General features: G+C 35.1%; 8 protein-coding genes across 12 annotated transcripts; 6 read left to right on the forward strand and 2 right to left on the reverse strand.

The window, feature by feature from the left end:
• Window positions 1-502: 502 nt before the first annotated feature.
• On the forward strand, window positions 503-1697 carry LOC126969830 (uncharacterized). Its single transcript, XM_050815400.1, has 2 exons — window positions 503-654; window positions 735-1697. The coding sequence occupies exon 2, from the start codon at window positions 818-820 to the stop codon at window positions 1511-1513; it is 696 nt and encodes a 231-aa protein (XP_050671357.1). The 5' UTR covers window positions 503-654; window positions 735-817; the 3' UTR covers window positions 1514-1697.
• Window positions 1698-8303: 6606 nt separating this feature from the next.
• On the forward strand, window positions 8304-9508 carry LOC126969875 (uncharacterized). Its single transcript, XM_050815463.1, has 2 exons — window positions 8304-8691; window positions 8780-9508. The coding sequence occupies exons 1-2, from the start codon at window positions 8583-8585 to the stop codon at window positions 9058-9060; spliced, it is 390 nt and encodes a 129-aa protein (XP_050671420.1). The 5' UTR covers window positions 8304-8582; the 3' UTR covers window positions 9061-9508.
• Window positions 9509-12561: 3053 nt separating this feature from the next.
• Window positions 12562-59460, reverse strand: LOC126969179 (uncharacterized). 2 transcript variants are annotated; one of them, XM_050814499.1, is made up of 29 exons: window positions 59326-59460; window positions 58690-58838; window positions 56888-57139; window positions 56706-56807; window positions 51080-51211; window positions 48477-48662; window positions 47209-47394; window positions 46556-46741; window positions 45621-45803; window positions 43460-44142; window positions 43286-43383; window positions 42948-43096; window positions 42158-42280; window positions 41974-42079; window positions 40196-40307; window positions 39666-39770; window positions 36572-36635; window positions 35066-35191; window positions 34054-34141; window positions 21465-21568; window positions 20944-21145; window positions 19637-19874; window positions 18526-18995; window positions 17169-17287; window positions 16228-16328; window positions 15743-15839; window positions 14802-14924; window positions 13739-13910; window positions 12562-13346 (listed from the first exon to the last, which is right to left on the reverse strand). In XM_050814499.1, exons 2-29 carry the CDS (start codon window positions 58822-58824, stop codon window positions 12859-12861), a joined length of 5130 nt encoding a protein of 1709 aa, XP_050670456.1. In that variant the 5' UTR covers window positions 58825-58838; window positions 59326-59460; the 3' UTR covers window positions 12562-12858. The 2 variants fall into 2 exon arrangements, with proteins under 2 accessions (XP_050670456.1, XP_050670460.1); XM_050814503.1 differs by lacking the exon at window positions 56706-56807 and having other exon boundaries at window positions 42158-42292.
• Window positions 59461-62284: 2824 nt separating this feature from the next.
• Window positions 62285-88854, forward strand: LOC126969517 (coiled-coil domain-containing protein 6). Of its 3 annotated transcripts, none has more exons than XM_050814992.1 (12): window positions 62285-62323; window positions 62446-62540; window positions 62621-62750; window positions 65061-65151; window positions 65841-65990; window positions 67261-67404; window positions 68957-69096; window positions 74811-74888; window positions 75291-75405; window positions 76655-76747; window positions 78699-78824; window positions 81746-88854. In XM_050814992.1, exons 2-12 carry the CDS (start codon window positions 62516-62518, stop codon window positions 81938-81940), a joined length of 1287 nt encoding a protein of 428 aa, XP_050670949.1. In that variant the 5' UTR covers window positions 62285-62323; window positions 62446-62515; the 3' UTR covers window positions 81941-88854. The 3 variants fall into 3 exon arrangements, with proteins under 3 accessions (XP_050670949.1, XP_050670959.1, XP_050670941.1); XM_050815002.1 differs by having other exon boundaries at window positions 62316-62385; window positions 62479-62540; XM_050814984.1 differs by lacking the exon at window positions 62285-62323 and having other exon boundaries at window positions 62331-62540.
• Window positions 88855-114718: 25864 nt separating this feature from the next.
• Window positions 114719-154705, forward strand: LOC126969497 (T-related protein). Its single transcript, XM_050814968.1, has 8 exons — window positions 114719-114926; window positions 137361-137523; window positions 146065-146185; window positions 146821-146964; window positions 148404-148680; window positions 150842-150958; window positions 152108-152435; window positions 153700-154705. Exons 2-8 carry the CDS (start codon window positions 137363-137365, stop codon window positions 153947-153949), a joined length of 1398 nt encoding a protein of 465 aa, XP_050670925.1. The 5' UTR covers window positions 114719-114926; window positions 137361-137362; the 3' UTR covers window positions 153950-154705.
• Window positions 154706-163351: 8646 nt separating this feature from the next.
• LOC126969471 (allantoinase-like) lies at window positions 163352-190831 on the forward strand. The gene is made up of 11 exons (XM_050814921.1): window positions 163352-163465; window positions 163541-163737; window positions 168081-168232; window positions 170225-170339; window positions 175302-175448; window positions 178360-178420; window positions 180895-180988; window positions 184243-184456; window positions 187004-187133; window positions 188585-188787; window positions 189979-190831. The coding sequence occupies exons 1-11, from the start codon at window positions 163429-163431 to the stop codon at window positions 190117-190119; spliced, it is 1491 nt and encodes a 496-aa protein (XP_050670878.1). The 5' UTR covers window positions 163352-163428; the 3' UTR covers window positions 190120-190831.
• Window positions 190832-192921: 2090 nt separating this feature from the next.
• On the forward strand, window positions 192922-229652 carry LOC126969296 (2-oxoglutarate dehydrogenase complex component E1-like). The gene is made up of 20 exons (XM_050814676.1): window positions 192922-193134; window positions 193547-193678; window positions 197148-197238; window positions 198289-198404; window positions 200785-200926; window positions 209611-209689; window positions 210244-210420; window positions 211450-211598; window positions 212467-212552; window positions 212771-212950; window positions 213049-213229; window positions 213968-214186; window positions 214261-214454; window positions 215103-215231; window positions 215309-215430; window positions 215815-215927; window positions 221331-221615; window positions 224949-225141; window positions 228104-228400; window positions 229488-229652. The coding sequence occupies exons 1-20, from the start codon at window positions 193066-193068 to the stop codon at window positions 229585-229587; spliced, it is 3054 nt and encodes a 1017-aa protein (XP_050670633.1). The 5' UTR covers window positions 192922-193065; the 3' UTR covers window positions 229588-229652.
• Window positions 229653-229715: 63 nt separating this feature from the next.
• Window positions 229716-242222, reverse strand: LOC126969838 (sugar transporter SWEET1). 2 transcript variants are annotated; one of them, XM_050815419.1, is made up of 5 exons: window positions 242071-242222; window positions 236222-236395; window positions 235819-236098; window positions 235334-235453; window positions 229716-230049 (listed from the first exon to the last, which is right to left on the reverse strand). In XM_050815419.1, exons 2-5 carry the CDS (start codon window positions 236389-236391, stop codon window positions 229927-229929), a joined length of 693 nt encoding a protein of 230 aa, XP_050671376.1. In that variant the 5' UTR covers window positions 236392-236395; window positions 242071-242222; the 3' UTR covers window positions 229716-229926. The 2 variants fall into 2 exon arrangements, with proteins under 2 accessions (XP_050671376.1, XP_050671367.1); XM_050815410.1 differs by having other exon boundaries at window positions 242013-242155.
• Window positions 242223-246282: the final 4060 nt, after the last annotated feature.

The following is a 246282-nucleotide window of genomic DNA, read 5'->3' on the forward strand; positions in this document are numbered from 1 at the left end:
CACTGTAATGGTTAGTGTAGGTATGTGTAATTTTTTTCGTTGAGTTGATATTTTGTTCAGTTCAGCCTTTATGACGTTATTGCACAGCAAAGTTCTACTTTTAATATAACTTTCTGCGCAACAATGTCATAAATAAATAGGTACCGTAACTTAAAAAATTAAAATATCGCATTCATCTAACATTTTTATTCCTGTAACAACCTTAATCTTAAAATATGAAATTTAAGCAATATTTAGGTCATAAATTTATAATAGAATAATTTATACATTTCATTTTAATAAAATGACAACTTTTAAATCGTTCTCCTGAAAAAACGTCATTTGTTAGTTATGACGTTATTGCACCCGGTGTGCGATGTGTTAATTTTTTTTTTGTGTTTTCATACTTACGTAAAAGCATGCGTAAATCCATCGCGGTGCCTGCTAAGCCTTAGAGGTAAGCTGTAAGATCATCAAGTAGAAGCCACAGAGTACCTACCTTTCTATGAAGGAAGAAAGTAGAGGCTTACTTTAACGTACTGAGTACCTACTGACAGTACACAGAACACTTTTACTCCAACGAGGACTAGTGGTTAAATTCTCTATAATCTAAAAGTTAAATCGCATACGCCATCAAGCCAAACAAATGAAAAAATAATATTTCATAGACTTTAGGTACTTATTTGATAATAGCATAATATTGCGTTCTAACTTGTAGTTTGTAATATTACAGTTCCTAATTCCTTTGCTTCTAGTTATTACTTATTGGTAAAAGTTACAGCTTCAAGGTTGCAGACAGTATTTTTTAAGTTTTTGCCTTTAATTTCCGCACTGCCAAATGAATACTAATGATATAATAATGGATGAAGAAGAATTGAACAACGAAACAATAGTGTTAAATTCTTGGACAAAAGAGGAAAAATTTTATTTGTACCAAGCACTTATCCAATATGGTTCAGAAGATATAGAACAGATAAGTAATTTAATGCCAACAAAAAGTGATAAAGAAATAGAAGCCGCATTAAGTTATTACAGAAAGAAAGCTTCATTAATTCCTGTCATTCAACCAAAAAAAGCACCTAAGAAAAAAGTAGAATCGAATTCATCAATTCCATTAGCAAATTGGGCTAAATTACTTTTAGAGTCTAAAACTTATGAAGAACTAAACACTGATATAGCATTTGCATTAAGATTGATTGCTGACTTTGAAGAGAAACCTTTTTCACGAGAAATAAACATTAGGACTATTTATTACACATTGGCAAATGCATTGGAAGGTAAATCAGTTAAAATGGACAAGATAACAAAATCAGTTATTGAGCAATGTATGCTTGATTCATCTGTTGCGAGTAATACATTTGTGAAGCCCTTCCAATTAAGAACCATTTTAGAAAATATTCGTATTGATGAAAATGTTTCAAACAGCCTTAGAAAAATTTCAGAATGCCATGATGAGGCAAATATTCAATATTTAATAAGCCAAAAGGCGTATAATCCATTTAATTTCTCCCAAAACATTTTGAAAAATTCGTAGTGTTATTGAAAGCCAACTCTATGAAAATAAATCACATGTATTGTTCCAGTAAATATATCTCGGATTTGAAATGGACTGTGACATGTTGTGAGGGGCTAAATGCGTCTTTCAATTATTAGTGGTTGAGTGAAATAACATATACTACTAAAATGTGTAATTAATAAAGATCATATAAGTTCAACTATTCACAATATCTTATTTATGTAATATCTTCTAATAGTGATAGATTACATGAGGCAAATTCAGGGTGTCAAATCAAGGGTGTGAATATAATAAGATATAAATAAGTAGGCCATTAATAATAATATCTGCATACCATGATTTCCCTAGATCTGAAATAGGAAATTTATATTCAGTTACTTGGTAACCAAACAATCAGTCAGTGGACTGCCACAATAAGGTACTTACCTGCTATCAATTTTTTATCACACAAAAACTATGTATAGGAACTTAATTATATTAAACATAATTCCACATACTTGGTATGTTGATAACTTGACAATACCACAGTTATATGAACAGATCACACCATTTAAATAAGATGGTTGTATGTTGCTTTACTAGGTATTTTTTATATCAATATTGGTTATGTGAGTTACACTTACATATCCTCAAAATAAAAATTGTAAATTACATAATAAATCCTTTAATGAGTAACAGAATTTTCAATAACCCAATGGGGATAAAGTTAACAAAATTGAATCAGTCATTTCATAAACCCCCAAGTCACTCAAATTTTATTCATTCATTTAGGTTCCTGTAGCCGTAGCAGAGGGCATTGACAGTGCATCTCCATTGCGATTGGTCCTGAGCATCTCTCTTGATTTTACTCCAGATCTTCCCGATGTCTTTTGCTTTGTCAATAACAGTCCATCACCAGGTCCTATGGGTTTATTTTTAGTCATTTAAAATAATTAAAACGGAGTTTCCTTCTAAGATAGTCAGTTCAGTGGTCTCCTGTTATTTAACACGCTAAACGCCATGGGGGTCACCAGTGACCTCACCCTTCCTCTATCATAGCGCCATGGGGGTCACCGGTGACCTCAACGTATAGTCATATTCAAACTACTTTTTCTCGCCGGCCATACTGACTGTTACTTTATTCGTACTCCGTGACCGGCACGGCGCTGTTGAACTATACTGCGCATTGGGACAAACATACCTTGTAAGGAATTGAAAAAATGAAAGATAGCAAAAAAAGTAACCAAAATAAAAATTCAGGATATATAATTCAAATTAGTCTTTATTATTTAAACGAAAATTAGCAGTCTTTATTTGTTAATGAAATACAAACATAAAACATCAGTTTTACTGAAAAATAAAATAAAGTTCTCATTAGTAAGCATAATTACAAACAACCATTAGAAATATAAATAATTAGCCATAATATTTGACAAAACATGCTGTAAAAGATGAGATAAGAAACCTTTTATAGCATCAACATATTAGCGATGGACATAATTGAAATTTTAGACAAAAGTGAGGCTCCCCCTTACATTGCACACAGTACGTACTCACTTTCTTAGCTTTATTCTTAGCTACTTTACGACCAAATTCCTGTACTTAATCTTTATAACATTGCACGCAAAAACGACGCGTGTCTCTTACTTTTCCTTCCTTTAATTTTAGAACATGCTTGAGTCTCTTAGGTCTTTCATTGATAATTATTTCTTGGGAATCTGCTGGCCGAGTCAAATAATTTATGAGAGCCCTCCTAAAGTCGACAATTGAAGATTTGCTCTGCTTATTTTCATTGTACATGACCCAAGCATTTACAACTGCCGTATTTAGAAGTAGTTCTATTGCCAATTTTCTATACCATTTTACGGTTTTCCGCAATGGCGAAGAATAGGCACCCATCTGGTCACTCATGTCTACAGACCCTTTCGATTTATTATAATCCAAAATAACTTTTGGTTTACGAATCTGTTTGCCTTTTTTCACCACCACAGCAATTTTGTCGGAATGCTTTGTCGACAGCATAAGCACGTCCCTCTTTATCTTTCCATTTAAGCACTGTTACTCCATCTTCATTCTCCATAGCCATTGTTTCACCTTTTTGCAGTTTCGAATCAACAACACCCTTAGGCAATCCTCTTCTGTTTTTTCGCAATGTGCCAATTAAATGGGTTTGCTTCTCCAATAACCGATAAGCCAGTTGCAAGCTAGTGTACCAATTATCAGTTGCTAGCGTGTGTCCTTTGTCAAATATATTTTCACATAGTGCCATCACCACATTTGTTGGCGTAGTATTTATTGCGTCAATGTTTTTCCCACTATACAAATTAAGTTTGCAAGTATATCCGGGAACAGTACATAACTTAAATAGCTTCATGCCATACTTGTGTCGCTTACTTTTATTGTATTGCCTGAATATTATTCGACCTCTGAAAGGTACTTGGCTTTATCCACAAAAACATCTTCTTTAGGCGAATAATATTTCTGGAAAGTAGCATTGAGAGCATCGATTAAAGGTCTTATTTTGGCAATACGATCGTTTCTGTCGACAGATAAATTGTCGCTAAAGTGTAGGTATTGCAGTAGTAACTCGAAGCGGTTCCTACTCATAACGGTGGCTGGAAAAGTTTGTCCAAGTATCTTGTCTTTGCTCCAATAATAAGCTAATTTCGGCAGCTTTACTACGCCCATAAACAAGACCAGCCCAAGAAACTGTTTTATTTCTGTCTTGTTTGTTGGCTTCCATGAATGAGACCTTGATCCAGGCTTTGTTTGCCTGGCTGTGATGTTTTGACTTGCGAACAAATTTGTCTGCTCAGCAATCATTTCAAGAATTTCTTCAGGCACCAATAGATCATAATACTGGTCAGGGCCAGCTTCTTTCAGCAAATTAGAATATGGAGGTTTCATACCCTCGAACTCGGTGAAAGGAATCACTGATGGCTGTCGTCTTTTTGGCCTCGACCATTTTGAGGTAATACGGTCATTTTGCGATATATTGGCGGCAACTAAATTTTCAGCCGACTCACTGTCACTATCACTATCACTTGCGATAACCAAACGTCTTTTCTTTTTCGGTAATTGCATGGGTTCACTATCCGATTCTACGAGAGCGTCATTGTTTATAGAAGCGATCGAAAAAGAAATTTCTAACGCGTTGATTTGCTTCCATTCATCCTGCGTAAATTCGAAGTCCTCCATAGCTTAATCCATATCTAAAGGCTACCACATTAACTATTCAATAAGAAAATGATGACAGCTAAGATAGTAGGAACGTAATTGATCTAGTAACACACGTTCTATCACCGTAAGCGCGAGCGCACTACTGGTGTAGCGGGTGGCCGGCGCGGCGCCGGGTACCGGAAAATATATTTTCTGTATTTGTGCGCCATGGGGTGCACCGGTGACCTCAGCTATGTATTTGACTGTAACTATGTAACCCATGTACAGAATTGAATAAAACTTATTTTCTATACGTATCGTAACATAATAAACAAATTACGACCAAAAGTATTTTTACGATTTTTATTTTTTTCTATCGGCGTTTAACGTGTTAATGACTGGGCAACAGCTGGCATTCATAGGAGCAGACATTAAGAATTTTCTTAGATAAGATGTATGTGAATTTTATAAAGAGGGATCATTATATATATATATATATATATCATGTTCTAGCGTGTAATAAAAATACCTACTCAAAAAATTTAAAGAGGTTTGTTCTATTGCAAAAAGCCTATGAATATTAGACAAGTAATTAAAAAAACCAATCATCAAGCATCAAGGCCTTAAGTCACAATCACTAACGCGGTGTCCTACGTGGGCGAATCAACGCGATTGCGAAACGATCCGATGCGAATTTAATGCGGTGCGGAGCGATGCGGCTACTCTGTCCTACGTGCGCGCGAACCGTCCCCTCCGCCGCCGTTCAGTTCAGTTAGCATTAATCATTTGCCATGGACGGACGGAAGCTAATGTTGTTGGAAAATTCATATCTTAAATATGAGACATTGAAGAAGTGTATAAAGCAGAGAAGTGGAACTAATAATGTGTACTTAGAAAGGCATACTCATGGGGAATTTCATAATTTGTACCAGGATTTACGTACTCAACCCCTGTTGTTCAAGGAATATTGTCGAATGTTACCTACAACTTTTGACTATATTGTACAAGCCATTAAACCTGTTCTGCAATTTACTACAACAAATTTTCAGGAACCTATTTCTGTAGAAGAAAGACTTATGGTGACTTTGAGGTAAGAAAACTATGAAATAAATGTTAGAGATTATATATAATATTAATTAAGTTTAATTAGTAAGTATGTACATAGTTGCAATACTTTCACAAAGATGTGTAATAGCCATGTTGTTGAGCACTGGATTGTGGTGAGTATTATCTGGTTGATCTTCGCGAAGAATTTTCATTTTTTCTCTCTCAATATCGAGAAATGCTTCGAGACTTATATCTTTTCTTTTGCGTGTTTGCCTTGTGATAGCTGGCAACGAGGATGAAGGCGAAGGACCAGGCAACGAGGGCGAAGGTGGACGATCTTGTCGAAGGCTGTTATCTATGGACATGTTCTGTGGTATTTCTTCTAAAATAGACGCAGATTCAGGGAGCTGGGTGTTGTCATTGTCAGATGCGTTCATGTTGAATATCTCTTCTGGACTAGCCGCGTCTGAATACACTGACAGATCTACTGATTTGCTTTCGGAGTCTTGTGATATAATATTCCCTTCTGTTTGTCGGGGTTTCAGAACTACTACCTGTTGCTCTACTACTAGTTGTTCTACTTCCGACATTACTACTTAATTTTTGCTTGAAAAAAATATGTCCGACGCGTCCACTTCGCGCGAAAATATCAAGCCAACTGATCGCGTTCGCTTCATTTCGCGCCGCTCCGCACCGCACCCCACGTGCGTTTGGTCACGTAGGCCACTTCAATAGGTTTCGAATGTTTGTTGTTTTCGCGTCGCGCCGCTTCGCGTTCGCGTTGTTTCGCCCACGTAGGACACCGCGTTAAGTTTTCAGGAGAGCTACTTAAATAAGAGAAACACATACTAAAAATGTAAACATGAGCCTATAGGAAAAATATGATCTCGGATAGTTGTTAAGCAAAAACCTAGACTTAGTTTGTTTCTGTAGCTAATAGCTATGAGCTTTGATCAATTTCAAGGCCTGTAAAGCATGCCATGGCTTGTTTTAAGGCTTTACCTTTAGCAAGTATTCCAATTAGTAAGTATGATCATGTATCTTAAGTCACTTAAGTTTATCATAGATAAAAAATATTATTAACCGGCAAAATAGTAAGAAAATATAGGAACTTACTTAGTAAAATAATTACATAAATTCAATTAAAATAAAAACAAAATATCAATATTTTAATATTATTTATTAGAAATACAATTTGTTTTTAAACTGTAATTATAAAGAAATTAAATAAAACGGATAAAAATAGGAATTGCATTTCAGAGCACCATAGTGGTTTCTAAAATACTATTCTGGTTCCGGCAGATCACGCGCTGTACCTTCGTGAGACAGGTTGGTATAAAAATCATGAAAAATTGCATGACTTGCCAAAATGCTATGCAATGGGTCCATAGCTTTTTGCAAGTCATGATATTTTGGAGTTGTTATGGGCTTACAATCTAATCTAATGGCCTGCCTACTCTTCTTTGATTTCTTATCAAATACACTTTTCCAAAATCTTCTTGCTCAAAATGTAATTTTGTAACACAAAGTGCCACAGTCTTCCTCTTTTAATCGCATCCATACTATTTCTCTGTAAGGTACTGATTGACCTAAGTCTCCTTTTTTGCGAAGTATAAAGGGACCTGAAGTACCTTCTTGTAGAATAAGCAAATTTTTGAAATCTTCTCTGGACATATTTATTACTTCCATCGGTGCCTTAATCTGAAGAACAAGACCGTATAAATTGTTGCCAATCCCATGGTGTCATTATAGAAAATTAAGGTTGTCTTTTTTCTTTCTTTCTTGGAATGTACACCACCAACTTCCATATGGGTGTAATAATTTTTAAGTTTGGTATATTTTTTAATTGCCACAAGTAACACATTAATATAGTTATGTATATTTTAATTTTGGCCGGCGCAATTGTCGGACCAAATTGTGACCTCTATGGTTGTTGAATTTGCCACCTTTTCTTCTAACCATTTGATCAAACCTGATGATAGTTCATTGCCTCCACGACCTGATACCGATTCGTCCCACATAATACAGGTAGTTTTGCCTTTCGGACTATCTAATATTGTATAGTTAAAAGTCCACAACTTCCGCAGGTAAAAGCTAATGCCATTTGTCAATAACGGAGTCGGTAAACTTTTCTTACCAGCTTCAGTATTTATACATGTCAACTTATCAAAGGCTTTTATATCATATCTAATCTTTGCGTCTTTCAAGTGGTTGTCATATCGGGCTTTAAGATCCTCTCTCTTAGATCCTTCAGAGCCACGCCAATTTGAATCATAAACCGATCGCAATCATTACATGTATCATGGTGGTTTAAATCCTAAATTAAAATTGGTATTAAAAATGATCCAATATGTTCAAATCTTTGCTATCATCTTCTCATCAACATTATCCTTTATACTTACATTCTTCTACATATAACTTATGCTTTAATTTTATATTTTTTATTCTCGTCTATAATGATTTTCATATTTTGGGAATAGTTAAATGCTTTTTAATCCTGTCTACAACTTCAATCTTCGTTTTATTAGGTGGAACTTTTTTACCTCTTTTGTTCCTCTACACTTCCATTGTTAGATTTTTATATTATTTCTAACTACTGTTCTTGATATTCCTAGCACTTTAACAGCCGATCACGTACTGTGTACGGGCAGTGTCGATCAACTCGGTACGCCGATCACGTACTCCGTACGGCTTTGACTTTCCTATCGTCTGTTTAAATACCACGTGCCCGGTGCGTGAATGGCGTGTAACCCCGGTGTAGAATGACTCTTTATCTACGCACACATGTATGATTCACCGACGGGAGGTGCGGGGTGGAGACAGGACAAGCGATCTTTCACGGCGCGTCGCCAGTGCGCCCACGCCACTAACGTGAGAGTACGTCCTTGCATTTTGGCGCGAAATGGCTTCCGCTCGGCGCAGTTACCGGCTCGATTCTAAAGAAATTCTTGATGCTTTGGTAAATGATGTTGACTCAGACATTGAGGAAGACCCGGAAATTCAAATTGAAGGTAAATTATTGTATTTTATTATTGTATTTTTATTCAAATATACCCTTTTTGCGACGTATAGATTTTTATTAGTGTTTTCTCTCTCCAGAGGTAATTCAAGACTTACAAGAGGTGGTATCGGTCCAAGATGAAGTAAATGATGATGCTGACATGTCAGAAAACGTATCTGAACCAGACCAGGGACGGAGCCGGGGTCGCTCGAGACCTACACTTCGTGGCAGAACGAGATCGCGCGGCGGACGCGTTCGGTCAGGAGCGCGCTCGACCACCCGCTGTCGCGGCGGCAGACATGCAACAACTTCTATCAGGGAAAAAGTTTTTCAATTTAGTAGCGCGTTCTCTGGTAAACGCTTACATTTTATACAATAAATCCAGAGAACAACGACGCCGCCTGCGATTCTCGCAGTTTCTGATGGACTGTGGTGAACAGCTGGTGGAAACTGCATCAGATGCTGAAGCAGGACCCTCCCGTGGTCCACATGCTGTCGGGACTAGCACGAGGCTCGTCGGCAGGCACTTCATGGAGAGGATTCCAAGCTCGGAAAAGAAAGATAAAGTCGCACGAGTTTGCAAAGTGTGTGCCGACATTTTAAAAAAAGAAACCGGAAAAAGGGGGCGCAAAGAGACCATTTATTACTGCCCAGACTGCAATGTTCCCCTGTGCTACTATCCCTGCTTCAAAATATTCCACACAAAAAAAAATTACGTTACATAATTAGCTCAAGTATGTAAGATTGTTTATGTTGGAGTTTTTTTTTTTTCGATTTTAGACCTCTTTTCTTAATTTTTTTTCATAAATATTATTTTTTATTACAAATGTTTTTTATTTCATCCCTAAAAATATAAAGAACAATAGTACATATAAAAAAAGAATAATAGACATATCACAGATAGTTTTTATTTTATGAGTCATAGAATATCGGCAAAAAACGCCGGCGTACCAGGGAAAGCCGCCTTTATAACGGTCGGCTGTTAAAGTGCTAGACAGCTAGAGTACCAAAATATCAAAAACACGATCACTTGCTCGCCACTAACAGAGCGCGACTCTCGAGTCCCGAACCCCGCGCGTATTATAGTGCAAAAGAATCGTAAGTCCCACATAATGCCTTTTAACTCCGAACTGTCGTCCCCCTACAACTAAATGCTGAAGGATATTAAAAGGCTTAATGTTTAATAATATTTTCTCATTTTGAATTGCCTGGCGTTAGGACTTAATGTCTTTTACCATTACATAAATCGGTTTTTTCAAATCAGAATCTGTAAAAATATGAAAATCGTCAAAAATGGACTTAAGGTCTTTTACCTCTCACGTACACAAATTAAATAAGGATGACTTTGAATGTTATTAACCGGGAATCTGGAAGAGTGAAACACCGCAACATTGAATATAATCTATCAGCAATTCAATCTGAGCAGAAAGTTGCTTCTGCTTTTGAGAATGTTTTTCTGACATTCTAGTTACATTCTATCCAATGATATTTAAAAATATTCTTATATTTAACTATTCTTCCTCTTTATTGTATATATCATTGATTCTATCACAAACACTCTTGTCTCCTCCACCAGCATTGCTGAATCACTTCTGGAAAATGTAAGAGAGTGTAAAAAAAATTCAATTTCATTTTGTAACCCCTGGAGAAATAATTAAACTTCTAGATCTCTAGCCATGAAAAAAACATGGCGTGTTACCTGACCTTCATAAATATAGTAAAATTACACCAATATCAAAGAACATATTATAATGTCATACAATAAAGTGTAATTCAGATCGCACACCTAGCAGTTGCCTCTCTTTCTATCGCTTGTGACTCTTACCTCTTCTGACGACATTAGGGTTGACTTCTTCACCTAAAACTGGTACCTACTGTGTATAAGGTCATCTTATAAAAATAGCTCAATTTTTTCCATAATATAAAGAAAGTATGTACTTAGATGTAATTTGAAATCAATATTCTTTCGTTGTCAAAACTACATTACTTGCAGCTTAGTAATGTATGCGTTGGAACACCACAACAGTCATACCTATTTAGTAAAGAGGAAATAAATAGGTAGCTATCATAATAATCACTATAAATAACATTTTTTCAGCCTCTTAATAATTTAGATCGCGATGTCTATTGATTGGATGAATCTCAAATCTCCTTCTCTTTCCTTTAAAAAAAAAAACAGTATTTAAAATTAGATATCTTCTTGAAAATCTGAATCGGATGAAAACTGCAAAAGTTTGACCCTTTCTCGAGCTGCGGCTGGATTGATTCAAAATTGTTCTAACGCATCAAAACACGACTTGTAAACGCTAGCCATCAATCACGTCATTACAGGTACGTTTTTTTTAAATAAAGGGACGAGAAGAGCAGAACGCTGAGCTGATGGTAATTAATGCCCTACCCATTACAATGCAGTGCCGCTCAGGATTCTTGAAAAACCCAAAAAATTGCGCTCGTCACCTTGAGACATAAGATGTTAAGTCTCATTAGTCCAGTAATTTCACTAGCGCCTTCAGACCGAAACAGTAATATTTACACATTACTGCTTCACGGCAGAAATAGGCGCCGTTGTGGTACTCATAATCTAGCCGGCTTCCCGTGCAAAAGAGCCTCCCACTGGTGAAGGCACGTATCACGTCAATAGAAAATAAATCTGCATTCAGCTGACAGTGTTCCTTTCTATTATTTTTTTAAACTATGATTTCCCCATTTTTACATACTTATTTCGTCCTGGTTTACTTTAAAACCTTATGCAATCTGTGAGATGTATGAGAGACACAATCACAGCTCTGTCATTGACAGTGGTCACAAGCTGACATGAGCAGGTCATATAAACAAGGCATGGTATTAGGTTTAATTACAATTTTACAAATTGCAATAAAATAATTCACTAAACATATTGATGAAACCTACGGTGAAATTTTAGAAATTCTAATGGACTATCAAACAAAACAAGTTTAATATGTCTATCATAGCATTAAAATAACACAAATAATTTAATAAATCATAAATTTTGTTTTTAATTAACGTTTTCAAATGAATTGAAATTCCAGAAGTGAGGGTAATCACTTTAAAATCATAACAAAATTGCAAGAGTGACATCTCAAGTCAATTTCCTAATATGCAAATATTTGAGCAGGTTCTCAACTGTAAAGTAGATCCTGTAGATGATGCCACAACCTGAGAGTTGAACAAAGCATACGAAATTTATAAATAATATGTCACTTGCACAGTTGGCTCAATTGACACACTTCACACTGAACATTCTCTGGGTTCGAGTCCACTATCGTTCATAAATTTTGTTTTCGAATTTATTTGTGTAACAAATCCCAGAAGTGAGGGTTATCACTTTAAAAACATAACAAATTTGATTTTAATAAAAATGAAAAGTATTTGTCAAAAAATAAATCTATCAAATTTTTTTTTATATTTTTGAAACAGTCATTTATTAATAGTCCCATTTTAACTTTTATTGACAATTTTCGGACCTTTCAAATAGGGGCCTGATGAAGTAATTAATGGGATAAATCTAAGTTTTAGTTACACAATGAACCTCCTTTCTTTTGGAAGTCATATTACTATGTATTTTGTTTGAATTAATTTGTTGCAACTTTACTAACCCATGCTAAATAAAAGTGAATATTTTGGTAAAAAGAAAATAGTTTTATAAGTTTGTATAATTCATACGAAAAAACAAAACAATGATAAAGTACTTAGTTTTAAATTCAAATTATTATACACAAGAAATCTACTGAAGGACATGGAAGTCTGTATAATATATTTGTATTTAAAAATGTGATGAGTGCATAAGAGACATTAAAAAAATAGAAGTATTTGTACTCTTGTATAGGTAGTTCAAGTATCCTATAAAAAAACTCACGAAAATTTCTTACTTTCATGTATGTATTTAGTTAGCTTTTACTGTAAATACTTAATAAATAAATGTAACCAAACAGAGTAAAAACATGCGTATATTTTTACTACAAGTTCGTTTCTGTGAAGCTAATATAATACATAATATTATGTTGTTTTAACATACATTTTTACATTATTGTTTATTTTAAAAATCAGATACAGATTAATTTAAAGTATAATAGAATTAACTAATATTTACATAACTCATAAGTCAACTAACTATACACAAGTTAAATTAACAATAATTTATTAAAGTAACAGTTTATTAACAGTCGTTTTTCTTAAACTTCTTACTACCCTCAGTCACAATGTCATCCAGTTTGTTTATTCTCCTTGTTTTAAGGAAGGATGTGTCACTGTCACTTACATTTTGTCTAACACAGTTCACACTCGATACACTATGATTATATACACCATGTTTTTTATCACTTAAAGCTTTACTCTTATTCACTAAAATATTGTTATGAATCAGATCACTAGAGTGCACTTTGATGGGTATTAAAATCTGATTTTCACTGTCACCTTTTTTAATAAATTCTTGTTTTATTTGCATCACAGATCTATTCTCTAAATCACTGGTGAGTCTTATAGTCTTTCTCAAATGTATAGTCTCTGATGAGTCGGCAATGTTTCGTTTTACCAAAAAGTTCAATGTAGGACCCTCCGATATACGCTCAGCCTTTAGCTCTTTGCTAGAGCCACTTTTCTCACTGTCACCACTCTCCTCTTGTTGGTCAGATTCAACTAGTTTTCCTATAACAAACAAAATATTTAGTTAATTGGAAATGCTTAGTAGAAATTTTTCATCAGATATTCATTTAATGTTTTAAGCTTAGATCAGTTATGCCTAGATAGACTGTGACAGCTGTGAAAATGTCGTAAAAAAAATGAGGTTGACAGTTAACCTCTATTTTGAGCAATTCACATACACTAAACTAATAAACCTCGCCTGTTTTCATTGGTTGTCTATAGCAGCAAGCGGCTCTATCTTGATGTATAAATTACCTAAGTTTAAGTTAAGTTTTAAGTATTCATATTATAACACAAAATACAATTTAAAAGGGCTGAATAGGAGTGTAATTGTACACGGATGGTCACAGATAACCTGTGAACAATACAGTCTATAAAGCACAGCAGTAACTTACCATTTAGAGTAGGAAATGCAATATCTGGTAATGCTAAATGCGAGTCGGGGTTATATTTGTGCATTAATAACTTTAACAAGTTCGAAATCTCCTCACGCTTTCTCGTCACAACAATTTCGTCGAACCAATTGGATAGCTGTTTTATAGGTAATGTATAATCCGTTATTGGACTCTGAAATGAATAGCACAAGTTTTTTAATTAAAATACATCATCAGGCCCAAATGGAACTCAAAGTCTATTCATGATTTGCAATGCTTAATAGAATAAATCAAATCAAGATCACTTTATTTATGTAGGTCAAACAAAATGTTAAAAAAAAATATTTTTCAATACTGAATTTACCAACAAAAATAAATTTTTACAATGTAATATTATATTAGCAATGCAAATAATTGAGCCCACTATCTGGTGAGAAGACAGGGAGTATTAAGTGGCTGTTGGTTAGCTAATAACCACAACATATTGTAAGCAATCACTATTACTACTACTACTACTGCGGATTTATGTAAGATCTATGTTGCTATTTGGTATCTGAAAGTGTTTGCGTTGTTGGTCTACAGCATAGGTTCTCAATGTGGGCGATAACGCCCCCTTATGGGCGTTTGAGACTTTCGGGGGGGCATTAGAAGACCCAGAGAAAATTAGGTGGCATTGAAGGCGCAGATGGGGCGTGGGTAGATTAAAAAATATAGTCTTAATAGGCAAAAAAAATACACGTAAATACTGTAGAAAAAACATTCTCAAAGTGGGCGGTGAGCAAAATAAGGTTGAGAAACTATGGTCTACAGGGATATATTATATGGTTTATGTTTAGGGTTGATAGCAACATTTTAAAAATTATTACCTAGGATGTAGCAATAATTTCTAGGGCATGTAATTCTCAATAAGCAAAGTACAAATACAGTTAAAGTTACTAATATCATAGTAACCTAAAGCACCATCAAAGCATAGGAGGTGCAAAGCCAATGTACCTAATGTGCTATAAAACTTCGATTTTCTTATATATTTTTTTTAATTTGCTTGGTTACATAAGCTTATAGTGTAAACATTCTATACAAATACCTTAAAAAATTGCTCAACATATTGTAATAGATACAGCCCACAGTCCGTAAAATTATTCTGTTGTGGGATTTTAGGACAGCTCCCTTTGATATTATCTTTATTAAATATCTTATTTTTGGACACCTGCAACAAAATAAAAAATTTATAAAACTAAGTTATTGTTTGCAATCAATAATGCACCGTCACAATAATTATCTATCTAAAAACTTGGGAATGCCTGTGCACTTAGCACTATACAATAAAATATTTTCTACAATATAAATAGTTACACTTTATGTAGACATATTTTTTTATACAAATTTTTACAAAAAACAAAATCGTCTAGACTAGAATTTCTAGGGTATTCTTATAATGACTCTTAATGATACATCTTTACAGTGGCTTTTAGAATTCCTATACAGCTTTATCATCAACGTTTCTCATTCTTTTCAAATAATCTTTCAACTTTCGAAGTAAAAAGAAATCACTAGGAGCTAGGTCATGTAAATATGGAAGATTCTCAAGTATTTCGAAGCCATCTGAAATTGCAGTATTATCTTGATGGAACAAAACAATTTTTGCTAGTTCTCGCGTATTTCGTTACGCGATTTTTTATCTGTTCTCCATATAGATTCAATATCAATTCTCAATTGATTATTGCAGACTTTCAAATTTTCACCGGTTTTAGTTTGTAACTCACTTTTAGATTTGTAATAATGTATCGATAAGCGAAATTAGCATGTAGTGTTTACCTTTAAATGATTTTGCATACCCTGCACATGTAATTTAAATTATTAATTGTTTAAGAAATATTTTTATGTAAAATCGCTGGTTCCAATAAATAAATAAATAGAGACATAGAGAGATATATTTCATTCATAATTTTACTAAAAAATATAGACAAGCTGCTTTTAAATGTGCTACACAACATACAATCAATCTTCTAACTAAAATTGGCTTACTTTTGCTTGGTATTCACATGTGAGGTAGTCCCGCAGTGTTGCAACAACTCTTGACCTAGAAGCGCCAGCCAGCGAGTCGAAGATTAATATACATGGCCTGCAAGAATTTCAAACAGTAATTAGCAAAAGATAATATTGCATCATGTTACTGTAAACAATTTGTTATTTTTTAAGTATATCGCTTCACCCTCACTTCTGGGACTAATTTAGTTTCTAAACAAAATTTATGAATGATAAACGTCACTCGAACACCTGGCTCAGTGGAAGAGCGCTCGGACGGAAATCGAAAGTTCGAGTCCCGCAAAAAAATTTTGTTTACAAATTTAATTTAATTATGTTATTGGTAAATTTTTTCAGCAAAACTTAATTTAAGTTTCGTTTTTGCAAAGTATGGCCTCAATAAAAATAAATTAAATTGATTTTACTTGCAAAATCATTATTTGGAATACAGATTTATTTATTTACACTATTGTAAATGTACTTACTGCTTTATGGGTTCGATTTTTCTGACTACTGGTTCCAACTTAATCTCAGGTTTCTCAGGCTCATCTTCCTCAGAATCACACTGCATGTCCAAATCACTTTCCTGTAGAATTATATAATTTATACAATTTAATCTTACCATACTTTCTTTAAGCACAAAAGCATTAATGGCTTTTTTATGATAATATAGGGACGAGACGAGCAGGACGTTCAGCTGATGGTAATTAATACGCCCTGCTCATTGCAATGCAGTGCCACACGGGATTGATGAAAAACACAAAAATTCAAGGCAAAGGCACTACAATTGCTCTCGACTGCCTCACTCATTTGCCCAGTAATTTTAATAGCTACGGCGCCCTTCACATCGTAATACAATAATGCTTACGCATTACTGCTTCACGTCAGAAGGCGCCGTTGAGGTATCCATAATCTAGCCGGCATCCTGTGCAAAGAAACCTCCCAATGGTTAGTGTACTTTTTAACAATCAGAAATGCTAGAAATAAAAACTTGCATTTAAACTTTGCATACATAGAATAATATTTTATTTTTACTTTTCTTCATCAATGTGACTAATTGTCACTAACTAAAAAAATTATCAGAATAAACACTAAGATTAACTTTAAAAGAAGATTTCAAAAACACTCGTCAAGATTTTTGTATTTATGGTTGATAAGTTCCATTGCTTCTCATTGAATTTGAATACGAACTAAATATTCATAACCAGAGTCAGTAATTTTGTAAATACAGGCTACATTTGTTACCAGTGGGAGGCTCCTTTGCACAGAAAGCCGGCTAGATTATGGGTACCACAACGACGCCACAATTTTAAAAATTTATTTTTAAGTCTCATACCATAGTATGCAATAAAGTGTCTATCTATCTATTCTTATAAAGAAAACAAAAAGAAGCAATTTGTCAGAATATTTAAAGATTACTACTTACATCCCCCTCAGCTTCATCTCTTTCACTTAGATTATCTGAATCACAATTTAATGTAAGTTGTTCCTGTTTACTAAGAGGTGTTATGGTTGTGTTTCCAATTTGCATGGATGACCTACGTTCTGTAAATATATTCAACTATTAGTAATCTTCTTTTTATAATACAAAACAGTGTTTAAAAAAATTCAAGGGCATAAATTCACTGAACTCTAACGTGATCTATCTATGACACTCATGAGAAGTCATAATCAATGTGAAGTACCACACAAAATCTCATACACATCAGTCCAGCCGTTTTGGAGGCGTTTGGTAACAAACACTGTGACACGAGAATTATATAATATACTAGCTGACCCGACAGATGTTGTATATAATAAATAAAATAATGTTTTTATATGAATTTGTCAATAATATATCATAACATCAAAAATTACTTCGTAAAATATGCAACCTGCTGTCGTAATGAAATTGTTTCACAGCAGAACTGTCAAACCGTGCGTCAATAAATTCTCTCATAGAAATTATGTATGGACACATCAAAGGAAAAACAAATTTGTTGTTTTTATTTAATATAGCAGCATTTTCTTATTTATTCACCTTTTAAACCTTCTCTGGACTTCCATAAATAATTCAAGACCTAAATTAGCCAAATCGGTCCAGCCGTTCTCGAGTTTTAGCGAGACTAACGAACAGCAATTCATTTTTATAAATATAGATTAGATAATAATTCTGATGGCGACCTTTGTTTAACATGCCCTATGCTAGATAGCTAATGAGGTAATGGTGACTGTGTCATGATGGCATAACTGTCAGTCTTCCCAGAAAATCAGTCCTAGTAGCTTCAGGAGCCTGGGATTTAAATAGCCCTGGAAAAACTGATGCAAAAAGGGACCACTTCAAAAAAAATCCCAAGAGAACTAATGTTATGAAAAAAATCTCACTAGCTTGAAATTATAATTGAACACTTTCTTTGAATGTATAAAATACTAGCTGACCCAGCAAACGTTGTATTGCCGATATTAAAATCGCGATACACAAGTAACTGTTGATCGTAGATGGGTGAAAATTTGAAGTTGTATGTGTTTTTTAATGCTGACTCATAATCAAACAAATTTAAAAAAAAAATGTCAAAAACAATTAAAAAAACATATTTCCTGTGGACCACCCTTAACATTTAGGGGCATGAAAAATAGATGATGTCCGATTCTCAGACCTACCCAATATGCACTCAAAATTTCATGACAATCGGTCAAACCGTTTCGGAGGAGTCCGGTCCCGCACACCGTGACACGAGAATTTTATATATTAGATATATTTAAATAATTATAAATTAATTTAACAAATTATGAAACATACAAACCTTTTTTCTTAATAACTTGAGGAACAACAACCCGATTATCTAAAATACTTCTACATCCATCCAAAGTTGGAAAACAAATAATAGCCACAAACCAGTGGCAATTTTCATTAATAGGAACTACTATGAAGTCTTTGTCAAATATGTTCACATTTTTCGTCCAAGTTTTTACTCTGGCGTGTCGTTTTTGTGCTGGTGTCAGGCTGCTGTCCCATTCATGTGGATTTGAACTCCTATTTATTTTACTTGGTTTGGTTGTTAATCTTTTATAAAAAAAAGTGCTAAAAATATGAGTCTTCTCTCTCTGTGCATGCGTTAAAACATCATGGACTAGATGTTTTAAATAAAAATCAATAATAACATCATTTAAGAACTGGTCCTGCGCTAGGCACATGTAGTCCTCAGTATTTATTGGAATACCGCCTTTTCCAGGGGGGTATATGAGTATTTGTCTTATTTCTGCTGGATTTGAACTGAAAAGAAAATAGCAATATTAAGCTGTAATTATATTAAATTTTCAAGAAATAAGCCTATGTTAGCAGAATACTTTGATGGATTTGAGAAAATGGTATTCACAAAAAGAAACAGATTTATTTGGGGTACAATATCAAATGATAATGAACACAATATGCACAAAATGCTTTCAAATGAACTAGAAAAATTGGCATTAAAAGCTGAGCTTGAGCTATTTTGATTATCTGATGATCTTTGAGTCAATTGCAGATAAAATGATATGAAACAAACTAGCCTATAAAATATTAACTCATGGATAATGGTTTGGGTTGTCACTAGAATTAAAATGTACTAACATTTTAAAATAAATTAAAATCAAAATTAAACCTCAATTTAAAATATAAACTTAATTCAAAATTAAAATCAACAATAAACATTGACTTAAACTAAAATCAAATTTCAATTGAAATTAAAATGAACAGTTAAAATAACATTAAAATTAAAACTAAAAGAGGTTATAAATAATAAATTAGTAGATTTGTACAAGTCACAATCAAATTTAAGTGCATATTACATAAAAGGTAAAAAAAGCAATAAATCAGCCATTCAAATCAGTTTTACAAGAACTTCAATCTTACACTTACACCTAATTAGGACTTACTTTTTAGATCCCGATGAAGCGGTTATACTTGCGGATCTTGTTGTCATCTTGCTAACATTGTTAATTTCTTTGGGACATGTCCTCACTAATATTTCATTAGCCTCTTTTGGATTTAACTCATCCAAGACTTTACCAAATAAGGTTTTAAGGGCAACTTTCGCCTCATCTGTTAATACCTCAGGTAATAATGTTATCCTTTTATATGGATCCACTTTGGACATAGGATCATAATATGGACCTGAAAGTAGAATAAAAACAAATTTCATTAACAAGCTGTTAAAAATTTTATGTCTTTTAGGGCCGATTTTTCAATCCTCAGATAAATCACCAGATAACTATCGAGAGAATTAAATTAACTTACTGTTTATCTAACGATTAAAAGTTTTGATATTTTTATTCACTTTTTATCCAAAGAATAGTTGTCTGTGGTATTGTCGAAGCAACTTCATACGTGAAAACGAGATGGACATATATATTATTTAACGCATAAGACAGAGAAAGATCAAAGGATGCTTGTTTGACATTAGACATTTATCACAACAATTAATAACAACAAACCTCTAATTCAGTCGTTTATTTATTCAGTTTATTTCAATTTAAAATTGATTTCGTTGTTGTTGAGGAAATGGATTTCTTCTTCAATCGCGAAGTCGTCAATTGTCTCAAAAATATCCATTATATTATAATTTCTACTATATTAGATAGTTATAACATAAATTACGTGTGTAGTCGTCAAAAGATGATAGTTATTAGATCTTTTGACATGAGCATAGATAATACACTTATAACTAGAGAATGACTTATCTACAAATATAGCCTAAAAAACTTAAAAACACGTCCTAATTATCCCACCGATAGCTCTTAACCGGCTCCCAAAGGGGCCGATAAATATAATCACCCGATATAGTCTAATTCGTTCGATAACTTCTATCTGCCTGTTGAAAAATTCGAAATTGCGCTATCCGTCGAATTTCTCTTATCTAGTTGTTTAACTGAGGATTAAAAAATCGGCCCTAAATCTGCAATTCAAAAGAAATTATAAGATAATACTACTAATATATCATTCAAGTAATTCATTGCTATACTAATAATTTCGTGCTAGGTATCTTTAATGAATAAATTTCAAAGGAGCATCAAACCAACAACTTTAGTTTATGTGCTAATTTTATATATGTGATAATTACTGATTACAGTAAACTACTCCAAGCAGATATTTTGTGAGGATTAGTTGGGTCAAGCATATCCTGAAAAAATCAACAACTGAATTAAAAAATATATATTATTGTACATACTACAAGATAACTTACCTGCATCTTCGACCATGTCCAAAGTTTTTCTTATATAAGCCCCACATTTGCTCATGGTGTATAAAAAAATAACAGGCAGTCCTTTGCCAAAGTGTCCCAACACTCTCACTATTTCTTTTAATTGAATTTGAAGAGCAACTTCCTGTGATTCATTTTTTAATGACGGTGCCACTATTTTAATTCCTCTCGATGACAAATAAATCTAAAATTTATCATCAAATCTAGACACAATTCATAAGTTTTTTTTTTAATGCAATCACAGACCCTCGTCTGTAAGAATATATTATGTGTTGAAAGAGAGACAGATAGATGTTTTAAGAGAATGGGTTAAATTAATTATACTCTACATGAGATGGGCCTATTGATGTGAGCAGTTTAACAATGCAATTCTGTCTGTGTCTAGAGCATGTTTGACTTTACACAATTATTTAGACTGTTAGGTATTAATAAATCTCATCAGTTAAGATAAACCATGGAGCATTATTGACTATGATTGCAAATATGAAAAAGTATATGCGAACCTTTTCCTTTGGAGTGTATCTATATGATCCTATTCTTATAGTTCTGCAATTTAGAGATGTGACCATGCCTGCTATGCCGTGGTTGATTTCTTCTCTGCTCTCATCTACAAAAAAAATTGCATTATATATAATAGGCAAATGTGAATGAGTAATGGATAAACAAACATGTAATAATATACAGGGAGTCTCACGGCTATGCCACATGGATGGGAAGTAGCTTAAATATTGTACATTATACTGAAAGAAGGCTTTTTTAATTTAAAAAAAAAACTTATACTGCAGTTATAGATTATGAATTTTAACATTTGATGTAAAATTTTATTCAGGAACTGATTTTAGTTATTAATCTTTTATTTAGTCCAAGCTGATGCTTCGAACATAACCTGAGCCAACTATCTTAATAAATAAAGATGGGCTTATTATTACAGTAACTATTATAATATTACTATATATTATTAGTATAGTATTAAATAAAAAATGACTTGGATTCAGATGAACAGATCCTAAGCTACTTGCAAGGGATTGCTGATGATAGCTTGGATAAATGCTATTCAGAATATGGTGTTATTTTTGAAAATTATTATAGTGTTTTCTTGAAGTTGGAGGTATTTCAAATTGAAAAAAAATAGTGATGACGAGAATGTCCCAGTAGCACAATTACACATTACGTATTTAGAGGTAAGAATGTGTGTTTGTCATACAAAATTTAGTGACTATTCACCAACTTGGAAGGGACAAGTCTTAAAACATTGAAATAGAAAGAGGTGCATTCAAATTCAAATATTTTTATTCAAAATAGGATTTAAAATCATTTATTGAACGTCAAAAACTACCACCCATTCAAAAGAGACTGCCTCAAACCTGAGAAGAATGGGCGCAAGAAACTCTGCGGGCTTTTTTTTTAATATAAAATATGGATTACAATGTAATATCGTACAATAAACATTTATAATTAAAGAGCCTGAGGGTGTTCGCTTTATTCCCAGTCCGTGGTGTCATTAAGAAAATTGTTTATGCTATGATAACCTTTCCCACACAAACGTTTTATAACAATTCTTTTAAATTTCGTAACACATTTGTTTTGTACATTTTCTGGGACCATATTGTAGAAACATATACATCGCCCAGCAAAAGACTTACTAACACGACCCAAACGAGTAGTAGGCATAACAAGTTTATGTTTGTCCCTCGTGTTAACATTATGAATGTCACAGTTTCTAGAAAATTCCTCAATGTGCTTATGAACATACAGAACATTATCAAAAATGTATTGAGAAGCAACAGTCAAAATGTTTATTTCTTTAAATTTTTCTCTTAATGATTCTTTAGGACCTAGGTTATAAATCGCGCGAATAGCCCTCTTCTGCAGCACAAAGATAGTATTAATATCGGCCGCACTGCCCCATAACAATATAACATAGGACACAATACTATGAAAATAACTAAAGTATACTAATCTCGCCGTATCTATGTCAGTTAACCGTCTAATTTTCTTAACCACATATGCTGCAGAACTAAGCCTATTCGCCAATCCTTCAATATCACTTCATTCAGTAAACCAATAATTGATTCTATTGTGTTATATACCAATCAAGAAATTAAACACCACAGTTACACTTCAACAAAAGGTGGAGTCGAAACATTTGACAAAAATTTGATGCATACATCATTACAAGATCAATCATCAATACAAGAAATGTTGGCTTCTTTGATACTTCTCAGGCATACTGGACGATTATGGTATCAATTCTATGGTTTTTTATGTTGACACTAAACATCTGAACACTCCTGTTAACAAGCTCTGGAGCAGTCATTTAAAGAACCACACACAATAATTGGTGGAACTGCACATTTGTGTTACATTAAATTTCTAATTTACCTGAGAATTAGGAGTCAAGCAGAACCAGGGCCCTTCTGAATTTGAGCCCCGTGTAAAGTAAAAGAAACAAGTAATGTGTACACAAGTTTTAGTACTGTGTGTATATGTTGTATAAGCACTGAGCTCATAATACAGAAAAAGGGTTGGCAACGGGCATATCACAGTCTGTCTAATGACACAGGTTGAACTAAATATTGTAATGTAACACTAGTGTATTTCATGTACAAATTAATATGTAAATAAGGTATACCCATGCCCTTTTTCCTAAAATGATAGAGGCCAGGAAAGCTGGCAAATTTGACATCATAATACATGACAAACTTATCATTTAAGAAAATGCAGATTGTAAACAGGAAAAAAGGAAAAGGCTACCATCATCACAGCCAAAGACGCCACCAGATAACTTTGGTTCAAACCAAGACCGAATTTCATCCTCCCAGCCCACCAAACCCCCAAAGTCAAACAGATTCCAGGGAGTACCACATACAAGCACAATAGCCAACAGCTCTCCAAAAAACTAATATTACAAAACCACAAGCAACTGAAAAACGAACATAACAAACAAACAACAAGAACAACAACATACCTTTCTCCCAATACGGCTGGTCACCATGGGAGGAATAGACCAATACCCTCTAGCAAATCAAAAACAAATCTAATTATAAATATATCAACATTAAACACAAGAACATTATGAACTCCAGAATCCTTATTGGAACTGGAGACAGCCTTAAAAATTATAAATTGGGATATCGTCAGTATCAGTGAAATGAGGAGGCCCCAAGAAGCAATTGAAGAGAGACCCGAGTACATAATGTATACTAAAGGAGAAGCAGGCGGCCAAAGGGGTGTAGGTTTTCTTAATAAAAACACCTCAAAAACCAAATTCTTGACCTAATTGGCATTTCTGACAGGATATTCTCAACATGAAAATACCCTGTTATAACAAAACTTCGACATTCATAGAAACATATGCTCCAACGGAACAAGCCGATCAGCAAACAATTGAAAAATTTTATAGGGACTTGTCTGTAGTGGTTACTAAATATAGAAAAAACAATGTAATTCTAATGGGAGCCTTAAATGCACAAGTTGGTGTTGAACAAAACAACATGGAACATATAATAGGAAACTTTGGGTTTGGTAAATGAAGTGCAAATGGCCAAAAACTAGTAGACTTCTTGATGGAACACAACCTACACCTTCTTAATAGCCTATTCAAAAAAAGAAAAGCAATAAGCAACCAACCAAAAGCATTTATAGACACTTGTACAAAATCTTAACTTCAACACTGATCATCGACTAGTTAGCAAACTCAGAATAAATCCACCAAAGGCATCCAGGAAATATATTAAGAAAATACCAAACAGGACAATTTATCCAAATTGCAAGGACTTAGTCCAATCACTACCAGAAAACATCTATGACCTGATAAATGATAACACTAGAAAGAAAGTTACCAGAAACTAGAAGAATATCTAACAGCTAACAAAAACGCCCAATCAGTGAGAAAACTCTTCACCTTATAGAAGAAAGAAAAAACCTAATAGCAGGACCCTTTAAAAAGAATAACCTTAAACTTATTGCAGAAACCAGTAAAAAAATAAACGAAAACATAAGGAGGGATCACAAAATTAGAAGACTACAGACTTTAGAGAAACATATTATTAAATCAGGAGGTGTGCGCAAAGCATTTAAGAATTAAAAGAAATGAACAAAGAATGGATCCCGAAAGTCCAATGAGGAACAAAGACGGTTACAAAAAGGGAGGATATAGTTAAAATAGCCACACAATTTTATGAAAAGCTATACACGGACTTCCCCTTAATCCAAACACTGAACCAAAGTGAACATACTCAGCCTCAAGATCCATATATAGAATTTGAGCCAGAAATATTGCAATTCGAAGTATTTAAGGCTATCCAGAGTCAACAGATACAAAAAGCAGCAGGACCTGATAACATCTACAATGAACATCTAAAAGGGATGGCCACTGAACTAGCTCCTGTACTCACAAAACTATTTAATAGAATAATGACTAGCCAATGGATACCAACACAATGGGAAACATCACACATCATCCTATTACATAAGAAAGGTTCAAAGGAAGGCATAGGTAACTACAGGCCCATAAGTCTGATGTCTAATCTGTATAAAATATTCTCTAAGGTCATATTGGATCAAATAAGTAAAAGACTTGATGAAAACCAGCCAATCGAACAAGCTGGCTTCAGGAAACACTTTTCAACATTAGATCACATCCACAGAGTGAAACAGGTAGTGGAGAAATACAATGAGTAGAACAAAAATCTATAGATTCAAAGACTATAACAAGGCATTCGACAGCATAAGCCACAAAGCCATGTGGGTAAGTTTGTCAAGTCAAGGTATTCCAGAGTTATATATTAATGTCATTAAAACCATATACAAAAATAGTAAAGCAAGAGTTCAACTGGAAAAAATTGGCCCAGAGTTTAAAGTAAAAAGGGATGTAAGACAATGAGACCCAATGTCCCCCAAGTTATTTTCTGCAGTCCTTGTAAACATTTTCCGCAAACTAGATTGGGATCACATGGGCCTCAACATAGATGGTAAGAAATTAAACCACCTCAGATTTGCAGATGATATCATATTATTTGAAGAAGATCCAAAAAAACTACAAGGTATGATCGAGTCACTATGCAAGGAAAGCAAAAAGGTTGGTTTAACAATGAACACCACAAAAACAAAATTAATGATAAATTCAATAAAAAAAATGAAATTAACATAAATACAACCTTCCTAGAATATGTAGGAGAGTACACATACCTTGGCCAACTAATATTTCCTGTAGACCTCACAAACAAAGAAATAAATAAATAAATAAATACAAGAATGGATGGAAAAAATATTGGTCTATGAAGGAAGTCATGAAGTCCACCAATCTCAGCATTACCATAAAAAGAAAGGTATTCACACATGTGGCCTACCCTGCATTACATATGGATGTGAGACATGGGCACTCAACAATGAGCACCGAGACAGGCTTAAGTACTGCCAAAGATCTATGGAACGAAGTATGATGGGAACACAGACTAGACAAAATTAGAAATGAAGACCTGAGACAAAAAACAAAAGTAACCGACATACTTAGTAAAATAGATAGATAATAGATAAAATAGATGGGAGGATGAACTCAAACTCACAGTGGGCCCGAACTGGAGAAGAGTGACCCATGATAGACTCCAATTGAAAGAGCTAGAGGAGGCCTTAGCTAAGCGGCATACTGAGTTAAGAGACATACTCTAACTCAGAATAAAAAGGGCTTAATAGATAATAGAATAGAAGGTATACCATACCTTTATTTATTCTAATATTTTAAGGCTAAATATGATAAAGAAAAATATGAAAATTGCAAAAAAATAGCTATCAATTTAGTTATGTTTGGCTCAACATATGTACATTTTATGTGAAGCATTTTTCTCTAAATTAATTTTATGAAAAACAAATTTTGTTCAAGATTAACAGACACCCACAGAAGACACACTTTGAATTTGCTGTAATTGTCGTGAACCAAATTGTAGAAAACTGGCTCAAGACTGTCAGTTCAATTTGTAATATTCATTTTAGGCCATGTGTTTTAGATTTCGGAATTTTATTTGAAACTATACATTAAATAGGTAGCACTAAATTATTATCAGTTGTTTTTTCTGGACCCCATTAAAATTTTTCTACAGTGGACCCGACCTAAAATAATTGCCGACCCTTCATAGTTAGTTAGTCAAAATATTACACAATTCAAGAAAATTGTGATTTGAATTCATTTCATTCAAGCAGAAAGAATAAACTGTACATGATATTTTATAAGTGAGCTACAGTTAAGGGTTCTTTCACAGGTCTTGGTAATCAATTTTAAAATAAAATACCAGACAATATACTAGGACTCACTGGGCACAAATTCAAGAAATATATTAATGCTTCTCAAACAAAGAATAGAGTATAGTAGGTTATATAGAGTATAATGATGCATAGTTTTAGTCTGGTTCTGGGCAGGCCACCTAAAATTTTATGATATTATTTAGAGTAGGCTAAGTTGATTTATAAGATGGGCTGGGAGTTTATGAACTGATGCATGTATTATGTTATGATATTGTCACTTCCTTTGGTAATTAAATATATTTCTATCAAGTACCACACAACATCAGATTTTAAAAGTGGTTCAATACATCAATCACATCCCTTTCCGAAGTAAACATATTTAAACACTATTAAAATAAATTAGGGTATATAAAGCTACAAAACTGTTTATATGTCAACTGTTTGTGTGTTCTCATACTTGTACACTTTTTTAACAACGAGGTAGTTTGACCACTAAAGAGAGGTTAGGTACTTACACCTATGAATATAAACATATTATTAGTACTGATTATATTTTGAACTAAATTATGAACTTTGGGAGGATATGGTTTAAATAATTATTAACACTACAAACTAATATCGTAAATTTTTAGCATTTCAAAGATGTGAACGGCATCAAAAATATTTTGCGACGCAAATGTTGTTTCCATAATATTATAAAAATTAAATATGCGTTATACTCTTTATGGAACTTACCTGTATCACGAGTTTTAGACATTTTGTATTACTTAAAAACCGATTTCCTCAAAATAAAAACGAATAAACACATAATGTTGATTTCAATTCACGCCAAAACTGCCGAGATTTCGTATTGACAATAGGCCTACGCAAGTAGGTAGTAGGCACCCAAAAAATGTCACAGAATCTCGTTTTTTTATCCCCTACATGAGAAAGGCAAAGGCAGAGTTATACAGCCACGTTCAAAGACACAGAATATGAACCGAAATGAAGTAGAGTTTCTGTTGTATATTGACAAACGGGAAACTGAACGTAGCATGCTTGATCTGTCAAACTTAGGTTGATGACTTTGACAGCTGACGCAGAGGCGCGAGATTTCGTATTTTTTTTGGGTTAACTGTCTCCATATATACATAAAGTAGAAAGAAAGAAAAATGTTTATTTTAAAATGTATTAGTAGTACAACAACACAAATACAAAATATATAAAATAAAAATTATGATAGAGATAAACAAAAGACTGAAACATTTCAACTATATATATTAACGATTCAAAAATGGTCCCAACTCAGCATGTTTGCTGGTTTGAAAACCAACGCTGGTCTTTCGTTGGGACATTTCACCAAATGTAAGACGTAATAATAAATATTTAAAGCAAAACTTTTTATTGGTAGCAAAATAAAAAATCTTATAAACTTACATATTAATTTATAATTTAATTTCGTGTATCGATATGATTATACCAATGGTCAATGTGTTATAATCTTAAGTTTGTACTTGTATACTCAGTGGTCCCATGTTATTATTACGAGGGCGGCACTGAAAATTTCGGGAATCAAGGAAGTGACACAACATTACTATTTAAAAATGTATTTATTGCTTTTCGAAGTATTCTCCGCTAAATTTGACACATTTTTCCATACGATGGAACCAATCATTGAAGCAACCATTCCTTTCGGAAGTTGGGGTCTCCAAAATGGCTGTTTTGTAGACGTCCACAGCTTCTTCAGGTGATGAAAATCTCTGACCACGTTATTTATTCTTTATTTTAGGGAAAGTATAGAAATCATTAGGGCTTAGGTCGGGGCTGTACGGCGGATGGTCTAATAATTCCATGTTTTCTTGCTCTAAAAACTCTTTTGTTCTGTGCGCGGTGTGAGAACTCGCATTGTCGTGATGGAGGATGATGCGACGGTTGCAGTTCTCTTTACGGAGTTCAGAAATGATATATCCAGGATTCGTCAACTGATACGATGTTGTATACAGCATTTGAGGATTCTGCGTGGAATCTTTCAAGAGTTCTGACGCACCACGTAATGCGAGCCGGTTTTTGCTCTTCACAGAGCAAATGCGGTATCCATCGGGAAAACAATTTTTTTACACCTAATTGTTCATGCAAGATTATTTGTATTTGACTCATGCCAATGTATAAAGTTGCCTGAATTTTGTGGTATGTCACATGTCATCTTCCTCAATCAGCTTACGCACAGCATCAACGTTTTCTTTTGTGACTGCAGTTTTTGGAGGACCTTGACGGGGATCATCACTGAGCTTGACACGTCAACGTTGAAATTCAGCAAACCAGCGATAAATTGTGGTTTTGGATGGGGCTTCATCACCAAATGCAGAAATTATCCGGTCAACACACTGTTTTTGTGTTAAACCACTTCGAAAGTCATAATAAATCATCGGTCTAGAATTTTCTCAAGTCAATTCCATTTTCTCAACGACTAAACAAGTTCGAAACACCTTGTGACAAGACCGAGAATCTTTTTTTAAATAAATAAATGGTATTCGATTTTTAAAACCAAGGAGTGAAAACTCCTTCCTTGGTAAAAAGATTTTAAAATGACAGGAACAGTGGAAATATTCCATTCCCGATACTTTTAGTGCAGCCCTCGTATTCCAAAAATGCAATGTTTTTCTTATAACTGCCGACATCCAGTTTTAATTGACAACTGTGTAGGTAAATTAATTAAGTAATTTTTGATATAATAAGATTTGAGGGTTGGTGTTTTGAATTGAAACAAACTTCACCTCACAAAGAGAAAAACATATTTGGTGAGTACCTTGTTCACAGAGCATTGGGTCCCCGACAATTCGAGCTGCTCTGCGTTGCACACGGTCAAATGGATCTGATACAGACCAGAGACGACAGCAAAACTCCATATGTGGCAGGAGCTGTGCTTTGTAGAGCACTAGAATGTGGGCTTGAAGTACTGCGAGCTATATTTATGACGCCCAGTTCTTCAAAGCCTTATAGCTTTGCCCTGCAGATGACCGCGGAATTGGAATCGCTCGAGATTTCGAGACCCAGTATTCCGATACTGGGTCGAGGTTTTAGGCGAGGCTTTTAGGGAGGTGTTTTCAAAGAGCGGTGATACGACAAATGGGTCTTTTAAGTGTTAAACGCGCAATCTTAGTCTGCTGGGGGTTAAATTGGACAACGCTCCATTTACACCATTCCGCCATCTTCTCAAGAACGGACTCGATAGAATTTTTGGATCGGATGGACAAGGGTTCCATGAGTGTGATACTACTTGATGACTAAATAAAAGTGTATTAACACTTTTGGCTTCACAAAGTTTACACGGATCACCAGATGTTAAATGTTTTATTCCTGAACCATCTATTTCGGTACTAGATATCCTGGCACCCGACTCAAAAGAAACACTTTTGGCTATACAAAGTAAACACCCATCACCAGATGCTAGTTGTGTTATTCCGGAACCATCTTTTTTCGATAATCAATTACGGGCTAATGATAGTGATGTAAAGCTCTTGTGTAAAATGTTCTTGACTGGTTCTGCCCCTGTGGATTGACATTTGGTATGTCCTTCCACAGGGGATGTAAGTAGAGCATTGCTTGAGTATATTGTTCTCGTAGTAATTTTCATGCTTTCTGTTAATGCCGAAATTACTGTAATTTTATAGTGTGCGAATAATATCTGCTCTTAAAAAAAGATAGTGGTATTTGTCCCATGGCCGTGGGTTGCAACTTTCGAGGGCTTGTTCCTAAAATTGTTGTAGTCATATTTCTCCTATCCTAAAATAAAATTTGAAAAACAAATTTATATGAACGATGCGGGATTCGAACCCACGACCTCCGGCGTTCCGTGCCGTAGCTCTAACCAACTGAGCTAACCGTTCGAGGACCGCCTCGTTATAAAATTCTGTTTGCTCTGTTCAACTCTCAGGTTGTGGGTTCATCTACAGGATCTACTTTACAGTTGATAACCTGCTCAACCCCAATATTTGCATATTAGGAAATTGACTTGAGATGTCGCTCTTGTAAATCTAAACAATATGTTATGTTTTTTTTAAAGTGATAACCCTCACTTCTAGGATTAATACACAAATAAAATTTGGTTTTTGCTTATTGTTTGTTCATATAAAATTACAAAGGTCGAGAAAATAATTGATCAATTCTTAAAATCAACCAAAATATGGTAAAAATAAATTTAACAGAAAACAAATATTTTTAAAATTTTATTCTGTTTTTTCCATAAAGTTTAGAAATGGCCCCAAAAAAGGGCTACAAGTAATCAATACTTAATATCGCCCCCTCTAGCACTTCAAATCTCCTTGGCATAGTCCTAATCAAGTTATCAATAAAATCTTCAGGGATTGCGTTCATTGTTACTTAAACGCGTTTACAAGTTTTCTCAAACTAGCCGGGGGCTAGTGGTCGGTTTACTTTTCTTAATTTGTCTCTCAAACTTGTCCCAGACAAATTCTATTGGATTTAAGTAGGTACTAGGTAGACCGTGCTAGTCACCTCATAATATTGATAAACACATCTCGAAGGTATTCAACATATGGCCAGTATGAGGGCATGCATTATCATTCATAAAAACAAAACCATCTCCTATTAAAAAGGCTAATGGTACTATAATCTCTTCTTAAATGTCAGAGACGTATCATGCCGCCGTTAATGCCCCATTCCTAATGACGCAGTGTTCCGTACGTCCCCCTACACAAATACCTCTCCATATCATAATAAACCACAACCCAATTATGCCTCTTTTCGTTGGATTATCCCAGTTGATTTCAGTCTTCTTCTCACAGTTTAAGTGGAGCTTCGTTTTTACGTCAGGATAAGTCAAGGTCCTGTTTCTAACCATGCTGTTAATGATAAAACGGTCATCTCTGGTCACAGTTTTCCGTGTACGTCTCTGTCCTGTTAGTCTCGAAAACCGTCCGGTCTGCCGATACTTCTTAGCAACTCGGTGTATCACCAATTTGAGTAGTTTGAGAAACATGATTGTAGGTGAGCCTAGTTTCAATTATTAAAGTAACAACCGTAGCACTTGAGTGGAGTTTAGATCTGCCATTCTCAGTTTATTTGCCGTAATGTTTAAAGCGAAACAAAAAAAATAAACTTAAATTATCGCAGTGCAGTTTAATAACTATTAGTTATTTTTAGTGCAAATAAATATGTTGGTTATATTATATTTTAAAATCTAATTAATGTTGTATTAAATATAGTTAGTTAGGTTAGGTTATTGTTTGTTAGGATTAAAAATCCTCATTTAGATCTACAAGCTAATATTATCACATGGTCATATTATATATGTGTAGGTATTATAAATATTAATGTTTTATAAATACAAGATTATACTCAAACCTAAATACTCTATCTACATCTATACTTAATACTCTGGCAAAGGTTATACAATTGTGCGACTAGAACGAAATTATATCTGGATAGAGATGAAAGATCTAACCAAAGAGGATGTAAATATGTAATAAGAGGCGGGACTGCCTAAGTAAAAATTGAAATTAAGTTTAGTATGAAACGTGCAGTGATTTGACATAAGTTTTAAATAGTACTAATTGCAGTATGGCGATTGGTGACGAAGTATTGTCGGGCTAATTTTGAAAGCGAACAGTTGCTTAAAACGTATGGGATTCCGGCTATCTCCGTTTTTTACAAGGCATCTGTCAATCTAAAATGACTTCAAGTTTCATACAGTTGAGTGAATCGCTTTTTTCTTAGAGAGTTTCGCTAGGCCGGATCTAACATTCTAGACTTATGTGTCAAAGTAGAACATTGATTAGGCTATTGGCTAGAAATTTCTCAATTATTGTTCCCAGGCATTTAAAGCGGGTCGGATCGCGGCCGGGCCGTAGAGTTACAAGTACGATATCAAGCGAATAACTTCTTAGAGATAAAGGTGAGAATATTGTGACAAGTGAATAATGATTAAGTGAGTGTAAAGTGTAATGAAAGAGTAATTAGTGTCAGTGTGTTCGTATGTGCCATATCTGTCAATTTTCTTTTGTGTGTATTTAAATCCCTCTTGTATTTTCATAATATATATCCATAGAGTTGAACGACTTTTCTAGCCTAGCTCGTAACAATACATTTTTCATTATATATCAGATTTCATTATACACTCGCATTAATCGAAAATAAAACTACTACACTATGCATTAGGTACGTATTCACTAAAACATATCCTGTATGTTCGCTGCTCAGATACCAGGCCTAGTAATGCATTCCTATAATAATAACCCATGCGTGTAACACATACACAATAACCATAGAAGTCTAACAAAGTTGAAGTTTTTATTCGTAAATACTATTATACGTCATATAAATATACTTAACATAATAATTCAATTAATTTATAAATTCATTATATCAGTAGAACGAGCGCCACCTTTAGTTTATGTTTAAAAGTGTTAAAATTTGACACCGTTGTGATATAGTCCGGGAGTTTATTATAAACCCGAGGGCTCATAGCGTGTATTGTGAGGGAAGCTTTTTACAGGCTATGTGGGACTGCATTTAGGCGATTCGCGTGTTGCAGCTGGTACTGGCTGGTGTCGCCTCTTTTTTTTATACCGGTGTAAATGAGCTCGGGCGTATAAATACAAAGGAAGAAAGCTTTCATATAGAAACACAGAATATATATAAATCCACAGTAGCCATTGTTAACGATTTGTTGTTGCATATATTACCTGACCAATGAGCATTCAGTACTGAGCGTCCGCTCACCTCACTTGGTTGACTTCCTTGTTTGCATTGTGAATATTATGAGTCTACTGGGTTATAAGGCGGACGTACAAATAATGTTCTGGTTGATGTCTCGACTGATATAACATAATATGCCAAAGTTAATATACTTACCATCTAACTGATCAAATCCAATACCGCTGTCTGGAGTGCCGCCTTCTATTTCACTCAGTGATGGCTCTTTCATGCTCGCCGATTGTTCCTATTGTCATGAAAAAATAAATTAACCTTTAGATAATAATAATAATAACAGCCTAAGGACTCCTCTGTCACAAACAGAGGAGGAAGAGACCCCCTCTGTTTGTAACGGAAAAAGATGGCCGTCCACGTACAATTCGTACAAAAAAGGTGGTCCAAGCAGAAAGGGAAAGAATTCGAAGAAACTCTGTCCGAAAGCAAAAATATCTCGGGAGATGAAGATAAGTAGCACCTAGAACCATGTCGCGTATTTTAAAGATGTGGACTTGCAGCCTATTATAATAGACGTACTGGTCATTTCTTAACTGATAATTTAAGAAAGAATAGGGTTGTAAAATCGAAACTTATTACTGAAGCGGTACACAAAGAGAGGTCACAGAAAAAAAATTGCCTTAGGTTGAGATTTTTTTTACAATTGAGCAACATTTTAACAAACAACGTGAACAAGCTGAATGTCTTGATCATCTCGTCCCTTATTTTCATAAAATAAACGGTCTTTAATTCAACAATAATAAGAGGCCAGCCATAAATTACATTACAAGTTAATAGGGGGATACGGTCGACGAATAGTGACATCTCAATTTTCAAAATATAATCTTTTATATCTAAGTATTACAAGTTACAACACTAAATTTAAACTGCCTACCTACACACTACAACCAATAAAAACCTACCAACTAAACTTGCGAACATAATTTTTTTTTAATGTTTTGTAAATTTTCCTACCTTCGTTTGATTTAACGTTGATTTAATTGCTTGTAGAATTTATTTTTTTACAATAAATAATTTTGAAACACCGCTGTTCAAATTTCACAAATTTCTAAATGTAGAATTGCGAAATATGTGACATCACACTATGTATGGAGGTAAATTAATGGATGGCCCATAATAACAAGCGTATTGATCTGATGATGACTTCTATAGTTACCTGATAACTTAACATGGAGCTATTTGAGTCCTCTTCGTCAGAACTTAGTGTTAGAATAACTGGCTCCGGGTCTGGTTGTTTTCCTCGAGGCTTTCTTACTCTTGCTGGCTTCTTGTCATGTGCACCCTAAATCCACATAAAAATATATTATGTAATGCAAAATTTAACTCATACATTTGTACTCTTTAACAATTAACTTCTATTGTTATTAAATAAAGTTATCTCATTTTGACAGTGAAAGATAGCAAAGTCAGAATCAGAATATCTTTATTCAATAAAATATCGAGGATCACATTGAATCGTCACAAAATAAATTATTCTAATATACAAAAATACAAAGTTGTATCCATAATTATACTATTGCACTATATTATACAAAAACTAGTCATAACTCTACACCGGTTTACAAGAACCTAAGATATTGTCGAGCTGTCATTGCGAGATGGAGCGACATCTGGCCAAGCTATCTTGGCATTTATAAAATCATCTATTCTTTAATAGGCTTCCTTAATTAATTGTTTTTTAATATAAGATTTGAAATGACGAATTGATAGCTCTGTCACTTTTGATGGGAGTTTGTTATAGAAACGCACAGAGTTTCCCATGAAAGTCAAGTAAGTCTATTAATAACATTGCTCCAACCATTAATGACCACAGAGTACAGAGAGAAAACCAGTATTGAAAGTCGGACAGTTCCGTACACACTTGGTAGATATTTTTTCACTTTTTCTTCGTTTTTTATGAGATGTTTCATTTCTATAGCGCATGGGCTCATGCAGCAGCCCATGCGCTATAGAAATGCTAGTAGTTATATGTGTGGTATGTTGTGGTTTTGATAAGATTATTTATACTATTATTTGATTACAAATACAATATAAAAGACCATTGCTTTAATTAGCTAGCTACTATTAACTAGCTAGATCTAAACTTGGAACTGAAAGTTAAAATAGGTCTATTACATATGAGAGCGAGTGAGACAGATATACTAAAAACTGTATTACAGTCGTCCACCGCGTCGCTGGGAGGACCAGGTTGAGCTGGTTGGCCCCAGTTCAAGTAAGAAAGAAAGACATGAGGCGTCTGTTTACCTTGCGAAAAATTTATTAGGACTTAGGCCTGCAAGCAAAATTACCTAAGGCTGCTTAAATTGCGAAGACATGTTTTTTGGAACATTACATATTTAAATAACATAAAATATTTATATGGTAGTAAAACTTTGACACAAACAGTTCAGTTCGAAAAACTGTCTGCCTATCAAAGGTTTTAACTAGGTATTAAGTGTAAGGTAAAACTTATTGAGTGGGTGATCAGTAGAAGTTTAGTTATAGAATAGCTAAATTAACTTTAAAACTAGTGTTATATATTAATACAGATTCGTATTAATGTAGGCATTGCCTAATTGCATATAGATAGAATGCACGCCCGAGGCAAAAAGATTGCAAAAAAGATCACTCAAGAGACTCAGTTAGGATTCATAATGAGACATTAAAAAGCTACAGTACTCACCGTTTTACTATTTAATGATTTTATTGTGTTCTTCAACAAATTCAATTTGATTCCTTCGCATGATCTGTCAACAAATATTATTATAATTAATTCATCTTAATACTTATGTGGCGATATGTATATTATCAAACTTATAATAATAGTATATGAAAATATATAGCCTATCTATCTTATTATATTTATGAACATAAAATATATATCAAGAACATTATTATATATTAAACATGTACATATTTACTATAATAATATATAAGTACAGATTATAAATAACACTATATACTATACATACATTATCCACCACATATAATAATTACTTTGCCACATTTGTCGTACCGATTAATTTTAAGGTGACTTGATGCATCGTGTCGTCTGCTGTGAAGGCCTGCGGTAGCATCGAGAACAATGGGACAAAGGAATGCAGTACAACGACTAGCGACGCGCCGGCAGCCGGCACCCGAAGACAGTGCGCCCCGAACCTTCGACGCACGCGCACGTTACCTTTGCTTTCGCTAACGCTTCTCGTTTACTCACGTTACCCCTAGTTTAACTACTTCTCATTTCTTGTTTAGTGTACCTTCTGTTCTATATAGTGTTAACTACATACCTGTATCATATTGTGGTGTTAAGTGTAAATTATATATACATAAACTTATCTGAAGCTAATTCGGGCTAATTATTTATATCATCTACTTATATAGGGGTATATGTATAGGGTTTTGAAATACATATACCCCATTCATATAAGTGTCTCGTCAAAGTACAGTCGACTTTCGACAATTTGAAGCTCAAGAGGACAGAGATCAATTTCAAATTTCCAAGAGTTCAAAATAACAAGTGTTTAATTGACCACTACTGGGAGGGTGGGACTCAAGTAAAAGAATTTCATGAAAATTAGTTTTTTTTAATGAAAATAAGGTACGAGACGAGCAGGACGTTCAGCTGATGGTAATTGATACGCCCTACAATGCAGTGCCATTCAGGATTCTTGAAAAAACCAAAAACTCTGAGCGACACTACAATTGCGCTCGTCACCTTGACACTTATGTCTAAGACTTAACATCTAATGTTAAGTCTCATTTGCCCAGTAAATTCATTAGCTACGGCGCCCTTCAGACCGGAACACAGCAATGTTTACACATTACTGCTTCACGGCAGAAATAGACGCTGTTGTGGTACCCATAATCTAGCCGGCTTCCTGTGCAAAAGAGCCTCTAATTGGTAATTTATTTATTTCGTGATTTATTATTTCTATATTATTATTATTATTATGTATAATTAACAAATAAATACAGTAATTCAATTTTTCACAAAATTTCTAATTAGGAGAGGGAAGCAAATTATCGAGAGATCAAATAAACGAGTGTCAAACTATCGAGAGTCGACTGTACGACAGTACTTATCCTCACAGGCCTATAATACAGATCATCAACTGTTATTGGCTGTTTGCTAAACCTTAACACGTAATAATCACGTGATTGTTGGCCGCAAATGCTACCAGAACCTTGTTTCCAGGACTAAATGCCATACCTACTTTAAATAAAGCTAATACATATCATAAAAAGACTTGTATTTTCGTATCTCTTATATAAAGCATTGTCCAAACATGAATGCGAACCGAACCGAAATGAAAGAATGGAGAACCGAACCAAACTGAAAGCATGGAGAATGCGAACCGAAGCGGAGACGTCAAACTAAGTACACAGCAAACCGAAGCGAAGCGCGACGCCACTCGTGTCAAAGTTTTGTAAATAAACACATCCGTCGCACTTCGCTCTTGCTTCGCGTCTTGCATTTGTAACGTACTTTTATGAAACTTAATATAATTAAATATAAACACATATAATAGAACTAAGTATAATTAATAATAGCCATAAAATTTACTACGGATCTCTAAATCCATCACCTTCCTCCACCCGCGACGTGTTAGACTCGGCAGTCGGCAGTGGGGACAGAATTTCTAGTCTCGAAAGAGAGCGCCAGTTCCTTGGCTGCGCGAACCAACTACATTGTTCTCGTGCCATTATAATACTTGAATAACTACAACTTTCATATATTTTTTACACGTTATTACATTAACATACTATTTAAAAAACTATTAAATAAATAAAGTCACTGTTCCCATCTAGGGTAAGTTGTGCAAATAGTTATACATTATAGTTTATTGTATTTTAATTAATATTCTGCTTGCTTTTTGAAGCTAAGAGTCTCATGGCGCGTTAGAAAATTTCCGTTAGCTGTTATTATTGCTGTTGCAATAAATACTTCTCAGATTAATATTAGTATAATTTAGTTTGTTAGCTTTAGTAATATGATTTAAATATTAGTGTATGTTTTTTCAATAATATTAAAATGTGTTTTGATTAATGCTTGGTTCTCTAAATAGATTCTTTTGATATATTGCTTTTTCTAGCTATGTAACCATTGCTGATTTTAATTTATATATGCCACCACGATTTTCTTCCCTTGTGCTAGCTGGGCGTAGATTGCCTCTGGATTGCCTTAAGCTCCGCGTAGGTTTTCCAACAGTACAAAAGTTATAGCTGTGTGATAATTGTGGCAATCATTAAAGGAACACTGTTGGACTTCTATACCTGTCCTACTTCGTATGCCACAGTTCTGAACCTGGATCCGGACAACACAGTGAAGTCACACGTGTCAGGAGATTGGGAACCGAAGGGGCGTACGGTATTCCTGGGACCGAGACTCTGCGAGCAAATTATGACCTCGGCTTCACCCTCGAACTCTTAAAATCTTTATTAAATATAATTTAAATATAGTTTTAAAAATTGCCACGTTGTTGTTATTTCTATCAACCGCGCAAATAGCTACGTGACACATTCGCTCTCTGTTTGACGTCGTGCATACAAAGCCAGGCAATACAACTATCTCGCTCACGCCTTTGGTTTGTCGTGGCGTCACAAGCCTTTCGGTTCGCCAAGTATTCGGTTTGCTTTCGCTTTTCTATCTGACTAGATTCAAACGATACTATACATAACAAATTGAAAACGCTTCGCCACGCTTTCGCTTCGCTGTCAAACGACAATAGCTTAAAAAAGAATCTCTCAATTTAACTAATTATTAAAGAGCGACTTACGTAGGCTTATCTGAGTTCGTCTTATCTATGTCTTTCTTTTTTAGTTCTACTTTTTTAATTGCTATCGGTACACCTTTCGGCTCCTCTGTAAATACCCTCCGACATCTGTAACATACAAAACTTCTTAGTAAAATATAAAAATAAACAAGATTTTAATAGCTCTTAGCAAAAAATATATAATTAAACAAAATATACTAAAACAATATACTATCCCTAAAACTATCTCTTACTTGAGATAAAAAATCGTAACTATACTTGACTTTTCTGTCCCAATAAACTTATTGACTGTAACTCACCTTATCCGTACACGCTGTCTGTCAATGGGACGACGTATAGCTTACCAGCGATACAAGTTTGTATCGAAATTGCAATTCACGCGTCCCAATATAAGGCGATAACAATGACTTATCGGGTATATTGGGACAGATTTTTGACAGCTAATTACTGACAGTAGAAGGTAGTAATTTACCTCTATCTGTAGATAGTATATTGGAAACGGCCGTAAAAGATTCAATTTCAAGATACCATACCTTTGACATCTGCTAAAATCTGAGCCAGTGTATCCGCAGAACTTGCAGACGGCAAGCATTCCTTCTACGAAGCGAGGCGGTGGCGACCGCGGGGATTCCGGACTATTGGTAACTAAAAAGAAGAAAACTATTACATAAACAAATCAAATTATAGATAAACTTTTCATCAAAAATTTAAACGATTGATCGTTGACGGTTGATCATTGAAGAACGCGCATTTACTTTGCACGTGAGAACTTAAATTGCAGCAATGAACTCTTTTTCTGACAAGAGTAAGATCATGGTGTATAGCAACGACAGAAGAAAGAAGGTGTATCGAAGAGAGGTGGAGCGTTTTGCACAGTGCATCATGGACGTCATGGTCATTTCGGGAGGCATAATCGCTGATGGAAAAATTTAACTTGCTTTTCTATCTGGACCTCGCTAACCTTCATTAAATGTTTATCTGGAACCTCGTTTGGAACCCTAGGGACATATTTTCGTTACTTTTAAAATTACCGCGCGAATAGCCAATTGGTCACAAAAAAGGTATTACATAATATAATATAGAAGTAGATAATATTAGATTGTCAAAATCGTAAATGTCCTAATTGGGACGGACTTTGGCAGTGCATAGCATTTGTTTTCCAGCTAGTGACATATTAAACTAGCTAACTTCTTTTAATCACGCTATCCTTTTTACAGCATTTGAATGTGTCTGCGCGGAATTAAACAAATCGATATTTTAATAATATTGATAATAGAACCGACACCCTGATGAAGAACCTCTGAATGGTCCGAAACTAGTTGGTACCGACACCGACAAAAATGTGAGTAAAGTCGTATTTATAGATAATTTGATAATAAACCTATTTATTATCCATTGAAGGCACAATACAAGGCATATTTGTTGTTATTTCAAAAGGTATTGTCACTTAGAAAATACCTTTGAGAAGTATTTGCAAACAATGTATATTTATAGCCAGGGAGCGTACATTTCATGGCCGTTTCGTCATAATGACGTATTAATATAAACACACAGGACACACAGGATGTTTCAAAAAACGTAGTGACAGACAGTCTATCAACGTTTGATACTAACATAATACTTTCTGAAATATAAAAAATAAGTATTTAATGGGACGGTAACAAAATGCGTTAGTTATAAATTATAACTAATTAATTTATTTCTAAATAACACGCATAATTAAATGAAGATATAGTCATGAAAACCAACAATTCGTTTTTTTCCATCCTTTATGTAGCTTGGCGTCATACGCCTGTCATCGGCATGATATGTACGCTCCCTGGTTATAGCAAATGGTTTAGTCCCATCCCTATAAGTTGTCAATGTATATGAATAGGGTTCAAATTCAAAAACACTTCTATTCTATTCTATTCTTCCTACTATGGCTCCTGTGGAAGGTATACCACAAGTTTGCCAATGTCACGTTAAGGTAGACCACCAAGCTTAGAGTATTCTTTTACTAATTTTAATGGTATTGATTGGTACACTTAATTCATGTACGTCACGGAAATGACACTTATGAATGTCAAAAAAAAATATAAATAAAATAAAAATTTTGTATCATATTGAATTTACCGCTACTTCGTAAAGGGTTGAGCTAATGAGAAGAAGTAGCAAGAAACTCATTGTCACTCTTTTAAGTCAAGATTTACATTTTAATTGTTCAATTTCTACATTGCATTACCGACTGTCCAGTTTTTATTTTACCTTTGGGTTCAATACGGCTTCTCATATAAATTAAATAAAATATTATATTATAAATTTAACATACTGCTATCCGGGCATGGTGTCTTCTCTGGTGAAGGAACTTCACTACTTCGAGATGGTTGTGACATTACACTAGGGGAATTTCTAGTATTCATATCACCCACTAAGATCTGAAAAACATGTTATATTATGTCAAAAAACCATAACTGTTAGCTGTGATTTTAATTATATAAATTTTTGATACATACCGGATGATTTTCTAACATTTCTTCTATCCTAGTTGTAGAACCTATTGATACAAAATAATCTATTTCACTATTTGTGTTTTGCATACACTGTATATGAGTATCTTCTGTGAACGGGACCTCCACCTGAAACAAAATCTGTGATAAAAAAATTATTATAATTTTATCTTTAACTTATTGTAAGTAGGTAGAAATATGTGTAATTGTGACAATTGTACCAATTATAATGAAGATGTACGTGATAACACACATATAAAAAAACTGTTTTGTTGTACACGCTCATCTCTGTAACTCGATGATGTTTCATGAAACTTTCACGAATGCTTTCAGCGTAACGTAATTCCAGAAAAACATTACAAACCACAATCATGTCGAAATTGAGTTAAGAACAAAAAAAACTGGTCACGTGATTCATATTAACGGACTGACAAAAAATGGCAGCCCTACCGTCACTCTTTAAATGACATCATGACTTAGTAGCCAACCCACATGTATGGAATACACTAATATTTATAAAACTTTAAACACAAACTTTTTAAAATGCGATGTTTGTGGCTTGGAACGTTTTTCAGGAACTACGTCCAAATAGGCATCCAACAAAAGCACCCTTATTCGCGTGAACGAAGTCGCGGGCACAGCTAGTTAATAGTAATTTTCATGCACTGAAACATAAGCAAGGAACAAAAACTGTTAGAAGGGTCAAACACAAAAAGAACATAAGATTTAATAAAATAAAAATATCATCCAAACAAAACTCATAACTAAGTAAAATTGAAAAAAATTGGCCCCTTACCTGTTCCAGCACTTCCTGCAGTGTACAACTTTCTTTAGGTAGTGTAAAAGTTATAAGTCTTTGTTCACCATTTTGCAGAAATATTAACATTTTCGCAGATTGTGGCTCCGAAGATTGTTCCGAAGGTCCACTTACAGCCTCATTATTGTCTAAAAATAATATTAATAGAAAATTATCAAAAAGTGGATTATGTGCAGCCCTAAGAATTTTTATGGAAAAAATAATTATATTCTCTAAAAACATTTTTAATTGATATGAATTTTATAAAGTAAATTAATGACAGAGAGGCTGAAAAGAGCAAAACAAAATTGGTTATGTTATATCTATATTTAATTTACCTGGTAGACCTGTCTGTTGATTGGTTTGCATAGGAGGTACCCTTTGGACGGGCCTCTGTTGTTCTTTACTTTTTACTAACGTTTGTCGTCCAGTATCTCTAAAAATGTAAAATAAAAATCCTGTATTATCACTTTCATGTCAAAAAATGTTGATAAAATGAAAATAATCACAACCTTGGCTGTTGTTGTAACTGCTGTTGCTGTTGTTGTTCTTGTTGCTGATGCTGTTGAAGTAAATGCTGAGTCAAAGCGCGGGACGATTGTAATCTCCTATATTCCGCAACAGTAATCCTCTGTCCGTTTGACAATGTAATAACTTGTCTTTTCTCCTCAGGATTTTCAGGCTGCATCAACAACTGACTTATCTGACTAACTGCATGGGGCTGATGTTGAGGCTGTATGTGTTGGTTTTCAAAGGTTACATGTTGCTGTTGAAAATTTTGTTGTGGATTAAAATTTACTTGAATACCACTATTTGTTGGACGAGGTGCCACTGTTCCTTGCCGGACAGGGGAAAGCGATTGATACTGCTGCTTGTTGACATTGTCAGTTACTATATTCTTTTGAACTATTGCTGCTGTTATACTCTCTTCTAGATCATCCATTTCGTTAGCATTGTTAGGTTGCACTACAACTTTTTTCACTTGCTGGATCTGTTGCAGTTGTTGGGAAGACATGTTTTGTTGAACATTTATTGTGTTCGGTTGAGGTAGAGTTATGTTATTTTGGCTAGTTTGTGCAACATTTTGGTGGGAGAGATTTGCCTGGGACATGTTTTGTGTCACGATGGTACCCTGTGGTGTGATTATTCGTGCGGTAGGACCATGACCTTGACTTTGGTGATTTAATAGGAGTTGCTGTGAACAAAACATATATATATATACTAGCTGACCTGACAGACGTTGTTCTATAGATAATAAAAAAAATACTGTTTTATAGATATTTGCCAATAATATTTCAAAACATCAAGAATTATTTCGTAAAAAATGTTCCCCCTAGAAAACAAATATTACAAATAAAAATAATTATGGGTCCCATTTCGAGAAAAAATCTAACCTATCTCTCAAGTTGGACTAAACTGCACTCCATGAACTAATTCCCATTAAAATCCGTTCATAAGTTTAGGAGTCCATCGCGGACAAACAACGTGACATGTAATTTATATATATTAAGATAGAGATACAAAACAGTTGTGAAACATACATAAGATGAAGCTCGCCTCTCAGAGGGGTACGCAGAGACTATGGACAAACATTTGCCACAGTCCTTACATCTGTAGCTTCTTCTACTCACATCAACCTTTTCATACAGTCTCTTATTCGTCGTACTATGACCTCGGCCATAATCAGTGCATCCCTTGATTTTCGATAGAATGTACACTTAAGTTCACCATTTATTTATTAAATTTTTACAAACTTCTCTCATACTGTTCACATTTAGTGATTAAGAAACAAAGGAGTTTGCGGATCACCTAGTAAGTGCTAACAGATCAACATAGTCCAAGTCTGTTTACATTACTTTTGAGTAATGTAATACTTTGGTATACGTTACTTAATACTCAAAAAACACTCTTATAGAAGCTGTTTTTATAAACGACAATGTGGCTTAGTGTTTAGAAATATGACACACATGGACCTTTACTTTATTGTATATCATGATAGTCATCCATCCTATAATCTTCCAATAATGGTAAAATTCACTAAGTAATGCCGTAATGTTAATAAATATAAGAACGCTTACGATTCGTTGATTTGATTGACTTAGTTGGTTTCGTTGGCCCATCGGAATTTATTAAATTTAAAGTATAACAATATCTGCCACTCGAAAAATATGGACATAATGCAAATTAAAAACAATCACTAAGTAAATCTGTAAACTGTTCAAAATAATCTAGGAATTGATCCCAAATCAGTTATTAGGAGTCGTAACTTTAAAAAAAACAAGGTACACAAAGAAGATTCGTGTTCAAAAGTCTGAACGGCTTCACAGACTATGGCAAATCCCGCGCTTACTCGCAACAAGGTGACGCTGTGTGTATGATGGGTTTTAAACATTTATTTACTTTACCGCCGGGAAGAACTATCGATTCAGTCTATTTAGAATTCTTCAGGGAGTGTCAGTTTAACATTAAGTGAGGTTGACATAATTGTTAGTTTAACTGTCAAAATTACATGTCACGTTTTTTATCATAGCAATGATGCATGCAAGATGGCATAAGTCATCGAATAAAATGGTATATAGATAAATAATTTAATGTTAATAAACTTAAAAAAAACTGTCTTGAGTTTTCATATGAAATACGAATAAACTTTTTAACGATTCTAGTATATTTTACCTGTTGAACAGAAAGTTTCAATTGGTTTAACTGTTGAACTTGTTGCTGCGTAACTTGCTGACTGAGTATGTGTTGTGGCAGTTGTTGTGTTTGTTGCTGCTGCTGTTGGAGTTGTGGTTGCTGTTGCTGCTGCGGTTGCTGTTGTTGTAGTTGTTGTTGTTGTTGTTGTTGTAGAGCTAGTTGCTATTAAAAATTTATAATTTCATTAGACTGGCCGCACTTAGTATTGTTATATTATAGTTTATATAGTTTCAGAAATGTAAACAGATGAATATTGATAATACAACTAATAAAATGCTCAAACTTGAATACTTATTTTCTTGAAAACAAGCAATAATCAGTAGTATAATAACATACTTTTTGTTATGTTTTTAAAGTAATAACCCACACTTCTAGGATTAAAACACAAATATAATGTTGATAAAATTTTGTTTTCAAATTTAGATTTGCAGCATCTCAAGTAAATTTCCTAATATGCAAATATAGGGGTTGAGCAGGTTATCAACTGTTAAGTGGATCCTGTAGATAAAGCCACAACCTGAGAGTTGAACAAAGCATACAAGATTTTATGACGATACGTCAGCCGAACGGTTAGCTCAGTTGGAAGAGCATTGGCACAGAACGCCAGAGAACGTAGGTTCGAGTCCCGCATCGTTCATAAAATTTTGTTTTATAATTTATTTGAATATTGATAATACCTATGTTATACGATATACTAATAAAATGCTCAAACTGAATACTTTTTTCTTGAAATCAAGCAATATCCAAGGTGACGAGCGCAATTGTAGTGCCGCTCAGAATTTTTGGGTTTTTCAAGAATCCTGAGCGGCAATGCATTGTTATGTGTAGGACGTATCAATTACCATCAGCTGAACGTCCTGCTCGACTCGTCCTTTATTTCCATTAAAAAAATGATGAGTAGTATAATAACATACTTGATTTAAGGGCGTCCGCGGTCTAGGCGGCCTATGTTGTTGTTGCACGGCATGCGTGTTCAGCACCCGGGGCGATGGAGTACGCGGCGATGCGGCTCGGGGGACGCGGTTACGTACCGCTGCCGCTACTATCGCCGGGCTCATCGATGCGCCTACTACACCACTGCTGCTTGCACTAACTTGACCCTGAAACAATACAAGTATTATCTTAGATATACTATATATTTAACATTCATTAGACAGAACACTTCGACATAACATTAGATAAGCATCGTTAATTTGCTCCTGAGAATTGAAGAGTTCCGTTACTTTGTAATGGATCCCGTAATCAGAACCAACGAATTCGTGATTAATTTTAAAATCCAAGATGGCCGCTGCGCAAAATTATGATCCCAACAATAGGGCATAATATATAGAGCAGTCATTAGCAAATTTTTCATGCAATATTGTAAAGTCATTCAAAATTCTCTCTCTAATTTCTGGTCAACTAAAGAAGGAATTGTCACTTTTATGGCCATTTGATGGCACTTAACATTAGGTATCTAGACATGCTTTTTCTTTATTTTACACCAATCTAATGAATCCATGGAGTCTAAATACGTAAATAAGAGCACCCAAACTCATGAATATATATTATATAAACTGTAACTAACTTGTTGTAACTGATTATGGGTGAGAAGACGAGGCACTTGAAGAGGTTGGGTTGTATTCAATGCAGCTCGCATAGGAGGTCGTCTCGGTCGGACTGTTCTTACGGGTGTCCTTACGAGAGTCACTCCAGCAGGCGCGGTGAGTGCTTGATTCAATAACCGTGGAGGAACCGAGCGTGTTGGAGTTCCCTGTAAAAAATAATTAATACATTCAATAAAAGCAATGAAAACGGCGTAGCTGTTAGTTTGAATACAGCAAAGGACTTTAAATGAGCATGGCACAAAGAGCTAACAAAACCTACACACACTTCACAAAGATTCCCGTATCACACACCGCTTGCAACGCGGAGCTGTTTGAATTGTCGAGAATCCAGTGCGTGCGTGTGAACGGCTAGGTCACTTGGCGTTGCGAGGAGACGTCACTTTTTTTTTTATGGAATAGGAGGACAAACGATTGTACGGGTCACCTGGTGTTAAGTGCAACACCAGAGGAATCACAAGAGCGTTGCCGGCCTTTAAGTAAGGTGTACACGCTTTTTTTGAAGTTCCCCATGTCGTATAGTCCCGGAAACACCGCACAATGAAGCTCATTCCACAGCTTTGTAGTACGAGGGAGAAAGCTCCTTGAAAACCGCACTGTGAAGGACCGCCACACATCCAGATGGTGGGGATGATATCCTAAGTTGTGGCGTGTCGTGCGAAGATGGAATTCGGCGGCAGGAATCAGGTTAAACAGCTCTTCGGAAATCTCCCCGTGATAAATGCGGTAGAAGACACACAATGAAGCGAGAGATCCAGCCGTTCACAGAGCACTGAGTCCCCGACAATTCGAGCTGCTCTACGTTGCACGCAGTCAAATGGATCGAACTGATACTGGGGTGCGCCAGACCAGAGATGACATGACAGCAACTGCCGCCGAATGAATGAAAGACCAGCGGTCTTTTAGAAAAGTGTATGTGCCAATGGTGATCACCAAACATCAACATACGCTCGTTTATCCTCCTCTTCCATAAAAACAGACACAGGCAGTTATCAACTTTTGTTGGCTAACCCTTAATGCCTCCAAAACAATTCTTTCTGCATTAGAATTATTATGTCGTAAGTTGGATTTTTCGACTTAAGCCATATCTCATTGTGCTACAAATGGAATTTCTATTCATCAAAGTTATTTATTTTAATTTCATCTATAGGGCTTTATTGGTCGTTTACATTTGTTACTGATTTCTTCAACACAAATTTAGTGATTCATTTTATTTAAGAAATTGGCTTACACTTTGATTGATGTATGCTGCTTGCATCACAACTTGTTGATGTTGTATTTGTTGTGACTGAATATGTTGTTGTTGAAGTTGGTGCTGTAGTTGTTGTTGTTGCAGCTGGAATTGCTGTATTGTGTGTTGATGTTGCTGCAATTGTTGTAGAATTTGTGGCGAGGCACGAGATAGTTGTTGTGTTTGCTGAAACAATAAGTTAAAATTAACATACATTTTATAGGGGTAAAAATTCCCGTTTTTTGTAAAAAAAAAATATGTTGATTTAATCGAAACTATCCCCAATTATTATCCCCTCACTCAAATTATCTATCCCCTAACCAGGCATAGCTTGTACTTCGTATGACAGTCAATATACACACATGGACAAATTTAAGGGAACACAAAAAAATTTGACACAACAGAATATTATAGATATTTGCGACAATAGTTTATTGGTTTTTCCTTTTATTTGTTTCAAATTAAAAGGGTCGAGAAAATCAACTAAATTACGGTAAAAACCAAAAAATATGGACAAACATTTTTTATGCAACATTTTTCATTAAGTTAAGGAAAACACTTAACGTGGGTTATCATCAATACTTAGTATTGCCTCTCTTGCTCTTCGAACTGTTTCTAATCTTCCTTGGCATACTTCTTATGAAATTATCAGTAATACTGAGGGATTGCGTTCCATTCTTCTTGTAAGGCTTCGCCGTTTAAATTTTCATGATTTCGAGCAAAAAACGATACGCGATGGCATGTGGCAAGAAGGGGCCCCTCCAGCTATTGCAAGCTGAATGGGCACTTAGAATGGATGTCAGTGAATCAAACCTGTGCAGATTTTGCTATGAAGCCACTGAAGACCCCAAACACATCCTACTGGAATGCGAGGTCAACGTACTCCAAGTAGAAGATGTGCCCCACCTCCCCTCTGAGGATCCTGCTATTTTCCACATCTCATTTTTTAGATATAGGGCAGGCGCGCTTTGGCAAATATTTATTTGTTTATTAGTTTTTTTAATAAATTTTGTCAGGTATATTCTAGGTTCTATTATTTTATATATTGATAGGAAAATTAAATTGTTCATTCAGGTTAACTACCTTTAACAAACATATATCCAAGACTCAGTACAAAACTTTAAAGGTTACCACTACCACTTACACACCGGCATCATCTAAGTTGAACCAAAGGTTGGTCGTATCATGAATGCCTACATTTAATGAATGGGCTAGCAATCCAGTGGAGTGGCTGATTGAACCATGGCTGAAACTCATATATCCATACTAATATTATAAAGAGGAAATATTTGATTGTTTGTTTGCACTGAATAGGCTCCGAAGCTACTGAACCAATTAGAAAAAATCTTTCACTGTTTTTTCACACACTGGGAGGCTACAAAAAAAAACTCCAGTAATGTAACCAAAAGTGTAAAAAAATATTTAAAACTAGTAGTTGCCCGTTGCATTCACAACTAAAGGTTTTATCTCAATAAAATGTGTAATATGAGAATAATCATGACAGTTGTCATACTGAAACATGCAGGGCAAGCCTGTCAGCCATTAATTTGTCATAGCGACATCCCATTCTGAACGGACGCACGCCAAGAAAGGGAAGATATTAGTAGGATAATCTTTACATCGCGTGCGCCGCGAAAACTATTGATGATATAATAAAAATAATGTTCTACCACTTTGCAGAACACATCATTTTTTACAACAATTGTCATAAGTGTTCTCTTTTATTTTAAAATAGTACATTACGATATAAGTGCGCAGAGTAGGTCGTTGCAGGATGACCTACGTACGCACGAGTATCGTATACTATTTTTCCTATTAATTTGCGCAAAGTTCAACCACTATAATTATTTTCAAACATTCCCGCACGCTCACCACATTTCCGCACGCTCAGCTACATTCCCGCACGTTCGTGTCAACGTGTGGGAAACTGGTACTTTGCGAACGCAAATGCATGCGCAAAATCGAACTTTGTGCACGATGTTAGGAAAATTCAATTAAAATGCCACTACAACGTGCTCAGTCCTGGGTGTAGGCTAAGTCGCGAGGTGAAACGCAAATGCAACAAAACCCTTTTGAAATTATTGATTTGAAACCACTTTCAACCATTTTCCACACACGCTGCAACCACAATCATTTCGGTTTTCGTTGAGAAATACGTTTGCATAATGAGTTCTTCAAGTGACGAAGAAATTGTGGTTATGTATTTGTATCTTCGACAAAGAAGAAGGCACAAAAGAAGAACTATGTGGATACATCCCTACATTGAGAAGAATATCAACTGTCGTATGTTTGTGGCTGCCAAAGAATTACAAGAAACTGATAGAATGCTTTATCAGTCTCAGTCTTGCGAGAGTAGCTTCATAGTGTGATATTATACAAGCAAGGATATTATTGCACTTCTAACACAAGTTTAATGTTGGTTTGTTCGTCGTCGGCCATTTTGTAAAAAAGACGCCAAGAGTTTCCTGCACGCCGGTTTCACAACGCGTTTCAAACTGGTAGAAACTTAAATGCAACTCAAAAGTAACTAGTAGTTGCAGTTTCGTTGCATTTGCGTTTCACCGTGTGTTCTGGGCCTTAGTATTATAGAAAACTTGACTTACATTTTGATTGGCGTGTTGCTGAGGCGATTGCGACGGCGGCGTTGGTGGGGGTGGCGGGGGTGGGGGCTGCGGCGGTGGTTGTTGTCCCGGGTGAAGCACAGGTTGTGATAACACTTGTACAGAATTCACCATCTGGTCAACCAACAAAATAGGGCTCATTATATTATTTACTAGCTGACCCGACAGACGTTGTTCTGTGTATAATAAATAAAATAATGTTTTTATATGAATTTGTCAATAATACATCATAACATCAAAAATTACTTCGTAAAATATGCACCCTGCTGTCGTAATGAAATTGTTTCACAGCACAACTGTCAAACCGTGCGTCAATAATTCTCTCATAGAAATTATGTATGGACACATCAAAGGAAAAACAAATTTGTTGTTTTTATTTAATTTAGCAGCATTTTCTTATTTATTCACCTTTTAAACCTTCTCTGGACTTCCACAAATAATTCAAGACCAAAATTAGCCAAATCGGTCCAGCCGTTCTCGAGTTTTAGCGAGACTAACGAACAGCAATTCAAGTTTATATATATAGATAAAATATCCGGACGACTGAGCCTTGCTCGGATTTTTAAGAATGTACAAAACTTGAACAAAAAGAAACTAATAGGACATCTGGATTCGAACCGGGGTCTTCTGCTTTCCGGATCATTAATGTCCCATCTGAGCTATTATATTATTGTATATAGTTGCGAAATTTACCTTTGTATTCTAATGTTATTGTAGCTGTTTCTCATTAAAACACGGTTATAACTACATTTTTTTAATTGAAACCTAGCTAGATCGATTTAACGCCCCCGAAATGCCCTGTATACTAAATTTAATGAAAATCGTTTTAGACTTTTCCGAGATTCAGATTATATATATAAGAATTTCTCGTTTAACGATAGATAGATAGATAGCTGTCTAAAAACCCTTTGATATGTAACAAAATAATGTATGGTTGTATTGTGTGTCTTATATAGGTCTAAAAAAAAGTACGCGATGGTATATGTCTACCTCTTAAGGATAACATGATATATCCCATTTAAAACTGTAAAAAATTGACAATTTTAAAGCTGTAATGTAATAGTTATTTATGCAACTGTTGTGTAGTAAGGGGTATTAAAACACGAATGTGGGTTTACGAGGCGAAGCCGAGTGTGATAATAGTATCACTTGAGTGTTTTAATACCTAATTATCAACAGTTGCATACAAGACTTTATCTACACCCATAATATGAATCATGTATAAAAATTCTAAACCACTTAGCTTACCGCTAACATTAAAAAAACCAGTCCTGGTAACCGTTACATCCTCCAAACGAGTGTTGTAATGTTGTACTGAATTTCATTACAACACTCGTCTGGATGATGTAATGGTTATTAGGACATTGGGTGTTTTAATGTTGGCAATAGGCTAAAAGCATGGGTGTAGATAAAACCTGTTTACACAAGTACGATATTAATCCTTAACATTTTATTGCTACATAATATTATAAAATCAATCAGAAGATCGTTTTTGTTTTATTTTTAACTCATTACATTTGATTGCACATTTCCGTTGGCTTTAGACTGCATTATACCCGAATACATACTTGACAGAACAGCGTCTGTCGGGTCAGCTAGTTATATATAAATAAGCAGTGTGGCGCTGTAATAGCGACATTTACAAGGGTAGAGCTATCTAATCTTACTTGTAAAATAATACATAATTCTAAAATTAAAAAAAAAAAAAATTCAAATTGTCCCCTTACGTGGTCGACGTAGGTGTGAGTGCCTACGCTAGCGCAGGGCTACTAGAAATCTTACAGGTTGTTCCGAAATTATTTTATGGAAAATTTACTTATTTAGGAGATTTTATTTTTTATTTTTATATGATTACGTGTACTTGATATTATAAAAACGTGACATAGATGCATCTTAAGTAGTATTTGAGTATTACATCTGATATGTACATATAGGAAATCACAAATTTATTAATAGATCCGAATGGATCTAAACTCTATCAAGATCCGACAGACGTTGTTCTGTACATAATAAATAAAATACTCTTTTTTTGAATTTGTCAATAATATCTCATAACATCAAGAATTATTTCGTAAAATATGCTCCCCTTTGTTATAATATAATTGTTTCACAGCAGAACTGTCAAACCGTGCATCAATAAATTCTCTCATAGAAAATATGTCCACACAAAACAAATATTGAAAATAAAAACAATTATAGGTCCGAAATAAAAACTATGCAACCACTCAAGTTGGACTAAACTGTACTCCATGAAGTAATCCCCATTAAAATCCGTTCATACATTTAGGAGTTGACTGGGAACAATAATATATTAAGATAAGATAATCAACACATGAAATCCATAATCATATTGCTCAGCTAATAATAATTATCATGAAGCAGCCATAAATTAATTTATTTAATAACAAATAATGCAAATAAACAATATTTTTATAAACACTGCAAATAAAAGGAACAAGTATAGCTATAATACTACAAAATAAGCAAAGATATAGAATTTCAGAAGATTTTCTTTATGCATTTCTTGAGTCTTTTCAGAATTGTTGTTGTATGTCATTGTTTCATTCCCATGTTTTTGATGTTAGCATTTGCTAATCCACATTTTAGTAGACTTCTCGACATTCCTCTTCAAGATTTCTAGTTGTATTGAAGCTCATTTTTTATATAAGAGGGGGCAAACGTGCAAGTGCACTTGATGGGAAGTGGTGAGGAAATCCATGGATATCCGTCAAAACCTGGTTCAAGAGATGCCGGCTTTTAAGGTGACCTGTGGTATACTCTATGCTTGGAGGTCCCTAAGTCGTATTGGTGCGGGAAAGCTGCAGCTGGTAATTGATTCCACAAAGTGGCTGTGCGAGGCAAGAGATTTTTGCAAAACGCTTTGTTAGAATGGCAGACGACAATATGACGCGGGTGGTTCTTAAAATTTTGACGTAATGACCGGTGGTGGAATTCGACGGCTGGTATCAACACGCACAACTCTTCTGAGCACTCCCCGTGATATATGTGGTAGATAATGCAAAGGGAACCAACATCTTTACGCTACACCAAAGAATCAAGCCGATCGGAGACGACTTAATCGTCGATGATTCGAGCCGCTCTTTTTTGTATACGGGCAAATGGCAGCTGGTATAAAGTTACAGGCGGTGGCTTGAACTGAAGTACTGTCTCGCCTCACCGTGTACACCAAGATTTTAGAGGCCAATTTGGCCTTCTCTTCCAAGTCACCACGAAACTAAATCGCTCGATATATCGACACAAGGTAAGTATGTCATTCAAATCAAAATCACTTTATTCATGTAGGTTAAGGAAATGACACTTATGAATGGCCAAGTTTTTTTTTTACATCGATCATAGGTACCCACCACTGGCCTAAATAATAATAGTTTTAAATTAAAATACAAAAACTATTTAGTAAACTATCAAAAAGATTTACAAATAGGTGGCAAATAGTCCCCACTAAGGTAAACTGAATAAATATATAATATATATATTTTCTGAACTGGCTTTATTTTATTTTGTAATCGCAGCGTTTGTATTTTTTGTTGTGTATCATATTTTGTTTACAAGTTGTGCATATTTTGTATCTTTTATATTGTTAATTTTTTTCTTTCTTTATTCATTCATGTTGGTTTTTCTACGTATAAGTTTTCAGTTATAAGTATGTGTTATGCTGTAAGTATTTAAAAATTTTCAAACGTTTCTAAACCACAGCGCGAGTTTGTCTCGTAATGGGCTGCACTGAAAACCAGCGCTGTAGCATTCGCTGAGCGGTGTCCATTTTCGCATCATTCTTGATTGTATTGTTAATCATACAATTATGTTCACAAATATTATTCTACTTTAAGCCATATTGTTATGCTATTTACTTTAAGGTGTATAATAAAACTTAGTAGATTAATTTGTGTGATGATGATGTGAAATAAAATATGTCTATGTCTAATCGAACTGACCCGCACAGTTTGTAACCCCTGCCCACTACGGGATAGCTTTAGAGTTGAGCTATTTAAAACAACTATTTTTATATATACTATTTGCAAAAGAATAGAGGATGCTCCTGCGCAATACTCAACAATGTACACGTGTATTATAAGCGTGCTGAACGATCCAACACTGAGAAAATTAATAATATCTCTTAAAGTTCTTATTTAAAGGCAGTTTGTAGTCAATGGCCACCAGACTTCATAAATTAAGGATGACTTTGCTTATTTAGAATAGAACGTTTCGTGAATAGCCGAGTACTGACTGAGCGAGCAGCCTCGTACGTATGCCGCGCAATAAGTCGAACAAGCGAGGCAAATCACAACCGTCTTGAGGGCAACAAACCGAGGCACTTTGGAGCATGAACAAAAACCGACAACGTAAGGCTCGGGCCGTGGCACGCTCGGGCGAGGCATCACGAGCGGTTGCCTCGGGCAAGGAACATCCTCACTAACCGAGGAATAGCCACGCGCGGCTTCCTCGCGAGGCTGCTCGCACAGTCAGTATGCGGCTAATACTAAGCGAAAATTCATATGAAATGCGATTTCATACGTCGCAGCTGCTACTTATGTTCTCATTCATTGCTAAAAATCGCAGATCTTGTCCGGAACCCAAACTTCGGATTTCATCATAGAATTAAACCGTCAACACTACTGATTAGAAAGTGAGTGAATAGGCATGAAATGGGCATATGGGCGAGATAGAAAGAGGAATATATGTTGTTGATTATCATATCAACAACATAACAATTAACTTACTTACTTCTCAACAATAATAAAGTGTCGAACTAACTTCCTGACCTTTTAAAAGAAACTTTAAGTCCAGGCCAATAAAGCTTTGATTTACTTATTAATTTGTTTTTATAGCAGGTCACAATTGATTACAAAGCTCATGCTTAATCAATTAAATTAATTGTGAAAATAATGATAGTTGACAGTAAATTTCACATGTCACGCTAAATTCACTACATATGATACATAATGTAGTGCTGTACTGTTTTAAATAGTAGTAAATAATTGTACCAATTTATTTAAGTTTTATGTACATTTTCGTACTTTATTGTAACAGCAAATAATATTATAAAGTGTGACACTGGACCACCGAAATAGAAAATCATTGCTTAAGAAAAGGAAAGATGAAAACATAACAAATTGGAAATCGGTTGTTTTCCTGGAGAAATGGCTTAATGTGTATGCTGTTCAACATTCCAAATTCCTTTCCATTCCATACAGTATAAACATGCAACTGTCAATTGCAAGTAACCTACAGTGTGCTGACTAAGTTGTAAACATAAATTTGAAAGACTATAAAAAAAAAGGGCTTTGGGAATTTCACATTGAATGCATGTCACAGATCGCAAAAGTAATGAAAATAGAAAATTGCAACCAAAGAAATAAGATACCACTGCCTTTTTACAATAGATATTAAGGAAAAAAAATATGATATTTACAATAATAATTATTTAAAGCATCATTCCACAATAAAAAAAATAAAAAAATTACACTATATGAGAAAATAAATTGAAACACATCAAACTTGTATGAGTGTTTTACATCTAGACATATGTATAAGTTAATATTAAACACCAGCTATAAACTATGTACTAGATTCTGACTATCACACATACATTCTGTGGAGATGACTGTTGCATCATAGATGCATCAATGCTCTGTGGAGATTGTTGCAACATAGTCTGAGCGTCCACAGGTAATTCAGATGTGTAGAAAACCTATAAATAAATTGTGCTTACATACAATGTAATAGTTTAATGGGACATACTTCACTGTTGTAAAAGCAACAAAAACTTACCTGATGTCTGTGTAATGTTTGCTGTTGGTGATTTTGCTGTGGCTGCTGTTGTTGTTGCTGAAAGCCAGGTCTAATTGTTGGAGGCGGAGGTGGAGGTTGTGGCGGTGGTGGTAGTGAAGATGATGGCTGATCATTACGTATAATATACTGGTGTTGATATTGTAAGCCATCTCCAACAACTATTTGAGGCTGCGCTGGCACACCTTCACTAACTATTATATCATTAGGTTGATCCGACTGTTGTACGACCACCTTTTAAAAAGAAAAAAGCTATTTACTTGTACATTCTATATGATAGGAATGAAGTTACATGATAAATAATGTAGTAACATGTAATTTACTTACAAAAAGAAACTCTATTTTTGTTTATTTTTTAATAACTAAGTAGAAAAAAATCACATCTGTCATAAATATACCGGTGGGAGGCTCCTTTGCACAGGATGCCGGCTAGATTGGGAGTACCACTATGACACCTATTTCTGCCATAAAGCAGTAATGTGTAAGTGTTACTGAGTTTCGGTCTGAAGGGTCTTATGTTTCAAGGTGATTTTTGGGATATTCAAGAATACTGAGCAGCACTGCATTGTAATCGGCAAGGTGTATCAATTACCATTAGGTGAATATCCTGCTCGTCTTATCCCTTGATAATTACAATCCATATCATCCTAAGGTGGGTTCACAAAGAAACTTTTTTTACATACAACAGAATTGTGGAATTGGACATTCAGCTGATGGTGATACACCCTGCCATAGTGTAATCATACAGTTGAGGATTCTTAAGAACCCAAAAATTCTAAGTAGCACTACATTTGTGCTTGTCAATTGTCACCTTGTGGCATAAGATGTTAAGTCTCATTTGATCAGTAATTTCACTAGCTATGTCTATGCCCTTCAGACCAAAACACAATAATGCTTGAATGTTAATGCTTTAGGGCAAAAAAAAGTACCATTGTGGTACCCATAACCTAGCCAGCATTCTGTGCAAAAGATCTTCCCACAGGAAAAATATCCAGGTTTATATGACATGTATACAATATTTAAATAATTGTGTTCATGCATGTACATGTCCTGCTGACACACTTGTGTTCCCATAATGTTGCAAGATAGTATGGTTTTAATCATTTAACAGATGATACTCATTTGTCCTCCAATCCCATGAAAAAGGGAATCCCTAGTGATACATTACCAATCAAGTTGAATTCAACTTAATGCAATGGGAAGACTCAGAAACTGTAGCTGTCAGTCATCAATAAAAACATTAATATTTCACTTGCTGATCCACCCTAGCTTATCAACTTAGTGTACAACATTATGAATAGGTATTTTGAGTCATTTGACAATTTCTTTAAATAACTGTCATCAAAATTATGCAATACTTTTGCATATGAAAAGTTGTAGTATGTTGAACTGAAAAAAACTGAGACAGTAGTTTAAGAATTGATGGTATAAGCTCCTAAATAATGTTTATAGCAATATAATAACAAATACAAACTAATCACTAAGTATGATAAACAAGCTTTATTCATTAGTTATGTAGTCTGCTACTGATTGATTTTAATGACATCTTAGTTCCGTTGTTAGTTATGCTGATAATCAAGATTAAACCCCCCTAAGGTGAAAAATATGTTCTAGTGTATGTATTGTACCAAATATTTTGTTGTTAATAACTAATAGAAAAGGCTTTAGAGCTTGTGTAAAATGTATTACAATTATTGATTATATAGTACTTGCAACACTTTTTTTTTTAAATACATAATATTTATGTATGACATTATGTAAAATATAATAAGAAAATAACTCACTTGCTGTGAGGCATATTGCGGATCTTCTTGATTAACTACAATTCTTCCATCTAAGCATATATTTGGACAAAATCTTTGTAAGTCCTCTAAAGTTAATGAATGCCCTTGCCCAACAATTTGATAATATTGAGCCATGGCAATTCTTCAACCTGGAATTCATAAAAAAATATTCAAAGCATTCGTTTCAAAACATACAGTTTAGCAACTGTACACAATTAGCATCGGAAGGTGTATGTATAATACACGAAACTATATTATCATACTTTGATGTGACATTAGCTGTATACAAAAACGATGATAAAAGTAAATTCACCAAAGCATTTAATTAAATACTGAATGACTGCAAGAGTGTAATATGCCAGCAATCAACTGTGACAGATATCCTACAGACAGAATTTAATGTGTAAAACAACATAGTCTTCGGGGATTGCGAACTTTTGACTATGGCGTCGATAAGATTTTTCTTCACTTGATATGACCATAACACTCACTATTTCAACAAAACAAATGAATTATTTACAGCAATAACCACTGTATTGTTAGAAATAAATGGCTTCGATCCTTTTGGTCCAACCTAAATACACATAGACGTAACATTAACACCGATCCCAACACATTATGGTTTTAATATCTTACCAAATTTTACATAGGACATTTTAAATGCCACACATCTATAATAAATCTACGTTACGACATTAAAATGTAAAATTTCTATCTCAAACGCCAACTTTTAAAAGCAATTTACATTATGGCGTGTGTGTCACTTAAATTGTATTGTAGTTTTAGGAAGGTGTAGACCATAGAGTAACTTATTATTGGTGTAGACAGTGCAAAGAATAGGTATATTTACTCTATACAGAAAGTGTGAGTAGGTACGGACTGTACTCTGTAGTCAGCTGTAGACTATACTCAATCTCAAGTCTCAGAGTAGTGTACCCAATCCAACAATACCATAGATATAAAAAAGGGCGTTTTCGTATATAATATGGATGCAGATGGACTTATTAAACCATAACATATATTTATTATAAGCAAAAATCCAAAGTATTAATTGTTAACGGAGAAATTATTATATTTTTGGTACAAGAGAGAGGTTTACAATTCCACTTTGTTTAACATTTTAAAACAAAATTAATTAATAATACAATGATTCTTATTAAACGAGATTTATAATTTATAACGAATGTTCCAACATAACATTTATCATTAAACTTATTTTTATAAGTCTAACATTAAACTAAAAAAACTTTTAGGCACAAAATATTTCCACTTTGTTACTTTTAGGTAAATCTGCATTGTTATTTCTCGAAGCTGCCAATAAAACTTAAATAACTAGATTTAATCTGTTTTACTTGAAACTACGAAAATGGTTGCTAACTCGTACAAATAATCAAAATATTTTATATTATGTTTTATGTAATACAAAAAACATAATACGGTTACAAATTGGAAAGGTGCAGTAACGCGGCTAAAATTATAAAGTCTTGTTTACAAAATATTAGAATTCAAAAAATTAACCTACTTGAATTTAAAAAATCACTACAACATTTTTTATGTTGGTGCTATATATCATAATATTATATACAAATTTATTTCTCATTTTGTTTTTGTGTTCCCCACTGCTTCTTTATTTATTTTTTTGTCTTTTCTTTAATTATTTCCATATTCTTTTTTCGTATTTCTTCTTTTATTTCTGGACCATTTTTTAATTTTTCCTATAGCGTTTTTGTTGTTCAGCATTAGTAAGAGGCATAATGACGGCATATATAAACAAAAATAGGTAGATACGTTTAAATTAAGAGTTTAAATTAATGCATATTATGAAAAAAAAACCGGACTTGCCCAGCACGGTTTACATACAAACTTGTAGGCTTAGAATAATAACGCTTAGAATGTGAGTAGGCTTGTGCGGAATGGGAATCCTACTATGGCTCCTGTGGAACGTATACCACAAGTTTGCCAATGTCACGTTAAGGCAGACCACCAAGCTTAGAGAATTTTTGTATTCTAATTTGATTGGTAGTGATTGGTGGTAAAGATTGAAACAAGTTTTATTTTCTTATTTTATACCTGAAACAAATATACATGCTGTTAGACTAAAAAGGACATACACAAATATAATTACATAAATTATTACAAGTAATTAATGATATTTACAACTTAATCTTATTCTTTTTAATAAATTTACACAAAATATTCACAATTCAAATGAAGTTGGGTGGGTACCTACTTCAGCAGGTATAAAATTGTATAAAGAAGATGGCATTAAGGGATAATTGAAGAACAAATGATTCACATTTCATTCATCTAGACCACATTCACAAAGGGAGTTGTCTCTAATCCTATGTTTGGCTAAAAATACTGGAGTACAAGCGTGGTTAAGGGTTTCAATGTGGTATTTTATGACCACATACGTTTCCCGCCGCGTCAGTGTCATTCTGTCAACTTCCAGGACAATCAGTGCGCGAAATTTAACTGAAAAATGACTCACTGTGAAGTGAAAGGGTGTCACAAAGCGTCTTATAATAAAAATTATGATAAGAAAATCACATTTCACACCTAAATAACTTTTAATTTAAGCTTATACATTCTTCAAAACAGCAAAATATTTTGTAAATAAAACAGACGCCATTAAAAAAATATGTTGTCAGCTATGAAAGTACTATACACCCGAGTTTCTCCGCTGGGATAGTTTTTTGTGTTTATTGGTAGATCCGATACGATATCCATATTGTTGAAATCATAAATCAAAAACCAAAATGCAAATTATATTTATAGCAAATGTAAGACTTTTATGGTTTTCTCATGGTTGCCATTTTCAGGTCTGGACCAAATTCCTATGGGACCACACCGAAAGCACCAGATATATAAATTCAAATATAAAAAGAATTATCAAAATCGGTTCACCCAGTCGAAAGTTCTGAGGTAATAAACATAAAAAAACATAACGACGAATTGAGAACCTCCTCCTTTTTTGAAGTCGGTTAAAAAGATCGACTCTATTGTTTTCATTTCTAACTGTGTCCTTTCACCAGTCCCATTCTGACAAGCGGGTCATGTCTAGGGACTAGTCAATAATACTGTACTTACCATATTTAATGAATAAATATTCGTTTTATTTTCTTCCGCTTTTTGCATATCAATCATAAATAAATAAATAACATTACCGATGATAAGTCATGCCATCTTTTTTTGAAATGGTTAATGTATTATTTAAGCACTTTTTATAACGCACATAGGCTTGTTGCTTGACACACAGTTGAAACACGACTAAGGAGAAAAGTGTGCTTACATTGTTACATTACACTTTTTTCGTTCCGTTATCAGACTCCGAATGATATGTCCATATGTATAGAGCGTCATTGGCCTAAGCCCTAAATTAAAAGGGATCAACAGCTCTTTCTTTGTAAGGTTGGTAGGTAGAATTTATGGAGATGAGAGTTTAAAATACTGTGTGTGAAAACAACATCGCAGTCCTCGATAAACTAAATAATATTATATTCCTTGCTCAGATAGCGCTCTAAAATGTCAATTACGAGTAGTGCTATCGTTAGAAAATAATATTTAATCTGTGCATCTTAGTGTTTTCTTCGGACATACCTACTCTTTGCTTTTTTGTAATGGAAGAAAATCTGTAAGTTTTCTGCTACAATTTTGTCAAGTTGAGTTGTTTGAAAATTGAAATTTTTTTTGTCGGTAAATAATCGGGCTTCATATTATTTCTAAAAAAACAGTAATAATTATATTAATTTTTAGGCATTAGTAATTGGTATTCGGCTTCGCTTACAGCCTGCTGTGTGGGATATTATTTTGGAAAAAAATACAAATGGATGATACTGTAATTTCACCAGGTAATTCTAGTAGATACCTACATAAGTCAAGTAATTTATTACGTGTAAAGATTTTAGTTTCTAAAGTAAATTTTTTGTAGGAACCAAAATGGGCGATTCTGCTTCAGAGAGTGATTCAAGCTCCTTAGATGGAGGAGCTATGTTGCCTCCCAGTACAGTTTCACGAGATCAGTTGCAAAAAAGGATTGACTCATTGCAACAGCAAAATAGGTCAGTGTGTAACACATTGATAACAATCTATATAAGAAAGTTGTTATAACTGAAAGTTTCATAAACTAAGCTTGATTTTATGGTTGAAGGTTTTAAGATTCCTTAACTGGCCATAGCAAGCCGAAATGTTCTGAAATATTTCGAAATATCCAAGTGTCACCTTCCATCTGCCTAGATGTTTATTTTTTAAATAATTATATCACCACTCAGACTTATAAATAATTCAATAACATTAACTGATAATATATATTACAAAGAAGCAGATATGTTATTCACATATCTGAAAAGGGACTCCTTTATTTCTTTAGTCTGCCATCTGTTTGTACAGATTGCTAACACTATTATTTTTTATAATTAACAGATAAATGCATATAACAGATGATAATGATAAATGCATTTATCTGTCGGTATAGTATTATGCTGTGCAACAAGCAATATCATATCTTTCTATTAAATAAAAGATGTTTATCACTGTTTATGTTTGTCACAATCATATAATTTATATTATGTATAAATTATTTTTAATAATATAAGTCTATCCAACTATTAAATTATAAAACAATTAAACTTTTTTACAATATTTTTGTATTAATTTTTGGTAAAAATTATTTTTACTTTGACACATAAAACTATGTGTTATTGTATGGTCACAATATAAACTGAATCATAATTTCAAATTCAAATTTAAATATTTTTATTCAAAATAGGATGTGACATCACTTATTGAAAGTCAAAAACTACCACCTATTCCAAAATGAATGCCTCGGACTTGAGAAGACTGGGCACAACAAACTCAGCGGGCTTTTTTTTCATCAAATAAATATGTTTACTAAGTAATATTGTACAATTGAACTTATTATTTAAAAGCCGTTATTTAAAAACTTATTATTAAGAAAGTCATTTATGTTATAGTAACCTTTACCACACAAACATTTTTTAACAATTCTTTTGAATAATGTCATACTTTTGTTTTGAACATTTTCTGGGATCTTGTTGTAAAAGCATATACATCGCCCCACAAAACACTTACTAACTCGACTTAGCCGAGTGGTAGGCATCATAAGTTTATGTCTGTTCCTGGTGTTAACATTATGGTTATGACAGTTTCTGGCAAATTCACTTATGTGCCTATGAACATACATTACATTATCAAGAATATATTGAGAAGCAACAGTCAAGATGTTAATTTCTTTAAATTTTGCTCTCAATGATTCTTTAGGATCTAGGTTATAAATAGCGCGAATAGCCCTCTTCAATATGAAATGACATATTAAAGTAAGTAATTAGATATGACCATGGACTCATCATACATATAGGAACCATAAATGATGGAAAGATTTATCCATGTCAGGAATATTATATTAGGTAGAAACAAATGTGTCTTCCCAATATGGTGATAATGTTGATAAGTAAAGTTGGAATTGATTTTAAACTTTCCTCACATTATAAAATTGCACAGTGCTATTTTTTAATTTTTCATTTGTAACAAGCAATACTTTTTATCACATTGAAAAGCATATCAAGAAGATAGCCTGTTTAATTCATTCTTCTTACTTTTGTTAAACCAAATTTATGGAATATGTTTCATGGTATGGTTCAAAACTACAAAAAATTAATATGTATAGATTATTTATTGACAATTAATTATTGTTCTTTTGTTGGTTTTTAGTGGTTTCTTATTAACCCCCTTATTTATAATAGTCTGCTAACTTAAAGCTTTGCTAATTCTCACTCTGTCTTCTTCTATTGACCTAAGTCAGAATGAGAAAAAACATTCCTTAGCCGCTGTTTTAAGTTAGCAGACCATTATGAATATGGGGGTAAATATCTACCTATTTATTGATCATTACTATTTATTAATTAAATAGTTTAAATAGATACTAGTTAGACCTCTTCAGATGACATAACCAGAGTGTGTTTGATATAACTACTTATATCATTAATAATCAATTTAAATGCCGTCCACTTTCACCTGGAGACGGCGAAGCCCTCTTTTTAACCGAGACACAGATATCCTCCCTGGCCGATTCATCTTACCTTTCATAACTACCTGCAGCGGTCTTCTCGAACAGATACAACTTGGGACCTTCAGAAAAAAACATATGCCCACCTTAAAGGCCGGCAACACATTTCTTGACACACCTGTTGTTGCGGGATGCCCATGGGCGGTTACCTCACCTCTCCCAATCCCGTGAGCCTCTTGCCCGTTTGCCCCCTCTCATATATATAAAAAAAAAACAATATCATTAACATTAGTTTGTATATGTAAGCAAAATGTGTTCTATACTAATATAACGATGTCATTTTTAGAGTGCTCAAGGTAGAACTAGATACATACAAGCTCAGAGTAAAAGCACTGCGAGAAGAAAATCGAGCATTGAGACAGGCTTCAGTGTCAATTGTTAGTATAATTTCTATTTATCAATATTTCTCTTATATATGTAAATGTACGTAAGTTCCATTTTAAACTTAAACACTCATTAAATTATTTCCATTTGATATAGAACAACTTATTTTCCCTAATAAAGTATTTATCTTTAATCAGTTTGTTTCTTTAATTATAAATATAAGAGATTTATGTTATTTTAGCATAATTTGTCTTGTGTTTAAAAGCTTCATGTCCATTATCCAAATAGTATATATATATAATATTGTATACATTATATGGAAAGTTTGGAAGATTGCATATCTATCCAAACTTTCCATATGATTTTTAGAAGGGATGATAAAATCTTATATTTGAATAAAATGTAAAAACACCACAAATCATACATTTTATGACATAATTCTTGTATATTTACTTATATAATTGAACTCTTTGCAACTAAAAATTATTTAACTATGAGCATGTTTCTTTATTCAAACTGACTTTATAATTTACATGGCTATTTAAATTTTGCTATTCTTTTTACCAGTTACAAAAACCTACACAAATAAAATACTACATTTTCCGTGTTCAATTACTACATTAGTAAATTTCTATAGAATATTTAAAATTAATACATATTATTAAACTATGATAGTATACCAATATACATAATATAATCTTTCCTTAGTTTACAGAGTATCTTAATTTTTTTTATTTGGTAGCAAGCAAAAGCAGAGCAAGAAGAAGAGTATATTTCTAACACATTGTTGAAGAAAATACAGGCTTTGAAGAAAGAGAAAGAAACACTAGCTCACCACTATGAAAGGGAAGAAGAATGCTTAACCAATGATCTGTCTAGAAAACTGAATCAAGTATGTACAATTTTGTATGCTTTCAATTTATTTAACTACTAGTGGACCCGACAGACATTGTCCTGTACACATGTTTTAAATTTGAAAAATCGGTCCAGCCGTTAGGAGCAGTTCACTAACATACACATGAGCAGGAGAATTATATTATATGGGCGGAATTGAGAATCTAAACCAATCTCAAATTCACTGAAACAAACAAAAAAGTCATAAAAATCAGTCCAGCCGTTTAGGAGGTAGTTTAATTGTGAATCTAAACCATTTTCGAATCCACCTGAAGACACACACCAATCTCAAATTCACTGGAACACACAAAAATATCATCAAAATCGGTCCAGCCGTTTAGGAGGTAGTTCAATTGTGAATCTAAACCATTCTCGAATCCACCTGAATACACACAGAAAGTTTCATTAGAATCGGTCCAGCCGTCTAGGAGGAGTTCAGTGACATACACACGCACACAAGAATTATATATATGAAGATTTCAACTTGCTTTATTTGAGAACTCATTTTCTCGTTATGATTATTGCTTTTAAATAGAATATATATTTAGTTTTGACTTAAGGCAATATTAATTATTTGATATTTTATCTTAATATATATAAATTACGTGACACATTGTTTGTCCGCGATGGACTCCTAAACTAATGAACGGATTTTAATGGGGATTACTTCATCGAGTGCAGTTTGGTAAAACTTGAGAGATAGGATAGTTTTTATTTCGATTTGGGACCCAAAAATTTTTTTTATTTTCAATATTTTTTTTGTATGGACATATTTACTATGAGAGAATTTAGTGACACACGGTTTGACAGTTCCGCTGTGAAACAATTTTATTATAACCACAGGGAGCATTTTTTACAATACAATTCTTGCTGTTTTGAAATATTATTGGCAAATTCCTATAAAACAGTATTTTTTTTATTATCTACACTACACCGTCTTGTGGGGTCAGCTAGTAATATATAAATAAAATTTCTCTTTTATACAAAGTGTGTAAGATAACTTATTTAAGTAGTTGAAATGTCATGAATTATTAAGTATAACTATAAGTAAAGTAAAATTTGGTTGCTTTAGTTTTTGGTAATACTAGCTGACCCAGGAAACATTGTATTGCAACATAAATGTATATATTGTTTTGGAGGAGTTTGATAACAAACACATGAGAATTTTATTTATTTAGATAATACATTCTTTCCCAACAAAATACAGTAATATTTCTCTATTCTGATACGCAACTGAAACGATATAATAATTTGTTTGTTATTTTTAGTTACGTCAAGAAAAGTGTAGGTTGGAACAAACATTAGAGCAAGAACAAGAATGCCTTGTAAACAAACTAATGAGGAAAATTGAAAAACTTGAAGCAGAAACACTTGCCAAGCAAACCAATTTAGAAAGACTTCGGAGAGAAAAGGTACATATTTTGAGTTTAATAATAATTTATTGAATTAGGCATTATTCGGCATGATACTGAATGATGATGAAGAATTTTGGCGAGTCAACATCTCCTGAGGATGCCTCGTGTAGAGGCAAAACATGTGTCAAATTGATTGATGATAAATCTTAGCTGAATTTACACTCGAGAAGGCTCACAACAGTTAGATGCAATACTAATATTACATTATGAGTTACTATTTCAAATAGGATTTAATTAAGAGGTCTACAACTTAATTTTTTGTAATCTGTTTGAATATGTATCTATCAGCAGTAATATTCAATAAACGATTGTTGATAAGCTTCACAGCTGGACAGTTACAAGGACTTTATGTGGATAATAAATAGTATTGTTCATTAAAATATACATTAAAAGAAATGTTTTCAGTTTAGTATTTTCTTTTGATTAACACGAGTGTTACACCTTTCCAGATCTCGTTTTCTTGGAACGTCGGGTTAACTAAAATAAAAAAGTAACTTTAATGCAAACATCTAATGTAAAACCGTTACAACTACACGCATTGATCCTTTAAAAGTGTTTTATTTAAATGTTTTCAGTTTATTATGGAACACATTTTTAGCTTCTATAGGTACTAATAATACATATAATGTTACTATGAACATTTGTATATTTTAGTTATGTTTAGGAAGAAAATATAAACAATAATAAATAAAACCAATTGTTTTCATCTCAAAAATATAACAGTTTTTTCAACTTTGTGTTGTGTGTGTAAAATACTATAAAACACAATATGAATAATTTATGCATGGTCTTATAGCTTGTTTCGATAGCTTCAGGTACATCACTGGAATTGTCCTAAATATTATTTTGCGCGCGTAGAATTCGCACAACTAAATTGCTCGGCAATCAACAGTTGAAGCTAAGACCGATCAGATTGCGAAGGGTTAATATAGCAATTAAAAAAAGTTGCTTTCCACTGGCTTTATGTATATCCAATGACTCCTAAACCACGCAATGGACATTAATGTGGTTGCTTACCACCATTTAGAATATTTTTTACATATAGAATACCATCTAAGTTTGTATGTATTTGTTGTTTATTTATTTTACAACTGAGTAAGTAACTGAAAATAAATTTACATGGCATTAGCCATTGGTAATTGGTAAAGGGCTCCTGTTTCCGCAATTAGACAGCTTAGTTGGGTCTGTTTTGCGTGCAGTGATGGCCAGTCATTCCAACCAGCCCAGCTCCTTCCAGAAGTTCAGAACACTCCTGGGGTGTTCACAGACTTCCTGGAGCGACCTTGTATTTACTAAGGTTTTTGCCCGTTGGTTAGCCATTTACATGGCTAATGTAAGCATTAAATATTATCTCTTAATCATTATGTACTAGATAATTGATTCTTCTAATATACCTAAAAAATTATCCACACTACCATATTATTTGTTCCCTTAAAACTTTAAATAAAAATTGTGTTGCTTGTGAGACTAATTTACACTCTTGTGTTATTGCATATCCAAATAAATAATGTTAACAACTTTAATATAAATAATGTTTGAATGTTTCAAGGTTGAACTGGAGAACACATTGGAGCAGGAACAAGAAGCATTAGTGAATAGGCTGTGGAAAAGAATGGATAAGCTTGAAGCTGAGAAACGCTCTTTGCAAATTAGACTTGATCAGCCCGTGTCGGATCCTGCCAGTCCTAGGTATTTTTTTTTTTATGGAATAGGAGGACAAACTAGCGTACGGGTCACCTGTTGTTAAGTGATCACCGCCGCCCACAATCTCTTGCAACACCAGAGGAATCACAGGAGCGTTGCCGGCCTTTAAGGAAGGTGTACGCGCTTTTTTTGAAGGTACCCATGTCGTATCGTTCCGGAAACACCGCACAAGAAAGTTCATTCCACAGCTTAGTAGTACGTGGAAGAAAGCTCATTGTAAACCGCACTGTGGAGGACCGCCACACATCCAGATGGTGGGGATGATATCCTAACTTGTGGCGTGTCGTGCGAAGGTGGAATTCGGCGGCAGGAATCAGGTTAACAGCTCTTCGGAACACTCCCCGTGATAAATGCGGTAGAAGACACACAATAAAGCAACATCTCTACACAACGCCAAGTGATCCAGCCGTTCACAGAGCACTGGGTCCCATGGGTATTATGCCATTTTATTCCACAGTATTTTTATACTAGGTTTTCAGTTAATAGATAACCTGAGTATAAGTGATTATGACACCTAGACTTTTGCAACACCAGGACTAGTATAGGATCCCGCTATACAACGACCTTCACCGAGATGCTTATTTAATGAGACGTATTTTTTTATGTTATTAAATATGCCAATAAATATATCCTATATGGGTTGCCTAACAAATTTCAGTCCAGAGTATTTTTAATTAATAATTTAAAAAAAAATTTTTTTAAACATTGCACCAGTGTGATTATTAAACAAATTTGATACTAATCGAAAGTTTGAAGCCCATAGAATATGCAAACGTTAGGTTGCCTATTTTTTTCCGGTCACAACCACGGGTTGCCAGGTGTAAACAGGTAAATCTATACTAGCATTTTGCAACGGTCTGATTATTGAATCAAACTTAGATAAAATGAAAGATTATTTCATAAGGAACACGGTGGTATAGGGTTGCCTGCGAAAAATCAGTCCCGAATTACGGTTGTCGAATTTTAAATAATAAAATATCGCTGCGAGTGAATGTGTGTGAGAGAGACGTCCCAGACCAACCATCCCATGCGGTAGAAAAGGACGCAGCGTAGTAGCTGTTTAAAGTCCGCCCATTTAAAGAAGGAGAGTGCGCATGCTATTTGTGCTTGGAAATGTAAAGGATAGCGATAGACGCGTATATGCTGTGCATTATTTTGGAGTAGTTAATTATTAATATACAGAAATAGTTATTTAATTTTTTATTATTTAATCAATTAATTATTTATCTATGTTTATTGTTTATGTGACACTAAAGTATATACACATCTTTAGTAAAAAAGACGGTTAGAGTAAAACATATATATTACTTATCTGGCAAATTTTATCTTTATTATTGGGAGCCGAAATAAAAAACAACAATTAAAAGAATACTTCTGTTTATTGAAAAAAATTTAAAATACAATTTTTTTTAAAATTATTTAGGATCCGGGTCATCGGACATATAACTGTGATCTCCAACTTCTGAATCTTCTTCGTCATCACTCTCCGTTTCAGTTTTTTCGACACTGTCTTCTATTTTTAAAGGTGTATGATCCCCAATGAATCCTACTGGTTTTAAATATTCATCTAAGAACCAACCGCAGTTCTCAGGCTGAAGTTTCACGCATATTGGATCCGTTGCATTAAGCCACATGGAATTTACGAAAATAGTTCGTAAAATTTTCTGAGTTAATGATATCCAGCATGGTGGTATGGAGTTGGAGTCGAAGCCTTTTATTTTTTTTAAAAAGTGCTCGCTGTCTTCTTTTGCAGAGTAATTCTTCAAAAAAATGCGATGTCTCGCATCATTCACACTGGTACAGTTCCTGATACCATACATACTAGACGTAAATTCTTGATCAGTCTTCATTTATTCACCAATGAAAATATCAGCAGCATCTGTTAATGACGCAAAAACTGTTTGAAATTTTTTTATTTTTCATTCTGAAAAGGTTTTACTTTCCATTTGTTGTAAAATGCTGCCGTGTAATCGCAACCTGTAAATGCATGGAATGCTGGAAGACTTTGGCATAATGTAATTCCTAACTCCAACGCTAAATCGGTGCAATTAATACAATCAACAGTTTGATTATTACTCTTTTTTGTAGCTGAACTGGCAAGCCAAATTTCTGATCCGATAAGTTTGTGCATATTTCCTAACAAAATAATCAAAACGTCAGTATCAGAGGCTTTAATTAAAACTCTTGAGCCTGGTTCCGCTTTAGAAGCATGAAAAATAGTCCTTGTATCTGCCTCTTCGTGATGACATTCATAATTAGTTTCTTCAGTTTTTTTTACGGAATTTTCTTGAACTTGATAAGAGTAACAGTGATGGTCGACGGTTAAAAATTTTTTTTTTGTTTTGGATTATCGTTACCAAATTGTCGTTTTGCCAATAATCAGCCAGAAACTGCACCAGAGCCTCTTTAAAGCGATAATTTTTAAGGCTTTGCAAAAAATTTTTTGGTCTAGTTTACTGAGGTCCTGAAATTTTGTACGGAATATCGAATTCTTTTCTGCTTTCACGTTCGGAATCTTTGATTGACGGTGATAAGTAGCGATAAAAAATTAAATGTATTTCTGTCGCGTTTGTTGAACATATTTTTATGAGTATGGACTCGGCAATTTTATCAAAAGTTTGAGCTATAGCAGCTCCGATTATATGCAAGTAATAAAAACCATCTATTATTTCAACGTTGATATGAGTTGGCTCAACAATTTTAGTTTTGGATTTCAAAACCTTTGCTAACGTTGATTTTGAAGTTTTTAACATCTCTCCAGTACATGCAAAAAGAGCAGGGGGCAATGGTGCTAGTGGAAAAGTTAGGCAAAATTCGAGATTAATTTTTTTGTTTAGACTTATTGCCAAAAGTCGCCCAAATACATCTCGTTCCATTTTCAACAATACTTTCTTGTTCTTGTATTTGGTACTCAAGACTTTAGTCATACATTGAGAAGCAAAATTGCAGATTTTGTTTCGTTTTATTGGTTTATCGAATCTTCCGGGAGTTGAAGAGCATTCCGAGATAAAATTTAATTTTTGTTGAGAGCCTGCTGTTTTTACGTTCAGCAGAAAATCAGTAACTTCTTTCGATGCAGCTTTACCGGTTGAAATGTTGAATAATGTATCTTTGTCAATAGTGTCATCAAATGGATTCATCGTACATTTTATTGCTTCAATGATACTCTGAAGATTTTTCTTGTCTTTCTTAATTTTACTTCGTTGCAATGAGTGCGAAGTATCATCCTTTTTCGTTAATCCGATTTTTTGTTTGATAGATGTTAATATCTTCGTCCTCATGCTATGACTGAGTGCCCATCTTTGACGTGCAGATATTGAATCTGCAGCAAGGTTATCAACCATTGATGGTTTGCTCTAGCGTCAAGTCAACCGGTGATCGAGCGAAATTCGCTGCAGTTCGTCTAATTCCAAAGGCACCTCGACGAAATTCAGCCACCAAAGATGAATTATTAGTATACAAATTGATTAAATTGCTCAAATATAACAAGGACCATCTGGCATAATTGGGCTGGTTTAACGCAAAAAAGACAAATAATTGTCCTTGATGTCGTTGCTGTTGATGTCGATGCTGTTGATGTCGTTGATGTCGATGCTGTTGATGTTGACTGCTCCTAAAAGAATTTAAATCATTCTTTGAGTAAAAATGGAAGAAAACAAATATAAATGAAAATACAAGTTCAATTAATAGATTTTCATGTCACTTTTTTAAAAAAGCTTAAAAAAATAATAATTTTTTATTACCTTGTCAAAGCCCCCAGAAGTTTGAGGCAGGTCTTCAACATTACTCGTTTCATCCTCAGCAACTGTAGCACAGGAATCGACACTAGGATTCAACTGTTGTGGTTCTTCTTCAGTAGTAGATACATCGGTATGCTCCTAAAAAAAAAACAATTTTTGCGATTAAATGAAAATGTTTGATTATAAATTTTAAAAATTTTTTGATAAGAATAGTTGATTTAAAACATCCTCATTTAATTATTCCAAAAAAAAAAGGAAATCAGAACATTTTCTTGTTCAATTTTCAACTACCGTTTTTTAAGTAAATTACAAAAAAAATATGTGTCGAAAATTAACAAAACCATAAGTGAGTTTTACTAGCAATTACTTCAACATGACAAAAATATAGAATTAGCTTAGATAATTTTAAAGATTCAATTATTATGTACTTACTGTATATTCCGCGATAAATTTAAGAAATTCTTCGTTATATTTTTTATTCAAAACAGTCACTTTTTTGTAGCACGTGGTATGATAACCTACAAATTGGAGTGACGCACTGGGTAGCTCAACAAAATTGTATTTAATTTTTTTTTTTACGAAAAGCTAACTATAATGCACAGTTTTCAAAAGTTTCATCATCAAAATCAATTATTCCGTCATCCGAATCACACAAAAAACACTTTTTGGCCATTTTTTCCAACAATAAATAGCAGCACGTTTTTTCACTTGTATCTATGGCGACAATCTACTCCAAAATAATGCACAGCATATACGCGTCTATCGCTATCCTTTTCATTTCCAAGCACAAATAGCATGCGCACTCTCCTTCTTTAAATGGGCGGACTTTAAACAGCTACTACGCTGCGTCCTTTTCTACCGCATGGGATGGTTGGTCTGGGACCTCTCTCTCACACACATTCACTCGCAGCGATATTTTATTATTTAAAATTCGACAACCGTAATTCGGGACTGATTTTTCGCAGGCAACCCTATACCACCGTGTTCCTTATGAAATAATCTTTCATTTTATCTAAGTTTGATTCAATAATCAGACCGTTGCAAAATGCTAGTATAGATTTACCTGTTTACACCTGGCAACCCGTGGTTGTGACCGGAAAAAAATAGGCAACCTAACGTTTGCATATTCTATGGGCTTCAAACTTTCGATTGGTATCAAATTTATTTAATAATCACACCGGTGCAATGTTTAAAAAAATTTTTTTTTAAATTATTAATTAAAAATACTCTGGACTGAAATTTGTTAGGCAACCCATATAGGATATATTTATTGGCATATTTAATAACATAAAAAATACGTCTCATTAAATAAGCATCTCGGTGAAGGTCGTTGTATAGCGGGATCTTAGACTAGACTCAAATGAGTGTAGTTGTCCCATTGGGTGAATGTACCCGCTTTTTTCAATGTATAAACTAGAATACTGAAGGCAACATGCTGTTTTCTTGGAAATCTATACTGTGGAGGAATGCCTTCATCCATATATTATATGGTGAGGGAGTATTTTAGTTTGTACTAAGTGATGTTAGAATTCAGCGGTAGGAATCACGACAAACAGATCTGCCAAACATGTGATAAATCCAGTAGGAGACACACACAATAAATCACCTAGTCTACCCAACAACAACCACGAGACTTCAAAGAGTACTGGAGTGCTACCAAATTGCATTGCATGCATTGTACAGTTCGAGTTAATACTGGGGTGCGCCCAAACCAGACAAAATTTTATCATTAGGTCAATTCCTCATAAGATAAAGATTTATCATTGTTATATTGGTTATTCCTTCACTAGAATTCAAATGCTTAAATATTTTTACACAAGCTTTTAAATATTTTGGTTCTCCATCATTCATTTTCTTTGTATATAAGTATACATTATTTTCCATTTTGTAATGTTTAGTTTAAATTTTGATAATATAATTAAGCACTTACACATAAAGATGATGGTTATCACTTTACAGGGATATAAGCAATGGTGACACTGCATCTAATTTAAGTAATCATATTCAAACTCTGCGATCTGAAGTTGTTAAATTAAGGTAAGCCTAAAGATTTTTATTTTATGACTTAAGAATGATACATATGGGCAGAAAGTATTTTTTTTTATAATAAATTTCCGTTTTGGTTAAACCAGACACTTATCACATCGCAAAAATGTAAAATTTGAGAAATGTGTACTTACTCTTTGCTACTTATTTGAATTGTTAAATATATACTATAATATATAAGCTGTATATATAATATATAAGTGTAATGAAATAAAATCAGAGTTGCAGAATACAACCACAAAAAATAAGTGAAACATGCAGATATCTGCAATATATAGGAGATAAGTACATGAAAATATTGTATCAGATTATTTTGAAAACAAAATAAAAGTACATAAGATAAAATTGATATTTAAAAAGCATCAAGACATAAAAATCCACTTCTTTCTTTAGGAACCAATTGGCTGTGTCTCAGAACGAGAATAAAGAAAAAATGCAGCGTTTTGTATTAGAAGAGAAACATATTAGAGAGGAAAACATCCGTCTACATCGGAAGCTACAACAGGAGGTTTGTATTTTTGAATATTTTATAGATCTATCATAACACTCAATCAATACAACTCGAATGTTTTGCCGCTAAATGCGTGCCTCGACATCTAGTTGCTAAAAATATGCAAGTGTTCTCACAAAAATAAGCTATGCTAACAGTACAAGTGATTGATTGAGGGTTCGTTGGCGGAAGCTAACGTACGATAACGAAAAAAAAAACGAGTGGCACTCGGGGACTGCCGCGGTAAAGCTATTGCATAGCATTTTTTATCAACTTATGCAATTATAATCATTTATTTATTTTATTTATGCAGTATTTTTTTTTGATAATATTAATTTAAAAAAAAAGCAAACGGGAAGTGAGTAAAATTTAACTTGCAAGATTTGATTACAAACAGACAACGGGACAGGTGTAACTAAATAAAAATGCTTGTCATAATAATAAAAATTAAAAAACGTGATAAAAAAAATAAAGAAATTAAAAAAAACAAGACGTACCCCACCTCGTAGGCTCGAACCTGAGACCTTCTGCACAAAAAGCATACGTGATAACCGCTGTTCCACGGCAACTGCAATAACCGTGGCGAAATATCTATATAGATCTAGTAAGTAAGTGTTAGGTTATTTTCGTTACGGAATTTCTGGATTCGGTCTCCACGCTCAAGGCCCGCGATAGAAGCTATGCAATAGCTTAATTTAAAAAAAATAAACGTTCAGTACTTTTTAAATATTTGTACTTATTGCTTGGCGCCTATTTTGTGATATCTCATCATGGTTTTTATTTAAACAATTTGTTATTTTAAAGTAATTGAAAGTGAGAACCTTCACTTCTGGGATTAATTATACAAATTATATTTGTAACCAAAAAGTCGGAAAGAGCGCACGGACGGAACCTGAATTGTCGCGGATTCGAGTCACGCATCGTTCATAAATTTTGGTTACAAATTTTGTTTGTATGATTTTTATTGTCTGTCGAAGTTTGAGCTGTCTTAACTATTTTCTTTATAAAATAATACATTTGGAAGAGTGTGCCGTTTTTTTTTTCACAGAGCCTTGCGCCATTTTTTTTTCTCAGAGTCTTGCGCGGTGTTTTCTTTCTCAGAGTGGTCTTGATTTGCGGTGTGTTGGTAGTGCCTTTGTTGACATCGGCAGGTCTCGAACTTAACACCGGCAAAATTTGTTTGATTAATTATTTGTATGAATAAGTTGCCGGTGCAATTTAGCAGTTAGATATGAAAATATGTAGTAATGTTTTATAACTTAAATAGGTGGAGCGTCGTGAAGCGCTGTGTAGACATCTCTCTGAAAGTGAGTCGTCTTTGGAGATGGAAGAAGAGAGACAGTTCAATGAAGCCCTCAATGTAAGTACATTATCCAACACAATAATCTATGGTTAATATTAGAGGACTGTAACAAGCACGGGAGACACTCCCAACATTGATGTCAATATGGCAAATCGCCTTATTAAGCTGAGGCCCTAAATGGTCATATAATAAACATCTAATTCATATAGGCATAACTGACAGCCCCCTGTGCTGGGCATGCATGGTGGCAGTGGAATGGGCTGGGCATATCAATTTCCATCAGCTGAACGTCCTGCTCGTCTCGTCGTTTAATGTCATAAAAATGTACTTCTCCATTTGGACAATGTAGCAACTTACCGGGCTCAACATCTTGGCACCGCAAACACACTCCCGGAAGTTTTTACGACAGAGAAGAGGTCGCTAAGGTTTCTGAAAGAGTTGGGGTGGCAGATATAACAAATATATTCCCACTCACGCAAAATAGGCGCACAATCGAGTTGCGGAATAAGCCCGATTATTCCATACCATACCAGACTAAGTACATTATCCCGAAAATTATTTTTTTGTCGTGTGTTTTCTGAAGTAGATGGTGAAGAATGTGTGACGATCAGCTACAGTGCGTTTTTCAAGGAAATTTTCTATCACGTACTACCAAATTATGGCATGACTTTTCTTGTGTGGTCTTGCGTCTACAGAACAATACGACATGGATACCTTAAAAAAAAGCGCGTACAACTATTTAAACGGCCTGTAACGCTCCTGTGGTCCCTCTTGTGTTGCAAAACATTGTGGACGGCGGTCATTACTTACAATCCAGTGAATATCTCTCTTTCCAAATGTGATTTTTTAATTGTGTAAAGGTAACATATCTTTGGGAAGTCCAATTATTCAACCATTTGAAATACGTCAGCTCACTGCAAAAGATATTATAAGATTCATGAAAAGAATCAATCTTAGCACTGAGTATTGCTCAGCTTGATTGATAAACAATGGCTATCATAATAGATCACATTGGTCGCAGTGAAACAGGGCTGCACTGAAGTGTAGGTACTATAGCCGCTTTACAAACCATAACCATACACCCGAACGAGTGTTCAAACGAACTGAGCAAACCCACAAAAAAAAGTAAGTGTATAAAAGGTGCTTTTTGAAGAAGGAATGTATAAAATTGTATTATATTATAATAGAATAATAGATTATATATTATAATAGAAGTGAAACCTTTATAAAATCCTAGATAGGAAGTATCACAGTCGATCAATGACGTTCTATACATATAGACAAATCAAGTCGTATGAAAACAAAGCCTTAATAATATGGAACATGCCACAAACTATCTATAATATATATAAATATCTATGCATTGCCGCATTTAGTCCAGTTGTTTAAAATATTCTTGGTTAATAAGCAGCAATGTAAAACACTTGTGAACGTCATTGCAGTCGATATATTTTTTTGCACGGTGCAGTCCTGAGGTGGAGCTGGCACTGTTTATAGCATAATGTTAATGCTTCTACACGTGTCAGATTTGGGGCAACTGCACTAAAAGTGCACGACGCAGCATCAGAGTGCAGTATAATAATGCATACCGCCCTCTGATGAGACTGCCCAAGTGCGTCAGGCATGTTTGCCGACGCCAGAGTCCCCGATTATTTCGCAAGATCACGAGTTGCGGCTTTTTGGTCTCGCATTCGCGAATCCGAAAACGAAATTATCAGTGTGTGCTGTGAGCACCCGGAGAATCCTATACTCCGATACTGGCTTTCGTTGCATTGTGGCAATAACCGGAAATAGTTTTATCAGTACATTACACTTTGTACGAACCCCCATTTGGGGCATATTTTAGTTTTAAGTTATTTTAGTACTGTCATGTATAGTAATTTTATTGTCACATATTATTCTATTTTATTCAATTTGTTGTAAATGGTTTTAAATGCCTGAAATAAATGACATATTAGTATTATTATTATATTATATTGTGATGGTTGACCCTGTTATTACTCTGCAGGCTAGATCGCGGAGTGTTTCGTCTCCGGGTGGGTCGCGGCCGCTGTCACCGTACGCGACTGCGAGCGCCTCCCCACTACTTGCGGGCATGTCCGCTAGACCACCAGGACTGCATTTCAATGCACAGGTTATTATTACCTCCTTATTTCTGCTATTCATATTTTTTTTTATTCGAGATTGAGGAGCCCTTGTCCCTCCGCTGCTATTTTGTCATTATTTTTGCCCCCTTGTCACAGCTGGTCACATTTGTGAGACTCCCCCTAGATACATGTTACACATTTAGCAATTCAACATTTAGAGGTGTATGATATTAAAACAGCAGTGTTCCGAAATTATTTTTATATCCATTTAAATTATTTTTCAATAAAATCAACATTAAATCACACGTGAAAATATGTATGAAAATAGGCATGAAAATATAAAAAATATATAAAAAAAAAATATATTATGTATTGCAAGTTTAGTAGATAAGTTTTGATTTAGTATTGTAATATTTAAATGTGATGGTACAAAATTTGGGGCCCCTCCCCGCCCATTGTCACACTTCGTCGACCCACCGTCGTCCAACTTAACGTGTGATGTAGTTTATGGAAGGCTCCTTATATATCTTTGTCAATATTTACATCATATAAACAAATTAACTCGTGTTTAACATGATATTTGTCGGTGAAAAATCAAATTTAAGTTGCAACACTAAAATGCGTATATATTCCAGTCTTGTCAGGCCATGCATTACATATGCTGCTCCCGTGTGGTGCAGCACTTGCAATACTAATTACGATAAAATTCAATCAATACAAATAAAGCCATTAAAATTTCATATAATACCGTGTTTCGAACTAACCTGAAAAAATTACAATTAATATCAAAGACTTCATATTTAGGATATCTAAGAAATTCTATCTTTTTAAAAATCCGACTCACAAGAATCCCTTAATTTCCTCAAATGGTAGAACCCGCTTAAATAACTTACGATACGCTGGCAGGTATAATCGATATCGCCTCCCACATCACTATTTCCTCGAGTATGGATAACGTCACATAATACCGGTTTCAACTAGCTTGGTGTCGCAGGCTCGCAGCCTGTAGGTATTGTAATCCGTTACCTTAACGCATTGATGCAATGCTATAATTTTGATAATGACTGTATTACTACGTTATTGTTTTCTCCATGATTAGTATTGAACAATTTAATTGTGATTAATGTGCTAGTATTATGTCACAATAATACTTATATTGCAAAATAATATTGTTATACCTTCTTAAAAATAATTTAAGTAGGTACATAATCTAAAACTTGTGTGACCATAAAATCAGCGAGATGTTTTTGTATTTTAATACCTACCTATTTCATTATCTTGTTTATTAAGTTTATATTGTTTTATATCTAAATATTTTAAAAAGACGTAATTAGTCTATGTAAAATAATTGTCTTTAAGTGATTATGTACAGCATCCATTGTATTAGATTTTAAGCTTATGGTAAATAAAGACCTTTATAAACTAAAAACTGTCGGTGAACCAGTACTTTGTTTTACCAGTATATCTATGTTTCATAGTGCTCCAAATTAGTAGCTACGTTTGACTTTGCAATGAACACACAAAGGACGACACCTTAAACTAACAACGAAACTTTGAGACGGTCTTCTTTCCGTGATATTTATTTCAATGTCTGCATGATCTTGGATATATTCAAAGAAAGCATATACATATATATATACACACCCACCATTTAGTGCAGCGATGAGTCACCTTCATTAAAGGATACTGTTGTACATCTATTCCTTAAAAAAAGACAAGCCCAATATTTTGGGAACAGAGCTGTTGAAATTGGTGATTTTAGCCAGAGGGATACCTAATGGTATCCATTAATATGCACATAGACTGTTTATGTCATAAACGTAACAGACAAACACTCTCCTCATTACGGCGAGACCAAATTTAAAATGTTCATGTGTGTTAGTTTTACAGATGTGTTAGTGATGTGTGTAGTATTTTGCTTTTAGACAATCACTATGACAAATATTGATGCAACAACACAATCTAATACAGAACACTACACCATTATATTTTAAATTAATATCCGTTAAAACACAGAAAAAATAACGATAAAAACACTAAAACTAAACGCGGATCAATTTGACGGGAGACTAATGGACACTAAATTGTTTCAAAACAGTTTCATGGTTCATCTATTCCGTCTCTTTCTCACACTTAGGTTTTAATGTAAGGATAGGTATCTCACTTTTACACAGGGTTCACCAATTACAGTATTACGGTAGTATGTCTTTTCTGCCCTTATACTGTAACTTTCTGCCCCACCGGCCATCTGTCCGTCGAACTATGTGTCTTGCGCACTGCCTTGTAGTAAAAGTACTTCGCCCCAGCCAAAACTATATTTTGCGCCCGAGCGATACAATCTCCTTTTCATCACCCACTATGAGGAAATAAAAGGCGTCTCATATTTTATTGTAATATTATTATTTCATAAAACATAGAGTTACAAGTAAATTGAAATTAAATAGTATCTAATAATAATACAATTAAAAACTTATATTTATATTTGAGACATTTTGGGAATTTATTGTTACAGTTTTATTGGGAATAGAGATTGTTGTAGATTTTATATTTTGCGTATTTGAGATAATCTGGCTCATTATGAGGAAAATGTGACGGTGTATCTCGTTGTTTGGACTTAACTCTCTAGATAAGTATGAGCAATTAGTTCGCTCTATAGATCTCAGCCTTAGAGATGGAATGATTTTTTTTATGACAATAAGGGACGAGACGAGCAGGAGGTTCAATTGATGGTTATTGATCCGCCCTGCCAATTACTATGCAATACCGCTCAGGATTCTTGTAAAAACCCATAAATTCTGAGCGGCACTACCATTGGTTATGTCTCATCAGTAATTTCACTAGCTACGGCGCCCTTCAGATCGAAATACAATAATGCTCACATATTACTTGCCTCACGGCAGATATACGGCGTTTGTGGTAGCCATAATCTAGCCGGCACTCCCACTTATATACCGAAACTATGTTACAGCAAGCTCGTCGCGCCGGAGAGCGGTTTGTGAAGCCGGCCGTTCCCGGCATCCTGCCACCTGTGGCGCGGCCCCTGGAGCCGCAGGTGTTCCCAGCTGCTGCCACCCCGCCACCTGCCACCCCCGTACCGCAGCCCGCCATCTCGCCTCCGCTCACGCAACCAGCCAGCCCCATGGACACATCCTCCAGGGACTGAGAAAACTATAACGCTACACTAGTTTACTAGAGTTTATTCAGGGTCAAATACTACTACGCCTGTAACTTTTTTTTTAAGCGAGCCTGTATTTAAATTCAATTTTGGTGTCACTCTTTATTGTATGATACACTCTATCTGTCTTATTAAAAAACGCAATGAAAAGTTACTCCATGTTTAAAATTACTTCTCCCTGTCATGTAATTCTGTAGTGACAAAGGTAAGATAACGACAAAAGTTTAATACTTGGATTAACTTTACTTGGCTTTTATTAATAATACATAATATTTAAACAACTGCAAGCATTAACTTAATATTAGATAGAATTAATAATTGCAGTCTCTAAAATCTTATATATTTTATTAACCGATATATATAATCTGGTGCTTTAAATTCGTGGCTAGAATACATTTGACCCACAATAAAAGCGCTGCTTACTAATTGTATCTATAAAAAAATGGCTGCACAGATTGTATATTACTTGTTATAAAAGACATCCTACCGGTTGAATGTAGCCAACTTAACACAGCTTAACTTATATACATCCATAGTTGTATCTAGAGGGGACGGGAGATGATGTCATATGAGTGAGCACTTTGCGTTCGAGTGCACAAATATCGTGCACAGCGTTCACCGCGTGTAGATTTCGCACGGTCTTTGTGTTAGCTTTGTTTCTAGTTTTTATATTATATTTTTGAGCAGCGCTAGCCTTGGCATTTAACATAGGTAGAGTGAGTGTCGGCGTGATTTATCGATATTTTAACACTATAAATTGTATATGGAGGTAATTGATCTAACGAGATAATGGTTACCCTAATGTTTAGAAGCATCGTCAGCTCAAAAGGTGAGCATTCACGATGGCGCTATCGCGACAAATGACGTAATATACAGGACCAAAATAGCTTCCGGACACGAGATATTAATCGAATTCATAGATAACTTATGACTATAAAACACAAAACAAACATGTAAAAAGTATTTTAGATACAACATGTAGTTTCCGAAATATAAGGTTTTTTTGCTAGGCTATTAAATATTAAATATTTTTGGAGCACTGTGCTGACTGCTATGACGTCATTACAGTCACTCCCTATCATGAGAGTGGGCTTTTCAAGCCGTGTGAAATACTTTAATGTTGCCGAAACGCATTTTAATGTTATTTCAAAACTACTCGACTTTATTGACACAATACGTAGTGTATTTCTGGCTTTAAGCTTTACCTTTCAAGTGATCTGACGGACTAAGTGATATTCTCCATTCATTTACTATATTGACTTTATTGAGTGTACTGTGAGTGAGTACAGATTACGCGCGAGTTGAATGCAGAGTTCAAGAATACGATAGTGCTGTGACCATAATCATGAGTGTGTCGATAAATTTAAGTAATGCTACCATTTGACACTAAAAATTAATAAAATAAAATTTTATCATAATTTTACCCTAATAATACAATCTCAAATTTTTGTTTTTCCTTTTTCCGAAGTTTTTTTTTGGAAGGAAACCCAATATAAAAAATAACACGGGTATCTATCTATATCGTAACTTTAGTGTTAACGCGATAATACTGGCGCGATAGCACTGTTCTGTAGCGCGCGGGGTGAGGCGTAAGGGAAGATGGGGGAGATGTTTCCGCTCTTTAGGCCCCGACTGGATTCAACTCGCGCGCGAACTGTAATTAAAAGTTCTTCTAAACCCATGTACAGACAATTGGAGTGGGCTAGAATGCTGTTTGGCGTACATTTGTCTTGGCTTGTCGTTTGAATCCGTGTTGAATAGCGCTATGGTGAATGCTTACCTTATCTGTGTATAATATCTGTTGTGCCTGTAACTAGGATGTAATCGTTAAGTGTGACCGGGTGATTATTCCGGAACTATTACAGATATCAAAAAAAATTTAACTCTCATCAAAAGAACGTTACTTAATCAGTAAAATGACATCTTTAACCTTTTAAAATTCGAACAAGAAAGAAAAAGTATCCAAAATTTTGATATTAAACACTCACATACATTTAGTATTAGATTACACAACACGGATGTCACTTTGTTGGGTATAAACAGGTTCCTTTAGTATCAGTACTAAGCTAAAATTACCTTATAAAGTATGGGAGTGTTTTGTATCAACATTTTGGATACTTCTCGGTTTGATTTTTAAAAAGTTATTGATCAAAGAGAATGTAAATACTACGTATTTGGAGACGGGACTGCCTAAGTAAAAATTCTATTTTAGTTTAGAATGAAACTTGCTGTGGTTTGACATAAGTTTGAAGTAGTAGTAAAATTTACAGTATGGCGATTGTATTGGCGACGAAGTGTAATCCGGCTAAGTTTGAAAGCGAACAGTTGCACAAAACGTAGTGAATTTCGGCTATCTTCGTTTTTAACAAAATTATAGCCGTCATCTGTCATCAAGTGAATCGCTTCTTAATGAGTTTCGCCAGGCTGTCATTGATGTTATTTCACTGATTACGTAAAGCTCTTTCGATATCAGTTCAGAATTTTTTGATATCTGTAATAGTTACGGAATAATTGTATGGTCACATCTAATGATAACATCCTGTATAATATGTAGTTAATATAATATTCGGCTTACGCGGGCCGGCACTAATCAGCATTTGTTTAGGTATTGCTATAATTAGTTGTTAAGCTTTGTTATTTATTACGACTATACTATTTGCAATAATGAGGGTTGTCTTTTGATTTAAGGTTAGGATAAAGCTATTGAAATTATGTTTTTTGATCTATAGATTATTTAATGATTTGTGGATCCGTTTAATACCAAAATTTGTTTTATTTCTAACGGAATTGAATTCTTTGTTGGCAATGCCTTCGTCTAACACGAGGAACGTGCAAAATCGGTATAAATCTTACGTTTTGGTTATGGCGTTATTTATATTTCATGGTAATCTCTTTTTCTTTTTGATAATTTATAGATTATATGTTAAAACATTAATGGTAGATGTTAAGTTCTGAGTGCAAAGTGTGAGAATTCCCACCTATTCGCGTGACAGTTAACTACAATTTGTAGGACGTCGAAAGAGCGCCATCTAGTGACAGTAGAGGAAAACATCATAGCATAGGTAAAAAATCTCACACTTGGCACTCTTTATTTACGCATTACACTCACATCGAATTTCCGAAAGGTCCGGTCGGATAGTTATAATTGCTTTTTATTGTTGCTACGGTTCGGATTATCCGAACTTTAATGATTATGCGATTCGATGCGCGGTCAATACTTTTAATGAACTATTAACTTAATCACCATTATATTATATCCAATGTATGTGTACATTTACCCCCTTATTCATAATGGTCCGCTAACTTAAAACAGCCGCTAAGGAGTGTTTTTTCTCATTCACACTTAGGTCAATAGAAGAAGACAGAGTGTGAATTAGCAATGCTTTAAGTTAGCAGACTATTATGAATAAGGAGGTAAAGATATAACTATTATTTAGATTTACTTGCTATGTCCACACTTGTGTTTTATTAACATTAACAATTGCGAAATATTGTTATACACATGACAAATACTCGGTGCCCGAGGCGAATAAATGTGACATTAGTAGACCTTAATGAGTCAATTTTTTTTTTCACTTTTCTGTGTATGTGTGTCTCTCTATTGCATATACAGCGTGGCGCTACACTGGCGCCATTAAATAAACATTCGGCTAGAACTGCTTAACCTTAGTTATAAAAAATATTACAAAATAAAATACATAATTCACCTAAATAAATAATTTTTATAAAATAAAATTGCGCGCTAGTGTAGGCACTGACACCTGCTACGCCCCGTCTTATGCGACCACGTAAGGGTGATTAAAAAATTGTTTGTTGATTATTTTTTATGATTAAGGTTAGATAGCGTGTGTAACGCCACGCTATATAGTCCAGTCATCGAGTGTTTTTTTTTTGTTTTTGGAGATATTGGCGAAAAACCAAAGGCTTATAAATTTTTGCAATATTTTGATCGGTACAGAATTTTTATTTAAAAAATAATCGAGACGCCATTCCTAAATTTTATGACATCTTATCCATATTTTCCTAGCTTCTTGAAATAGTTGAACAAAAAAGCACGTTTTGAGTAAAATAATATGGGCCGGTATTCAGTCTGACTTTAATTCAACAGAGTCTGTGGACTAATGAGAAGTCGGCTGTATGCATTTACAATTTTCAGTTTTTATTTTATTGTCGTACCCACTCTCCTTAAAAAGCTTCTTCCTCGCGTGCCTATTCGACTAGGTTGGCAGCAGTGTTGTTATGGATATATAATTTCGGATCCGGATATGGATATGGATATTGTTAAAATATAATATCGGTTTCGGTTACGGTTATGGATATTAAATTATTTCGGATTATCCGATAGTTTCGGTTACGGATATTAATTTTTTAAGGAACTGTAAAATGAAATACAAATAAGATTATATTCGGATTTAATTGTACCTTGTAGGTTTCGCAATCTGTCATACAAGTAATTCTTTCTTACAGCTACTACCACCTAATTAATACCTATATAATATATAGGTAACTAATTAAATGCAAAGTCAAAATTAACGTTCGTAATTTGTTATATATGAATAAACATCATTGATAACTGTTTTTTACACTCCTGTAAAGGTGTCAGCTGTTGGGTATTGGTCAGTTTTTGTGGGTTATCTTTTTTTGGCGGAGTGCACAGTTAATTCGTATGAGTGTAGTATATAGTTAGACTCCGCCCTATCCGAAACTATCCAAAACTTATTTCGGATTCGGTTACGGTTACGGATATTTTTTTATTTCGGATATCCGATAGTTTCGGTTACGGATATAGATATCCATAACAACACTGGTTGGCAGTCAGCTTCATAAATTAAACTTTTAGATCTTCGTGAGGTGAAATTGTTCTGCTGCACTTGCGATTACTGTCCACTCTCGGATACTGCGCAGCCAAGAATTTTTTCTGTGACCGACGCGTCTGTTTCCGAGAACATCTTCCATCATGATGAGTTGTAGGAGTTCGTACCTCTCGTGCCTAAGCACTTGTCCCAAATATGCGACTTTCCTCATCTAAATGGTTTGCACGAGTTCGCGTTTTTGATTGAAGCGGCGCAGAACTTCCACATTCGTGATCTTATGAGTACAATTAACGGCCAACATACGTTTATATACCCACATTTCGCAAGCTTCTATACGTTTCCTGAGATCTGATTTAATAGTCCACGCCTCACATCTGTATAGAAGTATGGGCCATGGAACAGCGCAGTAATTGAGTGCGCAAGGATCCTAAGACCGCGGTTGCAAAGTACTTTTTTCATTTAACCAAAGGTGATTCGAGCCACTTCAATTCTGGTCTTGATTTTCTGGTCGCGACAGTTTTCTTTACAAAGCTACATTTGTTCAAAATCAATTGTTATAAGTACCCAACGTATAAAGTGGTAAAATCATGTTTATATTATATAACTTAACGCGTCCGTCTCACGCACATTTGATGCATCGCGGGCAGCGAGTATTTGATATTTACGTACTGTACGGTGGTCAAGGAATCTTCTTACCTCGTCGTCTCGATGGTTTTTACCTGACATCAGACCGCTCAAAAAGTAATGTTCTTTAAACACTACAAAGAAGGTTCTACCCTGTTGGCAACTCTGTACTTCTTATCACGATCGACAAAAATGAAATTGCATCAAACTGGGCCAGGTTATTCTTCTGTCGATTTAGAAAGTCGTCGACAAAGTTTTTATCATCCAAAAAATATTTAGTATTTTGTAAATTCATATCCAAATATCTTTATTCAAAATAGGATATGAAATAATTTATCATACGTCATAAACTACTAACTATTCAAAAATTTATTTATTTAACAATACTACATCTATCATTACAGGTTTGACTTACGGCCGTTCCCAATATTCAGTCTATCTCTTACATGAGAAAAAAATCGTAACTATCGTTGACTTTTCTATCCCAATAAACTTATCGACGGTAACTCACCTTATCTGTATACGCTGTCTGTCCATGGGACGACGTATAGCTTACCAGCGATAGAAGTTTGTATGGAAATTGCAATTCACGCGTCACAATATTAGGAGACAAGAATGACTTATCGGGTATATTGGGACAGCTTCAGATTATTGACAGCTAATAACTGACAGTAGAAGGTAGTAATTTATCTCTCTCTGTAGATAGTATATTGGGAACGGCCGTTAACCTATTGCGATAGAGTATGGAATATATAAAATAACGTGACACGAGTATTTTATATATTTGACCAGCTGGCCGAGCAAACGTATTGCCATACAAATAAATAAAAAAAAATCGGACTATAAAAAATAGATGTTGGCCGATTTTTAGACCTACCCAATATGCACACAAAATTTCACACAAATTGGTAACAAACATATATATGATATAAAACATATTTGGTAAAAGAAAACTTATGTCACTATATAATATTATTGTAATTGAACACAAACGGTACCATAAGAAGCTAAAAATTTTTAGCCCAAGGCACTTATATACAGTGTGGACATAACATGCGCATAAGAATTAATTTAACTTCAAGTAATAAAAAATATCTATATGCAGTCAAATGCTAAGCATCCTGTAATTATGAAGAATTATGAATATTATTTTCTTATTAAATTTATAAATAATCGGTAATACATATATCTAGTAACTAATATCCATGAATGTGATCTGTTTTCTCTTGAAAATGTATAGATGATAGCTTTTGCCTTAATTTGTTTGATGTACTTTCGATAATATGATATGTATCGCAAGGCCACTTCCAGACGTTATGATAATGTTATTAGTTGTATTGTGTTGGTATTCGATGTGATTGCGTTGGAAATGGTGAGGTATAAGACTCAATCAAATTGCGATTTTCAACTAAACAATTTATTTTAATTCATGTTACTAAAGAAATATATTATTATATGCATTAATGGTTGTTTGTTTTTGGTATCCTGATTTTTAATCCGTACTACATGGTCACAATATCTCTGAACCTAGCTGGGGCGTGAAGCTCCCTCCCGTTCCCCTTTCACCCCCTGGCGCTCGTCCTGTTGCGTCAGTACGGTTTGCAGTTTCATTTCATAATGTTATGTATTATTTACGTTTCATATTGTTATCATTGCTTCGTTTTTGAAGTTTTCATCGTTACGTTTAATAGTTTCATCAATTTGTTGATGATAGTTCTGTTGTTTTGTGTTCGCTACAATAGTAATGCTAGAAAAATAAATACTTTTTTCACTTAATCCATATTCTTTCATTGATTTCTCATCATTATAATAATAATAATCAGCATAATATCATAAAACCTTAACATTCGTTGTTTATTTATTAATAATAATATCCTAGCTTGTTTTGCACACCGTACACAAGCGACGATGTGACGTCATGCATCAGACTATCAGTATGTGGCTGTCTCCCAGAGGAGCAGGCAGTGTTTATGGACTCACATTTATCTACGGCCATAATGTACTTCCCTTACTTGAACATCTTTCGTTCAAGCCGTTGTTTTAAAGACAAAAACTTCTTTAGGCACTTAAGGTTCGAAGTATGGGTATTTCTACTATTATAATATTATATTCTTTGGAATGAGGAAAAAGTTTCCTTACCGTCACGCCGATAGTATTAATATCTTTACTAATACTTTTTTAATTATTAATACATATAAAAATTTCGTGTTACGTTGTATGGCAGTGATGAACTAATTACTTAACTACTAAACCAATTTTAATAAAAAAAATTGTGCAAAAGGATAGTTTTATTTCCATTCGTGACCCTTTATATCTTATAATTTCATATGTTATTTTCGCATTAATAATTCTGTGTATTACTTATATTGTCATTACAAGACCAGGGAAAAAATAAATTATATGAAATGTTGTATAGGTAGATATTTTTTTAATGGAAGAAAGGGGAACTGGTCTGTTAAGAGATCATCGCCGCCCACACTGTCTTACGACACCAGAGGAATCATGAGAGCATCGCTGGAGTTTAAGAAAAGTTTAACGCGCTTTTTTTAAACTACCCATGTAGTATTGTCCTGGAAACACCGCACAAGGGAGCTCATTTCAAATCTTGGTTGAGCGTAGAAGTAAGTTCCGTGATAACCGCACTGTGGAGGAACGCCAGACATCTAGATGGTGGGCATGTTTTTCAAATTCAAATTCAAATATTTTTATTCAAAATAGGATTTATAATCACTTATTGAACGTCAAAACCTACCACCCATTCAAAAGAGACTGCCTCGCACCTGAGAAGAATGGCGCAAGAAACTCAGCGGGCTTTTTTTTTATATAAAATATGGATTACAATGTAATATCGTACAATAAACATTTATAATTAAAGAGCCTGAGGGTGTTCGCTTTAATCCCAGTCCGTGGTGTCATTAAGAAAATCGTTTATGCTATAATAACCTTTCCCACACAAACGTTTTTTAACAATTCTTTTAAATTTCGTAACACATTTGTTTTGTACATTTTCTGGGACCATATTGTAGAAGCATATACATCGCCCAACAAAAGACTTACTAACTCGACCCAAACGAGTAGTAGGCATAACAAGTTTACATTTGTTCCTCGTGTTAACATTATCAATGTCACATTTTCTAGAAAATTCCTCAATGTGCTTATGAACATACAAAATATTATCGAAAATGTATTGAGAAGCAACAATCAAAATGTTTATTTCTTTAAAGAATCATTAAGAGAAAACTCTTAATGATTCTTTAGGACCTAGGTTATAAATCGCGCGAATAGCCCTCTTCTGCATGATATCCTATTTGTGGCGCGTCGTGTGAAGGTTGAATTCAGAGACAGGAAGCAGGTCAAACAGCTTTTCGGAACACTCCCCGTGATAAATGCGGTAGAAAACACACAATGAAGCGACGTCTCTACGCATCGCCAAATAATCTATTATACCTTGTACATGGTCTAATGTTTAACTTATACTGGGGTGTGCCAGACCAGAGATGACAGCAATACTCCAGGACCTGTGGAGTATAGACCCGATACTAGCCGTGGCTGTAAGGGAAGTGTTGTTGAACTGCGGTGATACGATAAATGGAGTTTTTAGTGGTAAATGCGTAAACTTGAGTCTTCTGGGGGTTAAATTAGACATGGTTCATTTTATCCCATTCCGTGACGTTCTCAAGATAGGACTCGATAGAAGACAAGTTTCTTCCCGCACTGGTCGACTATTTCCTGAGAGAGACATCTGCATGGCGGCATCTCCAGTACTGTCGTCTGCATAGCAATGTATGTTGGAAGCGTCCAACTTATCATTGATATGCCAAAAAAGACTGTAGGAGATATCACACGGCCTTGGGGAACTCCAGCGCTCACGTGCTTCGGGTTCGAGCAATAACCGTCGATAACGATCTACGTATGCTGCGCCCAGTGAGGAAGCTGGAGGTCTACTTGCATAAACTCTCGGGAAGCTCAAATGATGGAATTTTTGACAGACGTGCTTTCTGCCATACACGATCAAAGGTTTGAAAAAAGCATTTTGCCAAAGCAAGTTGAAAGCATTCAATCATTGATCTCCGTCACTCATCTATGTGTTAGGTATACCAGAAGATCGCCCGTTACAAATATGGGTTTACCCAGTATGCCAACTTGCTGTTAATGCCAATTAACTGCACATAGCAGGTATCTATATTTTAATTACCAGTCTGCGAATTTCTTATCAGTACTCCCCAAGTCCCCTATACCAATTATTACGAATGTAGTTTCATGACGTTTACCAAGTGTTGTTGCAATATAATCTGTTTGCACTCCCCAAGGTAAATAAACTTATTTCTTTATTCTATTATTATCAAAGTAGTGCAGTTATAATATATACATATAAAATACATTGAGACCGAACACGTCTAGGATAAGAGACTTAAGTGACAAATAATTAGTTCGTTGGTATCATTGTCTTTGAATCGCTTTCAGTTACATTGGTCACAGTCGCCTAACTATCTAACTACCGTGTCGCCCGTGAAATTTCTTATTTTTTATCAATGAGACGTTTCAGAATTCGGTGGCAATCAAATAGATTGTTTGTCTTTGTACAGTCCATTTACACAAACTGTAGATATATAGGTATTATAGAATGTCATCTACGCGTTTGACTTGTAACTGCAGAGTAAGAATTGGTTGTTTGTTACACCAAAGACGTCTAAAGTAGGGGAGACCGGGAATAAAAATAACACTTTGTACTTTTACCTTGATTTCTGGCTGGGAATTGTTATTGTCATTAATTAAATAATTACTACCATATAAATTCAGTTGATTACTAGTAACGCGATTAAAAAAAATTAGAGTTAAAAAAAAATCAGTTGTTACTTTCGACCATGTAGGTAGACCAAAAGCACACAATACGTTGTGGGTCGAAAGTAACAAGACAAAGGGGTTGGTATTGAATAAAATATTATAAATTATGAATTCAATTAGTTATGTATTTGAAGACTTGTATTATTAAAAAAAAATTTAACAAAAAAAAGCAAATGACTTCAAAAAATCTATTACTTATATCCAAACAATAGATATAAAATGCACTAAAAATGATAAAAATTATTGCGTATTTTTAATACAATCTAATTAATATAATTCTATTTTTTTTATGGAAAAGGAAGACAAACGAACGTACGGGTCACCTGGTGTTGAGTGATCACCGCCGCCCACATTCTTTTGCAACACCAGAGGAATCACAGGAGCGGCGTTTTTTTTTAAAGTACCCATGTCGTATCGTCTCGGAAACACCGCACAAGGAAGTTAATTCCACAGCTTTGTAGTACGTGGAAGAAAGCTCCTTGAGAACCGCACTGTGAAGCACCGCAATACATCCATATGGTGGGGAAGTTATCCGTACTTGTGGCGTGTCGTGCGAAGATAGAATTCGGCGGCAGGAATCAGGTGTAACAGCTCTTCGGAGCACTCCCCGTGATAAATGCAGCAGAAGACACACAATGAAGCAACATCTTTACAAAACGCTAAGTGATCCAGCCGTTCACAGAGCACTCAGTCCTCGACAATTCGAGCTGCTTTGCGTTGGACGCAGTCAAAAGGATCGAGCTGATACTGAGGTGCGCCAGATCAGAGATAACAGCAATACTCCATATGTGGCCAGACCTGCGCTTTGTAGAGCGCTAGAATGTGGGCCGGCTTGAAGTATAGCCGTGCTCTATTTATGACGTCCAGTTTCTTCGAAGCCAATTTGGCTTTCCCTTCCAGATTTCAAGACCCAGTATTCGGAAACTAGGCGAATTCTAGTTACGATTATTGTTATTGTTGGAATCGGTGTCCTCCCTCCACGGCCCCGCTATCGCTTCTCGCCTAGTCACTTCGCGACACAAGCACATCTCACCACAAACCTGCCTTGGCTGACACGAAACCTGAAGAAGACTAACTAATTTGTCTGAATAGACCTACAAAATATTGCAATGCAGCAATCAACGTAATCACATTGCAATTTGTTTACAGACAGTTTGATATTCAGCCACAGAGCGCACCAATACTGTAAGTGGTTAAGGAGTTCCATTGATCATCATATTTGACTACGACCATTACTTGGCCATAATGACGTTACGGTAGGTGACTCAAATATCCGGATAGCATATTAGAGATTCAGCTGAGTATCGTTAATTTGCTCCTAAGAATCGAAGAGTTTCTTTACTTTGTCATGGATCCCATAGTCAATCGACAAAACCTCACTAAACTCATCAAACTACCCTTGAAGTATATCCTTTCCAATAAAAAGAAAAATTTAAATCGGTTGGCGTGATATTGAGTTATTTTATCAATCATTTGTCGCGCACATTCTTAATGCAAATTTTAGACTTTTATGGTTTTCTCATGGATGCCACTGTCAAATCTGGACCAAATGGGTCCACACCGGAAAAACCAGCTTTGAGACAAAAATAATCATCGAAATCTGTTCACCCAGTCGAAAGTTCTGAGGTAACAAACATAAAAATACCATCGAATTGAGAACCTCCTCCATTTTTTAAGTCAGTCAATAAACTTCTGCATTTTAAATGCTCAAATATTATATATCTTAAGAGAGTAAGAGTTAAGTAATGAGATCAATTATTAATATAAATCATTCTTTTATAATCAGACTATTCAGTATGATTTTCCTACTCAGACTCATAATTTTTATCATTCTATAATTAACCACATTCTATAATCAATACATCGTATCTATTCTTCAATTGGTCGACAATTGCTAAATGTTTCTGAACAGACGAGACAGTGCTTATGTCTGTTCGTCATCGTTACATTTATTTTCATTTGTCTTTTTTCCTTTTCCCATTCCTTTTGTTGATATCAATTTCCTCTTACCTTTTCCAGTATCGGTTTGTAGTACCGTTTTCTTGGCTTTATTTCTTTGGAGATATTCTTGTTCAATTGACTTTGTTCGGGCGTGTCCGTCAGTATTGCAGCCTTATGTTTTTGACGAAATTTAATTGCTTCAGTCGTCAAACCAGCTTATGGTAAAGGTCTAAAATTTGTTTTTCTTCGCTATCGCTATTTTTATTCGCTGACTCGTATGCCAGTTACGTAATTCAGATGGAGATAACCCAACATATACTCCACAGCACTCGATTAAATAATCCTGTAGAAAAACTCAGTCCAAGCAACGGTTGCCCAAAACTGCGCTTGTAGGTATTTCTAGTTTTTGATTTTTGTTATTAATCAGTATAAAGTTACATGGGAAATTTATTTTTTCCATGGCTCAAATTTTTACACCATCTACAGCTGCTTTTCGATACACTTCCGCGGCAGTAGTTCCAAGTTATTATGTTAAAGACATACATATAATGTGTTAGGTACTTGTATACCCTTCCTGTTTTTTTTAAAAACGTGTAATTATATCCTTAAAACGGAACGTGCTAGGAAAAAAAGTAATTAAACAGGGTACAATCAATCTAGTCAAGATTCTTTACGACTATGTAAACGTTAATTAAGAAAACGTTGAAAAATCTACTTTTGATTTGTGAAAATATGTCCTGTCACCAGGGGCGTGCATTGGTTTTTCAGCAAGGTAGGCACTCGCCTAGGTCGCCTAAAAAACTAGGTTAGATTTCACTAGTCGTAGTTGCGCATTAGTTTGACAGTACTAGGTTTTTTTCAAATCTGGAGACTGCCTACCGTAGGTATTTAGGATCTAGCATAAGGAAAAAATTTAGGAGTGTGTGTTCAATACAAGTTTGGGAATAAATTGCGGAACCAAATTAAACTAAATCAACTGTTACTCTAGTTCTATATTTATGTAGGTTTTTAACGAGGTAGGCACTGCCTAATTGCCTATATGGTGTGCACGCCACTGCCTATCACATAACCTAAATCCATGCATCGCCGAGTGTCGGGGGCGCTACCAGGCTGTGTTCGCCCATTGGGTAAATCTAGAGAGCATTAATTGTTACTTTCAACCCGCCGTACCGTTACTTTTGTACCCGGTCTCCCCTACTAACCTACAACCTATAAACGGTAACAGACAATTTTAACATTAGGTATATTATTAATTACCTATTTGGTACCTAAATACCTCATTAATAACATATCTTTAAACATACTTACACAAGTACCCATATAATTATAACTTACACAATATTCACATTTACTTCCCAAGTCAGAACACAATGTTTACTGAGCTAAAAATATTTACATATAATATATTCATAAACGAATGCGATAATTTTTTACGTAATATTTACAAAACTAGAACAATAGCATAAGGTTCGCCGATTCCGTCGGCTTTCGGCCCCTTTAATGGTCAGAGAAATAATCGTACTTTACTGGCGTATCGTAAACCTAAGCAAACTGGCGGAGACAGACTGGGCAAGGTGTATTTATCTTGCTGCTGACTAACAGGTAACATGATTTGCATAATGCCTCCCACGATGCTTAAGAAATACCAATTTATTAATATCTGGTAGTTTAATATTGCACGCCCAGCCTAAGCGCAATTGTACCAAAGTTGACTGAGTATTGGATTCAACCTTTTTTAGCCCGCCTCCGCGCCCACCTCTATTCAGACCCTATTTTTACGCGTGCGCATTTCATATAAGGATTAATTTATTGAAAAACCTATTGCTAGCTGGTGCATATAATATTTCTTATATAACGTGTGAAAATTATTTAGAGCTATTGGCGTATAATTTGACTCTTCAATTGTAAATATTATTTCATCAATGAAAAGGACATTTCTGTACAATTCATCCGCGTATTGGGACAGCAAGCATTGTGATCAAGCCGTTTTATTTAATTGTCGGGATTGATTTAGGGCGTGTCCCGTATATCGACGATAAGCATCAAGCTTCATGTCTTGTTTGATACGCGAAAGTGTCCTATAGTGTTATCAAAACTAAGAAGCATTTTCTTTGATCAATGCGAGTGTTACACATTAATATAATATATATAATATTTTTTCCCCCTGAAAACGAGATCTGGAAAGGTCTTGAAATGTCGGGTTAACTAAAATAATAATAAAAATGTAACTTTAACGCAAAAATCTAATGTAAGAACACAGTTACAGTTACAGGCGTTTTAATTCTTTTAAAAGTGTTTTATTTAAAAACTAAGAAGTAGAAAATAATCTTCAATAAGAAAAAACTAAGAAATGTGTGACTATACAACAACAAAAAATATATTTATAAAAATATATTTGTAGTTTCTACGTCGTACCTAACAAAATTGGCCAGACTAGTTTTATATTCGAACATTTCGTTTTAATCACGTTCGTTCTTAAATACATTGGTCTGAGAGATACGTGAGTAAAATGTATAAGTAAATATGAATCTTGAAAGTGTATTTAAAGTAAACCCAGCTCGAAATTATGATTCAAATAGAAACGTAAAGCACAGCCCGACAGGCGACACTCGTAAAACTAATTGTTTGCCGACCACGAATACTAAGTTGGCGTACTATTGATCCTTCCAATAATTATCGAACACGTTTCATGTCACCATGTTTAACTACGTACATGCTTAGAACTTGTTCAAACATATTTACAAGCGTCGAGTATTGTCGGGACTGTGGCATTGCCTTTGTTAACAAATTACAGGATTTGTAAGCGAGTAGAATCGAGCCACAGACTGGTAAATTAAACATGTTGAATGGAGTGGAATACTATTCTCGACTCCTGTCAATCGCAGTCCCCCTGAAAACGTGCTCGGCAAAGAGCACTAAACGTCGGGTTAAGTAAAATAATAATAAAATATAATTATTACGCAAAAATCTAATGTAAATATACACGCGTTCTTTTAAAAGAAATTTATTTAAATGTTAATCAAAGAAGTACTAAATTAAACATAAACCTCAAAACTTTTTTTTGACGTGAATATCTCTTCAAATTATAGTTGCAGTTTGGTGTTGTAGTTAAATATATCTCGCCTAGATAATGTATAGGCTCCAGAAAACAAAATTCACGTATCTATTCACGTAACATCTGATTGATCACAGGATGACATACAGATAATTAGCATAGCTATGGCTTTTTCTGTCGCTGATGTTCAATTAAATGCGCACTCTCAAGAATTTATATTTTTGCTCAGAGACTAAATATATTGAGATATATTGCAAAACTACAATTTAAATTTAGGAATATATAATTTTTTTTGAAATATATTTCATAATCAAAATTAGTTCTTTAATCTATTTTATATTTCGATTATCTTGACTATATTAAGTTTAAATAAGTTGATATTTCTTTTCTGGTGACCATAAATGGCCGTCCATGTTTAGATGACGTAAGCAAACGACTACTTATATCAACAAATCAAATATTGAATGTCACGATTATGAACGTACCTATTGTTTGTTTAGATGGCTGTTGCCGGAATGATTGCCGAATGATGTTTGAAAGTCTATGATTTGTCCCCAATTGCGTCTCAAAAAGCTGTTTACAGTTAAATATTCCGAAAGTTGTTGCGTTGCTCAATCTTTTAATGCAAATGCGTCAAAACAGTTTTATAATTACAACGCTTACTACTAATCGTATTAAACTTCGAAAGTTTCTTTGCCAGAAAAAAAACCCTGAGAGAAAACAAAGTTATATTTTTGAAATATGTTCTTAATTTTAGTTTCAACTAATTAAAATATTAGTTACACTTAGTGAAATGTCTCTCTATTAAAAATGGTAAATATTTTACTATCATTATTGTAAGCGACAGCAACTTGTTAAAGATAGCAGTCCATAAACTGCTTTAAAGAAAATCAACATTTACTTAAATCAAATTGTGAAGTTTAACGCTTAATTTGTCTAAACCGCAAATATTAGAGACATGACAAATGTAAAAAGCGGAACAGTCAGCTGGAGTTGGTAAGTGTGAGTAGAATTGGCCTAACGGCCGTTCCCAATATACTATCTACAGATAGAGATAAATTACTACCTTCTACTGTCACTAATTAGCTATAAATAATCTGACGCTGTCCCAATATACACGATAAGTAATTCTTATCGCCTTATATTGGAACGCGTGAATTGCAATTTCCATACAAACTTCTATCACTGGTAAGCTATACGTCGTCCCATTGACAGACAGAGTGTACGGATAAGATCAGTTACCGTCGATAAGTTTATTGGGACAGAAAAGTCAAGCATAGTTCCAATTTTTATCTCAAGTAAGAGATAGACTAAATATTGGGAACGGCCGTAAGTAGACTGTAGCTATACTCGAACATTGGTATTGCAAATAACTAATATATAGCCTAAAGACATGGTGGGATTTGGCACGGCCGGAACATCGGATAGTCCGGTGGGCGCTCTCACCAATTGGTCCGGCGTCGTACTCGGTACGGCTCGGACGGTAATAATTTTGTGCTATGAACAATGTGACACACCATCGAATATGATCCGCTACCAGACCGCGTCCGATGGTTCGGCCCTTCCATAACCGATCATGTGTTTATGCTATTCCAGTTTTATTCAAATTTCTAATTCAAATATTTTTTATTTAAAATAGGATTCAAAATCTCATAAACGTCAACAACTACCTCCCACTCAAAATAGACTGTTTCAGACCTGAGAAGAACGGGCGCAAGTAACTCAGCGGGCTTTGTTTTATATAAAAATATGGATTTCAATGTAATATCGTACAATAAACATTTATAATAAAAGAGCCCGGGGTGTTCGCTTAGTCTGTGGTATCATTACGAAAATCGGTTATGCCATTGTGTCGTTGTGTGTGCCTTTATCACTTAATCGTTTTTTAACAATTCTTTTAAATTTCGTAACACACTTGTTTTGTACATTTTCTGGGATCATATTGTAGCAGCATATACATCGCCCAATAAAAGACTAACTCGACTTAACCGAGTAGTAGACATTACAAGTTTATGTTTGTTCCTCGTGTTAACATTATGAATGTCACAGTTTCTAGCAAATTCCTCAATGTGCTTCTGAAATAAAGATTTGCCAAAATAAATCATATGATAAATAAATCATTATGATATTAATCTATTATGTGCTTGCTTATTATTACTTGGTGACAGAAATAGCGATATTAATTATTTATCTGTTATCCTGTGTAAAGAACGCGCAATAATTATTATGCAACTTGCAGGATCAGCAACCAGGATCGCATGAGTGACCTTTCCATCTTGGAGCAGCCTGTGCTATTAGTATCCAAGTTATACAGTCCCGGATGTACCGTGTAGAATGATTTCGATGGGCCTCAACATGTCAATAGGTATTCCCTGTGTGGTACTTATATGATCGTATCACACCAGTTTGTGCCGTACAGATGTAGCTGCATCGTGACTTTCAATCATAGAGGTTCATGACACTCAGGACGCTCTTGTTCTATTTTTTTATTGTAGCATTCAACAAGGGATATTACGCATCCGATTCCTCCTCCTACTCGCGTCGTATTCCTCATTGCTGAGGGTCGTGAATTCTCTGAGGATTTAACTTTTTGACAATAGTTCGCCATCTGTGTCTGTCTTTGGCTACGTGCAGTGAGTCATGAAGTCCGGTATTCAATTCAAGATGTGCGGATTTGGTCAGCGCCCTCAAATATATAGGCCCTATAGAGCTGCGACTTCAGTTGTTCGAGGCTGTGGCCATCTTTTCTGGCGATATGTCCAAAGAACTCTAAAAACGCATTCGATTAAAATCCCTACTAATAGTATAAACTTGAATGTATGTTTGTCTGTTACGCTTTTACGCCAGAGCTACTGAACCGATTTTGATTAAATTTTGTACAGCGATAGACTAGAGCTTGGACAAGGACATATGCTACATTTTATTATGGAAAAATCCATAGTTCCTGCGGGATAATTGGAAAACTGAATTACGTCGATGAGCTATAAATATTCCAATAAGTACCTATATAGGTTTAGTTTGCCGTAGCTAGGTATTTTAGGCTCTTTAGGTAATTCCTCGAAATAAGATTCATGCAAAAACAACTTGCTTATAATTTTTAAAAACCTTTTATCTACGCAAATGAAGTCGAGGGCATCAGCAAGTATCAAATAAAAAATCGCTGTGCGCTTAGGCAACAAATTTGAAAATTTGACCAAAGTGAGGTCGACAATACCTAACACATCGATTTATTTTTTAATTTAAAACGTTTCGAAGTATAACATTTACAATACATGTAATTATAAGTACCTACTACATACTGTGATAAATATTGATCTACATAGCTTCTCAACGTGGGCGATAACGACCCCTTGTGGGCGTTTGAGACTTCCGGGGGGGCAGTAGAAGAGAGAAGAATTAAAGAGAAAATTAGGGGGCATTCAGATGGCGCAGATGGGGCGTGGGTAGATTAAAAAATATAGTCTAAAAAGGCAAAAAAATACACGAAAATACTCTAGAAAAAAACATATTCTCAAAGTGGGCGGTGAGCAAAATAAGGGTGACAAACTATCTAACTGATCGCTCCTATAATAGGTTCGCTAGGTTTAAGGGCTCCTTCATATGTCTTGTTATTCAATTTTACAATAAAATATTAAACAGACTGTTATTTTTTAGTGATATCCCTCATATAATTTGTGCCAAACTTTATGGACTATGAAGAACGCGAACCTGCGTCTCTCGGGTTAGGTACATACCAGCGCCCTTCCAACTAAACCAACCATCCGCATCAGTCATAAAATTTGGTACAAAATAAAATTGTAAATATATTAGACCTTCTTTGATAAAGATGACTTGATATAGTAATTGTCTGTTTCACATAAACCTACTGTCTGTATGTACCTAGTTTATTTAAGTCCTAGCAGTAACAACTACTTGTCTAGATGCATTAACCAAACCTAAGTACCAATGTAAACTTAGTCTTAATGTATATACCTAATGGTTGTGATGTATAATGTATTGTAGTAGGTATTATCAGTATGTACTATGTAGTAACTTGTACATGGCTTTCTGTATAATACGTTTTCTTTTGAGACAAAATAAAATATTTGAATTTGTATAGTCTTGCAGATTATATAGAGGCTGGTTATTGACTAGTTCTGCGCAGTTCTGGCTAAAATTGTATAGTACAATTTAAACAATCAAATAATGTGTGTGTGGGCTGGGAGTTTCTTATTAGTTCTTTTCCCCATGTTAAAGCCCTTTTATGAACTGATGTAGCTTCATACCAAGTCTTGTTGCAATATTATATCAAGTCAAAGTTAAATAAATTTTATTCATTCAGGCTTAAACTAAGTAAGCTTTTGAATCGTTACTATAAATATTTCTTTTAAATTGCTCAATCATATGTTCGGAAAAAGTAGAGCTCGTGAGAAGAACATACAATAAACTCAACGGCCACTCTTTCAATAAGATTATTTTACAATGGCTGCAATAAAAATTAGTTTGGTGCTGCATCTATGTATGATTTAATAATATCAAATATTTCATAAAAAGTAATAAATAATAAACTGTATAAATATAAAGTATCGTATATTCTATGCATCAAACCTTTGGAGCCTGAATTCATTGTTTGTGTTAGTATGGTGCATAAATATCGTGATTTATTAACTACTAGTTACTAAATCACTACTAGTTGACCCGGCAGACTTCATACTACATCAATCGATAAAAAAAGACCTAAACTTTTGTATAAAATAAACTTAAAACAAAAAAAAGGAATCTTTTTTTAAGTGTTACACGTGTTTTAAGGAAGTTTATTTTTTACCTGCTTAGAAAGTTAGAAAAATATAAAAATTCTAATTAGTTATTCGTTTAAAACTGTTATTTTTATTTGATTTCTGAACGACGGGGGACACGTCAAAGGAAAATCAAAATTGTTGTTTTTATTTAAATCCGAGGATTTTCATGTTTATTCAAACCTTTTAAACCTTCCCTGGACTTCCACAAATAATTCAAAACCAAAATTAGCCAAATCGGTCCTGACATTCTCGAGTTTTAGCGAGACTAACGAACAGCAATTCATTTTTATATATATAGATAACAGATCGACATGGCACTACAAGCAGCACCCTTGTGTTTTTATATTAGGTATTTTGTGTTATTATCTCCCTATGGTCAACTTTACCCGAACGAGTGCTTAATACTATTGAAAGTAAACAAAATAAAGTGCTCAGTACGATAAAGAAATTTTCACTTCGATAAGAAATACCTCTTTAGTTAGACTGTAATCTCGTAAGTCGTCACTAAGCCCACGCTACCGTTGCGCTGAGATAACGAGTCTCAATAGTATTTACGCCGAGGTGTTAATTTCAGGAGGTTAGAGTAGCGTGAATTTTATTTATATGAAAAGTTAATTCATGCCCTGCTAGCACATTGTGTTTAAATGACAAAGTTAACATACACCTCAGAATAAACAGATATGCGACCGCGTTTGACTTCAGTTCGAGCCCAAAACTTGGACCGCGATTGCGTCGCTCGAACGTAATAAAATGGATATATATGTTTTATTATAATTACAATTTTGTTCTTACTGGGTAAAACGGGCTGAGTAGGGGCGATTAGAAACTTTTATGACTATTATAGTTATTCTATAATCATTCAGTACATTTATTTAATATACGTTCACAAAAATCGTCACCTTTTTGCTCTTATTAGTGATTTTCATTATTATAACACTAGAAATAAGGGATTGCTTGTTAATTAAAAAATGATTAAAAAAATGGCTCTGTCGTAAATCCTATTGCTCCACTGTTGAATATCTAAATGATCGGACAGCCTGGGACTAGATTGTGATTATTTTATAGCGAAAGAAATGACTGTACAATATTGTATATTTTTATTGAAAAGAGCGCAAAAAAAATAATGCCGGGAGAGTTTCTTGCGCCGCTTCTACTCTCTCAGAGCGCCATTTGTTTCCGAAGCGGTAGTAGTATCTAGTAGTTATTAGAAATTATATCAAAAAAAATCTAAAGGAATCAATTGTGAGAAAATAAATGCCTTTTATGCCTTTATACTACTTACTAATAGTTATTCAAACAAAACAAACCATGATTACATTAAAATAAAACTATCATTATAGGGAAGCGTACCGAGAATACTGGCAGCATTCCCGCGATGGATAGCTAGACTGATCCGTTGACAGAAATAGCTGCCAGCGCTTGGGTTTCCAGTAGCCTTATTGAAGCGCGAAGATTGTACTTTATACATTCTCCGCGCCTCTGGGCTCCACTGGCCAAGTGTGTGGACTCTGGACACCAAACGGCACAAAGTTGTAAGACTCACTGAGACCGACATATTTGCGACTCTTCCTGTCTTCGGCAGTCGAAGTAACTTGGACATGAGAAGGAGCCAGAGAGTCGACGCAAGTCGCGTCCCGCGCGAGCGCACTTCCCCGTGCCCAAGCCTTGAGGATCATTCCATCAGGACGCTTGCTATCGCGGTGGGTAATAACCATATGGCTCTAAAACAGCTGGTATATTAAGAGCGGCAAATGCCCTGTGTATGACTTCATTAATACTGGCGTGATGACTGATACGGCCTGCCGATTTGAGCGCGGGATAGCCCGTTACGCCCATCATATACTTGAACACCTGATCTACATTGATGATGTTCATTCAGTTTTATATCTAACCGGAGTGATACGCATATTGATAATGTCATATTGTCAAGTAACGTTCCAATCGCCGCAGAAGGCAACGCTTGTAACCAAAAGCCCGACTCATTTTGTGTCACGGCCAAAAGACCAGCACGCTCTGTTCTGTCAGTAGATGTGACCAAAAGATAATAAAAGGCTGACTTACAAAGAAGATCGTCCCATGCTTTTTGACACTTTAAGTTGTCTGGAAAATTTTGAATATTTGCAATATTTATATTGATTGCCAAACATTGTTAGCTTCGTTCAAATACGCAATCTCTGAGTTACCTGGTACGTTATTTACAATTCTAGTAACCAAAGGCTGCACACTATAAACTGAAGATAGAAATGCTGGTAAGACAACGCCCGAATCCCTTTCCCTCCTTCCCTTTCCCAAGATCCCCCCCCTCCCCCCTCTTATATTTATGTTATATATGTATGTATACATATCTATGTATTTATTTACCTAGTTTTTAAGTTAGTTTTAAGTTCTAGTCATTAGTCTTAAGTTAGGTTAAGAGATAGGTTACGATTAATATTACGTTATATCAATAGCAAATAGCCAGGTTTTCCCAGTTTCCTGGATTCCCCGCCACAAACCTCATGTATTAGTTTTTAAGCATAATAAAGTTTTATCCCTCAATACGTAGATAGGGTTGTAGAAATAAGTTTTCTGATACCTACATATATAAGGCTTAATTGTAAATTGCTTTAATAAGTAGATTTAAGTAATTTTGTAAAATGTATTTAATACCAAATATAGAAATCTTGAATTTGAATTTTTTTTTTTTTGACAACGCCCGAAATTTTACGAGTACCCAAACTACCAAACCGTATCGGTAAAGAGGCTTGAGACCATGCACGATCGGTTAACTCGCAATTCAAAATGGTTTCTAAGATATTTTATACTATTTTATTATTTAACTAGCTGATACCCCGCAACTTCGTCTGCGTACACACAGGAAAAAAGAAAAAATACAAGAACACTCATAACATAATACGCTGTCGCAACACTTTTTGTAAATAATTATGTGTTCTGCAAAGCCATGAATACTTAACAAGGCACACGCGATGTAAAAAATATTTTAGGTATTTTTTTTTACACCTCGGGTTACATTTTTGGAGTTTTAGTAAGGAACGCTAATTTAAAAAAAAATATAGCCTATATCACCCGGGGTTAGTTGTAGCTTTCCAACGGTGAAAGAATTTTTCAAATCGGTTCAGTAGTTATGGAGCCTATTCAATACAAACAAACAATCAAATCTTTCCTCTTTATAATATTAATATAAGCTATATGGCGCACGGTATGAAAAAAGGTGGGTAGTTAAATCAAACGTTAAAAATATTTGAAGGGCCACATTTCCTCTGCGTAATTAATAAACTCGTACATCATATAGCGCTCCCCAGTCCCTTTTTTGTATTGTTTTTAATTTTATCTATTATAATTAAATAAATTAAGAAATAAGAAAGGATTTGGTTTGGTTGCTAAATAAAATTGTTCTGAAACTCAATTACATTTTGGAGTCTCTTTAACTTTACTGATTTCTAAAACTAGTAGGCAGTATATTTTGTGTTTAAAAATAAATCATACTCGAGAATTCTTGGAAGTTGTATCGAGCGAAATATTTTTTCGTCTAAAACGTTTCTTCTTCTGTTCGAAGGATCTAATGATTTGAGTAAACTAAAATATCTAAATTATTTTCGGTAGTTTCTGAGAAAGGTTGTCATGTGATGTGTCGCAAACAGCTAATATATATATACATATATCTGTATTTATGTATGAATTAATACTTTATTCGGGCCGCTGAGCACGTTATTACCTCTCAGAAAGTAAAGTGGGTACCTGGTCCATATAACATACCTTCGAAATAAGTCCAGCAGTTTCGGAGATCAACTCGAATAAACAGATATCTTTGTAATTACTATTCGATATCCAATATATCGCCGGAATAGGTGAGAGCGAAGGACCGATCGTTATGGCGATCTTTGGGGGAGGACTTTGTCCGGGAGTCGACGACATCCAACTGAAATGATAATATGATGATCGAATATATTTCTAAAAGAATCATATTCAGTGAATTGGCATTAGTAGGATTAAACTGCAATTTGACATTTATTTAAACGTTTTAACCAGATTATGATTATGAGTAATTAGCTTCGAAATTGAAGCAGATAATTTCATTCTATTATAGTCTCTTCATATGTTCTACTAGCGACCTGTTATTTTATTTAACCCTTGTGTTTGATGTAGGTTTACCATTTAGTAATTTCAACAGTCCTCAAGTCTGACACTTCGAATAAAGTCGGGATGTTTTAGTATGTTTCTTTGTCTTTATTCAAAAAGCCTTATCTGATATTAGTTAATATGTAGTTTAATAACTATATTCCATCTATTTAAAAATAAAATCCGAACAAAATCCGGACTAGAGTCTAAAAGTGCGGACATGTCCGGTTTAATTTAGACGGCTGGTAGCCCTTATTTGATGGGAGTTTTCCATTCATTCATCAATACCACATAGTAAACCAGAGATCTGTTTAGGGTTATGTATTCACGTTTTTGATTTCTTTTAATATTAATATCCGTAAGTGGGAATTGGACTCGCAGATAATAATAATAATATTGACACACTTTTTACACAAATTATCTTGCCCCAAGTTAAGCATATACAGCCTGTGTTATGGGTAACAAGACAATGATATATTTAATACAATATACTTACTTATACATACATAAATTCATGTAAACATACATATAAACATACATAAATACATTTAAACATCATGACTCGGAAACAAACATCCATATTCATCATATAAATGCTTGCACCTATCGGGATTCGAACCCGGGATAAAGGGTTAAAGGAAAAAGATAAAGGCTCCCTTTACACAGTGCAAGATAAGAGGAAAGATATTTTTAGATAATTTGTAATTAATGTAGGTACTAAAATGTAAAGATTGTATTTCTCTTAATTTTCATATCACTTATTTTTAAATAAGACACCTTGGTTTTTATACTACCTTCTACCCGCGACTTCGTCCGCGTTGAGTAGTTACTTTGGGATTTTTTTTATTTCTTAGGATATTTTTAATACACATATAAACTGCTCTTTCCGCTGCTGGCAGCGCTCTTATATGATACAACGCATATCCCTTGTCATTGTGGACCGTCTCTTTAATAGTATTTCCCCGTGAACTTTAATCTCCTATTTCATCCCCATGTAGGTCAAAATTTCAAAAATGCTCGAACAAATGTTTATAAATTATTTCTTTTCAAGTGCCTAAATACAAAGTTTCATGGTTTTACCTTCGATAATGACGAATTTCCATACAAACTGCCATCTCCTATTTCAGCCTTTTTCAAGCTCTAGTCTACCTCTGTACTAAATTTTATCAAAATTGGTTCGGTGGTTTAGGTGTGAATGCGTAACAATCAACTCACATTCACATTTATAATATTACTAGGGATATTCTCCTTCAAATTTCAGCTACATATTTCATTCATGATAGTCCGGTGGCAGTTATACAGACAGATTATTATTGGTTGCCTTTCATCTACAGAACCCTGACAAAATGCATGGACTAACACAAAATTTAGTTCATGAGCATTTCGTCGAGTTCATCGTTATAGATTTCAACAAATATCCAGTTTACCTCCGAGTGAAAAGTCACGGTTGTATATTCACAGAACATTTACGTGCGGTATGTAAACACGCTATATACGGATACATACATATGTATCGCGATAGTCTATAACGGTCGTCTGTTTAAAAATGAAACGTTTCTGTGTAGAGCACTGAGCTGACTTGTTGTTTGAAGTTTTCTATACCAATTAGCACCTGGCCGGTAGACCGTAACTGGGTGAGGCGTTGGAATGCTGACAAGACTTCTCCTCGCGGGAGGTATTGCTTACTTATCTTGCGAAGGAAGTGTACTTCTATTTGTTTTAATGAAGTGGACTTTTTGCATCGGCTAGATAACGCGCAATACCGGGAATGGTAACTGATTTTAAATATATTATGTTATCGCTTCAAATGGCTCGCACAAGTATGAAAGAGACGAGATATATAAGCGTTGGTAAACTAAATAAAAAGGTGATGTTGCTTCTACATAAAATATTTACGGAACAGGTTTTGTGTTGTGATGTTACCAAGGCAAATAAATTAGTTTAGGTAGGTATATAAAACTCAGCAATATACTCGCTTCACTTCGACTCGATTATATACTTTTTTTTTCGTAACTGTTGATATAAATATAACACTTATTCAAAACAAAACTATATTTACAATACTTAATATGATTACATGATATTAAAAGTATCACTACGAGGAATGGTACCAAGAATACTGGCAGCATTTCCGCGGTTATTTTAAACCTATGTTACCTTTACCTTTGTAGATATATATTTTTATATTTATAAGTGCTTCGATCGAGTTTATCAACGGTAAAAGAACCTGTAACTATGTATTACCTAGGATAGTAAATACATATATGCATACATACATACATACCTAATGATCTAATAGATATATATATCTGCAAAAGAAAAATTTCAAAGTAAAGCTAAAAAAATACTATCTAGAAGCTAATAACCAGGAATACCTATGATGTTACATATTTTTAATATTACTACTATATGTTATATTAAGTCTTAAGTAATTAAAACAATTATTGTAATGCGAACTTACCGCTCGCACATACACCTTAGAGATTTTGCGAGTATGTCTTTATTATTATATATATTAAGATAATTTTGTTCATTGAATAAATAAATAAATAAATAAACTGTAAGGTAGATCCTGTAGATGAAGCCACAACTTGAGAGTTGAACAAAGCATACAAGATTTTATGACGATACGTCACTCGAACAGGTAGCTCAGTTGGATGAGCACTAGCACGGAACGCGAGAGGTCGTGGGTTCGAGTCCCGTATCGTTCATAAAATTTTGTTTTCAAATTTTATTTGTGTATAAATTAATTATAATTAACACTAAAGTGCACTAATAGATGTTTTACATCGAAATTCTCGGAAGTTGCAACATTATTTTTTTTATCTTTACTGTTTTTCTAAAAAAGGGCATAAACAGTTTGAAATAAGGTATGAAAGCTTGCATGGAAATTCAAATTCGGAGACAAAAACATGAAAAAAATTTAGGCACTTGATAAGAAGTAATTTATAAACATATGTTCGAGCATATTTGAAACTTTGACCTACTTGGGATAAAATAGGAGATTAAAGTTCACAGGGAAATACTATTAAAGAGACTGTCCACAATGACAAGGAAATCATTAAAGGAAAGTATAAAACCGCTGAGCGGGCGTTAAGAGCATTTTGTGTATATTATCTGCAAAGTATCCTAAGAAATAAAAAATGCTGCCCATAGTAACTATTCCACGATAAAGCTAGTACTACATATAACAATACCCTTGCGAGTTCACTGCACATTAGTAACATCTCTGCTAATGAGGTTATTGAGAATGTGGCAATAATTGACCGCTCTTTAGAATTCGAACAATAAGTAGGTTACATACCATTGTGAAACATCAATGGAGCCCTCCCGAATGTAAAACAATAAATGTTTTGACCCGAAGCTTTTGACTAACACTAAAGTTCCCAGGTACATTTGAAAGGAGCTGATTAGATTATCGACATCTAATATTGTTTGTTTTAACTTTGGGAAGACCTGCAATGGCTGAGAACTTATCTTCTTACCTGTGTGTTATATATATATACTGGCTGACCCGACAGACGTTGTTCTGTACATTATAAATAAAATACTGTTTTTTATGAAATTGTCAATGAAATTTTTTAATAATATCAAGAATTATTTCGTAATTCGGGTCCCAAATCGAAATAAAAACTATCCTATCTCTCAAGTTGGATTAACCTGCACTCCATGAAGTTATCCCCAATAAAATCCGTTCATTAGTTTAGGAGTTCATCGCGGACAAACAACGTGTCACGTAATTTATATATTTTAAGATATATATATATATATATATATATATATTATCGAAGAAAATAACAGAAGTGAAAACTTGAACATTAACGTTGTGCATTTTGGAATGGTTAAGGAATAATTTCGTACGAATTGCATTATTCATCAGTATAAAATTACTAGCATATATGTGGTTAAATACAATATTCATTTATTGCGCTATCGTACACAATAATGACAATTTATAATAAATAAAAAAATTAAATCTACAGCTATTACAATTATTTTACATTAAAAAGTTTATCTCTCAGAAAAATCAACTTTCATCCATAACAAACAATAAAATTTAAAATTTATTTAAAATTTCACGGCTGAGATTCAATACCTCGACCTCGCGGTATTTAGGCTTCGCAATCACAGCAATTTATTACCAGTGGTTGAATACCACTGGTAATAATTTATTAAAAAAAAATACTTTACTTGTAGTTTCGTGATGATTCGTAGGTACACTGCTGGCTAACATAATAAATAAAAGAATACAAAGTTTTAAATATAGATTTTTAATTTCCGTTTTATAAATTTAAGATTAAAATTTTGATGTTGTTTTTATTAGGTTTACTCTACGAGGTTGACTAGGCTTTTCACCTTATATAACTCTAAATAAGAATTGCCTAATAATCGTGAAAGTTGCTATAAGTTAAAAGGCTTTTACAGGCTTGTTTACTGAAAATCATTTATGCATGTTCCTGCCAAATATGAGTATTAGATATAGTTAGTGGAAAAAAACAATAGGTGTTCTCAAGCATGGGAAAAAGTTAAATCTTCCCGAAACAAAGGACTTTTATCAGAAGAACAAAAACCCATGCACATAGTAGGTAACATAGATAATGTGTCATGTTTTTGGAAATCAATTGGAGGATTTTGAAGGAGGCTTAAAGTTTAGTTATTTTTGTATTGTACAAGAAAACTAGCCGTTCCCGCTCGCTTCGCTGGGCGAATTTTAAAAGGAAATAAATTAAACCACAAAAAATAAGTAGCCATAAACCATCTAAGATAAATTTCGCATCGAATGGTGGTAGTTTCATGTCGATACGATCAGTGGTTTAGGTGTTTTCATTATATTATTACCATTTTCATTATATAATATATATATACGAGTACCTACATAGAAGATAAAGGAGATGAATTGATTTGTGGGCAGCGAAACTTATACCTATATTTATTTGGCCTTCTAATATTATTAGGCACTAGATGTCTTTTATTTTTTAATTTGCTGTAACTGAGATAGACCCTTATTTCAAAGATATTCTTAAATATTATATTGCTATTATTATATCTCTGATCTAAGGACGGTGAATAACGAAACGATAGGGTTAATCAGTTTAATGACAGCCACTAAGTTAACTACAATAATGAAAGTTAACTTTGATTAATAATTAGTTCTTGTATAGATTAAGAAGCTGTATAATTAAATAATAGTAGGTAGTAACTAGTGTAATTAACAAGCGTTATTGATATCGTTAACAAACTTACCAGTGGGAGGTTCCTTTGCACAGGATGCCGGCTAGATTATGGTTACCACAACGGCGCCTAATTCTGTCGTAAAGCAGTAATGTGTAAACGTTATTGCGTTTCAGTCAGAAGGGCGCCGTAGCTAGTGAAATTACTGGGCAAATGAGACCTAACATACCTTAAGTTTCAAGGTGACGAGCACAATTGTAGTGCCACTCAGAATTTTTGGATTTTTCAACAATCCTGAGCGGCACTGCTTTGTAATGGCCAGGGCGTATCATTTACCATCAACTCAACGACTTGCTCGTCTTGCCCCTTATTATCATAATAAGACTACCAAGTACAAAACAGACATAATTTTTTTGTCTAACGCACGGATGTAGGTAATGATATTTATGGCTTGTTAAACTTAGTTTTGTACCTACATCCTATTGTAAAGATTATTTTATATTTTTACTTCCTATAAGATTGTTTTACGGTAAAGTACAAAATTTAACATCAGAATTTTTAGAAGTTTAGGGAGTTATTATAACAATAACTTAGGTACTATCTTTTATGTAAGTAATTATACTATAGAATAACTAGGTACTTACCTGTCCCAGCAAACGTTGTATGGCCGATATTAAAATCTCGATACAAAAGTAACTGTTGACCGTAGATGGGTGAAAATTTGAAGTTGTATGTATTTTTTAATGCTGACTCATAATCAAACAGATTAAAAAAAAATGTCAAAACAATTAAAAAAAAATTCGTGTGGACCACCCTTAACATTTAGGGGGATGATGAATAGATGTTATCCGATTCTCAGACCTACCCAATATGCACTCAAAATTTCATGAGAATCGGTCAAGCCGTTTCGGAGGAGTTCAAAGTTTAACACCATGACACGAGAATTTTATATATTAGATATATAAACAGGCAAATGTTTAGGATTCAGCCGGTGAGAAAGTGAGATAGGAAGTATAATACAGTGTTTTGGTACCAGGGGATCATAATTGAAGAAGACACATGTTTTTTTTTTATATCTATTAGTTTTAAAAGCTTGGAACACACATCGATGCTTAAGAGGTAACAAAACTTAACAATAAATACGATTTTTTTTAATAATTATCAAATATCATGTCTATGTAAGTAGACTTAGGGTGATATGGGCCTTAAATCTACACTGTGAAACATGATTAATAATATTTTATTTAAGTTTTTGAACACAATATGAGACTTAACTTTTACTTTAAAAGCTTCAAAATTACATAAGATTTACAATTATGAATTATAATTATAACGATATTCTTTGTAATTCAAACAAATGGAAAAATTATCACTTCTCTTTGAGTCAAAACGGTTAGGGCATGCAGAAGCGGATCGTCGTTCTTAATTAATCTTAACTTTTATAGTATGAAATGAAAGATATTATACCCGATAGCCGTCACAGTAATTGAAACGTCTTTAAGAATATGTGTGAGATTTGAATATTCTTTTAGTAAGTACAACTCAGAACAAACGAAGCGAGGGTAACCAGCTCCACGATTTTACTTATCATTGGTATATCAAAGGCCGGCAACGCTCTTGTGATTCCTCTGGTGTTGCAAGAGAATGTGGGCGGCGGTGATCACTTAACACCAGGTGACCCGTACGCTTTTTTGTCCTCCTATTCCATAAAAAATATCACTTCTATTCTTCGAAATATTTAAAGTATTCTTGTTTTTATAAAGTTTTGTTGTATTTGTTTTTTGTTTTATTCTTAACAAACCATTACATTTGATCTCCATAATTATCATGGGGGTGTCATAGCAGACCAAAGCCAAATTTAAAAAAAGTGTGTTTGTGTACGCACGCAATAAGTTAATATTCTTTGGCGAAGTAAAACAAAAATCCTTAAATCCTCGTGCAATTTAAACGTTTGTAGAAAAAGCTATATTAAATGTTTGTAGAAAAGAAGGATATTAAATAGAACTGAAATGAAAACATTATCATACCGCAGAATTTAGTTAAATAACGTGTTATTAAATATTATTAAATTATTTTATACAAAAGGGGAATTTTTCTTTTATTTTAAAACTTGTAGGTAGGTATATTATTTATTAAAATTATACCTCTATTAAAATTTATTTAATTCTCGTCCATTGGTTGTGATTAAGCCGACATATGAGTTACAAGAGGCTTGATAGCTCGAGTATGATACGAATGGTTCTAGTTGAACAGCTAACGTCAGGGTGTCGAATTTGCGTGACGGTGTGCGCATTGTAAATAATCATTTTGATATTTTTCTAACGCGCCAAATGAAGTATATCAAAATATGTCTGGTTAATTTTAAACATGTTGTTTAACACCTTTTTTTTAAGTAATAAGTCTAACGGTCTTGCGGTACTCCTGATACCTGTCTAGTAAGTGATCACTGCCACCTATTATTATTGATTAGAGCGAAGCTAGAAAGCTTGGAACAAATCCTTACAATACAGAAACATAACGAGTTACTCTTAGAGTAAGGATTGGTCTCCGCTACGCTCCCACTAGATACCGCACTATCTTAGAATAATAGTTTTTTTTATTACGGCAACTATCACCACAAGCATTTAGCTTATGTGTGTGGCATTGGACACTCAATGGCATCTTTAAAATTTTGTAATATGCTTCGTGTTATTTATATTGGAATTAATAAAACAGTGTCTTTCTTGTAGTATTATTTTTACAAAGTTTTACTACGCGACCCAGCAATTTTAGTTTCAATTATTAGTAAAGTTTAACAGAACATGTGGCACGTCAGCGTCACACATTGTTCTAGACTGGCTCGAGTACGCCCACTTGGTCGAAGTATTAGTAACCGCACTTTACGCCTACGCCTGCGGTATCTATTTGAGATCAATCCTTAATCAAATGAGTTACTTACATTTCTACAATATATACTTTAACTAATATAACTTTGGTCACAAAAAATGTGCATGTAACTTTAATTTATTACAGCATTAACATATATTTTTACATGTAACTGTTTTTAAGAATGGTATTCCGTATTATATATTTATCAACAATATTGCATAAGTAGTTAGAAAAAACCATATTAAGGTTGCGCACGATTCTCGTAGTAGCAACGGCTTGAACGATAACCACCAATCATATTCAATAACAACATGTTGTGGGCGTGGCTTATATTGACATCTATAACTATAATCTTCATGAAAACCAGTTCAAAACTAATCCTTATCACCGACACATAAGCGCTATAGACTTTTATATATAGTACATGATTTTCGTAGCGACCGAAAAAGAACCTTAAAATTGTGTAGTTAAGATGTGTTTTATTGTAAGGATGTGTTGCGATGGGTATGTTGTGGTACACTGTATGCTAATGAAGAGTGTTGCGGTCGAGTTTGTGATCGTTGGTCATGCAGTTGGCACGTCATCACTGATTTGTGTGTTGCGACAAATAGAGTTGCTAGAGTCGAAAATTGAATAGAATTGTTGGTACATTGTGTATTGAAACTTATTGTGTTGTGAAGTGCAACTGCAATGTTCGTATCGAAAGCATTATAGAAACCTATCAATTAATAATACTGGGATTTGGTAACATTTATGAGGTAAGTTAAATTTTTTTTTAAATCTCTATTTATTATATTTGAAAGGCATTTTTGTGGGAACATCATAACTTTCACAATATTTTTTAATGCATTTAATGATTCAAACAACAATTAAAAACTTAGTTTTGCCGTTATTGTCGAAATATTTGCTTGTAAGGTTTGCCAACAAGTTTACATCTTAGTTGCGACCAGAATTTGTAATAATTTTACCAGTGGGAGGATGCACGGGATGCCGGCTAGATTATGGGTAGCACAACGGCGCCTATTTCTGCCGTGAAGCACTCTAATGTAATGTGTAAGCATTATTGTGTTTCGGTCTGAAGGGCGCCGTAGCTACTGAATTTACTGGGTAAATGAGACTTAACATCTTATGTCTCAAGATGACGAGCACAGTTGTAGTGCCGCTCAGAATTTTTGGGTTTTTCAAGAATCCTGGCCACCGCACTGTAATGGGCAGGGCGTATCAATTACAATCAGCTGAACGCCTTGCTCGTATCGTTCCTTATTGTCATAAAAAAATCACATTCATATTATAACGCAGACCTAATTACAGGCAAACACAGTTTGCGTTTAAAACAACATCGCTCGGAATGGATCCGGATTTAATATTAATATAAATATGGAAGCTTAATAATTATTTCAAATATTTGGAAAAACTTTGTATTCTACTTTTAAATTTAGATAAAGAATGACAAAAATATCTATAGTAGTAGCATGGCAGAGAGTGTTGTTGTGCCAACGACACATCCTGGACATCAAGCCGTTTTGAACCAAATTAGTTTTCATTACATAAAAGGGCCAGTTTTATTTGATCTGGGGACAACCAAGAAAATATCCTGTGCTGCAAGCAAGGGCAATCCATGAAAAAATATAAATAAAAATCTTTGGAATTATATATTTTCAAAAATAATTTGTGAGACTTAAAATAAATTTCAGATAATAAAGGGGTTTCAACAATTGTTCAAGCACGATTGAACATGAAATATGTATTTCTACAATGATCTTTTTTCCGTATACCATGAAGTTATCCAACTAAAAAAGTCCTGAGATTTGTGGAATGCAACAAACGCGCGCTAAGTTATAAACACATAATAGGGTTTGGTCCGGCCGAACCATCGGACGTGGTCCGGTAGCGGACTATACCTATTCGATGTAACAAGGAGTTCTTAACCGCATATAAGAACTCATTGTGTAGAACAATTTGTTGCCGTAAAGTTAAAGAATAATATATTTTTTTATATTTGAATATTGACGCGAATGAGAAAATAATCGAATTAGACAGAATAGATATGATGAGAAGTGAAAGCCTTCAGCTTATATTTAATATTCATAAAAATGTTTAATAGAAAGTGAAAGAAGAAGAATATAGAAGTACCAGAGAAAATTAGATTGTTTAATTCAAATTCAAGTATTTTTATTCGAAATAGAATGTGACCATTCCAAAACGAATTCAGACCTGAGAAAAATGGGCGCGACAATCTCAGCGGGCTTTTTTTTTCATCAAAAAATGTGTTTACAAAGTAATATTGTACAATTAAACTATTAAATAGCCTGAGGGCAGTCGCTCCATTCCCATTCTGTGGTACCTATCATTAAAAAAGTTATGTTATAATTCTTTTGATTAACTTAATACTTTTGTTTTGAACATCTTATCCTGCAACGATCCCGCGCGTGAGGGAGGACTCACGCGCAACCAGTATTATGTCGTGTCCATCGGACAAAATTTCGGACCAAATCCGACTACGAGTTAAAGGCTATTATCGCTGTACGCGGTCACTGCCACCCATTTTGTAACAGTAGAGGACTCATAGAAGCGTTCGCGGTATGGTGAAGGGATTTTCGTGGAATTTGGCGGCAAGGATTATGTCTAATAGCTCTACTGAATATTTCTCGTGATAGGTAGGGCAGAATAAAGAGGTCTTTACGGAGCATCTAAGAACGGAACAAAATAACAAGTTGATTAATTAATTTTTCTACCTTTTTTGTTTATTAACGTATCTAAAACAAAACATTTATCTGAGTTTCTTTAATGTGAAATCATGTTCACATATATTTTTTGGGAAATAAAAAGTAAGCCTTTACCAAAATCCAAAGATTAATCTAAGCCCTTTCACAAAAATATAAGTATCTATATAAACAAAAATTGATTATTTAAAACACAATAAATTAAAAAAAACATAAAAAAGTACTCTGTTTAAATATACATCTATACACTATAGGATTCAATGATAGTTGTAAAATCTGTCGCGAAAAGGACCAAATATGTATTGCCACATCCTGAGCATGTGTAGTGCACTTAATAAAAGAAATCAATATATTGGTATGGTATGCATAATTACAATACACTTAGATAATTTATACGTCTAGATAGAGTCTCTTGCTGTTTGACAACCGATAAAAACGAGCCAGGTTTAAAACTTTAGTGTGCGTGACAAGCTACGTCTTCCTTAAGCTATTGCTCAAAATAGAGGTTAATTCTAAACTCAATTTTTTCCGACGTTTTCACAGCTATCATAGTCTATTTAGACGTATAAATGATCTAAGTGTAGGTAGACATAAACTCCCTATAGAGTTAATTCACTTCTGCTGAAGGCATCGTCGGCTTCATAGAAGCGATTAACCGTTTGGTTAGATATACTACAGAACCATGCTATGGTCGGTAAAGGACACAAAAAATCCATAAAAGTCGCTGTGCTAGAGAAGACCGTTTATCTTTTGAGGACTCCCATCGGAATTACAAAGTAACAATTTTGAAAAGTAAACTATATAAAAAAAAAATTGTTAGTGATATCAATATGGTTTTTACACGACACTTCAAACAACAATTATCTATATAACATCTTTTATGTTGATTGTTTTAAGCGTAAAATATAATACACACAATTCATATAATAATTTACATTTATATTATGAACATTCGTTTTTGTATTATTTACATTATTCATCAGCATTAACTCATACAATAAGTATCGATCGCGCATCTTATAAGCGTAGTATTCTTAGGCTGTCTGCCCACTGGAGTGGAGAGGAGGGGACATTAATTGCTTAAATCCCAGTCCACTGCAGCAAAGAGGATATTTTAAGAAATGTTATTGGTTAATACTAACATAGCTCCGTTCAACTCCTCTCCGCTCTAGTGGCGAGGATAAATACTTAGTTTAATATAAGCATGTTGGTGACGCGACTTTTAAACTTACTAATTGTTAAGCCTCGGTATTGCAGGACAGCGCTCATGGCGGTGCTCAAATATACAGATATAAAAGATAAACCAGAAATTTAGCAATTATTACAATGAAAGTGTGTAAGTGTATTTGATGTAGTAAAGCATTTCTTTAGAGCATAGTAAGAAAAAAAACTCAAAACTTTGAAACAGAAATAAAATGTCGAATGTCATACCAACACGTGTCGTCATATCAAAAATTGCCTTGTGCGCGACTATGTGATGGTTGATTGTCAACCGAGGGTCGAAAGAATTAACTCGATCGAATCCCGAGGTATTTAGACGCCCGAGCGCAGCGAGGTTGGCTATAGTCCGAGTAGGAATTGATAATTTTACCCGAGTTAAACACTCTACTTTTCATTTTGAATATGAGGAAAATAACACTAGTTGTTTATCTAAGCACAGATTAGTATCCCGCCAATTTATGTAAACTTTTTAAATTTCAAATATAGAACTTACCGCGTAATTTTTGCAGTTTATTCCGCTCAAAGAAGTTTGCGCTAGGTTCACACGGGCTGTTTAGAAAGTCACATGGCCACAGCATTTTTTTTTAATTACTTCTTTTTTACATAAAGCTCTTCACAGCAGTTCTATTTTTAAAGTTCATTCCGGCCTAAGGGCCGGCTAAGGCCGGGAAGTAATTTGTATGAGTTTTTCCCTCTCTATGGAGGGAAGGAGCATTTTCCACCCAATAATCAGATCAAAACAACATAACTTTCAGAGTATGAGTAATGAAAACTATTTTTGGGTATACAACTCTGTTGTTCTCTGACGTCTTGATAACCATGGCTGTTACCTTGTATTATGTGTTGACAGTGTCACTTGCATGATAAATATCTTGAATATAAATATCACACACTACACTAGAGATATATTAATCGACAAATTTTATGGTGTCGCGTTTTGTTCAAAATTCACTACCATATATTTTTCCCAAAGCGCCGAGAGAAGAATCATTTAAGCATATTACTTCTAAAATAACGAGATATTGTTTTGACATTGTATGAATATAGATCGATTATAGTGCTATTTCACTATTTATTCCAAAATGCGGAAAATTGGCAGTTTGAGAAAATCTCTTTTCGAATACTAAATCGTTTCAATATATTTTTATTTTGATGTCAATCCCTTGAGCAGAACATAATCTAGGCTTACACGTTTTGTTTTTTTATTCAAAACATTCCTGTTTCTGTAAAAAATACATTACAAAGTGAAAAAATATTTTCCTATGGTGACTATTTTGAAGCTATTATGAAATTTGGAAAAAGTACGAAATTGACAATGTAGAAGTGTAGTTTTCTATTATCTTAATCACTTCTTTAAAATCATCAAAATTATGAGTTATTTAAGGAAACAAAAATGTTTTTGCCTCTTATATGTAGTTGAATTCGCCCCTTTTAAAAAGGATGCTGTTATTTTTTATCTATTAGGTTTATTTACAATCACTTACAATAATACACACAAATATAAAAAGTAGAACTAAAAACTAGGAACTAAATGTAGTGATTACTTACAAATAAACACAGCATGCACAGAAGTAATTAATTTTAGGTATTATATTCAATAAGTTACAAATTAAAGATTTTTTTTTTAATTAATGAGTTATACACAGTACATCAATTTTCCAAATATAACATTATTAGAGATTACCAATGATGCTGCAAATGGTCTTGCGGAATTTGGCTATTTATTATTATGGCTGTTATTTGAAATTATTAAATACTAACTTTAACCCGCGACTTCTTCTGCGTTGAATAGTTACTTTAGGCAATTTTCTTAACCTTTTAGTATACTTTTGAAATAATACACATACAAACTGCTCTTTCCGCTGGCAGCGCTCTTCTATGATACAGCGGATATCCCTTGTCATTGTGGAAAGTATCTTTAATAGTATTTCCCTGTGAACTTTAATCTATGATTTCATTCCTCTATAGGTCAAAGTTACAAAAATGCTCGTACAAATGTTTATATATACAAACTGCCATCCCCTATTTCAACCTCTCCATTTACTTTTTAGCAATAAATTTATTGTGCGTATGTCATTTTTATAAGCTCTAGGCTGTCTATGTAAATTTTATCAAAATCGGTTTGGTGCTTTAGGCGTGAAAATGTTACAAACAAATTTACATTCATATTTATAATATTGGTAGGGATTAGTAAGGATCTTAATGACAGTGTACTAACGTTATATAATATTGTTATTGTTTACAAAGCAGAATAAGGTTAGCACACACTACAATTTATTTACATTTTATGAAACAATTGAGAGGAATAACGTCATAAGGTTTTATGTAGCCATAAAGATAAAATTAAAAGCCTGTTCAGTGTTATAACTATGGATATGTTTAACTAGCTGTTCAAATGTGAAAAATTATAATTGTATACCTAAAGTAATTACTCAATATTTATGTTTGCTCTTGTAGTTATAAAATGCTGATTTCGGAAGAGTACTTTGGCAACTTTGTATGAAAAATTGCAGAGAGCTATTTGTGGTTGAAGAAAGGTACTTTATTATGTATAAAATGGACTATTTTTCCATGACTGAAAAGACATAAAAAGTTTCATAACCAGCATGTGAACAAATTTTAATTCATGCATTCATCATCAGCTCATATATGGCCTCACTAAGGGGTTCGAGACAACCCTCTGCTAATAAAATGCTCGCGAAATACTCGTACACTAGGTACTCGTGTAAAAAATTGAGTTTTTGACGTTTGAGTATTTTTGTTGCATCACTTTACATATATTGTAATTGAAATTATTTCTAAAACGACGAAGCTGTAAATGTTGATTTAAAAGAGTTGCATTGAGTTTCATGCTACTTCTTCTCATTGAAGATCAACCTTTTCCGAAGTGGCAGTAGATGTAAAAAAAAAAGAAAACTTGTCATCCATAAGTGTCATGCCCTTGACCTCTATGAATAAAGTGATTTTGGTTTAATTTGATTATCAACCAAGTTGGCCTAGTGCAAGTTAGTCAACTTCACACACAACTATTAAATTTTTTCGTATGTGTGTATAGGTTCTCATGATGTTTTCCTCAACCTTGAGAGGCTGGGATAAAAGTATACGAATGTCCGTTAGTTCTGTTGCGAATAAAAATATATTCATTTTTAAAGTGATAACTTCTTATGGGCAGGTACCGCTTCGTAATGTAACGCGTTACGGCGTCAGTCTGTCTGGCTTCCCTTTCTCTCACGCATACGGCTCCTCCTCTCTCACTCTAACCGATTGTTACTTTTATAGGATTACATAATGATACTAGTAATGACACACACACAGAATTCTAATGAACATAGTCAAGACTAAAAGATTTAATTAAGGAATAACCATTCCTTACATAATCATATTAATATACATAAAATTTAAGTAAATAGCTAAGCTTTTCTCAAGTTAAGCAATTTGAATATTAAATAGTTCAACTTAGGTAAGTATAAGCTATCGCTTCTGTTGGGCGTCTCGAGACGTACACGTTACTTTTATGACGTAACGTCGTCTTAATAAAACTTATATGTAACTATTTATTGAAGCCTGTACATTAAAGTTTTCTATAGGTTTCCTAATAGGTAGATGCAAATTAATGCTTCTGTTTGGTATTAATCGTACGAATAACATAAATGTACAATATTATATTTGCTTGTCCATCCGCTTAGTAATCTAAATAATATTAAATAAATTTTCTATTCAGTCTTACTGACTCTGTATGAAAGATTTAAACGCGCTCTTAAATTGACAAAGTAAATCATATTCTCTGAGTAACAGTTTTATGCAATGCAATGCAAATATTAATAAAATACTTTTAAGAAATACAAAACTTAGAACTATATTTAAAATACTATGATTATATTAAATAAAAACTATCATAACGGGGAAGTGTACCAAGAATGAACACAGGAAGACATGAGTAGGAGCCAGAGTGTCGACGCAAGTTGCGTTCCACACCAGTGCTCTTCACCGTGCCAAAGCCACCAGGGTCATTCCGTCATCAGGACGCTTTGGGTAATATCATTTGTCTCTAAAACAGCTGGTATATTAAGAGTGGTACATGCCCTGTGTATGCTGTTCATTAATGCTGGCGTGACGACTGATACGGCCTGCCAGCTTTGGGCAGGATACCCCGTGACGCCTAAGAAAATCTACTTGCGCGCCACCTTGGCATATATGTGGGTAATTGTATAATAGTAACCGCAGTGATAAAACATTGACGGGGTCACATTGTCAAGTAGCGTTCCAATCAGCGCAAAGGCAACCTTTGTAACCAAAAGCCCGACTTATTTTGTGTCACGGCCAAAAGACGAGCAATCTCTGTTCTGTCAGTAGATATGATCAAAAGATTATAAAAGGCTGACTTACAAAGAATTGCGTCAGATTCTTTTTGACTCTTTAAATCGTCTGGAAATTTTTTGAATATTTGTAAGTTTTGTATTTTTTTCTTCGTTAAAATACACAATCCCTGAGTTACATGGTAATTAATTTAAAATTCTACAATTAAATCAAATAATAAATAAGATGAACTATTAACTAACACAAACACATAATTGAAAATAATCAAATATCAGTGAAACGACCTCAGTTCGATGGGATCGAGCTGGTATCGCTATATGCTACGCCTTAAGCAATTTTGTGATATAGTTACATGCAGATAGCAGTTATTGGGTGGGCCATCTACACATTTCGTTACTTGTTCCCACAAACAGAAAGTTTTGTACAGCGGGGACCTATCGATCAAGATTATTAAATTGTTCAATATGAAAGACATCAACGCGTTTTTTACATTTAAAAACTAAATATCTCATGATTTTTCATTATTTATACGATTTTATTCTTTAAAATTATTACATACTCTTGTATGAGGTTATGTCTGCGTTCATCAAAGCCCCTTTACGAACTGATATAGCTTCATGAGGCCAATTTATTAAAAATAAGGATTAAAAATAATATTTATGAGTAACAGTAATAGTGACATATACATATAAAATATTCATACAACAAAATATAATTAATATAATCAAAGATATATATGCATACTGTCGACGCCAGATTTCCTATCGTCGACTGGATTAAATTAAATTTTATTATTATATCGAGCCATACACCTAAACCTATCAAACATCTACTCTAATATTACTCCATTTACCTACTCTGTCAATCGTACTTCATCCTTCATCTATCTGTCAAATACAACATTCATTCATTCACTATTCTACTTCAACTACTTGCACACGACACCTCAACTACCCAAGAACTATTTTATCTAATCATGTTAAGACAGACGAAATATAAATCTTTAAGAAGATATCAATCTTTCTTTTGTTCATCGCGAACACATTCATATGATAGTAATACATTAAAATATATTTATTATACCTACTATCTATATTATTCACATTTACCTATAGAAAGAAAGTTGTATACATATTATTAGGTACCTTCCTATAAATATAATAAAGGGAAAAGGTTTTATTTAATTCTTCGTCATAAATCGTAATCTATTATATATCACAAAAATAATTAAAAATCTATTTAAGCATGTTGCAATGAAGTCTTTTCACACGATATAGGTACCCGACGTGACATATTTAACTTAATTCAAAATTTGGATTTAATAATAAATTCAAAATAGTTTTCAGACTTATCTCTATACTTGTAGTATAAGACGATATTAGTTGCCAAATTTCATAGTTCTACGTCAACGGAAAATACCCTAGAAATTTTGATTCCCTTGAGAGTGTGGTAATGTATGTTTTTAATGGCAAAAGGCTTCTATTATGTTAACTTAGAGGTTTTAGAACACTAGTTTAAGCAGGCAATTAGCAGCGTGTTGTGATAAGTGATAATAATCGGCAAATATGTAATTTAATGCACAGTGTTATAGCCCGTATAACCACCATTTAAGTACAATGTATATTGTCTGTAATTAAAATGTTCGCAAAGCTCTCCCAACGCAAATATTTCGTAAGCGTTTTGTAAAATTGCTTTATGTCTTTGCGTTCAGACGGACTGTAGGGCACGGTTCTGTATTACCCGACTACGTTTAAATAGAGTGCGAGACACGGGTCTGTATTACCCGACTACGTTCAAATAGACTGCAGGGTAAGGGTCTGTATTACCCGAATAAATTTAAATAGACTGCAGGCACGGGTCTGTATTACCCGACTACGTTCAAATAGACTGCAGGGCATATTAATCATATTAATATATATGGCAATACAAACTCGTAAGTTTTTATTGCCCGACTACGTACAAATATACTGCAGGGCACGGGTCTGTATTATCCGACTACGTTCAAATAGAGTGCAGGATACGAGTTTGTATTGCCCGACTACGTACAAATAGACTGCAGGGCACGGGTCTATATTACCCGACTATGTTCAAATTGACTGCAGGGCACGGATCTGTATTACCCGACTACGTTCAAATAGACTGCAGGGCATGGATCTGTATTACCCGACTACGACGAAGCAAATGGAGTTTGATTATTTTGATCGGTATGTCTATATACTTATATTCTTAACTATGTATTTATCATAATTTGACAAATGAGGTATCGTTGTTAAAGTCGTTGCTCAACTGACTATAGGCAACTAGCTGAAAAAAAATCAAGTAAATATTCGGCAATAATTTGGTTTAAAGTCATCGGAAATGTGCAATAAAAATAAATAACTAGTGTAGTTAAAAATGAAACAAATACTTTTTTTTTAATGGTTTTTATAATTTGTAGTAAATAGTAATAAAATGAAAAGGATTAATATCGTATTTGTGTAAACAGCTTTTACATTACCACAAAATGTAATAGGCAATTATAAATAATGAATTATAACCAATTATTTGAAGTTAAAACGGATATAGTATGTTATTCTTAAGGGATAGTAATATACTATCACGGACTTTTTTGTAGACCTATATAAGATACACAATTGAAAGCTCCCAGAAGGCTTATTTTTTCCAACAACTCCAACAAATATTATCGATAATGCATACAGAAATGTCCAAAATAACTAAAAAAATTATGTACTAAAACCTTCCTCGAGAATCATGCTATCTACTGGTGAAAACAATTTGAAAATCGGTGGACTAGTTTTGAGATAATCGCGAACAGACAGACATACGCAGTGGAGGACGTTGTTTCATAATAAGTAGTGATGTGTCATATTATCTTAGATGTGGTAACCTCCAGAGGATATAAGACATTTACTAAGAAAAGAATTATTAATATCGCATTGAATAGCGGCCTTACTATAATGCATTAAGGGGGTAATGTCTAAAAATACGTTTCACGTTGTAAGGTATTTATATTTCGTCTCAAACCCTGCCCAAAATACAGATTATGTTATGAATAAATAATTCAGAATGTCCAAAAGTTATTCACAAATATGTAAATGACATCACGAAATTATAAAATCTGTGTATAGTAAGTAACTATTGATCGAATTAAGTATGTCATATTTTCACATATGTTTTGTGATAATTTTTACTATTCGATCAAAACCAGACTACTGAAAAATCACGTTTAAAAAGTATGAAACAAGAAAATATCTCATGTGAATAAATTATGTTACTCTTAATATTTATTGTCTATAGACAATAATATAATCACGAGATTATATTATAATCACGAGATTATATTATTGTCACAAACGGCGACGTTTATTTGGCAACTTTTTATAATCAATGATGAAGCTGATCATATCATAGTACAAGATCTATGATTATAATTTTATTGTAAAATGAAAACTAAAATACCACGTATATATATAAAACCTCCATTTTTGACTTGGCAGCAACTTCAAACTAATGTAGAAAATACTTATATATATATAAATTACATGACACGTTGTTTGTCCTCGATGGGCTCCTAAACTAATGAACGGATTTTAATGATTACTTCATGTAGTGCAGTTTGGTCCAACTTGAGAGATAGGATAGTTTTTATTTCGATTTGGGACCCATAATTATTTTTATTTTCAATATTTGTTTTGTATGGACATATTTTCTGTGAGAGAATTTATTGACGCACGATTTGACAATTCTACTGTGAAACAATTTCATTATAACAACAACAGAAAGCATTTTTTACGAAATAATTCTTGATGTTTTGAAATATTATTGGTAAATTCTATGTATAGAACGTCATTCGCAAATTCCTATAGAACAGCATTTTTTTTATTATCAACAGAACAACGTCTGTCTGGTCAGCTAGTTTACTATAATTCTAATTCTCAATTAGATCTAAATCTAATTTGTTCTATTATTGGCTAAGGAGTTCGGTTATATATGTGTTCAAGGATTCGATCAGTTGCATTTCTCGACTAATACTATCGAAGCCCTTGACAATGGTAAGGTATTTCTAAATCTAATGCGACTTGAGAGTAATAATTTTGAATGTGAATAGGAAAACTTTAATTTAGACATCAAAGCGTTTCAAATGGGGGTGTGAATTAGATCACCTACAATATTTTGACTATCAGTATGATTTGAGGATGATTTGATTTGCTGTTAAGGTTAAGGTTTTAATATTATATTAATATGCAACATTATTATGATATTTAAGTTAAGTATCACCTTGTTATATTCTTATTATATCACTATAGTCTGCATTGCATTATAGTCTCATAATGAACAACTTTTATTAATAACTAATAAATAAACGTAAAGCAAATTATTTTCCTCAATAAAATTTTACAAACACAATGCAACTATTATAAGGCTCATTACATATGTGACATAAATTGAAAATTAATAATAGTCTAAAGGAAACAATTCTACACTTAGCCGATGGCACGTTGAGTCCCATTCAGTTTTATTACAGTCATAGAAATGTGTGGCGGATAAGACAAAGTACTAGTTTAGTTCCGACGTGTCGGGTGCCGGGTCGTCCCGTATTGTTCACAGTGATAGAAAGAGCGCCTCCTGTCATCGAATGCTGAAGGCCTATCGGCACGTCCGCCTCACCACAAAGACCCACAATAAACATTTACAACCCACATAAAACCCCTGACTTTTTAACCCGAGTTATTTGAATTAATATCGATTCGGAGTTCCTCAATGGGCTTTACTCGTCAAACTCTAAAGTTTTATGACTACCGCAGTATTGAGGAATAAAATTTAATTGAAATGTTGCCCCCAAAAAAGTTTGATTGCTCTTATCAGCTTCCGAATTTGAATATTTACATAGATTATATTTTCGTGAAAATAATGGCTACGTAATTGAGTGATTCATTAGATATACTTCTCGTTTTGAGTCAATTTAACAATTTGATTGGCCGCAATGTTTACTACAACTACTACTTGACTGTTACAGCTTGTTGGATTTTATAATATCTTGTCCCTTTTCTTTTTCTTCTTCTTCTAAATAGTATCTCTTTTGCAAGCTGTGGCAATCTCTAAGTGGGTCTACAAATCTAAATAAATAAATAACTCATTTTGTTTACTTTAATAATGATTAGTTGTAACCCGTTGATTGTCCTTAATAATAAAAAAAAAAACACAACGAGTAAGAAAACAGTATGTGACTACATGACAGTAGGGAAAACTTTACCAAGGTAATGATAATGATACGAAAAACAAATTGTTTCTTTGAACATTTACAAAATAAAAAATTTCGTCTTAACTAATCTGGTAGAACTGATCACATATGTATTGTATATTTTCCCCTACTTAGACCTACTGCTTCATCGGCAGCCTTTTTGTTTTGGAAAAGGTTAAATCCGGAGTGTTGCTACAGAGTGTATTATACTCCTGTGAACACGATGTGTCAAGGTTTGATTTAACAAGGCTCCTCGGGACACCAAAGAAAATTGGGCCAAATTGCCTGTTTATGGCACCAATTCTTGCAAGCCTGTCAGCGCATTCATTGCTTTCGATCTTGGAACCTTTGGATACTCTTGCTTCATAGATATTCAATAAAAACAAATAAAATACTAAAAACGAAGACTACGTACAGCTTACTAAAAGGCCAACGCTCCTGTTATTGAGGATGTGAGTAGATGTGATCACTTTCCATCACTTGCGCTCGTCTTTCATAGAAAAATCAACTATTACATTATTATACAATTATTTTTCAAATTACTTATTAAAAAAGTGTTCAATATTATAAAATTATTTTATTATTGTACTTAACTAACTACTAATTTCTCTGTTTGATCTTATCTTTCAGTATTTTATGAAAATGTCTGTATTACTTATTACACCCCAAGATTTCATTGTTGACATTTCAATAGAAGCAAATGTAAAACTTGTTTGTTTTAATACATGTTTTGATGATGCTTTGTTGCGTTATTTGACTTAAGTCTATTGTTTGATTAATATATCAAGGCTGACGGTTTTATAGGTACCTATATGCCAAGTGATAATAAAATTTCAAGTTTGAAACAGCGATGACGCAAGACCATTAAAAATACTTGAGTTTTCGGCTTCATTCCATTTGCATAGCCTGCTCGGCCTTCATTACGCAGTCGTTCTGCAAACTTTGAAATTGGTAAAGACAACACGAGCTATATTGTTTCAATGGATTCAATTTCGGTTTGGTTGCTCTTGCATTTGATAATTAGCACCTTCTCGCCGCATGGAATAGGTTGCCTATCGCCTTTTTGATTGGTTGCTAGGAAATTTAATAGTACTGAATCACGAATCACGAGAATATTAGGTGTTGAACTCACTCTTAACATACTTTTATAATATACAATCCTAAATTGTGTTCGTATAAATAATAAAATTTGTAAAACTAATTTTATTCTATCAACTGCCTTAGTCCCACTTCCGTAATAAAAACAACTCAATTTTCAATTTCAAATTCAAATATTTTTATTCAAAATAGCACTGCACACGATTCTAGAGCAACCGAAAAATATTAACGACACTACAATTGCACTCGTCACCTTGAGACATAAGATGTTAAGTCACGTTTGCCCAGTTATTTCACTAGCTACGGCACCCTTCAGACCAAAACACAATAATGCCACATTACTGCTTCACGGCAAAAAAGGTGCCGTTGTGGTATCTATAATCTAGCCGGCATCCTGTGCAAAGAAGCCTCTTACTGGTAAAATATTATACCTACATAACCACTCCGACAAGTCTAGAAACAGTACAGTAATTTTGTAAGTATTAAATGTAGCTAGCAGCTATAGTACAGTACAGTACTATTGTCAGATAGTAACGTATCTTCCGATATTGAATACAGCAGTAAATATACGAAGTGGTTGATAGAGGCCATAGAACCATAAAACTCCAATCACTGACTCCAAGCTTCTTACGTATAGGTTTACCTATCACCATCGGTGTCATTCATTGTTATCTTCGGCGTTTTATTGAGACCTGTAAAACGACAGCTCTGCAAAGCTATTAAGCGACATTCCTTGTCCACAAGATCTTTTACTGTACCTGTAGACTTCATAAGCAACGCGCGATCATATTTATAATGGTTTTTATTTTTATCGGATTTACATTATTATCGACCCCGTCAAGCTTTTTAATATGTAAAGGACATATGGCGTGAAAGCGTTACACGTTAACTTTTTCAGTTAATGTGAGCGTTCAACTCAATATCATTTGGTCAGCATTTTATATTTTTTTACTTAGCAAATAAAACACATACAAACTGCTGTGGTTAATACATTTCTATAAACTACGTTTTTTTCTATATTAATTTATTTCTTATTAAGTGCCTCTTAAGTGTCATCATTGATAATGACGGAGTTGCACACAAACCTCCACCCCCTATTTCAACCCCTCCAAACCTCTGATTCGCGATAAAAGGTAGCCTATGTCCATTTCGATGTTCTAGTCTATATATGTACTAAATTTAATCAAAAATGTAACAGTGTTTTAGGCATCAAACTTACATTCACATTTAATTAAATATTAGCAGGGATAAAAAACTGTATCTTTATAACTGATACAGATTACACTCGTTACAATATTGTAGACCAAATTCACAATAATTATACTAACAGTTATATTTTAATGATGACAGAGTTTGAAAATTTAGATATGTTTTTTATATTGATTCTTTCTAACATCTGAATATCGTCTTTTACTGGTCCATACTTTGTTCATTTCTTAATAACTACTAACACTTAACTACAATAACACATAATTACTAATACTTAACAAGTAAATGCTACCGTGATGAAATTTTTTCGATAATAAATTAGTATAACCAATGCGCGGCGTTCAATTAAAATTATTCCAATAAAAATACCTGGAATGTCAGATGCAATACGCGTAATTAAAATTATATTGAGGCAGTAACATACTTGGAATAAATAATATTTTGTAACCGGCGGTTTCGTTTAAAGTGCAGATAGATACGAAACTAGGATCAATGTACGTACACTGTATTTTACTTCACCATTAAAAAGAAAATGTTCGCAATTCATCTATACGAGTAAACTTTAATATTTATACCTTATGGAGTCGTAAAGCGATGAATAATGACGCTGCAGACGAGTTGGCTAGTGGTGTAATTACTTCGCTTTTATACTCAATATGTATGTTCGTACTAAATATGTATTATGTTCCCGTGTTGTTTGTTACTTATACATCTGTTCTCGGAATATTACTTTGGCCTAGACAACTTAAATACATTCGGATTACTCGTAAAGTAGCTAACAAATAATTCGCATGTGCTTGATCCTAGAAATTCTAATAATTTAATGTTGATCTTATTTTTCTAAGATTGTTGAAAAAAATTTTTTTTTTTTTATGGAATAGGAGGACAAACGAGCGTACGGGTCACCTGGTGTTAAGTGATCACCGCCGCCCACACTCTCTTGCAACACCAGAGGAATCACAGGAGCGTTGCCAGCCTTTAAGGAAGGTGTACGCGCTTTTCTTGAAGGTACCCATGTCGTATCGTCCCGGAAACACCGCACAAGGAAGTTCATTCCACAGCTTCGTAGTGCGAGGAAGAAAGCTCCTTGAAAATCGCACTGTGGAGGACCGCCACACATCCAGATGGTGGGGATGATATCGTAACTTGTGGCGTGTCGTGCGAAGGTGAAATTCGGCGGCAGGAATCAGGTTGAACAGCTCTTCGGAACGCTCCCCGTGATAAATGCGGTAGAAGACACACAATGAAGCGACGTCTCTACGCAACGCCAAGTGATCCAGCCGTTCACAGAGCGCTAGATCCCCGACAATTCGAGCTGCTCTGCGTTGCACGCGGTCAAATGGATCGAGCTGATTCTTGAACTGGGTAATCTGGGTGAAAACGCAGCTATTTCTAGGCTCTGTAGGTCATATAACTCACTGCCAAATCGCAGGGCATTGATTTATTCTTGCCGCTTGCTGAATATAAAAAGAAAATACCAAATAAACACAAGTGACTTATGTACCTTGTTTTCACATTTCATTTTGATCTTTCAAGTAGAATATTTATAGGTTTTAGTTTTTAAACTGCTTATATTACTGTCTTAAAACGTAGTAAAAACTATGAATGCTGTGGTAGCTTTATAAGTGAATTAACTCTTATCCATTTTATTACTATATTTAAGTTTATGCATGTAAGGAGTGAAATTTGTTACTTGCATTAGGGCAAGTAATAAATAAACAAATAAACACGGAGGGTAACAATATTGAAGATCGTGACACGGGCACTAATAAATTGTATGTTTTTAGTTTACAATAATCTGTTGGTATGTCGGTTTGCACGTATAGCGCTGATATATGTTTTATATTGGGTAAGGTGATTCATATAAAACCAGATGTGTGTATGAATAATGAAAATATTTAATTATTATTATAAATAATTTGTTTTTTTTAAAGTGTTATTTTTTTATTCTTTATTAGGAAAACAACTACAACTCACAGAGTGCATTATTTATTTATTTATTCAGGAACAAAACAGTCTTTTACAATAGTGAGTTACAAATATACATAAACAAGAAGACAAAACAGTTCCATAAATTAAATACTAATTATGTTTACAATGGACAATAAATAAAACAAAAAAAAAACATAGATGTTTTAAACCAAAAGTAAAAACTACAAAATTACAATATACAAAACGAAAATTATACAGAAATTACTTAGAAAACTAATAAAATTGTCGTCAGATACGCTATCCACATATAACTATGTAAAACCATAAGGTATACAATGCTAAGTACATAGATAGAATGTTCATACAATAACTAACTGAAATTAAAAAGAAATAAATCAATGTAAATGTTGTAAATTGGCTAGTTGGAGTATATTCAATTTGTAATAATAAACTTTAATAAACAATTATTAAAACACAAAAAAAGGAAAACAAAAGAAATAATTAATTACACAAATGTACACTAAATTATGACTCTATTCACAATAATATTAGCCTAAAGTTCTTATGATATTTAGTAATATAGTAGGTACCTATTTGAAAGTATGTGAGTATATAAATCAGAAAGTATCCAGATTTTTTTAAGTTGGCACTTGAACTGACTCTCGGATAAATTGAATATATGAGCACTAACAAATTCTACATTGTAATTGTCAACTAATTGTGCTATATATCAGCTTGGTTTAATTTGTGCTCTCAAAGAAAAATTTAAAGAAATAAATATTATGACTGTTCATTGTCAGTACATTTATGTAAATTTAATATATGTTCACAAAAATCGTCACCTTTTTGCTCTTAATAGTGATTTTCATTATTATAACACTAGAAATAAAGGATTGCTTGTAACTAATTCTAGTAGGCTTCATAAGATACATAATAGCTTTAAGGGTAAATGTATACACTTCTATAATAAAATCCCAGCCACTGTTCAGGCATTATCTATAAATAAATTTAAATGTTTTATAAAAAAATGGCTCTGTCGTATATCCTATTACTCCACTGCTGAATATCTAAATGATCGGACAGCCTGGGACTAGATTGTGATTATTTTATAGCGATAGAAATGACTGTACAATATTGTATATTTTTATTGAAAAGAGCGCAAGAAAAGAATGCTGGGAGTGGTTCTTGCGCCGCTTCTTCTCTCTCAGAGCGCCATTTGTATCCGAAGCAGTAGTAGTATAAGAAATGACATCAAAAAGAATTCTAAAGGAATAAATTTTGAGAAAATAAATGCCTTTCATGCCTTTTATTCCTTTATTGATGCAGAGGTGATCTTATTCCTCACTCGGAATCGCTCATTAATTAAATAAGTAATCAATGGTGAGGGACTCGAACCTGCGACCTCTCTGGTTCCTTCCGAGCGCTCTTACCGACTGAGCCAACGTTCGAGTGACGTATGGATCGTAAATCTTGTTATATCTTGTTCAACTCTCTTTATTATTATTATTAGTTACAGTTTACCCGTTGGGTAAATAGCCCATCACTTTGTCTCCGGAAGTTCAAATCCCGAAACGTACATATATTTTGTCGCCAATAAAGAGTTTTATATTTTAAGACTATATGTAACTTTATAAACATTACCAGCTTCATCAATTGACTAAACATTTGTACAGACTATGCTAATTGATGCAACAGAAATACTCAAACGTTTTGACCTTACTTAAGTATATTAAAAAAAAAACATTATTCTTCATGGTAGTATTTCTTGCGTCGTTGCTTTTTCAGTACTTATCCCGAATCTGATGGTGGAATACATTCGGTAGCGTACACGCCTAGGACAACTCCCCACAACACTTCCCTATGCATAAGACCTTACACATAAGAATTTAAATACACAAATAAAATTTGAAAAACAAAATTTTATGAACGATGCGGGATTCGAATCCACGACCTCCGGCGTTCCGTGCCGGTGCTCTAACCAACTGAGCTAACCGTTCGAGTACCGCCTCATTATAAAATTCTGTTTGCTCTGTTCAACTCTCAGGTTGTGGCTTCATCTACATGACCTACTTTACAGTTGATAACCTGCTCAACCCCAATATTTGCATACTAGAAAATTGACTTGAGATGTCGCTCTTGTAAATCTAAACAATATGTTATGTTTTTATAGTGATAACCCTCACTTCTAGGATTAATACACAAATAAACCTCACTTATAAGATGAATACACAAATAAAATTTTATCTGTGTATTTATATATAATTTGTATATACTTTAAAAACATAACATATTGTTTAAATTCAAATAGTCAATCTATTTTGATAGATCCTGTCTACGACTGTCATTATCTTCGCTTATTAGAACAAGGTTCCATACCTTGCCGTATTTAAGTCGTCGATATGCAAACGGCACATTTGATTGGTGATTTTAGAAGTATAATGCGACAATTGCTTGCCCATTACAATGCAGTTCCGCTCAGGATTCTTGAAAAACCCAAAAATTCTGAGCGGCACTACAACTGCACTCGTCACCTTAAGACATAAGTTTTCAAGTCTCATTTGCCCAGCAATTTTATTAGCTACGGCGCTCTTCAGACAGAAACACAGCAATGCTTATACATTACTGCTTCACGGCAGAAATAGGGGTCGATGTCATCAGTTGCAAAGGAGCCTCCCACTGCCTGGCTATCATTCAACTCGCGCGGTTTATATCCACTTTTTTTACATTTTATGGTTCTGTAACAAAGTATCGTTATCCATTACAATATACATACATAATATAAAAAGCAGTATATTATAAACCTGAAATATTTACATTATTTATGTATACGTATAAGTTTTGCCGTTACAACATTTAAAAAAAAACAATACAAAATTAACTATTTTACAAAAAATTTACCCCCTTATTCATAATAGTCTGCTAACTTAAAGCATTGCTAATTCTCACTCTGTCTTCTTCTATTGACCTAAGTCAGAATGAGAAAAAACACTCCTTAGCTGCTGTTTTAAGTTAGCGGACCATTATGAATAAGGGGGTTACAGAGTAGTCCAGTGTTATTAGTCCATTGAAAAGTTAGTCCAGTTTAAAGCTAAAACTAAGTTTGTAGGGTCGCCACCCTTGTCCCACGGCATCCATATTGAAATAGGGATTGAAATGGTTTTTACGATATATCTCTTAAACTATTTATCTGAAAAAAAAAATTGTACACATTTTTTGTTGCAAATTAAATTCTCTACAACTTTGGTCTAGTAACTTTTTGCCGTAGAACTATAAATAAAAAAGTTATAAGCGAAAATGTTCAAAAAATCGAGAAAATAATTTATATTTTTCGCGTATGGATTCTCGTGCGAGTCTGACTAATTTTAAATCGGTTATTATTTACTAAATATGTGTGTTGTCAGATTTTTATATCTTATTCTTCTCAGTCTATATGGACGTAATTCCAGAAAAACATTGTAAACTACAATCATGTCGAAATTGAGTTAAGAACACAAAACTGGTCACGTGATTAATATTAACAGAGAGAAAAAAAATGGCAGCCCTACTGTCACTCTTAAAATGACATCATGACTTGGTAGCCGAACCCACATGTATGGAATACACAAATATTTATTAAACTTTAAACACGAATTCCTTATAATGTGATGTTTGTGTCTTGGAAGTTTTTCAGGAACTACTTCCATATACGAGTGAAATGTAATGGTTGTCAAAATAGTGATGGGGAATGCTCGCAGGACATTGAACCGGCCGTGTTAGCCTACGTTAATTAATACATTAAACAGTGGCCGGAAAGATCGTGAGTCGAACGCACAATATATAACCAACCTAAATGTTCTACTAAGTATCGTTTTTTGATTTCAAAATAGCTTTACTTTTGAAGACTCGTATAGCCCAGTGGTTGGTGATTGACAATTGAGACAGTTAGCAATAAGTACTTGCATTTTTTTTAAATTATAATAAGGGACGAGATGAGCAGGACGTTCAGCTGATGGCAATTGATACACCCTGCCCATTACAATGTAGTGCCACTCAGTATTCTTGAAAAACTCAAAAATTCTGAGCGGCACTACAATTGCGCTCGTCACCTTGAGACATAAGATGTTAAGTCTCATTTGCCCAGTAATTTCACTAGCTACGGCGCCCTTCAGACCGAAACACAGTAATGCCTACACATTACTGCTTCACGGCAGAAATAGGCGCCGTTTGTATGATGAATTTATTATGTGCGTTTTCGTGTCAGGGATGTTTATATTTAAAATAATCAACGACATCTATGTAATAAATATATACAGTCTTACATATTTGTGCCTTTTGGTGACGAGACACTTGGCCCGTGGGGTCCAGAAGCGCTGAGAATGTACAAAGTACTATCTTCACGTCTCAATAAGGCTACCGGAAACCCTGGCAGCTATTTCGGTCAACGGATCAGCCTAGCTACCCATAGCAGAAATGCTGCCAGTATTCTTGGTACACTTCCATGTAATGATATTTTTAGGCTATCTGAAATCTGTCTTTAACGATTGCGGACTTAGACATTAAACGTAGGCTTTGCAATATTTAAGATAATAATTTAATTTAAATCGTTCACGACTTTAGAAAATTATTTCTCATGCATCTCTGGTTGCCTCTAAGAATCGCAATTATCATTTTTTTTAAATACCTCTGTGCTAGTTATAGTGGAATGGTATAGTGGTATGTTTTAGTTTCTGTAGGTAATCTTAAATAAAAATGTAAAACAAATTGCGGAAAAAGGAGCCCCTATACCAATACCATGATAATGGAATGAGTTCGGACAACTCTTCGGAAGACTCCCCGTGAAATACGCATATTTAGTAAAAATAGCAACGCAGAGCAGCTCGAATTGTCGGGGACCCAGTGCTCTGTGAACGGCTGGATCACTTGGCGTTGCGTAGAGACGTCGCTTCATTGTGTGTCTTCTACCGCATTCATCACGGGGAGTGTTCCGAAGAGCTGTTCAACCTGATTCCTGCCGCCGAAATTCCACCTTCGCACGACACGCCACAAATTAGGATATCATCCCCACCATCCGGATGTGTGGCGGTTTTCAAGGAGCTTTCTTCCACGTACTACAAAGCTGTGGAATAAGCTTCCTTGTGCGGTGTTTCCGGGACGATACGACATGGGTATCTTCAAAAAAAGCGCGTACACCTTCCTTAAAGGTCGGCAACGCTCTAGTGATTCCTCTGGTGTTGCAAGAGAATCTGGGCGGCGGTGATCACTTAGCACCAGGTGACCCGTACGCTCGTTTGTCCTCCTATTCCATAAGAAAAAAACATGGGAATGGAATAAAGTCCGCGGCCTTTGCATAACCCGATTTATGTCGGACAAATAGCAAACTTTGGGATTGACACTCAGAGTGGAGAATGACGTACCTCAGCTTATGTCATACTATTGGGTATAATGTACTTATCTGATTGTTATTTGTTTAGATATGGCCGCATCCCACATACTGAGCGCAGTGGAGCCAACTGTGGGCGGTGGAGGATCGAGAGCTGGTCGGGAAAGGGAAGTCAACGTGGCTCTGGACGACCGAGAACTATGGGTCCGGTTCCAAACACTCACCAATGAGATGATTGTAACAAAAAATGGCAGGTAAGATGTAGATCGGGAACCTTGTAAACTTGCTTCGTTTGTGTGGGTACAATTGGGTCCTGAGAGAGAAAATATAATATTGATTTAGTTAGTAAACTAAGGTAGTAAGCACTTAGTAATATAGAAGGTTATTGAGTTATTTGTAAATTAAAATTGAAGTGCCAGAACAGATATAAAGGTTTAATATGGTTTTGGAGATGTTTTATAAGTCGCGTTGAGTTGTTTAATTATTGAAAGAGCAAAATCATTTATTCAATTGGATAAAAATGACACTAATGAATGTCAAAGATATTATCACCATTTCGAAAAAGTTGAGCTTTAATTAGAAGAAGTGGCAAGAAATTCATTGCGACTCTGTTAATTTCAATATATATCAACAGTTTCAGCATTTTACATTTTATTCTGTACATTGTATGTAGAGTAATTACTAAACAAGATTGACTTATTTGTGTAAGAAAAAGAAGTTATGAATCATAAAAAATAGCTTAAAACAGTAACAAGTGCAGTTGTAGTAGATATACGATTTCGCATAAACTGTAAATAAGTAAAGGTATTATCGAAAAATCGTCGACCCATATAGCCGAATGGTAAGTGACCCTGACTAATAAGCTAGAGGTCCTGGGTTCGAATCCTGGTAGGTGCAAACATTTATATGATGAATATGGATGTTTGTTTTCGAGTCATGGATGTTTATATGTATTTATGTATGTTTAATTAAGTATATTGTATTGAATATCGTTTTCTTGTACCCATAGTAGAGGCTATGCCTAGTTTGGGGCAAGATAATTTGTGTAAAAGTGTGTCAATATCATTATAATTTTTATATAATTATATATTTGAAAAATAGCTTAAAATGGTTTAGTATTATCAATACCAGTGGGAGGCTCCTTTGCACAGGAAGCCGACTAGATTATGGGTACCACAGCGGCGCCTATATCTGCCGTGAAGCAGTAATGTGTAAACATTACTGTGTTTCGGTCTGAAGGGCGCCGTAGCGAGTGAAATTACTGGGCAAATGAGACTTGACATCTTGTATCAAGGTGACGAGTGCAATTGTAGTGCCGCTCAGAATTTTTGGGCTTTTCAAGAATCCTGAGTGGCACTGAATTGTAATGGGTAGGGCGTATCAATTACCATCATCTGAACGTCCAGCTCGTCTCATCTGGTATTTTGATAAAAAAAACACACCTTTTTAAATGAGTTTGCTAATAATAATGTATAAGCTTTCGGAAGGAGCTAGTCTCTGCAAGTTAGGGTATCCTACCGCAGAGGGTAGGGAGCAAAACATGGGTACCACACCCATAATCTAGCCGGCATCCTGTGCAAAGGAGCCTCCCACTGGTGGTGTGTGCGTATATGTGTGTGATCTTTTTTTTAATTCTATGTTAGTATGCCAAACTGTTCTTACGTGCACAAGATAAAAATAAAAGTTAGTAATTGATGCTTATGTTTTAATTTTAAGAACGCTAACTTTAAGCTATGATTTTAAAGATTTTGTTAAAGTGTAATTGTTTTTATTTCTTACATTTTTATTAAATTTTTTAATGTATTAATTAATTAATTAAATAAGCGTATGCCGAATTAAATTCATACTTTGACTGAGCCAAGAATGTTTTAGTAATTGGGTTACGAAATAAGCTCATTCTATTATTATCATTAGATTATAAATTTTATTACGTTTTACATGAAATCGTAAAATTATTCCAGAAAAACATTGCTATATATTGCATAAATCATTTTTATTATTATTAATGGGCAGGAGTTATCAAATACTATTAAGTGATGCCAAAATACAAAAAATATTTCGTTGTTTATCATGCATGTTTCAAAAGACTATAATCATTCAAAATACACGCAGTTTTACTCAGCTCTCATAAAGTATATGAAGATAATTATACTGTTGCAATTCAAAGCAACAAAGTTTAATTTTAAAGAGCACTTTTGATCTTTAATATGTTTTGTATTTATGAGCACATTAGTCATTCGTTAAAACGTATACTAGACAATGTATCTGTTTAATATAGGAAGGTATTTAAATTGCTATTTCAAAACTATAATAAAGGCGTAGTTTTGTACATATTTGTTATTTTTTGTAGTTGAGTTTCGTCGTCGTATATATTAACTTATTCTATAATCTTTGAAGGAAACGAAACTTGTGTTATTGATTTGAATAGAGTGAGGAAAGAATTTCTGATCGGCCTCGTTGATGCATCGTTTTTGGAACAGTGCCAATAGTATTTTAAACATGCTAGCAGAGAAACATGGTGGACCCTTGTTGCACCACTGGTCGGGTGTACATGTGGGAAAAGGAGGACAAACGAGCGTACGGGTCACCTGATGTTGAATAATCACCGCCGTCCAGATTCTCTTGCAACACTAGAGAAATCACAGGTGCGTTGCCGGCCTTTAAGGAAGGTGAATGCGCATTTTTTTGGAGGTACCCATGTCGTATCGTCCCGGAAACACCGCACATGGATGCTCATTCCACAGCTTTGTAGTACGTGGAAGCGAGCTCCTTGAAAACCGCACTGTATAGGACCGCCACACATCCAGATGGTGGGGATGGTATCCTAATAAGTGGCGTGTCGTGCGAAGGTTAAACAGCTCTTCCGAACACTCCCCGTGATAAATATATTAGAAGAGACAGTGAAGAGCGTCTCCACGCAACGCCAAGTGATCCAGCCGTTCACAGATATTATTATTGTAATTTTGACAGTTGTGCAGGACAACGATATATTTAATACGATATGCATAGAAAAGACACTCGCACAAAACGTCATACTGAGGGCAATTGTCAATAAACAATGGTTTACGAAATCAACAGATATCCACGAATACCTTAAAAACGGTCGTTACCGTCTTAAACAACACTCTAATGTATTGTTTATAGAGATGCTAAACATTCCAGTTGATATGCGACTGAATCGTGACCACATAATATTATTGAATATTATAGTTAGCAGGCGCGGCATTGGCCCCTCCACTCAAACGTTATAGTTCCTCCAAAAATTTCGCTTGCAGACCGATTGCAGAAACAATAAAAAAATGACTATTATAAACAATATTTGCATCTACTGGGATTGACACTCGGGAACTCTATCTCATAAAACCAGTCGTTACAGTATACGTGTTTTTTTATTCTGAAAATAAGGGACGAGACGAGCAGGACGTTTAGTTGATGTTCACTACAACTTGAAAACACAAAAATTCTGAGCGGCACTACAATTGCGCTCGTCACCTTGAGACATAAGATGCTAAGTCTCATGCCCAGTAATTTAAATAGCTACGGCGCCTTTCAGACCGAAATACAATAATGCTTACACATTACTGCTCCACGGCACAAATCCGCGCTGTTGTGTACCCACAACCTAGCCGGCATCCTGTGCAAAGGAGCCTCCCACTTAGTTCTTGATCATTTCTTTCCTAAATCTAGTTCTCTATATTATTATACTTACTCCTTGGTACCTACATAGCACACAACTGTATGTATACAACAATGTTCTATTTACACAGGACGTGATCGCATTTGCGAGTGCTAACAGAGTGCTGAGGGCGGCTAGTTTTCAACTATTAACACTGTAGGTCTTACTAATTAGCGCAGGACATCTAAATGATTCCGTTTGAGCCATGATGCGTCTACCCTTGACGCACATAGAGCTTCCGAACAAACAATTAAAACAAGAAACATATTATAAACATAATAATTATAGATACATTTATAGATACAGAAGTAAGCTATTTTGTTAATGACAAACATTGTGTGGAACTTTCGGCTGTTATAATTATTCTTAGAAAAAATTGCAAGAATTAGGAAAAGTGAGTTTTCATTTGTATTAATATTTTAATGTTTTATACAACATTGTGTGGGACGCGACTTCTGTCGACACTCTGGCTCCTTCTCATGTCCAAGTTACGTCAGTTGGTGCTGTGGTTGCTACTTCGACTGCCGAAGACAGCAAGCGTCGCAAATATGTCGGTCTCAGTGAGTCTTACATCTTTGTGCCGTTCGGTGTCGAGACACTTGGTCCGTGGGGCTCAGAGGCGCGGAGTATGTTCAAAGTATTATCTCCGCACCTCAATAAGGCTACTGGAAACCCAAGCGCTGGCAGCTATTTCGGTCAACGGATCAGCCTAGCTATCCAACGCGGAAATGATGCCAGTATTCTTGGTACGCTTCCACGTAATGATAGTTTTAAATTAATGTAGTCATAGTTTTGTAAATATGGATTTAAGACTTGTTTTGTTTTAATAAATTTATAATGTTTTATACGTACATATGTATAAGGTAATACGAGCTTAAGTATGAAATTCCCGTTTTTGTATCGGTAGGTTTGGATTAAAATAAATTTCTTTGATACAAGATTATAGAATGAAATTCTTTGCACATGAACTAGAACATTCTTTAAAAAAATTACAACGTTATATTGTTTACCTTTCGATTTGGTTAAGTAAAGATGTATATACTAATATATAGAGTGAATTTTGAAAACGAATTAATGCAGCAAAAACAGCTGACTATATCAATGCTGTGTTAGACGATACTCACCATGCAGTCTTGTTTAAATCGCTTCCGTAGAGAAAACTATGACTAGAAGACAATTTGTTATGTTTCAAAGGGATAACCCTCACTGGGATTGAATTAATTACACAAATAAAAATTGAAAACAAACTTTATGAATGATACGGGACTCGAACCCGCGACCTCTCGCGGTTTCGAGTTTAGTAGCGAAATTTAAGGAATTTTGGCGCGAATCGTAATGTGTGATGAAAAGCGTAATTCACTACAGCCTTCTCAGATCGGGTCAAGCAATAATAGCAGTTTTTATATATAATTTCTATTGTACTGAAATTTTGAACAATGACAGCGAATATCGCAGTGAGACAGCATCTACTCGTCAACCGTAGGACCTCACAAGCGTCGAGAAGCCGTTTTAACTCTACAGAATGTCCTGTCTATGTAGATTTAGACACCCTCCGACATCTTGGATACTCGCCAGACCTCGCCTCAACTGACTAGCATTTTGTCCACGAATTGGATTAATCTTGCATGGCAATTTTTTTTAAATAAGGGACGAGACGATCAGGTCGTTCAGCTGATGGTAATTGAGATGCCTTGTCCATTACAATGCAGTGCCGCTCAGTATCCGCTCACCTAGAGACAAGATGTCAAGTCGCATTTGCCCATATTTTACTCAAGCAATACAAACTGCTTTCACAGAGTTTTTTTGAGTCCAACTTCACAGAGTTCTACTGCAAAGATAATCTTCCCCTAATAATAATCCCGTGAAATGAGAGTAATAACAGACGAGTGTAAATAGTTCATATGAATAAATATTCGTTCCATCAAAATGATTTGAATTTCCCAGTACAAATTGCCAATTTCATACATTAACCCCTAATATTATATTTTGTATAATTGATCATTGCTCATAAAATATTACCAAACTCCCCAAGCATCACTCACATGTGAACATAATATTTATTCAAACAAAACAATACTTATACTAACTATCATTACATGATTACATGAAATTAAAATCATCATTACGGGGAAGTGTACCAACAATTCTGGCAGCATTTTCACGTTGGATAGCTAGGCTGATCTGTTGATTGAACTAGCTGCCAGCGCTTGGTTTTCCACTAGCTCCCCTTAGGTACCTAAGGTATACCTTGTATGTTATACTGTTTCTGCTCCTCTGGGCCCTAAGGGCCATGTGTGTCTAATTTCAACATTTATTATTTTACCCTATATATCCCCTTTTACTAATGCATATACTAGTAGAGTGTCCTACCAGAATCTATTTGTAAGTTTCTTATTTTGTTTATCGTTAATTTAAATTCTAAGGAATCGTATCGCATAAAAATAGTCTATTAGGCTTCGTCAGTAGCCATAAGTCACCCATCACACACATACGTTCTTGGCGAACAGCTCTTTTTGACACTGCAGGCATCGAGCGTTTGACATAAGTATAACCAGACAAAACAATTCCTCCACAAAAAGTTCAGTTCCGTGTTAAATTTCATGTTCATCCGTTTGCGCATTTCTTTTTAAAAGAGGTATAATTTTCACTTTTAGTATTAATATAGATATCTAACTTGTAAAAACGTAAATTTTTTGTATATACTTTATCGTAGCAAATAATTATTGCAGCTGTTTCGTAATATGTTTGTGGAAAATGTTCTCGGCCAGTATGATCACAAAAGTGGTTTTCCTACATTAAAACCAGTTGCTTATACAGCAATAAATTAAGTAAACATCCGTAGACTACACCTTCACGGCTTATAAAACTATTGAATTCGTGTAAAGCAACAGTTGGTTTTATTGCTTGTTCTATTCACAAGATTTAAGTCTTTACCTACAGCTTATAACGGTCTTCTCGTAAAACAATTTCTTAAAGAAATAAATTTAAGAAATTTGTGTTTCTTTAGTACGCTGTGTAGACATTGTTGTTTAGACGTTCTTCTTGTTGGTCGCATTCTTCTGAAGGTCGTGTCCGTACTTCAAAGTTTTCGTAAAGTTGGTCACTAAAGCCTTCAGCTCCTTTCGGTCGTCGGCTTTCCTTATTGCGGTCATAAGTGGTAGGCCAGTGAGTGTCTTGATCTGGTCCGACCAGCGGCTAGGTTCGCGTGGTATTTTCCCCTCCATCTTGCCTATGTTTATCAGTTTGTCTTAATTACTGGGTCCTTCCCAGTGGGCAATGTGGCCAAAAAACCAAACCAAGACCAAAAAGATATTTTTTTAGCAGACTATGGACAATCTGGTGCCAATACGAAGTTGCTCCAGGATAGACTTGTTTGTTCTCTTAGAAGTTATAATAATGAAAAATTTGCAGTTGTAGAGATTGTGGATAGAAGTGAAAGCTTCGAAGTTTTAGTATTAAAATTTGAAATTTAAGATGTTTAAATAAAATAAAATTATTAATTTCAATTAATTTTTGAAGCTTATTTTCAATAATATTATATTTATTAATCAAACAAAAACACCATTACAACAATGCACAGTACATATACATTGAACTTTTGCATAAATCCATTCAAATTCACATATAATACATTCACAGCTAGCTTCAGATGTAATACATATTTCAGTCATATATTTAGGTTACATATTAACCCTTTAACATTAAATAAATAACGTGTTTTTTACGATTAAACCTAATTCTAGAAAGAGTGTATCTACATACTCAGACGGACTAAACTTATACCTTTTCACAAATGATAATCTCTTAGGCTAATAATTTCTAACATTTTATACTTACCCCCCTATTCATAATAGTCTGCTAACTTAAAGCATTGCTAATTCTCACTCTGTCTTCTTCTATCGACCTAAGTCAGAATGAGAAAAAACACTCCTTAGCGGCTGTTTAAAGTTAGCGGACCATTATGAATAAGGGGGTAGGTCTATTATATAGCATGCCGTTAGTTGTAGCTCTATACTTCATATGACGGAGATAATAGGGCTTATCGGTTCAATAGAGCTGGTAGTCCAAGAGCTAGTAGTCTTAAGGATCATCATCATCAGCTTTACCAGTGGAAGGTTTCTTTGCACAGGATGCCGGCTAGATTATGGGTACCACAACGGCGCCTATTTCTGCCGTGAAGCAGTAATGTGTAAGCATTACTGTGTTTCGGTCTAAAGGGCGCCGCAACTAGTGAAATTACTGGGCAAATAAGACTTAATATTTTAAGTCTCAAGGTGACGAACGCAGTTGTAGTGCCGCTCAGAATTTTTGGGGTTTTTCAAGAATCCTGGGCGGCACTGCATTGTAATGGGCAGGGCGCATCAATTACCATCAGCTGAACGTCCTGCTCGTCTCGTCGCTTATTTTCATTATAAAAAAACCTAAGTATTAAATGCGGAAATAATAACAGTTTTTTGGTACAATGTGGAAGGATGTATATCAATATATTAATACATTTTAAGCGACTTCCTAAGTCGAGGTTCTCAATTCATCGGTATGTTTTTTTTATGTTCTAATGAACGAAGTAATCCTCTGAACTTTGTTATTTGAAAACTGGTGCTTTCCGTGTGATTATTGCAATTTGGTCCAGATCTGACAATGGCATCTGATTTTGATGATTCTTTTTTCTTGGAAAGGTTAAAGTCGGTGTTAGCCAAGGTAGGTTTGTAACTACATACATAGTTAAAGGTGAGATTATTGAGTCGAACGCGTGACGTGAGGAGGCTAGAGGCGAGTGGGGAAGGGAATCGAACCGAATAATCGTAACTAGAATTAGATTAACTATTATTTTGGGAAAGTGTGTTTTGAAGTCGGTTGTTTTTTTGGTAAATTTTACTTTTATTGTTTGTTTTCTATGAAAAAAAGCATAGCTATGCATAATTTAATAGTTATGCTTATTAAAATTATCGATAAATACTACAGGCCAGTAACTAAACCATGCACATGAAAATATTATGATCTATAACCATTACTACAGCAGAAGTAAACTCTTCATATTATGTTCAGTCATTAAACACAGAATGCTCCTTGTGTATTGTACTTACGGTGTTCTAACATGATATTATGTCTTTTGTTTTAGGCGAATGTTCCCCGTAGTAAAAGTAACTGCCAGCGGTTTGGACCCCACGGCTATGTATACTGTTCTGCTTGAGTTCGTACAAGTTGATAGCCATCGATGGAAATATGTTAATGGAGAGTGGGTAAGAGTTGCTTTTATTTATTTCACAATTAGAAAACCTAATAGGAAGATTGTGGATCGTGTCGGTACATGATAATAAGTGATCATCGCCGCCCAAATACTTGCAACACCAGAGGATTCATCGGAGTGTTGCTGGATTTTGAAAGCTGTTTGTAGTAAGGCAGTTTGGTAATACGTTGAGAAAGCCAAAGTCCACTTGATGCCTGAGTTGTATCTAATGATATATCGATGCTGAAATTCAGTGGAAGTAATGAAATAAAAACATTTCTGGTAAAAATGCAATCATTGAATGCTGCGCTGTAAATGCTTGCAATATCCATGGCTCAAGTCCTATTGAGGATTAAAGGAAACAACCGAATAAATTTAAATCTGAACTTATCTGTAGGTGCGTGAATCATGATTAAAACTAAATTTATTCCATGAACAAAGTAGTTGCAAAAAATATATTGTTCTATTTATAAAAATAGTGTTAATTTAACGTTTTAGTAATTCATTGCAATTAATCGTAACAGTCTGAAGTCTCTGTTTGAGGGAAAAATCTGTGTGTATTTTGAGGAGATTATTACTAAACATAAATGTATTTCCACTGCCACTGTATACTATTGTTTGAAATAAATTGTTATACTCTTTCCTCAGGTCCCTGGAGGTAAGGCAGAAGTACCACCATCGAATGCAATATATATTCATCCAGAAAGTCCAAACTTTGGAGCGCATTGGATGAAAGAGCCTATATCATTTGCTAAAGTCAAGCTCACCAACAAAACAAATGGCAATGGACAGGTAAAGCGACACATTATTGAATTCGAAATTAATAACACTATTTATTCATTACTTAGTCTATTATATAGCATGCCGTTAGTTGTAGCTCTATACTTCATATGACGGAGATAATAGGGCTTATCGGTTCAATAGAGCTGGTAGTCCAAGAGCTAGTTAGTAGTCTTAAGGGTCATCATCATCAACTTTACCAATGGGAGGCTCCTTTGCACAGGATGCCGGCTAGATTATGGGTACCACAACGGCGCATATTACTGCCGTGAAGCAGTAATGTGTGAGCATTACTTTGTTTCGGGCGCTAGTGAAATTACTGCGCAAATGAGACTGAGACTGAGAGACTGAGGTTTTTGTGTTTATTAATTTGATATTAAAATTTTAAACATTAGGTTTCAATAACCTTTTCTTAAAATTATCGTATATATCCGTACTTAATATTATAAATGTAAATGTAAGTTTGTTTGTTACGCTTTTACGCCGGAGCTACTGAACCGATTTTGATGAAACTTGGTACAGCGATAGGCTGGAGTTTGGGAAAGGAGATAGATTACATTTTATCCCGGTTCCCGCGGGCTATGTGAAAAACCTAAAAACGCCTCGATCAACTATAACTATATAAATAGTAGTTTAGTTTGTTATCTTCCTCGAAATAAGATTCACATAATATGTTGGTAAAGGTAGCGAAAACGGGAACCGGAACTGGAATAGGACAGGAGATTATCTTCAATTCCAAACTTGCTTATTATTTTAAGAAACAATAAAAATCTACGCGAATGAAGTCGCGGACATCAGCTAGTAATAATTTAAATTAAACTGAGATATCTGTATATCTTAATTTAAATAAACTTATTAAATAGAGACCTGAATTCCATACATCTGTATAAATTCACCATTAATTCCGATCTCGTTGTGATTGATGAGAATTTAAGCGGAGATAGTTGATACAAGTACGTATCAATGTTTGCACGCTACCAGCATTTCGTATGTATACACGAAATGTTTTCTTTGTGTCGAGATTTTGAACTCATTAGTGGCAACGGAGTATAATTAACAGTACCCAGTACTCACAGAATACTAATTTCTGATAATAGAAAGTAGATATCAGGTGTTACACTGCTACAGTTTCGTAGCTACTTCATATACATTTCTCACGCTCGCATTGAATGTGGTGCGAATGAACATGAAAGCAAACATCTAATACATCCAGATCCATATGTTGACGGCTCGGTGTGAAATCTGTAGCTTTACCAACTATTTAGCGGTTGCGCGTACGCACTATCATTTGTAATAATTATTGTCTCACCGCTATGTTTACTGATCTCCTTAATACACCATTCTGTCTCAGTTAATGCCAATTATATCTCTTTGAGTAAGCTATTCACTGTCTACATACTCATCCACATATAAATATTGATCTGTGTTTAAATAATTTCTTTATTTTTTAGATTATGTTGAATTCTCTTCACAAATATGAACCACGAGTTCATCTGGTGAAAGTTGGCACTGATTTGCGTCGCATTATGACATACCCTTTTCCTGAGACACAGTTTATTGCTGTTACTGCGTATCAGAATGAAGAGGTGACGTCACTGAAGATTAAATATAACCCGTTCGCTAAAGCTTTCCTCGACGCTAAGGAAAGACCGGAAGGCTATTACCAAAGGGACTTCGTTGGTACTCACTACCCGCAACAGAGTTCATCTCCGCATCAATATCCACAATGTAAGAACAATTTATAATATAACTAATTATTAGTATACATAAACAAAAAACAGTCAATAGAGTTAATGTATCCATTAATCAATAAAATGTATACGGTTCTTCAAATAAATTTCAAGGCTTGATTTGGCTTGTAAATAGATTTGGGATTAAGCTCTTCGTATAGCAACCATAAGGAGAACCAAAGTTACCGACATAGCCCAAATAATTGCGAAACTAAAGTGGAAGTGGGAAGGGCACATATTTCGACGGACAGATGGCCGTTGGGGCAGTAAAGTCCTCGTATGGCGACCACGTACCGGAAGACGCAGTGTTGGTAGGCCCCCCACAAGATGGACCGACGTTCTGGTTAAAGATCGCGGGAATACGTTGGATGATGGCAGGGCAGGACCGATCGTCGTGGAAATATTTGAGGGAGGCCTTTGTCCAGCATTGGACGTCTTCCAGCTGATGATGATGATGATAGCAACCATAATATAGAAAAACTTTGTAACAAAAATCACTAAGAACAACATACTTAGTTTTTTGCCAGTCTCCGTCCTCCGTTCGCATGTAAAATACATGAATTTATGTAGTAGAAATTAATAATACAAAAATCTTTCGTGGAGTTTCTTGCACCCGTTATTCTTAGATCTGAGGCATTCTCCTTTTGAATGGATGGCAGGGTCTGATTTTAATTAAGACTTTCAATACAATTTTGAATTTTGGTATAAAGATCTAATATATACGCGATTTTGTATTTCTGTACCGTCAAATCTTCGAAAAGGCGGTAACTTTTTGACGGTACTTATGAAACAAATAGAACGAAGGGCGTAGCTCTTGTAATTATATGAGTAAATGGCAATCGAACAAGTACATCAGTTAGCACACACACACACACACACACTCACGCCTTGTTCCCGTCGGGGTAGGCAGAGACAATAGAATGCCATTTGCTTCTATCCTTACAAACCTCACGCGCTTCCTCTACATTCATTACTCTTTTCATACACGCTCGCCGGTTGCGGGTGCTTCGGACCTCTCCTGTTCTCAATATGTCCAAAATTTGGTCGACGAATGTTCTACGAGGTCTCCCGTGACCGACTTGCCCACACACACTTGCCTTATATATTTGATGCGTCATTCTTTCTTCACTCATTCGCTCCATATCAGTTAGCATTTCGCGAAAAAATATAATTAATGGCTTTGTGAACAAAATACCACTACAGCTACCTACATATTTGTCCTCTCTTCCATAAAAAAAGGTAGAAACGAAGACTTTTAAGTATTAAATTGTAATACCTATTACTATTAGTGGTCAGCGGAAGGTAAACAAATTTATATAGTCTTTTGTTCCGATTTCATTATTGGTATTAATTTCTCGATATTTACAAACCCAAACATTAAAGGATTAATATATTGCCTATAAAAATATCTAATACAAAATATTATTCATGATGTCTTTTTTAAACATCGTATAAAATCACATCTGAAATATGAATAAAGTAGAGATCATCTAGGGAACTTGTAGAGGGAGAACTTCCATAGATAATGGAAGTAATATGAAAAATGTATATAGAAAACATCCACATTTTTAAGTGGAAACTTCTTTAGCGGCGTTGAGTCGTTTCTTTGGGATGGGTATAAAATGTAGAACTCGCGTCAGGACCCGTGACCTGATCGAAAATTTGTAAGACAGTCGTTGAGATTATGAATGAAGGTTTATACTTTAAAGTAATTATAGTTCGCCTATTTTAACTTAATGATCATACGGTCATTGGACCAGTGGTTGAATCATTGTGATTGCAAAGCAGAAACGAGTCGGGTCGTTTCTGAACCGTGAAATATTTTTACGTTTTATCATGGATGAAAGTTGATTTTTCTGAGGGATAAACTTTTTAATGTAAAATAATTGAAATAGTTCTGAAGTTTTGAAATTTTTATGTTCGATAGCGCAATAAATGAATATTGTATTTAACTACATAAATACTTGTACTTTTATTCTGATCAACAAAGCAATTCGTGCGATATTATTCCATTACCATTCCAAAATATTCAAAAATGCACCAATTACGTTATTGTTCAAGGTTTCACTTCTGCCGGCACTCCTGGAGTGCAACTCGTATTTTTTTTTAATTATTTATGTCTTGTATAAAGTATTATTCAATGTTATTTTATCTTATAGTTGGTGGATGGTTTGTCACATCGCAGCCCTTATATGGAAGTGGGAACAGCGCATCTAGGAGACCAGCGCCTTATCCACCAAGACCTCCATCACGACCCAGAACATTGTCACCACCTTGTAAGTATATATAAAACTTTTTAAAGAGTAAATGAGTCAATCCGTGGCCATCTGGAGGGCAAAGCCAAATTGGCTTCGAAGAAGCTGGGCGTCATCAATAGAGCACGGCAATACTTCAAGCCGGCCCACATTCTAGCGCTCTACAAAGCGCAGGTCCGGCCACACATGGAGTATTGCTGTCATCTCTGGTCTGGCGCACCCCAGTATCTGCTCGATCCATTTAACCGCGTGCAACGTAGAGCAGCTCGAATTGTCGGGGACTCAGTGCTCTGTGATCGGCTGGATCTCTTGGCGTTGCGTAGAGACGTCGCATCATTGTGTGTCTTCTATCGCATTTATCACGGGGAGTGTTCCGAAGAGCTGTTTAACCTGATTCCTGCCGCCGAATTCCACCTTCGCACGACACGCCACAAGTTAGGATTTCATCCCCACCATCTGGATGTGTCCTCCACAGTGCGGTTTTCAAGGAGCTTTCTCCCTCGTACTACAAAGCTATGGAATGAGCTTCCTTGTGCGGTGTTTCCGGGACAATACGACATGGGTACCTTCAAAAAAGCGCGTACACCTTCCTTAAAGGCCGGCAACGCTCTTGTGATTCCTCTGGTGTTGCAAGAGAATGTGGGCGGCGGTGATCACTTACCACCAGGTGACCCGTACGCTCGTATGTCCTCCTATTCCATAAAAAAAAAGAGCTATGCCTAGTTTGGGGCGAGATAATTTGTGTTAAATTGTGTAAATAGTAAAAAAAAATACAATTAAGTGTTAAATCGAGGAATGTACAAATGAGCATCTACTAACTGTACTCGATAACTCTTTTTTACGTATTTATTTATTGATACGTAAAAAAGAGTTATTACCTTTTATGACCTTCTCGTGTATGGTATTTCGTATTTGACGTTTGAGTATTTTTACTTTACATATATTGTAACTGAAATGATTTCTAAAAAGATGCAGCTGTAAATGTTGATTGAAAACAGTGGCAATGAGTTTCTTGCCAATTCTTCTCATTAAACCTCAACCCTTTCCGAAGTGGCGGTAAATATAAAAAAAGAAAAGAAAACGTTTCACATAACAAGTGTCATTTCCTTGACCTACACGAATAAAGTGACTTTGATTTGATTTAATTTGATTTGAACCGTTACGTTTCAGCAACATACAGTAACGCTGAGAGAACAGTAGCCGTGTCAAACACCAGCGGCAGTTATACTTGGGCCGGCAGCAGTACATACTGGAGCCAAGGGAACAGCTCACCACAGCCCAACACCTCTCCAACACCGTATAGGACACCTCCTCACGCGTACCCAGCTCCGATAGAATACTCATCAGCTCCTACGAGCACTGCCGCTCCAGCATCAGCCCCCGCTGCCTTATACCCGCTGCAGTATGATACACCAACTCAGCATCATTCCTCGTATTACCAGCATGCATATGCACCATACCACCATCCGATTGAAGAGATATCATATTGGCCTAATAGGTACGTACACGCCCTTGGTACTAATTTATGATTTTTTATTTATGTAAAGAAGGGACGAGACGAGCAGGACGTTCGGCTGATGGTAATTGATACGCCCTGCCCATTACAATGCAGTGCCGCTTAGGATTCTTGAATAACCCAAATAATTCTGCGCGGTACTACAATTGCGCTTGTCAACTTGAGACATAAGATGTTAAGTCTCATTTGCTCAGTAATTTAACTACCTACGGCGCCTCAGACCGAAACACAATAATGCTTACACATTACTGCTTCTCGGCAGAAATAGGCGCCGTTGTGGTACCCTATATCTAGACGGCATCCTGTGCAAAGGAGCCTCCCACTGCTAAAAAGTTAATAAAAGTTATGATTAGTAACAAATATATACTAGAAATTATTGGAATTAAATATAGAGTTAAGAAAAGGGGAAAATGGTTGCTTAGCGACTCTTGGCCTCTTGCTTCGTCATGCTCGCTTAAATGTCAGTGTTTGTGGCGGAGTAATTTCCTTCCCTTTAAAAAATCGTCGAGTGAAGCGATGCGTAGTCCATGCGTCATGCTCATGAACTAGTTCAATATAAGTATTTATAGTTATATTTTATGGAAGAGAAGGACAAACGAGCGTATGGGTCACCTGATGTTAAGTAATTACCGACGCCCACATTTTCTTGCAACAGCAGAGGAATTACAGGAGCGTTGCCGGCCTTTTAGATAGGTATACGCGCTTTTTTAAAGGTACGCATGTCGTACCATTCTGGAAACACCACACAAGGAAGCTCATTCCACAGCTTTGTTGTACGTGGAAAAATGTTCCTTGAATACCGCACTACGGCGGTCACACATCCAGATTTTGAGAATATTATCCTAATTTGTGGCGAAGCTGGAATTGGTTCATACAGCTCTTCAGAACAATCCCCGTGGTAAATGCGGTAAAAGACACACAATGAAGCGACGTCTCTACGCCTCTACGCCTCCACCTAACGTCAAGTGATCTATCTTTCAATCATATTGCTCGTAGCTATAATTATGTAGAGCGTGTGAGGATCTTGAATGATTGATGGATCTTTGAGGTTTTTTAAATGTAGAATCGAAAATTCGTTAGAACCACTGTTGAAATTATTGATGAAAGCACTCCCGGAATGCAACCCGTTTTTATTTTTTTACACGAGTAACGTGTAAGTCCCGACAATTCAGTATTTTTAGTGAAGAAGCATCAGTTGCTAAGACCCATGAAGCCGCTGTTTTAAAAAAAAATCTTATTGTTTTAGTTTGAACGGCTACGGATACCAGCCCTCCGAGTATGTTGGCACAGGGGAAATAGCATACTCAGCGGAAGGCATACCATTCACAACCAGCGGAGCTCCACTTGAACCAAATCCGTCCAACCACGAAGATCGGTCTACTCCACAGGGCTCCGAACATCAAGCTGGTGAAAGAGAATATAAATATAATACTGAAGATGAACGCCATTCTCCTTGCGAAGATACTAACCTACCACCTCGGTCACCTCCGCAGTGATGCATCAGTTAATCTAAAATTTCTAGAATAATTATTATGATTTATTTGATCATCATCATCAGCCGGATGACGTCCACTGCTGGACACAGGCCTCCCCCAAAGATCTCCACGATGATCGGTCCTGCGCTGTCCTCATCCAACGTATTCCGGCGATCTTGACCAGATAGTGGGTCCATCTTGTGGGGGTCCTACCAACATTGCGTCTTCCGGTACGTGGTCGCCATTCGAGGACTTTTTTGCCCCACCGGCCATCTGTCTGTCGAACTATGTGCCCCGCCCACTGCCACTTCAGTTTCGCAATCATTTGGGCTTAGTCGGTGACTTTGGTTCTCCTACGGATCTTCTCATTTCTGTTTCGACCTCGCAGGGAATCTCCAAGCACAGCCCTCCCCATTACCCTCTGAGTGACCACGTCTACGTACCATAGCATAATAGCGGACCAATAAATTCATATATTATGTAAGTACTTTAATTATACTTTGTCGTATTTACTTAGGAAAATAAATAAAATTGTAAATAATATATTATATTAGAAATGGTATTTACTGAAAATATTTTTTTAACTCATTTGTCACACAAAAACAATACCTAAAACAAAGAGAATTAAATCGAATTGAACGTAAATGTAAAGACCTCTTAGGCGGAAATCTATACAGCGTACATAGACTTTGCTCAGAGTTTACTTACGTAAAAATTTGCTGAGTGTCTTCTGTCTTACGTTTTTTGATTTCGTTTTTATAGTCATTTGACAGCTATAAATATTTATATATTTATACAGTTATAAATAACACTCAGCAACATTATACGCATACAAGTAGGTAATATTGTGTTTCTTCTGTGGGTCAGGATACAGTCACGCCACTAGAGCCAAACAATAATATACCTATACACTAATTAACAGAAATGTAGAAGGAAGAGATGCATTTAGGCAATGACGTCATACACAATCATAGCCGAAATATGGCACATGCCATAAATGACACTCTAATAAGCTTCGACTGCTATTTCTTATACATTTCTGCGTTTACTCCAGTTGTTTAAAATATTATTGGTCAATAGGCAGCAATGTAAACACTTTTTTGAATTTAATTTCAATTTAATTTAAATGAGTTTAGCGTATGTAAAGTCTGATCAAAGTCTAAGTACGCTATTTTCCTTCATTTCCACCTTAGATACAAGACACTAGGCTTATAACATAAAATAATTTCCTAAAATGTTAATAATCTTGAATATCGTCATAGTTAGAAATAACAAAAGTAGTATATATGTAACTAATTGACGCTCTTGTTTCTCCCGTGTAAATAATAATAAACAAGTGCACTACAAATATATATTTTAAATTGTATATGTGAAAGCGAATGTTGGTGAATTGTTAATTTATACAGTTATATTTAACTGTTAATAATGTAACCACACTTGATGCTGTAAAGTTAAGAAGATAAATGTTTTTGTTATTGAATATCTTTTCGTTTTTTTCCTTGACAGCCTTTTTATTGATATTACAGTTAAAATCATGAAACGGATCTTTTTATTTATTGCTTTAACTCTAGTTACTGTATTGTTAGTTAAAGTCCTCTAATAGTCGTTATTCGATTTAAATGGACGCTACCTCAAGTCAAATTTGTTCTTACTAGCAAGGTACAGAATTACTTGATAACGTAGGGAATTCAAAAAATTGCCAACTAACTTTTAAAGGCTCTTTTTGCGCTCAGATAATGGTAACGGGCTACCCTCCGGGATAATGACGAGAGGGAGGTGGTGAATGCTCATGTATACCAACGCAGCCTAAGTCTGCGTTCGTTATTAGGGACTCACGTAAAACCTAAGTGCCTATCTATTATACACCACCTCAAGTTGGATTTGGGCAAGTGCCTAAGCCTTCATCGAATGCGGTGTTCTTTTGGGGAGAGAGAGGCGCAAATTTTAAAACGCCTTTGCAGTCACTGCGAGGGGCTACTTCGACGACAACCAGCTGCACATCCTTAACACCGGTACCGAACCAAGGTTCCAAGTGATTCGGGGAGGTCAGCTCTGTACAAGCAGAGGCAACAGAACGGTGTGCAGTACCGAAGTATCTTGTCAAGGATGGAGTCCTGGAGAGTGGACCTCGATATGATCAGTTGCGATCACAACGCTCGATGGATAAGACTCCGCGCTGGCCGTGCGAAAGCATCCGGCACCGCACCAACTACTCGGATTTATATCACCCGAAAGGCGAACTGGGATAACTTCCAAAAAGAACTTATCCTACAGTTATAGAATCGCCAAATCCGAGTGGATAGAGTGTCGGCTATAACCACCCCCGAGGACATCAAAAACGTTGCCCTTGAGTATCAGGAGGCGGTTCGCCAAACGTGTGAGGCCGCGATCCCAAAGCTGCTGCCAATGCTAATTTATTTATTTAGAAGTACCAACATTTGTTTACATTGATGCATTATATATTTATAATACAGACTAAATATAATGTATTTAATGTAACAAACAATTACAAGTATCTACCACATGCTTTAATAATTTTCACAAAGTAAATATTAGTTTAAGAGGAAAAAAAAAATATGCTAACAAGTAATAATGGTTAAATGATTTGGTATTAAATTATTATTATTTAAGATTATTATGTATATTATAAAACTAAGAAATATAATTATTATGACTACATTTTATTCACTAAACTTATATACAAATAATTTACGAACTGTATGGACAGAAGACGTGAAATTAATATCGATGTAATCGCTATATATGTTTACCTTCTTGCACAGCCTAGGAATAGGAGAGTTCGCTCCAACCATACATCTACGAAGAGGTGGAACTAGCGGAACAATTTGCTTCCGGGGATACCTACTAGGGACACGAAAATTAATTTTATTCAGAAGCTGAGGACAGTCAATCTTGTCATTTAAAAGTTTTAATACAAAGATAAGATCGATTAAATGCCAAATAAATCTTTTTTGTATAAGCTCTATTCTTAACATGTGTGTCGCATAGTGAGGTCTCCAAACTACCGAAATTTTTTAAAAGTTGTTACGAAATACTTTTATGTTTCCAATTAAAAATCCTAACATTTTAGAAAACTAACATTTTAAACAATGCCCAGATCCTTAACTTGATTTAACTTATGAATAGAAATCCCATTAATGCTATAATTGTACGCTATGTTACTGCTTTTCCGTGAAAAAGTAATAAAGTGGCACTACCATTATAATGGCACCATAAAGTAATGCTCTCGAGATCTGATTGAAGTCTGGTACAATCTTCGATTGAATTAATTTCTTTTAATATTTTCAAGTCATCGGCATAGAGATAAGGTTTTGATGATTTTATGGAAGTGACGATATCGTTAGTAAAAAAATTGAAAAGTAGGGGTAATATATGGGCCTCCATTAGATAAACGGGCACCGCTGAAAATTAGTGCTGTTTCATAGTCATGGCCATGCCACAGATAACACTGAGTCGGTGACCCATTTTCTGCATTGCACAGGAGTTCTCCAAGGTTAAATCAATTACGATTTAAATAAGTTATTTTTTCGGTAATTTGCTAGCTTGTTGGAGCTATTTTAGGCTTCGTATGTACTTTGTTAGTTTCCAGTGTTCTGTTTTATTGGTAATCTGGAAATATACTTTTTACTAAGATTTTTTTTTACAGTTGCTAAGTGAATTAATAAATTTCTGAAATTCATAACTTTATTTAAAATTGTTAATTGTAAAACATTTACTATTGTATTCTCTGGGGCACATTTTGTCCTTCTCCTTTGATAAAATAATCTCTCTTCAAAAACTGTTCTCGATAATGTGTATTATAAATGAAACACGTCTTTTCTTCCTTAATCATGTAGGTATAGGGAAAAAACAGGACTAAAATCAAGTGTAAAGTATAATTACATTGCTAAAGAAATCAAGAAGTTTTGTGTAATAATTATTTTGTTTACTTAATATTGTGTAAGGTAATGGTTCGGGAGAAATGAAACCACGACAAGACTGTTTTATTAAATACTAGCTGACCCGGCAAACGTTATTTTGCCATATAAATTATTTTTAGTGTTTGACCGTTTTTTCTGGTGTGTTAGCTATATTATTGTAAAGTTTCATCAAAATCCATTCAGTAGATTTTGCGTTAAAGAAGTACAAACATACATCCAGACATACAAACTTTCACATTTATAATATTAGTAGGATTAAATTATCATTATATGCGCTGTGTGCTGTGAGATTCGATTATATGTTGTGTTGTGACACTAATTTATTTTACCTCTACAATTGTCCAAATTCTACGGACGCCAGGCACTCTACGTCCAAGGGGCACCGGATGTAGGTTAGTGAGTGTGAATGTGCTCATACAGGTCTACCACTGGCAGCCGCGGTTCTCTTCACAGACTGAATCCGAAAAACTATTTACCATCATTGAACTTGGAGAAATTATGTTATCCAGGTTGCATTGATTGACAAACGTGTTATAGATCCGAGAAGTGTTCCGGGGTCCACCTGGGGCATCGGCCCCACTGTGGAATACATCATGGCAATTGTACTCCGCAGTCACTCTGTCCGTGATTCGGTTAAAAGGACAACAACAGCCAAAAGCCAATATAACTATCATTAATCTCAATGTATTCTTTTTTTTCATGGAAATGGAGGACAAACGAGCGTACCGGTCACCTGTCACCAGAGGAATCACAGGATCGTTGTCGGCCTTTAAGGAAGGTGTACGCGCTTTTTTTGACGGTACCCATGTCGTATCGTCCCGGAAACACCGCACAAGGAGTACATTCCACAGTACATGGAAGAAAGCTCCTTGAAAACCGCACTGTGGAGGACCGCCAAACATCCAGATGGTGGGGATGATATCCTAACTTGTGGCGTGTCGTGCGAAGCTGGAATTCGGCGGCAGGAATCAGGTGAAATAGGTTTTCGGAACTCTCCCTGTGATAAATGCGGTAGAAGACACACAAGGAACCGATGTCTCTACGAAACTACAGTCTCTATTCAACAGTCAACTTGCTGAAAAGCAAAAAATAAAATATAGAAATTTTAAATAAGTAAGTTGTCATAAGACAAAAGAGAGCAATCTCCCAACTCTCCGTTGTAAAGTTCAGTAATGCGTGTTGACTTATATAGATAAAATAATTATATGTCAAGATCAAACATTTACCTAGTACCAGATTAGTTTTTATCAATCTAAATGACATATAATGAAATTTAATCGGAACTAGTGGGTAGTAAAAAAATAAAGCACTGCCATTATGAGATTTACGCTGGTGGCTTTATTTTTCTTTACCAACAGGCAATAGATATTATAAATGCTGATCTTCTTGAAATATTCATGTTGTTTAAAAAAAGATCGTTGATTTTAAACCCGGATAAAAAAAAATATGATCAACGGCAATTGTAAAGGCTTAGAATTAATGAATGACTACAATGTACGACTAGTAATTGATAAGCATATTGAATACGTATAAGAAGCTAGCAATCTTGAGTTGATAATAGATGAATCTCTAAGATTTGTGAAGCATATAAATAAAGTGATTTGCAGCAGTTTTTATTGATTGAAAATTTTGTACCAAATTAGACCATTTTACAACCACCGAATTGCGCATACGTCTTTGTGAGGCTCTTGTACTATCCAAGTATAAGTATACTGATTCAGTGTATGGTCCGAGATTGCTAGGCAGATCAACAAGCAGTAAAAAATGTTCTCGTTTTAGCTGGGATATACCGGCCCTACAACAAATTTCTCCATACCTCAAATAAGCAAATAATTTGGGGCATATCAGTTAAACGGCTTGTTAAGTCTTTGATTGATATTGTTGCACCAGATTTAGCTATAATATTTAACAGTTGTATAGACCATTGTGAATTTCCTGACCTTATGAAACATAAGAAAGTAGTTCCACTACTCAAATCAGGTTGTACCAGTGACACTCCTAACTATGAACCAATATCTGTACTACCCACATGTAGTAATTATCTTTGAAATTAAATCAAATGTTCCGACTTTTTTTATGAAATAATTTATTACAATCCAAACAGTTTGGTTTTTCCCCTGGGTCGTTCAACTACCGATACTGGTGTTGACTTGATACATAATATATTTGAAGCCTAGGATGACTCTCGTGATGCGCTTTGCGTCTTTCGTGATATATTCAAGGTTTTCGATTGTGTCGAACATGAAACATTAGTCAGAAAACTTCATTATTTGGTATTAGAAATACAGCATTGGCCATAATGGCATCCTATTTGCTATTCTCCTATATACCTCCTGCATTATCTCCTATATATATTCCTGGCCATGATGTCAATGGAAAGCAGTTCTCCAGGTCAATCGTTAAAATACGATTGTTGAACGATGTTCCACAGGGGTGGTTTTTGGACCTTTACTTTTCCTTATTTATATAAAATATGATCTCCCTAAGATAGCTCTAGACTTAGTAAACTTGAGAAAACATTATCGGCAATTGAGTTACATTTTTTAATAGTTCTGCTTCATGTTTTTACAATAAAAGTTATTATATTTTTTACATTCACTAATAAAATGTTCACAAATCCCTTTATTCATTTACAGTGCGTGTGGATTGATGCGACTAGTGTACTCGATAGCTCTAGTTTTTATTTTTACTCATGTAAGGCATTAAGTATTTGACGTTTGAGTATTTTATTGCATCACCATTGCGGCACCACAAGCAGCGCCCGTTCATAAATATGACGCATGGACATCATGGCAAGCCATCGGTTCCTTCGCATATATCGCAGGGAAGGGTAGGACCCGCCTCACGACGCCACAGCGAGCAGCGCCCTTTAAGTGAGCATGAGCCCTGCCCCGGAAACCCAACCAAAAATCCTAACAGATGTATCACATGAGTACATTACACGCTACAGAGACAAAGCTCCATACAACCACGTGAAATGGTTTAACTACGACAATGATCCGGGTCATGTGTGAGATATCCTAAGGACAACAATAGGCGAGTAAATAACTAATAATATTTATAATTGTATAATCATTTTGTTTATGTGGAGAGTGTATACACCACGGCATATTTACACCATTTTATTATTATTGCAAGGTTTACCACGGTGGTGCGATTGGTTGGGCCAACACGGTGTCCCGGTGAAATATAGCCCTAAGCGACTCATGTGTGCCCATTTCATATATGCAGCATAAAGATGCAATCAATATCTGCGTTATTAATTTATTTATTTATCTTTATTTATTTATTTAGAAATACCAACATTTGTTTACATTGATGCATTATATATTTATAATACAGACTAAATATAATGTATTTAATGTAACAAACAATTACATGTATCTACCACATGCTTTAATAATTTTCACAAAATAAATATTAGTTTAGTTTATTCACAGCACATGGCTGTTCGACAACTCGGATACATTGAAGTTTATAATCTAGTGTTATACCCAGAAATACAGTATCTCGGGCCACCTCTATATTCTCATCCTTAATTTTACAAATGTTCATAACAAATCTTTGAGGTTTTGCATTTAATACTAGGTCATCATCATCATCATCAGGCGGAAGACGTCTACTGCTGGACAAAAGCCTCCCCCAAAGATTTCCACGACGATCGGTCCTGTGCCGCCCTCATCCAACGTATTCCTACGATCTTGACCAGATCGTCGGTCCATCTTGTGGGGGGCTTACCAACACTGCGTCTTCCGGTACGTGGTCACTATTATAGGACTTTACTGCCCCAACGGCCATCTGTCCGTCGAACTATGTGCCCTGCCTACTGCCACTTCAGTTTCGCAATCATTTGGACTATGTTGGTAACTTTGGTTCTCCTAAGGGTTTCCTCATTTCTGATTCCATCTCGCAGGGAAACTCCGAGCATAGCCCTCTCCATTGCCCTCTGGGTGACCATAAGCCTTCTGATAAGGCCCATAGTTAGTGACCACGTCTGCGTACCGTAAGTCAACTGGCAACACACACAGGTTGAAAACCTTCGTTTTCAGACACTGTGGTATTTGGTAAGAGAAGATTTTACGGAGCTTCCCGAACGCTGCCCCCTGACCTCTTTGGCGAAATTGGACCTGCCTAACTGGATTGTTTCTCCGAGGAAGACGAACTCGTCGACAACTTCGAGAGTACAGTTCCTAATTGTTATGGGAGTTGGTGTGACATGTACATTTGACATCTTACTAGGTTGTTTGCACTAAACAAGTCGACAGCTTTAGAAAGAGGACGGTTTACATCGTCAACAAATACTTAAAAATCATATATGGTCCCAATTAAGCGTCCAGGAGTTGACGCCGATTAAAAGGACTTATGATCAACGACGTGAATACTCTGCTGTGTAAAAAGTAGCCCTGAATTGCTTGGATTTGGATCCGAGATCGGACTAGTGCGTAAGCAAAATTCATTGAAGAAAGCCTGAATCTCGAGTTAGAACTAGACTAAGAAAGAGAAGAAAGACTAGAGTAGAGTAGGTTGAGTTTAAGAGTTTTTTTTAGAGTAGAGTGGAGTAGAGTTTCGGGCAAAATTTGTTGCTGACGGCTAACGTATATATCCTTAAAAAGGGTCGTAAGGTATCATGCAAGTTTTTAGTGTTGACCGGTGACGAAACTCGAACATTGTTAAGTGTGGAATTTTTGTCTCGGGTAGGTGTCACTCATAGAAAATAGATGCTTAGAGCGACAGCACAACTTAGTTCAGAACTTTGCTGACGAAAATATGATGCTTGCTGGTGAAGACTTACAGTCGTGTTGCGTCTGAATCAAGTTAATAAGCTGACCGTAGTGTAGCCACGCACGCACTAAGAGTTCATCAGTAGTAGCACAGCGCAGCTTATACGCCATGGGCTAGCCATGGTGGTCGCAACTCACAGCATTGTGAGTCCAGAGCAAGAAGCAATCGCTGCTCCGCCGCATAGGATATCTCAGTGTTTTTTTTAATGACAATAAGGGACAGACGAGCAGGGCGTTCAGCTGATGGTAATTGATAGGCCCTGCCTATTACAATGCAGTGCCGCTCAGGATTCTTGAAAAATCCAAAACTCTGAGCGGCACTACAACTGCGCTCGTCACCTTGAGAGATAAGATGTTAAGTCTCATTAGTCCAGTAATTTCACTAGCCACGGCGCTCTTCTAATCGAAATACATTACTGATTCACGGCACAAATAATCTAGCTAGCATCCTGTGCAAAGGAGCCTTCCACTAGTAATAAAAAGTCCCTGGCACGTCATCGTCACTCTTCGTGTCGATTGTGATCACTTTTGCAACAACGAGTCGTGTTATAAACAAAATATAAACAACTCTTTTACAACTCCTTACAGTTAACTGTACTTTAATCTTAGATACACAAAATGTTATCACACGAATAACACAATGTATATCGCTAGATAAATTTGTTTATTTCGTATAAAATAAGAACAAAAAACGCCAATATATTTACGAGGCGCGGATTATTATATATTCATTCGGTGATGAGAAGCAGTTCGATATCGACGTCGAGTGTAAAGAAAGATGCGCCCTCTGTATAACCTGCCGACTTTATTATTAGGTAGAGCTTGTGTTTTATTTAAATAACCTGACATGTCTGAGTTTAATTAAATTTATATTAATGTTTTAAAACCAGGCTTATTCGTTGGAGTATCGTGTCGTGGGATAACGACCCGGGAAGTTGGGAGGCAATTGTTTTTGAGTCGGAGGGTGGTCACTGAGGCTGCTGAATTTGATGGTGGTGTACTCGTTGGTAGCAATGGTGTCATTGAAAGTGTTCTTACGAGGGAATCGATAGATGCTCTTCTACGAAACGGTGACTCAAGTCTACAGGTAATATTTGATTTGTTTTTATCGATTAGTAATTGAATTTTAACATGTTTTTAATACATATGTAAGTCGTAACTAAACTGTTATTAAAACTAGTAAATTGTTTCTAAATACTTGTACAGTTTTAACTAATACATAAATATCATAGTCTAATGTTTGAATGTTTGAGTCGACTGATGACTGAGACAGATGTGGCGTTCATAGATGCTCTTGGGCCTCACGGGTTATCCTGCCTTAAATCGGCAGGCCGTATCAGTCGTCACGCCAGCATTAATAAAGTCATTCGCAGGGAATTTGCCGCTCTTAATATACCAGCTGTTTTAGAGCCAAATGGTATTACCCGCCGCGATGGCAAGCGTCCTGATGGAATGACGCTGGTGGCTTGGGCACGGGGAAGGGCGCTGGTGTGGGACGCTACTTGCGTCGACACTCTGCTTCGACTGCTGAAGACAGTCTCAGTGATTCATACATATTTGTGCCGTTTGGTGTCGAGACACTTGGCCCGTGGGGCCCAGAGGCGCGGAGAATGTTCAAAATACTATATTCGCGCCTCAATAAGGCTACTGGAAACCCAAGCGCTGGCAGCTATTTCGGTCAACGAATCAGCCTTGCTATCCAACGCGGGAATGCTGCCAGTATTCTTGGTACGCTTTGACGTAAGGATAGTTATAATTTTATGTAGTCATAGTATTGTATATAGAGTTTTGTTTGAATAATAAATTACAGTATTTTAGTAGGTAATAATTTAACTATACAAACTGGAAAATTTGAATTTGAATCGTTTTATTCAAAAACGATAGTATTTAATTACAGTAATGATATTAACAAAAAACGAACCTAATTAGAAATATGGAACAGAGATACAAATCTTACAAAACGTATCCGAATAATAAAATGAAATAAAAAAAGCCTTTTTTTCACACCTAGTAAACTAATGCATTTTACATATCAGTTATTCAGTTTTATAATGTTATATTAACGTATACAAATATTATAATTTAGATGTGGAAATCAAAAAACATGCATGCATTATATTATAAATTATTATTCATTTAAAAATTATAAAATTAAATTATTATTATTTATACATTATTATTAGTATATTTATTTTGTATTAATTAATTTGAATTGATTTATATATAATAGCGTGAACCCTTGATTTTGAGGGTAAAGGCCTCCTCCAAAGATACACATTTTTGCTACGTGGCCCGCCCATTGGGATTCCAATCTCATAGCATGCTTTAGTGCGTCTATTACTCCTGTTATTTCTCTTATAGTAGAGTAAATTTTTCAAATTTTTATCATGCTACTTTCCATGCTTCATTAACATGAGTTTATTTTGTTTTTAACAATCTGAATACCGAAACACAAATAAATGGAACAAGGTCTACTCGCAAAATCGACAACGATATATTCGAAACGATACGATAATAACCCGAATATATCGCATCTACCCTACTCTAACAAATGTTCGCATTCCGTATCGTTTACCGTAACCATAGACTAATATTTTGATTTTATTACAATGTTAGAGTAAATGAATTATGCGCAAACCTTGAAAAACTAAATATTATCAGTGCTATGTCGCTGTTAAGTGTCAAAAGTCAAAACATAGTTTAGGCGCTAAGGACCATGCCAGACTCTGCACCACCAATTTGGTATCATTTACACATAATGTAAATATTAAAAAAATATGTAATGAATTGAATATGACCATTTAAAAATGAATAAATAATACAAAACTCGCGGATAATAAAATGTAAAAAAAAGTAACTCAACCCTTCTCGTCGACTTCCTATTTCTCAGGCGGCCATTTGTATTATTTCTACGCATAAACGATCAACAAAATGACTTAGATTACTTGGTAGTAAAAAAAAATCTGTTGAATAGTAAATCACATATAATTGTTTTAATAATATTTATTAAGTATGTACATTGTATGGCAAATATATCTATGTAACTTGAAACGATAATAGCAACGACAGCTTAGAAGGTGTCGTTGAGATTATCGTAAAAGTGACGTTTGATTGTTTGTCGAATTCGAATATTCGTCTCTGAAATTTTCAACTAAGAGTAGGGTTAGAGCCGATAATATCAAAAAATGTTTCGTTTGTTCAATCGTCGTTTCGACATTGAATACGATGAACTAAGAGTAGGATTCGACACGACTAATGCCTCGATATATCGAATATCGATTTTAGGAGTAGGCCAACCTATTGAGTCTACAGTGCATAGTAGTTCACATTCTATCGACTCTTCTCTTGAAGGGTAAAATGAATATTGTGTAAGAAGACGCAAGTTTGTGCGTCCAACACGTGCGGTCGTGTGAAAGACAAACCCAAATCAACTTTGAATTAACTGGGGATCACAAATACAGCACGGCAATACTTCAAGCCGGCCCACATACTAGCGCTCTACAAAGCGCAGGTCCGGCCACATATGGAGTATTGCTGTCATCTCTGGTCTGGCGCACCCCAGTATTAGTTGCCGCATGGGAGGACATTACCAGTGGGAGGCTCCTTTGCACAGGATGCCGGATAGATTATCGGTACCGCAACGGCGCCTATTTCTGCCGTGAAGCCGTAATGTGTAAGCATTACTGTGTTTCGGTCTCAAGGGCGCCGTAGCTAATGAAATTACTGGGCAAATGAGACTTAACATCTTATGTCTCAAGGTGACGAGCGCAATTGTAGTGCCGCTCAGAATTTTTGAGTTTTTCAAGAATCCTGAGCGGCACTGCATTGTAATGGGCAGGGCGTATCAATTACCATCAGCTGAACGTCCTGCTCGTCTCGTCCCTTATTATCATAAAAAAAATGCACTTTCTATGTATTTTCTACCCAAGCATTATAAAAGACAATTAGAAGTTTGCTATTCAAATATTTTTATACTTCAGCCAAAAATTTGGCTGACAAAACTGCTTTTATTGAGCAGGATAGTTATAGGATTAAGACTTTAACAGACAACAGAAGAATTACCATATACTTATTATACTAGCGTAACAGACTAGACGAAGAATGTGAGAGTAAGATACTATCCTTATTCAAAAGCCTAGGCGTGAGAATGAGACGGAATAGATGAAGACCATGAAACCGTTTTGAAACAATTGAGTGTCCATTAGTCTCTTGTCAAATGGGACTGCATTCTAATTTTAGTGTTTTAATCGTAATTGTTCTGTGTTTTATAGGATATAAGGGATTGACCAAAAGCAAACTACTTCACACTTCACCAACTCACTAGCACAATATCTGTAAAACACATGAATATTTTAAATTTAGTCACGCCGTAATGAGGAGAGTGTTACGCTAGTATAGTGTATACTAAGTTTAAAGGAAATTACCCTCTGGCATGTATAGTCAATTAACTATTAGTGAGTCAATAGAGGCAATCTCTAGCTCTGACATTAATATTAATAAATACTCTAATGTTATGCCCAGTACTAGTAGTTTACAGTTTACCAACCTGGTGCATCAAAACTTCCAAGGCCAACCGACAGTCCGCCGTCCGCGAGCTCAAGGTCCTGCATCGCATTAAAATAAAATACTTGTAAATGTTTGCATTAATTATATTGCAGACTATTTGTTTAACTCGCGCAGACATATTAATTGCGTGACGTACCTACCTAATACATATATATATATATATATATAGATTATGGCGGAGTGGGCTTGTTGGCAACTGCAGCTGATGTTCCGTTGTAGACATCGTTCACAGTAATCAGTAAACCAAAGAGGATGTAAAAACTACGTAATAAGAGGCGAGAATGCCTAAGTAAAACTAGAAATTTAGTTTAGTATGAAACTTGCAGTTATTTGATATAAGTTTGAAATAGTAGTAATTACAGTATGGCGATTGGCGACGAAGTATAATCCGGCTAAGTTTGAAAGCGAACAGTTGCGCGTAGCCGTCATGTGTCAATCAGTCAAATACTGCACGTTTTATCCAATATCAGTGGGAGGCTCCTTTGCACAGGATGCCGGCTAGATTATGAGTACCACAACGTTGCCTATTTCTGCGGTGACGCAGTAATGTGTAAACTTTACTGTGTTTCGTTCTGAAGGGCGCCGTAGCTAGTGAAATTACTGGGCAAACGAGACTTAACATCTTATGTCCCAAGGTGACCAGCGCAAGTGTAGTGCCGCTCAGAATATTTGGGCTTTTCAAGAATCCTGAGCGCACAGGGCGTATCAATTACCATCAGTTGAACGTTCTGCTCATGTCGTCCTGTATTTTCATAAATATTAAAAAAAAAAACAAGTGAATTGCATTTTTCTTAGAGACTATCGCTAGCCTGCAGTAAATCGTTATTGACAGTTGTAATATTGGTAGCTCTCGTTACCTTCAAGGTGTTCGATGGAGGCAACCTGGCGCTGATGGCTGGTGCCGTAGACTCTCACGTGCACGTGAACGAGCCGGGCCGCACCTCATGGGAGGGCTTCGTGACGGCCACCAGAGCGGCCGCGGTCGGAGGGTTCACCACCATCGTAGACATGCCACTGTACGTCTTTGTTTTTTATTATACGCTTCTTTTGACGCATACACAATTATAATCATTGTAAATTCACTGCTTTTTGAATACAGAACAAAAGATTTGTTATATTTTGTGTTATAAATACCGACTTCAGAAACTCAAAAGTATAAAATAACTTAATAGAAATTCAATTTAATACACCTCTTATGCAAATCTTGTACTTTTACGACCTAACAAATAAACATACCATAAAGTTAAACTTCAGAATAAACCAAGAATATGCTAAATGTTGAGTAAATCGCTGACAACACTGATAATATAATGACAATTCCGAAGTATTTCGAGTGTCAAGCAGCCTTGCAATTTAACGCGGGAAACGAACGTCCAAATAAATTAATCATAGACAAAATTTCTATTTGAGAACATTTTACATATTCTTGGTTTTATGCTCAGGTATAACTTTATACCAATTTTATTTGTAAGGCCGTTAATGTTAATAGAGTTTTTGTCGGTGCTTGCACACTTGGGTTGTTTGGTTCTAGACGCGAAGGTATCCCGCTCGGTTACGCCTGGCGAGTGTAGCTGTGAGTGTATCTGCTATTACAGGCACCGACTTCAAACCTATCAATAGGTAGCAAATAAAAATAATAGTATTTTATTAATATTAAAGGTATAAGATTTGCATAAGAGCTGTATTAAATTATATCTCTTTGTTATTTTATACATTGACTTTTTGAAGTCAGTTTTTTAAACGTAGTCTTTTTTTCTATTTAGTGTTGTTAGTTAAGGAAAGATATATATATATTTCGTTGCTTTTTATTGTCATATATTAAATAGTATTATATTTAAGTAGTTATGGGTAGGCCCACGAAAGGTTAAGGCATTAAACAATATAGATCCCATATCCTTATGAGACACTGAAATATCGTGAAAAACGTTTGTTCTTTATCAATGACAGGTAGCCTTAGACCCACTTTTCGGCAAACGGGTTAATAATTATAATATATAATCAAACTAAATGAAAACTCCTAAAAAGCAGTACACAAATTATACTAACATCATCCACGTAAACAAAAATATTCATAAAATGAAAACTACTGGGCTTTGGCCCAGTAGTTTTGCTATATCAAATTTTTATGGGACCAAATGGCAAACATTCAGCATCAAACTAAAAGAATTACGGAAATTGGATCATAAATCTCAGAGTAATCGGTGTACATACATACTTTTCGAAGTCGGTTAAAAATCTTGATAAAGATTGCACTTGTGTCGTGCGGGGCGGTCTCGTGATTGAACACGATGTGAACCTTAAATCATTTATACGTCTAGATAGACTATGACAGCTGTGAAAACGTCGAAAAAATAGAAATTAGAACTAACCTCTATTTTAACAAAATTCCCACACACTAACACAAAGTGTCATACAAATCGCGAGTGTAAGACGTAGCTTGTCACGCACACTAAACTAATATTCTCTGGTCTGTTTTCATCGGTTGCTTAACAGCAAGAGACCTTATCTAGACGTATACATTATAAAAGTTTATTTAAAATGATTCCAGAAAATATACAAAACAAATGTGTTCCGATATTATAAAGAATTGTTTAATGAATAAATTTTATTGTAACGAAATAAAAAGAAAAGGGGAACGGTGAGTTTCTATCACGTCTGTTCTTCAATAAGTGATTTTAAAATGCAAATTTTTTTGTTGTTGCTTATTTATCATCATCAGCCGGAAGACGTCCACTGCTAGACCCCCGCCCCCAAAAAATTCCACGACGATCGGTCCTGCGCTGCCCTCATCCAACGTATTCCGGCGATCTTGACCAGATCGTCGGTCCATCTTCCTGGGGGCTACCAACACTGCGTCTTCCGGTACGTGGTCGCCAGAGGACTTTACTGCCCAACGGCCATCTGTCCGTCGAACTATGTGCCCTGCCCACTGCCACTTTTGTTTCGCTATCGTTTGGACTATGTCGGTTACTTTTGGTGGAATTACAACGCGGTTGATTTCATTATAGAAACTCAATACCACCTACGACAACTCTGGAAAATTTGAAGATCAAAGCAGCAGCAGCCAAGGAGGAGGTGTTTGTGGACGTGGCGTTTTGGGGAGGAGCAGTTCCTGGTAATGAAGTAAGTGGGACATCTTAAATATATATAAATCTGGTGTCCTGATGTTTATTTCCAGTGAGCTCCTAAACTCATGAACGGATTTTAATGGGGATTACTTCATGGAGTGCACTTTAGTCCAACTTGAGAGATAAGATAGTTTTTATTTCGATTTGGGACCCATATTTATTTTTATTTCCAATATTTATTTTGTATGGACATATTTTCTATAAGATAATTTATTAACAGAGAGCATATTTTTCGAAATAATTCTTGATGGTATGAAATATTATTGATAAATTAATGAAAAACAGTATTTTATTTATTATTATGTGCAGAACGTCTGTCGGGTCACCTAGTATTATTATAATCATAAACTAAATAGTGATGATTAGAATGCGACGCTAGAGGCCGACTCGCATCAAACTTACAAGGAAGTAGTAGCACCGCCCGCGCCGCCCGAAGAGACTTAGGGGCTAATTGTGATGATTGGTGGAAATTGGATTCTATAAAATCAAAAGCCACCATGGCTGACTTCATGTTAAGCGCCGTAGCCATAAAGTGAAGCTAGACCATAGAATAATGATGGCTACAATGAAGTGGTCATCTTTCTTATGACAATAAGGGACGAGACGAGCAGGACGTTCAGCTGATGGTATGATGGGATGCACAGGGCAAAGAAGCCTCCCACTGGTAAAACTCTGGTGTCTGCAGAGAAGTAGATGGATAGGGAATAAGAATATTCTTTACAGCATTCCTTTCAAGGCGCTCTGAGGTAATCGAGGGTTCTCTTGATTTTACTTGCTTCAACACTTCTTTCATACTCAGTTATCTTTATGTCTATATGCCTGCATACATGCCTATGATATTCTGGTGCAACTGGTCTTTCATTTTGCCGCGTGCTAAATTGGTGGCTCAGTGGGTGATGGTTCTCTCTCTTATTTGTTACTAAAGCGATTCCCAGGTTCCAAATGTTATAATTTTTAACAGACTTCGAAAAGGAGGAGGTTCCAATTCGATTGGATTTTTTTATGTATGTATTTTTTTGATTTTTGTGATTCAACTTTAGTTTCATGCGAATTGTTTGCCATTTGGTCCCATAAAAATTTGACATGTTTGGCCCAGTAGTTTTCATTTTATGAATATTTTTGTTTACGTGGATCATTGTTGTCAAATGTCCATGTCGCACCTACTCCCATAACAATTGGGAAGTGTACTCTAAAAATTGTCGACGAGTCCGTCTACCTCGGACACTCGCGAAAAGAGAAAGAGGTCACTCGTCGAATCCAACTCGGATGGGCAGCGTTCGGGAAGATCCGTAAAATCTTCTCGTCCCATATACCATAGAATCTGAAGACGAGGGTTTTCAACCAGTGTGTGTTGCGAGTGATGACTTACGGAACGCCGACGTGGTTGCTAACTATGGGCCTTATGAGAAAGCTCATGGCCGCTCAGAGGGTAATGGAGAGGGCTATGCTCGGAATTTCCCTGCGAGATCGAATCAGAAATGAGGAGATTCGTAGGAGAACCAAAGCTACCGACATAGTCCAAATGATTGCGAAACTGAAGTGGCAGTGGGCAGGGTACATAGTTCGACGGACAGATGGCCGTTGCGACATTACTGTCCTCGAATGGTGACCATGTACCGGAAGACGCAGTATTGGTAGGCCTCCCACAAGATGGACCGACGATCTGGTCAAGATCGCCAATTTACGTTGGATGAGGGCAGCGCATGACCGATCGTCATGAAAATCTTTGGGGGAGGCCTTTGTCCAGCAGTGGACGTCTTCCGGCTGATGATGATGACGTGGATGATGCTATTATAGTTTGTGTACTGCTTTTTTTGAGTTTTCGTCTTGAACCAAACAAAGCGGACAGACACCGACTTAAACCCTATCAATATGTAGCACATACATATAATAGTATTTTATTAATATTAAAGCTTAAAGATTTGCATAAGAGGTGTATTAAATTAAATCTTTTTTAAGTTATTTTATACTTTTTTTACGTTTTTCAAGTCGGTTTTTTTAAGCGAAGTGTTTTTATTATCTTTCATTGAAAAGCACAATTTCATTACTCATACTATACCTATATTTAACTTATTTATATGTATTTAGTTAATACAATATCATTATCGTGTTTAATGGAAACATTACAATTGCAAATATTTGTTACAATGTAGATACTCTCAATTAATTTACTTTCTTTTTCATTTAGAATATATTTTATTAATATTATTTATGTCATTTACATACTTCGACCGTGGCGATAAGAAAAAAAGGTGAAGGGCGAGTCGGATTTGCACACAAAATGCTTCATACCATCGTAAAAGACGAACCCTAAACACTAGCAAATAGATAAAGATGTTCGAAATAAGCCAGGAGAGCCATTCCAGTGCCTCATTAAATATTACACCACCATCGGAGCGGAACACCTCAGTCATGTCCGCCGCGCACGATGCAGGCACAAAAGAAATATGGTACAATATGGAAACTACTTACAAAAGTTCGATATGACACACTCACACAAACATGCGCTTCGACGAGGCCCCTAACTCTAAGCGGTTTTCGCGGTGTTGCAGCAGGCTAGCGAAACTCGCAGAAACTAGGAACGTGCAGTCATTGACAGATTGACAGGTGACAGGTTCAAACTTATGTCAAATGACTGCACATTTCATACTAAATTAAATTTCAATTTTTACTTAGGTAGTTTCGCCTCTTATTGCGTAGTCTTTACATCCTCTTTGGTGTTGCAGTAGCGACTAGCGAGTGCCCTGTCAAGACGATTGTCACGTTGTTATTTGTTTCCGCGATATTATAAAAATGACAACCCTATTGCTTTAATGGAGTGTAGGCACGTGTAGGTAAGGATTATATCAACAAGGCTTTGTTTTCATACTGTGTCATATTTCTACTGTGTTGTAGGCGACACGTCTGTCATGTTCATCTTCTACTGCGAGTATTATAAAGTGACGCGAAGAGCTGTTGGATGTGAGTGTGACATAGCGGCATTAACGGCTTACCACGCTTACGTGGAATATGTAATTAGGTATGGTATCTTAGAGTCTTATCGTAGAGTTCCTTGATAGCTGCAGACCCGTATTTAAAATATATAACTTATTAACGATTGTTGAATTGTACCGGCCTTACAAATAAAATTGGCATAAAGTTATAACTAAACATAAACCAAGAATATGTAATAATAATAATAATAATAATAATAATAATCTTTATTTGCATTTGAATAAGGTCAGTTTTACAATCGGTCTTATTTTATTCAGATTATGTTTCTCTTATTCTACCTACAAGGCATGCAAATATAATATGTAGTACAAACTTTTATTTTACACGAAATTGAACTTAACCATTAAGTATTATAAACTAAGCAATACAATTATAATTCTAATAAAACAGTAATATTCATGTCAAATTTTATATGTCAATTTTCGTTAAATTTAAATAGTTATTTATTGAATAAAAACAATTTTTTGTTAGCCATGTTGTTAATCTATTCTTAAGATTATTACATGTCATGTCTTTTTAATGATTGGGTAACTTATTATATATTTTTATCGCCATGTAATGAACATTTTCTTGGCTTGTAAAATGTTTACAAATAGACATTTTGCTTACGAAAGGTTTGTTCGGACGTATAACGTTTCCCGCGTTTATTTGCAAGGCAGCTTGTCATTCGGAAAACTTCAGAATTATCATTTTTTAATTTATTTAGTGGCACGGGATGCAAGAATTATCATTGTATTGACAGTGTTGTCAACGATATTGTAAAAATTTTGCATTTTCTTTGTTTATCATCAGTTATAACTTTATACCAAGTTTATTTGTAAGGCGTACATGTTTGATTGCTGTGTGTTTGTTCGAACAAAAAAAAAATGCGAATTAAGTAATTATGAAAACACTTCTATTTTTCCATCCAGAGACACCACAAAACTACAAAGGCTTTACTGTTATAGAACTACATTGTTTTAGAAAAACTGCTTTTCTATAATATATATAGTAATTTCTCATCTAAATTAAAAATATACCTTAGTAAAAACTGTTTATATATTCGTTAGATGAATTTATGAAAAAATCGACATATTTTTTTTATAATACAATATAAAAATAAATAATTACTAATAACAATAATATAATAGTTAAATATTTGAATTACATTGATACTCAGTCAGTTATTATTTGAAAATAGTAGGTATTGGTTATGTGTATTTTATATAATTTGCACGTCACAGCAATGGCAAACTTGTACATTATAATCTTTATGTCACAGACTAGTAAAAAAAGAAGGACTCCGCGCCGTGATATTAGTGAAGCACCGTTATGCTAGTGTGTGTGCGGTTTTGGGGGATACTAGTTACACAATTTTTTCTCCCTTAAATCCTACTAATATTATAAATGTGAAAGTTTGTATGTCTGGATGGATGTTTGAACTTCTTTAACGCAAAATCTACAGAATAGATTTTGATGAAACTTTACAATAATATAGCTTACAAACCAGAATAACAAATAGGCTATAATTTATAAAACTATAGTGTGAATTATACAAAATATTTATATTTTTCTTTTAAGAAGTGTGATTGTTACTAATGAATACAACTAGCGCCATCTCTTATCAACTAGCATGCACAAGATCAATACGATTTATATGGCAAAACAAGGTTTGCCGGGTCAGCTAGTAATCATATATGGCCACAAATACTTATATTGTATCGTTTTTACACTCTTTCACAACGCACGACGGCATTTTTTAAATATTTTATTGAGACGCAAACTGATCTGTCACAGACGATGAAAATTCTCATAATGGCCGCCTAAGCCCTTATTTTTTTACTAGTACGTGCTTTATGTACATAAATTTGACATGTCTATGCAAATAAAAGCTTTGACTTTAAGGCTCGGCAACTACCATCAACCACCATATAACTTGATCAGGGATTGTGCGAGGTTAAATTGTTTTTTTTATCTGATGCAGAAAGAATATCCGCGGATGATTGAAGCAGGTGTTGTCGGGTTCAAGGGCTACCTCATAGACAGTGGAGTACCGGAGTTCCCGCACCTGGAGGTGGAAGATATCGGACCTGTGTTCTCAGCATTGGATGGAGCTGCTGTCGTTCTAGCTGTAAGGAAAACTACCTAATAATATTATATTATCATCCTGAATTTATTTTATATTTCTAAACATATCACTAGTACTTACCCGCGACTTGGGAACTTTAATGAATAGATTTCATGAAGTACTTATGTAAAAGAAAGATGTGAAATATGTCAATAAATAGGTACTAATATTTAAAATTAATATAAATTAACAAGTAATAAATATATTAATAACTCATTGATGTGATTGGCCTTGAATAAGATGTAAGTTTACAGACTTCACCAGTGGGAGGCTCCTTTGCACCGGATGTCGGCTAGATTATGGGAACAACAACGGCGCCAATTTCTGCCGTGAAGCAGTTATGTATAAGCATTACTGTGTTTCGGTCTGAAGGGCGCCGTAGCTAGTGAAATTACTGGGCAAATGAGATTTGACATCTTGTGTCTTAACGTGAAGAGAACAGTTGTAGTGTCGCTCAGAAGTTTTGGGTTTTCCAATAATCTTGAGCAGCACTGCATTGTAATGAGCAGGGCGTACCAATACCACTAGCTTAACGTCCTGCTCGTCTCGTCCCTTATTTTTATTATACACTTTATATTAGCTACACCTGTATGTTTGTAACCGACTTCTTTGGGCGCGATTTTGACCCACTTTAAACGGCTAGATTTCGTTCAAACTTTGTAGATTTATCGAGGACCGATGACATATATGACAATATGACTTTTGTTAATTTATATAATTTTCACCTATAGTCGATAAGGCAGGAATTGATGTTAAAGTACTTAATAGTTTTAAAAATACGCTTTTATAGAAAATTTAGCTAAAAAATGAAAAATAAATAATAGTTAAAAAAAAACTATAAAGCGTGCTTTTTAGTTTTTTTTAACTATTAATTATTATTATTTTTTTTAAAAAAAACAGACTCATGAGCGATCATTTAATTAACTCACACGTACGGGACTAAAAACTTAGGTCTGTATGTATGTATATAAAATATATGATGTTAACAATTAGCGCAACAGCGCAAAACTGTCAATATAATAAAATCTAGCCACCCAAAGAACCTTAAAATTTCAAATTCAATAAATTTAAATGATGGCCCCAATTCGTCCTACCTTTAAAATCTAATATATAAAATTCTCGTGTCATGGTGTTAAACTTTGAACTCCTCCGAAACGGCTTGACCAATTCTCATTAAATTTTGAGTGCATATTTGGTAAGTCTGAGAATCGGACAACATCTATTTTTCATCCCCCTAAATGTTAAGGGTGGTCCACACGATTTTACGACGATATCCAACTCTGTAAAACTCTGCTTCAACCAATCGGACACGTGTATATCCTCTACACGAGCCATAGTGTATGAACGTGGATATAAACTGAAAAAGAAACAAAAAGTCAAAAGAAAAAAAAAACAAACAATTATAAAATATTCTCCTTTCACTCATCATCAATATAAATATATGACGTTTGTGTATTTTGTTGCACTATTCACTATGCACAATCACTTTGCATATATTTAAATTGAAATGATTTGTAAATTTCATTGAAAATAAGAACTTGTAATACCATTATGTTTGGAAACGAGCAACCTTAGAGTTGCTTGCTCGTTCTTATCTAAGGTAATCTGCCTTCCGAACGAGCTGTATGAAAATATTATATATTTTAAGTGTGAAGCAATTTACCTACGAAATAAAATATTTTTGATTGGAATGATATTTAGCGCCTTATATGGGCATTGGATTGTAAAAATGTTTGTCTACCTGTCTGTCTGTATGTCCTTTTAACTCAAGAATGAAACTCATGCACGATCTCGGTGACAATTGGTGTGTAGTTAGATAATTTTACTGGCTAATGATAATTGTAATTCTATTTTGAAATACACAGAAGGGTTATTGGAGACAGAGGTACGACAGCATTTGTTGCGACTTCACGCACTCAGCTTGTAATCAGACGGCGATTTATCTTAATTAAACTAACATCGATAGATATATCGCGCACAATAGCGTTTGTAAAATATAAAACAATTAAGTATTAATATTTTTTAAACATCGCTATAACGTTTTAAATGAAGTAAGTACTCTTAAGTCTTAAAACCTTACAAATAAACTAAGTATAAAGTTAAACCTTAGAATAAACCAAGAATATGCAAAATGTTGACTATATCACTGAAAACACTATCAATACAATGATAATTCTGAAGTTTTCCGAATGCCAAGGAGCCCTCTAAATAATATAATAATATTGACACACTTTTTACACAAATTATCTTGCCCCAAATTAAGCATATAGCCTGTGTTATGGGTTACAAGACAACGATATATTTAATACAATATACTTACTTAAACATACATAAATACATTATGAACATACATTAATACATATAAACATCCATGACTCGGAAACAAACATCCAATATTCATCATATAAATGCTTACACCTACCGGGAGTCGAAACCGGGACCTCTAGCATAGTAGGTAGGATCGGTAACCACTCGGCTATACAGGTCCTCAAAAAAAATGAATGCGGGAAACGTTATACGTCCGAATAAACAAATAATAAGCAAAATGACAATTTGTATACTGCATATTGACACGAGAGTGGGTCAGGGATTGGAAAATAAATACAAAGCTTGAAGGAACAAGTCTGTATTGCTTTCACTTTTCCGAACTTGCATTTCGCGGGTCTGCCACTGTTTCTCTTGCCGATGAAGATGCCTTCAGATCACACCGCACCGAACACTAGTTCTATCTTATATCTTCTTCTTCTCCTGGTTCACTTACACTTTTAACTACTTCTTCTTCTCTTCCTTCCTTTTCTCTTCGCTTTCGAGTCTGAACTAGAACTCCCGTAGTTTCGCGATAATATTCTTGATTTATACTAAGGTATAACTTTATGCCAAGTTTATTTGTAAGGCCGTTAATGTTTATTTACAGTTTCACGCTGAATTAAATGACTCCCGCATTACAACTGATTGTGACAATGAATATTGTACAGGTGAGTTATTAAGATACAAATATTTTCGCTTTCTACCGTTGTGTTTTAGCAGAATAATGTTATGAAATTGTTACACTAAAGTGAAGTTTCTAGGAAAAATTAAAATAAACGTGGTCAAAAATCGATTTATAATGGAAACATATTATGTATCTCAAAATAGAATACTTTACTTTAGCATTATTGCTCTTTTTCATAATGGAGTAAGCTAACTTTCAAAATCTTTATGTCACTCTTACGTGGTAACCTGAGAGACAAGTTCAACCCTTAATTTTTGGAAAAAAAATGACAAAGTGCCAGGTTGGGTCTCTACGCGGAGGAAATATAAAATTGAAACTAAAAAGTAAATATAAATGATATAATTTATACAGCAGACTTAAAAGCTGATAAAGGAAACAAAACTTATGTACGATGCGCGACTCGAACCCGCAACATCTCGTGTTCTGTGCGAGTGCTCCTTCTCTGAGCCAACCGCTCGACTGACGAATCGTTGATAAATCTTGTATATGTCTTGTTCAACTCTCACGTTGTGGCTTCATCCACAGGATCTACTTTATAGTTGATAACCTACTCAACCCCAATACTTGCATATTAGGAAATTGACTTGAGATGTCGCTCGTTCCAATTTAAGCAATTTATTATTTTACGTATGGTTGGCTCAGTGGAAGAGCACTCGCACGGAACGCGAAAGGTCGTGGGTTAGAGTCCCGCATCGTTTATAAATTTGGTATTCAAATTTAATTTGAGTAATTAATTCTAGAAGTGAATTGATTGAGACACTTTAAAAAATAACAAATTGTTTAGAGAATTTAAAAGAATTTAAAAATATTTCACGCGTATTCCAGTAGATTTAATTAGCACTTTTAGCTCTTTCACTCTCATTGAATCCTTGTTAAAAATGTTTACAGTTATATAATTGAGTTTAAATTTAGTTATGTACAGTAATATAATGAAAGTGTATAAATTATTAAACGTTATAAAAACAGCCGATCTATGGGGCTTATCTTGTTTATACCGTTATGTAATTTTCAAATAAAACTCTTGAACCGCACAACCTCATCTATATATATAAAAGAGAATGTATGTTTGTATGTTCCCTAATAACTTCTAAACTATTCGACCGATCTCAATGAAATTTTTTGTAATAGATTTGTTGAAGCTCAAGGAAGGTTTACATATATATTTTACTAGCTGACCCGGCAAACGTTGTTTTGCCATATAAAGTATAATTCACGCGATAGTTTTATAAGTAATAAAATATTGCCTATATTATAGCCTGTACATCATTTTGTTCTATTGTCAATAGTTTTTGCAGCGCACGCAAATATAGGTTTTCGATTTTACACCTTGTGTTACAAAATAGCAATTTTATTACGGATCTCTAATTTTGAAAAAAAAAAACATAGCCTATAGCCTTCCTCGATAAATGGACTACCCAACACTGAAAGAATCATTCAAATCGGACCAGTAGTACCAGAGATTAGCGCGTTCAAACAAACAAACAAACAAACACTGCAGCTTTATAATATTAGTATAGATATGGAAATACAACGTTTGCCAGGTCAGCTAGTACTAAAATAATTTACGGGGACTGTTAACTTAAATTAATTAATATTGTTTATATTAAAAATACCGCTCTTGAATAAGTGACTTTATTGGCTTAACTGATTCGTCTTTCCATATTACAATCGATTGTGAATGAAAACGTGACGAAAATAATCAACCATTACTTAATGCTGTCTCACTGGAGGCAGACGTAGAAGATGTAGACAGAATTATATTTATTGATCTTAAGTCATAGTGCAACTAGGTGGAATGACATACCCACGAGATACTTAAAATACGTACCTATATTTCGAGAAGTTTTAGACATGTTGCAGCTAAATAAACCCTAATTAATACCTTTTGAGTAATACATAATGTTGCTTTAGCCTAATCTATGTAAATATATTGTACTACTCATACCATTAATTATCTTTCATCTCATTGTTGATATTAATCATATTATGATTGTTAGTAATAGATTCATTACTTTTAGCTAATACGAATGTATCAATCGTGTCTCTGTTCGTATTCTATTCAAATTCAAATATTTTTATTCTAAATAGGATGCGACATCACTTAATGAAAGACAAAAAACTACCACCCAACTGAGAAGAAAAGGCGCAACAAAGCGGGCTTATTTTTCATCAAAAAACATATGTTTACAACAAAAAACATAAGTAATATTGTACAATTAAACTTATTATTTAATAGCCTGAGGGTGGTAGTTCCATTCCCAATCTGTGGTATCATTAAGAAAGTCACCTTTACCACACAAACGTTAGTAACAATTCTTTTGAATTACGTAATACTTTTGTTTTTAACATTTTCTGGGATATTGTTGTTGTTGTTGCTTTTCAACAGAGCGGACCTTCTTCTACAGGTTGCTGTTTATTAAAGTAATATATATTTATTATTTAAATATTGTTTCATAGATCCGTATCTGTACAACACTTATCTCGCAACTCGACCAGAGGCACTGGAGCTAGACGCAGTGAGTTTGCTGGTCGAATACATCGAGGCTTATGAGTAAGTCCATCATGACATTCAAGAAAGTTAGAAAATAGAAATAGAAACACTGTATCTATATATATAAAAAAGAATGTATGTTTGTGTGTTCCCTAATAACTCCTAAACTGTTCGACCGATCTCAATGAAATCTTTTGTAATAGATTCGTTGAAGCTCAAGGAAGCTTCACATATATAATTCATATGGCGAAACAACGTTTGCCAGGTCAGCTAGTTAGTAATAAAAAACACTCACACAAAAACACAACAATTTACAATATTAATTAAAATCTTAAAATACTAAATTAAATAACGTATCAAATATTATAAAAAAAAAATATATAAATAATAGTGTGAGCGTGAGCTAAAAGGAGCTGTCTCAGTATATTGTTGGTGAGTGCAGAAGACACCAACATAACACTGGTTTTCAGCAGCCCCTCATGACATTTGACACTTGACATATTAAGTTCTGTTTGATATTTCTTGAAAATTTTGAATAAAACCTTACATTGAATCAGCGTTCCTATTCACGTTGTTATCAAATCTTTGCAAATGTGATAAAGAGAAATACGAAGCCACTTGACTGGAATTCGGCGCTCTGCGAACAACTCGGTTAGCTATAGCGACTCCTGTGGGAGGGAGTGTGCCGAATGCTAACAACGCACTTAATAAAATACAACCATCACCAACTGGATATAAATCTGGTCTCCAACGTTGTGCTCTGCGAATCCCTTCCATTCGTTCCGTGGTGATTCCAGATTTGATGCGACATAGATAGGATATAAACACAATATTTTTTCCTATAATGACACAATAATAGCTTACCATGAGGTAGCTGGCATGCTCATCCATCTTCTCTTCAAATGAAAACTTTCTTAAATTGAAAGACTCCAGCCCGTGGAAGCATGCCTCGTTCTCTGTATAAAACCAAAAGCATGTGACTTACGATGTAAACAAACCAATTTGTTCAAAATGCCCACGTTGTATTGAACAAACCTCATTTTCAATGTAACTCTCACGGTCTAGTAAAAAATAAGGACTCCGTCACACCTTACATAACAGTGTAGCACCAAAACAAGCCGATTAACGTATAAATATATAGCCCCACGCACACACACTACTACAGGCCGATTGGCGGCCATTATGAGAATTTTCATCGTCTGTGACAGATCAATTTGCGTCTCATAAAATATTTTAAATAAATCGTGCGTTGTGAAAAAGTTTGAAAACGATACGATAAGTATTTAAGGGTGACAAAATTGTGTTTCTATTATCCCCGTAACCGCACACATACTAGCATAACGGTGCTTCACTTGCTAATATCACGGCGCGGAGTCCTTTTTTTACTCGTCCGTGGTAACTCTATGGAAATTATTCGATCATATAATACTATAACTATAATATTTTCTTTTTTGTAATTTTTTCAATATATTTTTTGTTTCTATCCTTAGCCTTATTATTGGTGTTTAAGTTTGTGTAAGTAATTTTGAACTTTAAATACATAAACATGTATTATTTGTGTTTAGGTTACGCTTTGTACAACAGTTTCATAATGTATATAAGTACCATAACTGTTAACTATGGATGGTTAGTATCGTAGTATTAATGCTTGTGGTGTTTACCTATAATATATATACAATGAGTAATAGTTATGTATAATAATAATAATATTGACACACTTTTACACAAATTATCTTACCCCAAACTAGGCATAGCCTGTACTATGAGTAGAAGAAAACGATATATTTAATACAATATACTTACTTAAACATACATAAATACGTATAAACATCCATGACTCGGAAACAAACATCCATATTCATCATATAAATGATTGCACCTACCGGGATTCGAACTCGGGACCTCTAGCTTAGTAGTCAGGGTTACTAACCATTCGGCTATATGGGTCATATCATCATATATAATAATATATAATAATTTATTTCTCTTAAAATCATAGTTTACAGCAGCTTGTGGCCGGAGTCACCTTTTAAGCAAATAATGCCTGTACCAGGTGTCTCCGCTCTTCCAATTCAGCAATGTGTTATATTTAACAAAAGTTTTATTGACATGGTGGTGAAATAATAATAAAGTTATGAAATGAATATAAATTTAAAAAGGTTATGAAATGAATATAAATTAGCAATTTAAATATTTGGAAAGTTACTTTTGAACACCTTAACAATTACAGCGACAAAGATTTACAATTACGATTTTTAATTCTTATCGAACATGTAAGTCACTTTTTATTATTATAAACATAAATGATAAATATGTGTAACTATGTGTGAGTGTGTGTGTGCGTGCGATACTGTGTGTTTTTGTGAGTGTTGTGTGCGTGTATATATGTTAAGTGCGTGTGGAATATTTTCTGTCTGATCTATGTAAACATTGGATAAGTTATTATACTCTGTACATTATTTAAGTTGTTTAAGTAAAATCTCCGTTGCCTCATAGTCGAGAGACTTTAACCACTTCTCTACGATTTTTTTACAATCGTTATATTGTTTTGAGTGGATATGTAGTTTTTTATTTATTTTATTGTAAATTTGAGCTGAGAGACTATTGTATTGTGCGCTAGCAAACTTTGTTTTTGTTCGAGGGACTTTAGTTACGTTAGGTTGCCTCCTACTTTGTTTATTATTTACGAGACATGGTACTTCTTTATGGCTTTTGATTAAAACATGTTTCAGAAACAGTTTCCTCACAGAGAGTAAACCGCACTCAAGGTAAAGTTGTTCTGTAGAATATCTGTAACGTTTGAAATACATGGCCTTAATCAATGCTCGTTGCGAGCGCTCAATGTCTAAAAACTTAATATGTGTATGTACACATACAGTAGTTTAGTATACATGTGTATATGTACAATTATATTATAAGTTTCGTTGTAAGAACTGCTGGTAGACCTAATTTCAAATAAATAAATCAAGCAGCTTTATATCCCGACCACCTAGAAATCTTATTGGGGTCTGTACCTATTGTGATTGTAAGGTCTAAAATTTCCAACGCCGTATAGAGCATAACTTCTCAACCTTAATTTGCTCACCGCCCACTTTGAGAATATATTTTTTCTAGAGTATTTTCGTGTATTTTTTTGCCTTTTTAGACTATGTTTTTTAATCTACCCACGCCCCATCTGCGCCATCTCAATGCCCCCTAATTTTCTCTGGGTCTTCTACTGCCGGGGGGCAAAAGAAAGTCTCAAACGCCCACAAGGGGGCGTTATCGCCGACCTTGAGAAGCTATGGTATAGAGTGTGCGATGTGTGATTCTAGTGTCCACGTCCACATAGTGCATGTGTCCGCTGAAGGTGTAATACCTATACTGGAGGAAGCCAGGCAGAAGCGATTGATGAAAGGAAACAGCAGATGGCGTGGCGGGGTGACTGCGGAGACCTGCCACCACTACCTCACCCTCAGCTCGGAGCAGATCCCTCCTGGACACACGGAGTACAAGTGCTCGCCGCCCATAAGGAATATTACAAATAAGGTATAGAATGCTGTTATATTTACTTTTGACTGAGGCTGAAATATACTGTTTCAAATATATTATGTTATTTGTAGAGAAGCGTTTTTATAGAATAACGTCCAAAGGGAATCGAATCCTTGACTGGCTGGCTCCAAAGTAGGCTTTAATACCGACTGCTGCATCTCCTCCGTCCAATGAATTTATTTATTTATTAAATTCCGCCAACAAGGTATACACTTATATAAACACAGTATAATACAAAAACAATAACATTTATATGGTAAGTGATGCCTTAATTATAGGCGCAAATGACTTGTTATTCAATTAAACTAAGCCACAAAATAAAATAAGAACTATAATATATTATATATCTATGAATATAATCTTAATATAAATTAACATAAAAATAGATTGAGGATCATCCCTCCCTTAAAAGAACCGTTTTTATATATTTTTTTAAACTTGTGTAAATTGTGATCAAATATGTCGACTTTTTTGTATAATAATATATAATATTGTTTATGAAGTATTATCGTGTAGGTAATTGAACAATAACGCTATATAACTCATAGTAATGTTATCATCTCATCTCCGGACTTACTGCACTATTCAGTGTTATTGACCTAGATCTCCGAAGCAGCTGTCATGATTAGAGCAGATGTCATATTGTTATCAAATTGAGATAATGTTTTGCTTATTCTTAGTACTACGATCTATCTCGGTAGATGGTTCACAGCGGCTCTTCTTTCTGCTGTCAAGGAGCAGAGTACCGCATCATTTCTATCTATCGCATCTTCTAGATTTTATGTCCGTGCGAAACCGCGGGGCCGCATAAAAATAGTGTTTTCAAGAATCAACGGCCAAATTTCGTTCAAACTTCGTAGATTTATCGAATCTTCTTCTTTATCCTCGCACTATCCCATTTTAGTCGGGGTCGGCTCTCCTAATCAGTCTTCGCCAGGACGTTCTGTCCTGGGTCGTCTGCGGATCTATTTGGGCTTTTTGTAGATCTTTGTCTATTACTGATTTCCATGTTAATCGGGGTCTTCCGCGTCCTCTTGGTCCGGTGTTAATATCAAGCACTCTCTTGGTCATATGATCTTTTGGGCGCCTCATGACATGCCCATACCACCTCAATCTAGTCTCCAACAGTTTTTCTGGGATTGGCCTAACTCTAAAGGTGCCGCGGATGTGCTCATTCCTCACTTTCTCCAAGCGAGTGACGCCACCAGACCATCTGAGCATTTTCATCTCGGTGACATGCATCCTGTGTTCCTGGTGCTTTTTGAGCGGCCAGCATTCCGAGCCGTACATTAGTGCTGGACTTACGGCAGTTTTGTATACTTTGCCTTTTATTATGGGCATTTTAGAGTCACACAGCACACCTGTTAGCTCCCTCCATTTCATCCAGCCAGTGTTAATGCGGTTGTAGACGTCGAGCTCTATGGTGCCGTCGCTTGTCAGGATAGAGCCAAGGTATTTAAAGAACTACCCTTCTGAGTGGGGTTTTCGGGAGTTGTATGGTACCATGTGTTGAGTTGGAGAAGCTACAGTGCATATACACAGTCTTCTGTCTGCTAACTCTCAGTCCAGCATTTTCCAAAGCACTGCGCCATTGTTCTAGTGTGGTCTGTAGCTCCTCCGCGTCTTCACTAATGAGCGCTATGTCATCTGCGTACAAGATGTTCCACGGGGGCTTTTTCTGAAGGTCTGCTGTAATGTGGTTCATCACTAAGTTAAAGAGTAATGGGCTGAGAGCTGAACCTTGATGCACGCCGACTTCCACGTCAAATTGGTCACTCAGACTGGCGGGGCTGCGCACCTTAGTTTTCACTTCTCTGTACATGTCCATCACCAGTTGTACGAGCCATTCTGGTACGTAATGAGCTAGCAAGGACTGCCAAATGAGATCTCTGTTCCGCTTACTGTATTTTGGATACCACTGCATTATTGCTTTGCTCCCTTTGTATGACCAGTCCATCTCCATTCAAATTGCTTTAGCTTTATTGAAACGTCTTCTATTTTATGTTTGTTTTCGTAGTGTTTTATTGTTAACTATATCTACTTCTTTATCCAAGCATGCTTCTTTCTATAGCGGATTGGCAGAATTCATTTTTTTTAAGATAAGCTATAAGTAACTGGACTCATATTTATATGAGACTGATATACAACAATTATGGTGCCATGAAGCAGTAATGTGTAAGCTTTACTGTGTTTCGGTCTGAAGAGCGCCGTAGCTAGTGAACATACTGGGCAAATGTGACTTGACATCTTATGTCTCAAGGCGACGAGTGCAGTTGTAGTGCCGCTCAGAATTTTTCGATTTTTCAATTGAGTGGCACTGCATTGTAATGGGCAGGTCGTATCGATTACCATCAACTGACCGACCTGCTCGTCTCGAACTTATTTTCATTAAAAGAAAACTCTCTGTTGCATTTTGCGCCGTTGCTTCTCTCTCAGCGCGACATTTGTTTCCGAAGCTACGGTAGTGACACCGAATCTGGTCCATGTTCTCTACAGAGTAGGTATATTGATTACAACTAACAATAAATAAACATTATGTCGTAGGAGAAATTATGGCAGTACATCGAAGAGCGAAGATTTGATTTAATCACGTCTGACCATTCCCCATCGGTTGCCAGTCTGAAGGGACCCAATTTCCTGACGGCCTGGGGTGGAGTGTCTTCGGTTCAATTTGGTAAGACACACACAGCTACTAATACTTCAAGAAACATCGGGTTCATGCAAATTCGACTGCAGTGGGTATTATTGATTGGCCAGCACTGGGTTAACTGATACAATACCGAGAGAAACTCTACAATGAAAAGTATGTCATACGTAAATAACATTACACTTGAAATATGTCATATTTTTGTACAGCTCATTCGGAAGGCAGAATTCCTTAGAGAAAAACGAGCAAAAAACTCCAATGTTAAACTCTGCTATTTTCAAAACAGATTAGGTATCGCAAGTTCTTTTTTCAATTTAATTTACAAATCATTTCAATAATTACAATATATTCAAAGTGATGCAACAAAAATACTCAAACGTCAAATACTAAATGCCATACACGAGTAAGTAAAAAAAAAGTAAATTATTAAGTAATAAGATAATACAAGAGTTACTAGTACAGTAGTACATCAATCCACACATACCATAAATAAATGAAGGCAATAACTTTTATTTAAAGAAAAATAAGAAAAAAAATTAAAAAAACATGAAGCAGACTTCATCCCGGTGACAGGATCATTCAGCCACCACAAGCGCCCGTTCACGTGAATGAGGTATGGACCAGCCATCGCCTCCCTGAAACATATTTTAGGGAAGGGCTGATCCGCCCCACGTCACTGCCATAAGCAGAGGCCTTAAGCTAGCAAGACGATGCCTGTCACGAGAACTCTACCAAATAACAAAAAAGAATGTTCATCTACATAATATGCAATACCCACTAAATGCGTTTACTTACAATGTGACCATTATATTTAAATTTACATACTATAACTCATAGTTATTGTTAATATTATTAAGATTAATTAAAAGCTCAAACCCTTTCGGCTTTCTTATCATTTGAATTATTTAACTATAAGTACATTTATCAATCTGATACAGGCAGGTAGCCCAGCAGCTCTGTAGTGTGTTAAAGGAATTCGTACTTCTAAAATAAAATGGATCAAGTTTTTTTTATGAATATAAGGGACGAGACGAGCACGACGTTCAGCTGATGGTAATTGGTACGCCCTACCCATTACAATGCAGTGCCACTCGTCACCTTGAAACATAAGATGTAAAGTCTCATGCCCAGTAATTTCACTAGATCAAGTGTGATGCGGACACGCTAAAGAAGAGTTCCGTACTTTCTTATTAGATATAAAAATACGTAGCTAGGAAATATAAATGTTCTTTTTATTTGCAAGGCGGAATTTTTTTGAATCCGCTATCGTCGTTTTTTATTGCCGGATGTCTGAACTCGTCATAAGTATGTTAAACACACGTTATTTTATGATTGAGGTAAAAATTTGAAAATTAATATATAATAAAAACCTGCAGTAGGGCTTACATCACTTATCAAAGTCTCACAGTGTTAGATCTTATTGCAATCTAATTTGAAATATGTAATACAACTGAATTTAATTTATTATCATTCAACAGGTGTGTCCTTATTTTGGACAGAAGCGAAGGCTAGAGGATATAGTCTATCTACACTGTCTCATTTCCTGTCCGCTGGCCCGGCAAAGCTGACAGGACTACAGAGGAAAGGTTTCTTAAGACCTGGATATGACGCCGACCTAATTTATTTTGATCCAGACGCATCATTTGTTGTCACACCTGAAATTATTATGTACAAAAATAAGGTTAATATGTTTATGAATACGATACATTAGTTTTACTTCAGAGTTTAATAGTTTTAAGCCTTGGATAACATATAGGTACCTGCCTACCTATAATAAATACAGTGTCTTTGGTGCATATAAGATACTAGAAATGCCCCGCGGTCTCATTCGCTTAGATACCTATCTAATGGTAGTGGAAAGTCTACTAAGTCGGACTATAGATTTATTATTATTAACAAAAAAATTTATCTTATTTATTATTTTTTTATTGCATTGTTTTAGATTGACACTTTTAAATTAGATGTTTTAAATACAATACCTGATTTTAATAATTTTAAAAGAATTTTACAGGAATTGAAACGGTATTTAATAAAATATAATTTAATGGGATAAGGATTAAATACAGAGGTATGAATAAATATGGTTTGATTATTGTCGGCACTTATATGACCTTTTAAGCACGGACGAGTAAAAAAAGAAGGACTCCGCGCCGTGATATTAACAAGTGAAGCACCGTTATGCTAGTGTGTGTGCGGTTACGGGGGATACTAGTAACACAATTTTTTCTCCCTTAAATAATCATATATGGCCACAAATACTCATATAGAATCGTTTTTACACTTATTGACAACGCACGACGGCGTTTTTAAAATATTATATTGAGACGCAAACTGATCTGTCACAGACGATGACACTTCCCATAATGGCCGCTTATCGGCCTGTAGTACTGTAAGTGTGTGCGTGGGGCTACATATTTACACGTTAATCGGCTTGTTTTGGTGCTACACTGTTATGTAAAGTGACACGGAGTCCTTATTTTTTTACTAGTCCGTTATTTTAAAATGTAAAAATGTAGTTATAGTTGCATAACTACAGTAAGACATATAGTATCGCGAACTTTTTTGTAGATATTGATACGTTCTTTAATACTGTTGAACATTTTTTGTTCTATTCTATTGATCACAACTTGGGTTACATTATTGAATTTTTATCTTTATAGGGATCCATATTTTAAAAAAAATGTAATATAGGCTATGTCACTCAGTAAAGATGGTAAAACATTACAAACATACATACAAACCCACAAATATTTCCACTTTATAATATTAAGTTTAGATTCGTTAGATTTAGATGAACTCTCTGCTACTATGATAACATCTATTTTCTTTGCGTATTATATAGTTTTCAATCATTTTATATTGTTTGTTACAGATAAGCCCTTACATGAACAGAGTGTTGCAAGGACAGGTAGTTTACACGTTCTTGAGAGGTCAGCTGGTCGCGTCCAGTGGTGAAGTCTTCGAAGGTCCACTAGGAGAACTATTGCTTAGTCCAGCTGTATTGTTTAACTGAATGTTATTTACTGTTCTTAAATTTTTATGATGTTGTTTTATTTATTGTTGATAAATATTACGTGTATAATACAGGATGTTAAAAAAAAACCTGTACTAGATCTTGAGGCGTAGGTACGTATATCAAGTAGTGAGAATATATAAATATTGATATTCAGGAAATAAGCACATTAAAAGAAAGTAAAAAAAAAGAATAATTAACGTACCCGATTATAAAAGTTTTGATACCTCTGCCTGCAGCCATTTTATTTTATTTTTCCCCGCCCACACACCCATTTCATTCATGTACCCTGCGAAAGGCGCGCGGGCGGCGCGGCGGTCGGTCGGCGGCAAAACGAAAGATATGTATAAATAAGAAACATCGCCCGCCTTATTCATTTGAGCCGCCACGCCGCGCAGCTGATGCTAGTAATACGCCATTGGACCGCCAGGGCGATGACTTTAGTTGATGACTCAAGATTTATGAAAACATTTATTATGGCATGTTCTTTTTATAATTTTAATTTAGTATTTAATATAAGGGGTTCTGATTTTTTAATTTTAATTTTTAGTAGTCTCTCCGTATTCAACTTTATAGCTGTGTCAATTATCGTACAGGGTTTTTTAACATAGTTTATATCAAACTATGTTATATAATATATGTATACTAAACTACATTTGTTGCAACTATTTTGATTAAAATTTTCAAGTTTATAAAAATTTATTTTTTAAAACCTTGTTTTTTTTCAAATTTTTGGAAAATTCCTATTATTGAATAATGCATTTAACATACGTTAGTATTTACCAGTAGGACACTTATTTGCATTGCCTTTGAATGCCGGCTACGTGGGCGGCATTCACGGCGGCGGCTCAGCGGCGCCTTTTCTGCTGTGAAGTAGTGAGGTTTTTTTTTATGAAAAAAAGGGACGAGACGAGCAGGACGTTCAGAGGATGGTAATTGATACGCCCTGCCCATCACAATGCAGTGCCTCTCAGGGTTCTTAAAGGCCCAAAAAATTCTGGGTGGCACTACAACTGCGCCCGTCGCCTTGAGACATAACGTTAAGTCTCATTTGCCCAGTAATTCTACTAGCTACGACGTCCGTCAGACAGAAACACAGTAATGCTTACACATTACTTTTTACGGCAGAAATAGGCGCCGTTATGGTACCCATTATCTAGCCGGCATCCGGTGCAAAGGAGCCTCCCACTGGTAAATGCGCAAATATTATTGTGTGTAAGTGTGAAGGGTGCCGTAGCTAGAAAAACTACTGGACAATAATTAATGAGGTTTTATCTTATTCCACAAAGTACTCGAACGCAGTTTCTACATAATATTTATAAAAAGGAATTATTGAACGTAATTCTCGACACCTTCGAAACTTCAGATGAATTGAAAACTGAGTATACTTGGCAATGGCCAATTCAAAATTTATATAGTCTGCCGCTCCTTGTTAACCTTAATTATTTATTTAGTATTAATATATTTATGTAGTATTAATATTTGTGCCAAGACCAAGGATCAAACAATCGATTATTGGTTACTACAAAGTTATAATTATAATAATATTTCGGGACTACGCCTGATGAGCAGGAGAGCCGGAAAAGAGGGGCGAAGAACCGGCGCCTTGTCCGGAGCACATGTCTGCAGCACTATCGGGGGAATTCGAAGATGGAATGAAGAGTTCCATACCCTGCAGTACCACATCAGCAACAGCGTCAGCAGCTGTTGTTGTCTGTGGAACTGTTTCTGAAGTAGACTAAATTTATTTAATAATTTTCTTACAATGTCAAAGTAAAATACAAGTTTGTAGCCAGGGTACAGGAAGCTAAGGCATTCTTTCAAACCGGAGTCGACTATGCGGGTCCCCTACGCGTTATTCGGTGACTGTTTGACAGCTTCTAAGAAACTCCTTTTAAGCTTATGTGGCTCCCCAGCTTTAGGGTATAGGTATAGATGGCTATTTCGACCAAAGTAATTAAAGTTAATTAAATAACAATGCACTTATAACTACCTACTTATTCAATAAAATAATATGATTATTGTTTTAAACTACTATTTCGAATGCATGAAATTATTGAGATGGTTGCATTATTTCCTTCTCTTTTTCACCTGCACCCTTTCCCTCCCTCTTAAGAAGTGACGCGGGCGTGTTCCGCGGGTAGTGATGAACTCATAGACCAAGTATAGTAACTAGACTTATTGATATCTTACGTCTCACTCACAAGAGAAAAAGAAAAAATTATGCGAGTCTTCTGTAAAGAAATGAGATAGAGTGATTAGTTGTTTCACCATGCGTGCCGGTTTTTCCAAGGTCAGCACACCCGGTGTGCTAAACAAACTTGACAGCGATCCACAGAAAACTTGTGAAATATCCACTATTTATTTAACATCCGTGACAATTTTAAGTAAAATCGAAGGAAATGTGGTGCGATCTTGTGTTTTACGTTGTAAAAGTGATAGTGAAAGAACACTTGTATTATATTATGTACCTATTGTACTTATATATATATAGGATATTATCTGTCTCATGTTGGCTACGCCAAACCGATGTCTAGTCACTATACTTGGTCTATGGATGAACTAGACAACGCAGTGATACTTCATTAACATAAGACTCGACTCCTTTTCCTTTGGATAAGTATGTAACAAATAATTGTATCTAATAGAGTTATAATTCAATGCCAACAGAAGGAGGTTATATAGTTGCAAAAGGTAAACTCTTTACACTTCAGGTAAACTAGAATATACAAAAGAATAATAATATCTGCTTTAATGTCGTTTCTAGTATAAGTTATGTCATTATACGACACCAATTATTGTATTTAATTATGTCATCTATACACTTTTACATTTCTAGTTCATTTTTTAGTTAATCAAAATATTACCAATCAATAATAAACATCATATTGTTAGATTTTCAAATTGTAAAAGTTTTATAATATTAATATTGAAAACAGAAACAGAATGATGTCTTTATTACGCTCACAGATGGTCTTATTGACTTCTTCAATAAGGTTCCGAGTGTCATCCAGAGTACGTGTTCTATATTATAATCTTTGAATTTCAAATAAGTGTGATCATGTTATGCTATAGCTACGATTGAGTTTCTAAGTCCTTTCAGAAGTGTTAATCTGTATGTATTTATTAAACTATATTCCTCATAACCTACGATATATATAGCCGAGTGGTTAGGGACCCAACTAAGCTAAAGGTCTCGTGTTCGAATCCCGGTAGGAGCAAACATTTATATGATAAATGGATGTTTGTTTCCGAGTCATTGATGTTTATATGTATTTATGTATGTTTAGGTATATCTTAGTAAATATAATTTTGTCTTGCAACCCATAGCACAGGCTTTGCCCTATTTGAGGCAAGATAATTTGTGTAAAAGTGTATCAATATTATTATTATAACCACCGCCACTACACAACCTTTAATATTGCAGGGTTGTCAGCATCTCCCGTCCCACTCTTGGTCCTCATATTCTAAGGCAGAGACATTCTTGAGTGGCACCAATGCTAACTTCCTCGAGAATCAGTACTTGGATTGGGCAAAAAGTAAAGGATCCGTCGATTCTGTAAGTATTGGTGTTGTTGGTTGATCAGATAACGCTGACGTGAATAGTTAATCTCATTCGATTTGAACGTAAAGTCTGCCCCTGAGTCTGTAGTTCATGATTATGATATATAATTTAAGGAATATTACATATTTATAATTTAAGATATACATAGAGTAAATGATACAAAAAGACATAATTATAATATTATAATTAACATCATAACAAAAGTAAAAACTGAACACTGAACATTGAATTTATTTTATAAAGAATACTTGCTGTGGATTCTACAAACAAAACAGAAGCCAAAACAGACCAGTGCTTCTTAATATGATGAACCGTGGCCTGTGGAGTAAGCAGGTTTTAATAGTTCTGATGGTTAATGGAGTGTTTTAAGATTGCATTTATTAATAACTTATGCCATGAATAAATATTGATCTTCTTAAGTAACAACAGAGGTCAAGAGATGCGTTGCCGGCTGTTAAAGTGGGAGTATGCTCTAATGTTGAAGGTCTCTAAGTCGTAACGGTTCGGAGCTGGTGATTGATTCCACAGTGGCTGTGCCAGCTAAGAAATTACACGCAAAACGTGCGGTTGTAGAATGCCAAACGTCAAAGTGAATTGGAATCGTAATATTTCGCATTTTGGCGTGATGTCCGGTGGTGAAATTCGGCTGCTTGTGTCGACCCGAATAACTCCTCTGTGCACTGGTAGAATAATTATGGTACATAAATGCGGTAGAAGATTCGGTCATCTTCAAAAGCGCCAAATAACCAAAGTCGATCGGAGATTACCTGGAGGTCTACTCGCAAAATCGACAACGATATATTCGGAACGATACGATAATACCCCGAATATATCGCACCTACCCTACTCTAACAAATGTTCGTATTCCATATCGTTTATCGCGTGGTTTATCGGAACAACATCGTAGCCGTAGACTAATATTTTGATTTCTTTACGATGTTAGAGTGAATGAATTATGCGCAAACCTTGATAAACTAAATTATTATCTGTGCTATGTCGCGGTTATGTGTCAAAAGTCAAAACATAGTTTAGGCGCTAACGACCGTGCCAGACTCTACACTCTACATTTACACAAAATGTAAATATTGAAAAATTATGTAATGAATATAATATGACCATTTAAAATTGAATAAATAATAGAAAACTTAAGGATAGTAAAATTTAAAAAAAAGTAACTCAAACCTTCTCGTCAACTTTCTATTTCTCAGGAGGCCATTTGCATTACTTTCTACGCATAAACGATCACAAAATGACTTAAATTACTTGGTAGTAAAAAAATCCTGTTGAATAGTAAATCACATATAATTATTTTAATAATATTTATTAAGTACTAGCTGACCCAGCAAACGTTGTATTGCCGATATTGCGATACAAAAGTTACTGTTGATCGTAGATGGGTGAAAATTTTAAGTTGTATATATTTTTTAATGCTGACTCATAATCAAACTTTTAAAAAACAAATTAAAATTTAAAAAAAAAATGTCAAAAAAATTAAAAAATTAATTTGGTGTGGACCACCCTTGACATTTAGGGGGATGAAAAATAGATGATGTTCGATTCTCAGACCTACCCAATATGCACTCAAAATTTCATGAGAATCGATCAAGCCGTTTCAAAGGAGTTTAACTACAAACACCGCGACATGAGAATTTTATATATTAGATGTAAATTGAATCGCAAATTTATCTATACAACTTGAAACGATAATACACACATCAAATAAGTCTAAGCAACATGTAATGTGTGTAATTAAAATTTTAGGATGATTTTTCTCATTATAACGTTGTATTTTATTTTTAAAATAATATTTTTTTGGGGTCCTATGATGTAGAAATAACAGCGGTTGTCTTTATAAGTTCTTTTAATAACAGAAATTAACAATATTAGAATATACTGCAGAAACTAAGGTACATAAGCAACTAAACATTTTTTTAACAAAATGAAATTTCTCAAGAAAATGAATTTATTGTGAAAGAATAGGATAATTTAATACTAAGTATGGCCTCCTCTGCTATTTAGAACTTGTAGCCAACGATTATTCATTGAATTAATAAGACTGTTTATGTCATCTTGCGGTATTCGCTCCCAATGGAATTGTAGCAAATCCTTCAGCTGTTGGCTTGTTGTCACTACGTCCAAGTCCTTCAAAACACGTCTCTGGAGCATGTCCCATGCGTGCTCGATGGGTCGAGGTCTGGCTATTGTGCAGGCCAGGGCAATACCCGGACGTCTCCGTTGCCTAGTATTGACTGGTTCGCCGAGCTGTATGTGACCGCACATTGTCATTCATTAACGTATAATCGGAGCCAAAGGTTTGTGCAAATGGATGGACATAAGAATGTTATTTTCAGCGTCCATGTTTCCATTTACAAAAACGAGCTCAGTTCACCTGTTCTTCATAATACCCGCCCATACCATAACTGTTGAGCCGCTGTATGGATGAACTTCCTGAATGCACCTACGCCTTTCAGTATTTTCGGGGTGACGGTACACTCGCACCCTTCTTGTATCAGGCCTAAACCCGAATCGCGACCCATCGGAAAACATAATTTTATCCCATTGTTCCTGGGTCCATGTCCTGCGTTCTCTACACCATTCATTTCGACGAGCGCGATTCCCGTGACGTATCGGTGGACACCTAATTGGGCGTCGAACTCGTAGGCCGTACTCATGCAGTTGATTTCGCTCAGTTTGGGGACTTACATCAACACCACTTGAATTTTGTAGCCTCAAACTTATCTCTCGAGCGCTTAACATCGGCTGGCGTCTTGCAGTCAGTTGTATGTACCGGTCTTGCTGAGTGGTTGTACTCCTTTTACGGCCTGAATGCTGTTCAGCGGGTTCCCTTGTATTATTGTAGGGCTGCCAAAGACGACAAATAACACTTCTATGAATGCCAAAATGCCGAGATACCTGAGATTGATTACTTCCCGCTTGCAACATCCCTACAGCTCTTTGCATTTCATTTTCCGCCAAATGACGTCGCTCCATGACGAAGAATATCTAACAATTAGCCCCCCTTATATATATAATGTTATAGAATTATAACATTATAGGCCCCTGATCGTCGATGATACGATTCGCTCTTCGTTGGAAGTGTTTTTAGTACCTATCAAATCAAACCATAAATAACTTTATTCATGTAAATCAAGGTAATTATAAAATGAATGTAAAAAGTTTTTCTTTTCTTTTTACATTTACCACCAAATCGGAACCTAAATGAAAATGTAATGACATCAGTCAAACAATACATTTTTGTACATTTACACCTAGAATGTTCTAGACATACCTTGTTGGAAGTTGTATCTGAATCCAATCTAAAATACTAAGCCGGTACGTACCGTAGTTTACACGTGAAAACTTCAATTTAATACTTTAACTGCTATTACTGAACTACCATTACCACATGAACAGCGAGTGGGCCAATTGTCACTAACTGCCTAATTCTGAACCTGCTTTCTAGTCCTGGGATTGTCTGTATGGCAGTATGGGTGGCCAGCAGCTGATCGTTGAAGATTTTGAAGACGAATTCAGTCCTACCACGGTTTCGATGCGTAAGTAACAATTATTGTTGTACATTGTGTGCAGTAGGTATAATGTTTTTTTCTGTTTATGGAAAAAGGAGGACAAACGAGCGTATCTGGTGTTAGGTGATCACCGCCACCCACATTCTCTTGCAACACTAGAGGAATCATAGGAGCGTTGTCGGCCTTTAATCAAGGTGTACGCGCTTTTTTTGAAGGTACCCATGTCGTATCGTCCCGGAAACAACGCAGAAGGAAGCTCATTCCAACAGCTTTGTAATATGTGGAAGAAACTTCCTTGAAAACCGCACTGTGGAGGACCGCCAGATGGTGGGGATGATATCCTAATTTATGGCGTGTCGTACGACGGCTGAATTCGGTAGCAGAAATCAGGTGAAACAGCTCTTCGGAACACAAATAAAATGTACTTGCGTGACGACATCACAGAACGGTCGTTGGCTTATTTTCAATACATTCATTTTGATACCAAGCGAATGGCATATTTTTTATTCAAAATAGGATTTCAAATCACTGATTGATCGTCAAAAACTATCACCCATTCGAAAATATTTGTCTCAGACCTCCGAACAACGTGTGGAAGAATCTGATAGGCAGAACACGTTTGTTTGTTCCTTGTTCTAGAAAAATAAGTTTCTGAAGTTGCAGTGTTCTAGCTACCGAATAATAGAGGGCGGTTCGTGCAATTAACTAATATTCTAGAACAATCTGAGAAAGTTATCTATTACAGATTCTTGGAAAATATAAAAATAAGCTTACTTATGGTGTCATTAGTGTTGTCCGCTCTACGTCACATAAGAATGATTGTCCACATGCAGCGAATGAAAGTCCGGGAAAGGTTTCCGATCTCTCCCTCTCACTCTCTCTGCTTCGTCTTTTAGAGCTCTATCGGCACCGTTCGTTATGGTAGTGGTCGAACATTACTGACCTTATAAAGCGGCGAGGATCAAACCCGAGGGCCCGCGGCGAGAGTCAACGGGTCTATCTATTTCGCCTCCGCCATTAATACACCTCTATTATAATAGAAACATTTTGAACGTGTAAATATTATTGTTATTACAGCTAAGAAAAAAGGTGTTTGCGAGGGAACGAAGCGAGGCGCCGCGCTCACCGAGGAGGAGTGCAGGAAGAAGATAAAGTTACACCTCGCTGTACAGAACCTGATCAGGAGCTATCAGGTAGGCGCTTGTTTCAAGTTGATCAGTGAGAGGGGCTAGCTGAGCAACGCTCACTGTCAGCTCCTACAGTCTTCAACTGGCATACTAAGTTATTCAAACTCAAATGTTTTTATTCAAAATAGGATGTGATACCAATTATTGAAAGAAAAAGCTACCACCCATACCAAAAACTATGCCTCAGACCACAGAAGAACAAGCGCATCAAACTCAGGAGCTTTTTTTTTCATAAAAAATATGGTTACAAAGTGATATCGTACATTTATTATTTAATAGCCTGAGGGCGGTCGCTCCATTCTAAAGCTGTGGTATCATTAAGAAAGTCATTTTCGTAATACATTTCTTTTGAACATTTTCTGGGATTTTGTTGTAAAAGCATATACATCGCCCCATAAAGACTAACTCGACATAGCTAAGTAGGGTAGGGCGGGGCAAAAGGTCCAATTTCACTTTTAGCAATTATTAAATTGCGAAAACCAAACATACTACATCAAAACAAACAACACATATGAAACAAACAAGTATCGAACTATGTTTGGCTCAATTCTAGTTTGATTTATCATTATAGAAATATATATTTTTACTGTTTTTCTAGACTTTGTCATTTGTCTCTTTTTGCCCCACAGTAGGGTTAAAAAGGGAGAGCGAGGGGTAAAAAGGTCCAATATTTTATTCTTAATTTTAAATATATTTTTTAGAAGAATATAAGGTTTTATTGATCATTTCTAACTATCTTAACACTATAATTAGTGATCACTCTCAGTTGAAGAACAAAATTAATTTAGAATATTAAACATAGATATTTAAACTCTTATAAAACAAAAATAATTGATATAAGCATTAATCAAAAAAATATTATACTAACTCTTACTACTTATTATAAGAAATATTGCTTTGGTAGATATATATCAGTAGTATGTAGAATCACAATTACATACAAAGTAAACACAACCTCTGTTTGAAATACAATTTTCAATATGTAAATGATGTGGGGTAAAAAAGACCAACTGGACCTTTTTGCCCCAACCACGTGTAAGTATTTATAGAAGTTATACATAATAAACATTCAGTCTAACTTAAAAATGACAATACACTTTAAAAAATAAATAATTAAGGTATTATTAAAAACTATATTCAGGGATCGTTAAATTTAAATCAGTCATTGAAACCAAAAATACTGACAACGAAAAAAATTACTAACGTTAAAATTTGAACCCACGGCCGTGTATCTCAAGCAAGCGATGTCGCCCGATGGTCGGCGATGGCTTGTTACTCCCCCTGCTTTTTTTTTTTTGAGAGGAGGAAATACTGTAACGTATTTACGCCCGACTCGTCGGACTCGAGTGTCCGCGTAGACACCCCATACCGACTAAAACCTCCTCTATGCTGTTAGCCCTGGCTTTTACAGCGAAGTAGGATGTGGGCCGTGGAGGCCGCAAAGACTACGCAACAACAGTCGCGGGGCGCTTCTTTACATTTATATCGTTAGCAACAACGATGCGTCACTTGTTTTTGAGATATTTGTGGTGGAGCCTTTTACCTGCGGACCTTTAATCCCCGCCCTACCCTAGTAAGCATTATAAGTTTATGTATGTTCCTGGTGTGATTAACATTATGGTTATCGTTTAAGGTTGAAAATTTGAAGTAGTAGGTATATATTTCATTTGCTGAATCATAATAAAAGAAAAATAAAAAAAATTGCTAAAAAAATAAGCAAATGTATTTAGGGGTGGGGTCAACCTTATGATTTAGGCGTATGAAAAATAGATGTTAGCCGATTCTCACACCTATCCGATATGCATTCATATAAATCTCAAAAAATTTCGGAGGAGTTTGGTAACATAAGATACATAATAGCTTTAAGGGTAAATGTATACACTTCTACAATAAAGTCCCAGCCACTGTTCAGGCATTGTCTATAAATAAATTTAAATGTTTTATAAAAAAATGGCTCTGTCGTAAATCCTATTACTCCACTGCTGAATATCTAAATGATCGGACAGCCTGGGACTAGATTGTGATTATTTTATAGCAACTGTACAATATTGTATATTTTTATTGAAAAGAGCGCAAAAAAAAAGAATGCTGGGAGAGTTTCTTGCGCCGCTTCTTCTCTCTCAGAGCGCCATTTGTTTCCGAAGCGGTAGTAGTATCTAGTAGTATAAGAAATGACATCAAAAAGAATTCTAAAGGAATCAATTTTGAGAAAATAAATGCCTTTTAATCTGCCTTTTAACAAACACCCCGAGAATTTTATATATTAGATTTCCACCATCTATCGTGTTTCCTATCTCTATAGTTTCCTTGTCCATTTGTTGTCTTGTAATGAATTAGTTCGAGTAGTTGTCGTCTGATGTGTGACACACAGTTCATTTCGGTTCAGGCGCGCGGACATTTGCTGGCCAAGACAGACCCGCTGGGGCTCACGATGGCTGCTTACTGGGTGCTGAAGAAGCACAACATGCCCTTCGACACGAAGGGGTTGAACTGCAAACTCGTCGCCAGAGAAATCGGAACTACACTGGGTACGTCGTTGACACTTGCTGTACCGCTGGCCTCGACTAAGATTAGCACTACTGATCAACTTCTAGGCTTAGATAAAGGATTGGTCGCCGCTGCGCTACAGGTAGATACCGCACTACCTAAGAACAATAGCTTTTTATTACGGCAACTATTAGATGCTTGTGTGCGTGGCATCTTGACACTCAATGGCATCAAATATTGTAACATACGCTTCGTGTTATTTTACATTTAAATTAATAAAATACTAAATACTTACTGATGATATATCACTTCCCCCGTTCTCGTTTGGTGAAGACGTGTTTTAAGTTGTGAGCACGCGTTCCGCCGCTTTGCTTAAGCCGACCAAAGATATACCGTTGATATACTGAAGTCTAGAAGTGACATTAAACCAATTATAATGCTTCGTTCCCCGGTAAAATCGTCATCACTAAGTGACCTCACTGAGACAGTCTCAATTAAAGATAAACCTATACACGTTACACGCAAAAGGAAAGCTGAACCCGTCCTAGAAGCAATAGAGACCCTTTCAGCAGATATGAATTCTCAATTTAAAAAAATGCGAGAACAATTTACTTCCAAGTTCGATGAACTAAAGATGGAGATGGCGACGCGGGATGCAGCAAATGAAGTCAAATTTCAAGAACTTGCCACTAAAGTAGAAGATCTACAAAAGATAAACAAAAAAAACGTCACTATCATACAATATATGCAGGAACAGTTGGAAAACATTCAAAGGTTGCAGAGGCTGAATCATGTCGAAATACGAAACGTTCCTGTGACTCCAGATGAAGATATACTACAAGTCGTTAAAAGCATTGGATCCAAAATTGAAGAGAGTATCCATGATGGAGACATAAGAACTGCCCACCGTTTACACAACAAAAACAAGGAAAAAATGCATATAATTGCAGAATTTAACAGCAGCACCAAAAAAGAAAAGTTCCTAACATCTTTTAAAAAATACAACAAGGCCCATACAGACAGTAAACTCAACGCAGATGCTATAGGAGTGCCAGGTAAGACTGGTTCCATAATATATATGTCTGAGCTCTTAACACCTAATGCTAAGCAATTGTATTATCAGGCTCGAATGCTGGCAAAAACAGAGAATTATAAATTCTGTTGGGTGAAGAATGGTAAAGTTTTCATTAAGAAAACTGAAGAGTCAACTGCTATCCTCTTACGCAGCACCCAACAGCTGGACTCTCTAAAGGAGACTGGCAATGAGAATATCTTGTGACTAGCCTGTAAATCCAAAACATACGTAGGATATCTAATTACTCAACCTGTCATATATTCTAGTTTTATTTATAGTATTAATATAAGTATAGTAGTCTTTACATTTTTTAATATTACACGTTTTAGTATCAATATAAGTATTCACAATATTATGAAAAATATATATCTATACTATGTACAACTCAAGGTCAGATACCCAAATGATAAGATGTTCAGCCATTTAGATGGCACCGAGTACGGTCTCCTCAGCATCCTCTGTATCACAATGGCAGAGGTCTTAATGCCAGCTGATATAACATAATTATGTCCTCAGACGTAGTTGACTTGGCCTTGGACATTGACCATTTGTCAATATCCAAGGCCGTTATTATTGAGAATGCAGAGGAGTGTAATAGGTATTTCACACATGGCAAGAACGACTCACTGACTCTAATGACACAAAATATTAGAAGCATATATAGGAATATTGATGAACTAAATGTTTTGTTAACAAGAATGAAGTTAAGTATTGATATCATCATACTTACAGAGTGCTGGCTTTGTAGTGATAGGACAAACCCAGTGCTTTCTGGATATAAATCGTTCAAGACATCACGACTACTAAATCAAAATGACGGACTAGTGACGTACGTTAAAAGTGAATTGTCTTTTTCAGTAAGCGAGCCCCATCTCATTGAGGCGAACTGTCTGACTCTTACATCTGGTGATACATGCATAATCTGTATCTATAGGCCGCCAGCTTTCAGAGATACAAGCAATTTCATTTCATCATTGGATGCATTATTGATACAGCATAAAATGTATAACAATATAATTATTGTAGGGGACATCAATATAAATATCAGTCCTGATAATATCACTACCAAAGGACAATCGGACGAATTTTTATCCCTAGTTGCTAGCCATGGTATTCTACCAGGACATACATTTTCAACCAGAAACAACAGCTGCTTAGATCACATTTTTCTTAAAACTCGATGTGACAATATTGTGGCTGTTATTAAGACAGACATTACGGATCATGCGTCAGTCCTACTTAACATCTCAAAAACTATTATGCGACATAATATTGAATATAAATCTGTAAAAAGAATTAATTATGAAGCTGCACTAGCAGAGCTACTAACCACGGACTGGAATTTCATTACTGATTCTGCAGATGCTAATATAGCAACGAATATGTTTCTCAGCTACTTAGCAAATGTAATCAAACAACATACTGTCGTAAAGAGAGTTGCAAGCGCTAAAAGAAAAATAAAGCCCTGGATAACCCCAGGGCTAATAAGATCAATCAGGAAGCGAGACAATCTGTATAAAAAGTGTCGAAAAGCTCCTAATAATAATGAATTGCAAAAAACTTACAGACTTTACCGAAACATGTGTAACTCTATCCTCAAAGCAGCCAAACGGAAATACGATAGGCAACTACTAAATAATTCCGTACATAAAACAAAAGATATGTGGGATAATATAAAACGAATTTGCAATTTTGGTAGTGGTAAAACTAACAAATGTAAGGAACTATTAAGCTTATCATCTTCTCCAATCGATTCTGTAAATATTGTAAATAAATACTTCGCCACAGTAGGATCCTCACTTGCAGCAGATATATCTGCTAGTCTCTCAGCAAAGCCAATGGTGGAAAAAGACAATGAAAAATCTACTAAAACTCCTGAATCATCGTTTGCTCTCCTTCTTGTAAATGAATGCGAAATTATCAGCATAATTAATTCACTCAAATCTCAAAGGGCTCCAGGATGGGACGGAATATCAAACGACTTTTATAAAAATACTAAATTTGCTATTTGCAAACCCATTACACACATTTGCAATACTTGTTTCTTGACAGGAGTTTTCCCCACTGCATTGAAAAAATCTATTATATGTCCCATTTATAAAGGTGGAGATAGAGATAGTGCTTCGAACTATCGCCCAATTTCTTTACTTCCTGCACTATCCAAGATTATAGAAAAGATCATAAACAAAAAATTGGTGATATACCTAGAGAGTAAAAACTTGTTATCGAATAATCAGTTTGGTTTCCGGCCCAAAAAATCAACTTTTACCGCAGTAACAAAAATAACATATGATTTAGTTTATAACCTGGATTCAGGTAAAAAATGTTTGGGCGTTTTCCTAGATCTCACGAAGGCATTCGACACTGTCTCTGCTCCCAACCTTTTACATAAACTAGAGCAACTCGGTATAAGGGGTTTTCAGCTTAAACTTTTTGAAAGCTACCTTACAAACCGCAAACAAGCGGTTAAAATTGACCAATATCTTAGTGACGAGGTCTATGTTGACTGTGGAGTTCCGCAAGGAAGCATACTCGGGCCAACGCTCTTCACTATATATATTAACGAACTCTGTAACATGCAATTACCTAACACTGTCATCTCAACATATGCAGACGACACTGCATTAATATTTTCAGGAAGTACATGGACAGACGTTAAGGAAATAGCAGAAAGAGGGTTATCCAAAGTATCTAATTGGCTAAAACGCAACATTTTGACTTTAAATGTAAATAAAACGAAGTATGTCCCCTTCTCAATTTCAACCAGAAACAATCCTGATCAGGACTATCAGATTAAAATACATTCATGTATGCAATTTCCTGGTCGATCTGACTATTGCAACTGTCCAAATATCCAAAGAGCTGACCATATTAAATACCTAGGAGTCTATCTAGACAGACACTTGAGATGGGACATACATATCGATAACCAGACAAGCAGAATTAGGAAACTAATATATATTTTTAAAAGCTTACGACATGTCGCAGATCCGGAACTTATAAAAAATATTTATGTGTCCCTGGTACAATCGCTATTAATATATTGCCTACCGGTATGGGGAGGAGTCCCGAAATCACACCTAATAAGTATAGAACGGGCCCAAATATGCATACTTAAAGTAATGTTTTTTAAACGTTTTAGGCATCCCACAAAGCAGCTGTATCGTGAAAATAGGCTAATGAGCGTGAGACAGTTGTATATTTTACATGTGCTTCTATATAAACATAATGAACTCCCATATAACACAATATGCGAACAAATTAAGCAAAAAAGGCTCCGACATAATGTCTGTCAAATACCATCAAACAAAACAAAATTTACTAATAAACAAATCCCTTTCTTATCAAATTCTCTATATAATAAAATAAATAAAGATCTAAATATTTTTGAAATGACCACAAATAAACTCAAACATGAAGTTCAAAACTGGTTTCTAACAAAAGACTATAGAGAAACTGAAGAATTGTTAGAAATTATAACGTAATACATTTAAAATATAACATTACTCTTCTTAGTAAGTAAAACTACTTTAGGATCAATAAATAAAATCCACCTTAAAAAAAATATATATATAGATATATATATATATTAATAATATACAACTTATAACTGCATCTTGTCGCATCTAGTAGCTGCTAATACTGTGTTGATTCATGTCGGTATCAACTCACTTATTGTTTTATTGAGGGTACATGTAATTTTAATACAACAGCGAAGTACAATTTATTTTGTGCAATGATTACCATTTTTATTAGAAACTGTGGTAATAATGTAGTGTGTTTGATTATCAATTGGTAGACATCCTGTTATTTAATTAAGTGTTACAATCCAAATATGTGAATCAGGTTAGCTACCTAACTACCCAACTGGCGAAATGGTCTGGGTATGTACCGAAAGTAATTCTGCTTTAATTAAATATCACATTACACGTATCATTTACATTACATCAGTTGACCTAAATAATTAATATACGATATTATTTATTAATAAGTACTTATATTTCAATAGGTTTAGGATACATTTCAACTTCTTTAATTTAAAACTAGGTAATAATTTAGATACCTTACGTTACTAATTAGCAAATAAGCACATATTCTTTTAGAAAATATTATATCTATCTATATTTCATACATATAAAGAAATATACAATCATATACCTTCACTAGTATGTACGTAATTATCTGGTGGTATACATACCGACCTACATTTTTACTCATTACTACTCATACCTTTAAATTAATTATATACTATATTATATTTCTTATTTATTTTTCCTTTCAAAATTATTAAACTACTACTCATCTTGTGCATTATAATAGTCAGACATACACATTCTTGAACTATGGAATAACAGACCGATACACGGGGAGTACTAATATCCTAGACACAGGGAAACTTAGTTAGGAGTTAGAGCTCAGCCATGTACTAGTAGATTGTTGTCATAATGTAGACTACATACCTACCACTCCAGCAAAATATCAATTTTCTGGGAAGGCACCAGCTTTTATGTCTGCTTCACATAAAACCTACTGTCTGTATGTGCCTAGGTTCTTTAAGAAGTCCTAGCAATAAAAACTTCGTACCTACTTGTCTAGATGCACTTACCAAACATAAGTATATAGGCTTCTTAATGTTTGTATCTAAAGGTTGTGATGATGTATAATGTTGTGTAGTAGGTATTATGAGTATGTAGTAGTATGTACATGGCTTTTTTGTATAATACGTTTTTCTTTTGAGACAAAATAGAATATTTGTATTTGTATTTGATATGTGATCCCACTGTCTTTCTTATTTCTTGTAGTATTATTTGTACAAAGTTTTACTACGCAACCTGACATTTTAGCTTCAATTATGTATCGGCAAAGTTTAACAGAACAAGTGGCACCTCAACGTCACACATTGTTCCAGACTGGCTCGAGTACGCCCACTTGGGCGTAGTATTAGTTGGCGCACCTTGCATTACGCCTGCGGTATGTAGTTGGAGCGCAGCGGAGACTAATCCTTAATCTAAGCTTCAAGATTACATCATTATTTTTCTATTACATATATTTATCGCTCAAGCCACTCGAGTTACAAAAGTAGTTAGAAGTCAGAAATTTCAATAATCGTAGTATTGGATTGAATCGTTGTCAACGACTCGTAAAAAGCTATTATATCACAAGATTTTACAAAAACAATGAATTTAGGTAATTAGACGGCTATAAAGCCAGTAGTAGGGATTCGCCGGTTCTGGATAAGAGTAGTGGGGATTCCCCGGTTCTGCCTCCCGGGTTCTGGCTCAGTTGTTCGTGATGCCTACTAAAAACAGTTTGGTGTCAAACTGGGGGTTTTGATGTATTTCCGAGCGATTTGCGATCCGTTTTTCGATATCTCTTATAATTTCAAAGTTAGCTGTTTAAGTTAAATAGATCCATACTCATTACTAATCAGTGGTAATCAACCTAATGATTGGTGAGCGACTCAATGTCAATTTTATGAATGTGATAGATGTATTTAGTAGATTACCTCTCACATTCGTTACTACGATTAAAACGACAGTTTTGTGCTGTGTTTATTATTTATATTAAAAGGTGATATAAATAAAGTATATAATATAACATCGTTGCAGATTGTATCATTTTCAAAATATTTGATGAAATTATTCAAACTCTTCTTATTAAACTGAAAGTATAGATACATTAAACAGTACTCGCAACACATACTGCAGTAAATAAATTCTTTACTCTTGTAGTATTATAGATATATATTCTGCAATTGCTTTGTAAAAACCTCAGCTGGAATCCCTGAGCTGGACGATCATATGAATCAAAGTATTGTCCAGTACCCTGCCCATCAATGTATATTGCAACCCAGTGAGAGCCTGCCTTATTTTCACTATCTACATTGCCGACAATATAATAGGGCGTTACAACGTATATCAACAATCGGTTTGCCGCGTAAACATTATTTTGAATACTGAGATCAATTTTCTATAAATAATAAAGTTCAGATTTCCACGTATATAGTCACTCATCACGATATCTCTGGAACCATAAGCCGTAGAGACTTTAAATTTGGTAAGAATATTCCATTCGCCGAGTAGAGGTCAGCTAAGAACGGATTTTACAAAATTTCACCCGCAAGAGTTTTTTTTTATTATGAACAGAACAACGTCTATCGGGTCAGCTAGTTTTCTATAAATAATAAAGTTTAGAATAAGGTCTTGTCAGTTGAGGGATTGAATATTTATGTGGTTCATGTATCTTATTCATATATTGAAAAGTTATTGGGTTAAATATATATATATATATATATAAAAAAAAAAACAAAACATCAGTTTATGTGCATACTTTAATTCAAAATTATAAGGCAATATAGTAGGAAGTTTAACTAAAATAACACACACCCATACAAACGATCAAACATAAACATAAAAGGTAGTCGTCATTTATTTATTTAATTAATTGAAAACAAAAAATCAAAAAATATATGTCTAAGTGTACAGATAATCTACATACAGGGCTACACATCATTCATTAGCTGTTTACCTTTCATCCTATAATAATATATTATACCTTGGGTTAAATTAGTTAATACCATTAAGCAATCTATTTTCTAAAGATTATATTAATAAAAAAAAATGTGATAGATACTAAAAAATTGTAGACTTGATTGAATATGATCGTTTATCAATATTTGTCATTGGGATTGACCAAAAGCAAAATACTATACACTTCACTAACTCACTACCACATCTGTAAAACTAGCACACAAGAACATTTTAAATTTAGTCTCGCCGTATTAAGGAGAGTGGTTGTCTATTACCTACGCTAGTATACTAAGTTTATGGTTAATACATACCTAATGTTAGTAAAATTAAAATGTCTAAAACATTATATTTAAAATTAAGTCCAATACAACAAAATTTACGTGTAATGAACAACATTTATTTATAAAGGTTTGGAGCCCATCAGCACCAATGTCCAAGTCTGATATTTTATTTAGGTACTCATTACAACCTTTTGACATTCACTCGATAGAAGAATTTTTACCGAGGTTTTTATTTCCTTTCATTAGTGCAAAAAATTAACGTTCACTTCGAAGTACATTAATACACAGTTTCGCCAGCAAGTCTGGGCTATAAATTAAATTGTGAAATAGTTTATTTGAGATCTTTAAGTCTAGCAATTTACGTCTCTCTTGCAAACTCTGTATTTTATAGAACTCTGGCTATAATAGTTGTCCAGCATTCGTGAATTAGTTTGGCTCTGCACGGCTAACAAATAACATGTATTAGGGAAATATAAAACGACTAGTAGTTGCCCGTTGCATTCGCAACTAAAGGTTTTATAGCAATAAAATGTTTAATATGAGAATAATCGTTAACAGAGAGAGTTATCATACTGAAACTTGCAGGGCAAGCCTGTCAGCCACTAAGTTCCCATTCTGCACGGACGCACGCCAAGAAAGGGAAGATATTAGTAGGATTATAGGGACAATAGTTACGAAAATATAAATTGATGTGTGTTGCATTATAATATGCTATAGAGGTATGCCGTCCTGGTCCCAAATACCTTAATTGTATTGAGTGCGATCTGGCATTTTCCGGCTGTGGTCCGCGCGGATGGTGCATCGGTGATAACGTTAGGATAATGTGCTGAGTGTGGCAGGTGAGGAGCACATGGACATGGAGTTCGAGCTGCCGGACAGAACCTCCATCGGGGGAAGCGAGACCTGCCTGAGCTTGAGGTAACGCGAACAGTCGCCACCATAACTTTAAATACGACATTAAGTTTAATACTTAATAATTTTATTCATATCTAGTTGTATCATATAATATTCTTGCTTATGGAACGCAGTCATTATTACAGGTGTTGAAGTATGAAATTGCCGTTTTGACGTCGTCTAGGTTACTTTGAATTATAACAAAAACCTGCTCGGTGCAAGGTTTTGCTGTTGCTGCTCGGATCGGTGCGATCATCCGTGATTGGCTGGTCGTCGTTCATGCACATGAATATGATAATATTTTGTTCGACTCGCGTTTCCGACACAAAAAACATATTATGCAAGTTACCCAGGGCCAAACTAATAACTTGTCGCTCGCCAAATTCATGATTACCTGAGAAGTTTCAATGGCCAATGTTTTCATCCAGTTTGTTTTGAAAGTGTACTGGATTGGACCACCGATTGTGTTCGACATTTATTTTGACTCGATGGCCTTCCGGGCTTAGTGCCCGCGGATAAGTTTTGGCGTAAATAAACGAGTCATGGTGTGAGTAGAGCTGACGGGGCGCACCCGGCAGGGAGATCATCCGGCGGCTGGAGCGCGTGTACTGCGGGTCCATCGGCGCCGAGTACATGCATATGTACGACCAGGACAAGCTGCAGTTCATGCGCCAGTGGCTGGAGGCGCCCGGCGCCCTGGACAAGAGCGTCGAAGAGAAGCGGCTCATCATGCGCCGCCTCACCAAAGCCGTTTTGTGAGTCTCGCAGCCTGACTCTCTGTCTATACGATGACCTTACTGGCACATTTATAATACATATAAATAGTTTATTGAAAGCATTCAGTTTGTTATGAAAATTTTGAGCATTGATTTTCAGTAAGCACGGCGCCATGTCCTGCTGCAGTTTTGTGCAAGTGTGTTTCGGTTTGAAGGGTACCGTAGCTAGTAATTTCTGAGCTGATAAGCTGACTTTCACAAAGTGTCGAGTGCAATTGCGACAACACTCCGAACTTTGGGTTTAACCAACAATACTTAGCGCTACTACGTTATAAAGGACAGGAAGTCTCACTTACCATCTGGCGAATGCCTTGCTCATCTAGTCATACTTCTCATAAAAAAAGAAAACACCAAAGAGCGTCCGGGTCACCTGAATACTACGCTAGGAAGGACATGAATGAAATTACTGTGAAAACGGGTGCCGGGTGTTTGGGATAGTAATTGTGCTTGCTAAGGTAGGATTGGGCAGCACGTATCAAATCAAACAACTCTTTCAAAACTAACCGTGGTTACTGCCACAGAAGGCACACAAATAAGGCAACGCATCTACACAGCGCCAAGTTTTCAGAAAACTGGACCCCGACAATTCGTTCATATCTGCGCTGCACGCGGTCAAATAGGTTGAGCTGATGTTGGGCTGAGAAATGAGGACATAAGTGGCTGGACCTACGCTCTATAGAGGGCTAGAATGCGGACCGGCTTGAAGGTCTATTAACCCAGTTTTTCGAAGCCAATTTGGTATTGCCTTCCAAGTGACCGCGGAATTGGCAATCGTTTTGAAGGATATTAAGGGGAATTACATGTTAAGGGCTATTATTTTAGACCAACTACTTTTTCATTCTATAAATAATAAACTAATACGTGCCAGTTACGGAGATGTAGGCAAAACATCTGGTTTTTGACTTTCCATCGGGTGGGTCATTTGGCCGTCTGCCCTCTAAATTAAGAATAAGAGTAAGATAAATGATAGGGCTGATATTATATATATTATGCTGAAGTTTTCAACAGCTTAGAGAAGTATTTTGCAACAAAATGGCCGGCGGAGAAGCGGTTCGGCTTGGAGGGAGGCGAGAGCATGATTGTGATGCTGGAAGAGATCGTGGATACCAGCACGAAGCTAGGCGTGGAGTCCATCGTGATGGCCATGCAGCATCGAGGTGGGTGTCAATGAAGGCAGGGTGGTCAGCAATTAATGTCTAGTTTGGAAAGCATGAATGAGTTGCTGGTGACTGAAAATAAGCTCCTAGCAATGGTAGTAAAGTAATGGCCATGTCAGGGTTGCCGTTGATCACAACAGTCAATGTTTGCCAAATATGTAACAGCAAGAATTTAAGGAACATTGTTATATCGTGAATAGCGCTGTTATTATAGCGTCATTTCTTTCCAAAGAAATTGTAAGGAATTAATTGATTACAGTTATTTCAAAGGAATAAATATTGAAAAATAATAAAACACATCTATGAAATTCTAAAAAAACCATAAACCATAAGTATTACCATAAAGAATGAGGAAATATTATTTTACAACCCAAATGTTCAATACAATATGCTTCCCCGGGGCGTAAAATGACTAAGAGAATCCCAGGCCCAAGGTGTCCAAAGAGGCGACTAAATCTTTCAGAGTGAGGAATAGACTTTGAAAGTAGACTTTTCAAATATCAATAAAACATATCAATAGTAAATTAAAATCATTTATTAAACTGCAACACTAAAATAAATTGGTGGCTTTATTTCCGTCACCGCCATTTGCAGGAAAATCTGTGTCTGATTTTATTTTAAATTGAATCCCCTATTCAAATCATTGATTCTGATGGTCAAAATAATGATTAAGCAAATAATTACTATATTTTTTATGAGGCATGAGATATATGTCCTAGGCGGCGTATTGGCATTCTCCTCTATTAAATCCCATAATATACCATTTTAACGCAAGAGCTGTGCTCCAATTAATTACACAAGAAGCCGAATTAGCGTAGGAGCCAGGTGTAATGGCGCAGTTAACTTATCACGAAATGAATTGTTGAAGGCCGCCTGAACATGTTGGTGAACGTGTGCCGGAAGCAGCTCACCGACATCTTTGCCCAGTTCAAGCCGATGGAACCCAAGGAGCCAGTGAGTATTCCATCCCCCATGTAGAGCTCTAAGCTTTAAGGTCCCTAAGCCGTATAGGTTCGAGAAGCCTGTACAAAGTGTATTTGTCCTAACTCTACCTAGATACTCGCCATCACGTCTTCATATTTGTAATCCTTGTATTCTGTCGTTCGTAGTAATTCGTAATTGTAGTCTGCCGTTTGCAGTTAGCGGGTGCTGTAACCTGTTTATTATTGCAGGGCTCCGGAGACATCAAGTACCACCTGGGAACTTATATTCATAGATTCATTCGAAGAACTAATCGCTATATAAAAGTATCCATGAGCTGCAACCCCTCGCATCTGGAGGTCGTGTCTCCTGTCGTGGTTGGCAAGGCGCGGGCTGAGCAGCACTTCAAGGGCGACAGCAATGGGGACAAGGTGAGCCACATCAGGAGCGCTGGACGAGATGATGTACACAATATTATGTGTATCAGTCCCTATGGGAAGGATATGATTGTAAACGGTTGTGGTCGCAGGTGATGGCGATCATCATGCACGGCGACGCGGCGTTCTGCGGGCAGGGCGTGGTGTACGAGACCATGGCACTCACGGACCTGCCTGCCTTCACCACGCATGGAGCCATCCACATCGTGTGCAACAACCAGATCGGCTACACCACCGACCCGCGGTTCTCACGCAGCTCGCCCTACTGCTCGGGTTCGTTAAACACACTAACTAGTGCGAAAATTAATGTTGGATCAATACGAGAAATCACTTCTTCATGAAATGGTCAAAGTCCAGTCTCGTGGTTGCTCGTTAAAGTAGTGGTGTTTTATGTTGCTCCGCGAAGAATAATATTCCTTTATTTATTTAAGGGCATTTTGTATCTATATCAACCACATTATAATCTAAGTAAATTAACACTCAAACAAAATCCTTAATTTAACAAAATAAAATATAATATAAACAGAAAAAAAATAAACAAATTAATAAAAAGAAAAGCAAGTTATACAGTCTTTAACCAGTAAGACTTATGGATTCAAACAGACTTATTTAGATGCAGGACGGGCAAGCATATTTACAAACATGCTCGTATTACAACTGTTCAAAACCCATAAGTCCTACAATTTCGTCTCTACTAGGCTGAAATCGGACACATCCAGTTAATAAGTGTTCCACATCCTCAATTATTCGACATGAGCCCTCTATACAAATACTTAAATTATTACTAATCGCCAGCATTTGAAATTAGACTAACGCCAAAGTTTGGTCCCTTAAAAAGTACCGTGGGCGTTAATTGCAACTTTCAAATGTCTCGGCGTAAATGACTGATTAATTGGTCATTTTAAAGGGGCCGCCGGGCTTACGAGGTCATATATCCGGCTCAGTAAGTTATCTGTATTATGCAGCCGTTTAACGCAGTCCCAATAGTATTTGTCTCTGGTTTCGTTGCAGACATCGCCAAATGCGTGAACGCGCCCGTGCTTCACGTGAACGGTGACGACGCGGAGGCGGTGGCGCACGTGGCTCGCGTGGCGATCGAGTTCCGCTGCCGGTTCAAGACCGATGTGGTGCTGGACCTGGTGTGCTACCGCCGCTTCGGCCACAGCGAGGAGGACGAGCCCAGCTTCACGCAGCCCTTCATGTACAAGAAGATCCGCTCTATGACCACCGGTTAGTAGCGCCCCATCACTCTACTGCTCTCAGATAGCATCGCCCTGCCTCTGTCATTAAAGTATCGATTGCAGTTGACAAAATGTACGGAGAGAAGCTGAAAGCTTCCGGGCTGGTGACCGATGCGGACATCAAAGGTTGGGAGAAGGAGTACATGGACACGCTTAACCAGCACTTCGAGCTCGCCAAGAAGGTCACGAAGCTCAGCATAATGGACTGGATCGATACACCCTGGACTGGGTTCTTTGAGTCCAGAGATTTGAATAAGGTACATTAAGTAGGTACCTACCATACAGGTACCTTAATTCGGGCAATAATATATGTTCTAATAATACCCGCTTTGCTGGGTAATTTTTGATTGTATACTTATTTATTAATGTTAATAATCTATCGCAACTTACTTCACAATTTTTTTATATAAAAGACACATGTTCTTTTTTCTAAAATTATTCTGGGATGTTCTAGATTATTCAAGAAATTTCTAGATCATTGTAGAATTTTCTAGAACAATCCAAATTATTTTAGATAAATTATAATCACACATTTATAGAAATCACATGTTTCAACCCCGTATCTTATACACCCTTATCGGATCAACTTGCTATATATTACATAACGATATTTATTTGATATTCATTCATTTTTTATTGAAAAAGAAACGTATAATGATTAATATAACAGTAATATTATAAGGATTTAAACAGCAATCGTTTATAAATTAAATTGTGAAATTAATTAAATTTTTCAAACGCTTGAGAATAGATTTTCATTCAAAAAATTAAAAAAAGACAAAAAATTAGACCACTTGCTCACTCGACTACAAAGTATGTATATGTATTACCTGTCCATGAAATATATAACTACCTAATGGTGAGCTACCGACTACACCTTCTCAAACTACCTTCAAATATTACAGATACAAGAGACTGGCATCTGCGAGACTTCAATATCGACAATATCAAAACATTTCTGCAAGCCGCCCGAAATCTGGGCTTTTGAAGTTCACAAAGGTATCCATAGGATACTGCAGAACCGGGAGAAAATGGTGAGAAATACAGGGCTTTGTCTAATAGCGGATACGAAATGCAAAATATGAATACACGATTGTACGCTTATCCTCAGGTCAAGGAAGGAATAGCGGATTGGGCAATGGGGGAGGCACTCGCGTATGGCTCACTATTAAGAGACAAAATTCACATCAGATTTACTGGAGAGGATGTCGAACGCGGAACGATGGCCCACAGGTGATTCGAAGCTCAAATGCTTGTTTTTTTTATAAAAATAAGGGACGAGACGAGCTGGACGTTCAGCTGGTGGCAATTGGTACGGCCTGCCCATTACAATGCAGTGCCGCTCAAGATTATTGAAAAACCCAAAAATTCTGAGCGACACTACAACTGTGTTCGTTACCTTGAGACATAAGATGTCAAATCTCATTTGCCCAGTAATGTCACTAGTTACGGCGCCCTTCAGACCGAAACAATGTAATGCTTACGCGGCTGCTTCACGGCAGAATTAGGCGTCGTTGTGGTACCCATAATCTAGCCGGAATCCTGTGCAAAGGAGCCTCCCACTGGTTAACATGTTATCATCCTTGTTAGTCTTGTACTGAGTGCACGTGTCCGCAGGCATCACGTATACCACCACCAAAGCGTGGACGGCGCCACCCACCGCGTGTTGGACACCCTCTACCCTGACCAAGAGGTGTACGATCTGCATAACAGCTCCTTGTCCGAATTCGGTAACTTTATAATCAATTTGACTTTCACACCAAACTATTGTTTGTTATTCTTTGTTCAATATTTTTTTATTTATTTAGTAAGAATACGTTGCATACAATGTGTTGCCTTATGGTACATTTACACATTAATTACTTATATTATTACAAGGAAGTACTTAATAACATTATTATAATAAGGCAATTTCCTTGCTTACTATCTAAATTACTTTATAAAGTACTCACACAAGAATATAAAAAACTTATAACTATAAACAAAAAAGTAAATTTTATATAAACTAAATTTAAAATACATCAACTATTATCAAAAAAGAATGATATTATTTAATTAAATAATTTTTAATTTTGCGCTTAAAAATCGATGCAGAGTTTCAAAATATGTCCAAAACTGCTATTTTAAATATTTTTCTATAGGACATTACAATTCTGTTAATAGGAGCGGTCCTACCTAGATCACCCTTTCTAATTCTTGGCATGAAAGTAAGTTTTTTTTAAATATGATAATGGACTTAAATTCAATACTGATAATGAACGACATTTACAAATACTCTTCAAGTCTCACAACACAGTAGAGGAGAGAAATGGTGAGACAGTATGGAGGATATCATCCTCACCATCTGGATGTGTGGCCGGCAACGCTCCTGTGGTTCCTCTGGTGTTGCAAGAGATTGTGGGCGGCGATGATCACTTAACAATATTCCATAAAAAAAAGAGGTAGGCAGTATCAAATATGTGTGTATTATATCACTTAATAGGGCTCAGGAAAGATATAATCTTAGAAAGTTTTTTACAAATAATATAAAAAATATTATTAACTATTTGTGGTTGAATTGTGAATGATTGGACGTGAACTTTGCACGCTTACCAACCATCGGTGAAAATACAATAATTTAAACGGTCTGTCCCATTTTTATAAGCTTAAGTTTTACGGAATCTTTTAACGAGACTTTCGACCCCCTCAAAACGTCTGATCAATTTGAAACTGAAAAGTTGTCAAGGACCGAACGCAATTCAATTTTTTCAATTCATTCAAGTTTATAAGGTTTGTCCCAGTTTTCCGACCGATATCTTCCGTAATAGCGATTTTTTAAATCAAAAATATCCGATGCCCGGTAGTGTCGTTGTGCCAAAGAGCAAGCTTGTGCTAATAGATCATGTAATTCTGGAATGTGCTGGGGTGGCCAACCAACGGGCATAAACCTTAGTAAATACAGGATCGCTCCAGGAAGTATGCGAACACCCCAGTAGTGTTCTGAGCTTCTGGAAGGAGCTGGGCTAGTTGGAATGACTGGCCGCAGAATGGACACAACTGAGCGGTCTAATTGCGGAAACAGGAGCCCCTTACCAAACTCCATAAAGGTTATTCAGTGCTAAGAAATTCTCAAATAAAATGCAATTTAGACAGAAAGAAACAAAGATATATAATGGTTCAAAAAACAGGCTGTAATGGAAAACCAAACTAAAAAGTAGAATATAATTTACGTTGCATTCTTCCTTTTAAATGTAAGAAAAGAAAAAAGAAAGAAATTTTAGTTCAAGTTTTTACGAAAAGACTTTCCCGACCTAATATTATTTTTTGACAATAATATTATTTTTAAAACGTGCAAGTGGTATTAATGAATTATAAATAGAACACAAAATGAAAATAATAATCAGTAAAATGAAACGGCGGTAATCCCAGAAATATTTAACTCTTTCATCAATAAATAAGAATAAAAGAGAAAGTCAAGAACCTGATAATAACTTGACCTGTAAAAAGTGTTTATTTTCTGTGGAATAGATAGTATCAATACAGCTGTATATTATACCTTGAAAGAAAAAAATTCACTTGTTAAAATAATATATTTATAAAGATTTGTTTTATTCTAGGTATAGGAATAGGAAGGTATAGGAATGAAATGCCAACTTAGCTCAAAAGATGAGGTAACGATATACGTTAGCGTTTTCGAGAAAAAAAATGGCAAAAAATCTAACAATGCTCCTAGCTCTTCAGAAATACGTGAGTGTTAGTAACACGGCCTTAATTATTGTATACAATTATAAAATATTTATGTATCTGTTACTTATTCCTAAAGTTAATTATTATTAAGTTTTACTTACCGTAGGTAGGTAAATTTTAATCGCGCAAAATTTTTTTGAAGTAACACTTCTTTAGGCGCGACTTGAGGGTAACTCAGAATTTTTTTCTGACGGAAGTAACGCTCAGTACATAAGTCAATTGAAAGAATTTTTAAGCCATTATTTATATATTTATTTATTTAGAAATACCAACATTTGTTTACATTGATGCGTTATATATTTATAATATAGACTAAATATAATGTGCTTAATGTAACAAACAATTACAGGTATCTACCACATGCTTTAATAATTTTCACAAAGTAAATATTAGTTTAAGGGGAAAAGAAAATATACGCTAACAAGTAATAATAGTTAAATGATTTGGTTTGAAATTATTATTATTTAAGATGATTATATATATATTATAAAACTAAGAAACATAATTATTATGACTACATTTTATTTACTAAACTTACATACAAATAATTTACGAACTGTATAGACAGAAGTCGTTAAATTAATATCAATGTAATCGCTATATATGTTTACCATCTTGCACAGCCTAGGAATAGGAGAGTTCGCTCCAAACATACATCTTCGAACCGGTGGAACTATTATTATAATTTAATGATTTTAAAAAATATTTCAAATTGTTCAGTAATATTTTTTTTAAATCTCCAGGGTGTTAATTTGTTTATTTATTACTACCATTGCAATAAATAATATATAAGTTTTCAGAAATTTTCTGACATTCGCGACATTCCCTAATTTGGTTTTGGTTTCTTCGCCCATTATTAGGACAGGCAGAGTTCAAGCCCATACAGCCATATTTGTTAATATTCAATAACAACATCATATTGATACTTATGTGCTAATAATCATTTTACCTTCAATTTCTTATTATCAATTATTTAATTTAATGGGTGAAATTTTTTAAATTTTCGCAAAGTAGTATTAAGTTATAAATAGAATATAAAATGAAAATAATAATCTGTCAAATAAAATGGCGGAATCCCAGGAACATTTTACTCTTCCATCAATAAGAAAGAATAAAAGAGAAAATCAAGACCTGATAATTTTTCTGATGAATAATAATATCAAAACATAACATTATAGCATTTTTGGTAAGATATATAAAATCTCACTTGATAAAATAATATTAATATATATTATTCAAGGCATTTTTTTTAAATATTCTTTTTATATTTATAAAGATTTTGTTTTATTATTATTACGAAGTAAAATTTTCATTAAACGAAAAATTTAAGTGTTACATTCTCTCTACTAACAAAATACATCAACGTATCATCTTAGTAATTTGGTATTTAATTTCTTACTCGTAAGGATTATATCTGAACGCATATTTCAATGCATTAGATTTCCATATCCGACAAACAAAAATCTTAAGCTCAAAAATCGCGCCATCCTTTTTATTCAGCTATGTTACATGTGGTTAGAAAGAGAGAAAGCGAATTTCTATGTATCAGTTTGTGTTCGGATACCCACAAGCCATTTTATTTGTCGATTCAGATTGTTTCGTGGTGTAAATCGTATGCGTTTGGTTCGGCTAGGTCGATTATTGAAAAATGAAATCGGATTTTCTAGTGTGAGAAATCGATACGAATCAATTTGTTTTTGAAATCGAATTTTAGATTCGTTTTGATATATCGGGCTCATGCCTATCACCTACATTACATAACATATATTATTACAATACATACATTACATTTATAAATGTATATTGTAAAATACACATGATTTTTAAAAATTCTTAAATTTTAATTGCATTCTAAAATTTATCAAACATCAAATTATTCCTCTATTGAAGTGATGAAATAAAACACTTTTACACTATCCAACAGATGGCGCTGCACTATGCTGATGCTTAAAAGGCACGCGCTATATAAGTTTACTGGCACTGTGTCACTATCATTTGATGGCTTGGTCAGATTGATGAGGGCAGCGCGAAAAGCTGCTTATTAAGGTTATTTTTTTTGGAACGGGCGACCTAATAGCTATATGCTCATTAGGGCTCTAATCAATAATAAAACCGTCAACCTAAATAATGTAAGGTTTAATATTAAATACATATAAAACAAAAGCAGCTAAGTGCGAGTCGGATTCGCCCATGAAGGATTTCGTAGCAGCAAGCAAGTAACATAATATAAAAGTTATATAGAAAGGAAAATGATATTAAATTATTTAAATGGAAATGGCAAAAAACCATTGCTCAATATCATACACTGCAACAAAGCTCTCATTATTATTACGTATTAAAAAAAACTACTTACTAGATCTCGTTCAAGCCATTTTTCGGTAAAAGTTTTTATGGTAATTTTTAGCTTTATCATTCTCTTATTTTAAAAGTTACATGGGGGGGGGGGCACATATTTTACCAATTTGAAAGTGTATCTCGCGCAAACTATTCAGCTTAGAAAAAAAATATATTAGAAACCTTTATATTATTTTAGAAGAACTATCCATAAATACCCCATACGTATGGGTTAGATGAAAAAAAAAAATTTTTGAGTTTCAGTTCTAATGGGGAACCCCCAAAATTTATTGTTTTTTTGCCTATTTTTGTGTGAAAGTGTTAATGCGGCTCACAGAATACATCTACTTGCCAAGTTTCAACAGCATTTACTTCTTATAGTTTTGGAAAAAAGTGGCTGAGACATACACGGACAGACAGACAGACATTACGAATCTACAGGGGTTCCGTTTTTGCCATTTTTTTTTGTATATTCACTTCCTTTTCCAATAGGTTTCGTCCTACTATTATTTTTTTAGTTTTAAAAATTATCGACCCTGGTCTAAAGAAAATTTTTGACCCCTAAATAGACCAGTTCTTTTCAAAGAAACAATAGTTTTCTAAAAGTGACGGCGAATCGTCAGCGTCGAAATCGTCAACTGCTGTCACATCACAAGGCCGGCGTTTTCTATTTGTGTATTTGTCATGTAGACTACTATCTGACAAAAGAAATTCCAAATTTTAAAAAACTATTGTTTCTTTGAAAAGAACTGGTCTATTTAGTGGTCAAAAATTTTCCTTGGTCAAAGTTTAAGAATAATTAGCTTTTCTTATAAAAATCAGATAAAAGAAAAATATACACGGATATATACCAAAATTATACTAAGAGAAAAGTAAAACTTTATCCCCCTTATTCATAATAGTCTGCTAACTTAAAGCATTGCTAATAATTCACACTCTGTCTTCTTCTATTGACCTAAGTCAGAGTGAGAAAAAACACTCCTAAGCGGCTGTTTAAAGTTAGCGGACCATTATGAATAAGGGGGTATACCTTTACCTCGTCTGTTCGAATTTTTGAAGTTATCTCTGCGCAGGAATTCTGGGATTCGAAGTGGGCTACTCGTATTCGAGTCCTCGACTACTGACCATTTGGGAAGCTCAGTACGGGGACTTCGCGGATACGGCGCAGCCCGTGTTCGACACGTTCATCGTGAACGGAGAGAGCAAGTGGGTGTGCCAGTCTGGTATCGTGGTGCAGCTCCCCCACGGCATCGACGGAGCGGGGCCAGAGCATTCGTCGGCAAGAGTCGAAAGATACCTGCAGATGTCTGACGATGATGAGGATCTGATTCCAGATCTGGATGATAAAAATTTTGCATGTAGGTAATTTATCATCGATATTATTTATATCTCTTTTGTCTAAGTTTATATTTTTGACTAATAAGTCAAGTAAATAATAGTACTAGTAAAGTAATAGTAAAACAGGGCGCTATTGCCAACCTGGCAGCTTTTATTGGCTTTTGTTTACCATATTTTCATTTTGTTATCCATCTATTAAATGTTTTCTGGTATTATAAATATATCACTCCAGATAATTAATAATTTTATAGACTTAACTTAAATATCATAATAACATATATAGGTGCTTATATATGTATAAATATATATATTGGAAGTGTTTCTTGCGCAAAGTATAACTAGAACTATATATATATATATATATATATATATATATATATATATATATATATATAAATATATACAGTCGTGGTCAACTAATTAGGGACACTCTGTAGTTAAACCAAATTGTGAATTTATTTTTTATTTTCCAACGAGTCTAAACAAGATTTCATATCCGTTACATTTAAGTATAATTAGTCATTTATGTGCCCGATTATACAAACAATAACAACGTTCTAAACATTAAAACTCTTTACAGTATAGCTGATCGATTATCACAGTGCTATTTGTTCAAAAAATGCTGGCTGGTCATTTAATTAGGGACACTGAGATATTCCGTTTTATTTTCAAAATCTGAATCTCAATTTTTTTTTATTTCTTCTCCTATTGTTTCGTGGTAGTTTTGGCGGCAATCAAGATTATTAATTTTAAGTTTTGAGAACTATTTTGAAGAAAAATGGGCAAAAATAAAAGTTGCGATACAACACTACGAAAAATCATCATGAAGTTTGTCGAGCGTGGTTGGTCATACCGAGGGATAGCAGAATATTTAAAAAACTATGGTGTGCAGTGCAGTGCAACATTTCAGGCGCAACAATACAGCTTTAAATGTGCCCAGATAAAAAGTATCGAGAAAAACAAATCCGCAAGAATATAGAAAGATAACCAGATTAGCTAAGAAAGATCCATTTTTAGGCTCTGTTTTAACTAAACACGAAGTCTTTAGGGCGGACGAAAGAGCCGCTGTTACAGCGAGGACCGTTAGACGACGTCTGATAGAAGCAGGGTTGTTCGAAGGAGTGGCTCGCAAAGTACCGTTGATGAAGAAAGAACATAGAAATGCACGTTTGACGTTTGCACGTAAATATTTACATTGGACATACGCCCAATGGCGACATGTATTATTTCCTGACGAAGCCAAGGTTAATTTGATTTCTTCAAATGAAAGGAAATACGTACGGCGTCCTGTAAAAGCGGAAATGAATCCAAGATTCACAAAAAAGCAAGTGAAACATGGCGGTGGAAACATTAAAATGTGAGATTCATTTTCTGGACGTGAGTGGGACCTATGAGGAAAGTTCAGGGTAATTTAGACCAACATCAATACAAGGCAATATTAGAGGAAACTATTCTTCCCTACGCTGAGGAACATCTCCCTAATATATGGACGTTTCAGCATGATAACGACCTGAAACATACCACCCGTTCAGTCAAGTCGTTTCATAACAGTTAGTCGGTATCAGTGCTAGATTGGCCAGCAAATAGCCCGGACCTCAACCCAATCGAGCACCTTTGGCACGAAATTTAGATGAATTTAATGAAGCTTTTTGTGAGGCATGAGCAAACATTCCTGTCGAAACATGTCAGAAACTGATAATGTCCATGCCACATCGGTGTCTAGCGATAATAACTAACAAATGTTTTGCTACTGGGTACTGAATTATACACGTAATAAAATGGAGTTGTTAAAGAAATTAAAATACTGGAGATTACTAGTTTTGTTTAACTCTATTTTTCATTTTACTTTACTTTCCTTAATTAAATGTCCAGCTACAGAATTATACCTTAAATTGAATACATGTTTAACCTTGGATATTAAACACTTTTTTCTATTCATTTAATCCTTTATTTACAGCCATTTATTGGATAATAGTTGGACCAAACTATGCAAATAATAGTTACTGAGAAGTCAATAGGGATTTATATTTATATGTTCATAACCGGTTATTTCTCTTCACTATCTTGAATGTCCCTAATTAGTTGACCACGACTGTATATATATATTATATATTTTTAACATAATATGTTAATATAATATATATTATAATATTATTATAACCCTCCATAATGCGTTCAAGAACCCCACATTATGACCACCATAAAAATAGACTGTTTTCTTAGAACAAATTTCTTATCTGTGACAATTTAAAGCAATAATAACATCGATTTCGATAATATTATTTCATTCAAATTTCGAATATCTCTGAACTCATCTCTACTCTATCATCACTACATCAGTCGAGATGAGGTTGAGTGCGAAATTAAATGTCAATTTGCAAACAAATTTGACAATTAATATTGCACGTGAGTAAGATATCGAACGATAATATGACAGTCGGGACCGACTCTATTTTGTCTCTGTAGTAAAAAGAACTATGACAGCTGCCAGAAAACTTGTCACTAACGCTATTACTTACCGTTTAAAATTTATGGTGGTAATACTATGCGGCTCCTGAACGCATCATGGAAGCTTATGACATGTGGGTAGATAAAGTAGTGTATGTAACTGTTCATAATTAGGCATTGAACACTCTTGTGATGTTATCACTCACACTCGTCCAGACCCTTCATTAGATACAGTGACATAAACTACTTAATTTAGATAATTTATTCGACTAGATAGAGCCTCTTGCTGCTAGACGACCGATAAAAACAGGCCAGGAATGTTACTTTAGTGTGCGTAACAAGCTAGGTCTTACACTAGCGATTTTTTTGTCACTTTGTATTAGTCTGCGTGCATTGCTCAAAATAGAGGTTAAGTGTCAACCTCAATTTTTTTCGACGTTTTCACAGCTGTCAGTCTATCTAGAAGTATAAATGATCTAAGCTACTAATAGCATCTACTCGGATGGTACTTCCGTTGTTGGCAGTTACGTTTTTTTTTATTAAAATAAGGAACGAGACGAACAGAACGTTCAGCTGGTGATAATTGATACGCCCTACCCATTGCATGCATTGTAATAATGCAGTGCCGCTCAGGATTCTTGAAAAACCCAAAAATTCTGAGCAGCACTACAATTGCGCTCGTCACCTTGAGACATAAGATGTTAAGTATCATATGCCCAGTAATTTCACTAGCTACGGCGCCCTTCAGACCGAAACACAATAATGTTTACAAATTACTGCTTCAGGGCAGAAATAGGCGCCGTTGTGGTACCTACCCATAATCTAGCCGGCTTCCTGTGCAAAGGAGCTTCCCACTGGTAATGGTACGTCTATGAGTGTGGTGGTTGATGTTTGTATTTGATCAGTAAAACAGCTGAAGGCGGCGAACTGGATCGTCGCCAACGTGACGAATCCCGCCAACTACTTCCATTTGATCCGGCGACAGATAGCGATGCCCTTTCGCAAGCCCCTTATTCTGATGACGCCTAAAGTCGGACTCAAACATCCCTTCTATCGATCACCGTTTAAGGACTTCCTTCCGGGAACCTGTTTCCAAAGGTTAGTATTTAGTACATATCAAAGGTAACAATATCTAACGTCAGTAATCAGAAAATCATTTGATTTTATTGAATCTGACGGCGAATTGTGAGCCGCGCCGCAATACGATGAAGTAACTGAGATGTCTCCACATGTACCACCTACCATTTGAATGTTTGACAAATTGTCAACGATCGCAACTAAAGCTGGAAACATCGGTCTGCAGAAAATAGATTATTAAAATTTATTGTTGTTTTTTCATAGTTTTGAGATTATAATGTAGGTAAAATAAATACATTTCAACAGTTGTTGGTATAAAAAAAACTACGTTTAAAAAACCGACTTCAAAACTGAAAAGTATCAAAAAACTAAAAATTTAATTTAATACACCTCTTATGCAAACCTTCACCTTTAATATTAATAAAATACTATTATTTATATGTGCTACCTATTGATAGGTTTTAACTTTTAAGTCAGTGCCAAGCCCTAAACAAAATAAAACTTAATATTATAAATAGATTACTTATTGTATTTATTTAGGTTGTCTGGCCTTGCGTGTCTGTCCGTTTGGATTGTTTTTTCTAGACGAAGCTATCCCGCTCAAAGTCACGCGTGGCGAGTGTAGGTACCTTTATTACATTTGGCTTGGCACCGACTTCAAAACTATCAATATGTAGCACATACAAATAATAGTATTTTATTAATATTAAAGGTAAAGGTTGGCATAAGAGGTGTATTAAATTAAATTTTTAGTTTTTTGATACTTTTCAGTTTTGGAAGTCGGTTTTTTTAAACGTATTTTTTTTATTTTTTACGTTTTAGTGTCAGTTAATAATAATATATAATCAACTTGAATGAAAACTCCAAAACAAGCCGTACACAGAAAACAATTATGTCATCCAGGTAGACGAAAATTTTCATATAAATGATCATAAAATGAAAACTACTAGGCCAAACTATGGGAAAATTTTTATGGGACCAAATGACCAGAGTACGATTACTCTGTAGATACATAAAAGAAAATACCGATCGAATTGATAACCTCCTCCTTTTTGAAGTCGGTTAAAAATATGTTTGTTGATTAATAGTTATTTACATTCATTTTGTATCAACCGTGACACCAAAATCTCGCATTGTAAAATCTTTTGTTAGAGGACAAGCATTTTTGAAGAAAGTATATCGTGAAGATTTTCGTTCTCTAGGAAGAAACATTTCGAGGAAGTCAACACCATTCTATTACAGGCACACCAATCGCAGATCGAATGATGACTACTTTGTAGTATATTCGTATCTTCCGTAGACAGCGGTGGATTTACAGTAGGGGCAGTTGGGGCAAGTGCCCAGGGCGGCAAAATTTTGAAAGTGAAATAATTTTTTTTTAGTCATCAATGTTGCTCAATATAATTTATTAATTCTGTGAATTAATAATTTTTAGTTTAATTGATAATTCAAGATATTCAATTTACCCATTGTGTGTGAATTATAATTTTGGCACGTTTAGTAAAAATTAATAATAAAAACGATTTAATCAATTTATTCCCTTGGAGATTTAAAATAATAATCGATATTTTTATTTTCTGGAATTACAACAAAAATAAATTGTTATTTTAGATTTGAAAAATAAAATATATAAACTATAAGTTTAAGTAAAATTATTGGGGCGGATTTTTTTCCGGTGCCCAGGGGCGGCATCAAGTTAAAATCCGGCCCTGTCCGTAGAGCTAATTTCTCGATAGATTTACCTAAGCGTATCTATAATCGAATGAAGTTAAATACAAGCCATCTCTTGCTGGTAGGGTATCTAGGTCACCCCGCCGGGTTTATATCAATAATTTATTTATTAAGGCTTACCAACTAGATACATAATTTTACATATACGAATAAGATAAACATTAATACGTCTTACTATTTACATATCTAAATTAAAGGTATGCACATCGTTACTAAACTTAAGAAAACTAATGCTAAAAACAAATTAGAAAAATAACAATAATTAATTGACTACTAATATATACTAATTATATAGTTACTAATCTATATTTCAGCCTTTTAATGGCAAGGACACCTGTTTTTTATAAAAGTTAATATTTGAAAATATATCCATGTTATGATCTAATTTAAATATTTTATTATAGCTTACACATATCAGTTGGGAGAGTTTAATCCGTAGTTATTTCTATAAAATTTAATAAATATTGGGGAATAAGTACCTATTCGACAATAAAATGACGGTACACAAATGCCAATATTTTGAAGAATGTCTGGACAGTCAATTAGGTTGTTTATGAGTTTGTAAAGAAAAATCAACTGGGCCGCCTTTCTACACATTTCCAGGGAATCAATTTCAAGATTAATTAGCCCATAATAAACGAACAAGCCGTCGCGGACGATTGGGGTTTCATATAAATATAATATATTCAGTCGAGTCTGTCTTTTGGTGTCTAATTGGAGATAGGAGCCGGTCAAACAGGATTTAATATGTAGATGTGAGTAGGATAGAGGCGAGAACGGGTACCTTGCAGAGGCGACAACCACATCACGGATGACCTTTGATGTAGCCAAAAAAATGCAGTCATGTGATATTCAAATTCAAATATTTTTATTTAAAATAGATTTTTTTTATGACAATAAGGGATGAGACGAGCCGGACGTTCAGCTGATGGTAGTTGATAAACCCTGCCTGAAAAAATCTGAACGGCACTACAACTGCGCTTGTCAACTTAAGACTCATTTGCCTAGTAATAGGATATGAAATCACTAATTAAAAGTCAAAAACTACCACCCATTCGAAAAAGTATGCCTCAGACCTGAGAAGAACGGGAGCAAGAGATTCAGCGGGCCTTTTTTTTCATAAAATATCAATACAATTGAACTAATATTATCATACAGAATAATATATTATTTTATAGCGTGAGGGCGATCGCTCCGTTCCCAATCTGTGTTATCATTAAGAGAGTCACTTAAAATAAACTGTTTACAATAGAATAATCGGGGAATCCGGCCCGGCCAGCAAGAATCCGGATGGTGTTGCGAAGCTCATCTTCTGTTCCGGGAAAGTGGCAATAACTATCGACGAACTTCGCAAAGAAAAGAAACTCGAAGATAAGATCGCGATGTGCCGTATCGAACAGCTGTATCCCTTCCCCTACGACCTGGTGCTTAAGGAGTTCTGCAAGTTTCAGAAGGCGAAGATCTGCTTCTGCCAGGAGGAGCACAAGAACCAAGGCCCGTGGAACTTTGTCAAGGCGCGCCTCGAGAACTTGCTTCGGAAGAAGATCGAGTGAGTTTTGCAATGCATTTGTTCATTTGCAAGGAGATTGCCCATGAATGTATGGTCCGCCGCTTAGGATTTAAATAAAATAAAAATAGATGATATCTAAATAACTAACTGTTAACAATGAGTTATTAAAATCAAAACCCGGGTTTTGATACAATGTAATATAACCGCAAAATGTGATATGTTTATATTACTGATCCTATAAAGTACGAAAAGGTTTTCATTAAAATTAAAATGTAGATTTCTATAAGCACTCACTGAGTACCAAAAACAAACCTTCTTAAAATCATTCGAATAATCATAATTTTATCTGTAAAGGTACGATGAATGCACTAATGAATCCAACCTCTGCCGGTAGCCAGATAGCCCACAATACTCACAACTATATATAGAATAGCCACACAACGTCCGGAAGAGTGAGAGCGATAGTGTATCTAAAAATTGGCCTGCTAAAATTCTCTCCGGAAAACATTGCTAGCTCTTAGACTATTTCGGCTTACTTGCCTTCGATATTATATCGAGCGAAGTTTAGTTCAACGGCAACTATATAAAACGCAGATTCGACCTCACGTTGAGTACCTACTTACTATTCTCAACTCCGGGCGGAGGCTCCACTGTATTTCTCAAATACAAGTTTCACAAGATTTTTTTTTCTCACAACTTCTTTGTGGAGTCCATTTCGGGCTGCTGTATTCCCAAACCGATATGATCAAGTCCTTATGCAGATTGTCAACAATATAAAACTGTAGCCAATATAGTAACTACCCCTCGGCACAACCATAACCCGATTTGACCTCCTATATAATTTAAAAGATAAAACTTAGATAATTGGTTGTTGGTTGGATTCACGGAAATTAAGCGCAATAAGCGGGCATCGCATCGTTCGCCATATTGCGTGGAAGGGGGCCGTGACGCTTCCACAAGTAATGATTATTTTTAATTAAATTCGTTGAATAAATAACTATAATTTGACTTGATCATAAAATTCTTGAAATCGGGTGTAAAGTTGTGAAGAACGGCTAACCGATCTTCCGTTCTCGCCACATGTTTGTAGCTATTGTGATATGATATTGAACTTCGCACTCCACAGGTGTATATCGCGGCCGTCGAGCTCCGCCTCGGCGACGGGCATCAAGTGGATCCACGCCAAAGAGTTGGCCGAGCTCAAGGCCAAGATTGTGCAGCTGTAGTCAAGCGCAACAAGCTGTGCCGTCCGCGTCCGTCCGAACTCGAAATAAACGTATCCCTTGTTACATATGGTTAATATTATTTATGTAACAGCAGCGTAGTTAGCTGCCGGTGAATTAAACACACAATATTATGTTACACAAAGTATATATTTAGATATATGAAAATAATTGTACAAAAATTGCAATTTGATTGCCTCTTAAAATTATTTAACGCTTACAATTAATCTGCGGAATGTACGTATATCATGGCATTTTACTATTATACGATAGAAAAGACAATCTGTACATCAAATTATACAATGTTTCTTATATATACATAGATGTTTATATGTTTGACGATCAGTCCAGCTTTCTCTGCTTGGACTTGCTCTTGGGCTGGGAACGAGGCGCACGCTTGCCCGGGTACACCACGAATAGAGCCAGCTGCGCCGCGCATAGCACGAAGGCCACCACGTTCTGGAGCTACACAGACGAATCATACATATCAAAAATAGTTTATTTCGTAGGTAAATCACATTACACTTGAAATATGTCAATTGTTGAAGTGAAACTTCTTTAGAATCGTTGTGATTTGAAGATGAAACGAGAAAGCGAGACAGAGACACAAACAGGTAAATGTATAGAATTCAGCAGGCGAGAATGAGAAAGTAGAAGAAGAGATTGTCTTATGTATGACACCAGAATACCTATATTCTGACGTCATGCGCACGACGTTTTACTACATAGACACCAGGAGAACATAAATATTGTAGTGGTGTTGTAATATCTTTCATAGAGGTTCAAATCATGTGTCATACTAGCAATATGTACCAGGACATCATATGCAGTTTAGAGGTCCATGCACAATGCACATCTTATAATTATTGTAAAAGTTTTTTTATCATTTTTATGCTATAATTCTTCATAATTTTTTAAGGTTTTACTTCTACCACGTGTGAACTGCACATGTTTTTATACTACAGCTCATTCGGAGGAAGATTTCTCCAGAGATGAACGAGCAAGTAACTTAAGGTTGCTCTTTTCAAAACAGATTAATATAAGTTAGTATTTAACTATAATAACATTTATCTTTCTGAGACAGACATGTAAGAGCCTACCTAACTAATAATTATTTTAATATTGTTATTTAGGTCGATGAGCTATTCGCCCGATCAGCAATCTTAACTGCGTAAGGCGCCCCGTGGCGACTAGTTCACTCACAGCAGCGACCGAGTGCTCTCATTCATTATATCCGCTCATTTATATCATTTATTCAGCAGCAATTAAATATAATAATAATAAAATATTGACACACAAATTATCTTGCCCCAAACTAGGCATAGCCTGTACTATGGATACAAGACAACGATATATTTAATATAATATACTTACTTAAACATTCATAAATATAAATAAACATCCATGACTCGGAAACAAACATCTATATGGGTCGTCGTCGTTAGTGAGAATTATCCCAGCTATTTCATATCTATAGTAGCGACCAAATACAGTCCAGTAATTAATACGTAAACCGTACACCAAGGGTGATTTAGATCCAGATATTTGATAGTAAGTACCCTTTTGTATATAACTTATCTTCACAACTGATTTATATTCGTTTAAAGGTAAATTCTGTAAACCAACAGGGATCTTATTGTAAAAACGTATACATAGACCTCTGAATGAATTTGTGACTTTATGAAGTCGACTTACATGACTAGCAAAATAGTCCTTATTTCTAGTATTGACTTTTATATTATATTTATTTAAACGAATTATTTTTTTTACGATGTCAAAGCCAAAACATTTATTTCTTTAAATTTATTTCTTAATGAAAATCTTGGTCCTAATTTATAGATAGCACAAAAGCGTTGCGCTTTATTTAATGTACCTTAGGACCAAGAGCAATTAATAATACACCCGGTAAAAAAATCTCTCTGGTGGTTTTGTCTAGGGATACATAGATATTGGCAGTTTTTTGACGGCTGTCTTGCTATGTCCACGAGGACACGGTAGCATAGAACCATATAAACGCTTGCTTTGTACACTTGTGCACTGAAGCGTATGGGAGGTTAAGTGGTATGTCTCCCGGCGTGCCGGCCTAATTCGGTTGTGTCCTTTAGGACCCAACATGGCACTACCACTTAAGACCGAGTGACTTGTGCGCTCGTTCGTCTTCCTTTTCCATAAAAAAATATAAAATATATATCGATCGTCCCTGGGCCGGTTTTTGAAACCTAGTTCAGATCCTCTGAACAGTGGAATCTTGTTTGTATTAGTTGTTGGCAGTAAAGATCCGTATCCATTGATTCTACCCGGATATAAAATCTAACAATGACCAATGCCCTTTCAATCCCTAAAATATACACAGCATCACCTTATTGCAAGTTAACCGAGGTTTTGCCACGTTCTGTGAAGGCAGACCGACCTTTGACCACGACCTTTTTCAGACTCTTACTGACACCACATTGCGTCCATGAACGTCACTATTTATGTCCAGTTTGCGGTGGAGTTTTTTTCTTGTAATAAAATTTTATATAAGACCAAATATTTTCATTAGATTCACTCATTTTAACAGAAAAATAAACAATAAGAGATAGAGCATAGGGCCGCAAGTGTTGCTGTTCTCATGACTCTACCTCATCAGTGGCCCCCGCTGTTTCTTTCACCCACTGGTCTTCACCTTAGTTTGGTGGGTCTCCCGGCGTCTCCCTTCTTCCGTACCACCTACGTATGCAATACGTTTTTTTACATAGATGCTAGTTGAGTTAAAATAACAATACCCTAGTTAACATATTAGGAATATCCCGTACAAATTCGCCAACAAGTCATCCGATGGCAAAAATACGCGGGTGTCTACACCCGCTAGCGAGCGCGTGCTTGTACTGCAAGTATGTTCTCCCTGCTGCGCTAGCTTGAGGAAGATAGTCCATTGTTTGTAACCAGGGTTATTTAAACAATGAGGCCCGCCGAGCTAGTTTCACCTGTTCTTCTCTGGAATGAAGGCTGACTTACAAATATAATTCTATGTACCATGAACTACAATTGCCGCCACGTACCGCGCCAATCAGATATCGCGCGATTACCATGACCTGATGCGCTATCGCTATCGAGTTATCAACAGTGATATCAGCTGTACTCGAACCTGATAAGGTTGGATAATTCGCACCTTGTGAAGTTGTGACCTGGTGCTATCTTGGTGGATAGTCATGGAGGTTTCACGACACGACTTAAGACTTTCTTCACTTGGACCGAAGTCTTCACTCCTGTTTCACAAAAATGAAGCTTCGTGACTCCATGATAAGACGACCCCCACCAAACAATGAGTGTACACTTTGCCATTTACCTTGTTGTAGTCCTCTTCAATTGTGCAAACTTTTTCATCATTGAAAAGGATGTTTTTGTTCTCACGCACGCATCGGGAAGGAAAGCATTTTGATTGAGCCACTCTCTTTAACTGTGGGGACTGGTTTATGACATGTCCTGTGTATCTATGATAAGCTCCAAACTTCAGTCTGATGATACACGAAGCATTCCTGGCGGATATCTTGATTTATTTTCAAGACTTCAACCGGTTTTCATTCATACTTAACGTTCTCTAAATTTGTTTTCTAATTTGTCTGTTACTAGTGAACAAGGGCCGATTTGACTATGGCACACGTAGGCCCCTACTGCCGCTCCCCTCGGCTCGTGCATTGTGATTGACAGTCTAAAATTATGTTTGCGACTCGCTAGTCAACTAGGGCCTGTTCGGGTCTATATTATATCCGCATATAGAATAAAATAGATTGGCGCCCTTATTCCGATTTATACAAATATAGCTTGTATGCATACTAGCACTGCAAATTATGCAAGCTTACTTAGGTCACTACAAACTATATGTATACATGAGTATATTTATAAAGGGTTCAAACAGGCAAGTGGCTTACCTGAGGGAAATAAATATGGACAAAAGCAATACCAGAGGTCAAGAAATGCGTTTTCGGCCTTTGAGATGAGTATGCTCGAGACTTATCGCATCGACTCGGGGAAAAGCAGCCGGCAGATAAGTTTACAAAGTGGCTGTGCGTGGCTAGTTAGTTTCTAGTGAAACGCGTGGCAGTGGAATACCAGACATCACCATCACGTTGAAAGTTGAGCGGGTGGAAGGCTCCAGCATTGCATGGAGCTTGGGCTACTTACAAATATTTTTGGGTCTCGATAAATGTTAGCATAAATAAATAAAGATAGCACTCGACGTAAAAAAATACAATTCAACGGCATGGGATTGAAATAAAATTCAAATATCCTCTGCTGTTGCGAATTACGTGAAGGTAGGTATTTAGTATCAAGAATAACTAAAAGTACCCTATCGTATTTTAGTATGCAAAAAATGACACTGATTGAAACCATAGTTAATAACCACGTTGTTTTTTTTATGAAAATAAGGGACAAGACGAGCAGGACGTTCTCCTAATGGGAATGGATACGCCCTACCCATTATAATGAAGTGCCGCTCAGGATTCTTGAAAAATCCAAAAATTCTGAGCGGCACTACAATTGCGGCATAAGTTGTTAAGGCTCATTTGCCCAGAAATTTCACTAGCTACGGCGACCAAACAGAAACACAGTAATGTTTACACATTACTGCTTCACGGCAGAAATAGGCGCCGTTGTCGTACCCATAATCTAGCCGGCTTCCTGTGCAATGGAGCCTTCCACTGGTGTTTCGATTTGATTTTAATAATAGTTATAAAATTTAATTTTAATAATAGTAATAGTGATTAAAATATCTTCGTCACTAAGTGAACAAACTTATTATGAAGATATTATTAAAATACAGTGTCGTTATTCTGATCCTATCCTTTAGTAATAACCCAACACTTATAATGCATAAATAGATATTTCACACTGACACAAGCAATCAGATTTTATTCTCGCCAATCTACTAACGTCAGTGGGAAAATATATCTATGATTCAAATACACAGTATACTCGGAGCCAGTACAGTTGGATAACGACTCCTAAACTATCTACCTCTCGATGCAGGACAAATTATATATTTAAGATCTGGACAAACCCTATTCCAAAGCAAACTTAAGAATTTCATTTCATTTCATTAGCTAATATTAATCTAGGCAGCACGACTCCAGAGTCAAATAACGTAATTAATGATGCTGTGACAACAGCAGAAATACTGCACTAACCTGACCGAGGCAACATAATATATTTTCTAAGTTGACAGTTCAACAGAGCACCATTAGGCGCGGTCTACAACTTTCATCACCAGAAAACGTTGCCGAGAATGAAAAAAAACGTTTAAGAAATTATCACGAAGGAGTGACATGGATATTTTGAAGATTGGTTCTTGGTATGAAAAAGTAAATTAACGCTAATCGAGAATAATATTTTGAGGAAAAGTAAACTCATTTTTCTGCCCTTCATAGTAACTTTTTCTATTTCATTCCGGACACTTAGTGCGCCCCACGCATCTCAGCTGGATCACATTATATTATAGCCGCGGAATAATGTGTAAAGACATACGTATATAAGTATGTGATCATTTAACATTAGGTCAGACCCGGCCGCTTTTCGCATTTGTCCTTTCCCATACAAAAATAAAAAAGGGGTTACAATTGACCCCATGAGCCCCATGCACCGGTACAGCGCAAAAGGTCGGCCCCGAGCATGTTCTCATTAGGTCGAAGCCCGACGGCAGGCTCGGAGTACTCGGGCGTGTTGAAACGCGCTACTATGACTTTATTCTGCTGCAGCGCTACACACTTACCACCAGAAAGTTGTTGCGCAGGATAATGCCGTACAACAGCCACATGAAGCTGACGACGGCTCCCGACAGGATCATGGGGAATGGCATCCCCTCCGTGCTCTGCTTCTTGATGATATCTCTCTGTGAACAAGACGCCCACGGTCAGCACCGAAGGATAGAGGCCAGAGACCTACACACATACAGTGCTCGACACTTACGCACCTTTGACACTAAATTAATCTAGCTCTTTTTTCATATCGGCTTCACTATTGTTATCAACGGTTTCTCGTAAATCACCAATAATTCACCAGTCTAGGGGTCAGTCTCGTAGGTACACAATAAAGGACAGCTGGCCGTCGAACAAAACTGATTTTAGTTCGTGTGACGTGTTGTTACCATGCTGCCTCAAGTAATTGAAGCTGTGACTAAAGTTCGCTTCATATTGGAACGTAATAAAACTATCCAAAATAATAAAAAAGGTTTTTAAACACTACGAGCCGACTCACCAGACCGAAGAGCGGAGACGCGATGAGATAGAACATGAAGACTGTGATAATGGTGCCCAGCCTGTTCTCCACGAGGGAGGGATCCTCGTACTCGGCGTAGCCCAGCACCGCGGCAGAGAAGGCACCTCCTGCACCGATCTGCGTCCATACACGGCCCTTTTGCGACGAGTAGTTGAAGTAAACCATGAGGTAAACGATGTTCAGCGCCAAACCGAAGAAGTTCACCTGAATCATGGTGTCGTCGCGCAGCACGAAACCGAACTTGAGATTCAGCAAGCTCCTGCGGAATACGAGGCGACAGCGCCGCGCTATTACTTCAACACACCCTAGCAACTTTAACGCTCAAAATGATTATATCGTCAGCACACATTTTCAAATCAAACGGTCACTTCGATCTACTTACATTATGAGACCGCCGACGAAGGGCATGATGCCAATACCCTTGGTGCTGTTCTGTTTGTAGATGTCCCAGCACAGAAAGGTCCCGGAGAACATCTGGCCAACGGTGACGACAGCCGCCGTCGTTCCCACGGCACTCTTGTAGGGCTGCAGTAGATCCGCGAGGGTCTCCATGTTGCTAGCGAGGCAAATTAGTATGAGGATAAATCTGGCAGCCAACTTTTTAAATCAATATAAAGGTTGGGTGACGGCTATAGATAATAGAGCAGACGCATAAGGGAATATCCATATGAGTGTATAATGAATCTATTTTGCTACATTACTGATTACTCAAAACATTCCACAGACTGACTTACTTAATCCCTTCGATCAGGTCAACCAATTACCCCATTACATCCTCTCACTACATTACTAACACACTAGTGAACCTAAAGAACGGACTTTGAATACCAGCTCATACCCTGACACTTAATACTCGTAAGCCCTGGACACTTAACCTCTAGTTTGCTGCCGTTGCCATATGGCAAAGGCATGAGACCACCGATTAGTACCTACTTTGTTATTTGTTTAGCACACAAGACATTAATAAGCACTGGAAAGTTAATGACATAAACCAAAACTATCAATATGATTGAATAGCGATGATTGTTTTGCCCATTTTTCTTAACTATTTATTCCATAAATGTTTTATTAAATATCTTCTTTCCAGCCAAGGAACAACAAACAATACCAGTTGCTTTTCAATTCATGGTAACATATAAGTTTGTGCAATGTCAAGTAAGGATGCAGACAAGAGGTTTAGAATTCTTTGACAGACTTTTTTCAATAAAATTAAAAATATGCAAAACAAAATGGTTGGGGGCAACAAAAACTTACAAATGAGGACAAACTAGTAAAGGTTTTGATAGCTGCAACATGATTTAAATATACTAATATTGTTTCAAATATATGTTTTTTTTTATGAAAATACGGGACGAGACGAGCAGGACATTTAGCTGATGGAAATTGATACGCCCTGCCGATTACAATGCAGTGCCGCTCAGGATGTTAAGTCTCATTTGACCATTTCACTAGCTACGGCGCCCTTCAGACCGAAACACAGTGATGTTTACACATTACTGCTTCACGGCAGAAATAGGCGCCGTCGTAGTACCCATAATCTAGCCGGCATCCTGTGCAAAGGAGCTTCCCACTGGTAATGTATATGTATATGTGTAGATATACTAAATTTTTCAATGCAGCAATGAACGTAAGCGCTTTGCAATTTAATTACAGACAGTTAGAAATTCTGCAGATCGCACCCTTACTGTAAGTCGTTAAGGATTCCATTGATCATCATATTCGACTACGACAATTACTTGACCATAACTATGTTATGTTAGATGACTTAAATATCCGGATAGCATAAAAAAGTTCGGCCGAGTATCGTTAATTTGCTCCTAAGAATTGAAGAGTTCCATTATTTTGTCATGGATTCCGTAATCAGAACCTAACCAAACTCTCACCAAACTATCTTTGAAGTATATCCTTTCCAATAAAAAAAGAATCATCGAAATCGGTTGGCGCGATATTGAGTTATTCGTAAATTTATCATCCACTTTTCTTAAGGTATGTATAGCAAATTTAAGACTTTTATGGTTTTCTCACGGATGCCAGTGTCAGATCTGGACCAAAATACTATGGGACCACACGGGAAGCACCAGCTTTCAAATTATTAAAAAAGAATTATCAAAATTGGTTCACCCAATCAAAAGTTATAACAAACTTAAAAAAACATACCGACGACTTGAGAACCCCCTCCTTTTTTGAAGTTGGTTAATAACTTAATAAAGATTTAATTTAATACATCTCTTATGCAAACCTAATACCTTTAGTCTGCCGTCATAAGAAAAAAAGGCGCATCTAAAATTTTTTCGGAAATTGAGTTACGTATATTTTCCGAATCAATAAAAAAAGGCGTATCTACTGATATTTTTACTTTTTTTCTATTACAACTATAAGTCCGTTAAACTCACTGTGAAATAATAGGGCACATCTGTGGTATCATGAGTTATCACTAAAATGAAAAACCGCTTCCGATCTTTTTGAAGTTGAAAAAACGCATTTACTTAGAAACGTCTTTGTCTCTTACGAAATATTAAATGAATCCTACAATGAAAAAACGTTTCTGGATTATATTAGGAAATAAAGACACTTCTGCGTAGATACGTCTTTTCATATTAGTTTAAAGAAAAATAGTCAGGCACACCGCACAAGTGGCAGATGCGTTTTTTTTTACTTAGTACCGGTTTTTGGGAGAGGGGGTCGGAGTCGTGAATCTATTCCGCACTCCGCACTTGCGGCTAAACTCTTAACATCGGAGAAGGGACTACTACGTCACGTTTGCGCATGCTAAGATATACCTCACGTACGGAGCTATTGTATTCAATTTTTGTCTCGACTTTTTTTTAATTATATGCTTTTTTATTATATGAAAATCAATATATTTCTCTGAGTTAATATTATTTATACATATTGTATATTTTGTAACAATCTATGTAAGGTCGGAGATAAACAAATATACTCACTATCGTAAAATAATAATAACTCAAAGATGAAAACCATAGCTCAAACATGCTTTTCTACTATATTATGGCACGAAGTCTTAGCAGGTCGTAAAATAAAAGACATAGAAAGCTATTTAAGGCGAAGAGTAAGCAGAAAACACGCTAACGTGGTGTTTTTAGACAAGTTTTGTGGTGAAAGTATAGCTTTTCGAGCTATGAACACCACTAAGTCCTGTTAAACATATCCTTAAGTCTTATTTGTAGGTTGCTAATGCTTGCTGTTGGATATAGTTAACACTGCCGCGCCTTTTTGAACTACCACTTTTCTTTGAAATTAAACAAGTTTTTTGGCATGGCGTGACGCAATTTTTTTGGTACTTCTCTCAGAAAAGTTATTCTTATAGCTTGTACTTTTTTGTGTAGGTTCATTTATTCAGATTAGTAGTGAATAACGAGGATTGTAAGCATATAAACTGTTTACCACCCAAGTATTTTGAAAATAATGACTTTGTTACATAGATGTCGGCCGGCAGCCGAGAACTCATATCGCTCAAGGTCGCTGGCATTTAGTGTCGCCTGAAAGTATTTTTACATGCCAATATATAATTTAAAACTAAAATTTCGAGCACTCATAGAACAAATATCAATGGAAATGTGATGATTTTAAACGATTTTTATCAATATAAGCTCGAGTAGACTCGAGGTTACAGTAATATGTGTGACGTTACATTTCACAAAGGCAACTATATCATTTGTTATAAGACTGACTTCACTAGTGAAAAAGAATACTCTTGACTTTTTATGGTAAAAAAATATAAACAGCGGAATACCGCCACCAAAAGTAAATACAAAATGCAGAGGTATCACACATGGTAAGGCAGTGATCCTACAACAACGAAAACCTTTGATGCCAGACAATAGAAATCCATTTTAGTTTAATTTACCTACTAATAATGAAGGGTTGATTTCAACCATCATGAAGAAAACTGATTTAAAACTAAGTAAATGTAAATAATTGTGGGAACATCGTTACACGGACATCTGGTTGGGGCAGAAAAGTCCTCAAATGGCGACCACGTACCGGAAGACATAGTGTTGGAAGGCCCCCCAGAAGATTGACCGACGATCTGGTCAAGATCGCCGGAATATGTTGGATGAGACTTGATTGAAACTTGCTAGATAGCTATGAAGAGAAGCATGATGAATTTGAAGATGGTGAATTTAAGAAATCAGACAGAGTATGAAACAACATCATCACAGAAGTCACACTAAGATAAAAAATGTTACGATTAGAATGGAACAAAAGCATAGTGTCTTAGGTTCCCTTCAAATAGAAAAAGGAAACGAGGCAGACAAATTAGGAGAATATGAGATAAGAGGAAGAAAGGATAGCAGGAAAACTGGACAAGTGAAGCTCTAAGCCGAGAAGAGTGGAATGAAATGGAAGAGGCCTTTGTCAATGTTCGGCAAACGGACGAAGCTATCGATGTCAACAACTTACCAGAGTCGTTAACTTAATTTTGTTATTTGTAAATATCCTTTTACATCTAAATAAAGGCTATTTTTATTATTTCCTTGTTTTGTCTTACAATTCTGACGTGGCCCACTTAATGAAACTAGCTATTATGTGTCAAAATTGTAGCAAAAATTTCTACTTTGAATGTTAGGAGTAACTACATAGTTTTCTGAGCTCAGTTATTTTTCAATAAGGGATTTCTTCAGAACATATTTTGATTTATTGCTTTTAAAAGAAATCTTATAGACTTATTAAAATTAATAATTTTGACATAGCGAGATAAGCTTTACGATTATTACGATATTATATTCACGTTAAAGTTTCTAAATTAAATGATTAATTCTTCTATAAGAAAATAAACTTTTACTAGAGAAGTCTGTAACAAAACGTTACCAGACAGGTCTTTTTTAATTTACTTTTGGTAGGTTTTGGTTTACTAGGCAAGATATAATATTATCAATTTTCTCTCATCAGTTAATCAGGCATAATGTGAAGTTAAAAAGCTGGTTTGTCGGTATAAATGACTTTTCGTTTGGGTAATTGTTGTAATATTACTAGGTGGAAAAGGTGTTTTCGATATTTCTAAGTGAAAAAGGCGTATCTAGCCAGAAGCGTCTTTTCAATTTATTATAATGATTTTTTCAATATATTTTTTACTATGAAGAAAATTAAAACATAATTTATTTAATTAAATACAATGATTTGAACTAATTATCTTTAGTAGCTAGTAAGCCAGACACAGTACCCACCTTTTCCCATGATAATAATAAATATTTTCTTACTATTGCAAATTATTTACTTTTTGGATTGCAAAACATTTATTTTCTCCAAATTTAGGATTTGGTATATATGTCTTTTTTTGTTTATGGCGGCAGTAGTATTAATTACATACTACCTATTGGTAGTTTAAAGTCAATGTGTGCCCGTTTTGGTTGCTTGGTTCTAGACAAAGCTATCCCACTCAAAGTCTTGCATGGCAGGTAGTACATGTAGTTGTAGTAGTAGGTACCTGCTATTACATTTGGCCTGGCAATGAGCTAAGATTATCAATATTTTTTGCTGATTTTCTAAAAAATATGGTTTATAATATCTCAGACAAGTATTTGATTTAAGTATTTTAATTAAGTTATTTAATTGTAAGTTGAAAAAAGTAATCAATGTCCTAATACCAAGGTAAATTTTTCAACCTTGAATCTATTATTAGACACAACTATGAGAAAACAATCTGAACAATTGTTTAATGAATCAATTGAATGGATTGTAGCATTCTGTCACTGACACACACATTGATATTAACTCAATGAGTTAAATAAATGTGTACCGAAGAGTTGTAATAAAATAATCATTAATCACATTCATCACTTGTCATTAAAAGTTTTAGTATAACTTAACCAAACAAATAGCATAAAACTATGTCTACAAGCAAAGAATAGTTGATATTATGAATAATTAAAAGAAGGAAGGAAACCCACAAAATACAAAAATGTTCAATTGTAATTTATTATTACACCAATATTTAATACAATGTCATATTTGCACAGAAAGTCATATTTTTTGTTAGATTAACCTTTTCTACTTGGGTAGTCACATCCTTTTAAAAAAAAATAAGACGTTTATATTAGGATATTAAACATATTATTTTTTTAGAATTAAGCAATTAGGTAAAAATAAGAAAGATCCACTTTTACTATAATAAGCAAGCTTAACCTAAAAATACTCCACAATCCACATACCTAAATGCCACTGAATTATTTAGGTACTAAATAACCAAGTATCCACTATCCAACTCACCTTCTATCACAGAACACTATAATAATATAATTAGGTATAAATTATAATCTTCTAGTTCTGACTTCTGACTTCTACCTGAAGTATCAGCTGTAAATCAAAGAGGATGTAAATACTACACTCGTTACAGCCAAAGAGAATTTATATACTACGTTCAGTTATAGTAAAAGTGTTTTGAGATACTACTCAGCCTAGCGAAACTCTCTAAGTAAAAGCTATTCACTCGATTGTATCAAACGTGATTGATAGTTTGACAGATGAGGGCTATAATCTTCTAAAAAACGGAGATAGCCGAAATTCACTACGTTTTATGCAACTGTTCGCTTTCAAACTTAGCCAGATTATACGTCGCGGTTAATCACGATACTGTAATTACTACTATTTTAAACTCATGTCAATTGACAGCAGTTCATACTTAACTAAATTTCAATTTTCAGGCAGTCTCGCCTCTTATTTCATAGTATTTACATCCTCTTAGTATCAAAGAGAAGTAGTAACTTAAAGGCGGGAATGCCTCAGTAAAAATTGAAATTTAGTATAACTGTACTTGGTCCCCGACAATTTGAGCTGCTCTGGGTTGCACGTGGTCTGATGAGGTCTGGTGAGCTGATACTGAGATGCGCCAGACCAGAGATGACAGCAATACTCCATATGTGGCTGGACCTGCGCTATGTGTAGCGCTAGAATGTGGGCCGGCTTGAAGTATTGCGGTGCTCTATTTATGACACGCAGCGTCTTCGATGCCAATGTGGCTTTGCCCTCCAGATATCCACGGAATTGACAATCGCTCTAGATTTCGAGACCCAGTATTTCGATGCTAGGCCAGGCTTTAAGGGAAGTGTTGTCGAAGAATGGTGGTGGCACACCGCGCACACAGTGCGTGCTGTTTGTATTCGCTGAAGCGTTCACGGGCTGCGAGTTCGAGTAATAACTATCGACAACGTTAGACAGGGTGTAGGACAAAAGAAACTTAGGCATAATATTTGATGAGTATCTTCGGTTCGAGAAGCACATTAATACAACCATTGCAAACTGTTTCTACCGCTTCAAACTTCTATACTGTATAAGAAACTACATCAAACCTCAATTATATTTAAGACTTTGTGAAACACTAGTGCTTAGTATATTTAATGACGCTGATGTTATGTATGGGCCTCGACTTCTCAGTAGAACTAAAAAATAAATACAACGTGTGCAAAATGCGTGTGCACGATTTTGTTGCGATATTCCTGCTAGATCACATATTACTCCATATCTCATTAAAGCGAATGTCTTAAATATGGAGTATCGGAGACGGTTACACCTAGCTACTCTCTTTGGAGTTGTGACGACCAAGACTCCAATATATCTTTTTAATATGCTAACTTGGATAGACAATTCTGTTTATAATACCAGGGCTACACAGGTCATGTTAAGCTTTCCAAAGCACTACACAGCGGTTTTTAGAAGTAGTTGTAAATATAATCATTGCGACTAAGTGTTAGAACAATATACCACCACCTATAAGAAACTCGAAAACAGTATTTGTATTTAAATAACGCTACAAAAAACTTGTACTATATACCGAGTACAAAAACCAACCTTAGGCGCATATTCACTGTACAATCCTTTAATATGTTAAAAATATATAAATTCTGTTCTATCAGATTCATTAAATGTATAGTATTGAAGTGAAAAAAGGCCTATGATAGAGTGGTGAGGAATGAATTGTGGTCAGCATTGTCCGCGAGCGGTGTGAGCAGTGTCCTAATACGAGCATTGCAATCTCTTTATAGAGATTCTAGTGCTTGTGTAAGGATAAACGGGGCATACACTGAATGGTTTAATATCGAAAAAGGTGTTAGACAAGGATGTGTAGCATCAGCGTGGCTGTTTAATCTGTTCATGAACAATTGCTTGACAGGTTTAAAAGAGAATGACAGTGGGTTGAGAATGAATGAGTTACTCGTCAAATGTTTTCTCTATGCTGATGACCAAGTATTACTTGCATCTTCAGCCGAGGAGTTGCAAGAGATGGTAACTGCTATGAATGGAGCTTTTGGTAGAAAGGGAATGAAGATGAATGTAAAGAAGACGAAAGTGATGGTGTTTGAAAGAGATGAGGTAGTGACAAACTGCAATATCGTGATTGGAGATGAAAAAATTGAAGAGGTGAATGAGTTTGTGTATCTGGGTTCTAAATTTACAAGAGATGGAAAGTATGAAAGTGATATTGAAAGAAGAGGGAATGCAGGAAACATGGTGAATGGAGCTTTGCACTCCTTTATGAACAGTCAGAAGGTGTCTAATAAGGCTCGCTTGGCTGTGCATGAGGGGGTGTTGGTTCCAACACTCATGTACGGAAGTGAAAGTTGGGTATGGCAGAAGAAACATGAAAGCAGAATAAATGCAGTTGAGATGAGAGCGTTGAGAAGTATGATAGGAGTTAAACTGAGTGACAGGATAAGAAATAGTGAGATAAGGAAACGTTGTGTTCTGAAAAAAGATGTTGTGACAAAAATTGAGAACGGTATGCTGAGATGATTTGGACATATCGAGAGAATGAATGAAGAACGATTGACGAAGAAAGTGTATAAGGCCAGTGTGAATGAAAGTGTTGGAAAGGGTAGACCTAGGCGGACGTTTCAAGATCAAATCAAGGACATCTTGATAAAAGGCCAGGTGAAGAGTACCCTAAACCGGAGAGCATGTATGAAAGGAATAATGAAAGCGGACGAAGCGAAAGAAGTATGTAAGGATCGTAGCAAGTGGAAAGAAGTGGTCTCTGCCTACCCCTACGGGACAGAGGCGTGATTTTATGTATGTATGTATGAAGTGAAACTTCTTTAGAATCGTTGTGATTTGAAAGTCGATGAAACGAAAAAGCGACAGTAAAAAGAGCAGTCACATCAATTCATAATATTTAACATGGGAGATAATGAGATAGGAAGCATAATACAATGTTTTGTTACCAGGCGATCATAGTTAAAGAAGAGATTGTCTTAAGTATGGCGCGAGTATACCTTATTATATTCTGACTCCAAGCGCACGACGTATCACTACATAGACACCAGGAGAACATATTATTATATATATTAGTGGTGGTAGGAATGTCTTTCATAGCGGTTGAAATCATGTGTCATCTTAGCAACACGTACCAGGAATTCATATGCAGTTTAGAGATTCATGCACCATGCAGGTTTCACTTCTGACATCTGTACTTTGTACGCACGCAATGTTTTTTTCAATTAAAATGCCTTCATGTGTTGTTAAGTGAAATAGGAATCATACGGATCATTAACACTAAGATAGTGGATTCAGTTTTCGCATATAATACACTAATTACTGAAAAATACAATAAAACTTATTTCATAAATAAGGATGGCATTATGCTTAATGTGGTAGTACGTTTACCTACTATTTTATTATAAATCAAACATATTTTATTTAGTTACAAACACACTTTCTCATTTTTTCTTCTTGTGTCTTCTGCTGTGTTTTTTCTACGCTTAGTACCTATACCTAGTCTTGCCATAAATACAGAAAAAAAGAAAAAAAATCTATTGTAAATAACATTTATTACTTTTACAGTGTGTTAGTTAGTTAATACTTTAATATAAAACAATTTAAAATATAAAAAGCTTATTCGAAATGGTCTACATTGGCTGCTATAGAATCCTTTAAACGTTAAGGTTATCAATAGAAGCAAACAGTACTCTTTCCATGGGAAAATTGATCCTCTCCAAATTATCATGGCGTTTAGAGCAACCCTCAGTCTCTAAAACTGACCATCAATCATAATCCATGGGATTAATCTAGTCTAGTCGCGTCTAGTCCCGTTCTTAAGAACGACGGTCAGTCTTCAGCTCTGATGAGAAACAAAAGTGAGAAACGTTCGTTTCCAACCAAGACTGCATATACCGAGCTTTATGACCCGGCGCCGCGCTGACTCTGCTTGTGTTGTTAAGAGGCTTCAATACCTTCTCAAGAATGGTATCTTGATACACTTGTGCCGACGTTTTGATTCCTTTTTTCACTAAAGTATGGCTCAGTCACTCCTTAATAGCTAATACCCCACCAAACCATCACTGAAGTCGTATAGTGTCCATGTTGCACTCTGTCGACTAATTAGGAAGCTTCCTTAGAGCTTTGAGCATAAAATACGGTCATTTTGTTTGTTAAAATGTTGCTCAGTTGTAAACATTTTCTCATCCGTAAACAAAAATAAATCTGTGA

Source organism: Leptidea sinapis, chromosome 1, assembly GCF_905404315.1.
Source record: "Leptidea sinapis chromosome 1, ilLepSina1.1, whole genome shotgun sequence".
NCBI lineage: Eukaryota > Metazoa > Arthropoda > Insecta > Lepidoptera > Pieridae > Leptidea > Leptidea sinapis.

Bases quoted from the DNA above. Each gene is read 5' to 3' on its own strand.
- LOC126969296 (XM_050814676.1), top strand. From the start codon at position 193,066: ATGATGTCTTTATTACGCTCACAGATGGTCTTATTGACTTCTTCAATA. The intron at 213,230-213,967 runs GTTCGTTAAACA...GTTTCGTTGCAG, and splicing joins CAGCTCGCCCTACTGCTCGG to ACATCGCCAAATGCGTGAAC. The intron at 214,455-215,102 runs GTACATTAAGTA...CAAATATTACAG, and splicing joins AGTCCAGAGATTTGAATAAG to ATACAAGAGACTGGCATCTG.
- LOC126969875 (XM_050815463.1), top strand. From the start codon at position 8,583: ATGGCTTCCGCTCGGCGCAGTTACCGGCTCGATTCTAAAGAAATTCTT. The intron at 8,692-8,779 runs GTAAATTATTGT...TTCTCTCTCCAG, and splicing joins CCCGGAAATTCAAATTGAAG to AGGTAATTCAAGACTTACAA.
- LOC126969830 (XM_050815400.1), top strand. From the start codon at position 818: ATGAATACTAATGATATAATAATGGATGAAGAAGAATTGAACAACGAA.
- LOC126969838 (XM_050815419.1), bottom strand. From the start codon at position 236,391: ATGGAGACCCTCGCGGATCTACTGCAGCCCTACAAGAGTGCCGTGGGA. The intron at 236,099-236,221 runs GTAAGTAGATCG...CGTATTCCGCAG, and splicing joins TTCGTCGGCGGTCTCATAAT to GAGCTTGCTGAATCTCAAGT. The intron at 230,050-235,333 runs GTAAGTGTGTAG...TCGTCTGTGTAG, and splicing joins TGCGCAACAACTTTCTGGTG to CTCCAGAACGTGGTGGCCTT.
- LOC126969517 (XM_050814992.1), top strand. From the start codon at position 62,516: ATGGATGATACTGTAATTTCACCAG. The intron at 69,097-74,810 runs GTATTTTTTTTT...ATCACTTTACAG, and splicing joins TCGGATCCTGCCAGTCCTAG to GGATATAAGCAATGGTGACA. The intron at 74,889-75,290 runs GTAAGCCTAAAG...TTCTTTCTTTAG, and splicing joins TCTGAAGTTGTTAAATTAAG to GAACCAATTGGCTGTGTCTC.
- LOC126969497 (XM_050814968.1), top strand. From the start codon at position 137,363: ATGGCCGCATCCCACATACTGAGCGCAGTGGAGCCAACTGTGGGCGGT. The intron at 146,186-146,820 runs GTAAGAGTTGCT...CTCTTTCCTCAG, and splicing joins AATATGTTAATGGAGAGTGG to GTCCCTGGAGGTAAGGCAGA. The intron at 146,965-148,403 runs GTAAAGCGACAC...TTTATTTTTTAG, and splicing joins AAACAAATGGCAATGGACAG to ATTATGTTGAATTCTCTTCA.
- LOC126969179 (XM_050814499.1), bottom strand. From the start codon at position 58,824: ATGGCTCAATATTATCAAATTGTTGGGCAAGGGCATTCATTAACTTTA. The intron at 18,996-19,636 runs GTAAGTCCTAAT...TTTTCTTTTCAG, and splicing joins GCTTCATCGGGATCTAAAAA to TTCAAATCCAGCAGAAATAA. The intron at 13,347-13,738 runs GTAAGTTACTGC...TGTTTGTTATAG, and splicing joins TGCATTTCCTACTCTAAATG to GAAAACTAGTTGAATCTGAC.
- LOC126969471 (XM_050814921.1), top strand. From the start codon at position 163,429: ATGCGCCCTCTGTATAACCTGCCGACTTTATTATTAG. The intron at 175,449-178,359 runs GTAAGGAAAACT...GTTTATTTACAG, and splicing joins GAGCTGCTGTCGTTCTAGCT to TTTCACGCTGAATTAAATGA. The intron at 178,421-180,894 runs GTGAGTTATTAA...ATTGTTTCATAG, and splicing joins TGACAATGAATATTGTACAG to ATCCGTATCTGTACAACACT.